This window comes from Primulina eburnea, chromosome 2 (genome assembly GCF_022965805.1).
Source record: "Primulina eburnea isolate SZY01 chromosome 2, ASM2296580v1, whole genome shotgun sequence".
Taxonomy (NCBI): Eukaryota; Viridiplantae; Streptophyta; class Magnoliopsida; order Lamiales; family Gesneriaceae; genus Primulina; species Primulina eburnea.
The window spans coordinates 7,689,666-7,967,411 of record NC_133102.1 but is presented as its reverse complement, the minus strand read 5'-3'; the positions used below and the strand labels follow the sequence as shown (position 1 = coordinate 7,967,411).

General features: G+C 36.8%; 18 protein-coding genes and 2 long non-coding RNA genes across 26 annotated transcripts; 13 read left to right on the top strand and 7 right to left on the bottom strand.

Moving 5' to 3' along the window:
• Positions 1 to 19,483: 19,483 nt before the first annotated feature.
• LOC140822894 (8-hydroxygeraniol dehydrogenase-like) lies at positions 19,484 to 21,246 on the bottom strand. Its single transcript, XM_073183847.1, has 5 exons — positions 21,089 to 21,246; positions 20,846 to 20,959; positions 20,240 to 20,753; positions 20,001 to 20,154; positions 19,484 to 19,903 (listed from the first exon to the last, which is right to left on the bottom strand). The coding sequence occupies exons 1-5, from the start codon at positions 21,184 to 21,186 to the stop codon at positions 19,701 to 19,703; spliced, it is 1,083 nt and encodes a 360-aa protein (XP_073039948.1). The 5' UTR covers positions 21,187 to 21,246; the 3' UTR covers positions 19,484 to 19,700.
• Positions 21,247 to 46,433: 25,187 nt separating this feature from the next.
• On the bottom strand, positions 46,434 to 57,061 carry LOC140822892 (signal recognition particle subunit SRP54, chloroplastic). The gene is given in 16 exon segments (XM_073183845.1): positions 46,434 to 46,762; positions 47,126 to 47,251; positions 47,349 to 47,434; positions 47,927 to 48,002; positions 50,547 to 50,690; positions 50,816 to 50,953; positions 51,454 to 51,554; positions 51,973 to 52,075; positions 52,166 to 52,291; positions 54,235 to 54,312; positions 54,424 to 54,467; positions 54,470 to 54,575; positions 55,082 to 55,183; positions 55,264 to 55,331; positions 56,635 to 56,773; positions 56,852 to 57,061. Coding segments are annotated over 16 exon segments (1,698 nt in total). The 5' UTR covers positions 57,008 to 57,061; the 3' UTR covers positions 46,434 to 46,657.
• Positions 57,062 to 58,121: 1,060 nt separating this feature from the next.
• Positions 58,122 to 61,057, bottom strand: LOC140822893 (rho GTPase-activating protein 5-like). Its single transcript, XM_073183846.1, has 5 exons — positions 60,534 to 61,057; positions 59,669 to 59,789; positions 59,428 to 59,547; positions 59,047 to 59,277; positions 58,122 to 58,726 (listed from the first exon to the last, which is right to left on the bottom strand). The coding sequence occupies exons 1-5, from the start codon at positions 60,881 to 60,883 to the stop codon at positions 58,331 to 58,333; spliced, it is 1,218 nt and encodes a 405-aa protein (XP_073039947.1). The 5' UTR covers positions 60,884 to 61,057; the 3' UTR covers positions 58,122 to 58,330.
• A 26,308-nt stretch (positions 61,058 to 87,365) lies between these two features.
• On the bottom strand, positions 87,366 to 89,780 carry LOC140822891 (omega-hydroxypalmitate O-feruloyl transferase-like). Its single transcript, XM_073183844.1, has 3 exons — positions 89,627 to 89,780; positions 89,055 to 89,517; positions 87,366 to 88,412 (listed from the first exon to the last, which is right to left on the bottom strand). The coding sequence occupies exons 2-3, from the start codon at positions 89,493 to 89,495 to the stop codon at positions 87,555 to 87,557; spliced, it is 1,299 nt and encodes a 432-aa protein (XP_073039945.1). The 5' UTR covers positions 89,496 to 89,517; positions 89,627 to 89,780; the 3' UTR covers positions 87,366 to 87,554.
• A 22,885-nt stretch (positions 89,781 to 112,665) lies between these two features.
• LOC140824067 (uncharacterized) lies at positions 112,666 to 113,658 on the top strand. Its single transcript, XM_073185670.1, has one exon. It carries the CDS (start codon positions 112,666 to 112,668, stop codon positions 113,656 to 113,658), a length of 993 nt encoding a protein of 330 aa, XP_073041771.1.
• A 9,144-nt stretch (positions 113,659 to 122,802) lies between these two features.
• LOC140824559 (palmitoyl-acyl carrier protein thioesterase, chloroplastic-like) lies at positions 122,803 to 125,916 on the top strand. Its single transcript, XM_073186134.1, has 6 exons — positions 122,803 to 123,431; positions 123,768 to 123,901; positions 124,275 to 124,388; positions 124,543 to 124,720; positions 125,163 to 125,231; positions 125,556 to 125,916. Exons 1-6 carry the CDS (start codon positions 123,024 to 123,026, stop codon positions 125,802 to 125,804), a joined length of 1,152 nt encoding a protein of 383 aa, XP_073042235.1. The 5' UTR covers positions 122,803 to 123,023; the 3' UTR covers positions 125,805 to 125,916.
• Positions 125,917 to 127,488: 1,572 nt separating this feature from the next.
• LOC140824066 (uncharacterized) lies at positions 127,489 to 130,896 on the top strand. The gene has a single exon (XM_073185669.1). It carries the CDS (start codon positions 127,489 to 127,491, stop codon positions 130,894 to 130,896), a length of 3,408 nt encoding a protein of 1,135 aa, XP_073041770.1.
• A 66-nt stretch (positions 130,897 to 130,962) lies between these two features.
• Positions 130,963 to 131,442, top strand: LOC140824065 (uncharacterized). Its single transcript, XM_073185668.1, has one exon. It carries the CDS (start codon positions 130,963 to 130,965, stop codon positions 131,440 to 131,442), a length of 480 nt encoding a protein of 159 aa, XP_073041769.1.
• Positions 131,443 to 148,777: 17,335 nt separating this feature from the next.
• On the top strand, positions 148,778 to 151,636 carry LOC140822890 (non-specific phospholipase C6-like). 2 transcript variants are annotated; one of them, XM_073183843.1, is made up of 4 exons: positions 148,778 to 148,988; positions 149,089 to 150,207; positions 150,668 to 150,844; positions 151,094 to 151,636. In XM_073183843.1, exons 2-4 carry the CDS (start codon positions 149,151 to 149,153, stop codon positions 151,390 to 151,392), a joined length of 1,533 nt encoding a protein of 510 aa, XP_073039944.1. In that variant the 5' UTR covers positions 148,778 to 148,988; positions 149,089 to 149,150; the 3' UTR covers positions 151,393 to 151,636. The 2 variants fall into 2 exon arrangements, with proteins under 2 accessions (XP_073039944.1, XP_073039943.1); XM_073183842.1 differs by having other exon boundaries at positions 148,779 to 150,207.
• A 972-nt stretch (positions 151,637 to 152,608) lies between these two features.
• Positions 152,609 to 154,491, top strand: LOC140822889 (protein transport protein Sec61 subunit gamma-1-like). 2 transcript variants are annotated; one of them, XM_073183840.1, is made up of 3 exons: positions 152,609 to 152,821; positions 152,937 to 153,073; positions 154,227 to 154,491. In XM_073183840.1, the coding sequence occupies exons 1-2, from the start codon at positions 152,728 to 152,730 to the stop codon at positions 153,050 to 153,052; spliced, it is 210 nt and encodes a 69-aa protein (XP_073039941.1). In that variant the 5' UTR covers positions 152,609 to 152,727; the 3' UTR covers positions 153,053 to 153,073; positions 154,227 to 154,491. The 2 variants fall into 2 exon arrangements, with proteins under 2 accessions (XP_073039941.1, XP_073039942.1); XM_073183841.1 differs by having other exon boundaries at positions 152,610 to 152,821; positions 152,937 to 153,069.
• Positions 154,492 to 165,523: 11,032 nt separating this feature from the next.
• Positions 165,524 to 167,346, bottom strand: LOC140824064 (uncharacterized). Its single transcript, XM_073185667.1, has 4 exons — positions 167,202 to 167,346; positions 165,863 to 167,100; positions 165,751 to 165,786; positions 165,524 to 165,649 (listed from the first exon to the last, which is right to left on the bottom strand). The coding sequence occupies exons 1-4, from the start codon at positions 167,344 to 167,346 to the stop codon at positions 165,524 to 165,526; spliced, it is 1,545 nt and encodes a 514-aa protein (XP_073041768.1).
• Positions 167,347 to 169,075: 1,729 nt separating this feature from the next.
• Positions 169,076 to 172,117, top strand: LOC140822888 (elongation factor 1-delta 1-like). Of its 4 annotated transcripts, none has more exons than XM_073183839.1 (8): positions 169,076 to 169,193; positions 169,356 to 169,469; positions 169,800 to 169,916; positions 169,993 to 170,086; positions 170,252 to 170,378; positions 170,591 to 170,704; positions 170,962 to 171,123; positions 171,870 to 172,117. In XM_073183839.1, coding segments are annotated over exons 2-8 (696 nt in total). In that variant the 5' UTR covers positions 169,076 to 169,193; positions 169,356 to 169,389; the 3' UTR covers positions 171,872 to 172,117. The 4 variants fall into 4 exon arrangements, with proteins under 4 accessions (XP_073039940.1, XP_073039939.1, XP_073039937.1 ...); XM_073183838.1 differs by having other exon boundaries at positions 171,861 to 172,117; XM_073183836.1 differs by lacking the exon at positions 171,870 to 172,117 and adding an exon at positions 171,462 to 171,836.
• A 929-nt stretch (positions 172,118 to 173,046) lies between these two features.
• LOC140822887 (uncharacterized) lies at positions 173,047 to 173,857 on the top strand. The gene is made up of 3 exons (XR_012116058.1): positions 173,047 to 173,189; positions 173,520 to 173,634; positions 173,793 to 173,857. It is a non-coding gene; the product is annotated as an uncharacterized lncRNA (long non-coding RNA).
• Positions 173,858 to 174,194: 337 nt separating this feature from the next.
• On the top strand, positions 174,195 to 202,784 carry LOC140824063 (UPF0235 protein At5g63440-like). Its single transcript, XM_073185665.1, has 6 exons — positions 174,195 to 174,214; positions 175,999 to 176,026; positions 176,264 to 176,360; positions 183,123 to 183,211; positions 183,315 to 183,383; positions 202,528 to 202,784. The coding sequence occupies exons 1-6, from the start codon at positions 174,195 to 174,197 to the stop codon at positions 202,585 to 202,587; spliced, it is 363 nt and encodes a 120-aa protein (XP_073041766.1). The 3' UTR covers positions 202,588 to 202,784.
• A 684-nt stretch (positions 202,785 to 203,468) lies between these two features.
• Positions 203,469 to 223,008, bottom strand: LOC140822886 (uncharacterized). Of its 2 annotated transcripts, none has more exons than XM_073183835.1 (28): positions 222,752 to 223,007; positions 222,462 to 222,633; positions 222,227 to 222,339; positions 221,799 to 221,915; positions 221,442 to 221,588; positions 220,996 to 221,349; positions 220,744 to 220,892; positions 220,459 to 220,580; positions 220,256 to 220,347; positions 219,529 to 219,763; positions 219,353 to 219,410; positions 218,711 to 218,859; positions 218,503 to 218,573; positions 218,242 to 218,415; positions 217,998 to 218,069; positions 213,828 to 213,929; positions 213,663 to 213,752; positions 212,906 to 212,981; positions 212,689 to 212,782; positions 212,538 to 212,607; positions 212,279 to 212,458; positions 211,572 to 211,694; positions 211,398 to 211,481; positions 204,936 to 205,120; positions 204,710 to 204,848; positions 204,571 to 204,630; positions 204,057 to 204,161; positions 203,469 to 203,971 (listed from the first exon to the last, which is right to left on the bottom strand). In XM_073183835.1, exons 1-28 carry the CDS (start codon positions 222,851 to 222,853, stop codon positions 203,858 to 203,860), a joined length of 3,549 nt encoding a protein of 1,182 aa, XP_073039936.1. In that variant the 5' UTR covers positions 222,854 to 223,007; the 3' UTR covers positions 203,469 to 203,857. The 2 variants fall into 2 exon arrangements, 1 of the variants encoding a protein (XP_073039936.1); XR_012116057.1 differs by lacking the exon at positions 203,469 to 203,971 and adding an exon at positions 204,367 to 204,490 and having other exon boundaries at positions 204,084 to 204,161; positions 222,752 to 223,008.
• A 1,104-nt stretch (positions 223,009 to 224,112) lies between these two features.
• On the top strand, positions 224,113 to 225,249 carry LOC140824558 (uncharacterized). Its single transcript, XR_012116377.1, has 3 exons — positions 224,113 to 224,334; positions 224,496 to 224,548; positions 224,845 to 225,249. It is a non-coding gene; the product is annotated as an uncharacterized lncRNA (long non-coding RNA).
• A 64-nt stretch (positions 225,250 to 225,313) lies between these two features.
• On the top strand, positions 225,314 to 226,822 carry LOC140824062 (uncharacterized). Its single transcript, XM_073185664.1, has 3 exons — positions 225,314 to 225,524; positions 225,899 to 225,978; positions 226,055 to 226,822. Exons 1-3 carry the CDS (start codon positions 225,314 to 225,316, stop codon positions 226,820 to 226,822), a joined length of 1,059 nt encoding a protein of 352 aa, XP_073041765.1.
• A 26,763-nt stretch (positions 226,823 to 253,585) lies between these two features.
• LOC140824061 (uncharacterized) lies at positions 253,586 to 254,824 on the top strand. Its single transcript, XM_073185663.1, has one exon. It carries the CDS (start codon positions 253,586 to 253,588, stop codon positions 254,822 to 254,824), a length of 1,239 nt encoding a protein of 412 aa, XP_073041764.1.
• A 39-nt stretch (positions 254,825 to 254,863) lies between these two features.
• On the top strand, positions 254,864 to 258,624 carry LOC140824060 (uncharacterized). The gene is made up of 5 exons (XM_073185662.1): positions 254,864 to 256,004; positions 256,746 to 257,224; positions 257,345 to 257,626; positions 257,848 to 258,393; positions 258,505 to 258,624. Exons 1-5 carry the CDS (start codon positions 254,864 to 254,866, stop codon positions 258,622 to 258,624), a joined length of 2,568 nt encoding a protein of 855 aa, XP_073041763.1.
• A 4,126-nt stretch (positions 258,625 to 262,750) lies between these two features.
• LOC140822885 (probable inactive leucine-rich repeat receptor-like protein kinase At3g03770) lies at positions 262,751 to 266,950 on the bottom strand. The gene is made up of 7 exons (XM_073183834.1): positions 265,194 to 266,950; positions 264,965 to 265,098; positions 264,482 to 264,725; positions 264,076 to 264,290; positions 263,956 to 263,981; positions 263,675 to 263,786; positions 262,751 to 263,183 (listed from the first exon to the last, which is right to left on the bottom strand). Exons 1-7 carry the CDS (start codon positions 266,581 to 266,583, stop codon positions 262,968 to 262,970), a joined length of 2,337 nt encoding a protein of 778 aa, XP_073039935.1. The 5' UTR covers positions 266,584 to 266,950; the 3' UTR covers positions 262,751 to 262,967.
• Positions 266,951 to 277,746: the final 10,796 nt, after the last annotated feature.

The following is a 277,746-nucleotide window of genomic DNA, read 5'->3' as shown; positions in this document are numbered from 1 at the left end:
TGTGAGATATGTATTAATTTTTAAATAATTTATGTTTGGTCAAACGTGTTTGCTGCTTAATATTTTTAATTTTTAAATAATTTATGTTTGGTCAAACGTGTTTGTGTGAGATATGTATTATAATGAATATGTTAGAGTACCGGTTTCTCGCACCCAAGACATAACAGATGTTAAAAAAAATTGTTTCGACGTTCGAAACTTTTCTTGGGCATTGTATTAATTTAAACATTCATATGGTATTTAGAATTATTACCTCTGTGTATGACGCTGGGCATCAAACCAGTCCGGGATTAGTGAAGTTGGTCCTTCTTGTATATCCTTTCGAACGGATCTCCCCCTTTTGATCGCCTAATCAAGTCCATGATCGGAAACTGAAATCGTTGTTTTGATCGACTAGAGATCCTAAACAAACTTTGTGTTGAGACAGAATCGCCGTATCAGAGATCTTGCAGGTGGCCATGAATTTTTCTTATGGAAAAACCCAAGTGGCGGAAAATTGTATGTGGAAGGGGAAGGAGATTAGTTTTGGTGAACAAAATTTTGTGTGCAAAAATAATCTTATTTCATAGGACCCTCAATGACTTATTTAAAGAGGTTGATTCATGATCACATTAGGAGTCCTCTTATTAAGATTCATAATCTAACTTCCACCAGGATTCATTATTTTCATTAAATAAAATTTTCATATTTATTACATCATTTATTACATCATTTATATATATATATATATATATATATATATATATATATATATATATATATATATATATTCACACATCTATGTTGCACATTATATTATATATATAAATATATTTATATTTATATTTATATATATATATATATATATATATTAATTAAAATTAAATAACCAATATTTAATTTTCTTAATTAGCTTATTACTTAATTAATTTTAGACCCCTCTAAAATATTTTATGATAATTTTGTACATATTATTAGTCAACACTACTAATATTATTATTTAGTTAGTAAATCCCAAATTCACTAAATAAATAATTGTGATATCAATGATACAAATCTTGTTCATATAATGAAAATTGAAATTTTTGAATATCAAAATTTTCATTTTTGGCGGTTGCCAATTTTGTGAATAATTTCACCATAATAGGCAGTTTCACTCTCCTTACTTAATTAGCAGTTAAGCTAACTTCCACTTGTTTTATCGCATGGAATCAACTTATGAACTCCTTTATAAGCATTCTGTTTGATCTCCATCAAACTACAGTCGTCAAATTCAATTATTTGAATTTTGACTTTCTCAACGGGAACACATAATTCGATAGTTGTCTAAACTTTAATGATTCAGGAATACAACTAGCTATGGGTTAACATTCCGTGTGATTCAAAATAACATTTATTATTATTTGGGCTTACCTTAATCAGCCTCATTCTTTCATCAACACCTTGATCAAGAATGTCAGAACTCATTTCTGATTGCACCCATCGGATCTTCGTAAGAGCGTCTAATAGCATCGCCACATGATCTCCAGGTATAACCGATATTCTTGCAAGAACCTTAAGTTATGATTAACATACAGTATGGTATCTTCAACTCATATCCAATCGAATCTACAATTATTGGTATATCAAGAGTTGTAAATGAATTCGATAATGATGTGATGTATCTTTGAGTAATAATAGTGACATAGCATGTGCAACTGAGGAAATACATTTTCAAAATATATATGTCTCACTCTGGCCAGAGATTTCCTCGTACTATTAACTTATCAGATCACATAGGATATCTTACCCGTAAGCAAACAGTGAATCCCCAACTACAATATATTTGATCCTACGTATTTTGAAATTACACCAAACCTCGTCACCTGATGACCCTCAATGGAGTCGATAAACGAATCAAAGTGCATGCCAGTACGTAAAGCCTCTATTTTGTCCCGGGTCAAAAGACTAATGGTGTACAACCATAACCGCAAACTATTCCACTCGATAAATGATAATCATTTGGACAGTTTGAATTGAGGGTTGTTCAGTGAATCATCAAATGATCACTCATCTGTATGAATGAATATATTTATGCCCTTATCAATGAAACATGACGTTTATAACAAAGATGCTAGTCTCAAGCTCAAGCGATCTTTGTCCTTATTTTTGGTTGTAGATTGGATTAGAAACTTGTTTAGAATATATGATATACTTCCTAATGAGTTTAATGATCTTACGTCGAGAGACAGACTTTATGGTACCTATTATATATTCAAATACTTTATCTATGCCGCTTGCATGTATATACAGATAAACAAAATTTCATAAATTGATAAACCCTTAAAATATTATTAAAATAAAAATCGTTTTTATACTAGAGTCAATAAAGCTCAAACCACGAGTTAACTAGTGGGAAACCTACTCTAATAGAATGATCTTTTGAGAAGTTTTTATAATAGATTGCATCAAACTGTTTACGTTGTTATCTGATCTAGTTGACGTGTCAGCTTTAAAAGACGAAAAATGAGTGACGCCTGATCTCCGGTGGAGGCATCGCTAGCATCAAAGAATGATAAGACTCGTCTATGGATAAAATGAAACAACACACGAGGAGACTCCTCTCCAAATTCATGCTGACTCATTGACAACTAAGTAGATGTAATCTCGAATGTTTGCACTTAGCAGGAAAAAGACTAAAGTTCAAAAAAAAATTGAAAGTTATCAAACTAAAACTCAATTTTGATACAATAGAAGTCTAAAATCAGAGAGAGAAACATTAGAAAAAAAATTGTAATTTTCTCTATTTATTATTTAGTAACTAAAAAATAATATAAAATCCTACCAAAAAAGGTATTTATGGCCTTTTTTGTGCCTAAAAGTTGTGTTCTAATTAAAAAAAATATCTCATTTTTAATGTGTTTTCGTGCTTTATGTGCTTTTCATGCGATAGTTTTATTTTCTGTGTTTTTTTTACGTAAATCAAATCAAATTATTTTAGTCACATATTACGCTTAACCACACTATTTTTAAACAATATACTATATCTTTAGTCATCATTTAGAAAAAAATGTAAGAATATTTTTTGTTCGTTTTCTTTTCTTCTTTTTTTCCCTTCAAATAACGTGCATATGAGGCTTGACAATTAAAATATTGATTTGTGTACTTGTTGAAGATTTGTTTTTTTAGTAATTGAATGTTGGAACATTTCATGTCCACAATCTTGATTTTGATGTTAACAAAACTTGTTATTGTGTTTCTAACATATTTACTCAAGTGTGAAGTTGCAAACACAAGAAGCAAACTGAAACGGAATTCAGCCAAACTGAATTTCTGGCGAGCTTCGGTGTTTTGAAGATATTTCTGAGATGGATGATCAAAATGAAAATCTGCCTCTAAGACTAATTAGAAAACTCAATTTGGAACAAGTCGTATTTCACGTCAGTTGGGAAAAATCGGATTTTATCAAGGCCTAACGGATCGCTCAATTACCGAACTGATTGCACAAAAACAGCAATCAGTTGGGTATGAGCAGGTGTGGTATTTTGGTCATATCTCTCAGCTCAGTTATCGAAATGAAGCGATTCAGTATGCGTTGGAAAGATAAGATGATGATGTACAAATCATATTCAGAAGTCAAAGTCTGAATCTGTAACGCCCTTGACTGATTTCATAAAATAACAGCGGAATTTTTCTAAAATTTATTTGAAGGGAGGAAGGATTTAAAATTTCTTGACATAAAGACATTTTCAATATATACAATCAAAATTATATATACATGATCAAATAAGTGTTGTATCAAAATACAAAATATCATTTTGACCATGTCCAAAATGCTAACAAAATAGCCTTCTTCCTTCCATCTTCTATGCATATGACCTCGGCTCCAATCAACGTCCTAGCCCGTCACTCTTATCTGCATCACATGAAATAACTGAAATGAATATAAAACTCAGCGAGTGGAACTCTTACATAACAATCTGTACATATCATACTCTGTAAAACATGGCTTTGAAATCATTAAATACCATCTAACTCTTGAAACATGAATAACATAGTATAACATAACAATAACGATAATATTTCTCTTTTCTCTGTTGGATTGATATCTAAATAGTATCTCTGTCTCTGTACCTATATCTCATCGATATAAATCGATACTCTGTTGGGATATAAGCCTATGGTCGTTGATCAACTAGTTGCGTTCAATCTCTGGCTATCTATTTATCAATCCAATAAATCATTTGAACTCTCTCTTGGACATTAAAACAAACACTTTGAATATTCTTTTTTCATTCCCTTTTAGACAATTGAAATATATAAAAGCCTCTCATATACAACAAAGTATATTCATACATAACATGAATCAAATGGAAGGGAATAGCATAGTAATACCATAAAAATACAATACATATACTTCATGTGAGCACAAGGAATAATTCCACTTACAACCAATAGAAAACTTGAATATAATCTCTTGGTTCAAAACCTACAACAATAAACCATGTATTGCACCATCAACAACTTAATAATCAAACAACCATACCATAAAATCCGTAAAACCAACACAACTAAACAATCCATAATTTCTCCAACACCATAATCCAAGAATAACTAAAACACAAGCTTACCTTAGCTCCTTACACCCACAATGATCTTGTTCTCACTTCAAATACCCAACAAGATGCTTGAATCAAAGGAATCAAAGAAAGTTGCACCACTATGTCTTATCTAACCACTACAATTGGCCTCATACCAATTGGCTCAACATACAAATAATCATGAATTAAATCGCAGCGACGCTACACTATGACTACACACCATCTATAATCAACAATACTATAAATCTTAAATCCAAATTCTTAACATCTAAACTATATTTAAACTTAACCAAATAGTCCATAAACATAAGAAATTTTAAACCGTACCGTTCACCAAGATTGGATATTACAGAATCAAAGCTTAAAATACAGATAAATGACAATGAAGCTATTAGTTCTGCGCAAACTGAAATCAGCTAAGATGATTTCAGCACACCAGCTGAACTGAACTGAACCAGCTGCTGACCAGCTGAACCGAACCAAACCAACAGCTGACCAACTGAATTGAACTGAACCAGTTGCTGACCAGTTGAATGGAACGACCAGTTGAGTTGACCAGTCGGGAAATGTCCAGCAAGACGAATTTGATCGTTGCAATTTCAGAAACAGTACAAAAACTTTACAAACGGTCATATTCTTGTGTCTAACATATATATCATTGTTGGGGCTTATAAATACAACACATTGAAGACAAAACAAGAGATTTTGAAGAGGATTCAAAACATGGACAATTATCATGAAGAAATCATTTAGTTGAGGGCACAAGCCCTTGTGTGAGGATACATTTGAGATGTACATTGTAAAGGATAAATTCCTCACACATAATCACTCATACATATGCAAAAGAGTTGAACTTCAAATATTAGTTGAGTGAGTCTTTACAAAAAGACGTAAAACATTGAGTTTGTAGTCTTTGGATATGAGACATTAAACAATATGTTGATTGTGAGGTGCTGCCTACAATCTTGAGTGCTAGGAATTCTAGCTGGGTGATGCCCTTTTGGAGTGGGTTTGTACAAAGAGTTGTATAAATCAAAGTTTTCTAGTGAATTATTCCCAAGGAGAAGAAGGGGTGACGTATGAGCATTTGAAATCTCTGAACATCCATAAAAATATTCGTGTCTATTTTTTATTGCATTTACTTATTATTTTACAAACGGTCATATTCTTGTGTCTAACTTATATATCATTGTTGGGGTTTATAAATAAACACATTGAAGATAAAACAAGATCTTTTGAAGATGATTCAAAACATGGGCAGTTAGCATGAAGTAATCAGCTAGTTAAGAGCACAAACCCTTTTGTGAGGATACATTTGATACGTACATTGTAAAAGATAAATTCCTAACACACAATCACTCACACATATACAAGAGAGTTGAACTTCAAATATTAGTTGAGTGAGTCTTTACACAAAGACGTAAAAAATTGTGTTTGTAGTCTTTGCATATGAGACATTAAACAATATGATGATTATGAGGTGTTGTTTACAATCTTGAGTGTTAGGAGTTCTAGCTGGGTGATGCCCTTCTGGAGTGGGTTTGTACAAATATTTGTATAAATCAAAGTCTTCTAGTGAATCCTTCCCACGGGGAGGGTGACGTAGGAGCATTTGAAATTTCCGAACATCTATAAACAAATTCGTTTCTATTTTTTTTATTGCATTTACTTAATATTTTCATAGTTTTAAAGAATGCATTGTTGAAGCATTTTATGTGTTCTTCAAATACCAAAATATTGCATATCAAGTGTTTGATGAAATGCTTCCACCAAAATATTTTTACTCATTGAACTTGCATATATTTTAAATGCTTTACAAAATGTTTAAACGTTTTCTACGAAGGATTATTTCGAGTGTATTCCGCTTGGTTTGAAAATCAAACTCGATTTAATTAATCAATGTTCAATATTTTAATAACCGAGCTATTGTAGCTCAACGATGATCCCCCAATTAATCTGTCAGTGAAGATATTTCTTGTTACGAGCCAAAATCAAAGTGTTGTGCCTAAAATTATTTTATTATTTCAGAAGCCCATAAGAGAAACCCAACAGATAAAGCCTAGTGGAGTTGCAGTTGGCCCAGTGAAAGAAAGTTGTGGCCGGTTACATCCAGTACCCAAGATGGAAGACGTGGAGTAATCGTGGAATGCGGTTGAAACTTCCCGTGGAGTGTGACAAAGGCAGAAGTAGTAATCAGAAAAAAGCCCCCGACATGATCATCCAACAAATCTACAGCAAAAAACTCTGCAGATATAATATCTTTATTTTTCTCAGTTTATACGCTTAATTTTGAAGCCATATCGAAGGAACTATAATTAACGGTCGAATCGAGACTCGCAACGTTTGATAAACGAAGTCGGATCATTTCACAACTTTGGCAAGAACACGTGCCTGGCACGCCCACAATTTTCAAGAGAAACAAGTTGGCATGCCCGGTGGGACCAAATGCCTCCAAAGCTGTAATGCCCAAGAAGTATAGAATTGATAAACCAAGATTATTAATCGTTATTAACGTGAGACTTGGAAGATATGAAAACGCATGACATGCAATGAGGGAAGAAAAGACATGAGAAAATAGGGTTTGCAAGACCGCACCCGCGCCCAGAACAGGAGTGCACCCGCGGTCATGCAATTGTGGATTTTTGCAAGAAAGGTCGAAGCATCACCGCACTCGCGGTGAAACCAAGACCGCACCCGCGGTGCATGGACAGAAAGTTGGCAAATTTTATTCGAGGCGACACCGCACCCGCGGTAAGAACAAGACCGCACCCGCGGTGGTGGTACCGCACCCGCGGTCTAAGATGTACCGCACTCGCGGTAGATGTCCAGTAGGTACGAGTTTTGCTACTGGAGTTGGAGCGCACCCGCGGTGCTAGCCAGAGCGCACCGGCGGTGATGATACCGCACCTGCGGTAATGATAACACCGCACCCGCGGTCTAAGCTTTCGGGAAAAGGAAGGATAGACATTGCATGAGCGCACCCGCGCTCCTTGCACTACCGCACCCGCGGTCATGCGTGTAACAAGAAGAATGAGGCCACGTTTTGCATGGCATGCAAGCTATATATATATAGATGGGTTCGTGTCTTCCTCTCACTTTTCAAGCAAAAATCGACAGATGAGGGAGAAAGTTTAGTTCTTGAGTTTAGAATTTGGTTTACGAAGAATCCGTGTGTCAGAACTCGAATCCGAAAGCGGTATTGAACTCCTTTCGACTAAAGCTATACAAGGACGTAAGTTTTGTTACGTTTTGAGATGTTTTGAATTTATGATGTTTTCAGAACTGTATATGATTCAGATATGGTGTTTCTACTACCGTAGACATTGTATAATCGAAGACATATTTAAGAATAAGTTGGTTATACAATTGTTATGAATTTTAGAAGATATTGACTGAGAATTCACACTAAATGGTAGTATTCTTAAGTGAAGAATGAATAGATGATTATTCTTGTATGTTTGGATAGATTATTCAGTAGATATGTGAAGTCAGATCGAAAAAAGAATACAGTATGTCTGTGTGCTGTATTTCAGCATCCCTGAAGATGTATTTGTTAGGTATTCATATGCTGGAACAGATTGATCAGATTATGTACTGAGTTGAGTATTGATCAGAACGGATTGTGTTTTGAGTTACACATTGATACAGTGTATTTGTATTGTCATTTCAGATCGGATATGGACAGACTGGACTTCGAGACTTCGTCTTCCTCAGACGGGGACGACAAAGGTATAATTCATGTGATATTCGGGAAGAAACAACTCAATTGAGATCACTACTTGAGTTGCCCAATAAATCACATACTATATTCTTGTGTATGTTTTATATGATTATGCTTTGTTTACTGATTGTATTCATGCATTTAAGATATGACAGTTTGGAGATCAGCCAGACTGCTAGACGTTCGGTGATATCACAGCTTAGGAGAAGATCACCTCTCCTATTGTAGATGTGGATACAGATCAGACCGAAGTCTAGGAATAAGACGTACAGTCACCCCGAGTGGTAGGGTAGGTGATAGATCGTCTTATTCACACCGGGATCCCTAGAGTTATAGATCGAGTCAAGTCTAGACATGATTTGATTAGGACTTCATGCTTATATGGATGTGGCTCCTAGATCATGGGACCCATCGTTATTGCTTCCAGTTGTGCTAGCATGTTTTTATGATTTAGATCGTTTATATGCATGTTTATCTGATTTGAGTTACATGCTTATTTGATTTATTTCATAGATTATGAAATATATTGGTTTATACAGGATCGCATGTTTTATGAATTAGTTTGTTTATATACATGCTTACCATGTTTTATACTGGGATTTATTCTCACCGGAGTTATCTGGCTGGTGTCTACTTTGTATGTGTGCATGACATCAGGGGAGGCAGGATCGGGGTCACGAAGATGATGAGAGAAGACGAGTTTAGCGTGGTGATTCCGGACTCACAGTAGATTGGATTTTACTACTAGAATTTTAGTAGTGAACCTTAGATTAGAATGTTGTACATTATTGTATTTTTAATACTGAATGGTATTTTATATACAGACATGTATAGTATTTAGATTCCATTACCTTCCACAGTTATATAATTTAAAAAGAAAAATTTTAGACCCTGTTTATCAGAACAAATAATTAAATCCCAACGATGATTAAGAACTTGATTAGCGTCTGGTTCCCCACAAAAGCGTACTGAGAAGAATGAGGGTATTCCTCCATCACAGGGGAAAGGTCATCGCTCACATGAAGAAGAAACTGATGCAGATGGAAGAATTGTCGAAAGACTTGTTCACCAGTTCGAAGAGGAGACTATGAAGGAAGGAGTTGTCGTTTCTGGTGGTGATGGACCTTCAACAAACTTCATGTTGACTATGGAAAAGAATATTCGCAGTGATATGAGAGAAATGATCCAAGCTTTCACTACTGTTATGATTGAATTTGTGGCAGAGGTGAAGGAATGGAAGAAGTCTGCAAAAGGAGAGGCTGTTACATAAGAAATGAGAAACTTCAAGAAACTGGCGTTAAACTGCTGAAAGATCAAGGCCAAGGATCATGGATTCCTCAAGCAGGTGAAAATTGCCGCTTGGGAGAAGCACTGATTCCTAAATCTGCTAGGGAAGGAAGGTACATTCCTCCACACAAAAGGGATGAGGAATCGGGGTTAAAATTTCAAAACTGCGGTAACAGTAAGCAAATGGTTGGTAATATGGTCTCTGTGATGCCTAACTTACATCCAGGGATGTATGGTGATGGGGGAATGCGTGGAAATTCAGTGTCAGGTTCGAGGAATAACACTCGGGGGGCATTTTATTCTCCTCACCAGTTACAACAAACTCCAATGTTGGATTTTGAGATGGTACGTGATGTTATTCAAGAGTTGTATGGCCCAGGAGTGAGGCCAATCAACTGACCAGAATTCCATAAACCGTATCCTGATGTTGTGGATCGTGACAACCCTTATCCAAGAGGATACCGCATTCCAGACTTTACGTTGTACTCCGGGGAAGATGGTCAATCTAGCGTGGAACATGTGGCCAGGTTTACAATTCAGTGTGGGGAGCTAGCAAATTTGGAGATTTTTTCTAATTACAAGCAACGTTTGTTCCTCAATTCCTTGACCTGCACTGCTTTCACGTGGTATGCAACGTTACCTCGGAACTCTATTATGACTTGGCATGATATGGAACGTCAGTTCCATACACAATTCTTCAGAACAATGCCGGAGATCAATATAACAGAATTGTCAAGGGTGGTCAAAAACCCGGGGAATCTGCAACTGATTTCATTTGTAAATTCAAGTAGGTGAGAAGCAGATGCCGAGTTTTCCTCCCCGAGTCAGAATATGTGAAGATGGCACAATGAGGGCTCGATTTTGAGCTTAGAAAGAAATTCCGCTATTTTTATGAACTTGCTGCCAAAGTATCAGAGTATGAGAAATTGTTACGAGATGAGAGTCATAAAAGAAAATCTACAGTGGGCTCTTATTTCCAGGAAGTGGAGGAAGTTGCATTGGCAGAAGTAACAAATTCCGGATCACGTATTGTCCCTTTCTTGAAACGCAAAAGTGAAGAACTTTCCAAGAAAAATATCCCTCGGTGCAAACGCCCTATACTTTTGATGCATCAAAGACGGAGGAAATTTTCGATCACCTAGTGTAGGAAAAGTTTATAGCATTCCCCTCAGATCACAATCTGCATTATACTGGGAGAAACATGAGGTATAACAGGGAATCCATGGCCAAAAAGCCGGAGAACCAGTACTTCAGAAAGGGTTTGTTTCATGGGTTGGCGAATGACCAAAGAAGGAATGACCGACAGTTGGTCCAGAAGATAATCCAGAGGCCAGCACCTCTAGGCTCTGATATAAAATATGAAAGGAAATCCCGCTTTGTTGTTCCTCCTAAAGAAATTCCCGATGGCGTGTGGAGGCGGGTAGAACATCCAAAGTCCCAAAACCTATTTCCAGGACCCAAAAATGACGTTTTTTGAGAGAAAAAGCTGCTCAGCGCAGGTCCAGGATGGAGGAATCATTCAAGGAAAAGAAGAAATTTGGGAGGAAGGCTACTGAAGATCATGGGGAAGAAGATGATGACTTGTTATCAGAGGAAGACAGTGAACCGGTCAAGAGAGCTACTTTCAAAGTGGGGCAGATTTTGGTTTCATTTGAGTGTGCCACTGGCTCATTAATGTTGCCAGAGGAATTCAAATGCAAAAGGGTGTCTGAATCCAATGTATTCCCTGGAAATCAAAGTGGTACAGAGTCCATTCAGACTGATATTTTGAATGAAAGCATCTGTGTTCTTATCGATGAAGAAAAGAGAGTGTTAATGAAGCGACACACCAACAAAATGACGATACATATCTAACCACTCTACGTTGTAGCGCACGTGAATGGAAAGCCGTTGTCTAGGGTGCAGATAGATAACGAGTCTGCTGTGAATATTTTGCCATATAGAATCCTTCAGAAGTTGGGAAACAATGTGGAAGATTTGATTCCTACCGAAGTCTCTGTGGCGGCTTTTACCGGGGAATCTACAAAAACTTTAGGAGTGTTGCCAGCGAATGTTAATGTAGGGTCTCGATCTTCCCTGTCAGCCTTTTTCGTGGTCAATTCAAGTGCTAGCTTCCATGCTTTGTTGGGAAGATATTGGATTCACACGAATCATTGTGTACCATCATCCATGCACCAGCTACTGTTGATGTGGAAAAGGGATGAGATGGAAGTGGTACAAGCTGATTCGCAGCCGTATCAATCTGATTCCAACGCGGTAGAGGCTAGATATTATGATGGAGCATTCGGTCCTATTAAAATTCGTGACTACAAGGTTAATGGACAGCAAGGGGCAGTCTATTTGGATACTCAAAAAGTGAAAGAAGCAGTTGAAAAATTCTCAAACCATTACCATGGTCTCTACTAGACACATGGGACATTGACGGAACTGAAATAATATTTGGAGATGAATGTGATAACAGTGAAAAAGATGATTTACAAATGGAGGATCGACATCTGGAGACTCAAGATCCCTTGGAAGAAGCAAACTTGGGGACCATGGAATGCCCTAGAACCATTTATATCAATATGTTGTTAGAGGAGGATGTGATGAAACAAAATGAGTTGGAGCCAGAGCTTTATACAGAGGTAATGATCAAGGAACCTGAAAATTTAGATGAGTTGAGAATGCAAACGCATAATGTTTTGATGCTTTAGAAAGTCAATGTGGCCAGTAATTACAATAAGCGTGTGAATGAGAAAGTATTAGAGGAGGAAGATGTAGTCTGGAAGGTGATTTTGCCCATCGGGTCCAAAGACAAGGAATTCGGTAAATGATCCCCAATTGGGAGGGAACGTTTAAAGCTCATCGAGTGTTCGATGGAAATGCATACTGGTTGACGAGTTAAGATGGTGAGCCACACATGAGGTGCATCAATGGCAAGTACTTGAAACATTATTATCTCAGTAGTTGGATAGAGGTACAAGAGACGGATAGTTCGTGAAGTTAGAACAAACTAGAAGTATTATGCAAAGTAGGCCAGATGGCCACTTTGATGGATTTGATATTGCTGACTTGTAAGAAGTTTATGTAAATATGTGAGGAATAGGCTTTTAAGTCATTTCTTGCTGAAGTTGTTTGTAAACAATGATGGAGCATTGTGAATAAATAAAATGATTGATCATGGAATCCGATGTAGTTGATGTATTTTGAGATGAATGTTTGTTGTGTTAGTTGGCCAAATCGATGACAAAGATAAGTTCATTTAGTATATATCTCGAAACTTCAGTGAGCATTATTCGAAAAATGTTGTTGGTTGGTGACAAATGTTGACTAGTGGTGTTTGCGTCAATATTGAAGAAAAACATGCTTTTTGCCGTTTGTTTACTTTTAAAAAATTTGGCAGAGTTTCCTTTATAAATGTGATATGCCAAAATTGTAAACACCTACAAATATATCTCAAGCAACATATACAAGAACAACAATGTATTTTATAAACAAATTTTGGCATTCAAGCCATTATTTCAACTCTACACATCATAAAAATCACTTGCCAAATCATGGCAAACAAGTGCAGAAAATTACAAATACTGCTTCTAGTATACGTGTTTTATTTCCTCTCAATGAGCATAACACTCCATACATATATGCTCAGCAGATTGCAGAGATATTCATCAAATCTTGGTAATTTTATTTTCGATAGGCCATCGACACTACCACGAGGAATTTTCATCTCAATTGGGCTTTAAGGTATTTTCTTGTATTGGTCTTTGAGATAAACTCTCGATTTCTCCAACTATGTTCCTGTGAAATAAATGGGACCAAGTGATGAATAGCGGAGTGTTGATCAACAAACTATGAATGCTCAAATAATAATGCAACATAACAGCGAGGAAGAAGAGCACCTACTAAGCAGGATGGAAGATGACCAAGTGAATAACGTTGGGTGATTTATACATACCTCATTTCCATCTTCTGAAATCCATCATACACTGCCATCTCAATCAGAGCTAATTTATACAGTGCTAGCTAATGATTTGGGCAAAAGAAGAGCAACTTGTGTGGTTGTGTTCTCAATATGAAGATTACAGAAGTTGCACTAGCCATAGGCCAAGCCCTGAATATGCACAGCAAGGTAGCCGCTTTGTTGAAGTGCAACACCCACTGTTACTTATCAAAAACTCATTCAGACATATTCACAAACATCTTGAGTGCAGCATGAAATGTGACATATTCTGCAATGTTTTTGTGATGGAGGATTGAGAAAAATGGTTAAATATACCTACCTTGAGAATGTGTGACTTGATGTAAAAGAGATAGATGATGGAAATTTTCAGAAACTTGGATGACATCACAAAGACGATGTAATCGGCGGTTATATGGGACATAGGATCTCCGTTAGTGGTTGAGTAGTTGTCTAAAAGTGAAGGAGAATCGGTTGTGAAAGTAGTGAAGAATTAGAGGGTTTTGGGGGAAGAAGAACAAGGAAGAAGTTTGGGAAGCATGGTGTTGTGAATACAGTGCTTTCTTGCTTTTTCTCCTCCTTCTTTTCACATATATCGTATTATGAATTTGGGCCAACTTGTAAATGGGCCAATACAATACATTTGAATTATTTAAAATAGCCAAAATGAGCCAAATTGGCCATTGGCCCAAATTGGTTAGGGGGTAATTGTTGTGCCTAAAATTATTTTATTATTTCAGAAGCCCATAAGAAAAGCCCAACAGATAAAGCCTAGTGGAGTTGCAGTTGGCCCAGTGAAAGAAAGTTGCGGCCGTTTACATCCATTACCCAAGATGGAAGACGTGGAGTAATCGTGGAATGCGGTTGAAACTTCCCGTGGAGTGTGACAAAGGCAGAAAGACTAATCAGAAAAAAAGCCCCCGACAAGATCATCCAACAAATTTACAGCAAAAAACTCTGCAGAATTATATAATTAATTGTTCGTTCATTTCTCATTTTCCAAGCAGTATAATATATTTTCTCATTTCTTCAACTTTATTGTAGAATTTCGATCAAAATTCATAACAGCATATTTAAGTTTGATGTTGTCTATGGATTCTCTCAATAATTCTTTTATTTTTTTTCAGTTTATACGTTTAATTTTGAAGCCGTATCGAAGGAACTATAACTAACGGTCGAATCGAGACTCGCAACGTTTGATAAACGAAGTCAGATCATTTCACAACTTTGGCGCGAACACATGCCTGACACGCCCGCGATTTTCGAGAGAAACATTTGACATTTGCTTGCAAAAGTAGCTAACGGATTCAAAAAAGAAAACAAAAATAAAAAAAACATGGACATAAATTGGACACGTATATAATGGTCCTCCAAATTTTCATGAATTTTGACTAACAAAAATAAATTAAATTGTATAAAACAAACAATAAATTATATGTTGGAGCTCGTAAATATTCTTTTAATGAAATATCTTAAAATAAATGTATATGTAATAACCAGTTATCAATCAAAATTGGACAAAACTTAACTATTTTTAATTAATATGAATAATTTAAATGTAATTAGAAAATGGAGTTATTCGTAATACACATAAATTAATTGTTAAAATATAGCAAAGTCAGCATATCAAAACTAAATAAATAAATTCTAACAAGAGAAATCGTTCAAAGCCGATCATTTAGGGGGTTGAAAAACGTACATGGAAAATTCGTGACGCCCTCCGATCCTTCTTCAAATAATATTTGAATTTTGAATAGAAAACTAAAATTTCTAATTCAAAGATGGTTTCAAAGGGATTTATATATATATATTTTAAAATAGAAAAGCAAAGCGGGATTATTATGAGTTTAATAATAAAAAAATTAAATATTTACTATAATTTTGTGTAGGATCGAAAATATGTTTATAAATGATAAATAAATACTTTTAAAATTATAGTTACAATAGTTTTGCTCTTGAAATGTTCGTAGTTGAACCGAGTATCAAGATATTATATCGACTTTCGTTCTAAACCAAGCGAAAATCACTCAACATGTCCCTCTAAAAACTGATAAACATTTTGGAATTATTTAAAAAGAATGCAAGTTGAAATACAAAACATTTTAGTTGAATCATTTTATGAAAAATTTTCTAGGCAATATTTTGGTCTTCTAGTGGAGTGTATTCAATTCAGAGTTTTGATGACTTTTAATGACTTTTTTAAATGATAGACTTTTATGGATTTGATAGATTTTTATTGACTTTTACAGAATCTCACAGGTTTATAAACAGATTTATATGGATTTATGTAGACTTTTTTGCAAGATTAATTTTTATAGACTTTTGTGGACTTTTTTTAATAGAATTTTATAAATTTTGTACTTAATTATAACATATTATTTTTTTATTAATTTCTTTGAACCAATAATTAATTGACATATATAACATATTCAGTTTGAAATTAATTTCAATATTTGTGTTAATAAATAAATTTACTTATTTAAAAGTTAAATCATTTAATCATTACCTGTGTGTAGGGGTGAGCATTCGGTTGGTTCGGTTACCGACCAAACCGAATTAACCATAACCGAACCGAACCGAACCGAACCGAAATATTTAGTCATAACCGAACCGACCCGAAATATTACAAGACTATCTAATTGTTAAGAATTAAGCAACATTTTTTTGAATCATATAAAATGCTTTAAAAATGCCTATCAAAACAATAAAAATAGTTATATATCTAAATCCAATTTTTAATTAGAATGATTAAGCAATTAACTAACAAGAACGAATTTTATTTATGGAAGTTCGAAGTTCAAATCCTTCTATGTCCCCCTTATTCCAGTGTCCGAAGGATTTTATTGGAAGACTTTGATTAGTATAACTCTTTGTACAAACCCACTTCAATTAGGACTTACCCAATGCCTACACTGAAAATCCTGATACACTCTAAACTTCGGTTGGGATTATAAGTATCACAACCGTAGACTACCCTCCCATGACCTTGAACGTGCCCACAACAAGCTGCTAGACCAAGCCTAACGCTCAAACGAGCCCAGCCTTTCTCAGCCGCGTCCATAAGCCATGAGCGACCATCCATAGCAGCGGCTTCTCCCTAGCTTTCGACCCAGCCTTCCCCTGAACCGTCTAGGACCATGACTAGACCCTAATAGGACCCATGAACGCAACCTAACAGAAGCTAAGTGTCGTGCTTCCCAAGCTCTCCTAGCCGAAACCCTAGTCCACCAAAATTCCAATTTTTCGTTCAACATGCTTCACCCTAATGTCCAGCCCTTAAACCTTCATATATAGCCCCTCAAACATGTTGAAAACATCCCTTCATGTTCCCCTACCATGGCAACCCCTTTGTGCATCATTAGGAAGAGTTTTAAAGGAAAAAAAACTCTACTTCTATACATGTTTAACCATAAAAACGAAAATAAAAATGATGCATCACATTCCTCGTGCAAACATAATTAAACATACATAATATGGTGTGAAAGATGTTTGAAAGAAAGTTAAGGTGTGCATTTGCGTTTATTACACAAGAAAACGAGTTGAGATGCGAAGAACGTCGACGTAACGAGGACCTTGGTGATTTTCCTTCAACTCCACGTGAATTTCCTTGCAAAACTTTCGTGTGGTATGTGCTTTCTTGCTGATGAAGAGTCCTAGTATCATGTTGAGGGGGAGGGACGAGAGTTTTGTGTGGGTTGGGGGAGGTTTTAGGCTTTTATTTGTTAGTTAAAACTCCTAGTATAAGTTTAGGCTCATTAACCTAGTATAATAGGTTCATTAGTAAATATTTATGATATTTTGCTTAGAGAATTTTGTGAAAATATTAGCCGATTCGTTGAAATGTTCATATTTTCGTCGAAAATCGAATACCCTTTAAAAATACGACCCGCCGTATAAAAACACCTCAAAACACCTCATTTTCAAAATTACCATTTTAAATACAACGCACATTAAAAAATTACAAATAATTACTGAATAAAAATATTTTCTTTTTTCAGCCCTCGGTCTCCGTTCCTCGATCGCATCTCGAATAAGTTTTTAAAACACAGTTTTATACATTCTTGCAAAAAAATACATTTTAAACATGTAAGAATGCACCCTATATTTAATTTATGCAATTAAAATCTTTTAATTATTCATTTTCTATTTTTCTTAAATTTGCGTGCAGTTAGGTTATGTTATTGTATTTTGAACCTTATACCTTGTATTTTCAAATTACTAGTAAATCTAAATAATCAAAACATTCAAAATATCCGAATTAATTAACTGAACTAAAATATGAAGGGAAAAAAGGATTTTTTTTTTTTTACTTTTTTTCATTAGCTCATCGACCACAATTTCTCCCTTATATTTAACACATAGGACCTTATCTTTCTTTATTAATTAATAGATTTTAATTAATTACAGAATATATAAATATAAATATAAATTAAATAAATATAAATATAAATTAAATCTAAATCTATATAGCTATACATATAAATATAAATTCATATCCATCCCCTTCATTAAAATAAATAATAAAATAATATATTTTGTTTAGTTTAGTTTGTCTTTAGTAATTAATTAATAGATTTTAATTATTCTTCATTAATTAATGAATTTTAGTTATTAATTTGAGAATATATAATTTATAAATAATATATAGAAATATAATCTAAATATATATTACATGAATGTTGTTACATTTATTATTATTTGTAAATGATTGATGATTAATGAGATGTATGACACTTAAGAGCCCGTCAAACAATATTTAATTCAGGCCCACCGAATAAGAATATAATAATGACAAAAAGTCGTGTGAGACGGTCTTACGGATCGTGTTTTGTGAGACGGATCTCTTGTTTGGGTCATCAATAAAAAATTATTACTTTTTATGCTAACAGTATTAATTTTTATTGTGAATATCGGTAGAGTTTACCCGTCTCATAGATTAAGATTCGTGAGAACGTCTTTGTCCAATTATTAACATTGGATACTATTTGAATGAAATATGTTTTAATTTTTTCCTTCTAATTTCTGCTTATGGTTTGCTTGTTCTCACCTCACTATTTTACACAGATACGCTGCTAAGGTATTATTTAAAAGTGTGAGTTGATTTGTATATTGTCGGAATTGTCCTTCCACTTATTAATTGTGTATTGGTTTTTTATAACTCTAATGTTGCATAGTGTATTGTTTTCTAACTAATATATTATATATTATAGTAAATTTTACTTTATTGTATTTAATTATTATATTCAATATTTTCATCCTTGCGTCATATAAGTTTTGCAAATAAATTTAAGAAAAATACATTCCAAACCATTGTATACATGATTATTTCCTGAAATAATTTAATCAATCAATTTAAAAAATCATTTTAATATTACATTGATGGAATAACATCAATAACTGCGAATGGAAACCACAACAACTCAAGAGAAATGCTGATAAAAAAGAATAAGATAGAACCTAAACATCTATGAAATACAAAATAAAGACAATAAAAGAACGAACATAAATGATGCAAAGAAAAGGGCAAAGCAAGTGAAACATGAAGATTAATATAAGACAACAAACATTAAGGATATGACAAAACCATATAAAAAGGAACAAAGTCCATCATGTTCCAAATGAGAAACCATATATACAAATTCAAGATAATGAAAAAATTGTTGATTTCAGTAAAAAGACGAAGAAACTTAGACAAAACAGTCAAGATGACCCATAAACTGAAAATTAACTCAGATAATATTTGATAATGCTTTTTTATATTATGAATTTTCAATAAACAATGGATTTTTTCGATTTCATTCTATATAAGGGTTTTATGTCCACTTACTCTTTATAAATTATGTCGTACAATGTTGTTCACAACGGGCATATAATTACTAGTAAATAAAAAAATAACAAAGTATATAACAAAGTCATCGTATTTCATCTACTACGAACACATAAATTAAAATTTAAATGAAAGCAAGAAGTAAATTAAAAAACAACATAAATATAGGGTGATCATATATAAAATTGGTCCATCATACAATTGCAAGTGCATCATACGACAAGTCAAGATCACTTATTGTAGCAGCTAGCATCACATACATAATTTGAAACAAAAGGAGTTGCAAAAACACAATCCATGCATTATTCCCATTATTCGAATACCAGAAGCAAACTCATGTTAGAGGCAAACTTTTCCAATGTCTTAATCAACTTTCAACGACTTTTCGATGTCAATGACGAACCGATACTTCACGTCAGATTTCACCAGACGCTCCATAGCTGTGTTTATGTAATCTATATTGATCATCTCCACCTCCGGTAGTATTTTGTGTTTTGCGGCAAAATCGATCATCTCTTGCGTCTCTTTTATTCCCCCGATTCCACTTCCGGATACCGACTTCCTCCCTAGCATTCATTTTGCAACCAAAATATGTATCTTATGATTCTTAATTTAAAGTTTTTGTTTCAAGCATGTTCGTAACAGATCGACATTTATGCTCACCTATAATCAGGGGCAAGGAGGGCAACTCGAGAGGCTTTTCTGGAACTCCGACCAAGACAAGCTTTCCATGGGGCTTTAACAAGCTTATTAAAGGTACTAGGGGATGAGTCGCGGACACGGTGTCAATGATACCATCCAGCGTCCCTGCTGCAGCCTAGGCACACGAAATCAAATAAATGGTAATCCCTGCATCGATCATATTCGATTACTGAAACTGAAAAAGGGAAAAGAAAAGAAACCTGCATCTGCTCAGAGTCATGGCTAACTAAAAACTCATCGATGCCAAGAATGTCAATAGCTTCCTTCTTTTTGTTAATCGACGTGCTGATGACTGTCACTTGAGTCCCGAAAGCCTTAGCAAACTTCACGGCCAGGTGGCCGAGGCCACCAAGACCAACCACACCGACTTTCATCCCCGGCTTGTCAAGTCCAAAGTACCTTAATGGGCTGTAAGTCGTGATCCCAGCGCATAAGAGAGGAGCGCCAACATCAAGAGGCAGATTCTCAGGCCAACGAATGACGAAATGCTCGTCAGCAACCATGATATCAGAGTAACCTCCGTATGTCACAGTACCATCAAAGTAAGGCATACTATACGTGAGTATTTGTTTGGGACAGTAATTTTCTAGATCGACAGCGCACTGATCACATTGGCGGCACGACCCTACCAAGCATCCCACGCCTACTTTGTCCCCAACCTTGAACTTCTCTACCTTTTCACCAACCTCAGTCACTATCCCGACAATTTCATGCCTAGACATCAAGGAAATTATACGCCATGAGTCAAATCCTCGGATGACTAACTCATGAACACACAAATACACAGGCAGAGTAACTATTCTTACCCAGGAACAATAGGATATATGGTGAATCCCCACTCATTCTTGGCCATATGAAGATCAGAATGGCACACCCCACAATATAGAACTTTGAACCGCACATCATGCTCCCCAGTAGCCCTACAAAACAAACCATAAAATATAATATACAAGCCGAAAAATCATTGAAGAAGACTCAAAACTTTCATCATTCCCAGCTCTATAAAATCTGGAGAACAAATGAAAATCTCAGATATATCCGTACGGTACCTTCTGGAGAACTTGAAAGGAGCTAAGATCCCAGAAGTGTCCTTTGAAGCCCATCCAACAGCCTTCACGGGGTGCACTATTTCTGGTGATTTCGACATTGATGAATCCTCGCTCTCGAAATATAATTATCAGTATAGGAAGGCAGTGAATGAAGCAGTAGAGAACAATGGAATTTATAGTTTCGGAGAAAGCTTTAGTGAGGTCATAATATAATAATATTCTTTTAATAAAACATCTGGAAATGAATTTGTATGTAATAACCATTCAAAAGTCAAAATTGGCTACTTTCAAATATGAATATGAATACATTAAATTTAGAGTAATTTTCTTCCCAATCTTTTCTCTTGATTCTGCTTGAGCCGAGACTGTGTGTGTGAAACTCATCACTACCTTGTAAGGCTTGAGAATAGAGTAATTGACTGAGTTGTATGAAAGAATGTAGAAAAGATTGGTCTGATTCCAACTAATTAATATAATAATCTAGAATCTTTGTCTGTGTAATTTGTGAGGGTAAAAATTTGTGTGAGACAGTCTCACGGATCGTATTTTGTTAGACCAATCTCTTATTTGGGCTATCTATGAAAAATATTACTTTTTTATGCTAAAAATATTAATTTTATTATGAATATCGGTAGGGTTGACCCGTCTCACAGATAAAGATTCGTGAGACCGTCTCACAAGAGACCACTCCATTTGTGAGATAATCTCAAAGATTTTTATAGATGAGATATGTCAACTCCATATACATCTACAGTAAAAAGTAATAATTAAGAGTTATAGGGTTCGTGTCAGATCGGTTGGACTCGAAATTTGACCCAAAAATTTTGGTTTAGGTTGGGTTTGGTTTTACCTTAATTGAGAATTAAGTCACAAAACAATCTAAAGAAGTGACATTCATACCTATTTATATTTTTTCCAAAGAAGGTGTAAATATAGTATAAGGATAAATCAATGATAAATATAATGATAAGATAATATGTTGAATGTTTGGTATGGTTTTAACAAGAGTGATTAAATTTATATATTGAATTGTAATGACAAAATTAACCCTATCACAAAAACTTATATTTCATTATTATCAAGATCTTGTAATTGCATATCTCATATGCATATATATATATATACATACATACACGGACACACACACACACATACACATACACATATACATGTGTGTGTGTGTGTATATATTTGTGGGTATATATATGTATCTATATATTTGTATATATGTATGTATTTAATAAACATTTAACATTAACTTAAATGCATTTAAATTGGGGGTAATTGAGTCATTTGTAATGTATTTTTATCATTATATTAAAATTATCACACCTCTTACTGTTGGGTCGATAAATCAGAGGATATAATTATTGATTTTGTGCTTCAGTAATATCAATTAAATTGAGAGTGCAATCTTATTCTTTTAGTGGAGTAGAATAAGATTAATAAATTATTTTGATTAATCATGAGTTGATTGGATCAAATTAATTTATTGGAGCTTAATTTAATTGAATCCGACCAGGTCCCTTTGATGGCTCTAATATAAACTCGGATAAATTATATGAGTTATAATTTATGGTATATGTGGGATAAATTTATCTAGACAGAATTATACATGGAGGTTTATCAGCTAATCTTCTAGATATGGTATAATATATTCTGTCCATTTAAATTTATATTTTAAAAGATATTCTAGTTATCTTTTTGTTACAAGATATCACAAATATTTTATATATATGTGATATTGTAACTTGTGACCACACACAATCCTACACAAAGAGTTTGAGAGAACACCAGAGAAGGCTTGGAGGTTTGAAGCGTAGATCCAGTGCAGAGGAAGATCGTAAGCACGCTTCAAGGGTAATCTCTAATTTCCTGTGTGTTGTAATTAATTGATTCGTGTTAAATACATAGAACAATCGATTCTGTGAAAAAGAGAAGATTGAAATCACAAGAAATCAATTTTTGTGATCCGATCTTCTCGGTCTTGGCTAACAAGTGGTATCAGAGCCACGGGTTTTGATATTGTTTTGCGTATTGCGAATTAATTAATTATTTATGCATGTTTTAGTTTAAAGCGGTGTTAGATTTATGTGATTATGGTTTGAATGGATTGATTTATTTAATTTTTTAACAGTTTATGGCCATAGTTTTTTGGTGAAATTGTATTTCGTATTTTCGAGTTTGTAACCAAGGGGGTGGATTACGACTCCATGTTTCCCCTTGTTTATTTTCGTGCAATTTTTATTGTATTTTTCGGATTTGGGCTTTTCTGTTACTTTTTAAAGAACTGGAGGGCCGGATGCAATTAAATCGAAACTACAAGGGTTAGACAGAAATTTCTGCCAAATAATTCCAGGGACCAGAGTACATCTTCTTCAAATCGTAAGGGGCCTATCTGTAATTTCGGAAAACCTCCATGGAAATTGAAAATCTCGATCGAAAAATCGGAAACCGCAGCCGCAAGGATGAGTAATGTATGCGAAGGTGTTTCTCGGTCGTTCTCATGCATTGTTCTTCGCGGTGGAGCGGCGCGAAAGAGTTTCGAAAAACACCGATTTTTCTCGCTGGATTTGGAAAAATCGGGCACCGATTTTCGTTTTCGAAATGGATATGGTGTCTTGGTGGTTTCCCGATGACTAGCGCGATGGAGATTATCACGTACGCAACTTTCCGGCGATTCCAGCAGCGGCGGCGTGTGGCGGCGATTTTTCTTTAGGGTTGCAGGAGGCGGGTCACGAAGCTGGGTCACGGGTTCTGGGCTCGGGTTCGGGTCATGGGTTTCGGGTTGGATCCGGAAATTGATCATGGGCCAAGCCAGATTGCTAGGTTTACTACTTGGGCTGGAATTTTTTTTAAATTGAAGTATTGGGCTATTTTTGGGCTCAATTAGATCTTTAATTTTATTGTGTCTAGAATGGGCCATAAATTTGTTCTTGTTTAATTATTGCTTATATTTGTCATTCATGTATCATGCCATGTAGATTGCATAAACACCGCTTTAGGTACCATATTGTCATGCATAAAATTTTATTTATTCTATTTTAGAGAATAAATATTTTGATTAATAATTGAACTATTTTAAGAGTTAAAATAGTCATGATTTTATTAATCGGATAAAACCCAAAATTAAATTTAAATATTAAGTGTGAGAGGGTATATTTTAAATAATCTCATGGTCTCCCTTATTAGTCCATTAGTAAGAATATATGTATGCCTCGTGCCAATTTTATTTGTCTTCCTATAGGAGGACTGCATTTTTTTCGGTTACTTGATTGGACTCATTATTATAATTATTTTATAGTAAAATTAATTGTGACCATCCTATAGGTGACATAATTAATTTGATACTTGATAAATAATTAATTTAAGGGTATACACTTAAATCAATAATATTGTGAGAATTTCCTATAGAATATTTTTACAATATCTTTTGATGGCCAAAATCAAGCGATTCTAAATTGATATTGCATGAGTTGCTAGACATATTGAATTTAGTGGGAGGGTCCCAGCCTAGCTATAAATAACATGTTTTTTCATAAAGAAAAAATTATGTATTTTGGAGTTTTAGGTAAATTGCTGTGTTGTAGTAGTTATTGGGATCTACAAATGCATTTCATGCATAACACGAAATTTTAATTATTGCTTTGCTCATTTAAATTTATTTTAATTTCAGAAAAATGTCTGGAAATTCATTGTCTATGATTTTAACCAACAACCAACTAGTCGGAGAAAATTACATTGATTGGAAACGTAATTTATTGATTGTCTTAACTGCGGAGAAACACAAGTTTGTGCTCAATGAACCCTGTCCATTGGTGCCTACGACGGAGTCCACGACAGCCCCAAGGCAGGCTTATGATAAGTGGATCAGTTCTGATGAGATGGCCCGTTGCTACATTTTGGGATCCGTCTCAAATGTGCTGCAACAGAAACATCAGAACATGGACACTGCTACGAAAATCATGGATAGCCTCCAAGAAATGTTTGAGCATCAAGGACGTCAGGCACGACAAGCAGCCATTCGAACCATTATGAACATGCGCATGAAACCTGGGACGCCCGTGAGAGATCATATGCTTGCATTAATCGCTCAGTTTAACGTGGCTGAGGTGTTAGGGGCTGAAATCAAATCAGAGACTCAGGTTGACATGGCACTTGAGACTCTCCCTGAGATGTTCTCACAGTTTAAAGTTAGCTGTAACATGAATAAGCTAAACATGTCCCTGACTGAGCTGATGAAGGAACTCCAAAATGCTGAAAGTGTTCTTAAGAGTAAAATTGGTGATGCATTTGTTGTTGCTTCTGCTGGGCCGTCTTATTCCAAGCCGAAAGGTAAAAATGGGAATAAAAGGAAGAAGCCCAACAAGAAGGGTCCACAACAAAGTGAAAAGAAGGTCAAGGTAGATGGCAAGCCTAAGGGAAAATGTTTCCATTGCGGAGAAAAGGGTCATTGGAAGAAAAACTGCAAGGATATCTAGCTTCCAAGAAGCAGGGTAGTGGTGAGTTATCTTTTATTGAGTCTTGTTTAGTGGTTGATTCTACTGATACTTGGATTGTAGATTCTGGAGCCACTAATCATATATGCAATACTTTGCAGGGGTTCCAAGTAACCAGAAAACTCAATGAAGGGGAACATACTCTAAGAGTTGGCACAGGGGCTGTGGTGTCTGCAAAAGCTGTTGGGATTGTTTATCTTTATTTTTCGAATAATAAACATTTGGTTTTAAAACATTGTTATTATGTTCCGGAGATTACTAGAAATTTTATTTCTGTTGCTTTATTGTTTAGACAAGGATATTATGTCCATTTTTCACAAATGGTGGTTGATATTACCTTGAATAAAGCCCTTATTTGCAATGGACATTTGAATAACGATTTATATGTCTTAAAACAAGATGACAGCTCTTTGCATCACATTGAATCCAACAAACGAATTAAATTGTCTCCCACTAATGAAACTTATTTGTGGCACTTGAGACTTGGTCATATCAACCTTAATAGAATTCAACGGTTGGTCAAGGATGGTCCTTTAAGTAATTTAAAGGTGGAATCATTGCCTGTATGTGAATCCTGTTTGGAAGGTAAGATGACTAAGAGGTCTTTTAAATCTAAAGGACAAAGAGCCAATGAAGTTTTGGAATTAGTGCACACTGATGTATGTGGACCAATTAGTGTACAAGCTAGAGGAGGATTTGAGTATTTCATCACCTTCACTGATGATTACTCTAGATACGGTTATGTTTACCTAATGTCCCACAAATCTGAATCTTTTGAAAAGTTCAAGGAATTCAGAAATGAAATGGAAAAACAATTAGGTAAGAGCATATAAACACTTCGATCAGACAGAGGTGGCGAGTATCTGTCCAATGACTTTAGAACATACTTATCAGATAATGGGATCATATCCCAATTGAGCGCACCAGCTACACCTCAGCAGAATGGTGTCTCTGAAAGGAGAAATAGGACTTTGTTGGACATGGTTAGGTCCATGCTAAGTTTCTCTAAGCTCAGTACATCCTTTTGGGGATATGCTATCCAAACTGCAATATACTTATTGAACATGGTTCCTTCTAAATCTGTCTCTAAAACACCTCTTGAATTGTGGAATGGGCGCGTGCCTAATCTAAGACATATTCGGATATGGGGATGTCATGCTTATGTGCTAAAGAGAAAGATGGATAAAATGGAACCTAGATCAGAATTATGCATATTTATTGGATATCCTAAGGGAACAAGATGATATTACTTCTATAGTCCTCAAGACAAGAAGGTATTTGTGAGTACAAATGCAACCTTCTTAGAGGACAAGCACATAGAAGAGAGTGAATCAAAGAGTAAGGTTCTTTTGGAAGAGATTACTGAATCATCTACTCCAAAGATCCGCACTGAACCTACTCAGTTTGAATTCACATTTCTACCACCATTAACCACTGGTTTCCAAACAAATAAAGTGGAAGAAAACATTGGTTCCAATGATCGGTCACCCCATCATATCCAAATGGAGAATGAAGGAAATGATCAAGAAGAGAACTTAAGACAACTGACAATCAATTCCAATCAACCAAGAACCTCCACAGCTTAGACGTAGTGGGAGGGTCATTCGACAACCTTCTAGATACTTGCTCTATGGAGAATCGTTTGATGCGGTTTCCATTGAACAAGAGGAGGATCCCATCACGTACAAAGAAGCTATGGAGGATGTTGACGCTGACCAATGGAGGAGTGCCATGGAATCAGAAATGAGATCCATGTACACTAACTCCGTCTGGGTTCTTGTAGACATTCCTGAAGGTGTGAGACCTATAGGGTGTAAGTGGGTCTACAAGAGAAAGAGAGGAATAGACGGAAAAATAGAGACCTTTAAGGCTAGATTGGTAGCCAAAGGTTTTAGCCAACGAGAAGGAATCGATTACGATGAAACCTTCTCACCTGTGGCTATGATAAAGTCTATTTGGATCCTCTTATCCATTGCAGCTCATTTTGATTATGAGGTGTGGCAAATGGATGTCAAGACAGCATTTCTTAATGAAAATCTTGACGAAACCATTTATATGGTACAACCAGACGGTTTTATTCACAACGGTCAAGAGCATAAAGTATGGAAACTGAAAGAGTCTATTTATGGACTTAAGAAGGCGTCAAGGTCTTGGAACATCGTTTTTGATCAATCTGTGAAAGATTATGGTTTCGATCAAAATCTTGTTGAGCCTTGTGTCTATAAGAAAATTTTGGATGACAAGGTGATTTTTCTTGTGCTATATGTGGATGACATCCTACTTATTGGGAATAATGTAGGGGTGATGACATCTGCTAAAAATTGGTTGTCTCAATAGTTTGACATGAAAGACTTGGGAGAAGCAAGTTATGTTCTAGGTATCCAAATCCTTCGGGATATGAAGAACAAACGGATTGCTTTATCTCAATCTTCATATATTGATAAAATATTGGTGAGGTATGCAATGCAAAATTCCAAGAAAGGTCAAACACCTTTTAGACATGGAATTCACTTGTCAAAGGACCACAATCCCAAGAATCCAAGTGAAGTGGAATACATGAAAAGAGTTCCCTATGCTTCGGCTGTAGGAAGTCTTATATATGCTATGCTATGCACTCGACCAGATATTTGTTATGCTGTTGGGATTGTTAGTAGATATCAGTCAAACCCAGGACCAGAGCACTGGATTGCTGTAAAGCATATTCTCAAGTATCTTCGCAGAACTAGAGGGTATATGTTGGTTTACTCGGCTTCAGAGTTGGCACCTGTGGGTTATACTGATTCTGATTTTCAAGCTGATAGAGATTCTCGTAAATCCACATCGGGATCTGTATTCACATTGGGTGGTGGTGCCGTTGTTTGGAGGAGTATCAAGCAATCATGTATTGCTGACTCCCCAATGGAAGCAGAGTATGTAGCGGCTTGTGAAGCATCAAAAGAAGCCGTTTGGCTGAAAAAGTTTTTGCTAAGCCTTGAGGTTATTCCTGCTGCATCAAATGCCATTACTTTATATTGTGATAACAGTGGTGCAGTGGCAAATGCAAAAGAACCAAGAAACCATCAGCGTGGAAAACACATTGAACGAAAATATCACCTAGTGAGGGATATTGTTCAACGAGGAGATGTGACAGTGTGCAAGATAGCATCTGCTGAAAATCTTGCTGATCCTTTCACCAAAAGCTTACCTGCTAGAGCTTTTGAGGAACATATTCAAAATATGGGTGTACTAGACATGACTCATTTACTCTAGGGCAAGTGGGAGGAAAATGTTCGATAGTATGATGCCCATTGAGTACTTTTTGTTATATGTTGATGACATTTTGAAATTAAAATAATCTTCATTTATTTGTTTAAATAAATTTATTTTGAGCAATGCATATGTCCATTGGATTGTTGTATTATTATAAATTGAGTGTTTAAGTCGTTAAACACGGAAAGATTCAATTTGTAATTCAATAAAAAATTTTATTGTCCATGATCGGTAAATAAATAAGGACAAATTATTTTGATAAGACCGTCTCAATTTTATTGAAGCCTATCTTTGGTTTGGTAATAAAATTAAGGATACATTTTGTTGTATTGGACTGGACCACGTGAGATTTGAATTTGATTTGACCATACTAATTCAAAATCACTTGATTGTCGTACATAACACCTTAATCCTGAGCGGATAATGAACTTTGATTACTAACTTGAAGTTTTTTGATACATCAATGAGTAAGACCAAACTATTGGTGAATATCTCGATGTGTTAGGAATCAAAGTGAAATAACAAAGAACATATGTTCGTAATATGAAATCTGTCACCTAGTCAATAGGTATGATCATAAACTCACAAGTTCTTCTAGAAGACAGTAAAATCTGAGCTCAGTAATTCAATATTCTTGTTGAATTAATTATGTGATGTGATCACATGGGACTGTCAAAGAGAAGATGAGGGTTGAGAAGCTATGAATATCTAATATGGGTTATATGGTCTTGATACCCTGTTTTAGATGTTCTAATTGATCGACAGGGGTGATATGTTGGGTCGATAAATCAGAGGATATAATTATTGATTTTGTGCTTCAGTAATATCAATTAAATTGAGAGTGCAATCTTATTCTTTTAGTGGAGTAGAATAAGATTAATAAATTATTTTGATTAATCATGAGTTGATTGGATCAAATTAATTTATTGGAGCTTAATTTAATTGAATCCGACCAGGTCCCTTTGGTGGCTCTAATATAAACTCGGATAAATTATATGAGTTATAATTTATGGTATATGTGGGAAAAATTTATCTAGACAGAATTATACATGGAAGTTTATCAGCTAATCTTCTAGATATGGTATAATATATTCTGTCCATTTAAATTTATATTTTAAAAGATATTCTAGTTATCTTTTTGTTACAAGATATCACAAATATATTTTATATATATGTGATATTGTAACTTGTGACCACACACAATCCTACACAAAGAGTTTGAGAGAACACCAGAGAAGGCTTGGAGGTTTGAAGCGTAGATCCAGTGCAGAGGAAGATCGTAAGCACGCTTCAAGGGTAATCTCTAATTTCCTGTGTGTTGTAATTAATTGATTCGTGTTAAATACGTAGAACAATCGATCCTGTGAAAAAGAGAAGATTGAAATCACAAGAAATCAATTTTTGTGATCCGATCTTCTCGGTCTTGGCTAACACTTACAAAGGATGTTTTATCCTTCTCAAAATTTATTTATCAAGGGCCTATGATATTATCACGAGCTTTTTAAAAAAAGGTACCAAACATGAGATAAGGAGGATTATTTATCAATCCTACCCTTATCCCGTGTACCAAACAATGCCTTAGATTTTAATATCTAAACCCATGAAACATAATTATCATAACACAAAAATTATCTTGAGATCATTTCACCTGTCAATTTCGTAAGACGGATCTCCGACCAATGAAAAATTTTATCTTTTGTGTTAAAACTAAAGCCTAGAAGTGTTACTTTTCACTATAAATATAGATCGACTCGATCATTCGTATATATATACACCCGTGAGATCGTCTCACGGTATACCGGCTCTTATCGTATTTATGTGAGGTTTTATTGTTATATGTTTAAATATAAATATTATTATTATATGTTTTGAATTTCTATTTAATTATTTTGATAAAGAATAAAATAATAATATCGTGTTGTAAAGAATCAGATCGGGTTGATTAGATTGATCAGGTTCTATTTTATAGTTAGGTTGGTTCAATTTCGGGTCATAAATTTTTTTTATATCCTTGTTTCAATCCGACTTGAACTCACCCGAATTGACGTTTCTAAAAAAATCTCATTCCTAGCTCAAAAACAATATATGTCGAGAAAATTCGTCAAAAAATATCTAGCAAAAAATGGTTCAAATTTGAATTATTGGATCAGAAAATTTACAAGGAAATTTCGTTGAAGTCCACTTTTCATTTAGATTGAGATTTGAACCTGTATTTGAAATTTTTAATAAAAAAGCTTTCTTGTTCAAAAAGGTTTTTAATGTGTATAAAAAAATGGTTTTATGGAAAAAATGGTTTTATGGAAAAAATATTTTTTTTAAAAAAATATATAAAGTCAAATATATTAATTGAGAAGCTCTTTTAAAAATTTGCCTTAAATAACGTGCATACAAGCCTTGACAAATAGGAGTGAGTCTCATGTGAGACCGTCTCACGGATCCTAATATGTGAGACGGGTCAATCCTACTCATATTCACAAGAAGAAGTAATATTTTTAGCATAAAAAATAATATTTTTTCATGGATGACCCAAATAAGAGATCCGTCTCACAAATACGACCCGTGAGACCGTCTCACACAAGTTTTTGTCGACAAATAAAATTTAAGAATATTTTTTGTTCGGTTTATTTATTTATTTTTTTTCAAATACCGTTCATATGATAAATTTTTATTTCATATGATAAATTTTTATGTTGAATATATTATTTCTAGCCAATTGCCTAGATACAGCTGGCTGCTTAGGTTTTACAGCGTTTTTCAAGGGTAAAAAATATTTTTAATTTTTTAAATAATTTATGTTTGGTAAAACTTGTTTGTGTAGATATGTACTGTAATGAATATGTTAAAGTACCGTTTCTCACACCCAAGGCATAGCAGATGTTAAAAATATTTTGTTTCGACGTTCGAAACTTTCTTGAGCATTGTATTAAATATTTAAACATTTATATGATGTTTAGAATTATACTTTTGCATACAACACTGGACATCAAACCAGTCCGAGATTAGTGAAGTTGGTCATTCTTGTATATCCTTTCGAATGGATCTCCCCCTTTTGATCGTCTAATCAAGTCCATGATCGAAAACTGAAATCCTTATTTAGATCGACTAGAGATCCTAAACAAACTTTGTGTTGAGACATAATCGCTGTATTTTCAGAGATCTTGCAGGTTGCCATGAATTTTTCTTATGGAAAAACCCAAGTGAAGGAAAATTGTATGTGGGAGGGGAAGGAGAAAAGTTTTGGTGAACAAAATTTTGTGTGCAAAAATAGTCTTATTTCATATGACCCTCAATGAAATATTTATAGATATTGATTCATGATCACATCAGGAGTCCTTCTCTCATTAGGATTCATAATCTTACTCGCACCAAGGTTGCTTATTTTCATTATATATATATATATATATATATATATATATGTATATATATATATATATATTTATATGTATATGTGTATATGAATTAAAATTAAATAATCAATATTTAATTTCCTTAATTATCTTATTAGTTAATTAATTTAGGACCGCTCTATAATATTTTATGAGAATTTTGTATATATTACTAATTAACACTACTAATATTATTATTTAGTTAGTAAATTTCAAATTCATTAAATAAATATTTGTGATATCAAGGATACAAATCTTGTTCACATAATGAAAATTGAAATTTTCGAATATAAAATTTTTCATTTTTGGCGGTTACCAATTTTGTGAACTCCTTCACTAGAATATGCAGTTTCATTCTCCTTACTTGATTAGCAGTTAGGGCTCACTTCCACTTTTTTCATTGTGTGAAATCAACTTATGAACTCTTCTATAAGCATTCTGTTTGATCTCCATAAAACTACAGTCGCCAAATTCAACTCTTTGAATTTTGACTTTCTCAACAGGAACACAGATTTCGATAGTTGTCTAAGGGAGGTGTATTCATTCTATATTTTCAAAGACTTTTAATGACTTTTTTTAAATGATGGACTTTTATGGAGTTGATGGATTTTTATTGACTTTTATGGAATCTCATAGAATTGTAAAACAAATTTCATATACTCTTTTAGACTTTTTTTCAAGATTTTTGTACACTTTTGTAAACTTTTTCATAGAACTATGTGAATTTTGTAGTTTATAATTGTGATTTATTTTATATTAATTTTTTTAAAATAATTATTGGACAAAGATAACCTCTTCAATTTTAAATTATTATTTTTATTTATGAATGTAAATGAGTTTTACTTACTTAAAATTTAAATCAATTTAATTTGTGAAAAACGACAAATAAACTATCCAATTTATTGAAATAAAAATTTCGATTTTTTGTGTCAATTTAACATATTAATGAACAATATTTTTATAAGTTCATAATAAAATTTTATTAAAAGAACACTCAAAATAATGAGTAGTCTTTTATAAAAAAAATCTACTCATTACTGACAATTTGATCAACATCGTTCTACATTCCATTGGCTATGGTATCCCTCCATGCATTAGCATTTGCTCGTTGTTGTTTTTGAGTATTAAATAACTGATCAAAGTTGTCACCTTCATAAACTTGTGTTGATGAAGACAAATGAGTTTCATTATCTAGTTCAATTTGAAATTCATCAAATTGACCCTTCTTTCAAAGAAAATTGTGTAATATAGCACATGTCAATACAAGCCATGTTATGGGTCAGAAAATTCGTACAAATCATGTAGCTTTGTACAGTGGGATTCTCAAGGATCGTGTGGACAGAATGCAGTATTCTCACTGAATTTTCATTATTATGACCAAAAATGAGCATTCATTCTGTTCATTTTTTTATTTTCATCATTTCATTTTATTATTATTATTGTTAGATATGAGAAATTAAATTTGAAGAATGTTTTAAATATTTGCACTTTTTAATATGACATAGAGTTTGATCCGATTTATATTTATAAAAATATATATTTTAAGTATAAAATTTAATATTTTTTTAGTCAAATCAAATCAAATCAATAAGATTCATTTTTTTTTTATTTTTTTGACAGATAAAATAAAATTTAACTTGTCATTGTAAAATATACCTAATATAAATATAAAATTACTAAAACGTTTTAGTATTATGATTGTATTTGAATTAAATTACTAACATATACCTAAGCGAAACAATATTTTTCATATATCTTAAAAGCAAATGATGGGTGCACAAAGATACATTCTATACTATTCTTGATTTTTTTTTTAATTTCTTTTCGTTTTCCATTTGTTCTCTAACTAGTAATATGACTATCTAATTTAAGAATATATACATATAAGTTAATAAAATCTTGAATATATATAAAATAACCCAAATAAGTATAAATATTATGTATAGATTAAATTTTTAAAATAAATTAATTCAATAAATAAAATTAGTATTTTAGTCTATTTTTCAAATAAAATTAAATATTTAAATTTATTAATATATTCGGGTAGGGTCGGGAATCCCGTCGGGTATATCCTATATTCCCGATCCCTTTCCCGATTCTAAGTGGGTCGGGAAAATTTCGGGTCGGGAAAGTTTCGGGTCGGGCCCGGGTCGGAAGTCGGGAAAGGTCGGGAATTTTCTGATTTTTGCCAGCCCTAGTATTGAGTATGTGAATTTTGGGAGATTTCTCAATTAAATGTACATCCAAATCTTTAGGTTGAATCAAAGACTTTTGTTGACATTTTATTGTTGTACCTTAGGCTATAATTCTTGTACTTAATAGAATTCCATAGAGTCATTAAAAGTCTATTGACATTTTGAATACCTGTAGACTTTTGTAGAGTTTTTAAAAGTCAAGTTTGAATACCACATGAGTTTTTAAAATACTGCAAAAGTTTACATTGAATACCACTAAACTTTTTATGGAGTATATACATTTGCTCCTACGTATTTCGAAACTACATTCAACTTCGTCACCTAATGAACCTCAATGGAGTCGATAAAGGGATTAAAGTGTGTGCTAGTCCCGCGTCAAAGGACTAATGGTGTACAACCATAACCGCAGACTATTCCACTCGATAAATGATAACTACTTGGACAGTCCGAATGGAGGGTTGTTCAGTGAATCATCAAATGATTACTCATCTGTATGAATGAACATATCTATACCCTTACCAATGAAACATGACGTTTACAATAAAGATGCTAGTATCAAGCTCAAGCAATCTTTATCCTTATTTTTGGTTGTAGATTCGACTAGGAACTTCTTTAGAATATATGACACTTTCTAATGAGTTTGATGATCTTACGTTAAGAGAAAAACTTCATTGTATCTATTATATATTCAAAAATTTTATCTATGCTGCTTGCATGTATATACATATAAAGTAAATGTCATAATTATTTAAAATCTTAAAATATTATTAAAATAAAAATCGTTTTTACGTTAGAGTCAATAAATCTCAAGCCAGGAGTTAGCTAGTTGGACACCTACTCTAATAGAATGATCTTTTGAGAAGTTTGTATAATAGAATGCATCAAACTGCTTACGTTGTTATCTGATCTAGTGGACGTGTCAGTTGTAAAAGATGAAAAATGAGCGATGCTTAATCTCCAGCGGAGGCATCGCTAGCATTAAAAAATGATAAGACTCGTCTATAGATAATATGAAACAACACAAGGGGAGACTCCTCTCCAAACTCATGCCAACTCATTAACAATTAAACAGGTGTAATCTCGAATGTTTGCACTTATTAGCATGAAAAATACTAAAGTTTCAAAAAATTGAAAGTTATCAAACTAAAACTCAATTTAATAAAATAGAAGTCTAAAACCAGAGAGATAAACATCAGAAGAAAATTGTAATTTTCTCTATTTATTATAAAATAATTAAAAAATATAAAATCCTACCAAAAAAAGGTATTTATGCGTTTTGTGTGCCTAAAAGTTTCTTAATGTGTTCTAATTAAAAAAAAAACTCTCGTTTTTTCACGTGTTTTCGTGCTTTGTGTGCTCTTCATGCGATAGTTTTATTTTCTCTATTTTTTTATATATAAATTAAATCAAGGGAGAATTGGCAATCACTCCCCCTTTGACCAAAAACTTTTTCCCCACTCCCTTGTAGATATTAATTTTCCAAATTACCCCTTACCTTTATATTAAAATAATTGATTTTCTTTTAAATATCGGCCCATCATGCTTCCGTAAAATAAATTAAATTTTATACCTTTTTGACTGGAGTACCACCGGGTTATATCCACCGTATTTTACAGACTGCTCCTCACAGCCCAACCACGCGATCGCAACCGATGGTTACTGACGCAGATTCCTTCAGCAGCACTTGGCTCAACTCTAATTCGTTTCCTACCTTAGAGTGTACAGTATAAAATAAAATTTTGAAAATAATACATGAGAGGGGCTAAGAGCAAAGATCTCTTTTGTTCAAACACAAACATTTATTTATTACATAGTAACCTCCTGTAGAGGAGGAGAAACTTGTTTAAAAGTAGCTGAGCTTACTACACACATAAACTTGAAAGAAAATATTACAAAGGTTTTTGAAGAAAAATGAAGAGGTGATCGATGCCTTCATCTTTCTTCTGCTCCTTTATTTATAGAAGGCTTCCTTCGGATTTGAAACTCGGACTTCAAATATTCATAAGCCTTTACAGCTTGCTTGTGGACCATTCGGTGGTTGAGTGGTCCCTTCTTTTCTTTTCTAGATTATTAATCTAGAAATTAACTTTTCATCCTCTTTTATCTCCTTGAGATACCATTGACGATGAGTTTCCAAGATATCGGCAGTAATTTCATCTTCCTTATATTCTCGGAAATGATTTACTAACCATTTAAGAGCTTCTGCCTCTTTTCTCTTGTATGTTATTCTTCTTTTCAAAACTTTCAGATATACCCTATACATTTTTAAGTTTTGATTCTGGTGTGTTAACTGGTTTCCTTTCTGTCCTTATTTATAGATGAATTTTTGGACCAGTTAATTTACTTTTATTCATTGGATTTCTTTTGTGGTATCCAATGTGTCATCCACCATCTATTATTGGTGGTCCATTTGTCCTCTACCACTAATTAGTGGTTGTCTTGTTTTTACCACTCACATTGTAGTGGTCCTGCTTTTGGTTAGTGGGTGAGTCACATGTCCACCATTAGTTTTGTCGAGGAATCTTTGGCTTTCGCTGTCCTCGAGGAAAACGTGATTGTGGTCCATCCCCACTTGTGTTGGTATCGGTAAAGTGTTTCCGATCAGATCTCGGCTTGAATCCTTTACCGAATTCTGGTTCCTTCTGGTTTTGGCATTCTGGACAGATGTTTTCAGACCATCTTCCTACATGTGCCATATTACAGAATTTCCGACGAGTCTCTTTACTAGCCGGCAGCTTGCTGTTCCACAAAAGATTTCTCTTTTCAAATAAATCTTCTGCAAAACTTGTAGTTTTTCCTGTCATGGTATTTAACAGGAATGATCCGTTCACTGAATGATTATAGAATTTGAACGGAAACTTGACCTTGTCCATCTCAGTGAGACAGACCCATAGACCCCAAGCTCTTCTGGTAGACATATCATCTTCAGAAATTGAAGCAACCAGGGGTGTTTCTTCTGTTGGAGGATCCTTGATAAATTTTTGGACATTTGTATCCGGCCTCCTTAGCTTGATGAAATGAAAGGCTTCATGAGAACCCTTTCCTGCTGGTTCTGGTGCTGCACTAAAGAAGTATAGCTCCAAAACATCTCCTCTGGACAAATAATCATTGTTTGCCCAAGTTTCGTGAACAGCTTCCTGGATCCATTTTGGTAGACCTGATATTTCCGAAAAGCTGGGTGATGTCGTATAAACTGAGGCAAGAGCCCCGAATTCATACCATGCCTTGAACTCCTTTGGATATGAATTTTGTTTCATCCATACCCTTGGATATTTTCCTGAAACATCAACCCTATTGGTAGCTGGGTTAATGCCAATTCTTGTTTTTAATTTCTCCCAATTCTGCTGATAGACCTGAAATGGAGAAATTGTTGATTCGTTAATACCAACCTTAGATTTGCCTTTGTCCATACGAGGCCTAAGGTTGATCTCTCCCTCTTCAATCCCCGAGGTGAAGGGTTGACTTGATGACTCAAGATAAGGATCAGGAGTCTCAATTTTTGTTTCAGCCGACTCATCCGGTGATGATCCCGACTTAACACTTGTGCAAGGGGTATTTGAATCCCCCGCTACAGGTATAGAGTCTTGTACTCGAAAACTCTCCATTTGGGAAACCAGTGGCTTCTCAATGCCTTGGAGGATAGGCCTTTGCATTACAGACCATAACTGAGTATATGCCTGTAAACAACCTGTAATTCGATCAGAGACAATTCTCTTATCAGCTTGTTGTAGCCTTCCCGCAACTTCTGCGTTAACGGCCAACTTGTTAAACTCGGTTTGAAGCATTTCAAGGTGTTCCCTCAAATGCCTCTGCATCTTGATAATAGCATCAATGTCAATGATGTCCATCTCTTGTTAAAAAATCTGCAAGAATATTTTCATGAGATTTAATTATCACATTATCAAAAATATAATTCTGACATAGTGCTTGCCATCGTAATAATCTAGCCTTCTCAGGTTTAGACTCAATTCTATTCCTTAAAAAAGTTTTAACTTGTATGTTATCAACTTTTAAAGTGAATTTCTTTGCAAGTAGAAATAATGGCCATTTTTCAAAAGCCCTCTTTACTGCATAAAATTCCTTTTCGTTGATATGCCATCTTATGGCTTCTGCATCTGAGAATAACCCACTGCAATATCTACATGGTTGTTCTCCATCTGGTGTAAGCTTTGTTAATACTGCAGCCCACCAATGATCACTGGCATCGGTATACAATACCAGATCATCCTCATCTTGAGGAATAGCCATCTTTGGAAGATTTTTGCAAACCTCCTTTAAATGGATAAGTCCTTTTGTGTGTTCGTCTGTCCATATAAATCTAGCATCTTTTTTCAATAATGGACTGAACACCTTCCTGTGTTTTGCTAGGTTTTTGATAAACATCCCAGCAAAATTAACAACTCCCAAGAAACTTTGAAGTTGTTTCTTGTCTTTGAGACTTTCTGGAAAATTCTGCACCTTCTCGACTATGTGGTCTTGCAGAATTATTCCTGACTCGTCGATTTCAATTCCAAGGAATTCAATCTTTCTTGTAGCAACGACTGCTTTCTTTTCAGATAAAACCAGTCCTTCTTTTTTGCAAACATTAGAGAAAATCTCTAAATGCTTGACATGCTCATTCATATCTTTAGATGCTATTAAAACATCATCAATATAAACAAACATAAACTTAAAATAATCTTTGAAAGATTATCCATTTTCCTTTGAAATATCTGGGGTGAATTAGCCAATCCCATTGGTCATACTTCCCAAATATAATGTCCTTGAGGTGTGGAGAAAGCTGTAAATTTCTTGCTTCCATCCTCCATCCGAATCTGATAAAATCCGGACTTACAATCAAATTTAGAGAATATCTTGGCATTGCGTATGCAACTAATTAGATGTTCTCTGCTTGGTATAAAATACCCATCAAACTCCAGAATCTTATTAATTTCTTGATAATTAATAACTAATCTGGGTTTACCTCGTTTTATTTCACCATGATTTCTTATCAGAAATCCTGGACTGCTATATGGTGACATACCTGCTTTGATCAAGCCAAGGTCCAAATGTTCCTTGATTATAATCTGCATATCCCTTTGATCAATGATGTTCATTGGGATGGGTTTACAACGGACAAATTCATACTCTTTGCCTTCCTTGATATTAAGGCAAGCCTTGAGTTGATTTTTGTCCCACCATGCCAAGGGATCTTCATTGTAATTTTCTCTGATCCTCTTCTTGACATCTTCCAATGATACCTTAGATTCGAACTCTACTTCATTTGTTTGTAGAGTTATCTTAAGGCATTCTATATCTTCTAGTTGGAGTTTTTTATCAGCTCTCAACTGGAGCATTGTTTCTCCAAACCGTCTAGAATCCTTCATTTTTGGGTTCAGCAGTTGTCCTGAATCACCACGCTTGCTGCGAAACTGGATCGGCAATTTTCTGTAAAACGCCTCTCGAAGTCGCTGGACTATGATTTTGTGAGCACATGGTGTTGTGAACACTAATCTTCTAGTCTCATTTTCTTGTGTATAGGATTTGAACATTTGTAGGAAATTATTTCCTAGCAATATGTCAGCTCCGGTATCATGAAATAAATGGGTGGTGTCTTTACCTTGTACCAAGGTGTTTGTCCCGCACCGCCAATCATAATTTCAGTCATCTTAATCCCTTTACATAAGATTAAGATTCTTCTGGAAAAATCTCTGCCAGCAATTTTTGGTAATTCTTCTTCCAAATTATTTGGAAAGATTCCTCTTTTTGCTGTGCAGATTCCAGCCCCTGAATCAATATAAGCAGCAAAGTATTCTGCCTTATATTGTTCATATAACATTCCTATTGGAATGTATATGGAGAATGGACTTGTGGTCATTGGATTTTCCACATTTTATCTTCTGCCATAAACTCCATTCCATACTCTAGACGTTTCCAAGGTTTGTGTTCCTCGAGAAACTCTAATCCAAGAATCAGTCGATCTGATTCTTTACCTGGAATCCCTTGGATATGGACTTCCAATTCTCCGATATTAATCAGTCCTTGGTAAGTTCCTATCATAGGTTGTTCCAAATAGTATATTGAATTACAAGGAAATTGATTCCTTTGTTTTGTAATATCAAATACTATTTCTACCTCCTTCCAACCTTCTGGGCATCTGAGCTTTCCTAATGTAGAAAAACTTTTCAGCTCCTGTTGGGTTTCTATGACAGGCTTTTTATCCCATCTGTAACTTGTAATTCTATCTCCTTGAAAAGATAGTCTTCTCGATTCCAGTCTAAGACTTTGATTCCTCTGTAGAATCGGTTTGTCTTGGATCTGGATATCTGTTTCCTGTATTAAAGGAAACTCGACTCTTTCTGGATAAATTGCCTGAGCAACTTTTCCGAATATCTCAGGGATTTCAATAAACTCATTTCTAATAAACAATTCAGAATGATGTGTATTAGATAGAGCATATGAAATTTGATAGGTAATAGAATATGGTCTATTACCTTCTTTCATCAGCCTTTTTTTCTTGAAGTTCTGATGCAATGTCAAGGCTCGGCTGAAATCTCGATCTGCCAGGTTGTAGGCTATCCTTGGATAGATTACTCCTACAATCTTTCCCGCACATAGATTTCCTGAGATTGTTCCCAGTACTGAATCTTGTAGATTCCCCATTCTTTTATCGCATATAGCAATATCAATTGGTGAATCTATCCCTTCTTTGAAAGTAGCTTTTATCATAATTTGGATTGCTCCAATATGAATCCAGGACATAGTCCTTGCTACTTCTATCTTGAGTTTTTGTAATTCCTCCTTGATTTCTTCGGATGGAATTAACTGCATCTCCATTCTATTTCCTGTTAGTTCCATCGGGATTGCCATTTCCCTTCTCGAAACTTTATAGATTAGATGATGTTTTCTGTTTCTTAGGCCAAGACTTCCTAAGAACTTTTCTACTTGTCCTGCAGAGAAACCTTGATATCTCTGGAGACTCGGATTTTCTCTCATGATTCTTTGAACCATGTTATGAGATATTGTTGTCTGGCTGAAAAATCCAGACAGATCTTCATGTGTTTCGTGTGGAAACACCTCGTCTTCAGTCAGATTCCGATTCTGTTCCATCAGATTCTTCCTGACTTAAGACTTCTTCTTCTTCATATATACTTTCGTCTGAGGCGATATCCTCAAATCGGTATACTTGAATAAGATCTTGGTAGTAAACTGCTTCTTCAATATCCGGGGTAGGATCAAAGCGTTTAATACCTCTTTTCTCATTTTCTGGACAGTTGGTCGAGATATGACCTCTTGCTCCACATATCCAGCAATTGCAATCCTTGAAACTTTCATTGGTTCGAGTATGAGCTCTTCTGAAAGTTTTCTTTGTAGGTGTTCTTCATGTGCTTCGAGATGAACTCGATGCTTGGGATGGTATCCTACTTCTTGATGGTCCACTTCTTTGTCCAGATTTGTAAGATCTGGCTTTCTGTCTAGACCATACAGTTCTTGGTTTCCAAGAACTTTTCCCATTTCGGGCATAAGAATGAGTTCTGAAACTTCTCCTTTTATGCTTCTGTGGTTTACTTCCAATAATTGTTGGAAGATCATTTTCCTTACAACACAAAGGAGTTCTTTTGTTGATACCCCTTAAGCGTTTGTAATTCTTTTGTAATGCTGCCATGTGACACCATTCTGCCAATTTTTCTTTGAGGAAAGAGGCTCTTCTTGCCAAAGTATCAGGATTTCCAGATACGTATTCCCTTATGAGCATTTCTCTCCAAGGGCTTGGCATTTTTGCAAAGAAAAGCTGCATAGCTATATCTTCTTCGACTCCTGAATTCCATCTATATTTGGTAAATAACATAATGTATTCATCTACCAAACATATATCATATAATTCAAGACTATACAGAGCTTGCGTATATTTTTTCTTCTTCTCTGTATCTTGACTGTTGAAATAGTCTACCCCTATAAAGTGTGCTTTGAATAGGATAGCCATCTTTCCAGCGATCTCACTAAGAGATTCCCCGACTAGGACTGACTCTTTCATGTCTGATGAAGTCATGTCCCAAGCAATTTTCACTGATCCCATAAGACTCATTTCCAAAAGTTTAATGAATCCTTCTTTGTTGAGATCAAGTGTTCCTGCTGCAATTCTCATAGCAGATGTCCAATCGTCTATGAGTTCTTCTCTGTTTTTGAAGTCTAATACATCAAGGTTAAGCATAACCCCGTAAGGATGTATAGGATCTAAAACAGTTTTCCCATAGGGTGTTTGGTGCAAAGGAATTTGAGTTCTCCTTGCCCTTGTTCCCGCTGGGTGTGATCCTCCACCAGTATGGAAATCAGTCTGAGATTCTCTCATATTTACATTATGAGATCCCATACTTTCTCTTGGTGGTTCCTGAGAAGATGACCAGGTTATTGCAGGTGGTGTTTCATCTACTGCTGTGTTCATCTTTAGATCTACTACTTTGAGATTTGCGAAAGATTCCGCAAGCTCTTGTAGATCCTCCAAACCAATCCTTTCTAAAGTTGTCATCAGATCAATTTCTTTTCTGAGACTGACTTGATTAGATTGATCATATTTTCTTCTTCAGTCAAAGGTTTTGACACCAATCTGGCCTTCCCTTGTTGATGTAACAAAGGTTCGGTACCAAAAGATGGTGGTAACCAACCTCCTGAAGTACGTCTACTAGAAATTGGTTGTTGTTCTAGTTTCTGAATTCTTGTTTGAATATCCTTTAAGGTTACAAGAATTTCTTCTTGTTTCTCTAGGATTTTCTCAACTCTTTGAGGTACATAATATAGCAAAGTGCCATAACTTTGTACCGTTTTCTGGATTTCTCTAAGATCTGACGATAGCTTAGAGGAATCGGGTACTATCTCCAGAAACTTATTGTTCTGAATCATAACTTTACCTGATATTTTACCTTAGGGTGCTGATGCTTCCCTTCCGGCTTCTGAAATCTAACAATAGTTAGATTTACTTGTTTATATTTCAAAATATTGGAATATTCCTTGTAAATTATTTTTCTCGAACCAAAGTTCGGATTCATAATTTTTTCGAAATTCTCCTTCTCATACAATTAGTTACTTGTAATAATAAATTTTTGTGTTTGAAATAAATCAACCATGCTCTGATACTATTTTCGAAAGCGCGGGATCAATTAACATTTAAATAGAGATAAGGGTAAATTTGGGTTTTAAATTTGCTTTTCTCTCTCCAGGGAGCTAGGACCAAACTTAGTTTGGTTTGGGGACTGTCCACCACTTTACCCTTAAATGAAATTATTTTATTCACATATTACGCTTAACCCCACTATTTTAAACACTATACAATGTCTTTAATCATCATTTTGTAAAAAATGTAAGAATATATTTTTGTTCGGTTTTTTTTCTTCTTCTTTTTTCCGTTCAAGTAACGTGCATATGAGGCTTGAAAAATAAAATATTGATTTGTGTACTTGTTTGAAGATTTGTTTTTTTTTTTAGTAATTGAAGACATTTCTGATTACGATCGAGCAAAAATCAAAGAAATTTGCATGCAAAAGTAGCCAAGTATCAATAGAAATGGGTTCAAAAAAGAAAACAAAAATCATGAAAAACATGGACATAAATTGGACACGTATATAATGGTCCTCGACATTTTCATGAATAGAAAAACAAATTAAATTGTATTAAACAAACAATAAATCATATGTTGGAGTTCGTAAATATTCTTTTAATGAAATATCTTAAAATAAATGAATATGCAATAACCGATTATCGATCAAAATTGGACAAAACTTAACTATTTTTAATTAAAATGAATACATTAAATGTATTCAGAAAATGGAGTTATTCGTAATACACATACACATAAATTAATTGTTAAAATATAGCATGGACAGCATATCAAAAATAAATAAATAAATTCTAACAAGAGAAATAGTTCAAAGTTGATCATTAATGGGGTTGAAAAATGTACATGGAAAATTCATAAAGACCTCCGATCCTTCTTCCAATAAGTAGTAATTAGATTGAGACAGTATTTGAATTTTGAATAGAAAACTTTAAGTGTTTGATTTTGAATAGGAAACTAAAGTTTTCTTATTCAAAGATGGTTTTAAAGGGATTTATATATAATTTTAAAATAGAAAAGCAAAGCGGGATTATTATGAGTTTAATAGTAAAATAAATTAAATATTTACTATAATTTTGTGTTAGGATCGAAAATGTGTTCATAAATGATAAATAAATACTTTTAAAATTATAGCTACAATAGTTTGTTCTTGAAATGTTCATAGTTGGACCGAGCATCAAGATATTATATCGACGTTTTGGAATTATTTAAAAAGAATGCAAGTTGAAATACAAAAAACATTTTGGTTGGATCATTTTATGAAAAAATTTCTAGGAAATATTTTGGTCTTTTAGAGAATATGTAAAATGCTTCAAAAATGCCTATCAAAACAATAAAAATAATTGTATAGCTAAATCCAATTTTAAATTGGATTGTTTAAGCGATTAAATAACGAGTTCAAATCCTTCTATGTCCCCATTATTCCAGTATTCGAAGGATTTCACTGGAAGACTTTGATTAGTATAACTCTTTGTACAAACTCACTTCAGTTAGTACTTACCCAATACCTACGTTGAAAATCCTAAGTATCACAACCAAATACAAAAGATAACACATTATTTAAACATTGTCACTCAACTATTTTATGAAAGATAACTATCTTTTATGTGAGTGAGCTCTATTCAAATAATGTAATTTTCAACTCTTAAACAAGGACGAGCATTCTACAAACTTATTTTGGTGTGGAGGATTTATCTCTCAAAGCCCATCTTTCGTGTTGTTTCTCACACATTCTTTTTGTTGGTTGAGTTCTCTTTGATTATCTATTTGATCTGCCCAAGTGCACCAAATCCTTTAGATCTGCTTTCTCTATTTGATTTGATCCAATCATAAAAATGTTGTGCTTATGATATCTAAGAATGATATGAACATTAGATGCAAGAATATAATAGTTTGGATGAGTTTCAGACAATTTCTGATACTTCAGCGATCATATATGGGTTACTGGCAGCTTTTTTTGACATAGTTGACTTATATATTGTTTGAATAGCTGGTTTGGTCATGCTAGTTGGTGTCCGGCTGTTCCGATCTAGCTAATGGTTTCATGATTTTCATCATGTGTACAACCTTATATTTATTGTATTATAATATATTCAAATTTTTTATCTATGCAATTAAATGAGTATACAAATAAAGTAATGTAAAAATAAATATAAAACATAAATTATATTATAATAAATATTTTTATATTATATATTAATCAATAAAATCATCAGTCATAAGATGGCTTGCAAGACAACTACTGTAACAAATTACCTTCTAGGATCTTGCACGGATGGTCGAATATTTAGATAAAAAAATTACAATGCTCTGAAGAATATTTAAATAAAATGGTGAGATAAATTCAAAATTCCTCTCAATCATTCTTGAATTGAAGTTGTATCTCAAGTATCGAAAACATTTAAGATTATATTTTGATTCCAATGTAAGTGTTTTAAAAATAATTGTAATATATACATATGGCAAAAACTTGTGTGAGACGGTCTCACGGGTATTATTTGTGAGACGGATCTCTTATATGGGTCACCCATGAAAAAGTATCACTTTTTATGCTAAGAGTATTACTTTTTATTGTGAATATGGGTAGGGTTGACCCGTCTCACAGATTATGATCCGTGAGACGATCTCACATGAGACTCCCTCTATACATATATATGACCAATTAAACCGCCTATTTCTTTTATTGTATGCATTCAGAAACTCGAAGACTTTCAATCTTAATAGATTTATTGATTTACGCATATTAATTTCCTGCATTATTTTAATTACATATTGTTTTATAAAGTGTCACTGGATGGTCACACACACACACACACACACACACACACACACACACACTATGAAATTACTATGATCAATGTTCGGTTAGGAGGCCTGAGGAAGAGAGCTAGCTTTAATTTTCAATACATAAAAAATTTTGAATTCCTGGCCAAGAAAAAAATAAATTCTCGTACATAGATCAATCGCTGAGAACTCAAATGTGACAGATCAAGTACTAAATCTTCATTTCACATGAACTGAATGTCACATTAGGTAAAATAATGCAATGCCTTCTGCACCGAAACTGAGTGCGACTCCAGAAAATCATAGAAAATCATATGGATGGACCAGGACACATTGTATAACCTTAGAGAGTTGAAGCCACCAGTTACTCAAGTTTTGGCCCCAAAACCGCGAGGACTTGAAGCTGAAGATGAGTCTACAAACTGTCTTCTTGATTCAGATTTTCGTTTTCTCCTTGCAGTACCAGGGGGAGCCTAAACATGCGTAATTGTCAGATGATAAATGTAATCTTAAAGGCAAGTGCGTAAGTGTAACTTTGAGCCGTCTTAATTTCAGAAGCAGGCCTTGTAAATAATGAAAGACGGGAAGATAATTTTACATGAACAGATGTACTAACAAATGCATAATTGATTGTGCACCGCAGGTTTACCAGGTTGGACCTAATGGGTGCTGAGGGGAGTCAGTTGGCTAGTTAGATGAATTCTTTTTGAAATTTTATAAAGTTGCAAATTTCGCCCTCAAATTTTATTGAAGCAATGGATCCACCCATAATTTCACACAAGTACTTCTACAAACTTATGACTCTTGAATTTAGAAAATAATATACACAAGAGCACCTTTTGCTCAGCTTTTAGTGCCTCCTCAAGATTGCTCAATGCAGGAAGTGATCCACCTTCCATTACACCCATCAAGTTCTTCATACGCACACGCATTTGAAAAAGTTGAGCAACGAGTTGACTCACCTAATGTGAAATCAAAATGTTAGTTATACTGTCAAAAACTCAGTTCTTAAGAGAGAGACAGGGATAATCTATCTGCATACGGGCCATCTACTGATACCTGTTGCTCAGTTTTCCCAGAATCTTGAGCAACTTGTTTCCTCCTGACGGGTGATTCTGCTAACAATTCTGGTTTTTCCCTCTCCTCTGCATAAGAATCATTAGAACATATTGAGTCCTCCGAAGGTTAGAGCCAATATTTAATAGAAACTCAAACTTCAATGTTGACCATTACTTCCTTGCTTGATAAAAACATTTGCACATTCAATTCCCTCATATTTAAACATGAAATCAAATTACCAGACCAATTTGATATTAAATGAACAGACCAAATTGATTTCGCAGAATTAATAACAACTGGAAACTTCACGTTGTCAGAGTATTGACAAATTAACCACGGAGTCCACATTTACTCGGCAGCCTAGCAGAATCTTGAAGGAAAATTTAGAAGTGGACCAATAAGTAACAAGAGTGCAAGATATTTCACATGATCCTTTTCTACACCTCTATCATGTCAAAAGATACAAGGGATATAGTGAAAACCCAAAAGAGGATAAGTAGAGTATGAGAACAAAAGGTGGGAAACAAAGATGCATGTGCAGATTTTTTTTTAGGCCAAAACAAACATAAATAAATAACCTGGGGTCATTGCTTCGATCATTGACTCCATTACTTTCAAGCTCTTTTCTGCATCTCGAACTTGTGCAGGAGTAACCTATTTGAATATCCAAAAATTCAGTTATGGTGATGAAAGGCCTCCAAAACAATAATATAAACGTTTATCATCTTAATGAATTGGATGGAAAATTTAACTCTTGCCTTGCCAGCAGGTAAACCTTACTATAAAATTCCAATATAAAAAGCTAGCCACCCTTCTACCAGGATTAAGTTTGTTAGTAATAACTATATCTGGAGTATAAACATAGAGTGACTAGTGGAACTTTGAATAAATTCCTTTTAGCAGAAATGAGTAGTAGCTATTCTAATAGCACAATTAAAAAATAAGTATAGAGAATTAACTCCTCCTTGTATAAGATGCATGTAACATACATTTTAAAGTTTCACAATACTATTTTTGGCAAGGCAAATTCAGTTTTTAAGAAAACTAACATTATAACAAATAGCAATACATAAAAAATTAAAAAAAAATTAATTTTATAAAAAAACAATTTCAATCATTTTGTTATTTATCTGAGCTTAATCTATAATCATATTAGAAGAATAAATTAATTAAGAACTTATATAACTTACTTTCAAAATTATTTCTTAAATTTACATAAGTGAAATACACTATATAACTTGATTTATAAATTATTTCTTAAATTAAGAACTTATATAACTTGATTTTCTTTATATAATAAACGATAATGAACATAATATATAAAATGACCTAAAAATCAAACCAATTATAGATTTATCAATGTATAAATCATAATTTACATAAGTGAAACACACTAAGAACAAATAATTATCTATTTAAAATCATCGTCACTAACTCATCAAAACATTATAAAAACTAATAAAATAATAATATTGATAGTAAAATACAACCCATAATATTCAATTTAAATAATATTTAACACGAAATTTGTTTACCTTTTGTATTTAAAATTCGATATCACATATAATTAATTTTATATCAGAATCTATCTTTTGTAGACTAACATCGATGAATATTAGTTTATTATTAAATACAATTTTAAAATAATAAATAAATCAATATATGTGATGAAATACACATTTAGATAAGATCTTATGGTAAATATCAAATAAACTCATAAAATAATTATTAAATACAAATTTTAAACTATTGGCATTAATATCTCTTTTCATGCATTATATATTTAGGGTTTTGATTGATAACTGATTTTGACTATCAAATGCATTTAATTTTTTAGTTATACAATTTAATAAAATAATTATGCCTATAACATATACATTTGTTATAGATAATTTTTTTTTCAAATTTTCATATATTTTTTGAATTTTTACTATCTTTTAAAATAAAAATAAAAATTATATATGTTATATTCTAAATTTTCATACGGATAATCATTATCTCCCTTGAAAGAAAAAATAGATGTGACTATATAATTTTTTTTACAATCAAATAATTTTCATATACATTAGTTAATAAAGAATTATTGAAAAATATATAATTTATAAGCAAAAACTTGTGTGAGACGGTCTCACGGGTCGTATTTGTGAGACGGATCTCTTATTTGGATTATCCATAAAAAAGTATTACTTTTTATACTAGGAGTATTACTTTTTATTAAGATCCGTGAGACGGTCTCACATGAGACCTACTCTAATTTATATTTTCATCAAGTCTTCTATTAGTAATCATTGTTATATTTTTTTATGTATTTGTGTATGCTTAGTTCTTATTTACATATATACATTGGACATTTCAAACTATTTTTTTTTCAATGATCCATTTTTTAATATCAAATCGACCGTAGTATTAACATTTGAAATAATTGCTTTTTAAGTTTTGTATATTGAATTTATAAATTTGTATGATATATAATTTTTTTTTTAAAGTGCTACTAAATCTTTAAATTGCTTATAATAACTTAATTCTCTGAATTCTTCTAAGAGTCATATTTTATGATATTATTAATATATTCACATTTATAATTGTTGATATAAATTTTCCTAAATAATTTACTAAACTCTTTATTTTCAATTCTTAGTTAAAAAAATATAAAATATGTAAATATTAAACTTCATATTATTATATACTCATCATGTTATTCTACTATTGCATATATAATTAATTTTTTCATATATCTTCTTCTGATGCCATAATTTATTACTTAATTAGAAAATGCACTAAAAATATAATTAGAAAATTGCACTAAAATTATAAAAAAATATGAAGAGAGAAAATTAAAAGATAAAACATTTAAAAGTAGTATAAAGATGGATTATTTGATAAATTTAATATAAAAGTTACATTTTATTCTTGCACTGATATAAATTACTACAATCAATGTATATTGTAGCGATAATTTTTAACTATTAATCATATATTAGGTTGAATAAATATAAAATCTTGGCATATCATTTTTGCCCTTGAAACAATTAGAATTTTACATATATATATTTATTGAGTTTTTGGATTTGTATTGATAAGGAGATCATTTTTATCTTTTCACAAATGGAAAACAAAGCTAATGATCCACATTTTTATAGGTGTATAAATATATAGATAGATGTGCAATGACAGCCAAATAAACATCAGGTTTCATACCTTTCCCATGCCAGGAATCATACCAATAACACGAGACATCGATCCCATACGCGCAACGGTACGAGTTTGCTTCAATAAGTCATTGAAATCAAATTTCGCACTCATGATCTTTTTCTGAAGATCTTCAGCGTCTTCTTGGCGCATCTACTCATTATATTCAAGGATCACATCAAATAGCTTTGTCAAAAAATTATGAAACCAAGTAATAGGTTCTTAAAACAACGAATAACACTATCAAAAACACTGAAATTAAACTAATTGATGCTCACAACTTCTTGGGCTTTCTCCACAAACGATAAAACATCACCCATTCCCAAGATACGTCCAGCCATACGATCTGGATAGAAAGGTTCAAGGTCTTCCATACGCTCTCCTCTTCCTACAAGTTTGATTGGCTTCCCAGATACCTGTGTCACGGTCGAATATTCGAATTGTTTATTTAAATTTATAACTTTAAACCAACAAGAATTTTCTAGTAATCAGCAATGTTAAGAGTTGAACTAAATATAATGTATCTACAGATACCAATTGATGAGAAATAGTGTTGGCATCACTGGCATCACTTCAGCAGCAGTTGAAGAATTAACAAGTCAAAAACTTGAGCTAGTGGTTCAAATACATAATCGCTTACTATTAATATATCATTCTACTTCCCTCTTGTTTTCCATGTGATTAATCGAGGTAACTCCACAACGTCTCATTCTATCAAATCACAACCAATTTTGTCACATTAACCAAAATTCACAATACAACGCAAAGGGGTCACATACTGGATGGGGGGGAAATTAAATGAGGTAAGTAACATGGCTTCAAAAGTTAACTTGACCTTGCTTTTCATGCACCATGTCCTTCCAATTGTTGAAAACGAAATATAAGAAATCAAATTCAGAGATATAAAGATGCTAACCTCTTTCACACTTAAGGCAGCTCCACCTCTAGAATCTCCATCTAACTTTGTTAAAATGGCACCAGTAATTCCAATTTCAACATTGAATGTTGTCACTAAGGCTAAAATATGATCAAAGGTCAACTTCAGTTAAAGATTAAACAAAAAATTCATGATCCCAAAAAGATCAGAATTCAATTGCCTAAATAAGTTTACAACATGAATCTCAATATCTAGGCAGATGACACGAGGATAGAATACTATCTCAGATCTACTTCAGTCGATAAGTTTATATAATGACACATGTATGTGACAGCAACAAAGGCGGTAAAAGACAGTTAGGAGATGGCGTTAACAAAATTACTGCTATTGAATTTTCTGCACATGGCATAAATAGTCCCTCAACAAACATTTATGCCAAACAAATACAAAGGCACGGTGATTAGTTTTATGTGCTTTTCCATGACAGAGTTCGGTGTATTTCTCATGAAACCTTAAATCTTGTCGAAGATGATTTGACTCATCAACAAGCATTTATACCTGCAGCTTCTTGGCCAGTCATTGCATCCACAACAAGCAGAACTTCAGTGGGATTCAGTACCCTTTTCACTTCTTTTAGTTCATCCATCATAGTTTTGTCAATCTGAAGAGAATTGAAATTAACTAACAGATTGATTTACTCTGAAGTCATTGCATGTAAAGATATTTTCAAATCACTCCTCAACTAATTCACCTGAAGTCTTCCAGCAGTATCCATTATGATCACATCTACGTTCTTTTTCCTGGCCTCCTGCAAGCCTAGCCTAGCTATTTCTGCAGGTTTGATATCAGTTCCTGCTGCATAAACAGGTACCCCAACCTGTTCAAAACTTTTAAATGAATGATTTTATGAAGGAAAGAACGTGAAAATAAATATAAGATGAAAAATGTATATGTGAAAGAGCGCGTAGTATTTAAGATTGGTTGCAATGAGGTATTCTGCATTTAGCATAACTTGAATCTATTTGTTTAAATAATAATTCATTTAGAAGGACCTTGGAAAATATTTGAAAGGAATTACGAGGACTCCCTGCTCACCATGGCCTCACATACGATACCAACTTATTGCATTTAACACTCAACAAACACAACATCTATGATGGAAAAATATGCTTGAGAACCATATTATGCAACATATAGACACATCATGAATAAACAATGTCACGCCCCGCGCCTGGAGCCGGTGACACGGCAACATCCTCAAAAGTAATGGTTAAACTTTTGCTTAAAATAACCTATACATGATATATATAGATGAATGGATATGCAATTAGTAACTCACATCATAAATTCCGACATAATGACCATAAACTCGAAAGTCGAAATTTAATTCTATGTTTATGCCTATCAGATCTAGAATTTATGGCATTTTATGATCATCATTACTCTTCATTATTGTAAATTGTATACCTTTTGCATAACATTCCCAAGCTAACAAGAAAAAATATATATATATATATCTAACATACATATAAATATATCACTTCAATTGTGAATTTTCTTATATGTTCTTGTTCATTTAAGTTGGTCAATTAAATTATTAGGTTATTTTAAGGTTTTTTTTGTAATTTATTGTCAATCTTAAATGAATTTGAACATTAATACACATTCTTTTTATTTCTTAAATTTTATGCCAAAAAAATTATTTTTTTACATTTCCTTGTTCATTTAAGTTGGCAAATTAAATTAATATGTCTTTTTAAGGGTTTTTTTTATTCATTGTCTATCTTTGATAGATTTGGACATTAATTCACATTCTTCTTTATTTTCTAAATTTTATGTAAAAAATTATTCATTTACATTTCTTAGTCAGTTTTTGTGATTCATTCTCCATCTTATATATATTAGGACATTAATACACATTCTTCTTTTTTTTCTTCTAAATTTTAAACAAAATTTATGATATATTCTTTTAAAAAAAATTAATCAATATAATCCTTATAATAAATATGAATTATATTGATAGTTTATTATCATTTGTTATATATTACAATTTTACAAATAATTTTTAACTGAGTATTACATATTATTTTATTTATATATGTTTTTAACTATATATATTTATTTGAGTGGTATTATGTTAAAAATTATTTTTTTAAATTATTAATCACAAATATTAATTTATAAATGATTGATTCAGATATAAAATTAATTATCTAGAATATGTATTCTAAAAAAATATAGAAATTAAATAAAATCCGCAATGTGTTAAAAGTTAGCAAAAAAAAAAGTGATATTTACCTTAATAACAAGTTTAATGATTTTATTTTAACATTATTATGATAATTTAGTAAATTAAGAGAATTTTATTTGACGTTTGTCTATGTATACTCTATTTAAATAAATTTTAGTTTTGATTTTGGTAAAACTTACTATTCTGTTAATTTTATTTTTATTGTTTTTTTCATTTTGAATGATATTTGAATGAAAAATATTTATCTGATTTATCATTTAAGAGAGCTGTAATATGTCAAGGATTGAAAAATGTCATATAAATAAGTGAATACATATTATTTATTGTCATGATGTATTTTTATGTATTGTGTTTCGATATACTTAGATTGATAAATACTTATAAATATGATGTTATTCAAACGACTTTAAACATTATCTAATTCTCGCTATTATATTTTCATTATTAGTCACTTACGTGCATCGCACGTGTACATTCCTAGTTAATAACAAAAACATGGCATAATAACAATATTGACATTTTAAATTGTTTGGCAAAGAAATATGCTATAACCGGACACCGGTTAGTACCTGTTCAGCCAAAATAACCAACTGGTCGATAGCAGCAGGTCTGTAAACATCCCCAGCAACAAGCATGCAACTCTTCCCCTGTTAGTGATGCCATACTTGCTCAGTAAGGTTTGGGAGAACATAATAATGGAACACAATTTATAGGTTGAGAGAGGTTATGGCACAAAAATAAAAATTTATAAACTACACCTGCTTTTTAAGATATACAGCTAGTTTTGCACAGACAGTTGTTTTCCAACACCTTGCAATCCAGCCAACAGAATTACAGTTGGTTTAGATTTTGAAAAAACCAGCTCAGAAACCTCTCCTCCCATTAGCTGAACGAGCTCGTCACTCACGATCTACGTCAACAAAAAATCAAGTTATAACATCTCCAACTTCCACATGATGTTCAATAAATCACATTTTTGTTGATTACACATCATTGATTGATAATCAGCTCAATACCGCATTTAGGCACATTCTAATAGTTCAAGAAATGATTGTAACTATACCAAAAATCTTAGACAACTTGCCCTAAAGGTAGTTTATCCAACTTGGGAAATCAAAAAAGTTCCAAATACTTCATGTCAATGAATTTAATCTGGAACAGACGCCATGTCCTCATCAGGAAAAAAAATGAAACAGGTTTTAGGCAACTAAAACATCACAAAGAAATTCAACAATGGTAAAACACATCCTGTACGCAGACATAAAATGCTTTAGGACAACACAATCACCATGAAGACATGGAAGCTTTAGGAAAGATAAAGTTGCTAAGATTTCAGAAAATCTAAACTACAAAGATATGTTTAGAACTGCTGAAACCTTTGTCCTCGTGATAGGGCAAACCAACTATTGAGAATACCTTAACCAATTGCTGATCTGGTTTTATTCCTCGAATCAATCCTATACCAACAGCTTGGTCGCTTACGGATTGAACAAATCTCCTAACAACAGGAAGGCTAACCTGCCAAGGAAATTGAAAGACGTCTGAGATAAAGTGGACGTTGCAATATAATAATTAACAAAGGATATAGAGATGCTTACATCTGCTTCTAGAAGAGCTCTTCTAATGTCTCTCATAGGTTCCACGATATTTTCTTTGGTCAAAACCTCTAAATTGAAAAAAATTCAACTCAGAAGTTAGTTAAGGATAATAAATAGCATGCATTTGGTTTTTAACATTTCCAACCTTAAGGAACAGCAATAATATGTAAACAAGCATAGATGGATCATGCGAAAAATCAATCACCACATGAGAGCAGAACATATCAAAAGAAACTTAAGGCAAAATCTGTTCCACAATTTTGGTATGGACGAACAAGGGTTTTGCAGTCTAAAGCCTAATCCATTCCATGCAGTTGGATTTTACTTTGGATATTCTTAGAATGCTTTTCTGTTAGACTTGAGAGACCCATTCATATTTCTACCTTCTAAAGCACATCTTTGCTTTCCCCGGTCTCAAAGAGTCTATTTCATCATCTGCTCAGGCTCATCACACCATACATCAGAGCTACAAACCATTAGACTCATCTTGATATCTATTTAACTTGTTGCAAACCTTCTATTTTGGGCAAAGTTTTCAGCTATCCTGTATCAAATCTTGATCATATGTGCATACAGAATTTTTACTTATAAAAATCAATTACACCATGTGATGTGAGTCATATTGTGCATGCAGCTATGATTTGCAATTCGAGAATCCCGCCGTGAAACTTCAATATTTCAAGGCAACTTAAAGTCGGCGAATTTCACTTCTATTATTTACAAGTGGATGTACATGATTACAAGAAGAAATAGAAGGGTGGATTTTTTTTTCCCACAAACATAGCACACGGTTCTTCATTGACTCACTATGAAAGGCAAAATTTATTCTTGGGAATTTTTCCTTAGGCGTGGACTTAAAGTACTTAGTTCATTTGTCTCGAGTTGTATTAAATAAAGAACTATTGATTATACCATCTTTTGCGAACTCAAACTTTTGAGACCAGCGATTTCAACATGATACTAGAGACGAGAGATCAGAGGTTCAAGATTCCTGGAGCACAATTCCTTTATATTTCATTAAGTGGGCCTTAGGTGGCCATCAAAGTGCTGACATTGGGAACTTCAAATGATCATTAAAACAGAATCAAATATTGACTCTACCCAGTTTTATTCGCTAGTTTCTCATGTAGTATTTAAGCTTCAAGTCAATGAAATGTTAGGAGAATCACTCTCGACTAAAATCACTTTTACACTTCTACCATAAAGTACAAAATATCATGTAATTAAGATCTCTAAGAACGCTTCAATATGACAATATTCATGTCGAGCATATCATGATCATTAAGCTCAAAAAACTTTTTGTACTCACAGTTTTCATGAGTCAAGATAGGACATCAAAGTTTCTTGAAAACTAAATTCAATAACAAAAACCTTCGCCCTTGAGCTTGTTCCAAGCGGCTTCCAGTCCACTGGTGAGCTGCCCGAACATTTCTGCTCTCACAATGCAGGGCCGAACTTCCCTTCCAAGATTAACATCGCCCCTTGAATTTATTACTCCCCATACCTCTTTCTGCATACAATTGAGAAACATGACAACAAGAAACGTTAATAAAACTTCAACAACAATATATGGAGTCGCGGGACTCACAGTGAACGAGTTCCCAGAGGAAAAGGACAGGAATCGAGCTGAGCCAGTCCACGAAGAGCAGTATTTGGGTAATCTGGGGCTGTGTAGGAGCAATTTGGGGATGGAAGGGAAGAAATGGCGGGAAGTAACGGTCGAGAACTGTGAGGAGGCTTCCATTATAGGAGGGGAAGAGAGCTCAGATTTTTATCCGCTTGTGATAGGCTGCTTCACTTTAGTTTACTTTATCTTTGTTGTGGTTCCTCTGTGTCGCGGCCTATCACAATTACCATACACCCTCTTTTATTTATTTCTTTTTTATTGCTTAAATATTGAAAAATAAATAGAATAATCGATTAACTTGATTTAGTGCGAGATATTTGTGAGATATATTTCAATTTACATATATTTTTATTTATTTGAATTAATTGAAATTATGATCAAACTTTCATGATTTGATATTAAATTTATTTAAAAATTCACTTCAATCAAAAAATAAAAAATAAATCTTATTTAATGGATTGGAATGATCCATACCTTAAAATTTTGCTTTTAGAATTTAAAATTATATTTTTCCAAAAAAAAAATCTACTATCACTATATTTTCCTAAGAAAATATTTTCACAAATACTGATTACTTAAAAAATAATTAAGTAGATAATAAATATTATTTATATGTTTATATTATCAGACTAATATTAGCTGCAATTGTGGCTTGAAAAAATTGCTCTTATAATTAGGATCAATTCTCTCAAATATATTTTTTAAAATATCCAAAATAAAATTAAAAATTACTATTTTTATAATTTCAACACATTTTCAAAATAATACCAAGCTTGATGTAAAAACTAAAAGGATCAAAATATAACCAAATTGGTGAAGCTTCAAACTTTGATAAAAATATAAATCAATTTATAACCAAATACAATAGTTTCGAGTATTATAATTTGTTTTATAAAAAGTTATAAAAATTATCTTTCAAATGTTTTTGAAAGATGGACTTTTTTTACAAGGATGTAACTAACAGCCGCTATATTACAATGTATGCTGACTAAACTTTTAGGCTAACTTAGTAGTGTTCAAACCACGTTAGACAGATAAACCTAACGTACAAACCTTGTGCAGCAAACTCACCCGAGAATGTGTTATTGAGGAGAATCGAATATCTGATCTAGTCCACCAACTCGGACACCAATAACGGGAGATTGTATAGATGATCTGCCTCTCTTAGTACGCGTTGAAGGCAAAAAAAATCACATATTATAGGTGAAGGGAGAGCTAGCATGAAGCCAACTTGAAAGCAACTCCAAATCAAATGATACTCCAATATAACGTAGTTGTTGCATACACAAAACCAAATCGAATTTAATGAAAAGAACAAATCAAGTGATCAAATCTGCTATCTGAAAATTGCGTCGTTTCTTGAGTTTCACCTCCAGGCCCCCACATGCTCTGTTTGAGAATTTACATTGTCTCTTTAGAAGGAATAACTCGTCCTGAAATTCATTTTATTGATTCTTTCCTGGTACCATTTGAATTACTCGGCCTCAGTTGAGTCACTGCACTTACCTTAACCCCTTCAAGAAAATTCAGACCCTTTTCCTCAGCTAAGAAATTCTCGATGGAACTTTGAAATTTATGAGTTCCGTTTCCAGTTTTCGAGTCAACTTGAGGGCAAAAGCTGATAGGGTGATTTGAGGGTGATTCTTTGGCCTGCAAATCTTTCGGCCTTGGCATGCTTTTATGGCAATCTTCATCTGAAGGATCGAGCTGGGGCGTTGGAGTTGGGCCGACTTCTACTGTATAGTCTTTTCTTACTCTCAAGGTTTTAAGTATGAGAGTTCTGAGAAAATTCATTACCTGGACTGTAAACATCAGTGCTGTGAGAGGATCAGACATCTGCACCAAGAAATATTCATCAATCTTCGGACCAAACACATAATTTCTTGTACATTTTTTTCTAGAAAATAATTAATGAGACCAAATGCATTCAGTATAATAATCTTAGGTGGCAAATACCGTTTGCATTATCGTAAACATATGAAAACGATACAAACATTAAGAAACAAGTGCCTATGGTGGTGGACTTACTTCAGAACCCAATTTTAACCTGAGCTGAAAATTAGATATCTAATACACACATGGATTTCTAGCCATGAGCTTATATCCAGAAGAAACTTTCCTTCAACATTTGATGCAATTCGGCAATCACGGCTCACCTTTGTCATGTTCGGAGCAAAAACCATAGCGATGTTTCGAGCATTCATTTTGTTCAAATGTTCCATCGTAGCAACATCAGCCATGAGATTTATCGACCAATCCAACAGTGCAGCTTCATTTGGTGGAAGTTGCCTCACAAGCTGAGCGTACTGATCTTCAGACAGTGCCTGCATTACATGATCTGTAGACAAAGAATCTAATACTCCTGTAGGAAGTTCTCTGAACCAAGCCTGCGATAAACCGACATTTAGAGTTAACGATAATGATCAGTTCATTGTCCGTAGGCACCAACAAAATACATAACATAGCACCATATCTGATTATAGAGTATCTTCCATGACCTAATGCAAAGCAATTAAACTGCCGGATTTAACATGCACCTTGATTAGACCTGCTAAACAATGAACATCAATATCATCTGGAATTACTCCGTTATTTAGTTGCTCCCTCACATACTCTTCCCGACTATTTTCAGGATTAATTCTGAAGATTCCTTCCATCTGAAAATTAAAGTAAAAAAAATTAGGTGGTCTTAATTTAGATTCATTTATAAAAAACTTGGATCAACATTCTTTTCAGACAATGATGAAGGGATTTCGAAAAAAAGTACGGTTGTATGACCTTAAGGCCGCCTTGTGAATACAAGCGTTGTTGCATCATTAGTAGGATCACAGGCACGCGGTTACCCCTAGAATCCGATGAAAGTTGCATCGACTCCGTGGAAACTCCAAAAACTCTCGTACTATTTGAAATGAAATTTTAGTCCATAAACTGGTATAATTTCATGGTATCTGCTAGCATTACTTGGAATCTACATAAATTTTTAATGTAAGAATCCAGGTACTAAAACAGAGTATAACAGATACCGTTAGATTTATCTCCATCACCAGGAACATTTTTCTATTATTAAACTAACCTTCAAATCTGCAAGTATCTGTTTTCTTCCATTTTACTCATTTATGATGGTTGAGGTAATTAAAAGAAAATAATTAATATCTACTGCCATGTATCTTGTTAAAGGTCAAATATTTTTAGTACATATACATTCAATGTCAGAATTTGAAGCAACTAAGACATTTCTACATTTAATGCAGAGGATACAATGAAAGAACATGTGAACTTTTTTTTCTGCAGGTTAGTTCAAGAAGACCAAAGCACCTCAGATGTTTCTTGCCACCCCAATTCCTAAAATCACTCAAAAACACTTGAAAATAGACGATGATCATTTCATAAGTTGCTGATGTAACAGAGAATACATGGTTCTTTAATAATATTTATACCTAACACCACACCCCAGGTCAACAAATAAAGAAGGAAATAAAAACTATACTATAGGGACGAAAAAAGGTATTACATAAAGTAAATTTAGCATGTCTGACATACAGTTTCTCGAAGCCCAGAACAGTAAAATCTTTACACAACCCACCACAACAAATGGCAAACATATAATCTAAGAACAATATGCAAACCAAAAAGAAGTGCTAACCTGGCACTAGGAGGCCTCCTGGGGACTTCAGGTTCAAATTCAACAGGAAGTCCAAGAAACCCATTGATTCTATCGAACGTGACATGCGCAACATGCTTCACATTTGTGGGCCACCCAATCTCCTTCTCCTCTGCCCCACTTGTAGTACTACTACAACCCACCAAAGATTTCCTAATAACTGTCACTAACACAGCCAAAACAGACACCTGATCCTCTTCTTCTCTTCCTCGTATTTGTGGACAAAGCTTCTCGTTACCTCTGTTTCTTCTGGAAAAACCTATGGCATCACTACTGGCAATGGAGCTAGAAGATGAAGGCAGATGGTGTGGGGAATGCATTAGCTCCGTCATGATTCGCTCTTTTTTCAAGTTTTTATTTTGTAATATTGGTAATGAATGTTGTGTGAGTTACAAGATTGGGTTTTTATGGGGTTTGATGGAGGACAAGAACTGGCAGAATTTGGTGGGAGGCTTAATTCTTGAATTTAGTGCGTGGGGATTGGATTTTTAACGGTGGGTGGGTGGATTGATTATCTTCCAAACGTGTATTGTAATATCCTTATTTTACATTGGTTCAAAAATGAAAGTTTACTATATTTTATAAGGGTTTGTAACAGACACTCATATGACAACCTGAGTTAATTATTTTCATAAAACGATGACATATAAAAAAGTAGTTTCTATATGGATATATTATGTAGTGGTGCAGGCCTGATCTAGAGTGTGACAGAATAGTAACAGAGATCAATAACAATAACATTAGAAAATAAGTATTATACAGCACAAAGTGCTACGTGAGTGGAAACCACCTCTTGAACTTACAGGGAAAATCGGTACATCACGGGAGCAACATTTTGAAACTGTAGGAGTCGTCTCTAGATTCCCGACGCTGATGGATCGAGAGCAAGCCACGAGGATGATTTTGCATTCTGAAAGATATGATTGTGATATCCTTGTCCCATATTGATTGAAAATGAAAGTTTAAAATATTTTATAAGAGTTTACAATACAATCAAATGACAATTTGAGTTAATCATTTTCATACCACAATGATAGATATAAAATGGTATCATATATATTTTTTATTAAGTCACAGATGTATGGGCCTACGCTTGAGGTGACATATATTATATTGAAGCTACTTTTTTCCAAAGTTTCAGAATCCTGAAAGGTAATCCAAATCCAAACAATAAAATATGGATATCGTGTTTTATAATAAATAATGATATAAAACAACGTCTATTTTATTTACATAAATAAATGGAATCTTGGTAGCACAAACATGTAAACATTAGTAACTTGTTCATTAAATGTAAAGTAAAGGTAGAAATCCGGAACATCAGATAATATATACTACACATAAAATTTGAATGTTCTGTTGTGCACGACACCATGTTGTGCACGACACAATATTGTGTACAGTAGAGTTATTGGATCATATGGATTTTATATGGGGCCAACATAATCCAACGATGGAGTATATTTGTGTGTGATATTGATTTAGGCAACAATTTGTGAAAAGTATTTGTTGTAGTTTGTGATATTAGGTTTTAAATTTAGGTCGAGATCACATATTCGATATTTAATTATAATAAACTTTAAGAAAAGGAGTGTGCAATTTTAAATATAATATAGACATTTATTTATTTTAAAAAACAATCTAATAATAGCATATCAACAAAAAAACAGTCATTAATAAAATTAATAATCCTAACATTTTGTTTCTTTTCTTCTTCTTCTTCAGATCACATTTGTTTCTTTCGAGAATTTAATATTTTTGTCAGTTGAATATATATTTTAAAATAAAAATCAAACAATTTTTTTTTTAAAAAAAGAAGAAGTATGAAGGATAAATTATAATAATTCCATGGCTCTTTTTCCAATTAAGGACAAATTAAACAACAATATATTGGGGTAAATTGTTATTATAACAAAAAAAAAAAAATAAAAGCGTGCCTTTATTTTGGTTATGTATAGCAACGGACTGTTGACGATTTTATTAACGAAAGCAGATTAGGAAAAGCAAAAGTGTCAATTCATTTTTCCAACGGAAAGCTCTTTCAACATAATAAGCGTGCCTATATGTTCCTGTTCGAAATTTGAATTCCCAACGGTCTACAATTTTGCTACCCCAGTCAGGCGAAATTGTATAATAAAATCACATTATTTGAACAATCTGAGGTGAAATAAAATCTTACACCATATATATATAATGGAAACAAAAAAATTATTTTTCGATATTTGGTTCCAAAATCCCCACCCCGGCCCCGACCCTTTTAAAGCAAGCTAACTATCACTGATTAAAACTAGCGGTCGGATCACACGTGTTATGAAAAAAATGAATTCGTCATTCTTTAAAATGTTTATTCCAGAATGAACATAAATTACGTTATTAAAGGACCATTAGAGTTTGCCAACAAGATACATCACAATCAATTTTAATTGCGGTATTTAGTGAGATAAAAGAAGTGCTGTGTTGAAAAGACGAATTTTCCCATTGAGCATGTAAATCAAAATCATTCAAGAAATTCACTTAGTTATCAATTTTATTAGAAATAATGAAAAATCCAACTTTTACTTAGCTAATAAAAGTTGGCCCATGTCTGCGTGTCTGAATCCCAAGTGTGGGTTTCATTCTAGTCATTCAAACTAGGATTAAGGAAAGTATAGTTTTTAAAATAAAAATGAAGTGTTTTTGATGTTTTCACAAATAAAAAGCGTGAGAAATAATCATTTTTAACTAATAATTTTTCAAAATGAAGAAAATGATATTGATACACTTTACTTCCAAAAAAATAATATATGAAAGCTAATTTTTAAAAATTATAAAATATGAATAAAAATCAAAGAATTTAATATATTATTTAATACATTTCATTTGATTTTATGCTCATTCATTGATTTTTTTTACTCAATTTATTAATTTTTTTTAAAAAATAAATAATATTTATACCCAACAATTTTGGTGAATTAAAATTACTTACATGTGATTAATGATAATGTATGTTCTTCAATAAAAATCACAGTCCAAATTTAACAAATAAAATTAAAAATAAAACTATTTATTATAGATAGAGGGCAAAATTGTAACTCTTCACTTAATAATAATTTCTATCATAAAATTGATCGATCAAAGTAAACATGTTATTGTTTATCTATCATTATTCCACATCCTATAGAAATATTTTAATAATCTCAGCATTATATATCAATATATAATCACATCTCACTAAGTATATGCACCCTAAGGCTATATGTTTACTTGCTATAATAAGCATATAGTTATGCTAATAATCATATCAATCTTATGTTTGCTTGTTTCTTATGGCCTACATTTAACTCATAAAGTTCATTCATTCTTATCTAATTTAGACTTTAAAACTTGATGGTTTATTACAAATAAAAGGCATGCTAAATAATTATTTTTAATTAATACTCTTTTCAAGTAAAGAAAATTATATTAATAACATTTACTTCAAAAAAATATATATGAAAAACTCATTTTAAAAAATTATAAAACATGAATAAACTATCAAATAATTTAAGATAATACATTCCATTTGATTTTATCCTTATCCATGGAATTTCTTTTACTCAATTTATCAATTTTTATTTTTAAAAAATAAATAATATGTATACCCAATACTTTTGGTGAATTAAAATGTGAGGCTCATTTATTCTAATAATAATTAATGATCAAACAATAACGATTTCATTTAATTATGCAGCAGAAAATGATTTAAAATACTTTAAAACGGACCTCATGGCCTAGAAAAATTTTGGCATGACATACCTGTAAGTAGGACATCCCGAAAAACTCAAGAATCAGAAAATAGTAAAATGAATCAAGACTGATGCTACGATAATCATAAATAATCACATTCAAGTGCCGATCAGGCACACGTCAACAATTCTTAAGCATCATTTCAACTAAGCCGGCAATGCTTTAAATCATACTAAAACTAACGTGTGCCTGGTCGGCACTTGCATGTGATTGTTTATGATTATCGCAACATCAGTCTTGAGTCATTTTACTATTTTCTAATGCTTGAGTTTTTTGGAAACTGATCCAAACTAAATAATAGCATGCCAAACAACCATACAGAACTCGGAGTATCTCTCTGGCAAATAAAATACGACATGGAACTGACACAAACTCCAAGACATTCATAAAGACTAGCTGAGAGACTCCAAAGAATCAAAACCAAACAATCCAACCTCAACCACAAGCTCCGCTAGCGAAACCTCCGCTTGCTACTACAAAACCACTCGTAAGATATACCATGGTGCCCAAAAGCAACCACAACATCCCCAGTAAATAACTAAGGTTATGAATCTAGTATGACACAGTTCAACAAACATAACAATAAAATAAATCATGCATCAATATATATATAGATGAAATGTGAAATGCGTGAACATGGCTCAATATCAACGGGGTAAACGGAGCCAAACGAACGATACGATCAACAAGAATAATGCTCGAGCAACACACAAGGGGGATACATCGTCATGCAGCGAAGGTATGCCTGGATGTGCTAATCAACAACCCCAACTCGGCCTCCATATAACTGTAACAATATATAACAGGAATGACACAAACAACTAGAACTGGATATCACAATCCCAGTGCTCACCCCGAGGGCTACACTAAAAACCGGATTGATCAATCCTAACTAAGGTTTCAGGTATATCAATATAGGCATAACAACACACCCTGATCCCGAGTTATACAAGAACCCGTGCCGAATAACAATGAATAATAGTAATCGTCAATAAGAACGATAGGACTTAATATGGATGTCATAATAGTATGTCATATACTAAATAACATATAACCCAATAAGGTATTTAACAACTCAAACAATTCACATAATCTCATAAACAATAATAACAACACATAAATATGCTTAAAACATAATTTAAGTGTTATTGTTGTATGTTACTGAACTGTAACATACTTATACAAACTAACGATGATCAATGCACAACTTTAAAGTTCCTAGGCCTAAACACATAACAATAACCCGAATAGTCTACATTTCACCGGAAGAAATCAACAAGGAGTTTGATCATTTCGATTCGATTAAATGCCCAAAGCGTTGTTTAACAATTCAAAATCGTGTAACAGCAGGCCACATAGTACATTAAATAGCCAAAAGTCAGTCTATTACATAAATCAATAATTGTCTTTACAATGCGATTACAACAAAATGCTGAAGCGTAAAATAACTAAAAGATAGAATGACAGGACTGGTCTTGAATTGGTTTGGCTTCATCACCATCCCCAAAAATATTTTTGTTCTTTATCTTCGATTTGTTTCTCGTTATTATCTAGGGTGGGAATGTAAGGGGTGATTATTTGGGAAATACTCAGTAAATGGGGGTCGATTGGGCATAACAAACATCAAAGTTATACTTATACAAATACATTATCATAATTTCAATCATAATTATGTTGAAGCGAATACGAACAAAATACAAATATAGCACTGAAAATCATCTCATTTTCATGGTTTACTGATCAGTCTCCTATATGTTACTCCTCTAAGAGGGTGAGGTCAAAAGAACGGTTAATATATTCCACCGCATCAGGGCCTTAAACAAAACATATCAAATATCAGAATTTTCTTGTCATTTCTAATTTGAATCATTACAGTGCATTTCAAATATTTCAAACATGCTTTCAAATATTATAACTAATATCAAACAACAAATCGTTCAAGGATTTTCATAACAAATAGGAACGAATATGTTGAGGATCGAAGTTGAGTTTAGAAGGGGGGTGAATAAACTCTACTCGTTTTTCCTTCTCTTTGTGTGAGGTACTAAAATCCTGTTAGAGATAGTACTATATCTTGTTGCGTATACCTTTACCTAGATTACAATAATACGTGCGGAAACAATCTGATGAAGTAAGTGAAAGACAATAATAACAGTAGGCAGTAGTTGTTTATGGAAGTTCGAAGATGAAATCTTCTACGTCTCCCCTTCTTCTGTTTCCAGAAGGTATAACTAAAAGACTTTGGATATTACAGTACAACTCTTGTACACACCCACTTCAGAAGGACTTACACCTCAGCCTACTGAAACTCTTAGTTACTCAACTCAAAAAGAATGTGATACACAAGATTCTGAAAAGACTCTTTTCAGATTGCAATCTCTTCCTGATAAAGTATAAGTGTTGTAAAATATTGTGAAGAGAGTTAGAATCAGTAGCACAGGATGATCTTCAAAAGATCAGATATTTGCTATGAAGCGTGTGCTACTTTTCTTTGTGTTGAACTCTAAGTAATCAAGGAATTTCGAGGTTGTCTTGTTGAGTGAAAATAACTTTGATCCTTGAAAAGATATTATGCGTAGAGTTGATGTCGTGTAAGGGTTTGTTCCATGTATATATACGACTGAGTTCAACGATCATAAACAGAAGATGTCTTCAGATCTCTGATAGAGTCAGCTTTATTACCAAAAATGGTTACTGCAAAAAAGCTATAAAACAATCAGTTCTGTTTTATACTAAACTTGGTAAATTGCATTAAATGACTCCGTATAGTATTTAATGCTGCAATTAATACTGGTACTTGGTAACCTTAACGATAACATTTAAAGTAGCCACGTTAGACAACATCTTCTACTGATTCTGTTTTTCTATCCTTTCTACTGCTTTTGTTTTACTAGACCAGTAGCTTCTGATTTCTTGTTGTCTACTGTTTTCTTGAGAAGTGCTACTGGTCTACTGGTTTTTATTTTAAATCGCCACAATTAAATTCATGTCTATCAATTTCTCCCTTTGTGGTGATGCCAAAACCTAAACAGTTGGAAAGCGTTAAATAACAGATAATCAGTTGGCAAAAGGATAATGTCAATAAAGTAACAATAATAAATTATCAATCAGTTCCAATGTCCCTGTAAATGACTTCTTCATCTTGAGGATCCTGAAATCTTCTATCCGAAGGTTCAGCTTCTGATTGCCTTAGTTCTGCTTCAGATGGATCTCTTCTTTCTTCTTCTTCCCCCTTTTTGGCATCAGCGGCAATCACATGGGCCATAAGATCATTCATTCTTCCAGACAAGTTTTGAATGCCATTGGTTAACATATCCAGATACGGAGCTTGAGTAGAGATACGATCATTAAGAGTAGTGAGAGATTGAGTTTGAGAATCAATCTTGGCATCCATTACTTCCAAGGAGGTGGAAAATGATCAAATGAGATCATCATGCTCGGTGAGTCGATTGAGGATATCAGTTTGAGCAAGTACGATGTTACTATGATTTCTCGTTACCGCTTGTCTAAAAACAATGGTTTCAGCATACATTTTCTCCATGGTTTCCGCCGTGTTATATATGTGTTTGCTCATTCGTTCTCTGAAGGATTGAGCACCAGTAAATTCTGATATGCTCTCACAGGACATCCTCTTGACTAAATCAGACAAAGTATGAAGCTCCCTTTGCAGAACGTCGATCTGGAACTCCAAGTTGAATGAATCTGATTCAGGTGAGGGGGTTCGCACAAACATGCGTTACCTCATTTCAGCAGTGCGAGTGTTCGTGAGAGTTTGAACAGGATTAGTGACAATCAGTGCAGTAGAGACTGGATTGGTGTCTATCACAGCAGTAGAAGGACCAGGGTCAGCATGGCATTCTTCTGGAATAGCAGAGACAGTTGGTTCAGCAGCAATTACTGTAGGAACAATCTCTTCATCAGGAGCAACGACAGTAGGTGAAGTTGATTGTTCTGGAGTTATGGGTTCAGATTGCTGGTTCAAAAGAACTTTCATCTCAGCTTGATGAGCAGCAGAAAAGTTCTCTAGATTTGGCAAAAGAGATACATCATCTGATTCTGCCATATGTTGTTCTGCGGTTGGAGAGGGTGATGGTGGCAATGAAGTAGCTGGTACTGCTTCCTGAGTAGTAGGGGACGTGGGAACAATCGACTCAATGACTTCTTCAAATGAAGCCAGTTCATGCACATACAAAAGAGATGATGACGGAATAGGCCTTGTTGGAGATGCAGGAGTACTGAGAACAGAAGCCTTTGGTGAGGCTCTAGTCCGTTCCTCAACTGTCCGGATCTGTTGAAAGTCTGGAACAAGGCCGACTTGATATTCAATGGGCTCACCAAAGCCCTTTTCTTGATCACGAAGTTGCTCATTCATCTGTCTCAATTTGTCAGTGAGAATCAGAATGACGTTCTGATCCTGAACAGCAGTAGGAATTGTAGGATCAAAATTTAATTCAAGAACTTTCAGAACTGATTCCAACTTCTGACATTTCAGCTGTTCGAGAATGTAACTTCTTCTGCACAAGGCCTCGATTACATTTTATGTTTTGGCCAGCTGAAAAACCCTCTTCTCAGCATTCATTATTTTCCCATAGGCTCCTTTCGTCTTGAAGCAAGCAAAAGAATAAAAAATTCTGACCTTGTGCCATTCGTCAAAGAAATTCATGTCATCATGAGCAGAGCTTTCTATTTCTGCCAGATGAAGATCAACACATGTGGTCACAGTTGTTTTGAGTCCAAAAACTTGTGGTTCTTCAGTCATCTTTCCTTTGCCTTTGTCGGTTGATGAGATAGGCAAAATGGGTCGAAATGCAGAAGACCCGCTTGTTGATTCTCGAATCACTATTCCAGACGTCGGTCAGAAAGTAGAAGCAGTAGATGGTGCTGGAACAGATGCAGCAGCTTGCACTGAAGTAGGAGCAGTGGATCGTGCAGATGAAACCACTTCTGGAAACACTTGTCTGATTGGCACTTTCTCAATCTCAGAGATTGCTGCTGTCTTCTTGATTTTGAGAATAGTCTGTGCTTTCTTTTTGATTGGAGGTGGTAGGGATGGTTGAACATCAGCAGCAGACTCTTCTGATACTGTTTTATCAGAATCAGTAGTGATGATCACTCTTTTCCTCTTAATTTTTCGTTGAGGTTTCTGAGCCTCAGAAATAGTTTTTCCAATCTCCTTTTTCAAGGCAACAAATTCAGCCATGGCTGGCTTGGGCCTTAAAGCGAGTACATTCTCAGCATCAATCATTGTTACTGAAACAACATCTTGTTCACTTGTAGAAGCGAAACCAGCATTTTTGAGCATTGTGCTGATTTGAACAGCGAATCCAGAACTTTTCTTGGTGACCATGTCTTTCATGATTCGGAATATGAAATGACTCCAATCTACTTTAGTTCTCTTAGTGATGGCAGCCATCACTTGAACTTTCTCCTTTGTTAACTTGTCAAACGTTCCAGCTTTGACTAATATAGATTTTGCAACAATATCAGCCAGAATTTGATATTACATTTTGAGTAACTTTTTGTGGCAAGAAGGAGACAATTCTTCTCCAGTGGCTGAGAAGGTGCTGAGAGCAATAGACATTTCAAGCTTGAAAATATCAGATAGTTCAGAAATACCTTAAAGTGTGAGGAGGAAATTTGCTCCCAATAGTGCAGCATCAATGGATATGGATGCATCTCCTTGAGAGTGAACGATATTTCCTTCATGCACAGTTGCCTTAGCGTAGAAATCCAGAAGAGCATTTTTATATATCACAGCTGGTGCTTCCAAGAACTTTCGAAGTCCTGATTTATCAAGGGCTTGAAACATTTTAGCAAGGTTCTCATCTTTGATATTGAGAACTGAAGCAAAGTTGACTTAATATGCATTAAGAGTGTATGCTCCGGCCATTTCTGTACGAGGAAAGGATCAGATAAAATTTGCAGTAGATAGAGATGATGAAGAGAAAGCAGTAGCTGAATAACAACAGTTATGAAACAGTAAAGGTGAAAAGGTGATATTTAAAATAAATGTACAGCCGTCAAGTAAACATAAAGACACGTGTCAATATGTTTATGGTTGAGTTTTTGAAAAGACTTGCAGAAATTGTCAGAGACGCGAATGGTTTTAAAATTTTGAAATAAGCGGGCTGTCCAGACGGTTACTAAAAATAATCAGAAGAGGATTTGTCGTTTTATGATAACGTCTGCTGGAAGTTTCAGAGTGCTGAAAGATTTGAGCACTTTGACAAAACCAGCAGACTCGTTGTTTTATCGAAAAGACAAATATTCTATCTGTTTTCTGAAAAAGATGTAAAAAAAATATTAGTCTGACTAAGATACTGTTCTCCCTTGGTAAATGCAACTATTAAGTGGTCATTAAAGCGACAAGTGACTCTTGGCAATCTCTTAATCTGAACCGTCGAAAATGAACAGTCGCAAGAGTCTTTGTTTCTTCCATAAATACCTGCATAACTTAAACGAAGTTAGACATTCATAATCTAAAATGAAAGCTCAAGTTAAAAAAAAATTAGAGTCTGATCCACGAGCCGAAGATATGTCCAGAAGGAAGTTTGGGGATATCATTCTTTACGTAATGATCCTTGAAACAAACTCTTGGAGTTGTAATGTCAACAATCAAAAAGATTTGTTGCTTCCATTGATATTGATATGTAGCATCGGTCCCTTCCAGAAGCATGCTAATGCAATAAGAGAGTGCTGGTGGATCGATATCATCTATGATGCCCTGTAAGGTATCAGATTATATATTAGTGCTAACAAGACCCAAGCTTGCTAGATTCTTACTAGACCCAAGCTTGCTGGAATTTCTTCGAAGAAAACCATCCTTCTCCTGCTGAAGATACTAAAATCTGCTGATATTTCTGAATGCAAAAGATTAATGTAAAGCTTCTGGTTAAAGAGCATTTGTAGATCTAATGCTTTTACTTTTGCATCGTTTAATGTACTGGAATGGTTTCTAATAAAGTTTCAGTTTAAGTACTTGATATTCCCTACTGCTTTTCTGCAAATAACTCACTGTTAGCTAAATACGATAAATAACTGAATAAACACAGAGGAAAAGTTAAGCCAAAATAACAGATAAAGATAAATAATCAAGTTAAATCTATCAATCCAAGTGAGTTTCGAAAATAAGAAAACTTATTTTCCGGCAAAGACTTAGTGAAGATATCTGCTGTTTGTTGATCAGTAGAAACATATTCCAGACGAATATTCTTCTTCTGCACATGATCTCTGATGAAATGATGTCTGATGTCTATGTGCTTCGTTCTGGAATGAAGTACTGGATTTTGTGTGATTGCAATGACACTGGTATTGTCACAGAAAATAGGTGATTCAGAGGCTTGAATTCCATAGTCTTTTAACTGTTGCTGAATCCATAATATTTGAGAGCAGCAGCTTCCAGCAGCCAAATATTCTGCTTCTGCAGTAGATGTGGCTATGTTGGTCTGCTTCTTACTAAACCAGGATATCAGCCTATCACCAATAAATTGACAAAAACAACTTGTGCTTTTTCTGTCTAGTTTGCAACCTGCGTAATCAGCATCTGAATATCCAATAAGATTTAACGATGAATCATTGGGATACCATAAACTGACATTTTGAGTTCCTATCAAGTACTTCAAAATACATTTAGCAGCAATATAATGAGATTGTTTGGGGTTAGATTGAAATCTAGCACAAATACAAACAACAAACATGATATCTGGCCTACTGGCAGTCAGATATAATAATGAACCAATAAGACCGTGATACTGAGTTACCTCTACTGGAATTCCACTTTCATCTTTATCAAGTTTTATATATGAGCTCATTGGAGTAGAAGCAGCAGAGCATGCTTTCATTCCGAACTTTTTCAGAAGCTCCTTAGTGTACTTGGCTTGATTTATAAAAATTTTCCAGTATCCAATTGTTTGATCTGTAATCCTAAGAAGAATGTTAATTCTCCCATCATGCTCATTTCGAATTTATCCTGCATCAATTTTCCAAACTTTGCACACAATTTGGGGTTAGTTGACCCAAAAAGAATATCATCAACATAGATCTGTACTAAAAGTATATGCTTTTTCTTGACTAAAGTAAACATAGTTTTGTCTACTGCTCCAATTGTAAAGTCATGTTCGATAAGAAATTGCGATAAGGTGTCATACCACGCTCTAGGTGCCTGTTTTAGACCATATAATGCTTTGTGTAATTTAAATACATGATGAGGTGATAAATGATCGATAAAACCTGGAGGTTGTTCGACGTAGACTTCTTCTTGTAAAAGACCATTCAGAAAAGCACTTTTCACATCCATTTGATATACTTTGAAATTCTTGAAAGCAGCAAAGGATAAAAATATTCTGATTGCTTCGAGCCTTGCTACTGGTGCGTAGGTCTCATCAAAGTCTATTCATTCTTCTTGTCTGAAACCTTGAGCTACCAATCTTGCTTTATTTCTGATCATTGTGCCTTCTTCATTGAGTTTGTTTCTGAATACCCATCGAGTTCCAATGACAGCTTGGTGAGATGGTCTAGGTACTAGAAACCAAACTTCGTTTCGTTTGAATTGATTCAGCTCTTCTTGCATAACTTCTATCCAACTAGGATCAAGAAGAGCCTCTTCAATTTTCTTTGGTTCGTCCTGAGAGATAAAAGCAGCATGCATATATTCATTAATCATTTGCCTTCTGGTTCTCAAAGGCGCTTCTGGATTACCAATGACCAATGATGGAGGATGAGATTTTCTCCAAATAAAAGGATTTAAAAGGATATCTTCCTGATTTGATATGTTGAGATTGTTCTCGACGGAACCAGTAGTAGGTTCTTGAGTGTCTTCTGCTGGTATTGGTAGATCCAATGTCTGTACTTCTGGTTCCACTATCGGAATGTTTGGTTCTGGATTTTGAAGATCCTTGATGTTTGCTTCTACATCATCTTCACTATCCAGTTCCAAGTGGATCCTGTCTAACCTGTTACTTAAATCAGACGTGTTAGATATTTCAGGAGCACTGCTGTCTTCATCAAAGACAACATGAATCGACTCTTCAACATTAAGAGTTCTATTGTTGAAAATTCTAAAGGCTTTGCTTACAGCAGAGTAACCAAAAAATAGTCCAGCATCTGATTTTGAGTCAAATGCAGTTAAATGATTTTTGCCATTATTTAGTACAAAACATTTGCACCCAAACACATGAAAATAAGATACATTGGGATTTTTCCCTTTCCATATTTCATAAGGGGTCTGATTATGCCTTTTGTTGACCATAGATCTGTTTTTCGTGTAACAAGCAGTGTTAATAGCTTCAGCCCAGAAGCGCTGTGAGATTTCTGCATCTGCTAGCATTGTTCTAGCTGCTTCTTTTAGAGTTCTATTTCTCCTCTCAGCTACTCCGTTTTGTTCAGGAGTTCTGGCAGCCAGATCACTTCTGATTTTAATGATGGAAGTAGATTTTTCATTTTGAATCCTTTTCAGAAGCTTGATCAGAAGGCTACTGGTTTGCTCTTTTCCTGCGAGAAATAATACCCAAGTGAATCTAGAAAAATCATCAATAACACCAAGAGTATATTTCATTCCCCTAAGCTCATGATAGGGATTGGATCAAATAGATCCATATGCAATAATTCCAGACATCTTGAAGTTGACTTTTTATCTCTGTTCTTGAAACTAGATCTTATCTGTTTCCCAAGCTGACAAGCATAACAAACATGATTTTTAACAAAATTAATATCAGGTAGGCCATCAACTATATTCTGCTTCTTGAGATGATTGATTGACTTGAAATTCAGATGATTTAATTTCTTGTGCCATAGCCAGTGTTTATTACTAAGAGAGGCAACCAAGCATGTAGGATTGTTGACATGATTTGAGTTCCAAGAGACTCTGTAGGTGTTGCCTTCTCTCTTTTCAGTTAATACAGCAGTTTCAGCAGAATCTTTAACTACACATGAGTGCTTCTGAAAAGCTACGGAATAACCATTATCACATAGTTGACTAATGCTAATTAGATTGTAACAAAGATTGTCAACTAATAACACATCATTAATAGTTATGTTACCATGGATAATCTTACCTTTACCCACGGTTTTACCTTTTGAGTTGTCTCCAAAAGTTATCTTTGGTCCAGTGCAACTCATTATCTCGGAAAGTAGGTTTTTCTGTCCAGTCATGTGTCTGGAACATCCATTGTCCAGATACCATGTAGAGTTACTGATTTCTGTTTTCTTCTGCTGTTCCTCTTCAGATGTCGAGGTTGAATCAGTGTCTGCCATGAGACATTTAACTTCTTCTGCATCACTGTCACTGGAATGACTTTCTGAATCAGATGACTCAGAACTGGAGTCTGCCCATTTGGACTTGCTTTCTTCAGCAATCATTGCTTTTCTATCTCTTCTGGACTTTTTGTCATTTCTCTTGTGATCTTTTCTCTTCTGGTCATCCTTCTTTGGTTTAGGACAATCAGCAATGAAGTGACCTATCTTTCCTGTAACGTACCGTACTTTTTACCGAAAAATTAAAAATTTTCTTAAACATAAAATTTCATAGGTCGTCACTTGTCATTTAACTTAATAATATTAAAATCAACATTCCCAACTAATATTTTCCAACAAAGTACTTATTTCAAATCATCTCACATTCAACATAAAAACATAATATTTTAAAGTTTTCATAAAACATAAACATAGTGGTCCTCGGGTTTAGCCTTCCGCTCAGTCCAAGTCTGCCCCTTGGTCGCCACCTTCTGTCTCCTCATCAATATACTCACCTGCATCGATCAAGTCTAGTGAGTCTAAAGACTCAACACAGTATAAACTGGGAATAACGAGTATTACATAATAAAACCACATACAACTTCAAAATATAACATATATACTTGAAACTTAAACTTTGCGTAATAAACTTGAACTCTTAATAAACTTAAACTTTCATAATAACTTTGAACTCTCATAAACTTCTTTGAACTTGAACATACATACTTTGAAACTTGAACTTGCATAATAACTTGAACTTTCATAAACTTGAGCTTTGCATAAACTTTGAACATACATGCATACATAATATGACGTGCCATCACATAAACTTTTCTTTAAACATGATTTCATACTTCAACATACTTAACTTCATCATTTTGCGTAGAGGATGTTTCAAAGAAAGTGACCCATAACATAATAAATATCTGATCAGACAAACCACAGTACTGGGCTGACAGGGATGTATCCACTGCCACATACATGAGATCCCTGTTCATAATTTAACAGGCCAGTTGATCCACGTTCATAATTTAACGCTTCACAACCATGATCTAACCCGTTCATAATTTAACGGACGGATTGGTCCCCGTTCATAATTTAACACTTTCCAATCCTAACTTCAAACCCGTTCATAATTTAACGGGGTGGAGAGGTCCTCGGCCACGTTCACCGACTTCCAAACCCATTCACTTTTGGTCACAAGACATTTAGCATACCTCAAAAACTTCAAATATTTTCTTTGCACGTCATACATACTTACTTTGCATTGAGGGATTCGTTGGATGTCAATCGGGTCGTTGATGCAACATACTCATATGAATACATAAACTTAATTTGTACAACTTAAACGTAAATGTCATGCTTAATTCCAAGCTAAATAAATTCTTAGAACATTCTATAATTTCCCATGACATAACCCTGTAAAACATCATATTAAACCATGGTATAAAACCTCAAATCAAACCTTAAATAATAAAAGAATATACATAAAATCTGAAGGTACACGAACCCCGTCCCTAGGTCCATATCATGGTCCGTGTCCGTGCGCTTAAAAATTGTTGTGATGAAATAAGAAGGCACGGACACCGTGCCTACCTCCGTGTCCGGGTCCGTGTCCGCTCTGTTCGACAAATTATTTTATGAAAATTTTGCGACATGTCTATTCTCCCAATTAACACATAAGGCATCAAGATTCATCACTATGAGACCATTCTAGGACACCATAACAATGAACTAAACTTTTATAATCACCCTACAATTCATACGACCCAAAATATTGTCATTTATATTAAAGTTTATTTCTTACGACATCTTAATAATTCAAGCTCTTAACGACATGAATCAAAACCTCAAAAATACTCTAAACATCATTACTAACTTTCTTATATGCAGCAACGATCACCCGTCGTTCCCCAACAAAGCCTGCAACATAAAAACTTCAAGAACATATTAAAATTCATAACTTTCTTGAAACACGATTTGAGCAGTCATACTAAAAACACCATAACTCACTCGTTTTTAATCCAAATAACTCGAATTTTATATCAAATCGAACATATCGAAAAGATCTACGTTTTTGTAATAAAAGTTTTCTCAAAATATGTACCGAAAAATCGCAGTTTTCGAAAGAACAGCGAAACATGAGTTTTCGGATCTAAAAATAGCAGTCATACTAAAAACACCATAACTCACTCGTTTTTAATCCAAATAACTCGAATTTTATATCAAATCGAACGTATTGAAAAGATATACGTTTTTGTAAGTAAAAGTTTTCTCAAAATATGTACCGAAAAATCGTAGTATTTTACAGAACAACAAAAATGTGAATTTGGTGATCCAAAATTGTTTCAAACTTGATCTAGACGTGATTGCTCAAACTTCTACGCATCGTACATATAATTTTTGCATAAATAACAACACAACGCATAATATGACAAGATCGATGCATCAAGAACAGAATATACGTGCCTTTTGATATTTAAAATACCGTAACGACGATACCGAAGCGGAGATGATACGGGAGGCGATCCGGGACGAACGTAGCTCGATTTTCTTTGAAGAAAACTCACTAAAAGTATTGCTGGAAATTTCAGAGGAGGGCGATTGATGAAGGGGAGGTGAAGAGAAATAATGAAGAATGAAGTTTAATAGAAAGAAGTTTAAAAAAACTTTCTTTCTTTTAGTCAAATGCAATAATAGAAAAAATGTTGTGTTTGGTGTGTGTATATGTGACTTTACGTGTAGGTGGGTTTGTTGTGTGTAGGGGAAATAGTTACATGTATTATATGTATGTGGTGTGTGTTAATTAGGAAGTGTAAAGTATAAAAGTGTATAGGTGTGTGGTACCTATTTGTCAAAAAGAAATAAAAGAAACGTGTGGGTATGAATAAGCTAGTAGGACAATTGACTAATTAATATTACAAAAATATATCTAACAATTATTTGACATGCTAATAAAAATACTAATTAAATTGCTACTAAAATACTGGATTACATGTAAATCAAATAAATAGGAAATAAATTGCTTAATTGCATCATTATGGTGCTAATTAAAATGTTAACTAAATTATCAATTTAATTAAAATATTAATTAAAATACCATATAAAATATTATTTAGAATATTAATAAATTGCTAACTCATTATGATTTTTTTTATAAAATCTTCTAATTTGAAAATAAAATGTTCCAATACTAATTCTTTAAAAGTTTCAAAATCCTAACATCACTAAATACATGAACTAAATCATTAAATTACTAAAACTAAATAATTCATTTAAAATACCCCATCTTTAAAATAAAATACCGCATTAAAATTTACTAAAAATCGTCCCGATCTCCTTTCCTCGATCTCGCCTCGAATAATCGCCTGAAGTATAAAACTCAATAAAACATTTTAACGTGTTTCAATTAAACATTACTATTAAAATAATGCAAATTCTTAAATCATGAATTAAAACACAATTTAATGAAATAAACATGCATTAAAATCATTTAATAAAATACATAAAGAATTTAATAACTTACACGCACGTGGTCATATGGATTAAAAATTTTCAAGACATCACATTTCCACAGTTAAAGTATCCCATATCACCAGATGGTGAATCTTTCTTGAAGTTGCGATTGGGACCCTGATAAGTTCGATGGTTCTTCTTCATAAACCTGGATAATTTCTTTACAAATAAGGACATAGCATCACTACTGATTTGTTCAGCAGTCTTCTCCAATGTACTGTCAATGATCACAGTAGGTAATGCTTGAGGTACAACTGTAGCAACAATAGAGGAGGTGGTGGTAGTAGCAGTAATAGCAGTAGCAATAGCAGTAGCAGCAAGAGCCTTGGTAGGTAGACTTGAAGGCTCTTCTCCACTTCTTACTTCTAATTCAAACTCGTAAGCTTTCAAATCTGTAAACAAGTCGTGCAGTTCTAATTTTTTTAAATCTTTGGGCACTCTCATAGCCATTGTTTTAACATCCCATTCTCTGGGTAGGGCTCTCATCACCTTGAGAGCTATTTCTCTGTTGCTATGCTCTTTATCCAGAGCTGTAGCTCATTTACCAAGCTACTGAATCTTTCATCGAACTCATTTAGAGTTTCACCAGCTCTCATTTTTAGATTTTCGAACTTTTGCATTGCTACAGACAGTTTGTTTTCTTTCGTCTGCTCATTTCCCTCACATATCTGGATGAGCTTTTCCCAAATATCTTTTGCAGTAGAACACATTTTGATCTTGCTAAAAGTGTTCTTGTCGAGAGTTTTATATAATATATCCTTTGCAACATTATCAAGGTTGGCCTTCTTCTTATCTTCGCTGGTACATTCACTTCTTGATTTTTCAATCATCTGTGGTGCGCCTCCAGTAACAGCAACAGCTGTGTTAGGCTTTAATATTTTTAATGGACCATCTGTGATGACATACCACATGTCATCATCTTGTGCTGCAAGATGAGCTTGCATTCTAATCTTCCAATCATCAAAATATTCCTTAGAGAACATAGGGATCTTGCTAAAGTGTGCCATCTGTTGTAGATTTTCACGAACAAGAATAACCTGGCTCTGATACCAATTGTTGAGGATCGAAGTTGAGTTTAGAGAGGGGTGAATAAACTCTACTCGTTTTTCCATCTCTTTGTGTGAGGTACTAAAATCCTGTTAGAGATAGTAGTATATCTTGTTGCGTATACCTTCACCTAGATTACAATAATACGTGCAGAAACAATCTGATGAAGTAAGTGAAAGACAATAATGACAGTAGGCAGTAGTTGTTTATGGAAGTTCGAAGATGAAATCTTCTACGTCTCCCCTTCTTTTGTTTCCAGAAGGTATAACTAAAAGACTTTGGATATTACAGTACAAATCTTGTACACACCCACTTCAGAAGGACTTACATCTCAGCCTACTGAAACTCTTAGTTACTCAACTCAAAAAGAATGTGATACACAAGATTCTGAAAAGACTCTTTTCAGATTGCAATCTCTTCCTGATAAAGTATAAGTGTTGTAAAATATTGTGAAGAGAGTAAGAATCAGTAGCACAGGATGATCTTCAAAAGATCAGATATTTGCTATGAAGCGTGTGCTACTTTTCTTTGTGTTGAACTCTAAGTAATCAAGGAATTTCGGGGTTGTCTTGTTGAGTGAAAATAACTTTGATCTTTGAAAAGATATTATGCGTAGAGTTGATGTCGTATAAGGGTTTGTTCCATGTATATATACGACTGAGTTCAACGATCATAAACAGAAGATGTCTTCAGATCTCTGATAGAGTCAGCTTTATTACCAAAAATGGTTACTGCAGAAAAGCTATAAAACAATCAGTTCTGTTTTATACTAAACTTGGTAAAGTGCATTAAATGACTCCGTATAGTATTTAATGCTGCAATTAATACTGGTACTTGGTAACCTTAACGGTAACATTTAAAGTAGTCACGTTAGACAACATCTTCTACTGATTCTGTTTTTCTATCCTTTCTACTGCTTTTGTTTTACTAGACCAGTAGCTTCTGATTTCTTGTTGTCTACTGTTTTCTTGAGAAATGCTACTGGTTTGCTGGTTTTTATTTACATCGCCACAACTAAATTCATATCTATCAGAATATATCATGCCGATCAAATTTCAAGAAACATACATAATGTATTTTTAAGCAATTGTGGATATACTTACGAAGAACAATTATATCGATATTTATATCAAATAGTACACTTATGAAATGAAAGTGTATAGCAAAAACCCACTTACCTGATGATACTCTTCAAAGATTTGAGGGAAATTCAATTAAAATTCTGACACGAAAGCTGTTGGTCTGCGTCGAATCGGACAAGAATTCGGCTGCTGCGGTGCTTCGAAAATGAACAAGAATGAGTTGCTGAAATGCTGCTAGAAGGTGTGATTTCTCCTACCCTTTGGCCACTATTTATAGGCTCATGGATGTCAGGTGAAAAGGCTACCATTACAACCATGTTTATGGCCTTCTTAATGGCCTTAAACACCATTAACATGTTGTTATGCTCTTCAAATTCATCTTTGAATTCATGGCTTGAATGTGTTTAGAATTCATGGCTTTGCGTGTTAATTATTTGGGTCTTCACAGATATTCTCGGCGTTGCCTACTTGTCCAGCCAGAATGCCAATAAGAAAACAAATGAAAAAGGACAAAATATATGTTTCATTAAACAAAAAGGGAAAATACATTGTGTCCGGAAGCCCGGGAAGAAAAATAAAACATATTATCTAAGCCTCTGAGTCTGGTTTATCTTTCTCTTCCTCTTTATCCTCCAAGAGAGAGGCAACAGCTTTAAACAGGTCAGGAAAATCTTCTCGGTCAAGAGGAACAAGGCCTTCCTCTTGGAACTGCTCGAGACATTTGTTGAAGCCCAGGTCAAAATAAACTAAGGCTTTGTGAGCCACCATTTTCGACAACTCCTGGGACTTCAAAAATTGAGTCATCTTGTCTTCCTGGGAAGTCTTCGAAAGCTCCAGAGCAGCAATTGCCTCTTCATCTCGAGCCCGAGAAGAATCTGCTTATTCCTGGGCCGCTCGCGCCTCTAGACAAGCGGTCTCTAATTTAGAATCATACTCCTTCCGGGATGATTCCAACTCGGATTGGGTCGTAGCAAGCTCCGCTTGGGCCAGATCCAACTGCTGTTTCCAAGTAGCCTTTTACCGGTGTAAATCTTGCTCGTGAAGCCCTTTTATCTTGACCACTTTTACCAGAAGTTGGTCGTGCATTCCTGAGCGGTGGCAGCTTGGGAATTTGCTCTCTTTGCTGTAGCAGCCAGCTGCTCATAAGTCGAGATGAGCATCTGCAAGCCCTACAATCAGAAAAATGATTAAGAATTGGCACATGACCGAGAAAAAAAAATAAAGGCAACTTACTGAGAAGGACAGAGCAATCCTCTCGTAAATTTTTTGGTTGGGATGAAGTCTCCTGAGATGCTCGACTTCTTCGGGACCAAGAAGACCCTGCACCATCCTGGTAAGATCAGTGTTGATTTCGTCGCCAAAAATGTTTGGCAAGACTAGGGGAACTTCACCTTGTGAAGCAAAAAGACTGGTAGGTGAGCCGGTTGGGAGGTGTGACTAGGCATGTTTCTCGGGCCCTTCCTCGAGTATGGTGATCAAGGGAGCCGTTTCAGTAATTGGTTCCCGAGAGGTTTTCTTCTTGTGGTGATTCAAAGGAACCGGATCATCATCGCTGATAAAGGCAGTGGTCCCCTCCACGTTTGGGGCAGTTTCCTCCTGGGACTCCACCTCAGCCCAGACCCGGCGTTCCTCTTGCTCCTGAGCTTGCCGAGCCCTTTACTCCGCCCGAGCTTGCTTTTGTTCAGCCTTTTTCAGGGTGACCGCTTCAAGAAGACTAGCCTTGATAATCTCTTCCTCTTCTGCACCAAAGATAAGAGTGAGAAAAAAATAAAACATAAAGAAATGATTGAGATCAAGGGAAAGTATTTTACCAGCCTGTGGAGCATGACCAAATTCATATATTATCTAGTCCATAGGGTCTTTAGGTTGGGGCCCTATCCCATAATGAACAAGATTCCCACCCCACCCCTCGATCAACATTGATGATAGAAAGCACTGGCCCTCCATGACGTCCCGGGCTTGGGTAAAATAGGGAAGAGATTTGAAGTCCCGAGGGAGTTCAGACTGCTCCGACATTGAAAGAAAGAAGCATGTCGAACAGGTAAGGGGGGTGGGGAGTTGTAGAAAGAAAAATTTAGTTTTCCACCCCTTCAGAGAGGAAGGGATGTCTGTCAGAAAGTGAGAGTTCATCCGGGCCATAAAAGAAAAGACCCCATCATTGAATCGGCATAAATAAAAGAAATGAAAGACGGAAGGATTAATTAGAAGACTCTTCATACAGAACAAAATAAAAGTAGCTGCCATAATCCTAAAAGCATTAGGGTGGAGATGATTAATTGGGACCCCAAAGAACCGGGCAACCCCTTCGAAAAAATAGTGAACCTTCATTGGAAACTGAAGCCCATTCTTAAGTTGTTCTACAAAGAAGGCTTGTAAGCCCGGTGGTAGGGTGTTTGGGTGATCGTTGGGCTCGAGGATGATTATTTTGTAATTAGTAGGGATTGAGCCTAGAGATCTAATGTCTTCAGAGGCCCCGTGATGAATGGTAGAAGTTACTGTAGAGAACCACAAGGGCCCTGTAACCTTGTCTTTCCCTCTGTCCCGGGAACCAGCTAGTCGGGAAGAAGATGTCGTAGTCTTTTGTTTTTTTGGAAGAGGACAGAAAGTTGGAATTGGGATGTCTATAGGGATGTGGACGGAAGTCTCAGAAGGGGTCGGGGAGTTGTTCTCTGACAAGCCCTTGACGTTCTTACCAGAGATGGAAGAAGTGGAATTCGACTTTGCTATCTCTGACACCGATCCAAGTGGTTGGCCAAATCATCGGAGGAGGATGTGAATAATGTGTGAATCACAACCATCACTTGGTTACATTGGTCCCTTTATTGAATCACACTGACTTAAGCATCAGAATGGCCACGCCGGATACCCTTCTGGTGCTCATTCACGTGTCTTCTTGATCGCAGGTCTCTATAATTACCCGAGAAAGAAACCTATGGTTCAGATATTCACACTACTCCTATTTCCCTCATCATCTTGATAGCAGATCCGGTGGAGCGCCCGACCCGGCTCCTCCTTTTTCTCGGATCGAATCAATCATATATCTCACTAAGTAAATGTAGAATAAGTCAATTATTAGCTTATCATACTTTCAGAGGTGAACCGAGATAAGAACGAAGACATTAGAAAAAGTTGAACCACGAAAACTTGATGAGAGAATATGTAAAAAATGGTTGAAGAAAATTTGTAGATGGAAGATAATAAATTCAGTGCAAAATTAGAGATTTTGCATACAAATTGAATAAAATTTTACAGAATATTTTCCTAAATTGTCACCGTTTTTAATTGTAAACTTGAATTTTTTTTAGGAAAAACTATTTTTCTCTTATATGTTTGTCTTTTTGTGATTTAATTTGGTCACCTATATTATAAAATTTTAGTTTTATTTCTACATTATCAATTTTAGTCCATTTTACTGATGTGACACTATATATGTTGGGATCAGATTAAAGTTTAGAGGGGTTGAATTAACACTTTTGAAAATTTTCTAAACTTTGAACCGTTTTTATCAGTTTTTAGATTCCTAATAAATATTATCGAACGACTAGTTTTGTTGGAGCACTGAAAATTTAATCAAGTTCGAAAATGGTCCAACTTTACTAGTGATGAACTATATAATGCAATCGATAGTTAACAAGATAAAACTTGAAAATAATATGCAAGAACATAATGTGCGTAATGAAATGATACAGATATTTTAATGGATGTTCGGAGTAACACTCTTGTAGAGCCCAAAATCAGTACACGTAAAACTCGTGCATTTATTTAAATTGCTAAATTATTTATTTAGTTTTAAAATGATTTTTTTTTGCGATGCATGATGTTTTTCTTTGCATTATTTTTAAATTATTACATGTTTATTTGTTGCACGTTAAAATTTTTTCTTGTGTTTTATGTTTCAGACGAATATTCGATGCGGGATCAGGAAAAGAGACCGGTGACGATTTAGGTGATTTGTGAAAATGTGATATTTTATTGTTCAGTCAAGAATTTAGTATTTTAAATGATTTATGAAGTTTTTAGCATTTTTAAAGCCTAATTTAATTTATTAGGTGACTTATAGATTTTAAACTTTTAAAGTTTATCGCATGTGTATTTTATTTTTAATTAGGAGATTTTAATAAAGTTAGTGTTGGTTTAACATTTTAATTAGCATGTTAATTAATTTTTCAAGCAATTTTCTTCCCATGAATTTACTAAAACTCACGAACACACACACGTTCAGCACACACAACACACACACACACAGACACATTTCATTTCATTTTTTTGAGAGGAAAATATAGGGTTCTCGGTGCACTCCAGCCGCCATCCTTCCCTTCGAATTATTTCAGCAAATTCATGTCCATTTTCTTCAAGAAACGTGTCACAATCGTCCCGGATCGGTCCTCACATCTCTCCGCTTCGGTATCGCTGTATCGTGAGTTTTAAATATTAAATGCATGTATATTCTTTTGTTTTTGCATCGATCTTGTCATACTATATGTTTTGATATTTATTTGTGTACAAAAATCCATATATGTTATGCAAAGTTTGAGCAAAAATGGTTGGATCGATTTTGAAACGATTTTTAGATCTTAAAAACTGAGTTTGATGTCATTTTGATCACTGAGAATTTCGGCCAATGTTCTGGAAAAACTTTCAAAATATAAAACGTAGTATTTTTTGATACATTCGATTTGACAGTAAAGCCCTTGTGGCGCTGTAGTGCTAGAGTTGTGGCCTTGCTAGCACCGCGACGCTAGTGCCTAGCGCCAGCGCCTAGGCGTTTGTCCATCCATGTCTTCAATTTTTGGGGAAATGTTCACACTTCATATAGAGATTATTTTGGGATTCGATGTCATGGTTTAGTACGATGATTAAACGAGGTTAAGTCTCGAGTGATTTAGAACGTCATAAGTCAATTGTTTATTTCGGTGGTGAGCACGACTATTACGTCTAAGTTATGGAAATTAAGTACATGCAAAAGTGTTAGTATACGCAGCAGTAGCCCAAGTGAGATATTATGAATCTCTCAACGCCATGTAAGTATGTTCGACGTGCAAAATAAAATGTTTATGTTTTTTAGGTATGCGAAATATCTTGTGACCATATATGAACGGGTTTGGAAGCCGGTGAATGTGGCTGGGGACCTCATCACCCCGTAAAGCATGACCGGGTTTAGATCAAGATTAGAAAGCGGTAAAACATGACCAGGGATCAATTCACCCAGTAAGCATGACCGAAGATCTCATGTATGTGGTAGTGGACATCTCTGTCAGGCCAGTACTCTGGTTTAGTCTGATCAGGCTCACTATATTATGGGTCACTTGCTTTGAAACACATCTCTATGAAAAAAAATGATGATGATTATGTATGTTCATGTATGTATGATGCAAGTACGTTTATGAAAATGTTTATGAAAGGTTTTACGATATGATGTCACATCTATGTTTATGTAAGTATGTACACTCTATTTTAAAGTGCATGTGGTTTTATTACGTCTTATTTGTTATTCTCAGTTTATACATGTTGAGTCTTTAGATTCACTAGACTTGATCGATGCAGGTGAGGACGAGTTTGAGGAGGCGAGAGGTGGGGACCATTGAGTCGGCTCGGACTGTGCGGAGGCTAAATTCGATGACTGCCTATGTTTTCAAGAATTTTCAAGCATGTTAATTTAGTTACTTTGATTTTATGAACTATTTCACGATGTTTAAATGAGTACTTTTTGGCAAACTTTGTCTATAATCGTTTTATTTCAAATATTTTAGACGAGCAGTTTATTTTTATCGCAATTTAAAATATTATTATTTATTTATTTACGAAAATTTTTATCTTTCCGCAAATTTTAATTAGTTCAAAATGCAGTACGTTACAACTCTCACATCAACTCTTCTTCCACTTAGGAAGGTCGATTCACTAAAAAACTGGTTTTACAACGTCTTTTAACAACCTACTTCAAACTAAAACTTATTGCTGCATAAACTAAAACTATTAATGATCATTTTACAAGATCTATGTGTTTTAATTGAATAATCTAGTATATCATTGGTACTAGTTAATTCAGTCAAGTGTAAAGTACATGGGATGCACGTAGCATAACATAAACACAAAAAAGTTTGTTATAGGTTGAGACATGCACTAAATGGGAGATTTTGTTAGCCCCGTCATTTTTTTCTTTTTAGCAAGTGAGAAGTTTGTTATTATTAAATCTTGAACATGATATCTTGTTCCAAATGCGAGATCTTGGCGTCAGATGGATTATATGTCATTGGAAATTAGTGTGATTGTTTCACAAATTAAAGAAGGTGTAATTAGTTATTATTCTAGGAATGTGATTTTACCTACATTGGTTTTCACTTTAATATATGAATTCAATAATCTATTACCATTCATGTCTCGGGTTAATTAGGTTCTTATACTCACGTAGCATTTTGTCATGCATAGCTTTTATTTCCTATGTTTCTATAGGTGACCAGCTTTAATACCTTTTTTTTCACGCCCTAGACTCAAGCCAGCACAAGCGCGACTACACAATGAGCTCTTATAGAAATTAATTTGTATTCGTCTTCACTTAACGAAAATGGTATTCGAGTTGTCATATTAATAAATTATATCTCTTTATAAACTCATTTTAATTCTTTAATTTTTTCCATTTGAGGCAAGAGAATCACAAAAATGATTTTTGTGGTCCACTAACTTATTCAATTTTGTATTTTGGTCTACTAAGTTTTCTAATTTTTTATTTGGTACACTAACTTTTAATTTTTTGTTTTTTCTAATTGCTGACATGAAAATGAAAAACCCGACATTTTTGGTGGGCCATCAGCATTTTATAGTTACGCATCATCACTTTCTACTATCACATCAACACTCACAAAATAGGACCGAAAGCTAAAAAAATTCAAAGCTAATGCTCCAAAACAAAAATTTTAAAACTTAGTGGAGCAAACTCAAATTATGAAAAAATTATCATAATAATATGACAATGGTTTACATAAATTAATTTAATTTAGCTACACTAAGATATAATCATAAATTAATTTAATTTTCTACGCAAATTTTAAAAAAAAATCTTATATTGATTTTTTGTTGAGGCGTGACAATTAGATAATAACAATTTTTTTTCTTATTTTTAAATAACGTTTTTGGGTTCTTAATTTCATTTCTAAAACTTAAAAAACCGAATCATGTATAAAAAAAATAATTAAATTCCTATAAGTACCTTTTTCATGAACTCACAATGCAGCAACATGCAACAAGAAAATCATTACAACAATAAACTCAGAATTCAGAAGCCATCGGTCCCATAACATGGACACAGAACAACAAACGAAACACAAATTTAACGGACAAAACATTACCAAAGATAGAATAATTTGTACTAAATTTGGACAAGTTGTTCAAATATCTTCATAGCTGGAGCAGGCAATCCAAGAAGCACATTGATAGTTTTCCTTTCTTTACCATGAGAAAGAAACAGGATCACTTCTTTTTCGGGGAGAACGACTGGCCCTGATAAGGTAGGTTCACCCCAACCGAAATCGGTGGTATGGAAGGATAGCCTAGACCAAGTGGTGATCAGCAAAGTTGCAGCCAAAGAAGGCCTAGCTCGAGTCGCCTCGAAGTAGTCGATAGCAGATCTAATGTAACTTTCTGTCACCATTTTAACAGCTTCCTGAACTAGGTTCACGGTGAAAGAAAGCGGGTTTTGGACTATTTCCCCTGCATTGCACAGTGAGTTTGTTAAAACGATAGCGTTCCCGAAGTACTTATCCGGTATGGGGGGATCGAATCTTGGCCTTCCATCGACTGCGAATAGAAGTTTAGTTTGTTGGTTTGGATTGAGGTTCAAGGCCTCGGTTCGAGCCCTCCAAACGAATGCCGACAAGGCTTCGAATGTGGTGCAGTGTGCTAGCGTTTGGTCCTCTAAGGCCAAACTTTTGATGTGTTGGAGCTTTTCGTGGTCGAAACAGAAGGATCTGTAATGCATTTCTTGATTGTAGAGCTGAGCAGTGTTTGATATGTCTTCAATCTCCGCAAATTCATTGTGTGGGAATTCCCATTTAGGCGGATCTCTTGATTTGAGGATGGTTCTATCCGTGAATGGAGGGATTTTCGGTGGAAAACCTCTGGCTGTTTCACCCCAAGAATTCACAAATTCCATTGCACCAATTCCGTCAAACATACAATGGTTCATACACAATCCTAGAACAAAACCTCCACATTTGAACTTCGTTACCTGCGACATAGTTACAAGAAATAATTTACACAATAACTAAGCATCACTGATAAACCTCTGGGGGCAGAATCAACTATCATCGGGTCAACACGGATAGCATAACTCGAATATACCGAATCAAATAATCATGTGTCTACAGTCCAATAGTATTGGGTGGATAAAAGCTGTTAAAATGAGCCATTGTGTGCCTAGCTCGGCTTTTCGATCGATGAAAAATATTATGATCATGTTCTGGTTACACAAATAATCGTTGAGTAAATGAAACACTCACTGTCTAATAGAGTAGAAGTCATGGGCAAGAGCGATGGTAATGACTCATGCATATGTTTTATCAAAAAAGAAATGAGGTTCCATCCCATTTTTGTAATTGATTCTCAGAGTTTTATAGTCCTGTCTAAGCGAAGGGCGGGGCAAGAGAGCAGGTATCGTCGTCGGAGCCTGATGTTTGGGGTCACAATTTGCTACCAAGGGCTGCGTGGCTCAACCACTCTGAGCCAAGATCATCGTGCTCAATAAACTGAGTCACTGCTACCGTGCTCGTTGTGACCGCTTAGAACTACATTGTTTACTGGATTCTACTCTATTAAAGACCAAAAGATCATTGAAAAGATGCAAAAGAAGCTTGCCTAGAGTAGTATATACCTGAGCCACCAGAGGAGGAATTTCCAATATATGCCTTGCTCCTGGAATCTCATAAACAAGCTTCCCCAGAGTCTCCGGATCCGGTTTCGTAATATCGCCTAGCGCTTCAAGATCACAGTCGGCCTCAGCTTCAACGAAGACAGCTCCCTCAGACGAACAATCAATGGCAAGTTTCATCTCGGGGCTAATCGTGAGACGCCCTGCCAGTGGATAATAATGCACCAGAACCTTCGACAACGCGTCCTTGATCACCTCAACCGCATTCTCATTGCCCTTCTCCTCTGACTTAAAGCAGTATATAGTACGTACGAGAACAGCAATATTCTGATCGAGATTCGACAAGAAGTATAGCCCTTTCGTTGTTTCATCCGCGGGAGGAACCAGAGCAGGCCGCCCTTGTTTGACGGTCAGTTGAAACACATTGCTGCTAGGATCCTCCATTTGATCAAGAAAAACTTCAACACTGAATCATAACATTAGAAAACAATCAAACAAACAGTTGATCACAAAAAATTCAAGTATTCGAATAAAAAATATGTAATTTCTTCTTAAGCCCACGATGAAAAATCTACCTGTTGATGCAAACTGGATCAAGAATCTGAGAAAAACACACACACTGGATTGATTCAGTGTGTATCTATATATATAGGAAACATTGAGCTAGGTGTTTAATAAATTTTAGAAATTGATCAGCTTTGGTTAACAAAGATTGAAAGGGACTTGTGCTTTAATTTTTTTCATACGCAAAGATTTGTTAATAGAAATAATATAATATATGTAACATATCTACGGTTTACAAGATTCTTCTCCTGCCATTTTCAAGATTTTTATGCTTTGTGAGATTATGCATATGTAATATGGTTGTGGTAGGCTAACAAAATATCACCAGTAAGAAAAAAATTTGGCGTGGGAGATTAGTAGACTTGCGATGATTGTTTGGTGGGGTTGGCATCCAAATTACTTGCTTCCGAGAGTGAGTCTATGTCACTGTGTGTGTGTGTGTATATATATATTTTTAAAAATATTTTAATAAATTATTTTTTATATATAAATATGTATAGTTGAAATATTTTAATAAACTATTTTTGTTAGTATAGTTGAATTACACTTATTTTTAATATGTATTTGTTATTCAACTAACCTCCACAGCACATTGCCATTGATTATTCTTTTTCCTTCAAAAAAAAAGAAAAGAAAGTGAAAAATGAAGAAAAATATAGTAAAGACATTGATTGATTACTCATTCTTGATTTGTCTAATATTTGATTTAAGTTCTACAAATGATTAATGTCATGTACGATTGTTTTATCAAAATATATTGATTTATCATTTTTATATTATGTATCAATTATCATCATATCCAGAAGACAGAGTATCACCTTTTGGTTATGGTGGTATCAGCCCAACCTAATTAAAAAATTAGTAATGAATATTTTTTATTTTTTGTGGCATACCCACTTTATTATATATTTTCCTCATTTAAACAAATAATAAAATTGTTTGTTTAAAATATATATTAAAAAATATCGATTTATAGACAATATTAAAAAATATATTTGAAATAAATAATACACGGGTTTAAAACAAAGAATAATGAGTCAGATTTCAACCAAAAAAAAAAAATATCTCTTTTCACAATTCTTCTTCCATCTCCCAGATATTCCCAAAAAAGTTTCCCAAACCGGTTGCGCCACTTTGACAGGCCGATTTCCTGCGGTCAATCTGAAATTTAAGCTAAATTTTGATTTGATTTATGCGATTTTGGTTCGATTAATTGATATTTGTTATATGATTGGTTGTAGATACAAACTTTTAATAGTAGTTCTTTTGTGAGACAATCTCACGTAATTTTATCTGTGATATCGATCAATCATATCGATATTCACAATAAAACTAATAATTTTACTGACTCAAATAAGATATCTGTCTCATAAAATACGACCCATGAGACCGTCTCACACAACATTTTGCCAACTTTTAATCTATTGGAGGCATCAGTCGAATTTTGAAATTTATTTGGTTATTTTTTAAAATTTCAGCCTATGATATTTCAGGATTTTCGAATTTTAGTCTCAGGTTATTCAAGTTTGTTAAATAAAATTTTCAGAAATTATAATTTGACGAGTTTTTTTAACTAAAAATGTTGACTCAGATGATTTATGAAAATCGCGATTTTGGAATTTTAAATTCTTAAGTTTATTGCTTGGAAATTAGGCTTGATCGAAATTAGGATTTTTTAACTTCCTAGTTAAATTAATTCTGTAACTGCAAATATTTTCTGAAATTTGTTTTTTTTTTTTTTATAATGGCATGTACAATTTCAATAATGTTTTTACTCCATGTTTTTTAATGTATTGAATATTAAATACTTTTGTTCAATATTTTCGAAATTTTAATGTTCACATCCTTTTTATTTTTTATTTATATATTTTAATTTATTTATTTACGTACCAATTACAGTCTAACACGAACCGGAGTTAGCTCCAATTATTTTTGAATCTTAGCTTCGCCCCTATCTATCCACGACGATTTCTTGGTCGATTTCATGTAACATAAATTAAGCAATATTTGGTACACTTTGTCAAAGATTATTAACGTGTGGTGAATTACATGTCTCTTAACTTTTTGTTTTCCTTTTTCATAGAACAAGGCCCAAGATTTCGTAATTATGGTAATTATTTTAAGATGACTTTCGTTTGAATTATAATTATAATTTTTTTATTAAATTAGTTGTCGAAATATTTTGTAGTATAATATTAACATTTTATACTAATAACCTACAATAAAATTTAATCTGTTGTGATATGATAAAAACTTGATAAAATAAGATAATCAGTTTAGTTATTTTTATGTAATTTTTTTCTGATGATGGAACCCGCAACTACTACATTATAAAGAGTTTAGAATGATAACTTTTATGTAATAATATGTTTTTTGATAAATCAAAAGTATCTCATACACTAAGTTCCCTAAAAGTAAAAAAAACAGGCCATAAAATTAGAAATGTTATCTTATACAAATATAAAAATAAATGTTTCAGTCAAATAAAAAGGTGTAAGTCTCGTGAGACGATCTCAAAAATCTATTCTGTGAGATGAGTCAACTCGATCCTTACTAAAATGAAAAAGTAATATTTTCAATATAAAATGTAACATTTTTCATGAATATGGTTAAGTTGGATATTCGTCTCACAAAATTGACCGAATCTCATGAGAATTTTGGCTGTCGTCATCAGTCTATGAAGAATCACCTCTGTCATTGACTTCTTCTTTGGCTGAATGCTTTCGCTTCTTCCCTGATCCAGAGACCAATTTTGGCTTCTATATTTCAGACAAGAGCAGTTCAACAAATAAAACCAAAGAAGAGGCATGTGGTCAAAATTTGCAGGCATGAACTTGTCAAAAACTGTTTTGAGTAAGATCTACATTGTTGAAATGAAGTTGCAACTAAGAACTCCTTCCAGAAAACATAAAACCGAGACTCCCCAAAAATTCATTTTTCATTGATTCTTCAATCAACTATTTTAGTTTATTTATTTCACCATTTAATTTGTGAATCATTTTGTTGAACTTTTATTTAATCATTGTAGTAATAAACAATCATCCAAACTATCGTTGCTAAGGGTTGAATAACTGAGAATAACAATTGCAAAATATAGTCTCTAGAGGAACGATACTCGTACTCTCGTAAATTATATTATTAATTGACATCGTACACTGCCATTATTTCGAACTTGAATATTATAAATTTTTTTACTATGGATTTAACAGTGCAAGTTTTGTTCGATCAGGAAACTCTGCCACCACCACTTCCACTACTACCCCTTCACCTTTCAATAAAGATCAACTGGATTTACTCCATAACCTCATCAGCAAGTCAGTTTCGATGAATCCAGAGGTCACTTCGTCAACAACACCCAAATCAAGCTCCAGCTCTGGGAACATTGCAAACCGAGGTCATAATACTCAGGCCATGATTTTTAGAGCAGATAACTCGTGGTGGATCGTAGATTCGGGGGCATATGATCGGAAATCGCCTACTATTCTTAATGTACACACCATGTCAACAGAACACGTCAGTGACGATTGCAGATGGTTCACAATCAAGTGTTCATGGAGTTGGAACATCACATATCCTAAAATATAACACTAGACTATATGTTTTACATTCCAAACTTAAAAGTTCAACCTATTGTATGTTCACAAACTCAACAATGATAAGAAACGCCTAACTTGGTTTAATTCTCGTTCATGTGTATTCCAAGAGCAGGACACGCAGATGACGATTGGATGTGTTTATCACCACAATGGGCTCTACTTTCTGAAAGCCAATCACAGTCAATCTGTCGTGTGTCAAACCAGTATTACAACCAAGCCACTATTAAATAAATTTTCTTGTCTTTCATCCAATAATAATCATGACATTATGAGATTACATTATCGTTTAGGACATCCAAATTTTTTATACCTTGCATAGTTATTTCCATCTCTATTTCATAATAAGAATGCAAAAGATTTTTTATGTGATGTTTGTCAATATGCTAAACACACTCGAAGCACTTATGCACCAAGACCATATATTGCATCTAAACCATTTTCGATGATTCATTATGATATTTTGGGGCCCTCTAAGGTATCTAATCTCATAGGTACTAGATGGTTTCTATTACTCGATGACCACACTCGGTTATCTTGGGTGTATCTCATCATGAAGGAGAAATCAGAAGCCTGTCAATTTTTCAAACAATATCATGTCATGGTTACCAACCAATTTAATTCAAACATAAATATATTTCATGCTGACAATACAGGCGAATTCTTTAATGATAATCTCGGTCAATACTTTAAATCAAATGGAATTATTCATACCAGCTCCTTTGTCAAAACACCACAACATAACGGCATCGCTGAACGGAAAAATAGACATCTCTTAGAAGCGGCACGTTCTATCCTGATCACCATGAATGTTCCCAAGCAGTTCTGGGGGAAGCTGTACTTACAGTTGCCTTCCTCATTAATCGCATGCCATCTCAAGGTACTAAATTTCCAAACTCTTTGCAAATTCTTGCTAACCATATTCCCAAACAACAGTCTAGTTTCTACTATTCTACCTAAGGTGTTAGGTTGCTCTGTGTTTGTGCATTTGTATTATCAAAACAAACTCGATCCAAAGTCAATTAAGTATCTTTGTTGGATATTCTCCAACCCAGAAAGGATATTGGTGTTACTCTCGTGCACTTCAAAAAAATTTTGTGTCCATGGATGTTACATTATTCGAAGACACACCATACTATCCCACGACTGGTATTCAGGGAGAGAACCGACATGAATCCCAGTCACAGCTTCCAACAACAAATCCTCAGATCACCTCTCATGAGCTCCACGAGTTTAACCAGGCACACCCTACCAACAGAGACACTTCTAATCTTCAACAACAAGAGCCATCAGCCCATGTCCAATCGCCATCACCAGCGAGTCCTGTCTCTGAATTACATGAACAATGTATTATTCTATCTGAGGCTGATACTACTGTTGAACAGCTGGTCCGGAGCTGCCAATAGCCTTGAGAAATCCATCTCGGTCGTGTGGTCCATATCGCATGAATGATTATATATATTATGGCAATTTCTCACTCTCTTTCCGAGCATTTGTGATACATCTTGTCTAGGTGCAGATACCCAATGATGTGGATGAAGCCCTCAAATCTCCAGATTGGAAACAAGCTGCAGAAGAAGAAATCCATGCTCTAGAAAGGAATAACACATGGCATATCACAAACTTGCCACCTGGTAAACGTGCAGTAGGCTGCAAATGGCTATTCACGATCAAACACAGATTGGATGGCTCGTTGGTCAGGTTGAAGGCACGCCTAGTGGCGAAGAAGTATACTTATGCATATGGCGAGGACTATGGAGAAACATTCACACCTGTTGCCAAGTTCAATACCGTGCGGGTTATCTTATCTCTCGCAACCAATCTTGACTGGCCCCTTCATCAGCTTGACATAAAAAAACGCCTTACTTAATGCAGATCTTGAAGAAGAAGTGTACATGAGAATACCTCCTGGATTCTATAGTGAGATCAGCAGTGACAAGGTGTGCAGACTGAAGAAGTCATTATATGGACTCAAACAATCTCCAAGAGCTTGGTTCGAGAGATTCTCAAAGGTACTGAAGAACATCAATTATGTTCAGAGTCATGCTGATCATACCTTATTCACTAAGCATTCGAATGTGGTAAATTCATGATCTTGAGCGTGTATGTGGACGAAATTGTCATCACTGGAGATAACGAAAGTGAGATTGCGGCATTGAAGAACACACTCGATTCTGAGTTCGAAATAAAAAATCTTGGGAACATGAGGTATTTATTGGGAATGGAAATGGCTCGCTTAGAAAGGGATCATCGTGTCACAATGGAAAATACACTCTAAATTTGCTCAGAGAGACAGGGATGCTAAATTGCAAACCATCCTCTATTCCAATGGATCCCAATATCAAACTAAGTGTAAGAACATCCGAAAAGTCAATAGACAGAGAGAGATATCAGCGTTTAGTGGGAAAATTGATATATCATGCTCATACAAGGCCCGACATCGCATTCTCAGTGTCTATGTTGAATACATTCATGAGTAACATGTCAGTCACAAACATGGATGCAGTATTGACGGTTCTCCGATACTTGAAAGGCTCCCCCAGGTTGGGATTGTTCTTCCAGAAGATAGTGAAACGAGATATAGTAGTGTTCACGGATTCCAACTGGCCAAGTTCAATCTCTAATCGAAAATCTACATCAGGGATGTGCTCATACGTCTGGGTAATTTAGTTACATGGCGGAGTAAAAAGCATGACATTGGTAGCTCGTAGTAGTGCTGAGGTTGAACTGCGATAACTACCGACTGGAGTATGTGAGGGTATTTGGCTGAGACAGCTGCTAATTGATCTTCGAGTTCTTGTAACTAGTCCCATCACCATGTGCTTGTGACAATCAAGCTGCCATCAGTATCTCAAAAAACCCCGTCCAACACGATCACACCAAACAGATAGAGATTGATCGACACCTTATCAATGAGAAGGCCGAGGATAAAGATCTCTATGTGTTACATTCATCCCCAAATGCAAGCTGCTGATATTCTTACTAAGCCTCTTCATCGACCTAACTTCTATGACATGCGAAGCAAGCTTGAGTTGTTAGATATTTACAATCAAGCTTGAGGGGAAGTTTTGAAATATATAGAGTTAGGTCCTTAGCATTCTTGGATGCTACGTAACAAGCGTTTGTTGTAATTAGTTGTTGTATTCTTTCCTATTCTTATGGTCTTTCCCTGTTATTAGGAGTCAGGTTGTTATTCTTCCCAGTTTTGTGATTTGTTATGTTTCTTAGCCTTGTATATGTATAGTTTCACAATGAATGAATAACAAAGATTATTATTCACAAATAAGTGTTCTTCTACAACAATCTTCATGAAAGAACCATGACAGTGTTAAATCAAATCTCTTGGATACTTTGTACATTTATCGCCTATAAGAAGCTTCATATCAGAAGAAAAAAATAAATTCAATGGGAGAATATGACCGTATACCATTTGGGATATCCTTATGCCTGCTACAGAAGAGTCAACAGAGCAAGTACTTGTAAGAACTACCAAAAGATCGCCCTCCCTTTAGAATGTTAACATAATTCCTTGCAGTGACACAAAATAACGAAAGATGAGCCACAAAAAGGAACCATTTCCCTCAACAGAGTATATTGTCGATTTCACAGGGAAAATCCAAATTATTCTGTAAAAGATACCAACAATATATTATGCTCTCATTCTAGAAAGTTCACGTAGCCAAGAGATAAAATTTATTGGAACTAAGTAGATCATAATTGGAAGATCTGGCTGGCTCGTAAACGGATCCAAATAATCCTAGACGATTGACTCGTAAATGGATCTCCGTAGTCGTGTAATCGATAAAAGAAAACTTCAGTTGGTCGTCAAATACATTACCAACACATGTCAGAGACGCTGGTAAAAAAACGCAATGATATTAAAGACGGGCTGGTCACGGTTTGTTAAATTGGAAACCGTGAGCCGCCGATTAACCGGTGTTTCAAATTTTTTTTTAAAAAATAATCTAAAATGTAAATGTATGGTTCAGATTCAAACTATAGACCTCTCATTTAAGCAAACAACACTCAACCACTAGACTTAATTATACCATGATCACATTATAAGGTCAATTTTTTATGTTAATAAATACATTATGCACCTCTATATTATTCCGTACAATATATAATATTATAGAGATTTAGGGGGGTGTATTCAACGTGAGAAATTTATTGATTTTTAATGACTTTTGTAGATTTTAAAAATCTAGAGATATTCAATCAAGACTTTTGCATACTCTATAGAAGTCTTGTGTTATTCAAAATAGACTTTCATGGAGTTTTAAAAAGTCAAGTGGTATTCAACATTGACTTTTATAAACTCTATAAAAGTCTACAGGTATTCAAATTTTCCATGGACTTTTAATAACTCCATGGAATTCATTGACATACAAACATTAAAGCCTAAGGTACAACTACAAATTGTACAAAATTGTATTTGGTTCACCCCAAAGATTTGAATGGATTTTTAAAACTTCTAACTCTCTCTCTGTCGTTTCACATCACATATCTTCATATCTTCTCTCCTCTCATCTATTTCTATTACTCTCTCAAATTTTCGAAGTGTATCTCTATATATATTTTCATCTTTCTTTTTCAAATTTTTCATTTTTTGGCTGATTGTTCATTTAATAATTTTTTATTTTAATAACACGGGAAAATTTTGAATTATAGAATTGATTTTGTGATTTTTAATTTATGATTTATACAAATTAATGTAATATTCAATAATAATAAAAGATGATCAAAAAAATGTTGTTTAATTCTTAATAATTGAATAGTTTCGTAACAACAATGATTTTTTAAATTCATTTTCGTATTTTTAATTAATATGTAAGCTATGATATTTTTATACAAAATTATATTCACACAATAATAAATAATATTATTTTTAGATTTATATTATCAATTTAAAAATAAGATTACATGTTAATCAATTGATGTATTTTAAAAAATTTACAAACATGCATATAAACCCACATATATATACATGCAAGGATTAAACGATTTAACTTTTAAATAAGTAAATTTATTTATTAATATAAATATTAAAAATAATTTCAAATTGAATATGTTATATATGTCAATTAATTATTGGTTCAAAGAATTAATAAAAAAATCACATGTTATAGTTAAGTACAAAATCTATAAAATTCTATAAAAAAAAATCGACAAAATTCTATAAAAATCTTGCAAAAAATTCTACATAAATCCACATAAATCTGTTTATAAATCTGTGAGATTCCATAAAATTCAATAAAAATTTATCAAATCCATAAAAGTCTATCATTTAAAAAAGTCATTAAAAGTCATCAAAACTCTGAATTGAATACACCCCGCTAAGAGTATTACTTTTTATTATGAATATCGGTAGGGTTGACCCGTCTCACAAATAAAGATTCGTGAAACCTTCTCACAAGAAACCTACTCTAAAGAAAATTATGGTTGAGATGTTTTGAATCGTCGAACCAATGGTGGAGAACCGTTTAACCGGTGGCTTGAACCATGGTCATGTCCAAATTTGATGTCCTTTTCAACCCTTTTTTTATCATTTATTTATTTTTTCACGTATTTTAAAGCATGTCTATCCCTACTCTCGTGTTTATCTCACTCCTTCGAATTTTTAACCACCGCTGGTTTTTTGGGGGAGCTGAGTTGTGGACCGTTGCTGCCGATGATGAAGGCGGCGGTGCAAGGGGCTGAGGGAGACTGCGGAGGCTTGCGATCAGTGGCGGAGATAAGAATATTGCTCTGCCTGAACTAGAATTTTAAACTCTAGAATATTTTAATATTTTAAATTGATCTATCCGGACTAATATCATATTATTTCAAAATTATACAAAATTTACATATAATTTTTTTCAAAAAAATTGAGCCACCTGGGCTAAAGCCCGGATATAAATGCACATGGCTCTGCCTCTGTCACGCCCCGAGACCAGGGTTAGTCGACACCGGCGTTGCTCAACAATCACATAATCGTCAAACAACCAGTCTCGTAGTACAGTATATACCAAAATCAGTTTATTTCTCATAATCAACAAAAATCATCTTTACAACTTAAATACCCAAAATAAACTGATTAAAATGTTTTAATAGTGCGGAAGCGATAAACATAAAATAAGCTTTAAAACTTCTGAGATAACTCAAGATCTTCTACCATCCCCAAAATTGCTCTTGCTCATCTTCATCCATTTGCTCTTCGTTCTTATCTGGGTGGAAGAGGAAGTAAGGGGTGAGTATTTTAGGAAATACTCAACAAGTGGGGGACCGTTCGAGAGATATAGCAACATATACATATAATTGAATTCAAATTTTACATAGCATATCATAGCTTGAATAATAACGAATATTCATACTTCATAATCATAATATATCATCACATATCATACTCGTATAACATACTTGTTTAGCATACTCATATAGCATATTTGTACAGCACTGAAATTCATCTCATTTCCATGGTTTCCTGATATCAGTCTCCTATATGTTAATCTTATAAGGAGTGAGGCCATGTCCAATATGTAATCCTCTATGGAGTGAGGCCGTACAACGGTTACCATCCCACCGTATAAGGGTCATAGTTCGGAAATCTTTTCCCATATCCAATCGAATCCTAACAGTGCTTTGAACATATAATTTGACAAATCTTGAAGAAAACATATCGTGAACAAAGAATAATGCTCGAACGAACTTTCAAAAACATAATAATGCATAAACAACATATTTTAAAACAAGCCCACTTCAGGAACAAGTGTAGCAAACAAAAACTCACTTGTGAAAGAATATATACATAATAAAAGCCCACTTATGAAGGACAAGTCTGCAAATTATAATATAGCAAAAACACACTTACGAAAGACAAATGTGCAATTTATAATATAGCAAAAACCTACTTACGAAGGACAAGTGAACAAATTATAATATAACAAAAGCCCACTTACGAAGGACAAGTGTGTAAATTATAATATAGCAAAAACCCATTTACCTTAGATCTTGCTTGAAGAAAAAGTTGAAGGAACAAGTTGAAATTTCTCTCTCAAAAATCAGCCAACTTCCAGGCACGTTTGCGACTTAATGAACCGTTGGATCAAGCTCGAACTTGTTCAGCACGTTCTCAAGTATGTTATTTAAAATATGAAAAGAGGAGATTGGATTCTGAGGCTTGGAGTGATGGAACGAAATTTAAGAAAGTGGGCAGATTTTCGATCTCTTGGCAGCACCTCGGGGGATGAAATTCTCAAAAATTGGGAGAGAGGAGCTCGAAATTTTGAGCTTGGAATGTGTAAATTTTGAATGCATAGGCCCTCTTATTTATAGGTGTGTGGATAAAAATAATACCATAACCGGGTTGATACTTATTCCATAAATTCCAATGATATTTCTTCCATATTTTATAACATGCCAAATTTGCAAAACTTTATTCCCAAACAATGCATATTTACCAAAATTATCTTATCTCCTAACTCAGTTATATTTGTATATTTATGTATTTATTCATCTCATACATATATCTATATTATCCTTTTAACTAATTATAAATATCAAGATACCCAAACATATACATAGGTGTATAAATTATTTATATTGACTATTTCTTATTAAATTATTGAAGAGTTTAAAATAACTAAATCCTTGATAAATTAATACCATCTTGAGTACAAATAAATACATGATTTAGATTTTGCGGGATTTTACAATATTTCTCTAGGTTATTAATAAATATATATCACATATATAAGTATTTATTATCTCATTATTTAAATTCTTGATATACTTATCTCGGAAAAAAATCGGGGTTTCACAGCCTCTGCTTGCGATTTTGTGGGAGAAGGATGATGGTGGTTGTTTGTTTCAGGTGATGCGATGCTGCCCGTGTTCGCTTGCTCCAGTTGATTGCTCGTTGGTTCAGTACTTTGAATAATGGTAATCCTTTGTCTGCATATATAAAAATGAAGCGGATCAAAGCGGTTATTTTTCTTGTCATCTTTTGTACATCTTTTACGCTTCGCGGGGGAAATGCCTCAAAATGATTTTAATATTTTCGATGTTTGATTTTATTTTTCTTTGTGAAATCATATACCAAGATATTTTCTTATGAGTTCAGCTTCATTCAATACTTCTCAATATTTTGAAACATTCTGTAAGGTACTCCACATGTTGGATTGCTAGAATGCTCTTAACGAGCATGTCATCTATGTATACTTCCACATTTCTTCCCATCAAGTTCTTGAATTTTGTTCACCAATCGTCGATATATAGCTCCAACATTCTTGATCCCGAAGGGCATTACTTCATAGCAAAGATTTCTCTATTAGTGATGAAACTTGCTTTCTCATGATCATCAGGAGATAAAGCTATCTTATTGTACCATTGGTAGACATCCAAAAAGCTAAGTAATGGAGCTTTTTTAACACAATAATTTAGAACAATTAAATTTCTCAAGTTTTCTCGATATTACCGTAAGTGTACAGGTCAAGTTTTAATATAGGGTAACAAGTACGAGTATCGTTCTCACAGAGATTGATAAATGACAAATTTATCACATGCACAATTTTTTAGTTAACTTGAACAATAAGTGAATTAATTAATAAACTAAACTAATATAGAAATAAAATATAACACGAACAAAACTATGAATAATTGAAAATAAAATAATAAGCAAACAATTCTTAGGATATCGGTTTACGTACCCCTGAATCTTCTCTAATAAATGTATTTCAATTCTTAAGTCATGCTTTTGCAGAATTCCATAATCTATTAATATATTATGGCAGTATAAAATGATCTAATTAAAAAAATTAAATAACAAATTGTCATTGTGTTATTTAACAATTACAATTGTATTAAAGTACCGAGGAATCCACTAGATTTCGATTTTTTGTCTATGAATATCAATATGTATCCAACATCATATATCTATGCAAGTTGTAGATCTATTGATTATGTTACCCTATCATATTATAAAATATCCTCTCCATCTCAATTATAAAATATAAAATCACTTCAAAGTTGATTATGCTCAAAACGTGCAATAAAAGTACAATAACATAACCAAGTATGCTCATGAAATAAAATCCAATCTTCAAAAAAGAAATCAAAACATAACTAAAATAAAAAAGAAAAGGAGAAAACAAGGTGTTGAGTTCTTGTTCTTCGCTTGCTCTTCCCTTGGGCATTCCTCCCTTTTCTTGTGGTGTTTCTCGTGTGCATCTCCTTCTTTAAACAAGGTGTTGAATTCTTGTTCTTCGCTTGCCCTTCCCTTGGGCATTCCTCCCTTTTCCTGCGGTGTTTCTCGTGTGCGTCTCCTTCGTCTTGTGGCTACGTATGGTGTCTCCCTTTCGCCTATTAGGTCTTCTTACTTTTACATGTGTATTAGAATCCTTAAAAGCCTTCTTTCCTCGCCCAAAAGATCCCACAAATTTGTTTTCTTCTTCGTGTCGTGCTAAAGTGATCATTTTTTACCACCCTAGAGCGCCTCACTATGTCCAACACTTGCTTTCTCGCGTGTTGAGCTAGGGCGGTCGTTTTTTACCACCTTAGCATAGCCTATTATGCCAATATGAAATTTTCTTCTTGTTGTACTGGGGTTTTACGGTCCTAGCACGAGTTCTGTTGCCCAGTTTTTGTTACTCTATCTTGAGTTCATCTTTTTGCCACTTTTGTTTATTAACCAATTCAATTGAGGAGTAACCCATATAAACAAACTATAAAATAAATGAACAAAATACTGACAAGCCTCGATAAAAACATGCAACTACAGACTCAAAATAACGCGAAATGACAAGTAAAATCGACACATATTAACCTCCTCATACTATCATTATTCTCGTCATCGAGCAAAATAAGTTACAATACATAACTACAGACAAAATAAAAAATAGTTCAATGGAGATTTCGTGGCTCATATTCATGACTCCACAAATTTTGTGACATACTTCCAAAAAATCAAAGCACAACACAATTCGCTACACACCCATAGAAATTTACACATTACAATTTTGAATTGAACATGAATGTGTGTGTATTATGTTGTTTCTAGTAGATGCATTTCAACTATACTTCATTCACACATTTGCAAGACAACTCAATTGACATGTTGGTGTAAGCATACCTCTCATATAACCTCTTCTCCACTACATACTAACCAACAAACACAAATCACTAGGATTTTCTAGGTATATATCGTGGCTTAGTTGTGTGCTACCAAAGAAAATATAGGATGTTAACATGAAGTATAATTTTGATTAGTTTGCTCATCTAGGATACAATGAGATTTTTGTTCGATTTTCAGCGTCTTCAATAAATGTCATCTACTTGTTCACCATATCTTCCATCCGAGTCATGATCAATTCAGGTATTTTTTTTTCTATTCGAACGGTCGGTCTGTAAATCCGAGCAATTAATTTCCAAGGCTACAAGTGGCTCCAACTCTGCAGTAAAAGATCTCAATACTGATGGTAGTAAGAATCCGCCATATAATTGAACAAGTGTAAAGTCTCGACATCATCTAAGCTAAATATTGGACTACTATTTTTCAAAGCCTCGTTTCTTGTCACTGCATCCAAACCGTTAAAGAAAATTTGGTTGAGAAAATATTTGTAATGACTCGAATCTTTATTTTGAATGATGTACTAATTAAAAGATGATTAAAGGATTTTTAATCAAGTATTATTAAGGAATTAATAATTCGAGATCAACCGGTTGAGATCCACCGAATTTAAAATAGACAATCCAATCTACTTCAGATTCCATTATCCCAGAGATTCAACTAGACGAATGAGATTCTAATACGTGACAAATAAGATTGATTCGAATTTTCTGAACTAGTTCGGATGCAGCCTATAAATAGAATCTAATTTCATTTGTTTCCTACACCGCTTTCTTCAGAAAGAGTAAGGCAGTTTGGTGTCGGGAAATTTCGGAGCTAGTATATGTATATGTATATACTTAATAATTTCGGCAGAACACTTGGAAAATTTTACTCTAGTATATTTTAAAGAAAAACGAGTAGTGGACGTTTCAATCAGTATCATGAGTTGCGTGAGATTGAATATTCATTCTCGATGACGAGTAAACACTTTCCTACAGAAGACGTCAAGCTGATGTAGCCAAAAAATGTAACTACTTGGATTATGTAGATCGTAGTGGGAAAATCCGTTGTAGAAGACTATCTCGTAATCGAATCCTCATAGCCATAGACCGGTAAACATTAAAATTCATGGGTCGTCAACTATATCACGAACATACATCAGAGTTACCCGATGTAGACACTCTAAATCTCAAATTAGAAAACAATTGAATGATATTCTCTGAACATCAGAGAGCTCAAATTGGATAAATGATATTGTACCTTTGTATAGGGATAACGCACCTCTATTTAGATATTTTTAAGAGTTCTTAGCGGGATTGGTGTAGAGCCCAATTTCGTACACGTAAAACCCATGCATTTATTTAAATTAGTAAAGCATTTAATTTATTTTAAAGGAGTTTAGTCATGCATAATTCATTTAAATGCATTATTTTAAAGTATCTACGTTTATGTGATGCACGTTAAAATGTCTTTCGAGTTTCATGTTTCAGGCGATCATTCGAGGCGGGATTGAGGAAAAGACCCGGGGACGATTTTTGACAATTTAAAGATGGTATCTTATTTTAGTTGAGTTTGAGGGCATTTTCAATTAATTTATTGAATTTTAGCATTTCAAGTCTAAATCATGTATTTATCAATTTTAAGAGTTTAAAACTTTTAAAATCTAGCATGGTGTGTGTTATATTTTAATTAAAGAATTTTATTTAAAAGTTAATTGTGAGTTAGTGTTTTAATTATTAGACAATTATTTTAGTAAACTAAAATTCAGTCTCCTAATTACACTAAAACACACGCCTCACACACACATTACATGCTTTTACACACACCTGTAACGCCTAAACACACACACACTCTATCATTCAGTTTTTATTATTTTGAGAGAAGAAAACCTAGGGATTCTCCTTCCCTACAGCAGCCGCCCCATCCCCTTCACGATCCCAGCAAGTTTCGTGAGTTTTTATCGCAAGTTTTAGCGCCACGATCGTCCCGGATCAACCTCGCTTTCATCCCCGCTTCGATATCGCCGGTTCGGTAACGTTTAATATCAAAAAGGCACGTATATTCTGTTCTTGCTGTGTCGATCAAGTCATATATTGTATTGCGTTGTTTTTATGCGTAAAAGTTATGTATGATGTTAGTAGTTTGAGCGGATCATAGATCGGATCAATTTCGAAGGAAAAGTTTTAGATCTAAAACTCGTTTTTTGCTGTCTTTTCAAATACTGCGATTTTTCCGTTCATATTTTGAGAAAACTTTCAACTAGAAAAAATGTAGAACTTTTCGATGCCTTCGATTTGACATAAAACTCGAGATTTTTGGACGAAAAATGAGTGAGTTATGATGTTTTTCGTGAGACTGCTCAAACTGTAATTTTCAGAAAATGTGTTATTGATGTGTTTCTTGAAGTTTTACGTTGCAGGCTTCGTTGGGGCTCGAGGGGTGATCGCCGCTGCACATAGGTACTTCGGTTATGATGTTGGAATGGTCATCGATGTTTTGTTTCGTGTCGATAGGCACTAAGATGGTTCTAGAGTCGTAGGAACAATCATTGATGTCCAATTCGTTGTTGTGTCGTTGGTTGTGAATTGTTACCCTCGGGGTGATGTTTATGCACTTGGGTTTGGTATAATACCTTAGTGTTCTAAGAAGTGTCTCGTGGTGACGTTCATAGTCCGAGGAATCGAGTCTAGAAGACTAAGCAAAAACATGTTCAGAATCTCGTAAGTTTCGACCGACAGTAGCCACACGGACCTTGCCACGGACCCTGACACGGGGTCCGTGCATTTGTTTTCTCGTGAGTGTCAAATTTGCGCAGATACACGGACCTTTACCCGGACCCTGGCACGGGGTCCGTGCCTTCACTTTCTCACAAGTGTCAAAGTTGCGAGTGGACACGGACCCTTACACGGAGGCAGGCACGGGGTCCGTGCCCCTTTTTCTTTCCGAGTACATCCTTCACCGTAGGTAGACGGACCTGTACACGGACCCGGGTTAGGGGTCCGTGTACACACTGTTTGGGAAAAATATTATTTTTGGTTTCAAGGTTTGATGCCATGGTTTAGAGCAAGGATTAGTAAGGTCATGTCATGGGAAGTTATAGAAGGTCCTAAGATATGATCGAGCTTGAGAGTAAGTATAATTTTTCTACGTCTAAGCTATGCAAGTTAAGTATGAAATTCATGTTAGTATGTCGCAGCGACGGCCCCAGTCGAAGTCCAACGAATCCCTCAACGCCAAGTAAGTATGAATGACGTGCAAAAGAAAATGTTTTAAGTTTCGAGGTATGCTAATTGTCTTGTGACCAAAGAAAGTTAGGATTGGAAAGCGTTAAATCATGAACGGGGACCAATCCGCCCGTTAAATTATGAACGGGTTAGATCGTGGTTGTGAAGCGTTAAATTATGAACGTGGATCAACTGGCCTGTTAAATTATGAACAGGGATCTTATGTATGCGGCAGTGGATACGTCCCTGTCAGCCCAGTACTGTGGTGTGTCTGATCAGGCGTTTATCATGTTAAGGGTCACTTGCTTTGAAACATCCTCTACGTAAAATTATGCAGCCAAGTATGTGAAGTATGATGGCATGTTTAAGAAAAGTTTATGATCATGGCACGTCGTAGTATGTATGTTCAAGTTCAAGTTTATTCCAAGTTGAAGTTTATGCAAGTTCAATTTAAAGTTATGTATGTCCTATATTAAAGATGCATGCGATTTTATTATGTAGTACTCGTTATTTCCAGTTTATACGTGTTGAGTCTTTAGACTCACTAGACTTGATCGATGCAGGTGAGTACGATGAACAGGAGACAGGAGGTGGCGACCAAGGGACAGGCTTGGGCTGAGCGGAAGGCTAAACCCGAGGACCGCAAGTTTATGTTTTTAAGCACAGTTTTAAATACTCTGAATTTTTATGATTTGAATGTGAGATGTTTTGAGACAGCGTTCTTTTAGCAACTTTTTAATTGGTGATGGATTATTTTAAAAATATTTTGATGAATGTTGGGTGACGACCGTATGGATGTTTTTATTTAATAAAATTTTTAATTTTTCCGCAAATTTCAAGTAGTAAAAGTACGGTACGTTACAATTGGGCACTTGTATCTTGGGCTTGAATGATATTCATTTAATAATGAACTAATTGTTTGAAATATATATCGACCCACAAACTAGATGGAGTGAATTCACCTTGTTTCCTTTAATATGATTTTAACCCAAAAAACTCATCTCATCATATAAAGCCACCAAATTTCATTATTGAATATACTTTGGATGCATCTAAAAATTCATATATATTCCATCATTAACTATGTCAAATCACGAGAACCTACTAAATCAACCTGCCCTTTTCGCATTAGTTTTTTTTTTTCATTTTCCAACTTGTATATTTCACTTTAAAAATGGCACCCCATAACAAAAATTCAACATAAAATGTTTAAATCATTATTAAATAAATAAACATTTCCTATTTAAATTTCTCTTTTCTCCTTCAGTAACGATAATGGCGTGGAACTTATGACGCTACCTGCTCTATGGCCATGGGCCTGGTAATAGGAGTGCCCTTTGTATTCTCACTCATTGTAAATCTTTCGACTGTTTTCCTCTCCCCGCTTGGCCTATCAATCCAAAGCGTCCTTGGTAATGCTAATTTTGTCTTCTCACTTCCTCGCTTCACTTTCCTTTTAACATTTCTTCTCTATTTTTCTTAATTATCTGTCTTAGAGTGATGACAGATACAAAATAGTTTCTATAAGGACCTATTGTATAGTCGCAAAGGGTGGATCTAAGCTCGGGACATCATGACACTCATTCCTCACGAGAGGAAAGTGGAGCTCTCAAGAGTGAACGGTCCGTACATCGAAGAGAGTTCGAGTAGGTGGATTCTAAAGTCGAATGGTGCTTCCCTATTAAAGTCTTCCGAGGGGGATCCTCTTTTTCTCTCTAGGGTTTCTTCGGGAGCCGTATGAGAGCACTTCCTACCTCCTGTAGGATTCATCGCTTGATTGCATCCTTTTGATCTAAGCGTTTTTTTCCGTTTTTTCTTGCAATGAACCCGGACGAAATCAGTCGTCTTGTTGACAAAATCAAACTCTCAAATCATGACGATCAAAAAGTTATTCTGTTGGAGGACGATTGGAAACTCGGGAGGGATCGTATGGCTAATTGTCTAGCGGCAAAGGTAATCTCTGTCAAGAATGTGAATCGAGAGGCGTTTCGTTCTCAAATCCCACGTATCATGCAGTTGAAAGGTAAAGTTGTGATTGAATCTGTGGGAAACAACACGTTCATTATGGATTTTGCACTGAAAGTTGACAGGAATAGGGCTCTTGGTGAAGGGCCATGGAATTTCTTTCAAGATCTGATTGTTTTTAAGGACATTCAAGGACTTGTGCACCCGCACTCCATAAAGTTTGATGAAATCTCGATATGGGCCCAATGCCATAAAGTGCCCCTTGCGTTCCTAAACAAGAATACACTTGCGAAGATTGGCTCCCATATTGGAGTGGTCGAGGAGGTTGACGAGGGATTGAATGGCTCGTGTTTGGGACAATTTGCCAGGATACGGGTTCGAATAAACATTACAAAGCCGCTGAAAAAGTTTATTCGAGTTAGCACAGGTATGGATCATGAGGATAACATTGTTCACGTTAGTTATGAACGGCTGCCGGACTTCTGTTACCGGTGTGGAATCATCGAACACTCGTTTCGGACTTGTGAGGTGAGTCTGGGTGAGAATACTTCCATGGAATATGGAGCATGGATGCGTGCGCCTAGCAAAATGAAAGGGCGAGCATCACCAAACAAACAAGCCAAGGCCTCTTTTGACACAACGCACAATGATAAGTATCATGCCAACAACTCAGAAGAGCAGGCAGAGGCAAAATCCCTTCGACCGATCACAGTGACACCATATCTGGGAGCAGACCATAATGTGCTTGTGAATCTGGATGAATTCAGCAATAAGTCAATTGAGTTGGCGCATGTTTCGACCGAGATGCTTCCTGCTATTCCGAATAAAGAGAAGGATAAACTTGATAGACACAGTCCTATGAAGTGGAAACGTAGAGCTCGCAACAAGCCCAATAAAAAAAATGGGGAGGCGCAAAGAACGTTGGTGGCTCGGGGTCAGAAACGGCCAATTCCAACTGATAATGATGTATTAGCTCATGATGCAGCCCAAGACAGTAAGAAACAACTCCTGGAAAGCCCTAGTACCTTCGATACAATTATGGTGGCGGTTGCTTCGCAACCCCGCCAACATCAATGAGTTGCATCGTTTGGAATGTCCGGGGGCTTGGGAACCAACGGGCATTCCGTGAATTAAAACGGCTAATTGCCGAAAAGAATCCCGCTCTCTTATTTTTGTGTGAAACAAGGAAGAGAGATATTAACAAGGGTATTTGGATGTCTACTTTGGGTTATAAAGGATGTCTTGTAGTGAATAGTCGGGGTCGGAGTGGTGGTCTGTGCTTGCTGTGGAAAGACCCACTGGATATAACCATTAAATCATTCTCGTTGGGACATATTGATTGCCTTGTGTGCCATGGAGACAAGCAATGGAGGTTTACGGGCTTTTATGGGCATCCTGACACAAGCTTACGCCACGCATCTTGGGATTTGATCAGAAGATTAAATGACATGCATGAACTCTGTGAGTATCCTTGGATCATTGGAGGAGACTTTAATGAAGTTTGTTTTGATAGTGAGAAGCTAGGGGGGAATAGACGTCCGGCTGCACAGATGGAAGCTTTTAGTGGAGTGCTGGATGAGTGTAATCTGCAAAGCCTACACAGTGAGGGTGATGTATTCACTTGGGTCAATCGCCGCCATATGGGTGACTTGATATTTGAGAGACTTGATCGATTTGTTAGCACGTTTGGTTGGCGCATGCTATATCCCACCTCAAAGTGCACAGCTCTGGATTATTATCATTCTGATCACCGCCCATTACTTTTGGAACTTGGCAGTGGGGTTTTGACTCAGAAGTGTGCCAGATCTGGCCAACGTCCCTTCCGTTTTGAGCCTATGTGGACCAGGGATCGCGAGTGTGAAGCTATAATATCCGAAGGATGGCAGCAACCGGGCGCAAATGTGGACCTTAACTTCAGAATTCGGTCCTGTATTAGTCTCCTACATCAGTGGGCTCATAATCGATTCAGGTTTATCCCAAGGCAAATCCAATGTAAACGCGAGCAGCTAGCTGCCCTTAGAACTCACGAGCGATGGCAGCATGAGATAGACAATGTCAGGAGCCTTGAAGAAGAAATAGAAAAGCTAAGCTCCCAGGAAGAACTGTTCTGGCGACAGCGTAGTCGTGCCGATTGGCTAGCCTCGGGGGACTTCCACAGGACGGCTACTATACGTAAAGCACAGAATACCATCAATGGTCTAATATCCAGCCATGGCGAATATGTCCAGGATCCTGGAGGTATGGCTACTATCATCTCTGATTATTTTGCCAGCTTATTTACTTCAACTGCTCCATGCCAAGATTTCATGAAACCTGTGCTTGACTGTATTGAACCAAAGATTTCTAGTGCTATGAACAATATTCTATGTGCACCGTTTTCCGCTCTAGAAATTAAAACAGCTCTGTTTGATATGAGCCCCGATAAAGCTCCTGGGCCAGATGGTCTGTCTGCTCTCTTTTACCAGAAGTATTGGCATATAATTGGGGTGGATGTTACTACGGCAGCTCTGAAAATATTAAACGAAGGTGAATCCTTGGCAAGGGAACAATACTGTAATCACTCTTATCCCGAAGGTCAGTAATCCAATGATGGTAAAGGAATTTCGGCCAATAAGCCTTTGCAATATATGTTACAAAATAGTCGCTCAAGCCCTTACCAATCGACTACGACCGATGATGAAGCATATTATTGACGACACTCAGAGTGCTTTTATTCCAGGACGCCTAATCACAGATAACGTCATTCTTGGTTTTGAAGCTATTCACTGGATTCGAGCCCGAAAAAAAGGTAAACATGGATATGCGGCCCTAAAATTGGACATGAGTAAAGCCTATGATCGTGTGGAGTGGAGTTTTCTCGATGCAATAATGTCTAAATTGGGGTTCAGTAGAGTTTGGATCAGGAAGGTGATGAGGTGTGTAGCAAGTGTAAACTACTCTTTCTCGCTCAACCAGGAAGTGTCAGGCAACCTGAAACCTAGCAGAGGCATTTGCCAGGGCGATCCTCTTTCGCCGTGCCTTTTCAATTTATGTGCACAGGGGTTATCGGCCTTAATATCCACGCATGCAGCTAGGGGATCTATACATGGAGTCCGAATTGCTTCTACATGTCCAATCTTGACTCACTTATTCTTTGCGGATGATAGCTTAGTCTTCTTTCGTGCTACGGAAGCAGACTGTGCTGGAGTGAAGGAGTGCCTAAAAGCATACGAACTAGCGTCTGGACAGGTGATTAATTTTGAGAAGTCGGCTCTATCATTTACTCCGAACACTGAGCCTGCTCTAGTTGACAGAATTAAATGTTCTTTGTCGATCCCGGTAGTACAAGGGCACGAGGTGTATCTGGGTCTGCCAACTTTTTCTCTTCGTAACAAAAAAGTGCAGTTCAGTTACCTTGTGGAGGGTGTATCACGAAGGGTTAAAGGCTGGGGTAGCAAATTCTTCTCTACAGGCGGAAAAGAAATTCTTATTAAATCTATATTACAAGCAGTGCCTACTTATGCTATGTCGTGCTTTCGGTTACCGAGATCGACCTGTGCAACAATCGAGAAAGAGTGTGCCAATTTCTGGTGGGGTTCTGGGAAGGAGAACAGGCGTATGCATTGGACCACCTGGGATTTCTTATGCAAACCTAAGTGCAAAGGTGGGATGGGCTTCAGGAAGTTGGAAATATTTAACAAAGCTCTTTTGGCCAAACAAGTGTGGCGCATTATTCAAAATCCAGAGTCATTAGTAGCGAAGGTCCTTAAAGCCCGATATTTTAAACACTCTGATATCATGAAAGCACCAATCGGGAGCAATCCATCGTACATCTGGCGATCTATCTGTTGGAGTAGAGAACTATTAGACATGGGCCTGTATTGGAGAATTGGGGATGGGTCTACAATTGATATCTTGCGGGAAAAATGGATACCCTCAATCAGTTCCACTCTTGAATCACATGGAATAAGTTTACCGGAAGGGTCATGTGTAAGTGCTTGGATTAATAACCACCAGTGGAATACAACTATCATAAGCAATACATGCCCAAGCTACATAGCGAATGGGATCCTCACAATTCCACTCTCGCGACATGGCCAGGAAAACACGAGATACTGGAAATTTGAACCAAAAGGACACTATTCTGTGAAAAGCGGGTATAGAATCGGGATTGGCCTTCAACCCTCCTGAACACCAATCGGATGCCTCGACTATGGAAAGCTGGTGGAGATTCATTTGGTCCTTGTCTATTCCCCCGAAGATTCGTGTTTTTTGGGTGGAGGGTTTTTCATAACATCATCCCTGCCGAACAAAATCTGAGGAGGCATCATGTGCCAATCTCCGGGTGGTGCCCACTTTGCATGAATCAAGAGGATTCCACTAGCCATGCAATTATATCCTGCCCGATGGTGAGAGGTTTCTGGAAAGGGAACCCCGTTTGGACAAACTTGAAGCGGACTGGGTGCAGTGCTATCCAAGACATATGTTTCTGGGTGATGAATCACTTGAGTAAGGCTGACTGTGAGGAATTTATGTGTCAAGCATGGCTGATATGGGGTGTCAGGTGTACGTTCTTACATGATCAGGAGAAACAAGAGCTACAACCGCCTCGTACTAATGCTTCAGTCTTGCTGGAAGACTATCGAGCGGCAGTCCGAGACCTCTCAATTAACCAACACCATTCAGCGACTACCTCGCAGGAGACATGGCAACCCCCGCTAGAAGGAACAGTAAGAATTGACGTGGATGCGAGCTTCAATACAGCAGCCAAAGTTTGTGGGCTGGGTGGAGTGATCCGAGGCAATGATGGTACTATGGTGATCGCGTTTGGACTTGCTATTCCTAAACCAGACACAGTCGTCATGGGAGAACTGTTTGCGATAAGAGAAGGCTTACGTCTTGCCAAAGAGAGAGGATTCCATGATATTTGTATCTGCTCTGACTCACTTCTGGCAGTGCAAGCAGTCACGTCACCAACAAGTGATTTGAGTTACGTCGGGTCTTGTGCTCAAGAGATACGATGTTCGTGTCTTGATTTTACTAATGCTACACTATCGCATGTTAGGAGATCAGCCAATGAGGTGGCTCATTTTTTATCTAAATTTGCAATTTCTTCCCCTGCACCATTCGAATGGGTGCCTGGGAATTCTCCCCTGTGGGTGGACCAACTTGTAATGCGAGATCATCATCAATAAAGATTACAAGTTTTTTTGTCAAAAAAAAAGTCTTCCGAGCATTTTTCTCATAGAGGCGTCATGCCAAAATGAGTCTTTTAAAATGTTCAAGTTCTTGTATGAACTTAACACTTTGATGTTTAGTGAATTTGCTTGATATCTGTACGTGTGGACCCATAGATATAGATCTTTCAATCGAACTATATTAAAATATGGTGTTTCTTGTGTCTTCTTTATTTTCTAGTCCATTTAAACTTATATACAAACTAATAAGATTATAAATTGCACATAATAACACTTTTCACATACGTACATTCATTCTTTTTTTCATTATCCAGCGGCAATAATTGTTATGTAAAAAAAGGGTGAACCCCACCCCCGAGGGCCCCACACAGAGCCACCCCAAGCTCCGGCGTGAAGGGAGGTAAAGAAGATGTCTTTGGTGGGTAGACCACATAGTTATACTACACCAAGAAACGAGCAAAAGTTTTGTGGTTGCGGTTTGATACCGGACAAGATCAGCAAATTATCATAATGGATAATCCATTGGTCACGAGGTGAAACTCTAAATATTTAGTAGTTTTGGGTTTATTACCAAATAAATTGACCATAGTAAAATAGAAAAAATTAAAAAAATATATAGTTCCCAAGAAGTCCCAATACCCACGACACATGTTATGTGCAATTTGGATCGCTAGCAAGTAATATATTTTCCAAGCATCTTCTACTATAATTCATTTCTTTTTTAATAAATTAAAATTCCTTGAGAAGCCAGAGTAACTAATTTTGCCATCATAGTGTTTTTTTTTATAAACTAAAAACATCCCTATGAAATTATAAGACCATTTCATCTTCATTTAATCAAATAATTTCATAAAAAACATATTTATTCGCTTTTTCATTTTCGATTACTATCAATTCTCAATAAAATATTTCTATCTAATTTATATATATATTTTGAATTTTTAAATGATTTAACAAAATATTTTATAATTTTTTTTCTATTTTTATATCATCTTTAAACGTTTCACAAAAACAATATTCAGATAATATATAAAAAAAAGTAACATGAATGCGTAGAGTGTTGGCATTACTTTATGGGATCACATAATATAATTAATTGTATATAGACAAACTATTTAATAAATGACTCAATAAAATGATCAAATTAATTATGAGTTTTCAAAGTTTAAAAAAATTTGTATGATTTACCTTATGGTGAAACTCAATCCAATTAAGTCTTCTATGATATGTCAAAGACTACGTACTAATGTTATATAATGTTTAGTCCCCGAGACATAGAATATGTATGGTACACATATTTTAGATCTCTTTCATTCTCTCATCTAAGACAAAAATAAGGTGATTGATTCTCTGTTACACTGGAAGATTCATAACTCTTACGCTAGATCGATCAATGGATTCTGATATGCTTTTACTGTTATTTATATTTTTGATAATTTGACATTAATCCTGACGTGTTGTGATATATAGATTTAATCACATGATTTATAAATTTAATTTTATTAAACCTCCAACAAGTTGTATCAGGGCTACATTCGTGTTGAATAATGAGATTTTTGTTTATTGATTGATCATAGAAATTTGAATTATTCGATATTTAAAAAATTAATTTATTATTTTCATGAATAATTTAAATCATTTATTATGGAAATCAACATCTGAAAAATATTGTCAAAATTCAAAATCCCAAAATTTCAAAATAAATTTCTGTTCAAACCCTGGCTCTAGTTGAGATATTAATCACCGTAAGGAATCCAAATCCGGAAATTGAATGTGCAGGCCGATCCATCATGTTGGACGACCATCTTCAGGCCACCATTGGCCGAAACCAACCGCAGTGACGATCGGAATTTTGCTCGAATGATGCTTGGAACAAAACAGAACAAGTACTGACTGGTGGTCGATTGATGGTCGGAGATGCTAGGGTGGTGGTCGGCCGTGGTGGGCGACGATGGGTCGTGGCCGGTGATGACTGTTATGGCCGGAAAATGTCCTGGAGGCGCCTGATTTATTATAGGTTAGGGTTAGGGTTAGGGTTTGGATCTGATTTGGGGATTTTTGGTTGGATTTAAAGCCATTTTGGTTGTCCAATTTTGAACCAGATTTTGAAATTCAATATTTTGACCTTTTATTAAGTTTTGACTTACGCACTTCTTATTTGTGAAATTAAATTCAACCATTTCAAAATTTAATTGCATGAAATAAAATTAATATGAAATTATTCATTATTTTATCTTTTTTGTATTTAGATAAAATATTTATAAATGAATAACTATGAGGTGAAAATATTTTATTTCTTGCATAATCGGTTTCTATATTTTTTATTTGGGTCAATTAAATTAAATTAATTTTTCTTGTGAAAACTTTAAGTTAAATTAACATAATGTATCTCAGATTTGGTTAAATTTAAATTATATGTTAATAAAGTGATTTTGAGATATGTAGATATTAAAATGTTAAAAAAAAACTTGTGCTTCAATTTATCCGAACAATAGCCTGCCCAAAGAAAGAATAGTTTTTGGCCAAATTGCAAATACAATAGATGATTTTAAAGTGTATTTAAATCTGTGGAAAATAATAAGCCCAAAGAACATTATTTTCTGGCCATATTCGGGTACAATATATCTTCAACAATTCATTTATATCTATGCGAAAAATAATCAGCCTAAAGGAACACTATTTTTTTCCAGATCGTTGTCTTAATAAGTGACTCCAAAAAAAATGTTTATATTTATGCAGAAAATAATTGACCCAAAGGAAGGTTATTTATTGGTCATATTATAAACACATAATTATATAGTCTTAAAGCATGTTAGAACTATGCTGAAATTAAACGGCCCAAATGAAGATTATTTTCTTGTCATATTGTAGACACATTATATAATATTAAATTGTGGTAATTTTTTGCGAAAAATGATCGGCTCCTAATTAAATTTAGATTTCCTAAAAATGATATGAAAAAATTGTATCAAAAGGACATTTTCTGGTCAAATATTAACACAATATGTGATAATTTTGGATTTATATATGCATACAGTTGTCGGTCCAAAGAAAAGCATATTGTTGGCTAGATTTATTATCAATATTTAATAACCATAATATTTAAGTGTATCACTTATAAATTGCTATTTTTGTTCAATGACTAAATATGAATGTTGTGCTAGGTACTTTTTTATGTGCCCACCACATGCATGAATATATTTTTGTAATTTATTTAATTTAAATATATGCATGACAATAATTTATTGTGAATTTTTTTCTATTTTGTCATAGCATCATAATATATATATATATATATATATATATATATATATATATATATATATATATATATATATATATATATATATATATATTATAGGAAGAGCATATTATGATAGTCCTCGGCTGGATGGATTTGGGTTATGCGCTAAGAGAAGTTCGCCTCGCACCTTTTACCAATTCAGGAATTGCTGATCAAAATGGTTCTTTGGAAAAGTGAGAGCGATCAAATCTCATGAGTCTGATTATTATGTAACATTCCATTCCAAATACTATAAGGGGTGCAATTCCTAAAAAAATGATGCCAAAAGTTATTTACTCATATAACATATTGTTTCATGGAAAACGAAATGATCGAGACAAGTACTATTCTGACTAAACTTGTCTCCATGCAAAGGGAGTGCATAATGGAAACGTTAAATTTTTTGACTCGGCTAAAAGCATTCAAGTTGGAATTATTACAAGACATACTCATGCATTTAGTCTTGAACTCTCTGTCTGCGCAATTTAAGCAATTCAAAATAAGCGATAATAGCCAGAAGGAAAAGTTGATCTAGAATGAGCTTATTGCGCCGTGAGTTCAAGAGGAGGAGCAACAAGGAAGAAACTATGAGACTTCACAACATATGGAGCAACAGAAACCAGACAAAGTGATCACTTATTTCTTTTGCAAAAAGGCTGATGGGCATGTGAAGAAGGATTGTCACAAATACGCCAATTGACTTACAAAGAAAAGGTTGCATAAGGAGTTGGTTGCCAACTGATAGTGAAAGATAGATCTTATGGAAAATGGTAATAACATTATTGGTGTTTTAAAAGCTTTATTTAGGAAATGTATTTTTTCTAGTATTTGAATTTGGAAAACACTTTTATTGTACCATTTTTAGCCGAAATTTGAATTTACTTTCATGTTTGGACAAATCTAGTTTTTCCTATATCCATGTTGTAATGAAACTTTTCGACTTTTCGAAATTCAAATATGATTGATATTGATTTCTTGATTGATAAGCTTGATAAATTGAACACCAATATTTTAAATGACATCGATAGTAAGCATGCAGAAAATCATGAAATTAAATGCAAATTAATTTTGTATGTTGACTTTATCGGAAGTAAGTAAATTGAAATGTCAACATTGAAAATAATATATTGATGTTTATGTCCACATATATGGTAGTATAAATTTTATCATGTGATAATCTCATTAGGATTTATGGAGAACACTGTTTGGATATTGTGTACATCATTGAAATGTTGGGCAGATATTTAAGAAACTTGTTATTGGATCAATAATCGGGTTATGTGGTACATAAAGTGAACTAAGGATTTTATGCTCACATATGGGAGATCTGACATTTGGAAATAATTGGAAATTTGAACTCTGAATAAAGTTGCAGAATTTTGTAATCGGCAATGATCATTGGTCTAAGAAACTATTGACGATCAATGGTGATAATAAAGCGTCTATATGGGTATGTAACACACTTTGGTGTTGTCCATATAGATGATATGCCTCTACAATGGGATTTTGTATTCGGTTTAAGCATTGAATTATTTGAAATTATTTAAGTTTATATACAGACTAAAATTTATTTGAATATCTGAAATAAAGTGATGTTTTTCATTGCAGTTTAGCGTCTGGTGTAAAGTTTGTTATTGGATTCTTTGAGTCATTAGGAGGACCAGTTGGAAATGCATGTTTTATTCTTGAATCACATTTATATACTTTCATGCTACACATTCATACTTGATTCATGGTATTGATTATATTGATATTGTGATTATTGATGGTCTAATTATTTGAAATGTAGCGACGAACTCTTTGGTTCAATATTGATATAATTAATAAACCATATTGTTAAGAAATATTTTGGTTTAGATAGCAATAACTCAATCCATTTTTTGCATGTAGAATATATGGATAACTTATGTGGCCCAAGGAGAGATTGTTGGAATTATTTTGCGGGCTCATATAATTTAATTAGTTGTAAATGGACAAGATATTTAATAAAAGAGGAAATGAGGAAAACGGGAGCCATGGAAGTATTTATTAAAAAAAGGGAGTGAATGTAATTTTACTTTTTTATCCTTTATTTTAAATTTGTTTAAAAACTAATTTTGTCATTAGAATATTTAAATATTTATTTTATTTTTTTATATAATATAATTTAATTAAATAAAAATAACTTATTATCCCCTCCCTTTTCCTTCGCGACCCACTTTTTCTCACCTCAACCCAAGATTTTTTTTCCTCATCTGCTGCTGCTGCACACTCAAACCATCTTCCATCTTACATCATTGTTCTGGTTTTTTGCTAAAAATTAACGACGAGTCTAGAAAATATTCATCTACAAGAAATCCAACGAGAAAATCACGTATTGGTAAGAAATTTATTTTGAAATTTGAATTTGTTATCGAAGGTAGATTTGGGTCGAGCCGTGGGTGGAGGCTCGAGCCCTGGGTCGAGCTCCCGTGAGCAGTCGGGGAAGCTCTTCCCCAAGAGCACGACCCAAACCCAATTGGGTCGTGCTCTTCGGGGTAAGAGCACGACTCAAGAAGAGCACGACCCAATTCGGGTCGTGCTGAGCACGGCACGACCCTGGGTCGTGCTTGAAACGGCATTGGGTTTTGTTAAAGGTTTTGCCTGACCATAAGAGTATCACAATAATGGATTCTGACCACAGCGTAGATAGGTCGAGCATGACATTGCACACACTTATTAGCCCTTTGTCACTTGTGCTTCCACATGTTGGGTGTTGATCCTTCGAAAGATGGAGAATAAATAGGCCAAAAGATTTTCCTACTCAAAAAATCAGGTTAATTTTTTAAAAAAATTATTATTTCATTATTGTTTAATGTATATCAATGTATAATTTATGTTTGTTTTTTCATTGCAGCGGTGAATGTGGAGTTTACTGTTTAGCGACAGCAGGTTATAACATGTTCAGGGAAAATGCTTATCAATTGAACGATCAGAAGATTGAAGAATTTAGGCATTATTGTTGTTGCATTTGGGATAAATTATGGTCATTGGATTAAAACATTTATATGATAGTTGGATTAAAACATTTATATGATACTTTATATTGATTTTTAGTTAATTTAAGTGATATTTTTTTACTAAATTCAATCTAATAACGATCTCATACAAAAAATATATTAAGAGAATGATTCAGCAATTGATCAATTATATAACACCATAAAAAATGAAAGCAAGTTGTGATTTAAATTGTATTAGGATTATTGTTTTTAGTCACACAAATTGTAGCTCTTTGGCTCGACCCACTCAACCCAATTTTGGGTTGACTGGGTTGCGCCACACAATATCAACCCAATTTTGAGTTGAGTGGGTCGTGCCATACATATATTGTGTGGCGCAACCCACTCAACCCACAATATACTCAATTTTGGGTTGAGTGGGTTGCGCCACACAATATACTCAATTTTTGGGTAGAGTAGTTTAATTTGAGTCGAGTCTTACATGTTATGAGTTTTTTAGGTTCTATTATTATGAAATTTGTTAAAAATTTTATTGGAATTAAAAAAATTGTTAAGAATTTTAGTCGAGCATAAATTCAACCCGATAAGAGATACATTCGTGTAATATTGTTATGAATTTTTTAACCAACGCACTTAAATTATAATATATAACACATATTAAAATGTTTACACAAATAAATTTTTTTATATATATTTACGTTCTAATCATATATAGAATGACTTATGTATTATGAAATGATCAAAATTCAAAATCTCTCTACCACTCGACCCAAACTCGACCCAAACCCTAAACCCTAAACAAAACCCTAAACCAAACCCCAAACACCACCACTCGACCCACTCGACCCAACAATTTACCACCCACTCGACCCAAACTTCAAATTTAAAGCACAATCTTGTCCACTCCACCCACTCACCACCCCCTCGACCCAAAATTAAAAATTCAACTCAAACACATTACATATTAATACTATCAAAATAATGATCATGATACAGATTTATTTCATCATCGACACGCTCATCATCCAAATGAGTCATATTTAAATCCGGTGACATGATATTTTCACTTTCAACGATATCAAGAGAAACAACATTGAGTTCAAATTCGACATGAAGAACCGATCTTTCTTTTGCACATCCAAAATATAAGTATGCTTTCAAATCATTATCATCTTCGATATAAATTGGACGAATATTGCAATGCTTCACATCATGAAGATAACTTAATTACAATTTTTGTGTGTCAACTAGATTCATAATTCTGTATATCTCACTTTCTATATATTCCAGAGAACAAATATCAGAATCCAAAGGAATCGCTGCCCACTTACCACTCGGCCATGAACACCATTTAAATATATCTTCTTTAATTTCCCATTCGCCATTGTACTTAACGAAAATAATGGTTGGCATAACCTACAAAATATAGATGAGAATATTATATTATAGACAATATTATTTATTTAAAAAAATATGCTATATGAAAATGATGAGTGTTTAGTTCTATAAATCACTCTACCCATCAATTGCAACATATACACATTACTCGACCCATGAATTGCTCGACCCACACATCACTCAACCAACACATAACTTCACCCACACACTCGTGTGTGCACCTCGACCCACTCTTCACTTTCCACACCACATGTGGGTCGAGGTGCACAAACTCGACCCACTGTGGGTCGAGTGGGTCGAGGTGTGTGCACCTCGCGACCCACATCCACATGTGGCTCGAGAGATGACGCTCACCAACACACACCCGATCATCGTGCTCGACCCACACAACGTAGTACTCACATTAACTCCATTCACAAAAATTCTAACAAAAACAACCAGAAATAAATTGAAACAAGTTGGAACATTGGAATATATACTTACTTCTCCGGCAAATCTTCAAATTTTCAAATGATTTTTTACGTCAGGAACACAAAAATAACTGAAACCTGAATCGATTATTTTGCTGGGAAGAATATCTAAATGAAACATGAAATCGCAGATATCAATAAAAAAATATTTTTTAAAAAAATAAAATATAAATAACTAATTAATTAATGAACTAATAAATGATCTCACCTAACTAATAAATAATCTCACCTAATTAATAGAGTCCACTCCCTTTTTTCGATTTAGAAAAGTCAAAATCCCTTTTATTTAATTAAATTTAAATTGGATCCTATATTTTTTATTGACCCTTTAATAAAAAGATCGAATAAGGTGATATAATTAATTATAGGTTTCCAAAGTAGTAAATAATTAGAATGGTTCACCTTATATATAGAAATCCAGAAAAATTTAGTCTTCTATGATGGGTCAAAGACTGTTAAGGTTATATAAGGTTATGGTCCTCGAGACACAGAGAATAACACAAAATATATACAGCACATATATTCCACATCTCTCTCCTTCTCTCATCTAAAGATAAAGTGGTCAATTCTCTCTACCTTGGAAAATCCATAACTTCAACGCTAGATCAATCAGTAGATTCTGATACGCGTTTACTGTTATTTATATGTTCTGATAATTAAACGTGAATTCCTGACAATTTTTGATATATGGATTTAATCATACAATTTATAAATTAAAAGATGATATTTACTTTATATTAATACACCACTAATTAATATTAGTCTATAAGTAAGATATCCATTCCATTTTAATACTAATTTTATCTGAATTTGTGAAAAACTATTCAAACGCACAACTCTCCACTTTTTTTCGCGTAAATCAACGAAGGACATATATTCATTTTCTCCCTCACCAAGAAAAAAGTGGTTGAGCTGCCAATGTCCATTGTGTACCCCTTGTATTCAACATTTTAAGCTACTGGTCACACGTATGCACAGAAAATATTATTTTTATTTCCTCTCAACTCTTTATTTTCCATTTGTTTTTTTGTGTAATCTCCCGACCCTTAATTTCGCCATGCTTTCTCAATAAGTAGATGAGCTACTTATTAAGCGCAGCATCACAAGGATTCACCTTTTTTTTTTATATTTCCTCACTTTTAATTTTGTTTTTTTTTTTTGGGAATTTGTAAACGAAAACATATGAATTTTATTAAATCAGGAGAATAGATCAAGGATTAAAGGTTATCAATCATGGCTTCCATGCAAAACAGTGCTGCTCTGAATTATGTTCATGCAAATCCTTGTTTTTTGGAAAAGAACGACGGGATATTCAGCTCCTCTAGAACGCGGGTTCGTTTCGGTTTTGACCATGGCTCCAAGATGAGGAGATCTTTGAGATTGATAAATGCAAACACGAGGACGAATGTGGAGACGATCAACGGGAAGAAAGTGAACGGAAGTCATGTTGGTGGGATTCCATATTTGGATCAAAGCAACAGCGAATGCGATGACGACGATCAGGAGCCTAAGAATCATGAATATTTGATGGGTAGATTTGTGGAGAATCGGTTCGTGTTTAGGCAATCTTTTGTCATAAGATCTTATGAAATTGGACCTGATAAAACTGCTACAATGGAAACCCTGATGAATCTTCTCCAGGTACATGATGTTAATTATTATTTTGCTTTTTTATTATTATTCTTCTCTTGATTTAGTGTCATATTATTGGTTAAATATCTTGCTTTTTTTTTTTCTAAATAAATCAATCATTTATTATATTTTTAAATTATCAATCATGAAATGTATCCTATACTTGTACTGAAATAGATTTTTAAAGTATTTTTATTAAATGAAATATCGATATTTTGTAAAATGATCAAAGCAATTATTCTACGAGAAAAATACTTATAATACAGTGTATATTGATGCATGATGTGGTATTTTATGTTAATTTTAATGTATTCAAGAAAATGTTGATTAAAATTTTTGGTGCAGGAGACAGCTTTGAATCATGTGGCGAGTTCGGGTGTGGGCGGGAACGGGTTCGGGGCAACCCGTGAGATGAGCATTCGGAAACTTATTTGGGTTGTTACTCGTATACTCGTGCAAGTTGACAAATACAGCTCTTGGTAATATTTCTTTTTCCCCAATTATCTTTACTTTTATAGCCAAGAGAAATGTGTATTTTTAGTTATGCATATTTGTCTCCAAATTTCAGTTTTATTTTTATCTCTATTGTTTCTTATAATTTTAGTTTTTTCTCTTACGTGGAGCCGATATTGAGCTGATGTGGTATAAACATTACCACGACATTCTTCTCACTTAAAAATGAACTAAAATTGCCAAAAAATTGAAATTCGTCAATATAAAAATTGCGAATACGCAAATGAAACGAACCAAAATGGTACCTTTCCATATAGTTAATTAGGTGCAAGCGCAATGATTAAACTCCAAATATTTTATAATCTTTTGTTTAATTTGCATTAAACGATTTGTTGATAGGGGAGATTTGGTGGAGATAGACACATGGGTGGATGCGGCAGGTAAAAACGGAATGCGTCGAGATTGGGTGATTCGAGACTTCAACACCCAAAAAATAATAACAAGAGCTACCAGGTTCGATCCCTCATTAATTTTCTCTATGAACAAGGACTAGTCTTGCATGTGTTTGAAAGCTGGAAATTAAATTAAAAAATAATAATTTAATTCCGATTTAATCCGAGTTTTATATGTCGTCAAATTTCAGTATTAATATCGTATATGTACGCAGTACATGGGCAATGATGAACAGAGAAACAAGAAGGTTGAGTAAAATCCCAGATGAAGTGAAGAATGAAGTCCAGCCATTCTACCTCAACAGAGCTTCGATTCCTCCACAAAATAATGACAGTGAGAAGATCGAGAAGCTCACTCATGAAACAGCTCACATCATGCGAACTGGCTTGGCCGTAAGATCATTTTACTTATATATGAAAATATGGTCAATTAATTTCACTCATCGATTTAAGGGTGATATATCGTATCATATGGTACCGAAAATTACAGCATAAGAAAATATATACCGATATCGTATCAAAACTTTCGGTATACCGAGTCTTGGTGTATTGAAATGTTTGGTATATATATAAGCTTTCTGATTATACCAAAATTTTACGGTATACTGAGATTTTAATATAATAACGGTATATATTGTTCTATAACGAAAAAAAATCTTATATTTTTTTAATTTATATATATTATTTCGTTATATACCGAAATTTTTCAGATTTCATACCACTAACGTACAGAAATCTTCGTTATATCGAAAATTTCGGTATTTTTTTATCTCTCCTAGATCGATTCGATTAATTGTTTATTGTATATCTTCATAAAATGTATTGATCAATCCAGCCTCGATGGAGCGATATGGATGCTAATCAACATGTTAATAATGTCAAATACATTGGGTGGATTTTGGAGGTAAGTCAAAACTTAATCATTTTTAGTAATTTATTTTACGAAAACATCTACGTCAATTTTTCAGCTTTATAGAGATAGATATAGATAAAAGAAGAGATATATATTTTTATCTGTATTGGTTGTTAAAAGTAGAGTGGGTTTCATGTAAGACCGTCTCACAGATTCACAATAAAAAGTAATACTCTTAGCATAAAAAGTAATACTTTTTCATGGATGATCCAAATAAGATATCTGTCTCACAAATACGACCCGTGAGACCGTCTCATACAAGTTTTTGTCTTAAAAGTATGATGAATAATGTAATAAAATATTTGTTTTATGCAGAGCGTGCCGATAAAAATACTGGAAGATTATAATCTTACGAGCATGATTCTGGAATACCGACGGGAATGTCGTCAGTCGAATGTGCTAGAATCATTAACAAGTATGAAACCAAGAAGCTGTGAAGAGAATAATGGAGAGATTGGTAGTGAAAATTGTGACTTAGAATGCACACATCTGCTTCGCATGGGAGATGATGATCACGCAGAGATCGTTCGAGCAAGATCGGTGTGGAACTTCAAAAAACCATAAGTCATGTCGTCATCTGTTTTTTTGCTAATAATTTATTTGTTTATAAATATATATATATTATTTGTTTATGTTCCGACAGTAATTAACTTTAAATATATGTTGTATTTTTTTTTTCTTTCTATTTTCTTGTTGGCGTATTTGTGGCACTCTTTATGGTTTGCATTGTAAATTTATGCAAAATGTAGAGTTGATGTTTTATGGAAACGAAGATTTTGTTTTTGGTGTTTTTAGATATTATATTTATAAAATAATTCTGGAAAAAATGATACTACATTCGGCTCAATTATATAAATATGTTTTTTTTTTCATATAAATTAATAAATTCATCGGAAATATCAATAACAAATAACTTTCCAATTTTACTCATATTTAACGAATATATCTCTTCGCTATCTTTATTGAAGTTGGACATATCTTTGATATGTTGGTGATAGTTTGTAGGAAAATTATCCAAGTTTTTGGTTCACCGAAAATATCTTAGATATTCTCAACATATCGAAATATTTAAAAAATATTAATAAATTAAACGGATAATTATTTTTAAGTAATGAAATTATAAATAAAATAAGAAAACTAAGGTCGAAGACTCAAAGTGACCCATTTTTAAAACTAATTATATACCCAAAAATCAAAACCACTCTAGCTCTCATTTTCAATTTATAAATGAATGTTTTTTTGTATGAACGATATAATACCGATAGCGTACCAAAATATAGATATATCACAAATATTTGGTATGTTACTTGTACTGTATCCACCACAAGAAAAATTGTGTTTAACGACGGAAATTAAATATGTTGTCGTTAATTAACGACGGAAATAAAAAATATGTCATAAATATAATATAACGACATTGATGCCCCCAAGGGAACCCGGGTCCGGGTAAAGCTCCCGATCCGGAGGGTACTCGAACTCGGGCGAGATGAGAGCAGGGAAGAGATCCCAAGTTACGACTACATGCAGAGAGCCGGTATGAAAGAAGGATCTCGGATCTTCAGATACCAGGCGAGTTACGCACTCAAGTGTCGGAAGAATCCCCAATGAACTACTCGGCAAGCCATCACCCGGAGTAAAAGCTTCCCGGTCCCAGAAACACCTCAGGGGCACCCGGGTGGAAAGCGCCCGGGAAAGAGGCTCAGTCTCTCCCTCATCGTCACGTCTTCCGGAAATATCGGAACCCATCTTCCCACGTTCTATGACAAGGTCAACACTTAATACGTGGTCCACTATTTATAACGTGGCCCACCATCCCGAATCGTGGCCACCACCCGAACTTTGCGGGCAAGTCACCTATCTGACTCATCTATAAATACCCCCTGTAGGTACTACACAAGGAGGTAACTCTTCTCTGGATATTCACAAGCACTCACAAATATTCTTATTTTCTCTCTAAGTCTTCCTTTGCGTGCATCACTGAGCGTCGGAGTGGATACGCCGGAACAATTTCCGGCGCCCCACTAACGTTCTGTGATTTCAGGATTAATACTCAGGCCATCCCGGGCGTTAGTCCTCAGGCGACAGGGAACTCAATCTTCCCAGACCACCAGCAACTCGCAATAAAGCATTCAAATCGCATATATATCCGAACACCCGACTTGGCAGATTGCACACCCGGCTACTACCCAATTTGCCCGGTCGACATCATTGGCGCCGTCTGTGGGAACTCGTAGCTAAAGACGTAGATATGGTTACCACTCGTAAAACTACCGGGAACCATTCTGGTCCTCACAATCCTGAAGGAGGTCAAGAAAACCCACCGCCCAGTCACCTCCCAGAGGAGTTGTCTCAGTTAATAGCTGCTGCGGTCCAAAAAGCCCTCGCCGAAAGGGCCCTACCTGAACCCAGCCAGTCAAAGGAAAATGAGGCAATGGGAGAATCTCCTCCCGAGAAAGAGAAAGACAAAGAGGAGAATTCCCAGGCGTTTTCCAAAGCTCCTACCCTCACTATGGCCCAGGAGCTGGAAGATTTGAAGAAGAAAGTGAAAGAGTTGGAAGCCAAAGCCGGGTCATCTCATATTTCAACCCCGGCTGGTTCCCAGGGATGCCCCTTCTCCCTGGAGATTGTAAATGAGCCTCTCCCTGTTCATTTCAAAGCCACCAAGATCCGGGAGTATGATGGGAATTCATACCCCGATGAACATCTCACCCGGTTTGAAAATATGGCAATGCTGCATTGCTATTCTGACAAGATCAAGTGCAAGGTATTCCTCACCACCCTGGTGGACTCTGCCCAGAGGTGGTTCGAGAAGTTGGAGCCCCGGAGCATACAATCTTTTCCAGGTTTCAGAGACACCTTCTTGTACCACTTTAGCAGCAGCAAGAGGTACAAGAAGACTGCTTTCAGCCTGTTCGAAGTAAAGCAATCAGGTGATGAGTCTCTTCGGGCGTACATTCGCCGGTTCAATAAAGCATCCCTGGAGGTGCCGGCTTGTGCTCCTGAGACCAAAACTACAGCGTTCACGCAAGGACTCAGGGAAGGAGATTTTTTCAGGTCCCTGGTGAAGAAGCAGCCCGGGAATTTTGAAGATCTGTTGTCCCGAGCAGAAAAATACATAAACATGGAGGAAGTACAGCGGCAGAAAAGAGAGTCCACCCACAGAGAAAGAAGTGACCGAGTTGGGAAAGTTGATGATAACGCCCGGGGAAATAATCTTGGGCGTTTCTCTCGATACGCCCCCATGAAGCCGCACCGGGGGGAAGGAGTCCATCTGTGCGACGGTGATCGGGGAGCCAAGCTATACCAGTCACCTCCAAGCCTGCCACACACTCCCAAGATGTGCTCCTATCATGGAGAGTGTGCTCACAGCACGAGTGAGTGCCGGAGATTGAAGCGGGCCCCTTCCCAGTCGGGCCTTGGGGAACGAGCACAGTCAGAGAAGAAGTCCCGGGGACCACCGTGGGTAAATAGAGAGGCGGGGCATCGGCCGGGGGATAAAGGCCCGGTCAGGCAAGAGAAGGATAACACCGGTCAAACGTCTCAGAACCGGGAGAATAGAGATCGGGGAGGATCACTAACCCTTGGGGTGATTAAAATGATCTCGGGGGGATCAACAGATGGAGACTCCAACCGGGCCAGGAAAGCACATTCCCCGCATGAGAGTTTTGGAGTGGATGATGCAGTAAGGAGTGAAGGGCCGGTTATCAGCTTTGGCCCCCAGGATCTTCAGGGAGTCAGCCTCCCACACAACGATGCTTTGGTCATCCAGGCAAAAGTGGCGAATTACGATATTCGCCGGAATTTCGTCGATTCTGGAAGCTCGGTGAACATCATTTTTCAGGAGGCCCTGGACCAGATGAATTTGGAGGATTATCAGTTGCGGCCAGTAGAAACAGCCTTATTCGGATTTGCTGGCCACACTGTTTATCCTCGAGGGGAAATCACTATGCCCCTCACACTGGGAGCCGAGGAGCTCAGAAAGACGGTAATGACGGTTTTCACCGTGGTAAATGCCCCTACCTCTTATAATATCATTTTGGGCAGGCCAGCTATGAACGCCCTTCGGGCCGTGGCCTCAGCTTACCACCAGAAGCTAAAGTTCCCGGTGGGGAACAGAATTGGAGAAGTAAGGGGGGACCAGCCATCCTCCCGCAAGTGCTATGCAGAAACTGTCAAGATCGAAAATAAAAGAGCCCGACGTGATGGAGAAAGCAGGAGGTCAGGGAAGGAGGAGGTGCATTCTATCCAACAGGTGCACATGGTGGAAGGTGAGGAGCAGGAAGAAGTAGGCGTCTTACCCGGACAGCCCATGAAGACAACGAAAATAGCCCGGGATCTTGAGCCAGCCACCCGGGCCCAACTGCTACAATGCCTAGAGAAGAATGCGGACATCTTCGCATGGTCTTCATCAGAGTTAGTAGGGGTCTCCCCTCACGTGGCGGAACACCGGTTAAACATCATCCCGGGCTCCCGGGTGGTAAAACAGAGAAAGAGACACTTTGGTCCCGAAAAGGACAAGGTGATTGCTAGCCACGTGGAAGAGCTATTGAAAGCCGGACAGATCAGAGAGGTACAGTTTCCCACCTGGTTATCCAACGTAGTCTTGGTTCCCAAGTCAGCCGGCAAGTGGCGGATGTGTGTTGACTTCAGGGATTTGAATAAAGCTTGCCCAAAGGACTGCTACCTCCTGCCCCGGATTGATCAGCTGGTGGACTCGACATCAGGGTATGAGTTGTTATGTTTCATGGATGCATACCAGGGGTATCATCAAATCCCCCTGGCCCGAGAAGACCAGGAGAAAGTTAGCTTCATTACTTCGGGGGGGACTTTCTGCTATGTGGTCATGCCCTTTGGTTTGAAGAATGCCGGGGCCACATACCAAAGGTTGATGGACCGGATATTCGCCAAGCATGCCGGGCGGAATATCGAAGTCTACGTAGATGATATCTTGGTGAAATCCCGGGCACACCCTGACTTCATCCCGGACCTCGAAGAGACCTTCTCCACTCTTCGGGAGTATGGGGTGAAGCTGAACCCAGCCAAATGCATGTTTGGGGTCAAGAGTGGCAAGTTCCTCGGGTTCATGGTCACCGAGAGAGGAATTGAAGTCAATCCGGAGAAAGTCAGGTCTATCACTGAAATGACATCCCCAAAGTCAATCAAGGATGTACAGAGACTCACGGGAAAAATCGCCGCCCTGTCACGTTTCATTTCCCGGTCTGCACACCGGAGCTACCCTTTTTTTCAGGCTCTGAGGAGGGCCCAAAAATTTGGCTGGGATGAAAAATGTGAAAAGGCTTTCGAGGAATTGAAGAATCATTTGGCCGGGCTCCCTGTCCTTGAGAAGCCCGGACCCGGGGAGAAGCTTTGGGTATACCTTTCTGCCACTGAGCATGCTGTCAGTTCTGTACTGATCCGAGAAGAAGGTACTGAACAAAGGCCGGTCTATTATGTGAGTCATGCACTCAAAGGGCCCGAGATCAGATATACAGAAGTAGAGAAGGTGGCCCTTGCCCTGGTGATCACAGCACGAAAACTTCGCCCCTACTTCTTGTCCCATCCCATCACTGTGCTGACCAATACCCCTCTAGGGAGAATCATGACTCAGCCAGAGATCTCGGGAAGGTTGGTAAAGTGGACTGTGGAGTTGGGATAGTATGACATCGAGTACCAGCCTCGGCGGGCCATTAAGGCCCAGGCCTTGTCAGATTTTGTCACCGAGATGGTTGTCCCCGATACCGGGGAGGTTTGGAGGATATTTGCAAACGGGGCTTCCTGTAAAGACGGCAGTGGTGTGGGAGTATGGCTGATATCACCCACCGAGGAGAAAATACGGCTGGCAGTTAGGTTGGACTTCCGGGCTTCTAACAATGAAGCCGAATACGAGGCTGTTATCGTCGGGATAAAAACAGCCCGTAATGTTGGAGCTAACCAGGTCATCATTTACACGGATTCTCAGCTGGTAGCCCAACAGGTAAAAGGAGTATACGAAGTTCGGGAGGAGAAGTTTGTGAAATATCTAGCTATCATCAAAGAGTTATCCACACATTTCATAAGTTGGAGCATAGAGCAAATTCCCCGAGAGGAAAATACTGAAGCAGATGCCTTGGCAAAGATGGCAGCTTCGCTTTCCGATTACCGGGAGCCGGGCATATCTTATCACACTAACCTGGTAAAGTCAGAGCCTGGTGCAAAGAGATGAAGATTACTCAGGCTTTTACCTCAGTTGCCTACCCGCAAGCCAATGGGCAGACAGAGGTGACCAACCGCACCATTGTCCAAGCTCTCAGATCCCGGTTATTTGGAGGGGGAAAGGATTGGGTAGAGGAGCTGCCCAGTGTTCTTTGGGCATATCGGACTACACCTCGAACAGCTATCGGGGAAACACCATTCAGCTTGGTTTATGGTTCGGAAGCAGTGCTCCCCGCCGAAATCGGGCAAACTTCAGCCCGAGTGAGCACCTATCCGAAAGACAATGATAGTTCCCGTGCCAGTGAACTTGATCTCATCGAATAAAGGAGAGAGAGAGCAGCCATCAGAATGGAGGCTTATCGGCGCCGGGTAATGAAAGCTTATAACCGGAAGGTTCCATACCGAGAGTTCCAGATTGGAGATATGGTTCTCAAGAAAGTAAACCCAGCCGGAGACGTTGGCAAGCTTGATGCCCGATGGGAAGGACCTTACAAAGTGGTGCGCAGAGTCAGCTCGGGCACCTATTATCTTGAAGATGGGCAGGGCCGTCCTCTCAAAAGACCTTGGAACGCTTTTCACCTCAAAAAATATTTTCCTTAGAAGCTCTTGTAAATCTTTTTACTATTATTTGGCAATAAAGATCCAGTTCCTAGGAAGATTATTTTTAAAGGGACCGGGTGATACCATGCCCCGGCTTCCCTTCATTATTATTAAGGGCCCGGGTGATACCATGCCCCGGCTTCCCTCCAAATTATTATTAAGGGCCCGGGTGATACCATGCCCCGGCTTCCCTCCAAATGATTATTAAGGCCCTGGGTGATACCATGTCCCGGCTTCCCTCCAAATTATTATTAAGGGTCCGGGTGATACCATGCCCCGGCTTCCCTCCAAATTATTATTAAGGGCCCGGGTGATACCATGCCCCGGCTTCCCTCCAAATTATTATTAAGGGTCCGAGTGATACCATGCCCCGGCTTCTCTCCAAATGATTATTAAGGGCCCGGGTGATACCATGCCCCGGCTTCCCTCCAAATTATTATTAAGGGCCCGGGTGATACCATGCCCCGGCTTCCCTCCAAATTATTATTAAGAGCCCGAGTGATACTATGCCTCGGTTTCCCTTCAAGTTATTATCAAACCAGGGAGTCTGAAGTCTCGGTTGCCTAAGTTGATTGATCCTCGGTACCAAACAGTACTATGTGTTATTGTTCAGATGTTATCATAACCAGGTTATTTTCTGGGGTGAATGGAAGAAATCTCATTTAGATTAAGAAAAATTATTACAACTACCAGAAAGAGAAAAAGTACTAAACGATAGGCTCTGGCTCTGAGTCCTCTTCCGCCTCGGATTCTTCTTCATCCGGGAGCTCCGCACCATCAGTCGGCAAGGAGTTGACAGCTCGGGCTAAGTCTAGCAGGCTTTTCTTCTCCAGAGGAAGAAGGCCGGCTTCTTTCACCTGTTTTTTGCACTTATTAAAGCCCGCCTTGAAGTAGGGGAAGGCTTTATCTATCACTATCTGTTGGAACCCTGCAGTAGCGAGGAAAGAAGCCCGCCACCCCTCCTCCAAGGTGGCCCGAGCCGCAAGATCCGCCTCCCGGGTTGCGAGAGTAGCCTCCAGCTCATCCACCTTCTCGGTGACCAGCACGAAATCATCCAGGGCAGCCCGGGCATCCAAATCTAGCTTCTCGGCTCGGGCCTCTGTTTTCTCTAGTCTAGCCTTCAGAGAAATGATCTCTGCCCGGGCCTCCTCGAGCTGGGCTTGCAGGAAATTTATGGTGGTGCCCTGGCCAAGGAGGGCCTCCTCATGGAGGTCTTTAATCTGAGCCAGGCGTGCCAGGGCATCCTCATGAAGAGCTATGGCGGAGGCAGCCCTTGCCTCTGTGCTCTTTTGTAAAGAGCCCAACTTCTCAAAGGCAGCTCTAGCCATCTGCCCGCTCTGCAAATAAACGAAAAGTATATAAGGAAGAAAGCCTACCAATAGAGCAAAGAAACAAAGGTGGAGAAGAAGATACTTACAGCCAGTATGAGGTTAAAGCTCTCCAGCATGAGATCTCCTGCCTTCGCAGCCTGAAGGATGGACTCTTCGGCAGGAGTCGCCACCCGCTTCAACAGTTGGAAGCCCATCTTTGAGCTTCCAGCCGAGAATATAGTCTCGGGCACTGCAGGGGGGATGGAAGTAGTAGAAGAGGGAATCTGAGGAGAGTCAGCGGAAGACACTAGTGGGGCATGCTCGGACCCCTGAGCCACCCGGGTAATCACCCGGGGCTCAACACGAACAAGCTCTTTTGAAGCTTTCCTCTTTTTGGTGGTCTGGAGGGGCTGGTCCGGGGACTCGTCCTCCTCCTCAATCAGAATAACCCCATACTCCTGGGGCCCGGCGGCCTCGGCAGTCCGAGCGTTCGGAGGAGTACCAGCCTGCCCAGCCTCAGCAGGGGTCCGAGTCTCCTTTTCAACAGGCACCGGTGCCAGCTCCCCCTGGACCGGGCCTTCAGTAGCCACCCGGGATGAAGACTCCTGGCGCTCCCTGGCCTTTCTTTCAGCAGCAGCAGCCTTTCGGGCAGCCTTCTTAGCTGCCCGTTCCTCAGCCAGCTTTTGGGCGAAAGCCTCTTTCATCTCGGCGTCTGCAGGAAATAAAACCACTCATCAGAAACAAGTAAAGCAGAAAGTAAAGGAAGTACGATAATGGCTAAACAAGGAAACCTACCGGGGCGGGAGGCATCGAACTCCTCGATAATGCGGTCGGTAGGATCCCCCGCCCCGGGGCTCAGCCCATAGGCCACCAGTAGCTTTTCACTAAGGAGGGCAGAGGAGTTATACACTTTATCACCTACCACCTCCTCACTTTGGGTGTAGGAGTCAAGTGTGCGATAATTTTCGGGCAGACCCGGTTGATGGGGAAGGGCAGAATGAACCCAACCGGACATTCGGGGAGATGGGCGGGACGAATGTAAAAGAACCGGCGTTTCCAGTCCTTGACGGAAGAGGGAATATCTCCGAAAAGTTTCTGATGAGACCGGGTTTTGAAGGAAAAGGCGTAATCGCCAATATAGCAGATAAAGAAAAAATTAAAGAGGGAGGGCTCGAGGGTGATATCGGGATGCATAGACATCAGCGTAAAAAAGCAGGTCAGCATCCTAATGGCATTAGGATGGAATTGATTAAGAGGAATACCCAGAAGGGAAGATATCCCAATGAAGAAGGGATGAAGGGGAAACCTGAGGCCATTGGTCACCTGGTCCCGGAAGAAAGTAAGGTATCCTGCTGGTGGTTGGTCAGCCCGGTTACTAGGGCCCGGGATGACAATATCATGGGTTGTGGGGATGGAACCAAGGAGGCGGATCTCCTCGGCAGATTTGGCTCGAAGGGAGCTTACCATGGTAGAAAACCATGGCAAAGGGCTAGGATCACCAGACCGGGCGGGAGAAGAAATAGCTCGGGCTGGGGGTTTTGAAGAGGTGGCCTTTTTCTTTTTCTTATGGGTGCTTGAAGGCCCAGTCTCAGGGGAAATTTTGGGTTTCTTAAGGGAAGCAGGAGAAGAAGTTGGATTTTGGGGGCGATAGGTGGAAACAGGGGAGGCGGAAAGCGGGTAATTATCGCGCAGGGCATCTGACTCAAAGTCTGAGGAGCCCCTGCGATTCTTATCCGATGTAGAAGAAGTGTTGGAAGAAGACATGATTATGAAAAGAAGAACTTACGCGGATGGGAGGAAGAATGGTAGTGGGAACGCCGGGGAGTGATCGGAATTTTGGCAGAGTTGCAGACGCGGAAGCTTGGTTAAATTTGATGAAAGTAATGAAGGTTTGGGGAAGGAGGTATATATAAGAGTAGGGAAGTGGTCCAGACCATCGATCTAGCCATGATCCGAGGGTCCACATTGGCTTTGAAAGACGCACCCGGATCATGGATCTTAGCCGTTGAAGTGGATAGGTATTAACGATCGAGATGCACCTCGTAAGTTGTGCAAGGCGCATGAAAGGACGTGTAATCATGAAGGGGTCAGACTTATCGGATCCTCGGGAGACGGAACGCTGCCGACCGTTGGAAAGAGAAAGGGGGGCACGTATCAGCCTGGCATCGTGCATATCATTCAAAAAAGATAACCGGCAAGTTATTTCAAGCCCGGGAGCTTTAAGGCCCCGGCAAGTTATTTTAAGCCCGGGAGGTTTAAGGCCCCGGCAGGTTATTTCAAGCCCGGGAGGTTTAAGGCCCCGGAAAGTTATTTTAAGCCCATGAGGTTTAAGGCCCCGGCAAGTTATTTCAAGCCTGGGAGATTTAAGACCCCGGCAAGTTATTTCAAGCCCGGGAGGTTTAAGGCCCCGGCAGGTTATTTTAAGCCCGGGAGGTTTAAGGCCCCGGCAGGTTATTTCAAGCCCGGGAGGTTTTAGGCCCCGGCAAGTTATTTTTAGCCCGGGAGGTTTTAAACCCCGGTTTTTTACTTTAAAACCCATAAACTTGAGGGAATCACACAAGCAAAATGCGCAAAGTAAAATGTTATTAATAGAATCGATGAAATATTGCAGTGGCTAGCCTAGAGCCTACATGATCCTCCCACTCTGACATCCAGCTATGCAGCTCAGGGAAGGGGAGGTTAGCAAAGGACTCGGTAGCAGCGAGCTTGCGCAGCTGTTTCCACTCCTTCCGCAGCATTGCCTGCAGCAGAACTTGATCAGTGGCTAGCTCGGCCACGTGCGTCACATAGAATACCCGCTTGTATCTCCTGGCCAGCGCCCTCTGTGGCCTGGTGAAAGCCAGGCCATCTTGGTATGATTGCATAAGATCATGAATCTTATGCCAAGTGGACATGACCTTCGCCAGAATAAGCTCCTCGATGGTCCTCTTCAACGACTCTAAATGAGCACGCGTAGAGGGTGGCAAGTGGCCATACGGGCTGCTGTTGACGGTAGTTTCGCTTGAACTCGGCATGTTGAAACGATTGCTCTCACTTCGCCTTCATCTACGTATTTATAGGCAGAGGGTAGGTAGTCTGGAGGAAGCCGAAAAGTTTCCGACCATGCGAAACGACTCCGCATTTATGGAGGAGAGAGATTAATCGCAACCGTTGGCTCAAGCATACGTGTCTGATCAGGAAGCGCCTCGTAAATTGTTCCAACATAAAAATTTTATAGGGTTATGACACCAGACCACGGACCGGGAAACCTTAGGAAATCGACATTGTGTGAAACCCGGGGAGCAGGAAGCCCCGGCATTTCGTAAAGCCAGAGAAGCTCAGGCCCCGGCGTGTCGTTCACAACCCGGGAAGCTTGAGACCCTGGCATTTTGTGTTAATTTCCAGGGAGGTATTAAGCTCATGATTTCTAGTAAATTATTTCATCAGATACTTCTAAGCAATCCGTGATATGGGTGTAAATTAATAGACTTAAAGCGTTATATCCGAGCAGTGACAAAAAAAAGGGGAATCGAGATAAATTTTTATTCATCCATATACATTGGCCCGTACTACATCGTTGTATTTCTCTTCTATGACAATTATGCGTATCTTCAACCAAGCAGACAGAGGGGCGGTGGAACTTTGCATGAAGCTGGGAGAGTCGACAATACGCTTCAGGAGCTTCAGTTCCTTCCGGAGCATCAGCTGATAGACATGGCCATCTGTGAAGATGTCCGCCGACTCAGCTATGTGTAGTTGTGTGCGCACTTTCTTCAGTTTGGATACCAGGGTAGGGGTGGTGGCTTCCCCAGAATCGTAAAGAAGTTTCAGCCCTTGGAGCTCTTCCCAGTAGCCAAGAACTTTATTAAGCACTTCATCTTCTATAATGGATTTTTGGACTTCCAGATTGGGCTCCGTAAGGGCTTCAGTTACCCCTGGAGTTCTCGAGCTGCTGGCACCGGCCATGATAGCTGTTGGAGTAATCTGCTAATAATGAGGGAAGGATCGGGAGGATGCCATCTATATAGGATGAAGAAGAGTATCTTGATCATTGATTCTCGAAGGTGTGAACGGCTAAGATGAATATTGGAAGTTGGGCCAAGCAGGCGAAAAGACAGGCGTAAATCTCGAGATATCATAACGGTCCTCGAAGCGCGAAAACTTGCGGATAAGTTTGAATTTTAGGGCTTACAGTAATATCCGCATCTTTCAAAATTCTAAAGGGTCCCGCTGTCATTAGGCGTGAACTAATTTTTACTAATCGGGACAGCGAGATAGACTCTAGCCTGACTTTTTTAGGAGGGAGTGGTGATGCCCCCAAGGGAACCCGGGTCCGGGTAAAGCTCCCGATCCGGAGGGTACTCGAACTCGGGCGAGATGAGAGCAGGGAAGAGATCCCAAGTTACGACTACATGCAGAGAGCCGGTATGAAAGAAAGATCCCGGATCTTCAGATACCAGGCGAGTTACGCACTCAAGTGTCGGAAGAATCCCCAATGAACTACTCGGCAAGCCATCACCCGGAGTAAAAGCTTCCCGGTCCCAGAAACACCTCAGGGGCACCCAGGTGGAAAGCGCCCGGGAAAGAGGCTCAGTCTCTCCCTCATCGTCATGTCTTTCGGAAATATCGGAACCCATCTTCCCACGTTCTATGACAAGGTCAACACTTAATACGTGGTCCACTATTTTATAACGTGGCCCACCATCCCGAATCGTGGCCACCACCCGAACTTTGCGGGCAAGTCACCTATCTGACTCATCTATAAATACCCCCTGTAGGTACTACACAAGGAGGTAACTCTTCTCTGGATATTCACAAGCACTCACAAATATTCTTATTTTCTCTCTAAGTCTTCCTTTGCGTGCATCACTGACTTGAGCGTCGGAGTGGATACGCCGGAACAATTTCCGGCGCCCCACTAACGTTCTGTGATTTCAGGATTAATACTCAGTCCATCCCGGGCGTTAGTCCTCGGGCGACAGAGAACTCAATCTTCCCAGACCACCAGCAACTCGCAATAAAGCATTCAAATCGCATATATATCCGAACACCCGACTTGGCAGATTGCACACCCGGCTACTACCCAATTTGCCCGGTCGACATCAGACATAATTAATTTTTCTGTCACAACTAACGACGGATTTTTAGAAATTGTCGTTAATTTACCGACAAATAATTTTTTAGTCGTTAATTAACGACAACAATTTTTAAGTTGTCGTTAATTAAAGTTAAAAATTAATATATGACATTAATTAAAGACATAAAACCTACAAACCGTGGCCATTCTTCCCCAAAACAGCCGTAACCCCTTTTCTTCCCCAAACCCGTCGCCCTTCTTTCCTCACCAAAAACGTATCGCGTAGTTACCGGAATCGGAGCAGCAACCACCGTAGAAGGTAGATGAGTTCTGGACAACGGTTGTAGAGGCTGGAACGGGAAGGAAGGAGCAGATGAGCCCTGTTAGCTAGCCGTGCGTGAGCTTCCCTTCTTGGTTCGAATTAGGTGAGCTTGTGCTTGTAACTTAGTAGTTTTGCTGTTTTTCGAGGTAGTATTTGAATCCATTTCAGTTCCCTTGTTTTTCCAGCTTGGTTTCGGTCGAGATTTAAAGTTTTTCAACTGAAAATTTTGATGATTGTTGGTTGTTGCTTAACTAAAGCTTAAACTGTAAGCACCATTTCATCTGTAATTTTATGTTTCTTTTTTTTTTTTAAAAAAAGTACTAGGGTATTTGAGCAAAGTCTAAACTCGATCGGATCTCGTCCTAGCTACGTCGAACTATTTCGGGTCAAAATAAAGTGTACCACACATGATTTCTATATAGAAATTTGTTAGCCAAATCAAAATATTCAATGCCCGATTATATAATAGCAGAGAACATCTATAAATAATACATAAGTAAATGTAAGGAAGTGACAACATGTGGTGGTTCGGAAACTAGCTCCAGTAAAGCTAAGAGTTAATTTCAACCTTAAATGTATTGGATCCCACACTAGCTAGCTATTTTGTTTTGGACCACTGCTCTAATTAAGAGTTTTTTTAAAAAAAAAAATTAGTTGGATAATCACGAAACATTCTGTATTTAAAAAAGAACATTAATGCAAAAGCAATTATAACGAGCAAATGATTTGGGGGCGGCGACTAGTGGACTCATTTATTTTCGAATCAAGAAAGCATGCAGCATTCTATTCTTCCTTTTTTAAAACCGAAGCTCTATTAATTCACTCAGATTCATCTACCAAAAAAATTTATGAGTAATTTTTATGGAAATCCTATGGATTTATTTTAATTTCTTTCAAGTCTTAGAAACCAAGCTAGGTAGTTCTTACATGTGCGTGTGAAAATTCAATATGAGTGCATTGTTAGTACAAGTTGTTGAACAAAGTATTCATAGCCATTAATTTTTTCTTGGTTGTTGCTAATAAAAGAATTGAAACTAATAAAGGAATTGAATTTGATGATTGTTTAGATTTTAGAATAAGAATTCGAGTGCATCTACTCCTTTTCTTGGTTGTTGCTAATAAATGAATTGAATTTGATGATTGTTTAGATTTTAGAATATGAATTAGTGAAGTTAAATTTCAATCTTAACTCGAGTATGTTTCTGATTTAATTTTTGATTGATCTTTTATTGATTTATTTTGGATTTTTTTTATTCAACCTCTTTTTGGCCGAGGTAACAAATATAATTCTCATATTCATATAATCTCTCTTCATGATCACAGTGGTTTTGAACTTTTCTTGGTCTTCCTAAAAGGTATTGCATGTACTGTTCATATTGCATCCAGATTTTGCACTCGAGGTTCGAAATGTCAGACTGGGACTTTCAGCTGATGGTTTTCAACCATTCGGTCAGTCAGGACAACAATATTCATCATGGCCAGTTATACTAACACCTTACAATTTGCCTCCATGGATGTGCATGAAAGATGAATACATGTTCTTGACAGTTATAGCTCCCGGACCTAGTAATCCTAAGAACAAGTTAGATGTGTTCTTGCAACCTCTTATCGCTGAATTGAACGAACTTTGGTCAGTTGGGGCAAAGACATATGATGTTCACGTGAAAAAAATTTTTACTATGCGTGCCTCTTTGCTATGGACAATTAGTGATTTTCCTGCATATACAATGTTATCTGGATGGAGTACCGCCGGTAAACTAGCATGTCCTTACTGTATGGAAAACTCTGATGCTTTCACATTGCCGAATGGTGGTAAAACATCATGGTTCGATAACCATCGTAAGTTTTTACCAATGGATCATAATTTCAGACGAAATATTAAATGGTTCAAGAAAAATCACCAAGTGAAAAAGCCTCATCCACATATAAAATCCGGGGATGAAATTATTGAAGAACTTGAAAGTTACGGGTTTCGTAGTGTGATCGAACCAGAGGCTACTGAAGTGAACTCAGAAATCGTAAGACGATGTAAATGCGGTTGGAGAAAACGCAGTATCTTTTGGGAATTGCCGTACTGGAGAACAAATCTGATTAGACACAATCTAGATGTTATGCACATCGAGAAAAATGTTTTTGAGAACATATTTAATACCATTCTTAATGTTCCCGGCCGAACAAAAGATAATGCAAAATCGAGAGAAGATCTAAAAGAATTTTGCAACAGGCCAGAATTACATCGAGATGACATATCTAACATATATCCTAAAGCTTGCTATACATTGGATAAGCATAGCAAAGTAGTATTGTGTAACTGGTTGAGAAATTTAAAGTTCTCGGATGGATATGCATCTAAGATGTCAAGATGTGTTGATATGGCTAAATTGAAGATGTTTGGAATGAAAATTCACGATTGTCATGTGTTCATGCAAAGATTAATCCCAATTGCTTTCAAGGAATTACTTCCAAATAATGTCTGGCAAGCTCTAACAGAGTTAAGTTTTTTCTTCAAAAACATTACAGCAAGAAGCATAAGATATTCTGACATGGTTCGTATGGAGAATGATAATCCTGTGATACTTTGCAAACTAGAAAGAATATTCCCTCCAAGTTTTTTTGATTGTATGGAGCATCTTCTTGTGCACTTAGCTTATGAAGCTAGAATTGCTGGCCCTGTTCAATATCGATGGATGTATCCTTTTGAGCGATTTCTGCGAAGATTGAAAAACAATGATCGTAACAAAGCAAGAGTGGAAGGACAATTTCTATTGCACATTTATTTGAAGAGGCATCATATTTTTGTACTCATTACTTTAGCGCAAGTGTGAAGACCCGTTTGAGGAAACAATCACGTAATGATGAAGGGGATAATTCACAAGTTGGTTGGAAAATTGACACTGTATTGGATTTGTTGAATTAGAATCTGTGTGGGATAAAAGGGAATTAATAAAAAGCGGGATCAGAGGGCTGTCCAATTCAACATTTAACGACAGAAATTATAAATCCGTCACTAAACTTAGTGACGAAAATTATCATTTTGTCACTAATTTTAGAGACAGATTTATAATTTTTGTCGCAAATATCAACGACCAAAACATATATCCGTCGCTAGATTTAATGACGGATTTATGATTTCTGTCGCAAATATCAACGACAGACACTTAAATCTGTCGCCAACTTTACCGACGCCTTTACAATTTCAATCGCTGATTTAGTGACGGATATATAATATTTGTCGCAAATTTAGCGACGAAATATTTTTCGGTCACTGAAAAATTGCGACAAATTTAAATTTCCGTCGTTATTATTTAACGACAAACATAAATATTCCGTCGTAAATAACGACAGAATTGCACTTTCCGTCGTTATACAAGTCCGCGACGCTAAATTCTTTGACGATCGATATTCCGTCACTATTATGTCGCTAAATACATTCAGTGACAGAATAGCGACAGAAAATGCCGTCGTTATTTGTAATTTTTTTTGTAGTGATCGAAATTTCGGTACGTTATCGGTATAATTTTTTTTAATACCAAAAAATTTGATACATTATATTCTATGAGTGGAAATTTTCAATATACATGTTAGTTGTCCTACATCGGTTGGATAATATACATAGGAGTTGTATATATGGTCTTGGACAATCCTCCCCCCTTCTAGCTTTTGAGATTGAGTTAGGTCCAAGTCTCAATCTTAATATGGTATCAGAGGTTAGGTTCCATCATTATGTGTTGGGTTGTCCATAAATGGGCCACCCATTTGACCCGTAGTTGGGTTATTTGTAAACTCCAAGCTTCATATGTTCATTCTTGGGCGTGAGGGGTGTGTTAATTGTCCCACATCGGTTAGATAATATACTTAGAAATTGTATATATGTTCTTGGACTATCCTCCCCCTTGAGCTAGCTTTTGGGGTTAAGTTAAGTACAAATATCAATCTTAACAATGGTTTGGTCGATGAGACCTAAGTGGACACTGCCCTCATCTATTAATTTTTTGCCACGTGTCAATTAAATTTTATTATTATTATTTCATAAACATGCTTAACCATGGTTGAGTGATTTCAAAATTTAGCTATTCTCTCCCTCTCCACCATAGTTTTGTCATTTCGACATTTTCAAATCCTCTCTCTTCCCGTCTTATCTCTCGGAGTCCACTGTTCCTCTTTCTCTAAACACGGAAATGAGCTCCTCTCATTGAATCAGGCAAGATGAGGCTTTTCCTTGCCACTGTACACTTTTTTTATATAATGGAGATATATGTGTTTGTTTCTTGTAATATGAGATTTGGTGCTTCTTATTTCCGTGAAATACAAGAGAATGAAAAATGATTGTTATTTTGTTTTGCCTAAAAAAAATTTTTGACTTGAAAATTTTCATTCCTCTGAAATTCTAAATGTGTTTTCAATGTCCATTTATTGAAACGTAATGTTTCAATTTAATTATTTTACACCAAAATTTCAATTTAAATGTTAAAAATATGTAGTAATTCATTAATGTATTTTGTAGATAATCACAGCTAAGAAACTGTCGATTGAGAGGGCCACTAAAATTAGAACCTCATACTTAGTTTTCCCATAAATGGCTCCTCCTAGAGCAAAAATTCTATAGATAAATTTAGTTAATAGCACTCCATCACATTTTTACATGAACATACTCGAATGCTGGCGGATATCAATTTGCTGGTAAAATTTAATTTTGTTCCAGTAGATCAAGTTGATTTGCCTTGTGTTACAGTAAATACTTAAATTCATCTTGTTTTTTTTTAATTGATCCAGTTGGTTTCTTGCTTGAAAATGGAAGATAGCAATCAACTATCACTTAAAGATGTGGAAGGAGACAACAATCAAGAAGCTAGAAATGTTGAGGTACCAAATGAAAACTGTTTTGTCCATGTTTTGGAGAGTAAATTGGAAGTATGGCAGGTTGTGAACATCGTTGAATATGCTTATTTCTTGTACTGTCAATATGCGCATGCCAAGGGATTTAGTGTGACGAAGTGTAAGATCCAGGATTTTCCCACCATGTAATTAAATATTTGTAAGGGATTTGTTTTATGATTTTATTGCTATGTTTTTGGGAACTTATATTTGAGGAGATATATTGGAATAACTTGGAGATACAATATTAAATCATTAGAATATCATGCATATTTTCGAAATTTGGGAATATAATGCAAGATTGGAAGACAATATATTGGACTAGAAGACTAAGGCATAAATCTTGCATGATTTTCGAAAATCTCTACTAGGATAGATGCCTAGATATCTTGACCCATGAATGCAAGATTAAGCCACAAGAATGGAAACAAATCTCCCTCTCCCTTGCACCAATTTTCGAGCCATCCAAGGGGTGGGGAATCAAGGAAGAAAATCCACAATTTAGGAAGATACATCATCAGCCATGGCAAGGAATAATTGGAGCCAATTTATGAGATTTGGACACAAATTTTGGTAAGGATTTAGCCACCAAATTTAGCTTAACTCTCTCCCCTATAAATAGTGCACCATACCTAGCCATTCATCACACCTAATTTTTGAAAATCCCCTTGCTGAAATCTCGAAATTCAGTAGCTTTTCCTAACCATGGCGTACCCTTACGCGGTGGGGGATATAACCGCTATACGGCCTCGCCCCTTTAGAGGAGTAAAAATTAGGGACTGACGTCAGTAAACCATAGAAAGTTAGATAAATCACAGTGGCTAGTAAAGTTTATGCATGTGTTATGAAGTACGTATGAACTCATGATTATGATTCGAAATTTATGCATGTTGTCCTTATTGTGCTCGATTTTCCCTCACTTGCTGAGTATTCTCAAATACTCACCCCCCTTACAACCCTTCCCAGATAAGTCCGAAGAACATATTGAGGAAAAAGAATCCGAGCAGTTTTGGGGATGGTGAATGCTCAAGGAAATTGATTATGTTTAAGTTATTATTATTTAGATTTACGTTTCCGCATTAAAACTCTGTTGTCTTATTTATTTCGGTAATTGTAAAGACAAAGGCTTATTTCGTTGAAATTATGAATGATATAAACTGGTTTCGGTTTACACTGTACTACGAAAGGCTTGTTGTTTCGATTGTGTGATTGTTAAACAACGCCGGTATCAATCCCGAGTTTCGGGGCGTGACACGAAGGGTGATCAACGATATTTTTCTCATACTAATGAACTTCAATCAAAAGAACTTCATTGTTCATGTGAGGTTTAAAAGCTTTTAATGCATCATCCCTAGAAGAGAATGACCTGTGAGACGCACCGCTAAATTTATTAAATTTTTTTTGTACATCTTCCCAAGTCTCATATATATACACCAAGTTTACAACCAATGAAAACTACATATGTTTTACCCTATATCACAAGAAAAAATAAAGAACATTAAAAAGTTTACACTAAATAATTAATATAATTAACAGAAAAAATTTAAAATAACGAAGGTGCTCACCATAAACGAAAATAATGGTATGCCAAATGTTTTTTTTTTACTGCAACAAAAAAATAGAGAGTCACTACAATAAAAAATTACTGCATAATTTAAACATTTAAATTGAAATTTGACTCGAAAATTTTCATTCCTCTTGATATTTTTCAAGGACCTGATGGCTGCAGCATAAAATAATACAGTAGATAAAATTAAAAAGGAAAAATGTCAATAATTAAGCAAATAAATGGATTGATAATAACCTGCAAATTGCTACAGTGAGACTGAAGGAAGTGTGAGCAATCAAATTTAAGTCAAACGAGCACCTCCAATCTACGTCCTCTGAATTTTCACCAACTAGTTCATCTAACTATAGACAATAAAAGATTAGTTTCATCTAATGACAAATTAGCATCATCCTATCAAGCAGACATAGATCCAGACATTGGTTTTGGCCAAGCAATCCAACTAGTCCATGTTAATAATAAAGATTATTTATCGATATACAAAATCTTTTTGCAGAAACATGTATATAAGAATGCACACATATTGCAATCAAATTATTTTATTGTTTTACAGATATACACTCTCATACCACACATACACACACACACAAAGAGTCTAGAGACTTGAGAGCCTTGTTACTTTGGCCAATGTTCAGAAGGTATAGTTTAATGTCATAATTTGAAACAGGAGTGTCACCAAAGTATTTTGTTCTCGGTTTACCTTAGAGGCCCACCTGCGTACATAGTAGGGAGAGTTGGTTTCCACATTTTCAGTGAGTTTCTCGGTTTACCTTATATCTTTAACATTACAATTTCAGAGGAATGAAATTTTTCGAGTTAAAAAATTAAATCTTTAGGCAAAACAAAATAACAATCATTTTCCATTATCTTAAATTTCACAAAAATAAGAAGCACCAAATCCCATATTACCATAAACAAACACATATATTTCGATTATACAATCATTTTCCATTATCTTGAATTTTACATAAATAAGAAGCACCAAATCCCATATTACAAGAAACAAGCACATATATACTCGTTCACGATTATACAAAAACAAATGTACACTGGCAAGAAAAAGCCTCATATTGCCTGATTCAATGAGAGGAGCTCGTTTCCGTGCTTTAAAAGAGAAACAGTAGACTTCGAGAGAGAAGACGGGAAGAGAAAGGATTTGAAAATTTCGAAATGACAAAACCATGATTGAGAGAGAGAATAGCCAAATTTTGAAATCACTCAACCATGGTTGAGTAAGTTTGTGAAAAAAAATTAATTACATGTAGCAAAAAATTAATGGATGAAGACAATGCCCCTTAGGTAGCATCGACTTAACCCTTAACCTTAACAATACCACAATAAACTCAATAGTCAATATACGATAGTAAACTACCTCTAGTTGGTGTGTACGCTTCTTTCAATTTTTATCCTTTTTGGCCCTTTGATAGTTACTCATTAATGGAAATGCCATCATTGTAAAATTGACGCGAATCTCTTTTTTTTTTTAAAACTATTTATTGCGCATTTTTCAAAATTTCATAATAACTCTTCATTAATTTGTTCAAATCGGAGTAAGATCCTCGATTACAAGTTTTACTAATTAAACAAGAAACTCGCCACAAATCCACACGAAAGTTGAGAGAGAGGAAATAGCAAAAGAGGCTAACGAGTGTGCAACACCATTTACGGTATGCGAAACATGTTCTAATTTTAAATGGGCATGAGTTGCCAATAAATTCTTAATCTTTGGATGAATTGTATTTTAATCAAGGACTGTCGAAGTTTTTTCATCTCTTCCAGTTTTTTTTATGGGAATTGATCCGATGACATGCAATGAACCACTTATGATTTTTCACAACATCTAATATATAATCTCTCATGAAAAATCATATGTGACACATTGTGTCTCGTTGAATCAACATTTAAGACAATGTCTTAAGTTTTTCCGGGATCCTTGCTCTGGCACTTAATACATATATAAAATCGTACTATTTTAATCAAAATTGTTCATCAAACGAATCAAGAACCAAAATTCTAATTTCAATTGATCCGAAAAGCCAAAGTTTAGCTTACCACTAAATGTAACAGCATTCATATATTTAGTTGGAGCTTGATTTTCTCGCGTATATTAAGGGCAAGATTGAAGCCTTTCTTTTATTAATAAATAAAAAATAATAAAACCTTAAAAGCCATTTTTTATTTATCTTACTCCCAAAGAAAATATCGTCTTCATCATATCCTACAAGCCTCTTTGTTTGTTGTGGTCACTGAATCACGGGTGTGCTGCTCAGTTCCACATTGGTTTGCGTGCCTTTTGGTAACTTTCTTGGTATTTTTTCATACTTATTAATCCTTTAACTTTCTTTCCGATCATTATAATTCGAGGTATGCATGCATCTTAATTCAGTTTATGATTTAAGTCATGAGCACAGGGTTTACTACTTACTAAACGATTTGTTCTTGTTCGGAGTCGAGTTATATTGTAGCGATCATGTGTCATTAGGCTGAGCCAACATGGGCATCGACCATACTCACGCACCACTACTTGTCATGACTTGTTAGGATGGTCCAGCGTGGGCCCATGCACCACCACTTATAAAATATCTCACTCCAGGAGAATGTTTGCTCTCGTCTTCCCCAACACTTGAACTCATGACCTCCAGGCATAAATACCTAGATTCTTAAAGTTAGGGATGGCAATGGGCCGGGGCGGGGGCGGATTTGCCATTACCATCCACATCCTCGAATTACATCCCCACTCCCATACCCGCCCCGATCCCCGCTTTTTCGGGTTCGGGGAATCTCCAAACCCGAAACTTCGGGGATTGACTTCTCATCCCCGTCCCCATCTCCGTTTCAAAAATATTAATATGGCAAGATGATGACGAATTCGGAGATTTTCTCAAACCAAAAATTATTATTATCTATTATTATTAGAGACAATATTAATATTAATATCATTATTAATATTAATAATAATAAAATTATTAATATTTTAAAAAAATAATATGATTATTATATTATTAATATTAAAAATACTATTATTTTATTATTAATATTATTTTCGGGGCGGGTTCGAGGATGGGGATAGTAATCTCATACTCGTCCCGAATTACATCATGTATTTATAAAAATCCCCGAACCCGAACCCAAACCCGAAAAAATCGGGAATCCTCATCTCCGTTTCGGGTTTTCTCCACGGGGCTCCAAACCCGTGGAGAAAGTTGTCATCTCTACTTAAAGTGTTGGTACAAGTTGGGCTAGTAAATCCATGGCTATCAACATTTTTTTTCTCCTTCACTATTTAACATGTTCGAAAATACGAGATTTTATTTATAGAAAATCATGTTCTTTACGACTCCAACAAGCGCATTTAAGCAACGTATTATATGATATGCCAAAAAGATGTGAATTTTATCAAGGATTACGGATCAAAATTGACAGTTGCTCATATATATCGAATGCATAATACCAAGCATGTGAATGTGAAAGTGAAAGTGAAAGTGAATGTGAATGTGAATGTGAACATGAGTCATGACTTTGCCCATTAACCACGTATGTTTTTTCTGTTAAAGTACTACCCGCTAAGCTTGATGTACAAGACCAATTACATGTTAGAAATACTGAAACTATGTTAATAAATGTAAAACCCGCCATTAGTAATGAATCAAATCCAAAGTTCCATTGAATGTATTTCAAGAATACACCCCACGGTGGAATGGCTGGACAGTATTCTCTTGTCTGTATGCATCACAAAACTTGAATTTGCCAAAGCAATGCCAGTTTGAACACGTTTCATCTTATTCACCCACTCACTGAAGATCTGAATAGAAACATAGATTTTTCCGTAAATTTTGTATCTTTTATTCTCCACCATTCTAAAGTTTCCCGCTTGGGTATATAAATAACCCTTGATAAATTTGCTGAAACTAGAACATTCTTTGCAGGATATAGGGAGAAAATTTATGTTCTTTACCTCAATAAACTTTGTTTCTCCAGAATCAAGAAAATGAGAGCTATTTTCTTGATTTTTCTGACGTTTTCAACAGTTTTTCTGCTCACCCATCAGCAGCAGCAGCAGCCCATCAAAACTGTGGTTGTGTTAGTGATGGAGAACAGATCATTTGACCATTTACTTGGGTGGATGAAGAAATCTGTGAACCCTTTAATTAATGGAGTCACAGGGGAAGAATGCAATTCAGTTTCAACAGAAGCAGGCAGTAATGAAACTATTTGTTTTTCCGATGATGCAAAGTATGTGGATCCGGACCCGGGTCACTCCTTCGAAGATGTCGCGAAACAGGTATTCGGGTCGGGCTTAATACCTTCAATGTCTGGTTTTGTGGAGCAAGCTTCGAGGATGTCAGAGAATCTATCAGAAACTGTAATGAAAGGGTTTAGGCCTGAAAATGTGCCTATTTATACTACTTTAGTTCGAGAGTTTGCTGTTTTTGATCGATGGTTTTCTTCAATTCCTGGTCCAACACAGCCCAATAGGCTATTTGTGTACTCTGCTACTTCTCATGGATCCACAAGCCATGTGATCAAACAGTTAGCTTTTGGGTACCCACAGAACACAATATTTGATTCACTTGATGAAAACGGTTTGGATTTCGGTGTTTATTTCAAGAACTTTCCCACAACATTGTTCTTTAGGAATTTGAGGAGATTGAAGTATGCGTTTAAGTTTCATGAGTATGATACGAAGTTCAAGAAAGATGCTAGGGATGGAAAGTTGCCCAGTCTAACTGTGATTGAGCCGAACTACTTTGATTTGATTGGATTCCCAGCGAACGATGATCATCCGTCCCATGATGTTGCTAACGGTCAGAAGTTAGTGAAGGAGGTGTATGAGACATTGAGGGAGAGTCCTCAGTGGAATGAGACCCTTTTCATAATTACCTATGATGAACATGGCGGATTCTATGATCATGTCCAAACCCCTTTCGTAAACGTTCCGAATCCGGATGGAAATATCGGCCCTTCTCCTTATTTCTTTCAGTTTGACAGGCTCGGTGTTCGTGTCCCGACTATCATGGTCTCTCCTTGGATCAAGAAAGGAACTGGTGAGTTCGATTTCGTTTCCTTGTTTTTCCTTAGCTAGTTGATGTTTGTCTTTGCTATTAGATGCAGATGCAAAGGCGGATTATGGAAATGGGGGCTAGGGTGGGTGCATTGACTGCTAGTTTAGGGGGTAAAACATTCATTTCCAATATTTACTTGTTAAGTATTGAAAATTTTCATCTAATGTTATCTGAAACTGATGATTTTGTGCTTATAATACATGAATAGGGAATTGCAACACATGGTAGAACATTTGCAGATAATAAGATGATTTTGTTTAGTCATTGTTTCTTTCATTTGGATAAAAGTTGCCTTAATAAGACATATGCTTCATATAATATGGAAGTAGTCTATAATTAGTGCTTAACCCACTGAAAATGACAGCTTTTTGGCAGATTTAGCTTCACTTCAATATCTTCACTTTGTGGCTTGATCTTGATTTATTTGTCTCGTTAAATGTAGTCATAAGTAAGCCGAATGGGCCAGATCAAAACTCAGAGTTTGAACACTCCTCCATTCCGGCGACGATAAAGAAGTTGCTGAATCTCTCGTCCAGTTTTTTGACTCGTAGAGATGCTTGGGCGGGCACTTTTGATCATATCGTCACCGAACTAACCTCTCCGAGAACCGATTGCCCGGGTAATAATCAGCAAAACTTATTCCGGCCAAAAGCATAAAATATTAGCTTTCTACTATGTCTTAGTCAAGATGATTAGTTTCTAAATTTCAAAAGCTAATTTTGCACATGCTTTGTTATAAAAAGGTTTTAGTTATGTAGCATGAATCTGGGCAAAGGAACTATATATTTGTGTGTTATTTTATCTATTGAAATACTCAACTCTGGCTGGGAAATGTACTCAAGGGAGGTGACATAAGAACTTTTTGCAGAGGTTTTACCTGATGTAGTTCCTTTAAGGAGGACTGAAACCAATGAACATAGAACATTATCCGAGTTTCAGAGCGAGTTGGTACAGTTGGCTGCTGTTCTCAATGGTGACCATTTCTTGAGCAGTATTCATGGTGAGACAGTCAAGAAAATTACCGTAAAAGCAGCGCACGAATACGCGAAAGGTGCCATATCAAGGTTCCTAGAAGCAAGTAAAGGAGCTATCAAGTTAGGAGCTGACAAATCCACCATTGTGAACATGAGATCTTCTCTAACTACTAGATCGTCAATCCACGACTAAGTCGATTCCACAGATGACTGTTGAGTTTTGAGTATGTTGTTTCTTGTTCATATTGTGATTCATTGGATTTCAGCTTCTGCAAGAAAGTATAGATACGTAGAGTTACTGGAATTACTCTCTTAGCAAAAAAATGCTTGAAATGTTGGATTTTTGTATCCTTATATATCATGTCAATGCCTGGTTGTTATCTTCTGTTAGAAAATAAAGGCTTCCAGTGTTTAAGAACTCTAGTAGATTTACTAGGTGTTGAATGTTAGCTGTACTTGTTTTTAGATAATTCCAAAAATAGTTAGGCTGCTTTTGATTGATTAGCTTGATTCATATAATACTCCATAATGAAATAAACAATTTAAATATTATTGTAATTCTAATAATTACATAAAAACATTAATCATAATTATGTTGTTAAATTATTAAATAGATATTTTGTTAAATAAATGATGATAAGAAACAATATGAGTAAATGAGGTTGATATATTTATTGTAATTGGTTCAGAAATTGCATAATTTTAGTAAAATACTTACTCGAGATCATGATATAAGGACAACAATTTTTATGGACATTTTAAATTCATATCTTCTCTAATTTATGGTTTTGACACTTGACAAAAGAGAGAACCGTCAAATACATGAAATATTGGAGCAACCAGATAATAGTAAAATCCCATTTTATGGTGGTGTTGATTTAATTTATATTAAAAACAATGTTCTAAAAAGTTGACCAAGTCTTGCTTGATCTTGAATTTTCACTAAAACGCTTTGCTTAGGCCAAAAAGGTTTCTTTCACCCTACCCGTGCAGACACTGCCTGCACGGGTAATGAACGGCCCGGATCACTCCACATGAGTGATCCGAGCCCACCTCCATGTTAATAAAAAATAAAAAAATTGACGCGCAAAAATCCGAGCCGTTAGATCGACCTCTGAGGACAATGCCCGCAGGGGTAGGGTCGAGTTAACCGGCCAAAAACGGTAAAAAAAATTTGTCAAACATAGGTTGACCATATTAAGTGTCATTAAATACGTTTAAATAAGATTTTTAAAAAACAAAATTGATAAATATGAAGAAAAGAGAACATAAATTGATAAAATTTTTAATATTTTCCTACAAAATCTTATTATTATTATTATTATTTAATAAATATGAAAGTTATTTTTTAAAAACAAAAATCGACTGAAATTTTTCGTCGTGGTTATTTTGGTATTTAAAAACACAGCATCCTCATCTTTGACTTTAACCAATCTGGAAACCCTACGCCGAAACATAAACCAATCCCCAAGCGAGTTGTTCTTCGGAGAAAAGGAGGAGAGACGAAGTGAAATCGAATCGAAGAAAGATGGATGCTCTGGACCAGGTTTTCGATCCGCTTAGAGATTTCTCCAAGGACAGCATTCGCCTTGTTAAGCGATGCCACAAGCCCGATCGCAAAGGTGCGATTTCTTCGGAGAACTATGAGATCTGAATCTGCGATCGCTAATATTTTTTTTAAAAAATATTTGTTTGTTATTGTGACTAATTGATGGTGTAATTGATTTGTGCATGTAGAATTCACGAAGGTAGCGACTCGTACGGCGATCGGGTTCGTGGTAATGGGATTCGTAGGCTTTTTCGTTAAATTGATCTTCATTCCTATCAACAATATTATCGTTGGTGCTTCTTAATGCCTCGATCGCATCGAGTAGGTGATTGTTTTACTGATTTACATGATGCATTGTTTATTAAATTTTTACCTCAAAAGTTATTGATTTAAATTGTGTGATTTTATACCTGTTCCTTTGTTGATTCATCCGGGTTCGAAATTCCTTAATCAATTGAAACTCATTTTTTGTTCAAGAGATTTATCTAAACCTAATCTGACTGTTTCATGCAGCCCAACCGGTGGGAAGACCACTAGGGCTATGTGTAGCCTTGCCACTAGGGCAAAAATCCTTGGCTCAATTGAAATTTCTCAGTTGCTAATTATGAGGCATCAGCCGATGTATAAAAGTTTCTGAGAGGAATAAAGTAACCGAACTGGAAATATGTCCACATTAGTCATCGGTCATCCCACAATGGTTATATAACCGATAACAACAGTGAAACAGCAAAGAACCTTGTGAAGTTAGTAGTGAATCTGTGCATGATTAGAAACCCACAAAGCATTCATTTATCGATGCTCAAGTTTTAGTCGTGCTTAGCTCTTAAGGCGCAAGACAACAGTTAAGTGCTTGCATTGACTATGAAGCACATGTCTTGTAATTTGTTTTGCTTCCCCACTAATGAATATTTGTTTTATATTTGTCTAGTATTTTCTAGACTTATTAGGACAAAAAATTGTTTGTGCGTACAAAATCTTGTTTGATATATCTCATGCACCTCGTTTCAATAATACATGTAGAGAAACCTTGGTCCTGTAGTATCTATGGTTCGTTGTGGTTTATGGCTGTGTTTTCTTTTTTCTTCGCCCCCATGTCACTGATGGAGTTGTGGAGATGAGCTTTTTCATGTTTTGTTATTGTTCTTGGAAGCATCACAATCAAAATTAAACTTTGAGGTGGCATCATGTTGTTAATGTTGAAAGTAAAGTGAGAGTAGCTTCAAGAGAGAAAAATGTTTGCTTAAGTTATTTAAGTAGGCAATATGGAGAACTTTTCCCTCAGCTTGTGGAAGTAAACATCAATGATCAATGCTCCAGCTGCTCTTACCCTCAATGTTGTCGCATTTCACTAGCTTTCTCTTATTTTTTCTATACATCATTTCTCCTGCATCAACTTTTCTTCGGTAAAAATTGATTACAGCCAGGTTTCTGATTAAACTACATTTGACTCAATGATATACTTTTATGTGCCATTGCAGGATTTCTGTTGAAACAATAACCTCGACAATCAATCAGTATGCAGGAAAGGATGTGAAAATCTGATAATCAGTTAGCTCGTTTTTTTGTTGAACTTTTTGTGATAGTTGAAACGCGACTAGTCATTTTATTTTATCATGTATCGTGAACTTCCCATGTATGATGACCATCTAATCATCCGACTCCCAGTCCCTGTTCTTTTACCTTTTTATTTAATCTCTTGTTGGCTATATTGGATGCAACAAATGAAATATGCTTATTCTCTTATTATTTATAGTAGTTTAAAGTGGTTTGTGTGGATCAATTTGGTTGATTTTAGTGGCAACCTCGCATTTGAATACTGTAGCCTGCAACTTGCAAGAAACTCCCTTTCATCTAGTCTTCAAATTCCTTTGTGTAGGCGTAACATATATTATGTTGGACACTAAAGTTAACTCTGGTCTCATTTCATGTTCATAACTTTATTTTTTATAAGGGAATTCTAGTTTTTTTTCAATCATTTCAAAAATGTAATTTAAAGTTTTCGGCTAAATGTGATTGCTTTGATATGAAAGATTTTTAATTCTAATTTATAACTTCTTTTTTTTTCTTTGGCCCCCATTTAAGTGCAAGTAAAATTATTTTGTGCAAGGAATATACTGGTCATGTGCGGGCCAATGACAATTTTAGGACATAAAATCTGTAACGTCTCGAAAATTCGAAGGTCTACGTGAATCACATGTATGCAAGATTATCAACTTCTTATGTATTGTAATTAAATTGCTTTAATTTCATAAATTAATAAATGTATTTTTTTGCATTAATGCATAAAAATGAATTTTTAAAGGTTATTCGGATTGCGATCGAGGAAAAGAGACCGATGACTGAAAAAACGAAATTTTTTTAATTATATAATTGTTTTTAATTACTTAAAATATGGTTATATTTTTTCTTATTTTTGAAAATAAAGAGTTTTCAGGTCATTTTATACGGCAGGAAGTAATTTTTATCGGTGTTCGATTTTCAACAAAAATACGAACATTTTTTGACAACCCGGCTAATAAATTCACAAATTTTATTAAACAAAATAATTTTTAAAAGCACTGTTGGACTTAATGAGCCTAACTGACCTTGTTAATGAGCTTAAGCTACCATTAGTATTTTAATTAATTATTTAAGTGCAAACCCTACCCCCTAACCCCATTATTTACACGCCCCACACCCTAAACAAATTGCAAGACTCCTTCTCCCACCAATACACGGCACTCACAATAAAATTCAAGAGGAAAAGCTTCGAGTTCTTCAAAGAAATTCAGCCAACGTACCTTCGTCGTCGTTCTTTGATTCGTCAACGTTAATTCGTGCATTATACACGCAAAAGCACGTCATATTCTTTCCTTTACTCATCCATCACACCATATTATGTATTTAATTATGTATTGCATGAAAAAAGTTGCACCTTTGAATATTTTCGTTTATGCATCAAGTGTGAATTTTCAAAGCATGTGTTTTGATCTAAAATCATGATTTTTTTATGTACATAAGGGGCTGCCATGATTTGGAATTGAAATGACATTATTTTACACGATTTTAAGGAGTCCTAGGATGCACAAACATCGATGTACACGAACACGATAGAAGCTGGAACCATGGCTAGCGTTTTTGGGGCCAAGGTTTGGGTTTAAGGGGTTGGGCTTTGCATGGCTTGGCTTGAGTCACCGTTGGGTCATGGTTTGGGTCAGGGAAGGAGTCCTAGCGGACAAGGGGCTGGGGAGGAGTCTTAGCAAGCTAGGACTCCACCCGAGAATAATCGCGCTTGCGCGCATGGGGTGCGCAGCCACGCAAGGAAACTTGGCTCTGTCAGGGGGCTTCGAGCTGGGCTAGGTTGAGTCACTATGGTCCTAAGAGGGTGCAAAAGGGTGTGGTTCAGGGGCTGGTCCAGTGGCTAGGGTCATAGGCACGTAAACATGGAGTCCTACCGCATGAGGAGTCTCGGCCGAGAGCTTGTTCTGATCTGTGGCTTCGGTTAAAGCTTGGGTTCAAGTCTTAGGGGTTCTAAGGGTCTAGTAGGGTCCATAGAGGGTCTGGTTCGAAGTTGGTTCAGGATGGTTCGGGCATGGCTCATAGAAAACGTAAGTTGGCTCATAGGTTCCTTAGGTGGTTCGAGTTAGGGTCTCCTTGGAACTAAAATTTGAAACATGGCTCCACGGGGGTCGAGTCTTGGTTCACAAGGGCTAAATAAATATTAAAAGTCCAAGTTTTAAGTTTAGGAATTTTATAATAAAGTCTGATTTAATCCGGGATTAAAACGCAGTAATAAGTTATAATTAAATATTAAATATAAAGTCATTTATTTAAGTTAAATAAAAATATGAGAAAATTAATGTAAGCTTAAATAATTATTTAGGATGATCTAGAGTTAACAAAATTAAGAAAATGTCAAAATCGTGAAATTTTACGTATAGAGGTAAAACGGTTATTTTACACCTGAAAATTAGTAATGTCATGGCAGTGTCCTGAATGATATTTTATATGTTAATATGATTATTTTGCATGTTTATGGAATTTTAAGATGAAAAGATAACGTTAAAAGACATTTTAAATGCTTGGTTTAAAAGAAAAACGATATAGGCGTGTGTAATTTTTATAAGTAATGAAAATATGAAATGTTGAAGAAAGTGAAGTAATTGTGATTAATAATGATATGATTGGAGATATCGTGAGGAAAAAGACCCCAGAGGGAGCCCGACGATCTTATTTTCATTGACATGATATGTTAACACGTAAGGCCAATGCTCAGCTGACCGGTGAGAGTATCTTTGATGTCTCCGTCGCCCAGTACTATGGTTATATGTAGATGGATCCATCGCCCCAATACGAATACGAATATGAAAGTCACAATTAACGATCTGAATTCAACGAAAAGGAAATACGTATACGTATATGATGAATATGAATGTGTTGATGATGATATGAATATGAATATGTTTATGTTGATATAAAAATATTTAAGTTTATGCATGTTCATGAAATGTATATGTTTAATAAAAGTATTTTTACTGTTGTATGTGATTGTATACGTATTATTTGTTATCAACATTATGGTGTGTTGAGTCTTTAGACTCAGTATGTGTGATCGATCCAGGTGAATATGATAATGAAGGACATTTGTGACCGAATTGAAACATTTGTGACCAAATTGAACATAATTTATTATCAAATTAGGACAGTGATTAAACATTTGTGACCGAATGGAAATTTTCCCCGAGAAATTCAATGATCATTGTTTAAAGCAAGCATTATGAGACCGTCACTGCCTGGAACCACTCCAGAAAATCTCGTTACCTAAATATAAATATAAAAAGGCGTCGAAAAAAGGTGTACTTAATATCTGGGACGGAGCTAAAAAAAATTTGGTCTAGGTGAAATCGGGTTTATGTAATAATGAATCAATAAAAAGTTATATATATATATATATATATATATATATATATATATATATATATATATATATATATATAATAATGAATTTATTTTGCACATGTAAGAAAGTTGATTGTAAAAAAAAGAGATTATTCAAAAATAAAAAGTGACTATAAGCCTAATTTTCAATGATTTTTCTATTACATATTTCATAGAAATGAATTAAACAAAAACTGGACCAAAATTTGAACTTCAATCTTTCCAAATCAAATGCTAATATGTAAGTTAAAGTACAAAAGATAAAATTATGTTTGTAAATAAAAAATCGATAAAACAGAAAACAAATTTTAAATAATTTGAGGAGAGAGTTAATATTCTTTTTTTTTTGTTAGTTTTCAATTATTGTTTTGTTTTATTTATTTGTGTTGGGTAAATGGTAAGTAGTGAATGAAAGAGAGTGAGAGCTGTCACACATTGAAAAACGTGCGAAGAATAGACTACTTTGTTAGGTTCAAGTTTGAGCTAAGGGTTTTGGCTCCAAGGGCATGAGAAATTTTTGAAAAGAGGGAAAACACTGATAAGCTGGGTCTCGATGAAACACAAGCGCGCACGACAAGTTGGTCGGCCCGGCCTGGAGCGGTGTGGTGCGGTGCGCGTGTCCATGACATATCAAGTTAAGTAAACTAATGAATTGGAAGCCCATGATTGAAGTCCAGTCCATACTAACTATGGATAAGATTTGAAGCTGTTGTAATCGTTGTAACAGCAAAACAGAATTGGTTAGGAATGTGTCAAGATTTGATTAGCTACAGTTGTGTATTTATGCCCAGTATCTTCGTGTAAATGATAGATGAGAATTTATGAAATTCAATTCTCAATTTGTTCCTTCCTTCTTTTACGTTTTCTAACTTGGTATCAGAGCCATCCATGGCTACCACCTCTGCTTCAATTGACAGTCTCGTTCAAAACCCACCTCCAAATGCTGTTCTCATCAATCCTGCCAACCAAATCAACTCTGTAAAACTCAGTGATGATAATTACCTCCTGTGGAATATTCAAATCCTTGCGGGCATTCCGGGTCTTGTTCTGGAAGTCTTTATTATGGACAAACCTCTTGTACCATCACCGTCACTTTCAACAGAAGGTGATTCTGAGTCCATAAATCCTCAGTTCATTTCTTGGTGTCGGCAAGATCAACTCCTATTCTCTTTTCTTCTTGCCTCGATGACTGAAAGTGTGCAAAGCCAAATGATAGGCTGCGACACATCAACACAACTTTGGACGAGATTGTCACGACTTTTTGCTTCTCGTTCCAAGGCTAAAGCAATGCATTATAAACTTCAGCTTCAAACCTTAAAGAAAGGGGGTTCAAGTTTGAAGGATTATATAGCCAAGATGAAAGGATACATGGATGTTCTTGCAGCATGTGGACATGCTATTTCTGAAGAGGATCAAATTCTTTATCTTCTAGGTGGTGTTGGTTTGGAATATGACTCAGTGGTTGTGCATGTTACCTCCAGAGTTGATTTTATCTCCTTTCCAGAGGTTGGTGCTCTGCTGTTAGCTCATGAAGGACGTTTAGATTCCTTCAATGTTCCCAGTGACAGCTCCACTCCCACTGTCAATGCTATCACCGGGACCTCATTCAAAAAGAATACCACCCCTTATCAGTCATTCCAGTTCTCTCCCAGAGGTCGGGGTAGGGGACGTTTTTGTCCTGGTGGTCGTAAACCTTGGCAACATAACAATAGTAGACCCATTTGTCAACAAATGTGTTATTTCTCGTTGTAATGTTTCTATTCCTAAAAAATGATGTTATGAAATTCTGTTCCTCTTGTGCTCTTGGCAAAAATCACTCTCTTCCTTTTCCTATTTCGAGTACCGTTGTTACTGAACCTTTTGCTCTTGTTTACTCTGATGTTTGGGGACCGGCAAGTACCACTTCACGAACTGGTTTTCGTTATTATATTAGCTTTATTGATGCCTTTAGTCGCTTCACATGGATCTACTTCCTTAAACTAAAATCAGAAGCCAGTAATGCCCTTCTAAAATTCAAAAAACTTGTTGAAATTCAATTCAATAAACAGATTAAAATTCTCCAAACAGATTGGGGTGGGGAGTTTCGGTCACTGTCCTCCTTTTTACAAGATAATGGAATTATACATCGATTGTCATGCCCTTACACATCTCAGCAAAATGGTGTGGTAGAACGCAAACACCGTCATATCGTAGAAATGGGGCTTTCTCTTCTTGCTCATGCTTTGTTGCCTTTTCGTTATTGGGAAGATGCCTTCTCTACAGCTGTTCACTTAATCAATCGTCTTCCCACCGCGGGCTTACATGGTAACATTCCTCTTACCTGTTTGTATAAGCATGATCCTGATTACTCTCTTCTCAAAAATTTTGGTTGTCTCTGTTTTCCATGTTTACGTCCATATAATAATCATAAACTTGATTTTCGATCCACTCCTTGCACCTTCTTGGGATATAGTGACAAACACAAAGGGTACAAATGTTTAAGTGATAGTGGACGTCTTTTTATATCTAGGAGTGTTAGGTTTGATGAACACACCTTTCCCTTCAGTCATGAATCACAAGCCTCTCTCACGGCTGCTCATCATAAGTCCTCATATCCCTTTTATTTGTCAACTTTATCCCCAGTCATTTTTCATCCACCATCACCTTCTGCTTTTACTTCCAGATCCTCTTCCTGTCCAAATACCATTGAGCATTTATCCCCTACTCCTCCAGCTTCTATGCCCATGTCTTCCTCTTCTGTATCTTCGTCCACCATACTCTCTCCAGCTGTTGCTGCACTGCCCAAAGTGAACTGCCACCCAATGACTACTCGTGCCAAAGATGGTATTTTCAAGCCCAAAGCTTTCCTTGCTGCCAGCCCCTCAATCTCAGAACCTTTAACCTTTCAAGAGGCTGCCATGAATCCACAATGGCATCAAGCTATGGAATCTGAGTTTCAAGCCTTATTAGCCAACCAAACATGGTCTTTGGTTGATGTTCCTCATGATACACCCCTGATTGGTTGTCGTTGGGTCTTTAAAACTAAGACACATCCGGACGGCTCTATTGCTCGTTACAAGGCTCGTCTTGTAGCCAAAGGATACTCTCAAACTCCGGGGCTTGATTATCATGAAACCTTCAGCCCAGTTGTAAAACCCACAACCATACGTACATTTCTTAGCATTGCTGCTGCTAAGCGATGGAAAATTCAACAAGTAGATGTCAACAATGCTTTTCTACATGGCCATCTCAATGAAGTGGTGTATATGCAACAACCACCAGGGTTTGAAGTTAAGAAGTCTAATACTCGGTTGGTTTGCAAATTACACAAAGCTATTTATGGGTTGAAACAAGCCCCTCGGGCATGGTTTGATCGTCTTCGGAGTGCATTATTAACCATGGGTTTTGTTGAGTCCAAAGCTGATGCTTCGCTTTTTATCAAACTTGGTTCTGATTCTGCTATTTATGTTCTTATATATGTTGACGATATATTAATTACAGGAAGCCATCATAATCACATCAAGGAGTTGATTCGGCAGCTGGACAATCAATTTTCTCTTAAAGATCTTGGTGATCTTTCATATTTTTTAGGCATTGAAGTCCTTTATCCAGCTGATAACTCCTTGTTCCTCCATCAAACGAAGTATGCTCGTGAATTGCTTGCCAAAACAAAGATGGGTAATGCGAAAGCCTTACCAACTCCGATGTCCAGGGGTGTTAAGCTGTCTTCCAGAGACGGTGATGCTTTTGAAGATGTAACATTATATCGAGGTACAGTTGGGGCACTTCAGTACTTAACAATCACTCGATCAGACATTGCCTATAGCGTCAACAAAGTCTGCCAATTTATGCAAACCCCTCTCCATACACACTGGAAAGCTGTCAAATGAATACTTCGATATATCAACGATACACTTGGCTTTGGTATTATTTTGGATTCTTCTTCCTCCTTAAATTTGAAAGGTTATTGTGATGCCGATTGGGCCAGTGATCCTGACGATAGAAGATCTGTTTCTGGTTTTTGCTGGTTTCTTGGGAATTCTCCTATCTCCTGGAGCTCCAAGAAACAAACCGTTGTTTCTCGTTCAAGCACAGAGGCCGAGTATCGAAGTTTGGCCAATGCCACTTCTGAATTATTGTGGATTAGTTCTCTTCTATCAGAATTACATATCACCTCATCACAGCAACCTATTCTCTGGTGTGATAATCTGAGCACTATTGCGTTAAGTGCCAATCCTGTTCTTCATTCTCGCACTAAACATCTTGAACTGGATCTCCATTTTGTGAGAGAAAAGGTTTTAGCTAAGGCTCTTAGTGTTCGACATGTCTCCTCCGTTGATCAAACTGCAGACATTCTCACTAAAGCTTTAACAGCAGCTGCCTTTGTTCGTTTACGATCCAAGCTTCGAGTGGTCTGCTCACCCCTGCTCAGCTTGAGGGGCCAAGTTAAGTAAACTAATGAATTGGAAGCCCATGATTGAAGTCCAGTCCATACATTGGCCCATTAAGCAAAACCCAAATAACTATGGATAAGATTTGAAGCTGTTGTAATCGTTGTAACAGCAAAACAGAATTGGTTAGGAATGTTTCAAGATTTGATTAGCTACAGTTGTGTATTTATGCCCAGTATCTTCGTGTAAATGATAGATGAGAATTTATGAAATTCAACTCTCAATTTGTTCCTTCCTTCTTTTACGTTTTCTAACTTATCACAGAAGGGTGCATTCCCTGACTTATAACAGAAGGGGACACTCTTAAAATAGTCTTTCTGCATGCATTCATCATACACTTTTGCATACATTTTCGTTGCATTCTTTTTTCTACAAAACTTGAAAGTTCATACATATCTTTGTTCGCTGAAATCCGGAATTTGTAGTGCTGCATTTTCTGGATTAGAGTTGTTGTATCTTGGGGACGATTATCATTCCGTATAACACATAAATACAGACAAATTCGTCTTGCGAAAAAAAGAAATTTTTTCTTCAACTTGTATTACTCTCTGTCCTGTAGATGAACATAAACACAAAAAACAATTTGGTCATTATATTTATATATAAAAAATTTAACAAATTTCTAGGAGCGCGGTGGAACCGTCCACCCCTAGCTCCCTCACTACTTAAAATAAAAAGTAATGTCTAATTTAGTTTTTTTAAAAAATTAGGATCTAAGATCAAGTAACGTCTGCAAATGTCTAAAAAAAATTATGAAATTATTTTACAAAATTGCAAATTTTGTAAAACAAAAATCCATAATAATTTTTTATGCATTTACAAACAATACCTTAAACTCGTATGAAAAAAATTCGGACACATTTATGTAATTTGTAAGAAGTTTTATATGTGATTTTTAAAAACAAAGGTTTTTAAATGCAATCAATTTAATTTTATATAGATGTTACTCGCATTTCGGATTTTTATTTTTCCCACACATAATAGATTAATAGTGTATTGATCTAATCCAATTTTTTAAAAAAATTGGATTAGGTTCAAATCAAACATAGTTTTATTATTATTATTATTATTATTATTATTATTATTATTATTATTATTATTATTATTATTATTATTATTATTAATCTAACATAATTTAAGATCCATTTTCATGCCTATCGTTTTATGATATAGATCTCTTATGAGTGAGTCTCACGTATCTTAATCTGTGAGACGGGTTAATCTTACCCATATTCACAATAAAAAGTAATACTCTGAGCTCAAAAAGTAATATTTTTTCATTGATTACTCAAATAAGAGATCCGTCTCACAAATACAATCCGTGAGACCGTCTCACACAAATTTTTGTCATCTCTTATTTGGATCATCTATAAAAATATATTATTTTTTATATTAAGATTATTATTTTTTGTTATAAATATCGATAAGATTGATGTCTCACACATAAATATTTATGGGCTAAATTCTCGGTTCAGTCCCATATGTTTGGGGTAGTTCCCGATGTAGTCCTAAACGAATATAATGAGCCGATTTAGTCCCAAACGTTATCAAAGTTGTCTCAATCCTATTTTTCTGTTAGTTTGCTGTCAAACTTAACAGAGTAGATTGACTTCATAAATCAATTAGAACAAAATTAAAATCCCCAAAAAATCGATATTTTCTCTACGTTAAAAATTCCCAAACTCCTCCATTTATCCCCCCTCAAAATCCCCAGAAAAACTGATGCTATCTCTACACTAAAAATCCCCAGAAATCCCCAACCTCCTTCATCTCGCCATCTCTCGCTGTCATCAAGGTATGTACGCAATGCTTTTGACGGGAATTAATGTAATTCTTGAAATCTTTAAATCGAAGCATCGTGAAAACTTAGAAATATAGCCGCATCTGTAATATCTTGAAATTGGGCATAATTTTTTTCGTTGATGATGGTCAAATCCGTTAAATATTTCAGCGAAATATCATTTTTCATAAGCTAATTGCTTGTTATTTATTAGCAGGCGAAAGTTACATCTGTGAAATCAAAATGGTGAGCTTCATTTTTTTAAATTTTTTTGTGAAATTATATTGTGTTGTTTGCTTGTGTGAAATACTTAATTGTTCTTATATTTTTGTTGTGATATAGGGTAAAACATATGTAGTTTTTATTGGACGAAAACCCGGAGTATATGAGACTTGGGAAGAGGCGCAAAAGCAAGTCAATAAATTTAGCGGCGCATCCCACAGGTCATTCTTGAGTAGGGAGGGGGCTATAAAAGCTTTTGATTCTTATATGGACAAGCAAGCTCCAGTGCAAGCTCCAGTGCAAGCTTCTTCCTCCACCAACACTGTCGAAGAAATGTCGAACACAACTTTTAGTGCAAATTCAGATGCAAGTGCAAGCACAAAACCCACTGAACCTGGAAAAATAGATAAATTGAACGAGGCGCTATCAAATTTAGTGAAGATAACGGAGGAGATAAAACAACAAATCGAATCTCTAAATATTAGTGGTGATGGCAACTGATGGATTGTATTGAGCATGTTGTAGTATCTTGTAACCTTTTAATAGATTGTATCGAGCGCACAATATTATTTTGTAAACTTTTAATAGAATGTATTGAGCGCACAATGGATTGTAGAGAATTGAATCTAATATTATTTTGTAACCTTTCAGATTAAGTTTGGTCCCAATGTTTTAAACGGTTTATTTTTTTAACAGTTGAGGTGCTAGACTTTTTTAACTTGTGCATTTTATTATGTCGTTGGGGAAGGAGAATTTGGACTTCAGAATGGCTAATTGCATTTTTCTTGAGGTGTTAGACTTCAGAATGGCAAGTGCATTTTTTTTTCTGTTTTCTGCTATGGTCCCATTATCTGGCAAGCAAAGCTGCTGGATTGGCAAGTTAAATAGGCAGTTACATGGACCTATTTTGCATTTAAACCTTCAAATCATGGCAACCAATGTGAGAAAAGTTTATATACCAATACGGTATGTGATTGTGAAATGAGTTTGTGAGCTTGCATGTGGTAGAGTTTCATGTGTCCCATATTAGTTAGGTACTGTATTTGCTTTCACTTTCTAATGGAAGCTGCTATTATCTGCATTTAAGAACCAAAATTCGAATTTGAATATGGGAAAAAGAGAAAGCATTCAAGCGAGGAACAAGATGATAAAAGTGAACAGAGTCAATACCCATGTCCCACTGAAAAACCGAACACCAGAAAGTAAAATACCCAAGATGATAAAAGTGAGCAGTCAATACCCATAGACAAAAAATTCACCAACAGTTGAGGATCAAGATTTCAACACACCCCAATTACAAAACTACCAACTTTTCCTCATATCAACATAACAGTAACAAAGACAACTGTAGGCTTTTTAATGACAGTAAAACTACTACCGAAAAACATGGACGCCAAAAAAGAAAATACAAATCCCAGCCACAAAATCACTTGTTCCTGCTAGATCCTTCGGACGAGGTAGGCTTCATGGATGATCGTAGTTGTGAGACAGTTGTGAAGTTGACGCCGTCTTTTACAAAAGCAGGTTTCTTGATATTCACTGGTCGATTACCCTATAATAAACATACATTTATTGCCTATTATTGAAGACATTTTATACAAATATATATTACAAATAATTTACATTTATCAATGATATTAAACTTAAGCTTACTTGAATATGAACACCAACATCTTGCGGTCTCCTCACCTGTAGTTTAATAGATACACAAATAAGAATTTTCGTAAACAACACAAAAACAATGAAATGAACCAAATATGTTTACATGTAGTTTTTCTTTTCGTATTTTTTGTGTCGCGGTCTCTTGTTGGACGTCTTCATTCCCCTTACAAGTCCTTTGATTATGTCCTGATCCACCGCATAATTTGTATTTATTGAACTTTTTCACACCTTTCAACTTATTTCGAGAAGAAGGGGGAGGTTCATCTGGTTCTCTTCTTCGCAATTTCGCCGGTCTTCCAAGTTTCTGTATGTGAATTGGAGGCAATGGAGGAGGAAAATTACATTCAGGCCACAAACTTGGACCATTGGTAGGCATTATGGACATTGCATAACATCTTTTATAGGTCTCGATCAGGTAATACGAATGAACATACATCTCTGGATCCTCTTTTTTGCACCAAATGGCGCATACAGCGTGCTTGCAAGGAATGCCAGTCAAATCATATCTCCTACAACTGCATGACCTAATCGACAGGTCAACTGAATGTTGATCACGTATATCATCTGATCTTGATATCTGGCAATGCATCTCATCGGACTTCATTGGGAAATACCTAACAGCCTCCATATAGATCTTTTCCAACACATCTTTGATGTTTGGACAAATTCGACCCTTCCATTTTTTTACCTTGTCTCTATTAACTTGAAATCTGGCCATCAAAAGATTCCGTAGTGTTTCAAACATATCTATCACTGGCTTTTCCCTGGCATCTAAAATAATGCTGTTAAAAGTTTCACACATGTTGTTCAATAAGATGTCAGATTTAGGGGAGGTGCTGAAATATGCTCTAGACCATTGATTTTCATGCTTCTTAGCAAGCCATTCATATGCATTTTCATCAATAACTTTCATCTCATTCATTTGAACTCCAAAATCTTCAATTCTTGTCGCTTTTGCCGCAGCCCAAAAGGTGATCTTAACAGCTAAACTCTTGAATCCAGCACGTTTCATATTGCTGTGTAAGTATCGGACACAAAATCTATGCTCCGCATCAGGAAATAAAGACTCAAGTGCTGGAATCAAACCTTTTTGCTTATCTGACATAAATGTAAAGTCATACTGAGCACCACTAATCCCAAGGTCTTCATCTAAGAGCCGGAGAAACCATGTCCAACTATCTTTTGTTTCACGTTCAACCAACGCGTAACATATTGGGAATATGTTGTTATTCGGATCTAATCCCACAGCCACTAGCAATTGTCCACCATGTTGTTCCTTTAAGAAGCATCCATCAACACCAATGACACGGCGACATGCATCCTTAAACCCTTGCTTACACGCTGAAAAAAAACGTATAATCTTTGGAACCTTGGCCCTTCTTCGTCTTCCGTCAACTTCAAAACTACTGTGGCTCGAGAATCTGATCTTTTGAGTTCAGCACAATATTTCCTTATTTGACGATATTGCTCCTGTGCAGTCCCTTGCACCAACATTAGTGCCTTTCGCTTTGCTACATAAGCTACCTTCCTCGAAATGTTTACATTCAATGTCCTGCAAATCTCTTGCTTAAACTCATCGGTTCCCATTTTAGGATTTGTCGCTATTATCCTGGAAAAAATCTTTGCCAACCACGTTGAGTTGATGCTCTTGTTGCTAAATTCCCGAAAACATTTATTATGCTTGTCATCAAAAGTTCTTATTTGCCAACAACTGTCATTAGTCATCTTTGAAACATGAATAATCCAGCGGCAATCATCATTGTTGCACTTCGCCCAAAGACGAATATTATCATTCTTCACAAAATTCACTGCCATTCCTCTTCTAATGCAGTGAGTTTGAATCGCAAATTTCGCTTCTTTCTTTGAGCAAAAAATCATACCAAGCTTCAAGTCCGGGTTTTCAGATTCTCTCTTTGGATCAAACTTTGGATAATTTTTTGCTTCTTCCTCATCAGAATCATGAATACTATCCAAATCTTCATTGTCTACGCAAACATCTTTTTCATCGCCAAGATCATCCTCCAGCTCATGCACCACTAATTGTAGAATATCTGCATTTTCTCTCTCAACAGAAATCGTATTCTTTCCTTTTGTAGATTGAATTTCATGGTCAATGAATGCATCAAACAACATATCATCCATGACAACATCTTCATCGATGTCAAAAAATTCACCGACAGCTTGAACTCCACTTTGTTCGTTTGGACCATCAATTGAATATGCATCTAAGTGTTCCATATAAATTTCAACCTCATAGTTTGTTGGAATATTCTTTCTAACTTCCAACACATCTGAATCATTTTGTAAACATCTCCTTTTATTTAGCGTATTCCCGATCTTGTGCCAAAACATAATAGCATCTTTATTTTTGAATCCAAGATCATCTGCAAACCCCCACAACTCAACCATTGCTAGCTTATCAAGATCAAAAAAGTCGAAATATTCAAAACTTCCCCCAACTTATTCATCGTGTTCTCCTTTACATTTAAACCTTCCCCTGTAATGCATTTTAATAGTAATCAAATCTTGTTTTCCAAGTAAACCTACACATAAAAAAACGAAAAAACAATATAAGTCTTGACTGAAAAATGCATGATAAAAAATTAAGTAAAAAAAAGTGAAAATATAATAAATTACCATAATTTGGAGTAATCTCGATTGTCGAGTTACTGCGTTTAGCCATTACTTATCAACCTTGCGGTGACGACACATAGAGAAAGTCATCGGCTGAGAAAAGAGAGAGTGAGGACGGGGATGAAGACTTCCTTCAACTGGAAATCCATTTCAAGCAATGTAACTTTCGGTTGCTAATAAATAACAAGCAATTAGCTTACGAAAAATGATACTTCACTGAAATATTTAACAACAGATTTGACCATATAAGATTTCACGATGCTTCGATTTAAAGATTTCAAGAATTACATTAATTCCAGTCAAAAGCATTGCGTACATACCTTGATGATAGCGAGAGATGGCGAGATGAAGGAGTTTGGGGATTTCTGGGGATTTTTAGCGTAGAGATAGCATCAGTTTTTCTGGGGATTTTGAGGGGGGATAAATGGAGGAGTTTGGGAATTTTTAGCGTAGAGAAAATATCGATTTTTTGGGGATTTTAATTTTGTTCTAATTGATTTATGAAGTCAATCTACTCTGTTAAGTTTGACAGCAAACTAACAGAAAAATAGGATTGAGACAACTTTGATAACGTTTGGGACTAAATTGGCTCATTATATTCGTTTAGGACTACATCGGGAACTACTCCAAAACATATGGGACTGAACCGAGAATTTAGCCATATTTATGAGATCGTCAACTGCTGAAAAAACGAAAGGAGCAAATATAGATATTCCAACTAAAATAAATTATTTTCTGGTATTCACCCTCACCTCCATCCCGAACTCCAGAGCCCAGTTCGCGACCGCCGGGCCGCACTTGTAAGTCTTTCGCCAGATTTCTTTTGCTCTAATGTGTATATTCGTATACTAATTTGAGGTTGTAGGCAATTTTTCTCGATGTCGCGTGGATTTGTTTCATAATCGCTCTTTAATTTTGCTGTTAGTTTTTCCCCCTGATTCAACATTATTCATGCGGTGCAGAACAGATCGATTCGAACTCGTGTATTATTAAGCCATGGATTTGTTCAACGTTAGTTCGGACGGTGGCCTCAAGAAGCTTGATGAGTATCTTTTATCTCGTAGTTATATAACTGGGTCAGTATTTTGTTCTTGCATTCAGTTGCATTTCTGCTTGTGATTTCAATGTTTGATGGGAAATTTCTGTGTCCACACCACCCAAGTATTTGCTACCTTTTGTTTTTGTTGTGTTTTGAGATCGGTATGGGTTTTACTAATTATGCGATACGATTTTTTCTAGATGGATATTTTTTGGGGCATCACTGTTTGAGGAAGTAACTATAGAGGCGCGTAGTTTAATCAAAACAATGAAACATTATGTCAATAGTCTCTTCTGTTGGCTATTGATAGTAGATGAAAAATTATATCTGTATGCTAGTTAAGTATTTGCTTCATATGTTGTCCCAGGTATCAAGCGTCAAAAGACGATCTCACTGTGCATGCTTCCCTTGTGAAGCCTCCACCATCTGACTTGGTGAATGTATCACGGTGGTACAACCATATTGAGGCGTTGTTGAGGATCTCGTATGTCTTTTAATTTTTTTACCTAAATATCAACATTCTGTAGGTTTTGTTATTTATTATGATTGGGCATATGCAGTGGAGTTTCAGGTGATGGATGTGGTGTGACTATTGAAGGTTCAGCTCCAGCCACTAAGGAGGCAATTGCAACTCCACCAGTTTCAGACAGCAAGGCAAGATATTGAAATATAGACTATTTGCATTGTTTTTAAGATCATAACTTTCAAAATTCTGTCTACCACTTGTAGTTATGCCATTTTAATTTCTTGGTTAAACCTTCTAACCTTTGATGTCAGCCTTTTATGACCTTGTGTGGATGCATGGAACATGTTTTTTAGGACTCAGCTGTTGAGGACGACGACGACGACGACGATGTGGACTTGTTTGGTGAGGAAACCGAGGAAGAGAAGAAAGCTGCTGAAGAGCGTGCCGCAGCTGTGAAGGCATCTGGAAAGAAGAAAGAGTGTGAGTTATTCGTTATATATGTGCAAGTTTTTTTTTTGTTTTGTTCTATGAATTGTGATTCATTGCATCTCTTTTGAAATGAATGAGCTGTAATTTGTTGATAGTGAGTGCCTTAATTGTAGTAGGGACATTATTTAGTTTGATATATTGTTTAAATTTCTTAATATCCAACCATGTTATTTTAATATATCGATTGTGTTATTCTGTTTCAGCTGGGAAGTCATCTGTCCTGCTGGATGTGAAACCATGGGATGATGAAACAGACATGAAAAAACTCGAGGAAGCTGTTAGAAGTGTGCAGATGGAAGGTCTACACTGGGGAGCATGTAAGTTCTCTAGCGATTCTTGAATGTTTTCAGGTGGTTCAAGACTTCACTGATATTTCACTTCACCTTAAGATTTTTGTTTTGCTTTGCAAAATTTTGCACCCTATGTAGGACTGTGTGGTGAGATAACTGTAGGGCAATATATTTCCTTGTATAGAGTTTCTTGTGATGGAGCATCGATCCTGATCGGCTACATATTTATTCATTCTGAAATTATGTGGAAAGAGTAATGTGTGGATGCATCATGTTTTTTGCAGCTCATCTTATTCCTGTTGGATATGGTATTAAGAAGCTGCAGATTATGATGACCATCGTGGATGACTTAGTGTCTGTTGATTCGCTCATTGAGGAATACCTCACAGTGGAACCAATAAATGAATATGTCCAAAGTTGCGACATTGTGGCCTTCAATAAAATCTGTAAGCTTCTTTTGTTGGCCTTTTGACTGATTATTCTTTTAGTTATTCGTTATGCACCATATGTCAAGGTTTATTCCTAGGGTATTCCAATGTGCTCAAGAAATTTATGTGTCTACTGACTCAAAGCAGGAATGCATTTAGCAGTGTGCTCCTTGATGCTTGGGTTCTGTTGGTTGCTACTCAGCTTTGATATGATCCCCAACTGATGCACACACACACACACACATACATATATATCAAAGCTCACCACTGTTTGTATTCTTGAGTCACTATCATGCTAAGGAATGGTAATGATTTGTTTATGAACTACAATGAGCTCCATGGTAAACTATTGTCAGGTAGAAGATACATAATCTGCCGGACTTGTGTGAGCACCCACACTAGATATTAGTGCTGCGCCTGCCTTGCCCTTGTCCCGACATTATTCATCATTTTCACGATTTTTTAGGCTTTTGCCCAAAAGTTGCTGTGACACTACCCACTCAACTATGTTGAGATAGTTCCTTGTCGGTGCAGTGGCATGATATCATTTCGATTATTTTCATCTTTGTTCCTTGGTACATGCATCGACTGAACAAAATGCGTACACATACTGATGTTTAAAGCACTCCTTTTATCTCACGCATTTTCTTTTCTGGGCACGCAATTACCCAAGTCTTGATTCTGCGTGTCATCAGTTATTCATAATCTCCGTTATTATTTAGTGCCTCGTTTACTTGTTTTCCTTATTTGGGCAGAGGTTCCAGAGCTACAAGCGACCAGCAGTGCAGATTTGGGAATGAAGTGTCCTCTATTGTCAAGTCATTCTGTGATCCGCTTTCTTTGTTTGAGTTTGAGAACTAAAAGGTTGTTGCTGAAAGCTCCATTGTTCTTTGTTATTAATAAACAAGCAATTTATTGCTATCCAGGATTTGAAATAGAGTTCCAATAACTTGAAATCCATCAATATTTTTTGAAATACGTAATGTTATTAGTAAAATAATTTTAAGCACGATTTGAAGTTGTGTATAAGTAATTTTTTATTTCATGTTTTATTTGATCATATTATTTTTCTATTTATTAATTATTTTATTAATCAAATTATTAATTTTATTTTAATAAAATAATTGAATTCAAATTATAATTTTATTCTTAGTATTATTAATATTTTATTAATAATTAATTATCTCAAATTTAATTAAATAAACCATTAGATTAACTATCTTTTTATTTATTTATTATTATATCAAATTATTAATTTTCATTTTATTATCCCATCTTTAAATTTTTAAACAATTAAAGTTGATGTCTATCGGAAACAAATAAATTATATGTTTTAAGTCAAACAATATGTCGACTAACTTGTTACATGACTTCGAATCAATGTGCTAAAGTCATATCAAATCAACTGCAAAAAGTAGCCGATTCAAATTATCTAGAGTGTGTATCTTATGAGATGGTCTCACGAATCTTTATCTGTGAGATAGTTCGCCCTACTGATATTCATAATAAAAAATAATATTTTTTCATGGATGATCCAAATAAGATATCCGTCTCACAAAATATGACCCGTGAGACCGTCTTACACAAGTTTTTGTCAATTATTTAAATCAGTTTGTCCAATTGTCAATGAAGACCTCAAATGTAATGAATTTTAATTTATTTTTATTTGAAATTCGTTATATTAATATTATTAATAAATTATTTTATTATAATTATAAATAATAAATTTCTAATCCATGAAAATTCATGTCAAGTACACCTTGAAATAATTTATGAAGCATTTCCGAAATTTGAATTAAATTCCTCTGCAAAATTAAATTCATATATCCAAATTTAATAATGGTGAGATAGAAAATTTTATAAAATTAAGATTTATTACATCATATATATATATATATAATATAATACCTTTCATTTCATTAAAAACAAAAAAACAAATTGAATTTGAGAGAGAGAGAGCGGGAGGGAAATGCCGAAGCGAACGACGCATACATACTCAAGCGAGGGTGCTTTACCGGAAGGTCCTGATTCCGATCTCTTCGTCTACTACTGCAAGCATTGCAGTTCTCATGTTCTCATCACTGGTAATCGATTTCTTCATCCGTCGCTTGTGTCGCCGGGATTTCATGATTCTCGAAATTCATTTTCAGAGAGTAACACTGAACAAGTTAATGTTAAAATGGCGATGAGATGTTAATTCATAATCCGCTGGTTTAGTTACTGAAAATTGAATTTCAGTTAGAGTGGCTTTTCTTGGATTTGTTTCAGATTTTTATTGGTTTCACTGGATCTATTCGGTTTTTTTTTTCTGCTTTATATTTTAATTCTGGTCTCTGGTTATACTTCAGTTGTTTTTAGCTCTTGTAAAATATTAATTAAAAGTTTTTATACGTCCTTACTACAATATTTTATAGATACACAATTGCAGAAAATGCCCAAAAGAAATACGGACAAAGCTTATGTCTTGGACAGGAAGAAGCATCTTGCGAGGCTGAACACTAGTGAAGCACGAAAGGTTCTTCTGAAGCGGTAACTTTTGTTAGCCATTTTCTGGTGAAGTTATCATGAGCATTTACATTGTATATTGCTGTGATACTTCTGAGAGTTTTTTAGCGACAGTTATAATTTGTAAATGGAGATAAATTTATCTCACTTCGTCTGAATTGTGGCGGATCTATTAAATTCAGTGGTGAAGGGAAAGTGGATAAGCAGTTTCGAATGAGTTGTGTGGGTTGTGAGCTGTTTTTTTTGTTAGAGTAGCAAGCCAACTGTTGGTAAGAGGATTTATTGGTTGGCTGGAGAATTTATTGGTTCAAGTCTAATAAATAATTTTTATTTTAATATAATTTAACTTTTCATGATTTTATTTTACTTTACCTGTATACCCATGAAATCAGTATAGATAAAGTTCTTGATTATAATTTAATACAAATGAATCGTAATTCGATCTTGAAACTCATTTGTAAACACTATATATTCTAAATTCGTTCTTAGTCGATTCAGCCGCCTAAAACAAGGATAAGTGTTGTTTGAGATTGAGACTAGCATCTGTGATGTTGTGTACCGTGTTTCATGATAAGGGCTTAAAGATGTCCAATCATGCAGATAGGTAATCAAACGATGATTGTACCGAACAATTCTCCCTCGGACTTTCCAAGTGGTTATCATTCATCGAGAGGAAAAGTCTGTGGTTGTGATTAGTCCTTACGACCCGGGACAACACTGAAGCTCTACATAATAGGATTGTGCTTTGACTCGTTTGCCGACTCCGTTAGGATCACAAGGTGGCGAGGTTGGGTGCAATTGTGAAATGTGTAGGAGCCAGTGCATTGTAGTCGGGGATTCACCGCTCACCTACGGGTGTGGATATCCTATGTGATCTAACGAAATAATAGTGCATGAAATCTCTGGACAGGGTGTGGGATGTACTTTAGGGAAAGAGTTATCTAGTTGTCCATGTAATGACACTATGAATATTTCATGATTGTATCACATAACTATCGAATTAATATGCAATCCTCGATTAACCAATGATTGCAGATTCGATCGGGATATGATATGAAGAGACCGTACTGTACGATAATCATAACCAACTGGTTATTGCAGGCATTATCAGTGATAACTAGGGAATCGTGGGGCGATGTTACTACACGCTCTTACCATGATTCGATGGGTTTAATCAGAAAATGGTTTCTGACATTCTCATGATCAAATGTTGGTGCATGGAATGTGAGCAAATTGGGGTAGGCCCGAATAAAGGAAATTGTCCTGAATCACAGAGAGTTGTGAACCCACGGCTTGCTGTATCCCTGAACCATCGAGGGTCACACAAGCACTGGTTTACTTGTTCCCGTTGAGATAATGGATTCAATGAGTTGAATTTATAAGAAATAAGTTTGATATGATCAATCAATAAGCTTATAATTAAAGTTTACAAAAGCTTATAGAAATTTTGAGAGCTTGACAGTTAAAAACAGTCAAAGGAAGTGCACCTGTCTTATTTAGACATTGGTGATCTCGTAACTAAAGTGTGCATCATAATAATGAATAAGTTGAAATTGTCACATCGATTATATTTGATCACCGATCAGTATTATGATGAGACTAATGTAATGAGAGCATTGATCATGGGCTTGTAATAGTATAAACCCATCATGTTAATTTATTAATGTTGAAATGGGCTTTAATAATGAAATTATATTTTAATTGAGTTAAAATATAGCCCATTAAGTTTTTATATAAATAGTATTGATTTATGTAATATGAAAATATTTATGATACCATAATTTTTAAAACTTGCACACAAAGCAAAATAAAATTAATGCATGATATTCTCATAAAATTATGCACTAAAAAAGAGATTGACTATATTTGGCATGCATTTTTAGAATCTTTAATTAACTTAATTAATCTAATTAATTAAGTAAATAAAAGATTAGATTCTTATTTACAAAAAAAGGGTCATACAAAAGTTTTTTCATAAATACATAGGCTCTTCCCCAATTTCGTGTTCAGCTCTCAAAATTCTCTTCCACATTCTCTCAAAATTCGGACACTCCAAGTTTGAGAGTTGTGCCGGTTTTTTTAGTGTTCTATATCTACGCAAAATATCTTCTATATTTTCTAGCGCAAGTTAAAAGAAGAACAATTAATCTGGTCGTGGACCTGATTCGGAGATCAAGAAAGAGATTCAAAGAAAGTTCGTAGGGACAAGAGCTACATCTGCTAATACCGAAGTAGTTTGTTCCAAGTGAAATTATTTACTAAAAGTATATATTCTTTAATATCCTGATTATGTTTGTTTTATTTAAACCATACGAGTGTCCAAAGAAAATTTTGAATGTCGAAATAAAATTTTTAAACTTCCGCTACGATTTGAACACGAGAACTAAGTACAATTGCTGCTGAAACTAATCCACAGGTAACATGGTAAAGTTGGACTTCTTATTATTGTAAGTTTCTCTTTAGTGATCTCAAGATCCTCCTCGTTTTTTTTTTCTGCACGTGATATAATATTTGGTGGTTAATCAGACTACTCTCACTGCCATTCATTATTGCTATGGCATACACTCTGGAGCCTTGCATACTGAACTCTCCCTGTTAGATAACTGTTTTTGGTGGAATATAATTTACTCTGTCTGTCTGTCATATGGTTTAGGATGCTCCTGTTCCACCCTGCATATCGCAATTAGAGGGCGGCCTCGTTCAGGTGGCTGTTGAAGTGGAAGACCGTTCACAACGCTCAGCAATCACAAGTAATCCAGCAGTCAACTGGCTCTAATGATGCAGTTTTTTTATAAGTATTTACGTAAATGTTCAATTTCTAGGGATCAGATTTTTTAATTATTCAATTTCTTTTCAAAGTTTATTGTGCGAGGCAATGTAAACTAGCCGTGCCTTTGGATGCACATTTTCAAATTTTTTTTCCAGTATTTTGTTTCGCTTGCAATAAATGTTTTCATATCAGGATACATAAATGTAAGGATTTCACAATACATATAAACCTGAAACCGTAAACTAACAACAAAAGGAGAAAAGGGAAGAAATAACCAAATACGTGGTTCGACCAGAAAAGAAACGCCGATCTACGTTCACAACGAGCTCAGACTCCAGCCAATGCACTACCGATCTCAGATATCTCGGTACTATCTGTCACAAGTTACCTCAGACACCAACGCACATGAACCCTAGTATACACGGTCTCGCAACCTGCTTCTCACAAGGAAGCGCAGACAAGAAAGCAATACCGCTACTGCCTGATGATCAAGATGATCAACCGGAGAGCCGATCAAACCCTAGGAGTACAGAGGAGAAGAGAGTATCCTTTTCGGGAAAGAAGGCGCATAAGCGAAGAGAGCAGAAAACCAGAAGAATCGAGAGTGTTCGAGTCATTTTCCCCCAACCCAAGAGCCCATGTATAAGAGTTATAAATGGGCTTGGGAAACGTACACAGTACACCACTTGGGCCCAAAGATGAAGCCAGCAAAATATGTGGTTGGGCTTCCATCCAGACCAGCAAGGTAGGAGACTTGGGCTTCACTACTAACATACTCCACCTTGAGGCATAAGTCTCCAATCTATCATCGATCCAAATAGTGCATTAAATGGCTCATGAGTATCATCATCGCTCTTAACCAGTCCGAGGTAGGAGATTATCCCATGCCCAGTAGATTTAGACAGTGTCTAAACTTAGGGGCTGGAACAATCTTAGTCCCCATGTCTGACGGGTTGTCCTCGGTGGGAACCTTCACAACCTTGACTTTACCTGCAGCAATCATGTCTCTAACATAATGGAATTTTATATCTACATGCTTAGTCCTATCATGGTAAACAAGGTTCCTGCTAAGGTGAATTGCACTTTGATTATCACATAGTACAGTAGGAGTATCAGAAATAACATCAATTTCAGATAGCAAACCATGTAGCCAAACAGATTCTTTAATGCAATCACACATAGCAACATATTCAGCCTCAGTAGAGGATAAGGCTACTAAAGGCTGCAGCTGTGATTTCCAAGAAATACAACTATTCCCTAGCATGAAACAGTAAGCAGTGGTAGATTTCCTAGAGTCACGATCCCCAGCAAAATCAGAATCAACATAACCTTTAAGATTAAGAACATCTGACTTACCATAGACCAAACCAATATCCACTGAAGAATTAACATAATTCAAAACCCATTTTAAACCACGCCAGTGATCAATACCAGGATTAGACATGTATCTTGACAGCATTGATATAGCAAATGATAAATCAGGTCGAGTACAGATCATTGAATACATGAGAGATCCAATCAAATTGGCATAAGGCTTATCTTGCATTTTAGCTAACTCACTATCAGATTTAGGGCATTGACCCTTATGGAGTATAAAATGATTAGCTAATGGCAACTTAACAGGTTTAGTTTCAGTGTTACCAAACAGAGATACCACCTTCCTTAAGTAAGGTGTTTGATGCAGCTTTAGGTAATTCTTTTCCCTATCTCTTTCAATATACATCCCCAAAATCTTCTTAGCATGGCCAAGATCCTTCATGTCAAACACAGAGCTAAGAGAATTTTTCAGATTAGTAATAAGAGACATAGACTTACTAATCAATAGCATGTCATCAACATATAAGAGTAAATACAAAGGGATGTTATCAACAGATTTATAGTAGAAGCAGCTGTCATAGCTACTCCTTTTAAAGCCAATTCCAATCACAAATGAGTCAAACTTAATATACCATTGTCTAGGAGACTGTTTTAAGCCATACAATGACTTTTTCAGCAAACACACAAAATCAGGATGATCTTTATCAATAAAACCTTCAGGTTGAGCCATCACAATAGTCTCATTCAAATCACCATGCAAGAAGGCAGTGGTAACATCTAGTTGTTCAAGTTCAAGATCAAAATGGACAACAAAAGCAAGCATAATTCTAATGGTTTTGTATTTAACAACAGGGGAGAAAATCTCATTAAAGTCAATGCCTTCCCTTTGAGTGAATCCCTTAGCAACTAACCTAGCTTTAAATCTAGGTGGATCACTGGGATTCAGACCTTCTTTGATTTTAAACAGCCATTTACATTGAACAACTTTATGATTTTTAGGCTTTTGAACGAGCACCCAAGTTTTATTTTGTTTAAGTGACTCAAGCTCACTTATCATGGCATTCATCCACTGATTTTTGTCCTTAGACTCTATGGCTTCTTTATAGGTGTTTGGCTCAGAATACTGGACATTTTGAGCTGCTATGAGTGCTGTATAAACTAAATCAGCATAGGTGAATCTGGGGTTAGGTCTCCTAGCCCGGGGTTCCCTATCTCTAGTCAATTGATAGTTATCTAACTCATCATGAACTAGTTCCTGAACCTCTACCTCATGGTCCACAGGTTCTTCACCATCATTAACCTCAGGTGTTGGGTTCTCATTATCCACAGCCTCATTATCCCTATGATGATCATCCCCTAAGGGAATGTCACCAAGAACAGCCTCTTGTTGAGTCTCCACCTCAAAAGGTGTAGTCTTAGCATCTCTCAAGTTCTCACTCTCTGGTTTAGCAGCATTGTCCTGCAATTTACACGGAAAAGAGTCTTCATTAAAAATCACATCTCGGCTCACAATGATCTTGACACCTCTAGTGTTTATATCCCACAATCTATATCCCTTTGTCCCATGTTGCTGTTGGTAGCCTAGAAAGACACACTTTAAGGATCTGGGATCCAGCTTACCATCTTTGGTGTGTGCATAGGCTGCACAACCAAAGATCCTAAGGTGACTAAGGCTAGGTTTCCTGTTAGTCCATCGTTCTAAGGGAGTTTTGAAGGCTATAGAACTGTTAGGACTCCTATTGACAAGGTAGGTGGCAGTATATAGGGCTTCCCCCCAAAAGCCCTGAGGTAAACCAGCAGTAAACAACAAGCATCTAACTTTTTCTAATAGAGTTCTATTCATTCTTTCAGCAACACCATTTTGTTGTGGTGTGTTTCGAACAGTCCTATGTTTTAAAATACCATTTTCAGAACAAAACAAGTCAAACTCATTGTTACAAAACTCTAAGCCATTATCAGTTCTCAAAATCTTGACTTTACAGTCAGTTTGATTTTCCTCTAAGGTTTTCCAGCTTTTAAATTTTTCAAGAGCCTCATCCTTAGTTTTTAAAAGGAAGGTCCAAACATAACGAGTAAAATCATTCACAATACACAAGAAATACTTGTTATTACCATGTGAGGGACTCTTTTCAGGGCCCCACAAATCAGCATGCACATATTCCAGTTTGGACTTAGATAAATGAGTACCCTTCATGAATTTAAACCTATGTTGTTTACCTAGCACACAAGTTTCACAAAAAGGAACTTCTGAAAAAGAGTCTTTACCTAGTACTCCACTGTTGTGGAGTACTTGAAGCCCCTTGTTGCTCATGTGTCCTAACCGAAGATGCCATCTTTGTGTATCTGCAGGATTAGTACTAACAACAGTATTTGCACAGGTATTTACATGAGAACCATTCAATATATACAGACCAGAGACTTTTGAACCATACAAGATTAACTTGTCACCCTTATAAACATTCAAACAAGATTTTTCAGCTTTATAACAGCAACCTATATCATCTAGAGTACCAAGGGAGATCAGATTACGTTTCAAACAGGGGATATATCTCACATTAGTCAGCCTAATCTTCTTATTATTATCAAGACAGAGAACTACATCACCAATTCCTTTAACTTTACAGGAATTGTTATTTCCCATGAACACCGTTTCATTACACGATTCATTCAAGTTCTCAAAGCAAGAAAGATTAGGAGACATGTGAAAAGAACAGCCAGAATCAAGAATAAAGCGGTCACTAATAGGAATATCAGAAACATTCAGAACCTCATACACATCAGAATGACTTCCTGATATACAAGCAACATTAGACCCTTTAGTTTCCATATCTTTTCCTTTTTGAGTAGAAAGAAACTTATAGCATTGTTTTTTCAGATGACCCTTTTTACCACAAAAGTGACAATTTCTAGTTTCTTTCTTCTTATTCTTCTTATCCTTTCCGGGTTTGTCATTAGAAATAGTTTCTACCTTATTGGTTTTAACAAACAGATTGTTCCTTGTTCTTTTCTGAGTCTTAAGTTCATGTTCTCTAGCCCTAAGCCCATTCACTACTAATTCAAGCTTGGGAACTACCCCAGTGTATTGCAAGGAGTCTTTAACAACATGATATTTTTCAGGCAAAGAATTTAACAGAATCATAGCAAGGCTAGAATCATCAAGTTCTTGCTGAGTCCCTTTAAAGAGCAAAGTCAGTTTCAAAAATTCATCAAGATTATCATCAAGAGACTTAGAAATGTCCATTTTATAAGAAAACAGAGAACCCTTTAAATATATGAGATGAGAAGCAGATAACGTGGTATAGAGGGAATCGAGTTTACCCCAGATGGCTATGGGGTCATCACAGCCATCTACCTGTCTCAGGATGGCATCGGAAAGACTGAGAACGATAAGATTGTAAGCAATCTCATTGATCTCAGTCTTCTTTGCTTTCTGAGCATCGGACCACCTGTTCTCATCAACTTCTAGAGCAATCAGCACCTTGTTATAGGACAGTAGGGCCTTCATTTTCTTTTTCCAGGAACCGAAGTCCCCTTTTCCATCAAATGGGAGTGTCTCAACTCTTGATGCCATGGCAGTGCCTCGCAAGCACCAAAAGACAAAACCAAAATTAAAGAGAACAAGACACTGTACAGAGTAAGACTCACAGAACCGAACAAATCTTGGGACAAGAACTGAAACAAGAACAGTCAACCGGTAAAGAACTCAGAAACGAGAATATCAACCAGTAAGGTACCGAAATCCTAGTTCTCAACGGAAGTCAAGAAACCGAACCAAGAAACCGAACCTGGCTCTGATACCACTGTAAGGATTTCACAATACATATAAACTTGAAACCGTAAACTAACAACAAAAGGAGAAAAGGGAATAAATAACCAAATACGTGGTTCGACCAGAAAAGAAACGCCGATCTACGTTCACAACGAGCTCAGGCTCCAGCCAATGCACTACCGATCTCAGATATCTCGGTACTATCTGTCACAAGTTACCTCAGACACCAACGCACATGAACCCTAGTATACACGGTCTCGCAACCTGCTTCTCACAAGGAAGCGCAGACAAGAAAGCAATACCGCTACTGCCTGATGATCAAGATGATCAACCGGAGAGCCGATCAAACCTTAGGAGTACAGAGGAAAAGAGAGTATCCTTTTCGGGAAAGAAGGCGCATAAGCGAAGAGAGCAGAAAACCAGAAGAATCGAGAGTGTTCGAGTCATTTTCCCCCAACCCAAGAGCCCATGTATAAGAGTTATAAATGGGCTTGGGAAATGTACACAGTACACCACTTGGGCCCAAAGATGAAGCCAGCAAAATATGTGGTTGGGCTTCCATCCAGACCAGCAAGGTAGGAGACTTGGGCTTCACTACGAACAATAAAAAATTGGATCTCAAGTACCTTTCTGTGTGTTGAAGAACTTCTGTAATAACTTACAATCGGATAGGCTTTTTATTAGATCAGTGATCAGCATAAATTGCTTCTACCTGTTGGTCCATTGTTGGTTGATGGAATGTTGGAGCCTTTTGATCTCTTACAGTTCATAGAAATTAGAAGCCAATAAGATAAGGATTATACGAAAGTTTGAAAACAAAGGAATTATCTTGCTTGTCCAGGTTGAGGTGCTTGTCTCAAGTATTTTTTCTCTCACACAACCTGACAAGACATGAGAAAAATTTCCTTTTCAAATGATGATAACCTTATAGTGTAGCCGTGTAAGTGGCTGGATGGATTGTGTTAGAAATGGTTTCTACGATGCATCAGAATAATGCTTCAGTCTGCACGCTAGTATTTCCTGGATAGTGTTTGAAAGTTAAGAAGTGAAACTTTAAATCATCTTGAAGAAATTATGATAACCCCACTTTGGAATATGAACTTATGAGGCTTCCTCTCTTCTATTTTCCACCATTTAATTTGTTTAGTAGCTGAATTTCCAGCATTTTAATTCACACGTGTATGTGTGTTGCTTATAAATTTTTTTTTTTTTTGCTTTTAAGGTTTTTACTCCATTGAAATGTTTTTGATACTCTTCATATTTCATAAGGTTGCTATGTTACGGTAGTGTATGTAATCCTTTTGTACAACACAAATAAGTGTCGGTAATTTATGAAAGCAATTGCCATTAGACTCATTATCGAGAAATCATTCTTGTTTAGTTTTCGGCTGTGTTCAAGAACATTTTTACGAAAAAACGTGTTTTGGTGGTGGTTCAGAATTTTTTCAAATAGGAAAGTTTGACCATCTAATAATCTGTTTGCTGCATTTCCCACAATATGGATCTGTGACATGTGGGAAAAGCACCATGTTCCTTGTTTTACTTTCGTGTAAATCGGTCACCTGTTTTGCAGATGCAAATTTGAATTTGGAAAATGTGTGATAGTTCAGAATATGCATCTCTTTGCTAACAACCTTGTTTCTTTAATAATTTCAGGAGTGAATGCTGATGATGTTCGAATTACTGTTGCCGCACCTGTGGCCCGAGGAGAAGCTAGCAACGAGCTTTTAGAATATATGGGAAAGGTACTCAGATTAGTTATTTAATGTATAATCATCAATCACAACCACTGTTACAATCTCTGAAACAAAATATCCATACTGACGTTACAATAATTCTTTAAAATAGATATTAGGTTTGAAATTGAGCCAGATGACCCTCCAAAGAGGGTGGAATAATAAATCAAAGCTCCTCGTGGTAAGTTTGGTGCTTAAATTTCATTCTTTAAACTTTATGTTTTATTGGAATAATAGGCTGCCGTTATGCTCTATATCAAACTTGATTTGTTGATTTAGTTTATTTGGTTTCATTTCTTTTTTCTTTTTTTCCCCGAGCCCAAGCATTAAGCCAAATTGTTATGCTTGATATCTGTGTAACAAGCATATTTCTTAGAATCCCGGAAAATGGAAATAGAAATAATGTCTATAACTCATGAATGACTACTGCCTTGATTGCCCAGAAACTAGTGGTAACTACTGTAGAATCATGCGTAGTCTAAGAGAGATGAGTCCAGAAGGCCGTGTTGTCCTTCCCCAAAGGCCAGAAATTTGGACTAAGAGTGTCACTTAAACCATAGTATTCCAGACCGGGGCTTAGCCCCGTGGTCTCACCACCCTAGTCCAGACTCCAGAATAGTTGGCAACCAGGATAGATCCCCTCCCCCATGTATGTACTCAAAAAAGAAAACCGTAGTATTCAAATCATTCTGTAATAAGTTAAAATAAAACTGGAGAGGGGCAAAAAATGACTTCATAAAAAATTATGCAATAAATCTGAGAATTTTTCCTTCAGGTGGAGGAGAACCGGAACCGCTGTCCTCTTTCCGCCCTGTTTGATTCATAATTAGAGTTAGCAAATTTGTGATAATTGATATCAAATGCAAGTTACTAAATGGCAGCGTCATTTTTGGCCGTTGCATTGTGGTCACTCTATTGTACGTGTGGCTTGCTTCTTTTCAGATATCCCCAGGAGGCCAGGAAACAACTTATATCGTGCTTTGTGGGTCCTAGTTAAGAGATATTAAAGCTCTAGAGGTTGATGGGTTCACTGTCTAATGAAAAAATTTATCTCTGTACAAAGCCAGTTTAGACTTTCTAGGTTTAAATAGAGCTGTAGGCAGTAAATGTAGAAGGCTTGAGCAACACTCAATAGGGAGATCAAATGGACAAGGACCGTGGACAGACAAACTTAAAGTGCAGTATGTAAGAAGACAAAGATTTATTAAGTTCTGAAGGTGTGTAATCCTTTGATTATTTCAAACTCTTTTCAATCACAACCGACACTACATACAGACCATAACAGCTAGGCTACTACCAACAAAAAAAGGAAAATAAATAGTCTCAGACTTAGTTTGTCTGATCCACATATTCTACATCCACAAATCTAACATCTTTACAGTTGATGAATGCTTGACTCAACAAATCTAACTCAAATGATAGAGTAAGAAAATTTTCTCAGATGTAAGCTTTTTGAATCGTTTAGTTGTTCTTTTGTCTGCAATCTTCAAATTCTTTTATGGGTAAAGTCAATGGTAAACATGTGAATTTTGGTAATTGAATATCCGTCGTCATAGCCTTGATATCCGTCGTAAACTTAATGAAAAACTATCTGCCTCTGGCTTTCCAAAGTATATCCGACTTTCATAAAAGCATTGTGAGACATTAGAGATAATATCACCTCCTACACAGCTTGTCTTCAAAACCAGTAGAGACTCTTCTCCTGACTGATATTTTCTCCAAGCTAATTCCTTGCCTGTGCAGTGATTTGACTTTGCTGATTCTATCCTGACTTTATTTATTTTAGCTGTGATGCAGCTAAAATAAATGAGTCGAGTAAACTGCGCACGCGAGATCCGACTGGTTAGTAAATTGGTCCACTTGGTCCGTAAATGGGCTCGCCTGGCTGATAAACGGATCCACGTAGACAATGTACAGTTAATTTGCGGGGCGTCACCTGCGTCACAAACACTCGTTAAGTGGGCGTCGAGAGGCTTCCCGACGTAGACACTCCGACGCTCAAGTCAGTAAGCCGTTCCAAGAAAACTCAGAGAACTAAAGAACTTTTATCAAAATGAGAGCCTCCTCTGAATTGGGCAGAAACTCCTCTATTTATAGATTTTTAGGAGTGCTTAATGGGCTTGGGCTTTCGCACACACAATCCAAAATTTTGGGCCTAAATAATGTTAAAGCTAAACAAATAACTAATTGAATTAAGCTTATTAAATTGGACTTATTCTTATTAATCCAACAAATAAATAATCGAGTTGGATTAAATAATTAAATTGGGCATGTACCCATCACAGGCCCCCCCTCTCAAGCAGCTTCAGGTATAAATTATGCGCGGAGTAAAGATCGATTTTATAATGCAGTTTTTGAGGAATGATTTTATTTCCTTTTTTTGCAATAATGGCTATTTTTATTAGCGATATATATATATATATATATATATATATATATATTTATATATGTTTGGAATGATTTTGTTTCCTTTGTTTTGTTATGGAAAAAATCTCCAATCGCTATAAATATGAGTAGGTGTTAATTTATTTAATAATAATAAAAAGAGACGAAGCAATTGCAAGAAGGATTGCAAGTGGACCGAGTCTGCAGAATGAGTACGCATTTTCTCTTTATTATTTTTGTACTATTTTTGACTTTTCATACCATTGTCCTACTGTATAGTGATAATTATATATTCATTCTTCCATATTCGAATGAAATGAGATGGTGTTCTCCTCTGTGCTTTTTATTTTTTATTTCTTTGTTTGGGTTTTGAAATGGCGTATGGCGGAACGAGGGAGATGGCGGAATTGCTCGATTTCCTCTGCTGTCGTGGTGTATTTCTGGCGACTTGGCGGATATGGAGATGAGTCCATCACTGCTAGAAAGAGGGATGATTATTTGCGATCGGTTGAAAGGGCGGTGGAGCATCGACACTTACTATGGCTGGGTATAGAGGCAGCACGATGAAGATTATTATTCATGGCAGCGAAGATGGTGGTGATGGTCGTTCTTCAATCTTCGGTGACCCTGGCTGTGCATCAAACCTCTCTTGTTCGGAAGAATCTTGTGGCTTCTACTGGAGACGGGGAGCAGACCATATGAAGATGGCCGGGCTCAGCCGCGTGGGCCTGTGAACTTAGCAGGGGCGATAAAGGTTAAGGGGACTGATCTGTGGGCAATATCTTCATAGTGGGGTTGATTTCGGCTATTGTTCAACTGGCCTATGCCTGATGACGGGTTCGGCCGATATTTCGTTCCGTCATCCGATAGTTTGTTGTGTGACGGAGGCCTTTCTTTACTCGGACTTCGAGCGTTCGGCCACAGAGGGTCCGCATCAAGTCTTGACGTTGGCTTTGCAGAGCAGCAGCGGCTATAGCCCTGTGCAGGCCGTTTCTTCTCCAAGCCCAGGTTCTCGGGGTGGTCATGGCAGCGGGACCTTGAATCCACGGTGGTTTCGCTTTTCAACTGTTAGGAGAAAAAGGACATTCTGGTTTGTGACCCAGGAGGCGGAGATGCTCTTGCAATGACATTCGTGAATCGGAGCCGGGGTGGACAAATTGCTCGTTGGGGGAGACCAATGGCACGTTGGAGATGGGATGCAGCAGCAACAACAATGACTGGCGGTGATAGGATGCTAGATTTTAATTAGTTAGGATTTCATGGTGCTTGATATCTTATTATTATTATTATTATTATTATTATATATATTTTTTAGAAAAAACGTATTAGTTTTATATACTTATATATATATATATATATATATACACACACATATTTTGAGTATGACAAAGATTCCGACACTCCAAGCCCACGTGTTGTGATTGAACTATTTTAAGGTTGGGGAAAATTTCACGTTTTAAAAAAAAATTTTAAAAAATAATAATAAAAAAAATCTATTGATGTTGTACATGCCCTTCCAATGTTTGAGAAATTACCCTCCAATTAAACGATGATGAATATAAGTTTTTTTTTTATTCATATAATTTTTTATTTGCATGAGACATATTGTTTGTAGGCATTTTGATAAATAAGAAGGAAAAAAAATGAAAATTTTGTGTAGGTTGTGCACCTCGAGGGAAGGAGTATTCCTTACTAATGGCCAATCGTCGGTTTAACCGAATTTCCATAAGTGGCTCTAGCGTCAGTGATGATTCTGATAGTTACTCTCCAAAGTCAATTGCGTCCGACTTCTTAGGTGGTTCAGCCTCTTCTGGTGACTCACAGACTAGCGGGTTTCTTAAGGGACATACGCCATTAGAGACTCCCTTGCTGGATGATGACTCGAAATCTAGCGAAAATTTAGGCTGTGAGGATAGAGATGCTCTGACTATCCAAGATGTGGGGAGTTTGCGCCAAGTACTTGGAATACCACCTGATTGTGACATTAAGGTTTCGGGGCCTCGAGATGACTGCCATAACCCACCATCGAGTCATTTCACCCTTTTCCTTGAATACTTTACCGGTGGACTGTCGTTTCCTCCGCAACCTCTTTTGATATCATTTTTCATGGGACATTCCAAAAGTTGGGTCTGAGTAATGCGCAATTAACGCGAGTGAATACTCCTCTCGTCGGTTTTGCCGGAGAAGTAGTTGAAGCAGAAGGTGAAATCGCTCTACCCATATCATTGGGATCTTACCCACGGCGGAGCACGAAAATGGTGAAGTTCTTAGTAGTGAAAGCCCCGTCGGCTTATAACGTGATCCTTGGCCGCCCAAGCCTCAATCTGTTTCGCGCCATTGTATCCACATACCACATGAAGCTGAAATTCCCGACTCTAGAAGGGGCAGGAGAGGCGGTCGGAGATAGCAGACTCGCAAGAGAATGTCATGCGTCCATTTTGCTAAATGCAGTGGAGACTCGAATAAGACAGGGACCCGACATAGATTCTTTGAAGGGAAAGAAACAAAAACTTGAACAAGTTTCAAAAGAAGAGGGAATACATCTCGTGGATGGAGAATCGAATGACAGAGAAAGGATGACCGCGACAGAAGCTCTCAAACATATCGAGGTAGTGCCCGGTGATCCAAGAAAAACCCTCAAGATTGGGTCAGATCTGCCGACAGAAGTGGAGAACACTTTGACAAATTTTCTGCAGCGCAACGTCGATGCATTTGCCTGGGGTGACGAGCCCTTACCAGGGCTACCTCCAGAATACGCACTTCATCGTCTTAATGTGGATCCACGAATGAAACCGATTAAGCAGAAAAAGAGAGCTTTTGGCCCGGACAAAAATAAACATATAAATGATGAGGTGGGAAAGCTCATAAAGGCCAAATACATCAGGCCTGTTTCGTACCTGGAATGGTTAGCAAATGTTGTGTTGGTTCCAAAGACTGGAGGAAAATGGCGTCTTTGCATAGATTTCACTGACTTAAACAAGGCATGCCCTAAAGATCTTTTCCCTTTGCCTCGGATCGATTTGTTGGTCGACTCCACCGCGGGATGCGAATTGCTCAGTTTCCTTGACGCCAACCAAGGGTACAATCAGATAGGATTAGCCCCAGAGGATCAAGAAAAGGCTAGTTTCGTCACTGATCGAGGGATCTATTGCTATAAGGTGTTGCCATTCGGACTCAAGAACGCGGGAGCAACATATCAGCGATTGGTTAACAAGATGTTTGAACACTTGATTGGGAAGAATATGGAGGTGTACATAGACGACATGCTTGTAAAAAGTATCCGAGGGATCAAACATGTGGAGGACCTGGAAGAATGCTTTGAAATATTACGAAAGTATCGCATGAAGCTAAATCCAGAAAAATGTTCTTTTGGTGTACGTGGTGGAAAGTTCCTTGGATTCATGGTTTCACAAAGAGGAATAGAGGCAAACGCCGAAAAGATAAAAGCAATCTTAAGCATGACGGCACCGCGGAACATGAAGGGAGTACAAGAACTAACTGGAAAGATGACTGCTTTGAACCGTTTCATCTCTAGATCTGCAGACAAAGGCCTACCATTCTTCAAAGTTCTAAGGCAAGGAAAAGGATTCAAGTGGACGGAAGAATGTCAGCAAGCATTCGAAGACTTAAAGAAGTATTTGTCCACACCGCCACTCCTAGCAAAACCTCGATTTGGGGACGCCTTGATTCTTTATTTGGCAGTCTCACCTGAAGCGGTTAGCGCTGTGCTCGTGGTGAATGAAGAAAGAGAGCATAAACATGTGTATTATATAAGTCGGACCTTACATGGAGCCGAGCTCCGATATACCAACATTGAGAAATTAGCGCTTTCCTTAGTAATTGCGGGAAGATAATTACGCCCATATTTGCTATGTCACCAAGTGGTGGTGCTTACCAATCACCCTCTAAAGCAAGTTCTATCTAGTCCAGAGGCGTCGGGTCGAATGGTTAAGTGGGTCGTTGAGCTGAGCGAATTCGGACTTGAGTTTAAACCTCGCCCAGCCATTAAAGCACAAGTTCTTGCAGATTTTCTTGTTGAAATGGCCACTAATGATGCAGAATGCTCCATCCAGACTTGGGTGGTCCATGTCGATGGATCCTCAACTTCGCACGGGAGCGGAGCCGGGGTGTTGCTAGAAAGCCCTCAGGGTGATAAATTGATGTATTCCATCAAATTTAAATTCCCCGCGTCAAATAATGAGGTCGAATATGAAGCACTCGTAGCAGGAATTAAGTTGGCTATGTCCGCAGGAGCAAGAAATCTGGTGGTGCACAGTGATTAAACTAGTCGTTAACCAACTCAATGGAACTTACGAAGCCAAAGAGGAAAAAATGAACCAATATCTGACCCGAGTGAACGAATTACTCGCTCTACTGGAGAGCTATGAGGTAAAACAACTGCCCAGGGAAAACAATGAAGTGGCGGACCGTCTGGCCAAGATAGCTAGTTCTTGGACTAATATAGACAACAGAATGATAACTTTCTTGACAATCAGTAAAGAGGAGGCAGAGCAGGCCGGCTGCAACATCTTTTGCGTAGAAGGAGAAGAACCAAGCTCGGAAGAAGAGATTGTTAACTATTTAATGCGTGACGATCTCCCTCTTGATCCAGTCGCTGCACGTAAGCTAAGGATAAGAGCTGCGTGATTCACAATTATAGATGGAGAGCTTTATAAACGAGGTTACTCTCAGCCATTCCTAAAGTGTCTCACTCCTAGCAAGGCAAACTACGTTCTTCGTGAGATCCACGAAAGAATATGTGGAAACCACTTGGGAGGGAAAGCATTGGCAGCCAAAACTTTACGACAAGGTTACTTTTGGCCCACCATGAGGAAATATGCCATGGAATTGGTTAAGCGGTGTCGATCTTGCCAAGAGCACGCCAATCTCCATCACCAACCCGCGACATTGTTACAACCACTTGGAAGCCCCCTACCCTTTGTCCAGTGGAGAATGGACCTGGTATGACCTTTCCCCAAAGCTACGGGGCAGAGAAAATTTCTCATAGTTGCCGTAGATTATTTCACGAAGTGGGTCGAGGCAGAGCCATTGGTGAAAATTTCAGAGAAAGACGTCATAGGTTTTCTTTGGAAAAACATAGTGTGCAGATTTGGGATTCCCCGAGCTCTTATCTCGGACAACGGCACTCAGTTCTCTGGAGCAAGACTAAAGAAGTGGTGTCAGGGCCTCTCTATCAAACAACTATTTACGTCGGTCGGCAACCCACAAGCTAATGGGCAAACATAGGTAACTAACCGAACTATCTTGCAACATCTGAAGACCCGTCTCGGCAGCGCTAAAGGAAACTGGGTGGAAGAATTTGCCGAGCGCATTGTGGGCTTACCGAACTACACCGCACACATCGACAGGGGAATCACCTTTCAATCTAGCTTACGGTATTGAAGTTGTAGCCCCCGCTGAGATAGGAGAAACTTCATTGAGGGTGAAATAGTACAAGCAGCTTGAGAATGATCAGGCCCTTCGAGCCTCCTTGGATTTAATTGACGAATTGCGAGAAGAAACATCCGTCCGGGCAGAAAGGTACAGGGCACGTACGGCTACGGTTTACAATGACCGAGTAAATCCAAGATCATTCCAAGTAAGAGACCTTGTGATGAGAAAAGCTGATGTCTTGCATCCAGTTGGAAAACTTGACCCAAAGTGGGAGGGCCCCTATAAAGTGGTAGAGATAATCAAGATGGGTACTTATCGCCTCCAACACCAAAATGGGAAAGTACTACCTCGGCCGTGGAATGTAGCAAATCTGAAGAAGTTTTATGCATAGAGGAACGTAGTTGAAAAAGAAAATAATAGTTTATGTTTGGTTGTTTCCTGTGTCATTATTTTGCCCATGTATCTCCATCACTACAGTATTCAATAAGATTATTAGTTATTCTCCAATATTAGCAAGGAATTTTTTCAGGTGTAATACTCCGATTACGTATGCTTATATCGTCACCTTCCCATGTAGTCGTCAAAGGCTCTCAAAAAAAAAAAGAGGTTTTGCCAACCTCGTGGGATTGCTGACATGACGACTCTAGAGAAGGTCAACGATGAAACAAGTCCCGGGATACCTCGCCACCCTTATTGGGGGTTTAGGACTTCCCCTTGAGACAAAATCTTGGGAGATTGATCCCCTCCCAAGTACACATGAAAACAAGCATTACGTCATCACAAACAAAACTACTACACGTAGCGCTATATGAAAAAAAATTATATATGAAATCTTCAAAAGTTAAAGTACCGCGGCCTTAGGGCTCAAATGAAACAAATATCTAATCCATGCGAAAGCACGATAAAGGATATTACGATGAATAACAAATGCAAGTAAACAAATCTAAGGAGTAATAATGAATGCAACTTAATGCTATGCGTCCCCCTCAGTAGGGAAGAGATCCAAGGCTTCAATAATCTCAGCATTGTCCGAAAGGACATCAACCATGGATCCTCCACCCACCTCCGAGACACTGGGCTCAATCATCATCACTATCTCTTCAGGCACAAGTTTCTTCCTCAGTTGGTTTCGACAGTCCAGAACTACCTCATCATGAATGATCATAGCCCAATCAAGTACCTCCTCTCTAAATGCTGATGATGCTTTGAAATTCTGAACGCCTTTCTCCTCGGTCTTTTTCAAAAGATTATTGCCCGCCTCGGAGTCAAGGAATTGACCACCAGTCTTGACCTCAGTAGAATACTTTTCTTCGAGGATTGTAAAATCTTTTAACTTGTCCGCAAGCTTTCCCTGTACATGTAGAAGCTCCACATTGATCTTTTCTTTCTCTTGAGTAAGACGAACATTCTCTTCTTTCAATCGAGCAACCTCCTCGTGCAGCTTATCTTGACAATTGCGCGGCCTTTCCTCCCGAACTCGCACAGCACTAGCTAACGACAAACCCTGCAAATATAATAACAAACAATTTTAAAGCGGAGAAAACATGCATGATTCTAACATAATAAGCACAATACCTGACACGAATTCCAGGCAAGGGAATGAGAAATGAATCCGTGGACAACGACACTAGATGGACCATGTCATAATCTCCGACAATGCTCCGTCCTTTCTTCCATCCAATCTCCGGATCATCTAGATCCCAGAAAGATTCGGCTTTCTCCCTATGGTTCACCCCATCGACAAAGATATGCTTAACACGGGAAGTCTTGGAAGGTGCTCCTTCATCGTCCGCACGGATCCTCTTAGGATTCTTTTGCATTTCATCATCCACCTTCTTTTGCATTTCATCATCCACCTTCTTTTGCACCGCTTCATGAGCTCGTTTTTTTGCCTCTCCTCCTCCCCCATTCGTAGGCCTAATCTCCAAAGTTTTGCTTGACGGTGAATAGTTAGTTTTCTTTTACGAATTAGAACCCGACCCACGGACAGGCTCAGAACGTGCCGGTGGGATACCCCTACGAACAGGGTCACGAAAGTCATGAACAGCCCGATTCGCAGGCGCTCTACTATCACCAGCAAGCAGGGAACGCCTCCCCACAGTGGCTTTGCGAGCTCGGATCGTTGCCAAATCAAATCTATCACCTGCACATATACAGCAGGCCGTTTCTTCTCCAAGCCCAGGTTCTCGGGGTGGTGATGGCAGTGGCGGGACCTTGAATCTACGATGGTTTCGCTTTTCAACTGTTAGGAGAAAAAGGACACTCTGGTTTGTGACCCAAGAGGCGGAGATGCTCTTGCAATGACATTCGTGAATCGGAGCCGGGGTGGACAAATTGCTCGTTGGGGGAGACCAATGGCATGTTGGAGATGGGATGCAGCAACAACAATGACCGGCGGTGATAGGATGCTAGATTTTAATTAGTTAGGATTTCATGGTGCTTGATATCTTATTATTATTATTATTATTATTATTAGAAAAAGGTATTAGTTTTATATACTTAGATATATATATATATATACACACACACACAGATACACATATTTTGAGTATGACAAAGATTCCGACACTCCAAGCCCACGTGTTGTGATTGAACTATTTTAAGGTTGGGGAAAATTTCACGTTTTCAGTTTTTTTTAAAAAAAAAATAATAATAATAATAAAAATCTATTGATGTTGTACATGCCCTTCCAATGTTTGAGAAATTACCCTCCAATTAAACGATGATGAATATAAATTTTTTTTTATTCATATAATTTTTTATTTGCATGAGACGTATTGTTTGTAGGCATTTTGATAAATAAGAAGGAAAAAAAATGAAAATTTTGTGCAGGTTGTGCACCTCGAGGGAAGGAGTATTCCTTACTAATGGCCAATCGTCGGTTTAACCGAATTTCCATAAGTGGCTCTAGCGGCAGTGATGATTCTGATAGTTACTCTCCAAAGTCGATTGCGTCCGACTTCTCAGGTGGTTCAGCCTCTTCTGGTGACTCACAGACTAGCGGGTTTCTTAAGGGACATACGCCATTAGAGACTCCCTTGCTGATTTAGGCTGTGAGGATAGAGATGCTCTGACTATCCAAGATGTGGGGAGTTTGCGCCAAGTACTTGGAATACCACATGATTGTGACATTAAGGTTTCGGGGCCTCGAGATGACTGCCATAACCCACCATCTGGTCATTTCACCCTTTTCCTTGAATACTTTACCGGTGGACTGTTGTTTCCTCCGCAACCTCTTTTAGTGGAATTGGTTGAGAGCATTGGCATAAGCTTTAGTCAATTGACCCCAAATGCCGTTAGAGTTTATTCAGCGTTTTGTCATAAGATGAGGGAAATTCGCATGCCTTTGTCTGTAGAGTTGTTCCATTCACTTTTCTCGACACGTAGGAGCAAACCAGATTCGTTTGTTTACTTTCAACCTCGAGCCAAATGTAAATTTTTCTCTCGAATCCCGTCTCCTAGAAGCTTTTGGAAATCTCAATTTTTTTATGTTAAGGATTGCGGGTGGGGGATACCTGTGGTTTGGAGTTCGGGAGTTCGAGTTATTGCGATAAGAGGGACTCACCACGCACTTCATCTTCAATGTTGTGATTTAGGTCTTTTTGAAGAACATTTTAATCCTAGGGATTTAATGACCGCTGGTATAAATTTTAATTTTTTTGTACTCTGTGTTGGTTATTCCTTCATTCTCCATATTATTTCGCTCTAGAATTAGCTGATTCTCTCTCTTTTATATAACCTTTTCGGCCAACTGTATACGTGCAGGTGATAGATTTGATTTGGCAACGATCCGGGCTCGCAAGGCCACTGTGGGGAGGCGTTCCCCGCTTGCTGGTGATAGTAGAGCGCCTGTGAATCGGGCTGTTCATGACTTTCGTGACCCTGTCCGTAGGGGTATCCCACAGGCACGTTCTGAGCATGTCCGTGGGTCGGGTTCTAATTCGCAAAAGAAAACTAATTATTCACCGTCAAGCAAAACTTTGGAGATTAGGCCTACGAATGGGGGAGGAGGAGAGGCAAAAAAACGAGCTCATGAAGGGGTGCAAAAGAAGGTTGATGATGAATGCAAAGAATCCTAGAGGTCCGTGGACGATGAGGGCACTTCCAAGACCTGTGTAGCATTCTTGTCGAGGAACATGGAGAAAAGCCACTCTTTCTGGGATCTAAGATCTGATTTGGATGGAAGAAAGGCGAGCATTGTCGGAGATACGAGCCTTACAGTGTCGCTGTCCACCGGATTCATTTGCTCATTCCCTTGATCATCGTGAATAACCTTATTATGTTGAATCAGCGTTTTGTCCGCTTAAATAATTTTTGGTTATTATAGTTGCAAGGTTTTCGTTAGCTCAGTGTTGTGCGATTCTGGAAGAAGTTGCGCAATTGTCAGAAGCTGCACGAGATGTTGCCGATGAAAGAAGGTTCGTCTTTCAAGAGAAGCAAAGATCAATGTGGAGCTCTGACATTAAAGGAAAGCTTGCAGACAAGTTAAAAGATTTTACAATCCTCGAAGAAAAGTATTCTACTGAGGTCAAGACTGGTGGTCAATTCCTTGACTCCGAGGCGAGCAATAATCTTTTGAAAAAGACCGAGGAGAAAGGCGTTCAGAATTTCAAAGCATCATCAGCATTTAGAGAGGAGGTACTTGATTGTGCTATGATCATTCATGATGAGGTAGTTCTGGACAGTCGAAACCAACTGAGGAAGAAACTTGTGCCTGAAGAGATAGTGATGATGATTGAGCCCAGTGTCTCGGAGGTGGGTGGGGGATCCATGGTTGATGTCCCTTCGGACAATGCTGAGATGATTGAAGCCTTGGATCTCCTCCATACTGAGGGGGAAGCATAGCATTAAGTAGCATTCATTATTACTCCTTAGATTTGTTACTTGCATTTGTTATTTATCGTAATATCCTTTATCGTGCTTTCGCATGGATTAGATATTTGTTTCATTTGAGCCCTAAGGCCGCGGTACTTTAACATTTGAAGATTTCATATATAATTTTTTTTCATATAGCGCTACGTGTAGTAGTTTTGTTTGTGATGACGTAATGCTTGTTTTCATGTGTACTTGGGAGGGGATCAATCTCCCAAGATTTTGTCTCAAGGGGAAGTCCTAAACCCCCAATAAGGGTGGCGAGGTATCCCGGGACTTGTTTCATCGTTGACCTTCTCTAGAGTCGTCATGTCAGCAATCCCACGAGGTTGGCAAAACCTCTTTTTTTTGAGAGCTTTTGACGACTACATGGGAAGGTGACGATATAAGCATACGTAATCGGAGTATTACACCTGAAAAAATTCCTTGCTAATATTGGAGAATAACTAATAATCTTATTGAATACTGTAGTGATGGAGATACATGGGCAAAATAATGACACAGGAAACAACCAAACATAAACTATTATTTTATTTTTCAACTACGTTCCTCTATGCATAAAACTTCTTCAGATTTGCTACATTCCACGGCCGAGGTAGTACTTTCCCATTTTGGTGTTGGAGGCGATAAGTACCCATCTTGATTATCTCTACCACTCTATAGGGGCCCTCCCACTTTGGGTCAAGTTTTCCAACTGGATGCAAGACATCAGCTTTTCTCATCACAAGGTCTCTTACTTGGAATGATCTTGGATTTACTCGGTCATTGTAAACCTTAGCCGTACGTGCCCTGTACCTTTCTGCCCGGACGGATGTTTCTTCTCGCAATTCGTCAATTAAATCCAAGGAGGCTCGAAGGGCCTGATCATTCTCAAGCTGCTTGTACTATTTCACCCTCAATGAAGTTTCTCCTATCTCAGCGGGGGCTACAACTTCAATACCGTAAGCTAGATTGAAAGGTGATTCCCCTGTCGATGTGTGCGGTGTAGTTCGGTAAGCCCACAATGCGCTCGGCAAATTCTTCCACCCAGTTTCCTTTAGCGCTGCCGAGACGGGTCTTCAGATGTTGCAAGATAGTTCGGTTAGTTACCTCTGTTTGCCCATTGGCTTGTGGGTTGCCGACCGACGTAAATAGTTGTTTGATAGAGAGGCCCTGACACCACTTCTTTAGTCTTGCTCCAGAGAACTGAGTGCCGTTGTCCGAGATAAGAGCTCGGGGAATCCCAAATCTGCACACTATGTTTTTCCAAAGAAAACCTATGACGTCTTTCTCTGAAATTTTCACCAATGGCTTTGCCTCGACCCACTTCGTGAAATAATCTACGGCAACTATGAGAAATTTTCTCTGCCCCGTAGCTTTGGGGAAAGGTCATACCAGGTCCATTCTCCACTGGACAAAGGGTAGGGGGCTTCCAAGTGGTTGTAACAATGTCGCGGGTTGGTGATGGAGATTGGCGTGCTCTTGGCAAGATCGACACCGCTTAACCAATTCCATGGCATATTTCCTCATGGTGGGCCAAAAGTAACCTTGTCGTAAAGTTTTGGCTGCCAATGCTTTCACTCCCAAGTGGTTTCCACATATTCTTTCGTGGATCTCACGAAGAACGTAGTTTGCCTTGCTAGGAGTGAGACACTTTAGGAATGGCTGAGAGTAACCTCGTTTATAAAGCTCTCCATTTATAATTGTGAATCGCGCAGCTCTTATCCTTAGCTTACGTGCAGCGACTGGATCAAGAGGGAGATCGTCACGCATTAAATAGTTAACAATCTCTTCTTCCGAGCTTGGTTCTTCTCCTTCTACGCAAAAGATGTTGCAGCCGGCCTGCTCTGCCTCCTCTTTACTGATTGTCAAGAAAGTTATCATTCTGTTGTCTATGTTAGTCCAAGAACTAGCTATCTTGGCCAGACGGTCCGCCACTTCATTGTTTTCCCTGGGCACTTGTTTTACCTCATAGCTCTCCAGTAGAGCGAGTAATTCGTTCACTCGGGTCAGATATTGGTTCATTTTTTCCTCTTTGGCTTCGTAAGTTCCATTGAGTTGGTTAACGACTAGTTTAATCACTGTGCACCACCAGATTTCTTGCTCCTGCGGACAGAGCCAACTTAATTCCTGCTACGAGTGCTTCATATTCGACCTCATTATTTGACGCGGGGGATTTAAATTTGATGGAATACATCAATTTATCACCCTGAGGGCTTTCTAGCAACACCCCGGCTCCGCTCCCGTGTGAAGTTGAGGATCCATCGACATGGACCACCCAAGTCTGGATGGAGCATTCTGCATCATTAGTGGCCATTTCAACAAGAAAATCTGCAAGAACTTGTGCTTTAATGGCTGGGCGAGGTTTAAACTCAAGTCCGAATTCGCTCAGCTCAACGACCCACTTAACCATTCGACCCGACGCCTCTGGACTAGATAGAACTTGCTTTAGAGGGTGATTGGTAAGCACCACCACTTGGTGACATAGCAAATATGGGCGTAATTATCTTCCCGCAATTACTAAGGAAAGCGCTAATTTCTCAATGTTGGTATATCGGAGCTCGGCTCCATGTAAGGTCCGACTTATATAATACACATGTTTATGCTCTCTTTCTTCATTCACCACGAGCACAGCGCTAACCGCTTCAGGTGAGACTGCCAAATAAAGAATCAAGGCGTCCCCAAATCGAGGTTTTGCTAGGAGTGGCGGTGTGGACAAATACTTCTTTAAGTCTTCGAATGCTTGCTGACATTCTTCCGTCCACTTGAATCCTTTTCCTTGCCTTAGAACTTTGAAGAATGGTAGGCCTTTGTCTGCAGATCTAGAGATGAAAAGGTTCAAAGCAGTCATCTTTCCAGTTAGTTCTTGTACTCCCTTCACGTTCCGCGGTGCCGTCATGCTTAAGATTGCTTTTATCTTTTCGGCGTTTGCCTCTATTCCTCTTTGTGAAACCATGAATCCAAGGAACTTTCCACCACGTACACCAAAAGAACATTTTTCTGGATTTAGCTTCATGCGATACTTTCGTAATATTTCAAAGCATTCTTCCAGGTCCTCCACATGTTTGATCCCTCAGATACTTTTTACAAGCATGTCGTCTATGTACACCTCCATATTCTTCCCAATCAAGTGTTCAAACATCTTGTTAACCAATCGCTGATATGTTGCTCCCGCGTTCTTGAGTCCGAATGGCAACACCTTATAGCAATAGATCCCTCGACCAGTGACGAAACTAGCCTTTTCTTGATCCTCTGGGGCTAATCCTATCTGATTGTACCATTGGTTGGCGTCAAGGAAACTGAGCAATTCGCATCCCGCGGTGGAGTCGACCAACAAATCGATCCGAGGCAAAGGGAAAAGATCTTTAGGGCATGCCTTGTTTAAGTCAGTGAAATCTATGCAAAGACGCCATTTTCCTCCAGTCTTTGGAACCCACACAACATTTGCTAACCATTCCAGGTACGAAACATGCCTGATGTATTTGGCCTTTATGAGCTTTCCCACCTCATCATTTATATGTTTATTTTTGTCCGGGCCAAAAGCTCTCTTTTTCTGCTTAATCGGTTTCATTCGTGGATCCACATTAAGACGATGAAGTGCGTATTCTGGAGGTATCCCCGGTAAGGGCTCGTCACCCTAGGCAAATGCATCGACGTTGCGCTGCAGAAAATTTGTCAAAGTGTTCTCCACTTCTGTCGGCAGATCTGACCCAATCTTGAGGGTTTTTCTTGGATCACCGGGCACTACCTCGATATGTTTGAGAGCTTCTGTCGCGGTCATCCTTTCTCTGTCATTTGATTCTCCATCCACGAGATGTATTCCCTCTTCTTTTGAAACTTGTTCAAGTTTTTGTTTCTTTCCCTTCAAAGAATCTATGTCGGGTCCCTGTCTTCTTCGAGTCTCCACTGCATTTAGCAAAATGGACGCATGACATTCTCTTGCGAGTCTGCTATCTCCGACCGCCTCTCCTGCCCCTTCTAGAGTCGGGAATTTCAGCTTCATGTGGTATGTGGATGCAATGGCGCGAAACAGATTGAGGCTTGGGCGGCCAAGGATCACGTTATAAGCCGACGGGGCTTTCACTACTAAGAACTTCACCATTTTCGTGCTCCGCCGCAGGTAAGATCCCAAAGATATAAGTAGAGCGATTTCACCTACTGCTTCAACTACTTCTCCGGCAAAACCGACGAGAGGATTATTCACTCGCGTTAATTGCGCATTACTCAGACCCAATTTTTGGAATGCCCCATGAAAATGATATCTGCAGAGCTTCCTGAGTCCACCAATATTTTCTTTACCCAAAAGTTAGAAATCGTGGCGGAAATGATTAAGGCGTCATTGTGTTCCCCCCGAGAGGCTTCGAAGTCCTCTTCTCCAAAAAATAATTCTTCATCTCTCTTCGATATCTTGTTAATCGATTGAGTTACGGTTACACATGAGGAATTTTGATCACGTCTGGCTGCACGCGCGAGATTTTTCCTTGCATTGTTTGAATCCCCTCAGGCGGGCCCCCCGGTTATAACAGAGATTATACCTCCAGTGGGCATGTTCTCCTCTATCTGCTCGGGTTTTTTGCCCCTTTCAACCTGTTCTCGCTGCTGCTCGCTTGGGCGGTTGTCATCAGGACGCTTGTTGCCTTTCTGCTGACTGCGGAATCTATCCACATAGTCACCTAAATATCCTCTTTTGATCAACTTTTCTATCTCGGCCCGAAGGCTGAAGCAATCCTCAATGGAATGACCTTTATCTTTGTGGAACAGACAGTATTTGTCAGATATCTGACGCTTAGGATTTTCTTTCATCGGGCGCGGGGGTTGCAGTAATCCTTGCTGCTCTGCTACTACCAGTATGTCTGACAAACGTGCCTTTAAGGGAGTATACTGGAGTCTCGGACTTTGGGCCGTTCGTTTTTCCTCTCTCTTGGTCCCCTCCGGTCTCTCTTCTTACCTTCTTCTTTTCCCTAAGTACCGTGGTTAGATGGCTTCTTCAATGCGTATATGTTTTTCGGCTCTTTCTAACAATTCCTCCAGAGTGTTTGGGGGCTTTCCAGATATAGATTCCTTGAATTTTCGATGGCGGAGGTTCTGCTGTATTATTCCGGCTAACAGGTCATGGTTAACATGGGGAACTTCATGCACAGCTTGCGTGAACCGTTGTACATATTCTCTCAGGCATTCCCCTTCCTTCTGAGAATTATAGTAAATAAATAAGCCGTTGTTTTTAGATATTTTTTTGTTGATAGAGAACTGATGGAGAAAACGCTGAGTTAGTTGCTCCAAGCTATCTATGGTTCCTGGAGGGAGCTTATTGAACCAAGTAAGCGCACGACCAGATAGGGTAGTTCTTAAGATTTTGCAGTAAGCGGCTTCACTAATATCGTAAAATCTGCCTTCGCATAAAATTTGTCGAGATGATCTTGTGGGTCACCCATTCCCTCGTACTCTGGCAAGTTGGGTATTTTCACTCCCACTGGTACCGACTCGGCTAAGATGGCAGTGGTAAAAAGGCTGCGCCGAGCAGGTAAAACGGCCAATCGGTTGTCTTGCTCATTCAAAGTACGAGATCCTCGTGCGTAAGTGTGGAGCGAGATACTTTCTCTTCGTGGAGGAGGGCGATGTGTACGGCCGTCTGATTCATCTTCATTGCACGCTTCATCATTGCGCCTGGTCATCTTGCTGGGGTCATGGGAAGTCGAACGGTCGTTGGGAGTTGTTTCACCAGTATTAGCACGTGAATGATGTGCAAGCATCTGGGCCACTGCTTCAGCTGCTGCGCGAGTGGCTGTCTCCTCCATCATGGCTTTCAGCGTCTCTTGGGTGATGAGCATTTCTGACTGCGAAGGAATAATAGGCGGGATTCCCTCACCCCTTACGTTGCGAGAGGTGTGCGAACGAGTGTGCATCCTCGAGTGACGAAGTGACACGTTCCCACAGACGGCGCCAAGCTGATGCAGCTAAAATAAATGAGTCGAGTAAACTGCGCACGCGAGATCCGACTGGTTAGTAAACTGGTCCACTTGGCCCGTAAATGGGCTCTCCTGGCTGATAAACGGATCCACGTAGACAATGTACAGTTAATTTGCGGGGCGTCACCTGCGTCACAAACACTCGTTAAGTGGGCGTCGAGAGGCTTCCCGACGTAGACACTCCGACGCTCAAGTCAGTAAGCTGTTCCAAGAAAACTCAGAGAACTAAAGAACTTTTATCAAAATGAGAGCCTCCTCTGAATTGGGCAGAAACTCCTCTATTTATAGATTTTTAGGAGTGCTTAATGGGCTTGAGCTTTCGCACACACAATCCAAAATTTTGGGCCTAAATAATGTTAAAGCTAAACAAATAACTAATTGAATTAAGCTTATTAAATTGGACGTATTCTTATTAATCCAACAAATAAATAATCGAGTTGAATTAAATAATTAAATTGGGCATGTACCCATCAAGGTGATTCACTCTCCGACAGTTTTCTCATATACTATAATATTTGTTAGCTTGTCTTAGCCTCTTTTTTTCTCACTAGACTAAAATTTTCTGACACGGCCGTTTTACTTTGTGATCTAAAAATGCGTCCAAAATCTTATTTTCGCTGATCTTGAATCTTTGTTTTGTCCAAACAAGTATCAACATATTTCCTTCTCAATTTCCCCCGATTTTGTTGTATTCTATCGATCACATGACGCTATTCATTGGTTAAACAGGTGGAGGATTTGAGCGCCAGGCAAGTATATGAGAAACTCCTCGAAGCTGCTCAACCTTGACATACTTTTCTTAACGTGTATTTTATTACCCTCAAATATATATAATTATGATGCAAATTTTCTCCAGCTTCGAATATGTAGTATTATTGTTCACTATTTGTTGATCGCCTATAGGGCAGGCAGGGCCCCTTACAATAGCTGTTTGTTTTTTTAGGAATATTTAGTTTCTAAATAATTTTCTCATGATTACTTTATTAAATTCTTCAAATCAAACTATAATTATATGGAGGGGTCAATTATGTACAATACCACTGTGAAATCTCGAAACACATACCCCAAAAAACACGTATGGATAAAGATACATGGACTTGAAAATATGAAGATTGAGAATACGAGGATATGAATGTTTAAGATTTGAAAACATAGAAAGTTAATATATCATTTTTTCTATGAGAACTTTTTAACAATAACTTGAGTTTAACAATCGTTGGATTTCACAAAGCTAGTGTATGTAATTAAATCTTACGAGGAGTAAATGCTTACGCATGTGACATTTAAAAAAAATGAAAATAGTGACAGAAGGGAGCTCTTTTCCAACTTCGCACAATTTGAGTACCGAATCGGTGAGTGTCAACACCTTATTTTTAACTTTGGCCAACACTGAAGCATCCCAGCAGTCCAGCTCAAAATTTTATACTGTGCTACTCGAATGTAAGGTTTTGATTTTGGCCAACACTGAAGCATCCCCACGAGGACAGTTGAAATCAAGGTCCATGCCAAATGTAGAACCGAATATCACAGACATATAAAGGTAACAATACCTTGCATTTTTAAAATATACATAAATTCAGGTAATGCAGTACTCCACTGGCAGGACAACTAATGTGGCACACACCAGCTAGAGAAATGAACTCAAAACTACAACTCCAGCTGACAGGAGGAAATGAAAGAGACTACGTTTTCTTATTAGTATAAGTTAGCAACAATTAAAACAACGAAAGGGTGACAATAAATATATATGCACAAGATCCGACTAATTCTTGCGCTGTCGCAATAACTTAAAACTGAATCCTGCCTGACATTTTCTATTTGACAGAAGAGGGAGATGGGGTACAAAACAAAGCCAGAGTAGCCACAATTTTCACTTCGGGAGGCTATTCTAACCTTACATCATCTCATAAATTAGAACACGAGCGTACGATAGAAAACTATACTTCATTGTACAAAGCTGTGAATTTTCTCATGCATATCCAATGGAGAAGTTGGATCTGGGATGGGTGGAGAAGACGGGCAATGAGAAGGGAAGAACAAATTGTCCATATGCAAACCTTTACATGAAGTAGCTGAGGGATTTCTTCCGTCTCGAGCCTCCTTCACCATAAAGTTCGTTCCACTGATGAAGCTCTGTCATGTTTATCGACTCCGACGAAACACTTGCACAGACCTAGGTCGAATGAAAAATAGATAAATTTAGAACAAGGGACAAGTAGGTGATAGAAAGTAACAGATTTCGTGTGATTTTTTCTCACCCTTCCGTGAGCAAATCTGAAGTCATCTATATTTAGGGGGCGAATATCAGCACTCCCACTTAAAGCTGGTGGAATCCTCCCTTCAGCAAGAGCAGCGGCTTGCTCCTGATATTTACCATAACAGTTAGATGAGGATAGAATTTCCAAAAAAGAAAAAAAAAGGTAATCTCTTCAGAAAACCTACTTGATAACATCTCTTTGACAAACATTTTCTCCAATATAGGAATGGTAAAGGAAGAAACAAAGCCACCAGGATATTCAATATATCAAGAATAAGATGATTAAAATCCAGAATGGATACTAAATTTACCTTGATTTTCCCACAAATAATTCAATCAGATGATATAATAAAGGAAACATGCTTAAAAGCTCGGGATGGCCATTTACAAGAATGACAGCCCCGACAAGTGATGATTTGTGCGGCACACTTGCAACTGTAAAAACCGGAAACGGAAAATAGATGCCACTCAGTTTAATTTTCCGATCTACGTGATATAAATTAAGGAGAAGTTACCTTTTTCTCTTTTTCCAAAATCTCTCTAATTGGGCGATGTGCAGCTGTGACACACAAATTCTGAAACAAAACACAGAGGTTAACTTGAGTAGAGCTCTGCACCTACAAATAATTCACAATTCAAGCCTTAAGACCCAACCTTCAGATCACTTCCAGAATAACCATCTGTCATACTTGCTACTGAATCCAAATCCATGTCAGCAGACAAGTCCTCTTTAGCTAGTATCACTCTTAGGATTTTTCCTCTATTAGCAGCATCTGGTAAGTTGACCATCAATCTATAGACAACACAATATAAGTGCAATCATCAAACATTTTGTGTTCAAGATCAAACTTCTCGAAGACATTTTTGGTCTTGTTTTTACCTACGTGGCAGCCGCCTTATTACAGCTTCATCTAGGTCAAAAGGCCGGTTTGTTGCAGCAAGTACCAAAACACGCTCTGTGTCTTTTGTTCGCAGCCCATCCCAATTCACCATGAACTCATTTTTCATTTTACGCATTGCTTCGTGTTCTCCAGGGTTTTCCCTTCGCCCCAGCATGCTATCTACCTACAAAAGAAGGTAGATATTCACATACACAAAGAAATACATAGAGTGACAAGAAAATATATCTGAGAGACGTGTTTTTGTAAAAAAATTCTATTTTTTTCTTAGTTTCATTATAGTGGAAATTTATAGCGGTGACAAGTGGACATAGCTCATATCGATAGTGTACCACTCTAAATCTTGTGTGTTCTTATATTAATCTTTCGTCTTCTTTGTCGCTTTCGGCAATTAAAACTGGACCATAGTTCCTAACAACTGGTATCAGAGCACGTTAAGTTGAATTTGAAAGCAATGCTAGCGAATAAGGTTTGACATATGGGATTGGAAAATTTGATGGTAATGGTTTTGCTTCTGGAGGATGCAAATCGAAGTAGATCTGTATGGTAAAAAACTGCATCAACCGCTTGCACGGAAGAAACCAAAAATGTTGTCAAACGATGAACGAAATTTCCTTGATAGACAGGTGTTGGGTGTTATTCGATCGACACCGTCGAAGAACGTGGCTCATAACGTTGCAACGGAGAAATCGACTTCGGGTCTGATTAAGGTTATTTCAGATATGTACGAGAAGCCTTATGCAAATAATAAAGTATTTCTCATGAAAAAGCTTTTTAATTAGATGACGACTGAAGGGGGCTTCTATGGCATCACATCTAAACGAGTTTAACACAATTGTCCGTTGATATGAATTTTGATTATGAAGTTCTAGCCTTGATACATTTGGCGTCTCAACCAAACAATTGAGAACAATTGCGGGTTGCGGTTAGTAATTCTGTTGGCAGTGAAAAACTGAAACTCAATGATGTCACAGATAATATTCTTGCAGATAAGGTTCGCATAATTGATTCTGGTTAAGCTGCAACATCAAGTTTTGCCTTCAATATTGAAGGCTGAGGCTGAATGACATAAATCCTAGTCGAAATAGAGGCAGATCACAATCAATGAAAGGTAAAAGTAACTCCAAATCTGGCAGAAATCTGAGATTGTAGAACCGTGAGGGATAAAGCCAAAATAAAAAAAGAATTGTACGACACCAAAGAAGGACAAAGGCAAGGGCAACGCTGCAAACGTGGAAACGGATGAGATTCATGATGAACTATTTTTGTCTGTTGACAGTCCTGTTGATTCATGGATTTTGGATTCAGGTGCGTCTTTTCACACTACTCAACATAAAATTATCGAAAATTATATTACTGGAAATTATGGAAAAGTATATTTGGATGATATGGAGAACCTCTGGATATTGTGGGAATGGGAGATTCGTTTGAAGATGTCAAGTGGGCTATGTCCGAATTTGATGCGAAATTAATTTCGGTGAGACAACTTTATGATGAAGGGCATAATATCATGTTTTGTGGCGGTACGTGGAAGATTACAAAAGGATCTATGGTTGTTGCACATAGCAAAAAAACTGAAACTCTTTATATGACGACTTCCAGTTGCAGAGATATGATTGTTGTTGCTTACGGATGTGTCAAGACAGATTTGTGGCATTGCAAACTCAGACATATGAGTGAAAAAGGGATGAAGATGCTTGTATCGAGTGGGAAAATACCATTAACTGAAAAAAGTAGAAAAAAGTCGATTTCTCTAAATCCGGGAAAGATCTGAGAGAATGAAATTGGAGTTGATGGATACTGGTGTTTGGGGGACTTCACATGTGTTTGGATGATCTAAATATTATGTGACATTCATTGATGATTGTACAGGAAAGTATAAGCATAGTTGTCAAGGGCGCAAGGCGCACCGAGGCTCACAAGGGCTCTGGAGCCTGAGGCGCAAGGCGCGAGGCGAGGCGCGCGCCTTACCGAAGCAAGGCGCACATTTTTTATTTTTTTAAAAAATACATTTATCTTAGAATAATATATTAATATTAAAATATGAAATAATTAAGTCACAATGTCACACAAAACAACAAATAATTATTAAGTTCATAATAATAAGTAGCACGATGTCACGTTGTTGGCTTATGTAATTCTGTTGCAGTCTGCACAGCTCGTCGCCTTCTGTCATTTAATTTGTTAACTGGGCTGCTAGGGTTTGGGGTTGTGTTGGGCCTTTTAGATTTTAAGTTAATATTAAAAAAAACTGAGAAGTTGCATTTTCTGTTACTTAATTTGTTAACTGGGCTGCTAGGGTTTGGGGTTGGGTTGGGCCTTTTACATTTTAAGTTAATATTAAAAAAAACAGAGAAATGCAACTTCTCTGTTACTGAATTTAAAAAAAAAACACAATCTCAGGCGCGCCTAAAGCGCGCCCGAGAGCCCTTCCAAGGCGAGCCCAGGCGCGCGCCTGAGCTCGCCTTTGTAAATTGTTGTGCCTGGGATTGCCCAAGTAGCAACGCCCGCGCCTGGTGGCGCCTCTCGCCTCAAGGCGAGAGGCGCTCACCTTTGACAACTATGAGTATAAGTTTATTTTCCGAAAAAAAAAATCAGATGTGTTTGATACTTTTAAAAAGTGAAAAATCAGGGTACACAATGAGACAAATTTAAAAGTGAAGTGTCTAATGGAAGTGAATGCATAGCTCATGGATTTAAGCAGTATTGTGCTGAGAATGAGATAAAGATGATGAAAACTATTCCTGGAAATCCTCAACAAAACGTTGTGGCTGAAAGGATAAATAAGATCATGAATGAGCGTGCAAAGAGAACGCGGATTCATGCAGGATTGTCTAAGTCATTATGGGATGATGCAATTACCACAACTTATTTGATTAATAGGGGTGCATCTGTGCCTCTAAATTACAGCATACAAGAGGAGGTTTGGAGCGATAAAAAGGTGTATTCTTTTCTGAAATTGTTTGGTTCTCTTTTATGTTCATGTTATGTTTCTGCTAGAAGTAAACTGGATCCAAAGTCTAATAAATGTTTCTTTATTGGCTATGGTGATACTAAGTTAGACTATCATTTCTAGATGGCCAAAATGTAATTTTCAATGAGTAGGTGTTGTACAAAGACACACTTGGTAAACATACAGAAAATGCAAATTCTGAAGTAAACAATCTTGAGTTAGTTCAGTTGAAAGATTTTCGAGTGAATGGATGGCAACGAGATGCTCCAATTAATGAAGAAAATATACTCCCGACTCCTGACAGACCACTACTCATATGCCGGAATCGTGGACATCATCTAAAATTTCTAGGCCACCACTGAGATTCTCTTCGTCCCTCAATTATATTTGTTGACTGATAGAGCTGAACCGGAAAGTTATGAGGAAGGAATGGAGGTTGATGAATCAATCAAGCGGGAGTTAGTCATGCGTGATCAGATGGATTTTTTATGTCTAATCAAACATGACAGTTAGAAGAGTTAGAACATGGGAAGAAAGCATTGCATAATAAATGGGTTACCGAATAAAAGAAAAGCATGACGGTAGCAAGCGTATAAAGCAAAATTGGCGGTGAAAGGTTTTCAGCAGAAAGAAAAAGTCGATTACACCGAGATTTTCTCTACGATGATTAAACTAACCACAATCAGAACTATTCTTTTTTTTTATCGGAAACTATCATTTTATTATATTAATAATAATTTAGTTTACAAAGCCAGTGGATGAGCGATCCACAATCCACCACATGAAGTAAAGACTACAAACTCTTCAAAAGCGAATAAAACACCAATCCCTAACTAAGTCAAATAAAAGAAGATGCTGAAACATTGGTATGGTATTCGTCCATCTCGCTACTCTGAATCTGATCTTCTCCCATAATTCCTCCCACGAGTCTTCCATGTTGTTGAAAATTATGTTATTGCGCTCCATCCATGTCAACCAAAAGATACAATGAACAATGATGCACCAGAAATTCCTAAGGCCCTTTCCATTGAGAAATCCGTGCTCCATAACAAACATGTCTTTCGAAGTTGCTGGAAAAATCCACTCGAATCCCAAATGTTGCATAACCTTGATCCAAATAAGTTTCGTAAAAGAACAATGTCTCAAGAGATAATCTTGATTCTCCTCATTTTCCTTGCACAAGATGCACCACTGTGGACATAAAACATGGCCCGGATGTCTTTTCTGCAAATTGTCATAAGTTTGCAATTTTCCCAATGCCATTATCCAAGAAAAAACCTCAACTTTTTGTGGGATTGGTACTTTCCAGATATTAGTGAAGTAAAGGAAAAAGGTAGTAGTACTCGGAAATAATGAACAGTAAAGAGAACTGACAGAAAAAACACCAGAGGGCTCCCCTAACCAAACCCTGGTGTCCACCGTAACCACACTCAAAGATGATGACTCTAATACCCCTAGAAGAGATGTGTATTCTCCCAACTCGATGTTATTCAACCCTCTTCTGAACCTCACATCCCACTGAATGACTGAATTACCTTGACTAACAAAAACCGAATAGAAGTGGTTAATTGGTTTGTTAATGGACGAAGAGAGAAGAAAAATGTGACGAAAACACTCTTGGAAAGACAACACACCCACCCACCTATCCTCCCAAAACCGAATGAGATTTCCTCCCTTAAGAACCGTACCAATCAAGTGTTGACAAGATGAATGAGACCGAGAAATAGACTTCCAAGGGCTTCTGAAAGTCGAGTTCCTTGCCACCTTTATATCCCAACCATTATCATGAAATCCATATATGCTTCCCAAAACTCTTTTCCACAGAGAATCTTTTTCTACCGCGCATCACCACCACCATTTCCCTAACAGAGCCGTATTCCTCAGGCGTATACTCCCCAATCCTAAACCTCCCCTATCTTTCGGTTTGCACACCTGAGTCCAATTAACAACACGGCAATGCAAACTTCAAAAGAGTTCGTACGATTTGAAATAAGTGTCGTGACAGTGGTATAAAAGGTTTGACCATCTTATGAACAATAATGGTTTTTTTGAGATATCATGTAGATCACTGTTGTTACATAAAAAGGTTTGATAGCTCTCATATAATTTACTACTATATATGTTGATGACATGTTGATTGTCGGAGCTAGTCTGCTAGAGATCGATAAGTTGAAAAAGGAAATGTCCAAAGAGTTGCAATGAACTATTTGATTATGCAAAACAAATCCCCGAGAGGAAGAATATGTGAAGAAAGTGATTCGCGGATTTTACACGGATAGAGCAAAGCCAGTGAACACACCTTTAGCTGATCACTTTCGTCTACCCAAGGATAAGTCACCTTCGTGTGAGGAGTGAGCCTACACGAAGAAGATACCATATGCTTATGTTATTGGTTGTCTCATGCATTCGATGATATGTACTAGACCAGACATAACACATGCGGTGGAAGTTGTAAGCCGATTTATGAGTAATCCAAGAAACAGTATTGGGAGGCGTTGGAATTAATTCTCAGATATTTGAGCGGTGCTGAAGATTCCGCTTTATGCTTAAGAAAATCGGAGTGGCTTGCATGGATATGTTGATACCAACATGGCTATGTAAAAAGAGTACTAATGGATTTTTCTACTCTCAGGGTGGTTCTGCAATTAGTTGGGTTTCGAAATTGCAAAAGATAGTTACACTTTCCACAACTGAGCCATAGTATGTTGCAGTAACAGAGGCTAGTAAATAATGATCTGGTTGTCTTTTTTGGAAGAGCTGGGTCAGAGATATGAAAGGAGTTTGTTATATTGTGACAGTATTTGTGCAATTCATTTGCAAAGAATCCTATTTATCATGTTAGGCCAAAGCATGTACAGGTTCCATATCAGCTCATAAAATCAGCGTGCATGATGGAATTCAAGCTCTTGAGAAGATTGAAGTAAGTCGTAACCCAACTGATATGTTGAAGAAGACTGTGACAGTTGAAAAATTGGAGTTAGGTGCACATTTAATTGGACTTCTCTACCGAGGAATGAGCCGCTGCAGGTGGAAACGGTTGATGATGTGGATTAGTCTCCAAGTGGGAGATTTTTAATACATGTGTGGAGCCAAATTATTTATTTAAGCGTCTTTTATATATTTTACACATTAATGTATCCTTAATAATATTTATATTTGTTGGTAGATGTCATTGTGTTATAATTCACATACACATAGAAAGACAGAGTGACAAGAACATTTTTTCTTGGTTTCATTTAGTGGCAATGTGCAGCGGTGACAAGTGGACATAGCTTTCACATCGACACTGAACCACTATAAATCTTGTATTTCTTGTGTTCATTTTTCGTTTTTTTATCGCTTTCGGTAATTAAAACTGGGACCATAATTCTTAACAAGAATAACAAATTTTTTGGGTGATTAAGCTCTAATTGGCTTGACTGCACCCCAAGCGCATAATGTAGAAGGTAGCAAGGAGAAACACAACATAATGTAGAGTAAAATGGCATACTTCATCAACAAATATAACACTTGGCGCGATTTTGCTGGCCAGTGAGAAGACAGCCTTGACATATTTCTCACCCTCACCAAACCACTGCAAATACAAAGAACAGTGGTGCAACATGAGAACATTATGCATCAGCAAAATATTATAAAAGTGAAGTTGAGCCTTTTATAGAATAACCTTTGACGTTATGCTGGACATTGAAATGTTAATGAAGTTAGCACCAGCTTCAGTGGCCACAGCTTTAGCAAGCATGGTTTTACCTGTTCCAGGGGGCCCAAATAAAAGTATACCCTTGCAAGGCTGCATGAAAGAATAGATTTGGAGGTTCTTAACAGAAAGAGTGCAAGCTAGCCACAATTATACTTAAATATCCAACCAGTCGGGTACTGCCAAAAAAGACTAAATCTCAGAGAGTGAACTTGAATGCACATTGGTAGATTGAAAGACATCTCATCTTAATTTAAACGGGTACAGGATTATGAGCAATTGTGAGAACCTAGTTTAAAGAAATCGTTTTTATGAGGAGATAGACAAAACAAGCAAAATTACAATCTTTCATCCTTACCAAGGAAAATTCTGAACAAAAGGAGATATATATTCTAAACAAAAAAAAATTCTGAACAAAATGGAAAGGAAAATAGTACCATGATCGGCACAGAAAATAGTCCCACTAACCACAAAAATGGGTCTCATGTATTTAGAACAAGGAGAAGTTACAAGATACATAGGAAAGGTGATATAATAATTCAAGAAAAACGAAAACAAACTCAACGGAAACGGTTACTGAAAATAGTAAATATTGTGGAAGTACACACTAGTTCCTTCGCCCAAAATATCTTTCTCGCATCAAGGGAACAAGCCCATTAAAAGGAATAAAATGTCACCTTGGTGAGTTGACCCTTGCAGAAAAGTTCTGGCCTCTGTAAAGGAAGCATCACCAACTCCTTCAACGTGTCTTTCACATTTTCCAGTGCTCCTATATCATCAAATGTCACTCCAATATCACTAGGTGGGATTACATCTGCTAGAAGCCTCTTCTCGAATTCATTTTCAGTGACAACATCCTGGGAAAATTCAAATTGAAGATACGTATATTCACTAATCAACCACAAATGAGTGTGGTGTCAAGCAACGAAGTATCACCTTGAGGGACTTCTTTAGATTCTTGGCTTCATTCATTATGGACTGTAAAATTCCAATGCCATATTGAATGCTGCAACAAGAGTGTCTTATTAGTTTAGTTCTGAGTATTAATTGATATTTTGCAAAATAGAAAGTGGCTTCTTTCGATTACCTCTCTGTAGATAAAACAAGTCTAGCATCTGCTTCAGCTTTAGGGTTCGTCATCAAGTGATGGCTTAAAGCCCATCCAACAACCTTTTCCGCACCTTCAAAGCATTACAAAAACTATGTCATCTTCTCATGTTCACAAGTTTTATATCATTTCACATGGAAGTCATAAAGTAAAACAAAGCTAATATCTGACAAAGATGTGCAAAAGAAACACATACTCTCATTTGTAAGTGATTGATCTTTGATGCTTAAAGTTTCTAATCCATCACACCCCAAACCATTACGGTTTAGGACCTGTATATTAAAAAACAAAGCAAAAGTCAAATGAAATGGCTGCCTCGTACTGTAAAGCTGGTTTCAGTAGGAATGATAAGAGAATGATTCTTAAATAATCAAGCCTTATCAGTATGCAAAGCCCAACACTTTAGTGAAACTTGCATGACGTACTGTCATCACTGATAATAACCAACATTCACTAAAATATCCTTCTTCACATTTTAATTATATGAATGAACACACACATCCCATCTTTCCCTCTTATCTCCAAAGAAACTGCACGGGAATGAAGTTAAAAACAACAAACACAAATGCCAGAGAGTAAGCAGAGACCAATTCACAATTTTTTTTCAACTATTTTTTGTGTGGAAACAGTGCTAATCTTAATTCTTAAATCTTGTAATCGCCGGTCATTCACCGTAAAAGTGCAGGTGTTAATGTACTCTGCCTCTTTGTGCGTTCATGTTAGATACTCAATTTAATGAAGGCAGGTTACTATAATTTGAATAATTTCTATTATAAACATCGAAAGAGTATGAATGGTGATATATAAAGAAGAAACTACATATGTTCATCAAAAGGAGATCTGCCTCATTATTAGTTCTAGTGCCAAGTGTAATCAAAATATTTGCAAGCCTATAACAATCATAGATAAATGAAAATTACGTGGGTCGCTTTCATGATGAAAAGAAAACTCACAGTTTGTAAATTATGCAAATTTGCTTTCACTTTCAGGGTTTCAGAATCTTGATCTAATTGACGCTTCCAACTAACCAGATGATCTTCATCCTGAGATGTTGATCAGCATCACTATGCAATTTAGTTTGCCAAAACAATTATGAAAAAGGAATTCCAGCAACAAACCTGAGGCAAGTGAATTGTTACTTTATTAGGAAATAGTTTGGACAAAAGCTTAGTTGACTTGGTAACATCCTTAGCTCTATCATTCAGCCTCCCAAAACTATCCTGGGATAATCAAGTCCGCATCATATGAGGGCACTAAAACATGTGATGAATTGAGAATTCTGAGAGCTGGTACGCTATCCCATAACACAAGAAATAATCTTTATGTGGAACAATGTTTGCCAGCTAAACAAAAGAAACTAGGATATACCAGCTATAAAATGAGAACCAACAAAGAAAAAATCATGAGCCGGAGTACTTTTCATAACAAAGAATAATTCATATAAGGTAATCCCGAGACGAAAAGTTAATATTGAGTAATTATTGTAGGACTTTAAATTACACAATTTATTATTGCTTCCTTTCATGGTAGTCTATAGGTTCCATTTTTAGAGGAGGTGGTCAGCCTGACTCAATAGGTAGCTCAAAGTTCAAGTCAAGGTGCACCGGTTTAAATACTCAAACTGCTGCTGTAAAGCTTTCAAAATCCCATAACAATGGGCTCTAATCCAATTTGTCACTTCTGCATTATCAATTTTGTTATAGGACAATAGATTAGAGACTTCTCAACATCGAGAATGCTCATTTTCTTGTCGTAATTCTCTTTGTTGGCATTAGTTGTTTAAAAAGGAGTAGTTATAGTTCCTTCGAGAAGGAGTTGATACTCTAGCTAATTGTATTTGTGCAGTAGTTATTTGGGTGTTTTGGGGCCTGAGGCTCGAGGCGCAAGGTGAAGCGCACGCTTTATCGAAGTAAAGCGCATTTGACACAAATTTTAAAATTCAACATATATTAAATATTTTATACGATTTAAATTAAATACACAGAAAGAATTTCACAGACGACCGAGGAAAAGAACGCACATGCAGATTGTAGGGCTTTTTAAAACATTAAACAGGGCTTTTGTTTTTAATCTGACGACTAGTTTGTACAAGATACTGGCAAAAGTGTTGACTAATAGACCAAGGAAAGTCTTGGATAAAAGTGTCAAGGAGACCCAATGTGCTTTTATTAAGGGGAGACAGATTCTGGATTGTTGCCTAATTGCGAATGAGGTGGTGGAAGACTATCGAAGGAAACATAAAAAAGGCTGGATCCTCAAAGTTGATTTGGAAAAAGCATATGACAATGTTGATTGACGATTTCTGGATTATGTCTTGGATATGAAAGGGTTTGGGAGAAGATGGAGGAGGTGGATTATGGGTTGTGTTTCGAGTGTGTCTTTTTCTTTTTTTTGATACGAAACAGAATTTTATTAAATTAAACGAGTTGGATTACAAAGTATAGTAATCCTAAAAGCTATAATACAAATATCAAAATAAATAAATCTGCAGTCTTAATTTAACTGCAAACAAAGTTCCAATCCCTAACAACATCCGTAATAAATAAATGTTTGAACTCCGGTAGCATCGTTGTCCACGTCGCGACCCTGAATCTGATCTTTGCCCATACTTCTTTCAAAGATTCTTCCGAATCCGCGAACACTCTACTGTTCCTCTCTAACCGCAGAGACCAAAAGTTGGCGTGCACCGTCAGGTACCAGAATCTGTTGTTCCTTTTTCCGTCTGCTAAAGTCGTCTCCATGATAAGTAAGTCCCGAGCTTTTCTTGGAAATGTCCAATCGAATCGAAGCTCTCGCAGAACTCTTATCCAAATTTGATGTGTCTTTTACGATTTTCATTAATGGAAAGCCGAGGGGAAATTCGAGGGGGAGCGAGGACTTCGACAGGGGGATCGACTATCCTTTTTCCTATTTAATTTAGTTGTTGATGTGTTGGGTCGATTGGTAGATAAGGCCAAGGGATTAAATGAAGTAAAAGGACTCGAAATAGGGAGAAGGAAATTGGAGATCTCGCATATTCAGTTTGCGGATTATACTCTGTTTTTGGTTCAGTCCAAGAGGCATGTACTTGCATTAGTAGATATACTTAACTGCTTCGGGCTTCAATCGGGATTGAAAATAAACTTGGAAAAAAGTCTTCTCTTGGGAATTAATTATCCAGATGATGATGTGGCAGCTTTGGCACAAGTAATTGGATATAAAAAAGATATTTTGCCAATAAAGTACCTAGGGGTTCCATTGGGTGGTGATCCTACGAAGATAAACTTTTGGGAACCGGTCTTATAAAAAACGGCAAGAAAACTAGCTTCATGGAAAAAAGCCTTCCTTTCAAGAGGTGGAAGGTTGGTTTTGATACAGTCAGTGTTGAGCGCTTTGCCATCTTATTACATGTCTGTATTTAGAGTGCCAAGACGGGTGGAAAAGTTGATGGAAAGTTGATGAGGGATTTTTTGTGGGATGGGAAAGACGGGGACAAACATTGTCATGTCGGTGGCTGGAAACAGGTTACTAAACCGAAGGACAGAGGTGGATTGGGGTTTGGGGAATATTGGTTTAAGAAATAGAGCTTTGTTGGGGAAATGGTGGTGGAGAGGGTCGGTGGAAAGAGATACGTTGTGGAAAAAAGTGATAACAAGCATTTATGGTACCCAGGAAAATGGATGGGATGCAGGGTTGGCAAGAAACACAACATTTAGAAGCCCGTGGAAATTTATCTCTCGGTCTTTCCCGGTTTTTCTTCTTTTGGTTGGGGCGGTGTTAAGAGAGGGTAATGTCATTCGATTTTGGGAAGATGTTTGGGAGGGGAGGAGTCCTTTACAGAGCGTTTTCCTTCACTTTCTAGGATTTGCTCAACCCCAAAAAAACCAGTAAACAGCTTTTTGGTTTCGCATTCTAATGGACTGAAGCATATCTTTCATTGGAACATTCGTTTTAGAAGAGAGTTATATGAGGTTGAAGTGGGTGAGTTCACTAATCTTTTAGGGGTTCTAGAATCGGTTAGATTAGAGGGGTGTGGGGGATTTTAGAGTCTGGTTGGGAGACCATTCAGGACTGTTCTCTGTTCGATCATTTTACAATTTTTTCTTTTCTTTTTCATCTGTTCCTTATTTTCCGTAATTTGAAAGAATCTGGAAAGTACCGATCCCTCACAAAGTTCAGATTTTCGCGTGGATTGTGGCTCTGGGGAAACTCCCCACTTGTGATTCCATTCAAAGAAGGTGGCCCCTATGTATGTTATGTCCGCAGTGGTGCATTTAGAATCAAGAAGAGAATCAGGATCACTTGTTCGTGCACTGGTCTTTGGCAAGAGATATCTGGATAAAAGTCTTCATAGAGTTGGGTTTTCAGTGGATACTTCCGATGAAGGCAGCAGATATGATACTCATGGAGCCGGGAGGAGTTCCAAACAGAAAATTAATGAGCTTCCAGCCCATTGTCATACATTGTACGCTTTGGTCTATATGGTTGGAGAGAAACAAAAGAATTTTTCAAGAGGACTCAGAGACGACTGAGAAAATCTGGGAGAAGATAAAGTTCAGAGTCGCGAGTTGGACAATAAATATTAAAGACTTTCAACATTTGTCTATTTCTGATTTAATTAGGGATTGGAAATTTGTATGGGCATGAAGTTACTAGGATAGTACCTTTTAAGTTGTGTTATTTGAAATAGTGCGGATTACTCATCCGCTTGCTTTGTAAAACTTTAAGTATTAATAATATCTAGTTTCTTATCAAAAAAAAAATCACACCACTTTCTGCAGAGGCGTGCTTGGGCCGGGGTGCACCTCAGGCGCGCGCTTGTTTAATGTCGTGCGCCTGGGTCATAACCCAGGCACAACAGGTGAGCCTGGCGTTCATAACAATGTTGTGCACCCTCATGTGCATGCATAAATACATACATATACATGCACACATAATTCAAGAATTCGCTAGCATCATTTATTGCCCGGTATGTAAGAGGTTTGAATTAAAGGGAAAAAAACACAATTTCTATATCTTACATTATTCATAATCTAGCTTGAAGATATATAAGAATGTTTGTTACAAATAAGGATGATGGACACATAACTTCATTGAGATAGAAGAGTTTCAAGGTAAGCATAAAGCTCATATAAATGTAAGACAGCTTGAAAATGCTAGAAAGGTTGTAAAATAAGACAGACTAGCAAAGCCCTAACTTTCTGAGGCACAAATACATGCTTCATGGCTAAAGATGAAACAAATTGTATCCTCCTAAACAACATAATAATACAAAGACAATCTAGACAGTAATTTAAATAGATTCTTACAGGGAAAGTCAAGTCAAGCAACGCAGTCTGGTGGCTGCCTAACTTCGTGAAAAGCAAACCGCCAGGGTGAGACTGCAAAAGAGAAAACTGGATTTACAATGAATCCCAAAGTATATGTATTGAGATTTTGACTTATACTGAATGTCAATAATCTATATATGTCAACCCATGCAGCTTGATCAGAATAATCAATGAAGCAGAATATGTAAAGAATGTATACGGATGGATATGTCAAGATTTCTACCTTTTCCTTAGAATTGTCAGGTTGAATGTGTGTTCCAATAACTACAACATTATCGGGGAGCTTCTCAAGCTTGTTCTTAAAAATAGCATATGATTCTGAACTTCCTGCCATGGACTTCTCCGCATCTTTCATAAACAAAATGAAAGGGGAATCCCTGCTCTCTTCAAATACAGTCTGGCGAATGGGAAGAATAAAATTGGGTGATATTAAGTAACCGTTTCAATGTAAACCTGGTGATTTTAAACAGAAAGGCAATCACACCTCAAACATAGTGTTAATAAATAACTTGTCCATATCCTCAATGCCAGAGGTATCCAAGCGAAGTTCATTGGCTATATGGAAAAAAAGAATATTGCATGTGTGAGGAATAATGCAAACTCTGAATTTCATATAGCACAAAGCTAAAAGAAATAAAGTAGAGATTTTATCTTTAGCTAATAAAGTAGAGATTTTATCAAGCCGGAATCACCATGGCAGAAGAATCCATGACCATTATCACAAAGACCTCCAAAATCAACCCCATCTGCAACGAGTCTGTCAAATCTTACACCAATTTTTGACAGAGGGTTATCTTCAAAAGACAAGAGAACCTTCCCTCGCATTCCAGGAGTTGGTCCCCTAAAAGTCGAGATGAAAAGGTGTTATTTCATAACAACACATACACATCAGAACGATTCGAACTTTTTGGTAATAAGGCGTAGAAAAATGCAAACCATGATGAAATCTAAGTTAGAGAAGACATGTATACAGGACCGTAACATTTAAAATTGCATGCTACATTCTAGATCTTATATTAAAAACAAGTGATACTGAGTGAGACCTAATGAACATATTGGGTTTACCCAGATATATATGGTCTAATTGTACAATCACTTCATAATTATTGTTCTCAATGACAGAAAATAATGAAATTTTCAAATCAAACACCCAATGAAGAGCCCATTTGTATTCCCCATTTAATATTATGAGAGCTCTGTGATTCACGACCAGTTACCACCAGAGGAAATCTCATTCTACCAGAAGCCAATAAGCCAAATCTAGTAATAAATACCAAATTGTTTCTATGACACAAGGACTGTAAAGAAAGCAAGGCATGGGATATTGTTATTACCTAGTAGAACTTGAATATACTCCACCAGTCGGTACACCAATGAATTTAACTCTGTCGCCTAAATCAATTTGCAACAATCAGACACAAGGGATCAAAGAAACTATGACAAGGGTTGTTCCAAAACTAGACCGCGAGCAGACAAACAATTAAACCACACTAATTACAATGCTGCTCACCTAATTTGACGGTGGAGTTCTTAGCAGCATTCACTGAATTGGGTATGGCATCAGTTTCCATTTTCAACGAGTCAGAGCCAAGTGGAGAACTCAGTGAATTAGCGATGTATGCTTCACCAGATGTAAGTCCAATGTCCTTACCAAACACTGTAGATCTAGAAACTTCGTTGCTCGTATTGCACACTTTTTCTGCATTGACTCCCTCTTTCAGAGTCTCAGCATCCTTGGAAGAAACCTAAAACAAATGGATAATCCATATATGACACTTCATCTATTTATTATATTTTAGCCTATTTATTAGATATTTAAAAATATGGTTCAATACTTCAATAATAAAAATCAAAAGACCAATAAACAGCTTCATAACCTAAAAAATGACGTTCATCCTACTTCAAATAGCTTATTTTCACATGCATTCCTTGAAAAACTGTTCTATAAAATTTGTGGGTTTCATATTTTGTTTGAAACATTAAATAAGGGCCAAAGATAACTTGGAGAGACACTTTCTTAATCAAATACTGTGCAAGAAAAAAACTAAAAGATGCAGTTATTAGAACACCATTACAAGTATAGGTTTTTCTCTTCTTTTTTTCTATTTTCTTTTTTCGGTTTAAAGTATAAGCATAAACAAGTACCAGATGCCAATTTTATTTACCAAAACAGAAAACACAATAAATCAAAACAGAAACACGTCTAAACCATGAAATTGAAATGGTCAATAACTTACTCCCAAAAATGAATGGCTGTCAAAGATAAGCAATTTAGCCCCAAAAAAATGAGCTAGCGCCTTTGCCAACATTTCTTGGTAGATATCAGACCCTGAAAATACAAGTAAAAATATATTGCATGCTTTAAATTAAATCTTTTGAAACAACATAAAGAAGATTGGCCTACTGGTTAACAAATACTAATGTGAAACTAATTGGAGACCTGCAGGACCAGAAAGCAAAATTCTCGGATTCAGAGTAGGAAGCTCGGATGTAAATTTAACTTGATCCTTGTGCTTCAGGTGTATATATGAAGCCGCAACTAGAACATTTTTTGTATTCTCACTGCAAGTTAATAAATATGTGAGTAATAATAATTCTGTGATAACATGCGTTTTTTATGCTCACTATAAAGTCTATGCCAGATAATCAATAGAAGATGATGGGGTGAATATAGACTCCAGTTTCAAATCCTCAAAAATTTCGAATTAAAGTTGCATAGCACTACCACAAATAGTAAGGGAAATTATCAAATGAAACTTCTAGCTGTCTCCCATGTAGAATCGAAGCAATTATGCTTTCTCTAAATGCTGAAGTTCGTGTGCACATGCCAGATACTGATGCCAGAATCGGATCCCTAACCCAGTCTCTTTCATCCTGTCACACAAAAGTTTTGTCTAATCCTAAGTCATGATAAATCTAATAACATGAAATTTCATAGAGGAAGAAAATGTTCAGCTTGGCCACTATTGCTTCTTGCCTCTAAGCCAGGTTCTATACTGTCATCAAACTTGTTGGCAGCCCCAACATCAACAGCTGCTTCACTTCCTAAGTTTGTAGCTGAGTTAACTTCTTGGCCATCAAGCTCATCCTCATTGACAGTGGGGGAGGAAGGTAGTTCACTCACTCTGTAATTTTTACCACCGGCCTGAGATGTAGGCTTAAGCCGTGATAAATCTTGCCGCGGGTTAGAAAGGGATGCCAAAATTGAAGCACCAGCCACAGCAGATGCATCTCCTGCTCGTCTTTCAACATGAATCAGCTTTCCTACATTAGCCTGAACATCTGGTGGGGGCCTCTTGATTATGTGTTCATAAGGTAGCCGCTGGAAAATCTATATGGATACACATTGAGGACTCCACGTGAAATAATGTGAATTAGAAAAGAAAATCAAATAATCATTGTTAAAAAATACACCGAGGATACATATGCATGGGTCCCAAGAAAGCCGAAAACCACTTCATCCCCTGAATTGAGATCACAACTAGAATTTTTCTTGATTGTTTTACCATTCACTTGCACACATGCTTTGCTTCCTCGACTCTCAAGTACCGCAACAGGTTTATCATCACGCTGATCATTTTCCACGAAAAAAAAAAATAAGCAAAAAAGAAAATTGAAGATACCAAATGCCTCAGAATATTTTGCAAGTGAAGAATCGCAAGTTGGGCCATCTATTTTAACAATGCAGGTATCATCATCATTTAGAGAAACAGAAACAAAAGAAAATAATTTAAAGACGAAAAATCATTCCATTTTTTGAGTTTTGTTTATAAGCATTACCTGGGTGAGTCTTATTGAACACAAGATTGCACTGATGGTTTGATCACGGATCAATAGATTCGCCTGTTTGCTTGAGCCAACTAAGAAATTGGTTGTGTACACGGAAACGGTTGGGTTCTGCAAACAGACACATTGCTGTTATTCAATCATTCCCTTTAATTTGAAATCCCTAAATAGTTCATAGTTATCAGATGATAAAAATAGTATCTTCAGCTTTGTCCAAGGGACAAACTTCAACTAACGTACACCAAGAACTCCACTCATAAGAGATTAAAAATAATAAAGACTGAAAAAAGAAAAGACAGAAATCATCCGAGGGATTACGTGAGAGGTCTAACCACTTTATAAAATTCAAAAAATGCAGTCCAAGAACTCCAGTTCAAACCAAGCAATTTAAAAAGAATACAGTTCAAAGGGAAAAAAGTCACCAGAGAGGATTGGGTGAGAAGGCGGCACCAAGGCGTGGTTGTTTCGAAACCTAGATGTTGCTTCCACGAAGTGAACGAGCTCCTCGGCTTATCCGCTACAGCTGCCACAGCCCCTGAATTTCGAAAAATCACAGAAAATTCCCCAAATTTCAACATTCTACATTTCTACATACATGCAACAAAATCAGAAAGTTTCTTTCCCCAAAACTTAAACAATTAATTCACATATACTAGCCTTCAGCAACCACATGAGTGGAAACCGAGACGGACACAGCTGGAACGGTGGCCGCCTGGCGTTCGGCCGGATCAGTGGAGCTTATTTCCCTAGGATTCCCGGCCGGCTCCAACTCTGCTACCTTCCAATTATCATCATTTATACTATTATTTTTTTTGCTGCTGCCCTCACCCTACTCCAAAAAGCCAAAAATCATTCAAAATCGGAATAATCGAGCAATAACAAAATAACAGCTAATCTTGTCCAGCTCAAACATAAAAAATCAGAAAGAGAAAGTAACAGAAAAGTGCCTTCTGACGTTTCGGAGAAGAAGGCTTGTTGTTATCATCGGACCCCGAAGATGATCTCTTGTTATTCGACGGCAGAGATCCACTTCGCCGGGTAGACACCATCTCCGCTGCCTCTCTTCTTGAATGCGATATCGTTATACAGTGTGTGTGTGTGTGTATATATGTATATATGTATATATAGACACACACTGAATCTATCTATATATGCAAGTTTTGGGGTCAAACAGTAAAAATTTATTGATGGGGTGAGGAAGACAAATACGAGAACAGTTAGGTGCAATGGCAAACGAAGAGTGTGAGGCTTTTATAGGGGGGTAAATTGGGTGCTTACGTTAGCTGGATTGTCTGCATGCCACTAAATTACGCCGTGGAGTCCGAGGGAGAAGGTGAGGTAGTGTGAGATAATTGTTTGGAAAATGCTATGTGTACATAATGGGTTACATATAGACTTACATGTAATTATTAATTAATTATTAAATTACAAATAAAACTCTCACCCTAAATTTATAGACTACCTATTCTATTAATTATTTCTTCTCCTATCTCAGCCCTCACTCCAAATCGATTGACCGTATCTTTCTTCTCCTCTCCCAACCCTCGCTTCCAAATCCATATGCGGTAAAGACGAAGAAAAAATCGAGATCATAGAAATATTCTATTGCTCAAAAAATCATTTAAAAAAAAAGAGTACTAAAAAAATGTATTTCCTAAGTAGAATAAATGATTTTGAATAATTTGTTTTATTATATATCATTGTCCGCTCATCGTTTATCAAAAGTTATAATTGATAATAATTGTGCCACTCAAATCTAATCTAACATTCATATAAATATATGACTTCTAATTGTGAATTTTCTAATATATCATTGTTAATTTAAGTTAGCAAATTAAATTAATAGGTTATTTTAAAGGTTTTTTTTGTATTTCATTGTTCATCTTAAATAGATTTGGACATTAATACACATTCCTCTTTCTTTCCTAAATTTTATGCCAAAAAATTTATTTATTTACATTTCCTTGTTCATTTAAGTTAGCAAATTAAATTAATAAGTTTTTTAAGGGTTTTTTTGTAATTCATTGTCCATCTTAAATGTATTTAGACATTAACACACATTCTTATTTCTTTTCTAAATTTTATGCCCAAAAAATTATTTATTTATATTTCTTAGTAATTTTTTTAACAAATTGATTTTTAAATATGAAATAATAAAATCATATATTAAATAGATATTGAAATATGATAAAGATTATTTGTAAGAATATTTTTTAGTCTAACATCTAACATACATATATGTCACTTTCAATTTTGTTTTCCCCACCGTATGCTTACTATCATTTGATTGACATATGGGCCCATTTATTTCCTTCCTATGTTTTTTCCTTTCCCATTACTGCTTCACCATGGTCATTTACTGTTTATGTGTTAATTCATCCACCTTGCGGTGAACTCACCGCTCTCTATCGCCTGCAATTTGTTTATGTCGTCGTGATCCTCAATTTCTCTCTGTTCTTTTGGTTTTACTTCTTCTACTTTTCATGGCGCGGGGTAGACGGCTGGCTGCCACCTCGGGATTTGTCTCAAGGTATGTGGTTCGCACTCTTCATTTCTCACATGCTTGCTTTGTTGCTACCCCTTTGCATCTTCTGAGTTCCTGTATTTTCTATGTGTTCTTCTAACGTTATTTTCCCTCTCGGCCATGTGTGTTCTCTTAAAGAGTTTCATGTAATCATTTTAATTTGGCAGCGGCGCTAGTCAATCTCGGCGTGTTAATGGTTCTGGTTTATCTACTTCCAACGGTTAGATGCTCTGTTGTTTTCACCATGATTATTTGCATCGATTGGATTGTTTTCCCCCTTTGATCTATTTATATTTTTTATCGTACGTGATGTTGTCGTTCAATGATATAATTCCATCATACATCACGTATTGTATCCGTTCCTTTGGCGTGTTCTCGTATTTGTAAGTATTATCTTGTTGTTTTCATCGTGCCTTTATTTTACTTGTATTTTTTTACTTGGTTTTCTTATGTTAATTTTTTCCTATTTGAAATAAGTGGGTTTTTTTCCCGATTGCATTTCTTTTTAAAATTCAGACAAAGAAGGAGATATTGTTCGTATCAGTGTCTTGCCAATGGTGCCTTCATGTCAATTTTGTGGTTCACATAGATTCTCTTGTGAAGCTTCATCTTTTTGTTGCGCATGTGGTAAGATTAGATTGGCATCTCCTATTACTCCGATTGACTTGCTGGAATAATTCAAGGACCCATCGTCCCCCTTGGCTATTTTATTACGCCGTAAAGTACGATTGTACAACATTATTTTCTCTTTCACTTCATTTGGGGTTAGGCTTGACAGGGAATTTGCTTCTCTTCAACGTGGGGTATACACATTTCGTGCGTCTGGCCAGATTTTCCATTCATTGCCACCACTTATATCTAATTCGGATGGTCCAAGGTATTTCCAACTTTATTTTTGGGACAACAATAATGAGTTGGAAAATAAGATGTTCGTTATCCGGACACTCATGTTGACAGAGAACTCGTGGTTTTGTTGATGGACATAATGAAAGTAAACCCTTATACACAACTTCTAAAGAGGATAAATCAATATTCTACAATCAGAAACTTAAGATTGCATATTTACATAAATGTTCCGGTTGACCAGAGATGTTATAACAACTCATCCGCTGATCAAGTTGCGGCTATTTGGGTCGAAGGCAATGATGATGCTAACATTCCACATGACAGGGACATAGTTGCTCATGGTCGTGATGGTCATACCCATCAAATACAATATTATTATGGTTGTTGTGATCCCTTGCAATATCTATTTTTTTCCCCGTATGGGGACAATGGGTGGCAGCAGAATATTCTGATGGTTAAAATGGTTCTGCCCATGTTGACGTGCATGGGAGTGTGCTGCCACTTGCAGATTTTGATTCCTTCGATCGTATTGTTGCTGGTGAAAGTCGTGGTGCGTTTTGAATCTTTTAACTCATACTTAATTTTGTCGTAACTTTAAACATCAACTTTTAATAGTAATTATTTCTTAAATGTTTCCCCCAAACAAACAAGAGAATGGTCGGCTGCAGATATTTATATATTTGTCCTGCAACTAATTTGTGTGTATTTTATTCGTTTCCTGCAGTTCGTGGAAAAAATGATAAGATGGTTTCTTGTAGGGACTACAATTGTTATAGGTTGCAAATTCGTGGCAGCAACACTTCGGTAATCTTGTATGGTGGTCGATTATTGTAGCAATTTGTTGTCTATATGTACATTAAACTAGAAACAACGAAATTAGATTACTACAGAGAAGCACCAAAGTGAGATAAGGTCGGAATTGTACCAGGGTGTGGTCGACAGTGTGACCAATGGTGAATCGTGTAGGAGTGAGGTCGGGCAACGTGTTGTTCTACCAGCATCTTTCATAGGAGGTCCAAGAGATATGCGACGTCGATATCTTGATGCAATTGCATTTGTTCACAAATTTGGAAAACCTGACTTGTTTAATACGATGACTTGCAATCCGGATTGGAAAGAGATTCGAGAAAATTTATTTGAAGGTCAGCTTGCTCATGATCGTCTAGATTTGGTCTCTCGAGTGTTTCGTGCAAAATTACTTGATCTTAAGGACCGGATTCTTAAAAAGTCTATATCTGGCCATGTTGCTGCTTATGATTATGTTACCGAGTATCAGAAACGAGGTCTACCTCATTTTCATATGCTTATTATCCCGCAATCTAATTATAAGATTAACTTTCTTGAAAGGTTCGACTCTTACGTTGTTGATGAGCTTCCAGATAAAGATGTTTTTCCTCGATTGTTTGGTTTGGTATCACAGCATATGATGCATGGAACTTATGGCACGTTAAATTTAAAATTCCCATGTATGATTAATGGAAAATGCAAAAATCATTATCCTCGCCCTTTTTTAGAACATCATGTTCAACGATCTGATGGTTACCCTATGTACAGGAGGAGGAACGATGGTCGCTCTGTTGAGGTTCGGAATTTTACATTGAATTCTCAATGGGTTGTTCTTTATAATCCTTATCTACTCTATCGTTAAGATTGTCATATCAATATTGAAATTTGTTATGGGCTAACGGCTGTAAAATATTTATACAAATATATTTACAAAGGCCATGATAAAATAAATGTTCATTTATCACCACATAGTTCTAACTCATTGGTAGATGAAATATGAGCATTTTTCAGGATGCTCGCTTGGTGTCTGCTCCAGAAGCAGTGTGGCGCATTTTTTAATTTGATCTGAATGAAATCTCTTCTGCAGTTATCAATTTGCCTCTACATTTACCGGACAAGCACATGATCACCTTCTCAAATTATCAAAACTTGGGCAATGTGTTGGCATCCAAATGTGTCTCCAAATTTATGTTGACTAAATTTTTTAAGACTTGTTCGTACATTGTGGAAGCAACAAAGTTCTTATATTCTGAATTCCCTGAGCATTTTGTTTGGGATCAACCAACTAGAACTTGGAAACCAAGGAAACAAAGACAGGTTATCAGACGTGTTAACTCGGCAAATCCGACAGAAAGTGAGAGGTATTATCTGCGTTTATTACTTCTTCATGTTCGAGGCCCTAAGTCCTACTTTGATTTTCTCACTGTTGGTGGAAGATTTTGTTTCACTTTCAAGGAAGCAGCACAACGAAGAAGCGTGATATAATCGATCTTGAAGACAATGAAACTTTTAACACTTATACTAGAAGATTGAAAGCGAAATAAAACTAATAAAGTAGCTCATTCATGCAGTTTGAAGATAAAACAAGAACATTAGAGTGAATGAGTTGTGGTTTTTAACAAAAGATGGTTACAGTACTTAAGTCTTATAATAATGCTATCTTTTAGTTTTTGGTTTTACATCCCTTGTGTAATCCCTTGTTTTGTTTGCAACGTTAACTGAAAATTATTATCGTACTATATTTTATATAAACATACTCTCTTATTATTATATAGATTTATCTCTCTATGTTTAGTTTGAAAACTTTTGTCAATGAATTGCTTACTCTATAATATTTATTGCATAATTATTGAAACATATATCTCATTATATATCTCCACGTGCATCGCACGTGCACCTAACTAGTTTTTTAAATATATAACATCACAAATATCATGTTTCGATTGGTCACCCCAACATATTATCTAAAGTTATATAAAGTTAGTTAAAATTTACTAAACCATTTGTTGAATGTTTTTAAATCTTCAAAAGAATATGAAGAAACACTCATTCGATTGTTTTATGTGTCAGGGAAGAGTTGAAACGCATGAAAGAGCGCCTCAGTACCCTATATATGGCCTGGAACAGTCCAGGCCACAAGGAAGGTGCTGAAGCGCCCCCATTGTGCCTTGGAATTTCTCTAGGTACATGCAAAAGGCGTCTAGGCATTTGATGGAGCTGATTTACAACAGATGTGGGTTTTTCATGATACATTGCATCCAAATGGTGTCCATTGATGGTTTTCATCTAAATTTTGGATGAAGGGATGCATCATTGTTGAAAAAACATGTATTTTACATATTGATATTGTGGGCCCCGAGTATCATTTTTAACTTATAGTAATGAAAGCGTATACAATCATTGACATTACAAAAGATAACAAAATACGAATTCAACATAAAAGTCACAGTCTTACTAAGTCAACATTTTCATTATCAATTTTCATCATATTCAGAGTCTTGTAATCATGTATCTCGAATTTACAATAAATAGAAAGAAAATAGAGGTTAAGTCTTTAGGGACATAGTCAGAAAATAATCTAAGCTTATATATAATTAACAAGTCAAACGATGTTATATAAGTGGTATTTCAATTAGATGACATGTATCAGTAATAATGTATCTTCACTTGTCAAGTGAAATATAATGACTATTCAGGACTCTCAAGTGAATATCATGGGCTAAAAAGGTGGCTCACATATTCGATGTAGCACTTTTCCTATCGCACTCAAGTAGGATCTGTACTGTGGGGACCCGGACGCTAATTCATGTCTTAATAAAATTTAATATCAAATATAACAATTAAGAAAAGTGAGACTAAATTTTTTTCCTTTTTAAAATATAAATGCGGAAACGTAATAGTAATTTATTTGATATACACATCAATATCAAGTACAAGTCATGTACTACATGTCTCTATCTCAACTAGGTTCAACGACTATACATCCAGTGCTGAATCTTATTCTGCTTCTGGGCCCGGATCTCCACGCTAATTATAATCTCTCATCCTCTTCCTGATCCTGGTCCTGTCCCACCTGTTGTCATGCACACATACAAACAAGACAACAGCTGGATAACTCCGGTGAGAATTACATTCCCAGTATAAATCATATATACATATATTTCATATAAACAAACATAACAGCATGAAACAAATATTTATAACATGTATCCAAATCAGAAACATAAATCAATACAAACTCTGAATCACACTCCGTGATTCTTGACTCGACTCATCCTAATCTAGGGATCCCGATCAGAACAAGAACATACACCCACCTACACTCCCGATCGGGGTGGTGGTACGTTCCTATTCACGGAGTTTGGCCCTTTCCATATCGAATATCAGTAATAGAAGAAACTCCAATTCTATCCACTTCGATATGACCAAACATCCGGTGTCTTGATCTATCCGTCACAGACTTTGGCACTTTCGCCAAATTACTATCATGTGACAATGTGCAATGTGCCAGTGACGATTCCATCACTATTCGGCACCTATGTCACCAGATCAATCGTCTACAACTAGGCGCATCCGCCTATGACTCGATACATAAATCAATAGATCAAAGATATCAATCTCATTTAGTTGCAAATATTAATGCAATAAGGTAAAGTATGTGATTTTGGGAAACTCAAGTCAAATCAAACTCGAGTTGTGCAATCTCACGTCAACATCAATTTATACATTTCTCTTCTCGGTCTGACGAAGTCGAAGTCTCGAAGTCAAATCTGTCCATATCCAATCTGAAATGACAATATCGAATAGACCGTGTCAATATACAGCTCAATTCAAGGCCTGTTATGATCAATACGCAAATCAAGACATAATCTGATCTATGTCAACGATACAATCTCAATCAATAACGAATCTGATTAATATCAATCTACTGATGTTTCGATGACATAACCATACAATCTCAATAACTCTGTCAATTTCAATATCACAGATATAATAACACGGCTCATAATCAATATCAGTACAACCCGAAATCTTAACAATAACAGATCATAATCTCAACTCTGTACAATCTCGCAATACCGGCAATACAATATCAATATATACGAATCAACAACTCATCTGATCCAAGTCTGAATAATATCAATATACCCAGCGATACTGTAACGTACCGTACTTATGCTACTTGAAATTTGCGGAAAAATTAAAAATTTTATTCAAATAAAACATCCGTACGGTCGTCACCCAACATTCATAAAAATACCTTTAAAATAATTCGTCATCAAATAAAAGTTTGCTAAAAGAACGCTGTCTCAAAACACCTCACATTCAAATCAAAACATCAGAGTATTTTTAAAGTTTGCATAAACATAAACTTGCGGTCCTCGGGTTTAGCCTGCCGCTCAGCCCAAGCCTGCCCCTTGGTCGCCACCTCCTGTCTCCTGTTCACCGTACTCACCTGCATCGATCAAGTCTAGTGAGTCTAAAGACTCAACACGTAGAAACTGGAAATAACGAGTACTACATAATAAAATCGCATGCTTCTTTAAAGTAGGACATACATAACTTTAAATTGGACTTGCATGAACTTCAACTTGACATAAACTTGAACTTGAACATGCATACTACGACGTGCCATGAACATAAACTTTTCTTAAACATGCTTTCATACTTCAACATACTTAACTGCATAATTTTATGTGGAGGATGTTTCAAAGCAAGTGACCCTTAACATGATAAACTCCTGATCAGACACACCACAGTACTGGGCTGACAGAGACGTATCCACTGCCGCATACATAAGATCCCTGTTCATAATTTAACAGGCCAGTTGATCCACGTTCATAATTTAACGCTTCACAACCACGATCTAACCCGTTCATAATTTAACGGGCGGATTGGTCCCCGTTCATGATTTAACGCTTTCCAATCCTTAACTTTCTTTGGTCACAAAACAATTAGCATACCTCGAAACTTAAAACATTTCCTTTGCACGTCATACATACTTACTCGGCATTGAGGGATTCGTTGGACTTCAACTGGGGCCGTTGCTGCAACATACTAACGTGAATTTCATACTTAACTTGCATTACTTTGACGTAGAAAACTCATGCTTACTCTCAAGCTCAATCATATCTTAGGACCTTCTACAATTTCCCACGACATGCCCTTAGTAATCCTTGCACTAACCCATAACATCAAACTTAAAATGAACTTACAAATATTTTCCCAAAAACAAGGGTACACGGACCCCGTGCTTGGGTCCGGGAGAGGGTCCGTGTACGTACTGCCTAGAATGTGTCGGAAAACGGAAGGGGCACGGACCCCGTGCTTGGGTCCGGATGGGGGTCCGTGTAGGTACTGTATGTTAAGTGTCTCGAAAAGGAAAGGACACGGACCCCGTGTGAGGGTCCGGGTTGAGGTCCGTGTGGCTACTGTCTTGGAACACCAAATGGAAAACAAAGGCACGGACTCCGTGCTTGGGTCCGTGTCAGGGTCCGTGTGCACACTGTACGAAGAAACCTGCGAGAAAACTTATGCACATGTCTACACACCCAAATTGACCCTTGAACACTATGATTCAACACCTTAAGGACACCATAACATTGCATAAAACTTATATAAACACTTCAAGATACGACGTCCACCATACTACCCAATACAACGCTAATTAGCGATTGACATCAATCGAGTTCCTACGACTCAAACGCCTAACAAAGTCCAACAAACCTTAAAAATACAACAAACCTCAATACTAACATACTCATACGCAGCAACGATCGCCCGTCGATTTTCAACGAAGCCTGCAACATAAAACTTCAAAAATACAATGATACCAAACTTTTCTTAAAATTTCAGTTTGAGCAGTCACACGAAAAATATCATAACTCTCTCATTTTTCGTCCAAAAATCTCGTACTTTATATCAAATCGAAGGTATCGAAAAGTTCTACGTTTTTGTAGTTTAAAGTTTTCTCAAAATATGAACAGAAAAATCGCAGTATTTGAAAAGACATCAAAAACGAGTTTTAGATCTAAAATTTTACCCTCGAAATTGATCCGATCTATAATCCGCTCAAACTACTAACATGATACATAACTTTTACGCATAAAAATCAACGTAACGCATAATATGACTTGATCGACACAGCAAGAACAGAATATACGTGCCTTTATGACGATAACGTTACCGGAAGACGACACCGAAGCGGAGATAGGAGCGAGGTTGATCCGGGGCGAACGTGGCACCGTTTCTCTTGAATAAAATGCAACGAAATTGCTGGAAATGATGGGGGAAGGGGGCGGCTGCCTATGCTCTCAAGAACCCTAACTTTTGCTCTTTCAAAATAATAAAACTTGAGTTGAGACTTGTGTGTGTGTTTTGTGCGCTACAGGTGTGTGTAAAAGTGTGTAATTTGTGTGTGTAGCGTGTGTTTTAAAATGTTAGGAGACTAACTTTTATTGCTTAATTAAAATAATTGTCTACTAATCAAAACACTAACTCACACTTAACTTTTAAATAAAACTCTTTAGTTAAAATATCACACACCATACTAGACTTTAAAAGTTCTAAAATCATAACTCACAATAATAAATAAATTTAGGATTCACAATACTAACATCTCATAAAATACTAAATTTTAAAAGTTTTAAACTCTTAAAATCACTAACTAAATATTTAGGCTCAAAAATGCTAAAACTCACTAATTTATTTAAAATGCTCCCAAACTCAACTTAAAATAAAATACCATCTTTAAAATTGCCAAAAATCGTCCCCGGGTCTTTTCCTCAATCCCGCCTCGAATAATCGCCTGAAACATGAAACTCGAAAGACATTTTAACGTGCATTACATAAACGTAATTAAATTAAAAATAATGCATTTAAATAATTATGCATGACTAAACTCTTTTAAAATAAATTAAATGCTTTAATAATTTAAATAGATGCATGGGTTATACGTGTAATGAAATCGGGTTCTACAGTTCCTCCCCCACTTATGTAAATTTCGTCCTCGAAATTAAGTCTTACCGAACAACTCCGGGTAGCGAAGTCTCATATATGCCTCCGACTCCCAAGTGGCCTCTTCCACTGATTGGTTTAACCACCGAACTTTGACTAGCTTAGTTACTTTGTTCCGGAGTTTGCGCTCCTGTCTGTCGAGGATTTGAGTCGGTCTTTCCTCATAAGACAAATCTGGAGCAAGCTGCAAAGGCTCATAACTCAGAATGTGCGAAGGATTAGCCAAATATTTCCTTAGCATCGAGACGTGGAACACATTGTGTACCCCGGCCAGATTCGGCGGAAGGGCTACACGATAGGCTAATGTCCCAACTCTGTCAAGAATCTCGAACGGTCCAATAAACCTCGGACTCAACTTGCCTCTTTTCCCAAATCTCATAACACCCTTCATGGGTGCTATCCTGACGAAAACGTGATCCCCAACGGCAAACTCGAGATCCCTCCTCCTCTTATCTGCGTAGCTCTTCTGACGGCTTTGGGCAGTCTTCATTCTATCACGAATCTTGACCAGCACTTCTGCAGTCTGCTGAACTATCTCTGGGCCTAGATCTGTTCTCTCACCGACTTCATCCCAATGAACTGGCGATCTGCACTTCCGACCATGCAACGCTTCATAGGGAACCATACCAATAGATGCTTGGAAGCTGTTGTTGTATGTGAACTCCACTAGGGGTAGTCTAGACTCCCAATTTCCTTGAAAATCAATCATGCAGGCTCTTAGCAAATCTTCCAAAATCTGAATCACTCGCTCAGACTGGCCATCTGTCTGCGGGTGAAAGGCTGTACTGAACAGTAACTTCGTCCACATGGCTGCATGCAAGCTCTTCTAGAAGGACGATGTAAACCTTGGGTCCCTGTCGGACACGATCGAAACTGGGAAACCATGCAAACGGACTATCTCCTTAATATAAAGCTCTGCATACTGCGTTATGGAGAAAGTCGTCTTCACTGGCAGAAAATGCGCTGACTTAGTGAGTCGGTCCACTATAACCCAAATAGAATTAAAACCTCTGACTGATTTAGGTAACCCAACGACGAAATCCATAGTGATGTTCTCCCATTTCCACTCTGGGATAAGGAATGGCTTAAGCAAACCTGCTGGCCTCTGATGCTCTGCCTTCACCTGCTGACAAGTGAGGCACTCAGATACATATCTGCGGATGTCTCTCTTCATCCCTGGCCACCAATACAAAATTTGCAGGTCTTTGTACATCTTGGTACCTCCTGGGTGAATAGAATACGGAGATGCGTGTGCCTCTGTCAGAATATCCTGTCTGATCGAATCAACACTAGGCACCCACATTCTGTCTCTGTATCTCACGATACCATCTGACACTGTGTACAAAACACTGCCCTTAGCTTCATCCTTCAGTCTCCATTTCTGTAGTTGCTCATCTGAAGACTGTCCTGCTCGGATGCAGTCTAGTAAATCAGATTTGACTGTCAGATTAGACAGTCTAGGAGCTCTGCCCTTGTGATAAATCTCTAGACCAAACCTCTGAATCTCAGACTGAAGCGGTATCTGAACTGACAATTGTGTTATGACTGCCACTTTTCTGCTCAAAGCGTCTGCCACGACGTTAGCTTTTCCCGGATGGTAGCTAATTTCGCAATCATAGTCTTTCACAAGTTCTAACCACCGTCTCTGTCTCATATTCAGCTCTTTCTGCGTGAAGAAATATTTGAGACTTTTGTGATCGGTGAAAATCTGACACTTCTCGCCGTATAAGTAATGTCTCCAAATCTTCAATGCAAAGACAACGGCGGCTAATTCCAAATCGTGATTCGGGTAGTTCTTCTCATGCACCTTTAACTGTCTGGAAGCATAAGCTATAACTCGACCATTTTGCATCAAGACTGCTCCTAAACCGAGCTTAGATGCATCGGTGTATAACACATAGTCCCCTTGCCCTGATGGCATGGCTAACACCGGTGCTGAAATGAGAGATTGCTTCAAGGTGTCGAAGCTCTTCTGACATTCATCACTCCACACAAATTTAGCATTTTTCTTGGTTAGTGAAGTGAGTGGCACTGCTATAGATGAAAACCCCCGAATAAACTTACGGTAGTAACCTGCTAAACCCAAAAAGCTGCGGATCTCTGATGCATTCTTTGGCTCTACCCATTCCTTGACAGCTGCCACTTTGGCTGGATCCACTTCAATCCCTCTACTAGACACTATATGCCCCAAAAACGCGACTTTCTGCAACCAGAACTCGCACTTGCTGAATTTTGCATACAACTTACGGCTCTGCAAAGTCCGCAAAACTGTCCTCAAGTGCTGGTCGTGCTCCTCATGGTTCTTCGAGTATATGAGAATATCGTCAATGAACACTATGACGAACTGATCGAGGAACGGTTGAAATACTCGGTTCATGAGATCCATGAAAATAGCTGGAGCATTGGTCAATCCAAACGGCATCACTAAGAACTCGTAATGCCCGTATCTGGTCCTGAAAGCTGTCTTATGCACATCTGCATCCTTTACTCTTAGTTGGTGATACCCTGATCGAAGATCGATTTTGGAGAACACGACAGCTCCCTGCAACTGATCGAACAAATCTTCGATTCTAGGCAACGGGTACTTATTCTTGATCGTTACCTTGTTCAACTCACGGTAATCGATGCACAGTCTCATGCTCCCATCCTTCTTTTTCACAAAGAGTACTGGTGCGCCCCACGGTGAGAAGCTCGGGCGGATAAACTCCTTGTCTAAGAGTTCTTGAATCTGCTGTTTGAGTTCTAGCATCTCTGCTGGAGCTAATCTGTACGGTGCCTTAGAGATGGGCACTGTACCTGGCATGAGGTCAATGGCAAACTCCACCTCTCTATCTGGTGGAAGGCCTGTGACGTCGTCTGGGAAGACGTCTGGAAAATCACGGACTACTGGCACTTCTGAAATAGAAGGAGTGGGCATGTCAGGCGCTGCTATAACACTGGCCAATAAAGCCTGACATCCCTTTGGAAGTAATTTCCTCGCCTGCATACACGAAATCATACGAGGAAAACTTCTCCATCTAGCCGGCTCGAATAAAAACTGCTCCATACCGAGCGGTCTGACCAACACTGACCTCTTCTGAAAATCGATTAGAACTCTGTTCTTAGTCAGCCAGTCCATACCCAAAATGATATCGAACTCTGGCATCGGCAAAACGATCAAATCTGCATACACTAGGTGGCCATGCAGTTCTAGATCGATATCCCTGATCACACTGGTAGCTAACAACTCTTCCCCTGATGGGACTGTCACTGAGAAGTTCAAGTCTAGACCGATGGACTTGATGTCCAGGTGATTAGCAAAGGTCTCTGATATAAAGGAGTGAGTGGCTCCTGAATCTATCAGTGCAGTTGTAGCTAATCTCTTTATGAAAATGTTCCCTGAGATGCGTTAGCACAACACAACTTATATCCAAAATACTAACATTAACCTTACGCATAATAAAATTCAATGTCCTATGCCATACAAAAAATAATGCTAACAAGATAGTAACCCAAACATACTCAAACAATACTAGAATCCTAAAAATCCCCAAATAAAATTCATCTGCAAGGCGAAGTAATACTGAGCTTAGGTAGGAAAGTTTACCGGTCAGTAAAGTAGTGTCCGGATCCGCTTCCTGAGCGTGCATGACGAATACCCGGCCTTGAGTTGGCTGCTTCCACTGCGGGCACTCCTTTAGCATGTGGTCGGTAGCACCACACTTAAATCACTTGCCTGATCCATACAAGCATGGTCCGGGATGCTGGCGGTTACACTTCTGACAAACAGGGAAATTACTGGGCTTCTGCGGCGCCCCCTGCTGTTGGATAGGACCCTTGCCCTTAGGTGGTCCTTGGTATGGTTTCTTTCCAGGCTGCCCCCGGTAGGGCTTCTTAAATGGTGGTCGCTGCTGATACTGCTGGTGTTGCTGCGGTGCCTGAAAGGGCCTCTTGTCCAGTCGATCCTTCTCAATCTCTTTCATATCCTGCTCCGCCTCCAATGCCCTCGCTACGGCGACCTCATAGGTCATAGGCCCTACCACCTTCACATCACGGCGCAAGATCGGCCGCATTCCAAGGAGAAAGTGTCTCACCTTGGCCTGAACATCATTGGCGATTAAGGGCATAAATTGGCAACCCTTCTCAAACTTCTGCACATAATCAGCTACGCTGCTATCTCCCTGTCGTAGCGTCATGAACTCCCCAATCAGTTTCGTACGAACTTCCTCAGTGAAGTACTTGGAGTAGAACACCTCCTTGAACCAATTCCACGTGAGAGTCTGTAGGTTAACTATCACTGAGGCGCTCTCCCACCAAACTCTTGCACTCCCATGAAGTAGAAAGATAGCGCACCTCACTCGATCAGCATCCTGCAACTCCATAAAATCGAAAATTACCTCGATGGATTTAACCCATCCCTCTGCTATCAATGGGTCCGTCGTCCCTGAGAATTTATCTGGGTGCATCCTGCTGAACCTCTCATAGACAGCCTCAGCTCTGGGTCTCGCCCCTGCATCAGCCACTGTCTGGTTACCCATAAACTGGGCAAAGAACTGAGTCATTCCAGCCATCATCTGGGCCTGCATGTCGGGTGGTGGAGGTGGTGGAGGATTGGCCCTCTCCTCGACTCGAGGCTCTCTGTCCTCCTCCCTATCTTCCCGGTTAATTTCACGTCTAGGAGGCATACTGTTCCAATAATTACCCAACACGTAAACCCAACATGTATGATCGTGATATACATAACATATGATGTACGTACTGAACTTAAAACATGGGCATGCTGAAATCGTAACTCAATGCATACTACAAAACATAAATCTTGAAACTTTAAAACTTACAGACTTGAGGTGTGACCTTGTGAGCTTCTTGCGACTGGCAGTAGGCGTAACCCTTTACAAGAACACCGCTCTGATACCAACTGTAACGTACCGTACTTATACTACTTGAAATTTGCGGAAAAATTAAAAATTTTATTCAAATAAAACATCCGTACGGTCGTCACCCAACATTCATAAAAATACCTTTAAAATAATTCGTCATCAAATAAAAGTTTGCTAAAAGAACGCTGTCTCAAAACACCTCACATTCAAATCAAAACATCAGAGTATTTTTAAAGTTTGCATAAACATAAACTTGCGGTCCTCGGGTTTAGCCTGTCGCTCAGCCCAAGCCTGCCACTTGGTCGCCACCTCCTGTCTCCTGTTCACCGTACTCACCTGCATCGATCAAGTCTAGTGAGTCTAAAGACTCAACACGTAGAAATTGAAAATAACGAGTACTACATAATAAAATCGCATGCTTCTTTAAAGTAGGACATACATAACTTTAAATTGGACTTGCATGAACTTCAACTTGACATAAACTTGAACTTGAACATGCATACTACGACGTGCCATGAACATAAACTTTTCTTAAACATGCTTTCATACTTCAACATACTTAACTGCATAATTTTACGTGGAGGATGTTTCAAAGCAAGTGACCCTTAACATGATAAACTCCTGATCAGACACACCACAGTACTGGGCTGACAGAGACGTATCCACTGCCGCATACATAAGATCCCTGTTCATAATTTAACAGGCCAGTTGATCCACGTTCATAATTTAACGCTTCACAACCACGATCTAACCCGTTCATAATTTAACGGGCGGATTGGTCCCCGTTCATGATTTAACGCTTTCCAATCCTTAACTTTCTTTGGTCACAAGACAATTAGCATACCTCGAAACTTAAAACATTTCCTTTGCACGTCATACATACTTACTCGGCGTTGAGGGATTCGTTGGACTTCAACTGGGGCCGTTGCTGCAACATACTAACGTGAATTTCATACTTAACTTGCATTACTTTGACGTAGAAAACTCATGCTTACTCTCAAGCTCAATCATATCTTAGGACCTTCTACAATTTCCCACGACATGCCCTTAGTAATCCTTGCACTAACCCATAACATCAAACTTAAAATGAACTTACAAATATTTTCCCAAAAACAAGGGTACACGGACCCCGTGCTTGGGTCCGGGAGAGGGTCCGTGTACGTACTGCCTAGAATGTGTCGGAAAACGGAAGGGGCACGGACCCCGTGCTTGGGTCCGGATGGGGGTCCGTGTAGGTACTGTATGTTAAGTGTCTCGAAAAGGAAAGGACACGGACCCCGTGTGAGGGTCCGGGTTGAGGTCCGTTTGGCTACTGTCTTGGAACACCAAATGGAAAACAAAGGCACGGACTCCGTGCTTGGGTCCGTGTCAGGGTCCGTGTGCACACTGTACGAAGAAACCTGCGAGAAAACTTATGCACATGCCTACACACCCAAATTGACACTTGAACACTATGATTCAACACCTTAAGGACACCATAACATTGCATAAAACTTATATAAACACTTCAAGATACGACGTCCACCATACTACCCAATACAACGCTAATTAGCGATTGACATCAATCGAGTTCCTACGACTTTAAACTAATTCAAACGCCTAATAACGTCCAACAAACCTTAAAAATACAACAAACCTCAATACTAACATACTCATACGCAGCAACGATCGCCCGTCGATTTCAACGAAGCCTGCAACATAAAACTTCAAAAATACAATGATACCAAACTTTTCTTAAAATTTCAGTTTGAGCAGTCACACGAAAAATATCATAACTCTCTCATTTTTCGTCCAAAAATCTCGTACTTTATATCAAATCGAAGGTATCGAAAAGTTCTACGTTTTTGTAGTTTAAAGTTTTCTCAAAATATGAACAGAAAAATCGCAGTATTTGAAAAGACAGCAAAAACGAGTTTTAGATCTAAAATTTTACCCTCGAAATTGATCCGATCTATAATCCGCTCAAACTACTAACATGATACATAACTTTTATGCATAAAAATCAACGCAACGCATAATATGACTTGATCGACACAGCAAGAACAGAATATACGTGCCTTTATGACGATAACGTTACCGGAAGACGACACCGAAGCGGAGATAGGAGCGAGGTTGATCCGGGGCGAACGTGGCACCGTTTCTCTTGAATAAAATGCAACGAAATTGCTGGAAATGATGGGGGGAAGGGGGCGGCTGCCTATGCTCTCAAGAACCCTAACTTTTGCTCTTTCAAAATAATAAAACTTGAGTTGAGACTTGTGTGTGTGTTTTGTGCGCTACAGGTGTGTGTAAAAGTGTGTAATTTGTGTGTGTAGCGTGTGTTTTAAAATGTTAGGAGACTAACTTTTATTGCTTAATTAAAATAATTGTCTACTAATCAAAACACTAACTCACACTTAACTTTTAAATAAAACTCTTTAGTTAAAATATCACACACCATACTAGACTTTAAAAGTTCTAAAATCATAACTCACAATAATAAATAAATTTAGGATTCACAATACTAACATCTCATAAAATACTAAATTTTAAAAGTTTTAAACTCTTAAAATCACTAACTAAATATTTAGGCTCAAAAATGCTAAAACTCACTAATTTATTTAAAATGCCCCCAAACTCAACTTAAAATAAAATACCATCATTAAAATTGCCAAAAATCGTCCCCGGATCTTTTCCTCAATCCCGCCTCGAATAATCGCCTGAAACATGAAACTCGAAAGACATTTTAACGTGCATTACATAAACGTAATTAAATTAAAAATAATGCATTTAAATAATTATGCATGACTAAACTCTTTTAAAATAAATTAAATGCTTTAATAATTTAAATAGATGCATGGGTTATACGTGTACTGAAATCGGGTTCTACAGATACATTATCAATCAAATATCAATCCCAACACCTCATAATCAATAACAACACAAATCTGATATCTATTCGATCTAATCACAATCAAATCAACTCTGAAATTCATAATAATTTCATACGGTATCTGTTCTTCGATCCGGTTTCGATTATACGATGTCTGATATCGCAAGAACAACATATATCAATTGTATCTGATTCTGGCAGTATCATAATTTCAAATCATATCAAAACGTAACAAAACTTATGTCCAGTTGTAGCTCTCGTCGATAGAAACACGGTACCGAAGTCGGATTGAAGTTTGACGGACGGATTGTTCATAAATCCAAATTTAGTATCAAGAACTTGATTCCTTCATGTGAGAATTTCGTTCCTTTTTCTCTTTTCTTTTTTAAGCAAAAGAAGACAAGTTTATATATATTGCATGATAGAGAACAAGTGGTTCATTGTGCATACTTCACGTCTCGCGCATATGCGCGAGGCATAATATCTCGGCGCGTAGCATCACGGTGACTCGCGCATATGCGCGCCATCATTCGGCGCATATGAGCGAGGCCCTTTTTCCATTCTTCACAACTCTCGGGTACCCTCGCGCACATGCGCGCATCCAGGTCGCGCATATGCGCGAGGTGTTCTGCCTGCCTCGTGCATATGCGCCCGGCAGGGTCGCGCATATGCGCGAGGTCTTTTCCTCGCGCATATTACCAACTTCTTTCCGGCTTTCCCGGTCAGATCCGTTCCGTCTATAATCACATCAATTTATTCACAAATCATTTCAGATTGTGATAATCAAATTCTCCGGCCTTACATGTACAATCGATCATTTACGATCCAAGGTAAACTCATATTTCCGAACTAAAATTATGTTGTTAAGATGAACCATATACCATGGTTTAAACATGTTTATTAGACTCACTTTCCGGGCTGAAGCCACATTGTCCATTGAATTAGCAATCTGGTGCATAAAACATTATCCATGGCTTCAATCATTCATTCATTAAGTCATTCAATCAGTAATATTCGATCGATAACCAGCCAAGAATCATTAAATCCAGAAATTCAATGTGAAGTATCATATGACAAATAAAATAAGAAATGCACAATATGATGTAATATATATAAATAAATTGATAGTTTATAAAATTTTAGTGTAAACTTTAGGTTGAATACCAAGAAGACCATAATGGAATAAATCGGTAATAAACTACATGATAGAAAAACTCACGATAGAAAAATCTCATCTTATAACTTACGGTCAGAGTTCAGTTGATGGTCTATAAATTAAATGAATTTCTAAAAATGTAATATGATTGATATTTAATATATTGTAGCCATAATTAAAGTGTGATCATTTTATGGTGAATTTTGTATATATCTTTGTTAAGGTAATATAGGTACAAAACTTAGAAAATTATTTATAATCAGTATACATTTCCAAAAACCTGAAAGTTAAACAAATGAATGATAAGAAATTTGTGCAATAATGACGACAGCTGGAATCTCTTCGTTCCGACATCGTGTGCACCTTACGCTCCTGGTGTTCTGCCATGTGGCCAGCATAGCCGGACCTTTTATGAGGCCAACCAAGCAGTTGCCTCATGGTCCGACACAATAAGGGGCCCAAATTTATATATAAATATATGGTATATGTTCTCTAATCCACTCCAAATCTCAACCCTGATTTTTGTTCTCGTTCAACAAATAAAGTTTATGGTCCCCTAATTTTCTTAAGCCTGAAGGTAAGTAATTTTCTTCATGAATCGTGCTTCATTTTCATTTTAAATCTTCTTTATAAATAAAAATTTATATTTATATTTGTAGATTAATCTATCAAAAGATCATCACTGAAAATGAAATTTACTTGCGATATGTGCACTGTAATGTGCTTAGAGATCGTGTTAATTAAATATATAATTAAAGCACACATCTCATGATTTAAATTCTTTAATGAGTTATAATTGAATTGTGAGTTTTATATAAATTTTATGCGTAACTTTTGTAATTAATAAGTGGATAGTCTAAGAAAATAAAATAAATTTGAAAGATGAAATTCATAATTTTTTGGGATTTATTTGTCTTTTGATTTTTTTAGTTTGTTTTTTCGACTCAAAGAGTTCTTTGATTTTATAGTTTCTACAATTATATAGACAAAAAGTGTAGTTTTTACAAGAATAATTTTCGATAAACAATGTCGCAAGATATACTAAATGGGCTAACTATGTTGTCGATTAAGAAAGAAATGGTCTGACAATTGGATTACACAGATCTGATAAATTTTTCTGCCTCTAAAAAGCTAGATGAATAGTATTTATGTAGTTATTTTAAATATTTATTGAGTTGTTATTAATGTTATATATTGGTTTTGATATATTTATGTATTTATTAGTATATTTGCTATTTGTAAATTGAATTTTATATTTATTAATTCAACAAGAGGGCTCATTTTTCAATTTTCGTTTCAGATCTCATTCAACACAGGTACGGCTCTGAATTGGCCGGCTGTCTGTCCATCACACGTGGTCAGGATTTTTCCAAGGTGTGCATATTGATGAGATCTACAATTCTTATGTTGATAGGTTTTCTCAATTCTCAACTGATTTCTACCATAATTAAATATTGTGTTATGATGAATCGAAGTACTCAGACAATCCGAAAGTATTAATTCAGTCAATATTTTGGGGTGACGGATGGTACGTACCTCATCTATGCAACAAGATGAACAAACTTTTGTTCAAGTAGTTTCCTAGTTCAAGAATTCAATATTATGTGTATAGATTTGAGAAAATTCTTGAAACTAAAGAAACTGTTAAATGGATTGAACTCGATGTCTTAAATTTGGACTATGGATTGAAAAAGATTATCAATCACATGTATAAAATTTACAGCATCAAATGAGATATGTGTTCTTAGCATAAATGATCTCAATTTATTTGTGGGAAATATATAAGGCTCTTTAAATAAAATAAAAGAATATTTATCATATTCAGTGATGATTGTGCAAAATATGATAAATTTATCTTGTGAGTCGTGTTTCAAACTTTCTTGGCTATAAATAAGCTTCATTTCACTAAAAAAACACAAAAATCGAACAAAAAGCCCCGGAAAAATACTAGAAAAAAGCTAGGAAAATAACCATAAATAAGAAAAAATATGAAAATAGAAAAAAAGAAACTACTAAAAAATTCCCAAACCCTCCTATTCAACTTAGAAATCATTTAGTAAGAAAGGTGTATAAAAAATATAAGCCAAGTCGGAGTAGAAAAATCAAAACCGGGAAGGGCATAAGTTGCTAAAGTCCAAAAATTGCTCTTCCCGGGTCGCATGTTCATGCATTTAAAACTCTTGTTTAGTTCTTATTTTAGGTTTTGGTTTATAACATAAAAGTTGTTCCTTGTGTCATATAGAGTCCATGTATGGAAACGAATTGTCCTAGAAGTCGAGTAGTGCTATTTTTTTGGCAACAAAGTGGCATACCCACTGTTTTGAAATTCTGAATTCTGGCAAAATCGGATGTGGTTACAAAAAATTTGTATACAAAATTGTAGATCTTGATGAATTAAGTCCACCCTGAAAATTCCGGTTGCACCTGGTGTCGGAAGCTCGGTCATGCACCTTAAAAGTGGATAAAGTTGATTCACCGTTTAATATTAGATTGAACAAGTACGTTCTTGATTTTTTAATTAGTTATATAGAATTATTATATTTTATAGTAGCTTTTGTATTGATAGTGATAATACCGTTTAATATTAGACAAAATTTGACCAAATCTTAAGCTTTGTATTTTACTGAATTTATCACAACATTTTTTTCGATATTAAAAATTATATATATATATTATTTGTGACGGCGGATATAATTTAAAAACATATCATGACACTAATCTCTAAAGCAGAAGGTGACAGTGTTGGGATTAATTTACTTTAATTTTGCTGATGTGTGACATTATAATAATTACCAAAAATAAATGACATAACACTATAAATAATTATTGTTATTATTTCTGTATTAATAATAATTATTGGGTAATAAACAATTGAATAAGTCTATTGTAAAACTGTCTCACGAGTTTATATTAATGAGACAAGTCGATTCGACTCATATCTACCATAAAAATATATTTTTTGGCATAAAGTTTAATAATTTCTCACGAGTTGTGTCGAACTGAATATTTGTCTCATAAAATTTATCAGTGAAACAATCTCATAATAATTTTTGCATTCAGTTAATATATTTTCTTATAGGAATGTATGTTTGATATATTGTAAAATATATAAGGATAATTTGGTATTTAAAAGATATTCAAATTAAGTTGGATAACTTTAAAAAAAAAAAAACTTAAGCTGTCAAACAACGTTTAAATTGTTTTTTAAAAATTTTGCCTAAAAAGATAGCAGAGCTAGCCAAACACTGCATGATTGTATTTATTTATAGTTTATAGAAAGTGGATAAGAAAAACTTTATGAAAACAAGGTTTGTTGGAAGCCAATTAATGAGAGGAATTTGCATAGAAGAGTCCATGCATGGAAACCAATTTTCCTAGAAGTCGAGTAGTGGTATTTTTCTGGCTACAAAGTGGCATGCCCACTATTTTGAAATTCCGAATTCTGGCAAAATCGGCCGTGGTTTTACAAAAAATGTGTATACAAAAGTTGTAGATCTTGATGAATTAAGTCCACCCTGAAAATTCTGGTTGCACCTGGCGTCGGAAGCTCGGTCATGCACCTTAAAAGCGGAACTCAAAATGTTCAGGATTCAATATATACACTTGCAACGGTTTTTTCCTTTGTTGGACTTAATTCCTTAATCATGGATAAAATTGATTGAGGCCTCCGGTGCATCGTATTCATGATTTGCATGCATATGTGGTCTACCATAACCACAAAGAGTTGCTTAACTGCATTGACAATCTCGAGATGTCTATCCAAGAAAGAAAGAACTCGTATAATAAAATGCTTTGATACGAAAGTACCACACTTATCAGATGGTAACAAAACCAATCCCAGTCCACCTCATTCTCAGCATCTACTATAGCACAAGAAATTGTGAAAAGATAATTATTTACATCTTTTGACACATCAACTAAGATGCTACCTCTATACTTATTCTTTATATGTGTATCATCCATAAAAATCAATGACCTACAACCACTAACAAACCCAACATCACATGAAAAACCATCGAAATTAATTAGCCAAGTGATCAATCTCACACTCAATAACACTACTAGGATTATTCTCTTTTACAGCATGATAGAACCATCTTAGTCTATCGTAGCATCTTTTATTTGTACCATGAATATCATACATCGCCAATTCATTGCTTTTCCATACTTTGTGATGGTCTCACGTTACTCCATAATCTATTTGCAAGTCCTTCTGCATTGTACAAGCATGATAAGATGGCTCTCATCTCAAGTTCTTTCCAAAACATTTGCAATCCAATATGCATCGGCTGTAGGATGCCCTCCACTATGTAGATTACTTTCACTACATATATGTTGCATATTACATTTTCGAATGCCAAAAAGCTTGTTTGCTTTATGTTTCGAAGCATAAATTCTCCAACCACAACTCTTTTCACTATAAATAGGAATAACTTTTCACTGTCATTTTTAAGTTACACAAAATGAACGTCTGGTAGCAACAACATAGTTTTTCACACATTTATTAAATCAACGACATCCTTGAATGTTTGTCCTACATCACAAATGCAATTAATCCAAGCATCTATGGCTCGTTCAACCTCGCTATCATTCCTTGATTGCGTGTCTTCCTCATCAACACTTACCAGTTTAATATAAAATTATTAATATAAACAAGAACATCAACTACAAAAGCTAATATAAAAGGTATGAAATATTAAAAAAATATTAAAATTAATAAATTGATAATTTATACAAAACAATCTAAAAATTTCTTTTCATTTTTTATTGTATTAAAACTGGTACTAAAACATTATCAAAATACCAATATTAAAATGTATCTAATAATAAATAAATGTATTTTACCTCCCATCATTCAAGTTGTTGAGATGTTCATTGCTTTTTCTCTGCCCTCAATTCAATCGTTGTAAGCTTCTTACACATATGAAGATGAATCATTCTTCAATACGTAGATCCACCGTATAAGATGCTTGCGTCTTTGCATATTTTTTGCCGAGACTCACAAAAATATCCATCAAGCTACAACAATGAAGAATGAGATCACAAAAAACATGCTCACAAAAATATCCATCAAGATACACATACTAAAGAATGAGATAAAAAAAACTGTTTTTTGTACTTGCAGCAACCCAGAAACGAAATATTACAACGACAACTTCCGAGTTCTATTCTCAAGCTACAAAAAAAATTATATTCAGTAAAATAAGATCAAAACATCATACATTCATTCATATAATCCGAGTAAATTAATTGCATTCCCACTAACAGAAGAAAATGTTGGCAAAGTCAAAAGTGTCAGACAACATTGCATTAAATGAGCAGGCATCGGTGGTTGGCTATGCAGCGGAAATTTCGGATAGAAGATAGAAGACGCGTTTTACATGCGTCTTCACACGGACAAGGGGAGGGCTCTATAAATAGAGCTCCTTCTTTCATTCTGAAATCATCTTTTTTTCGAGTTTTCTCTCATCTTATAGTATTCGAGTGCTTAGTTCTATAATATTTTGTGAGGTTTTTTGTTCTCCTGTATTAAGAGAGAGTGTTCTCTTTGGAAACACAGTGAGTGAGTTGTACACCATAAAATATTACAGTGAAAATATTTTCATCTTGCCTGTGGTTTTTAACATAATAATTTTTAGGGGTTTTCCATTTAAATCTCGTTATCCAGTTTATTCTTTAAATCTCGTTATTTCAGAAAAATTATTTGAAGAAAGTCTTGCAACGCTTCAACATGCAAAATGGTAAACCAATATCGACCAATCTTCCTGTTAACATCAAGTTATCCTCCGAGATGTGTCCTAGCAGTGAAGTAGAGAGGATGGAGATGTCTCGAGTACCATATGCATCACCAGTGGGAAGTTTGATGTTCATCATGATCTGTACAAGATCGGATATTGCTCAAACAGTGGGAGCAGTTAGTCGGTATATGACGAATCATGGACGAGAGCATTGGAATACAGTTAAGAGGATCCTTAGATACATTACGAGTACCTCAAATGCTGCATTATGTTATGGAGGATCAGATTTTACACTCAAAGCTATGTCGATTCAGATTATGCAGGTGATCTTGATAAGAAGAAATCTACTACTGGTTATGTGTTTACACTTGCAAGAAGAGTTGTAAGCTGGGTTGTAAAACTGCAGACAGTTGTGGCGTTACCTACAACGGAGGCAGAATACATGGCAGTTACTCAAGCTTGCCAGGAGGTAATATGGATTAAAAGGTTATTGGAGGAGATCGGACACGAACAAGAGAATGTTCATTTGTTTTGTGACAGTCAGAGTGCCTTGCATATTGCAAGGAATCCAGCTTTTCATTCCAGGACAAAACACATTAGAGTCCAATTTCATTTTGTATAGGAAGTAGTAGAAGAAAGAATTATGGATATGCAGAAAATTCATACAAAAGATAACATAGTTGATTTTCTGACCAGGCCAGAGAACACTGATAAGTTTGAGTGGTGTAGATCCTCAATTGGCCTAACAGAAACGTAAGCAGCAGGTGATGGCAATATTGAAAGAATGTGTAGAGATGTGTTTGATTGTCAATCAAATCTCCAAGTGGGAAAAATGTCGGCAAAGTCAAAAGTGTCACACAACATTGCATTAAATGAGCAGACAATGGTGGTTGACTATACAGCAAAAATTCCAGATAGAAGACAGAAGACGCATATTATACGTGTCTCACGGACAAGGGGCTTTATAAATAGAGCTCCCCTTTCATTATGAAATCACCACTTCTTCGAGTTTTCTCTCATCTTATAGTATTTGAGTGTTTAGTTCTATAATATTTTGTGAGGTGTTTTGCTCTCTTGTATTAAGAGATTGTGTTCTCTTTGAAAACACAGTGAGTGAGTTGTATACCATAAAATATTATAGTGGAAATCTTTTCATATTGTCTGTGGTTATTGCTCTAATAATTTTTATGGGTTTACTGCGTAAATCTTGGTCTCCATTTTATTCTTTATGTTCATAATTATTATCTCAAATTACTGCACGTGGGACCAACAGAAAAAACTAGAGATTGGCCAAGAAATCTGTAAAATTAACACGATGCACGAAAATTCAACGAAACCACTAAAACCATAACAAATCTCAAAGAATCGTTCAATAGAAAAATATAAAAGACAATATACTACAACAAACAGTGTCATGTAATTTTCGCCTATAAATTTCATTTTCTTCAAATCTAAAATCATATCTTCAAACCTACGAAACAATGGTTGTGATATTTTCACGTTCCAGTGCCAATTCGCAAAGATTTGCAACTTTCTTCTCTCCAAGTTGACGCAGATCTACAAAATCGCGGTCGCTGGATTAGCAGTTTAAGGTTGAGGGAGAAGGTTGGGGAGAATTTCAACAAGAACGAGGGAAAAATAACTCATAATTACCGTTCTCGGATTTTTTTTTTCTAAAAAAGAAGTGAAGGGTTACTATTGAGTTTGAAAAAAAAAATGAGGACCTTTTCATATATTTGACCTGAAATGGGGAGTTGAAACAAAGTACAAAGATTTATTAGTCAGTGGGGACAAAGAAAGTCTAAAACAGGGACTGACGGCAAACTTATGTTTCTTATTCGGGATTTATCGATATATTTGAATTTTGGCACCTCATTTAAAAGTTTAATTTTTTTTAGTTAGCACCTTAATCTAAAATTTTCAGCACTTTTATCATGCAAAATTTAGCAAATTAATATGCATGTATATTTATATTGTAGCCCAAAACCTTCACCCATCACAATCTTCACGTGAGCAGTGAGATTTCAAGAAAAGAGGAAAGAAGGGTTTCAAATTGAGGGATTTTTCTGATCCATTTCATAGATTTAATCGCACTTATTTTTTCGTCATCTTTGAACCATCCACGTTCCCAAAACAAGTTTTACTTATTTCTTGACGTATGGGTGCAATCCTATTAAATTTGTCCATGTGTTTCATATTTATATAAACGAGTTGAAGGGGTTTTTTAAGAAATATGTCCATGTTTGGTGAAACTCTCGACCACATGCTAGCTGTAAGTGGTCAGGCATGAAGGGATTTCAGAGTTTATAGATGTAAACAGGGCACTGCTAGGACGTCTAACATTTTCAGTTGTAAAATTGACTGTTTTGCCCATGAAACCCTAAATTTTCCAAATTATCCTTAGCTTTAAAACGATGACCCAAATCCATCCAAATTTAACATGACACTTTAAAATACACATATAAATATTTCTTAGACGTAAACTTAAGTTTCTCGACTAATTTCTCAATTCGTTTTAAACTTAATACGTCTCAGTTTTAACCCAAATCGACTCGAAACTCAACCAAACTTTACCAAACTTGAATCAAAGCTTATTAACACATAACCATACCTTATGCAACCAAATCAAGCCAATTAAAAGCCTAGAATGTCTACTGGAGTTTGCCCCTATTTTTCGAAAACCGTAGCTTACCTTGCCTTCAACCTTCGACTCTAGCCCTTAGAAAACCCACCTATACCCAAACGAAACCCCTTGGGACCATGACCGACCCCTAGGGACCCTACTGGACAGAATATAACCAGCCTAGAAGCCGCAACCCTCAAGTCGTGATAAAAAAAAGCCATGTGCGACTTCATGCTTGAGTCCCAGCCCCTTGCCTTCGTACCAGCCATCGTGCAGCCACCCTAGGACCATCCTACAGCCCCTTTAGGTCTTCTGGACACACCCTAACAACATCTAAGTGCCGTGCTTCTCGAGGACTCCTAGCCGAACCCTAACTCACATATAACCTAATTTCGTTCAAGCCTTCGTCCCTACTGGTGCATCCCTTATCTAAGCATCTATGGACCCTTAACATATTGGAAAAACGTCCCTTCAAGCAACCCTACCATGACAACCCTTTAGTGCATCATTAGCAAGAGTTTTAAAAGATGAAAACTCTAGTTTTATGAATGTATAGCTATAAAAACAAAAATATAAAAAGTGCGCCATATTTTTCATGCAAGGATAATTAAATGCGCATAATATAGTGTGAAAGATGATTGAAGGAAGATTAAGGCATGCATTTGCGTATATTACGCACGAAAATCAACTTGAAATGCGAAGGACATTGGCGAAGAGACGCGGGGTGAAACATTTCTGTTTTTTCCATCAAATTTCGTGACTCTTCCTCTCAAAATTTCGTGTGGTGTGTGCTCATGAAGAGTCCTAACAATTCTAGGGTGAGGGGTGTGTATTTGATGTGTGGGTAGGGTTTTAGGACTTATATTTTAATTAAAATACATGGTACAAGCTTAGGGTCATTAACCTAGTATAATAGGTCCATTAGATAATATTTAAAATATTTTGCTTAGGAAACTTTTCAAAAATATTAGTCGAATTCTCAAAAAGTCCCTATTTTCATTGGAAATTGATTGTCGATTTAAAATACGACTCGACGTGTAGAAACACCTTAAAATACCTTATTTTCGAAAGTTCAATTAAAATACACCACTCATTAAAAAATTATTTGATAAAATATTTTCCCTCGTATGTCTCCGATATCCGTTCCTCGATCGCGTCTCGAAAATTTTAAAACATAGTTTTTATGCACTCTAATATAAAACTACATTTAAAAAAAGTAAACATGCACACCATATTTAATTCATGTAATTAAAATAATGAGTGAGTCTCATGTGAGACCGTCTCACGGGTCATAATCCGTGAGACGGGTCAAACCTACCCATATTCACAATAAAAAGTGATATTCTTAGCATAAAAAGTAATACTTTTTCATGGATGACCCAAATAAGAGATCCGTCTCATAAATACCATCCGTGAGACCGTCTCATACAAGTTTTTGTCTAAAATAATTTAATTAGTCATTTTTCATTATCCATATATTTCCACACAGTTGGATTACGTTATAGTATTTTGGACCTTATATATGATGTTATAATTTATTTATTTTTTTTGATGGTGTTAAAACTATTTCCATATCTTATAGCATAATCATTGCCTTGAACTCAATTATTCATTATTCTCGTAAATGTTTCTATTATTTTATTATATTTATCTTATTATACTATTTTTAAAATTTTGAAGGATATAATATTAATATTTACGCTTAATATAACTAAGTGCATATATTGTATAACACCACAAATCACACCATCAATGACCTTGGATCATCTAAGGCGGTATGTAAATCTAAAAATCATTTAATATGATAAAAACTTCAAATAATGTGTGATATCCAAACTTATAGTAGTAATCACGAGTTAATTCAACTTTATATATATATATATATATTGTGTGTATATATATAATCAATAAATTTGTTTTTTTGAAAAAAATTCCAATTTTAGAAATTTTCCATTACTGAATTTGGAAATAGCATTGTAATTCTAGTCATAATACGATGAAATTGTTCCATATGAAGTCAAATGGGAGCAATTTATACAAGACTCACAATTGAACCTTCCCTCGACACAAAGTTCGATTAAGTCGATCCTGACATCCAAATAGAGGTGTAAAGAAACTGAGTTGGTTCCCGAGCTTTTCGAATCAACTCAAAAAATATTTAGTTTGTGTTTCGAGATTATCGAATTCTTACTCAAATTATTTTATTCGATATTTTCCAAGCCTTTATATTTTAATATAAAATAAATTATATATTAAATAAATAAATAAATTTTGAACTTTCCGAGTATTTATTTTCGGGCACTGATATCAAACTCGAACTTTAATTCAAGCTCGAGCAAAAAAATTTAGAATTTCGAGTTTTGGAGTATTTATTTTCGGGCACTGATATCAAACTCGAACTTTAATTCAACCTCGAACAAACAAAATTAAAATTTTGAACTTCGAATCGAACACAAACTCAACTTATTCGAACCTTAAATTTGTCATCATATTCGACTCTCAAAGGAATTTTATTCCTTGATTTATTCCCTGATATATTTTCCTTATCAATTACTTTCCTTTTGATAATATCCGTAGTATTTTTGCCTTTCTGGAGTATGATTTCGTGTGGATTCAAAAGACTCAAGATATTATCTATAAGATATATTATGCTAATTTTCAATAGAGTTTGTTTCCTAATGAAATTGGTTTTCCATGTTTAATAGGAAAAAGGATGAAGTGGGTATAAATAAGAGGAGACGATATTGAACTCAGGGCTGGTGATTTTCGGGAGTCAGAGACGAATTGATACGCAGAGACGGTTTCCGAGAATAGCAAATCTCGTGTCGTTGAAAGCTTGTTGCTGTGAAGTGCTGACAACATCTGAAGACAACACCTAATCACTGTTTTGATTAGAGTGTTGAGTTTTGAAGATCTTTCACTTCTCAGTTGATGCATCTCATATTGTTTTGATTATACGGTTTGTTAGAGGTTTAGGATGCAATTTGTTAGTCACCTTGTTAAGGGAGTTGTTTTATTCTTTCACTAGTATTGGTTTTTGTAAACTTACAAGTTTTTCTAGTGAATTATTTTGCCCTAAGGCACCGCACAAGTATTTTATACTTGTGCATAATTAACTGACTCGTCTCTCGTATTACTATTGTTCCAGTTACATGTTAGTGTGTTAAAAGTATAATTTCCGCTGCATGTTGTCGTGGGTGTTACAACACCTACGAACAACACCTACATTCTGATACACACAACATTCACCCTCGTCACGTTCACACTGTGGAAACTCAACTTTCAATTGGTATCAGAGCTTCCACTTGACGTTACTAAGTGAGATCCTGTTTTGTTTTGTTTTCAGAGTGAAAAGGAATTATGGAAGGATCAACAAATACTGTTTTTAGGCCTCCCGTGTTGGATGGATCAAACTATGCACTGTGGAAAGTTAAGATGAGGGTTTTTATTAAATCCATTGATGAAAGAGCTTGGCAACGTGTACTTGATGGTTGGAGTCCACCGAAACTCGAGGATGCTGATGGAGACACACGGCTCAAACCTGAAAGTGCATGGACTGTCGATGAAGTGCAATCTTCAAACTACAATTCCAAGGCTCTCAATGCTATATTTTCATCTGTTGACACAAGGATGTTTAATTTAATCACCACCAGTGTATGCGCCAAAGATGCTTGGGAGATACTCCAGAAACACTGTGAAGGATCTGCAAGTGTCCGAAAAACTAGGCTAAGAATGGTGACATCAAAGTTCGAAAGTTTGAGAATGGAGGACAAGGAGTCCATTCTTGAGTATGACTGCCGGTTGAGACAACTCTCAAATGAATCACATGGCCTAGGAGATCCCATACCAAACGAAAGATTGGTAAACAAGGTTCTGAGATCTCTTCCTGAGAGATTCAATGTCAAAGTTTGCGCCATTGAGGAATCTAAAGACACTTCAAACATCAACCTGGATGAACTCATGAGTTCTCTAAGAACTTTTGAAATGAATCTTGATCTGCAGAAAAAGGATAAAGGGAAGACAATAGCCCTTGAAGCCTCAACCGAATCATATGATGAAATTCTTCAACTATCCAAAGAAGTGGATAAGTCTGATTTAGGTGAAGAATCGATCTCTCTGTTTACTAAGAAATTTGGTGATTACTTGAAGACCATGAGAGAAAAGAAGAGAATTGGGCAAAAATCTGAGCTGCCCAATAACACCATTTTTACAAAAGCTCAAAAGTTTACTCCTATGAAAGGACAGGTTCGACCAAAAACCGAAGTGCAAGTTCAATCTAATGTCAGAAACCTGGACTCAGTGCAATGTAGAGAGTGTTCGGGATATGGACACTATGCCAATGAGTGTGCCAATCGTCTTAGGAAAAACAAAGGCATGACTGTCACCCTGAGTGATGAAGAATCTGAAGATGATCAAGGATCAAATGAATCTGAAAATCACACATCATTATCTACTGTGATCAAGGAGAAACGCTCAATGCAAATCAATCCGTTGGGTGTTGCCACAGGTGTTGCAATACCTGGTCGCAACACCGCTTCGAATCCTGTATGCCTTAATTCGACAGTCCTTGGGGAGTCAAGTCAGTCCGAAACACAATAGGTTGATGATGATGAAGTCACCCTAGAAAGTGTGCAGTCAATGTACGAAGAACTGTATGAAGACTGGATCAAAAGAACAAAAGGAAATGCAATTCTCTCCAAAGAGAACGTTGAGCTGAAGTCTCAAATATCACGACTTGAAGTAATCCTAAGCAAGAAAGATCTGGAATTATGCAAAGCCAAGGAAGAACTGAGAGAAGCAACTCAGGTACTTGCCAAGATGAATTCAAGTTCATCCAAGCTTGACTCACTTTTGATGATTGGACAGAATGATAAGGCTGGACTTGGTTATTCGAATAGTCTGTTCGAAACTGGAGAATCTTCCAATGCAAAGGAAAAACCAACTGTTTTTGTGAAAGGAAGTGTTGAAACCCCCAATACCACACATACTGAAAAGAGTGCACCATCAAAAGTGCGAATGTCTATCAAGAAGTCTAAATCCAGAAAACGCCACTTTATCTGCCACTACTGTTTCAGACCTGGACACATCAAACCCTACTGTTTTAAACTGAGAGAGGATTACAAGAGATGGGAATCTGAACAGGTGTCGTCACAGGTGTTGTACAACACCCGGCGCAACACTGCCAACAGAAAACCGATGGTAAAAAAGGTTTGGGTACCAAAGGCACAGATTCAATGCTCTGTTATTTATACTTCATTAAAGACTAACATTGCAGGAATATGGTACTTTGACAGTGGCTGCTCGCGCCACATGACAGGTTCTAAAGACCACTTGATTGACTTTGTTGAACTAAGGAGTGGTCATGTGACATATGGTGGTGGTGCTAAAGGAAGAATTGCTGGGAAAGGAACCTTGAATGTTGATGGATTGCCTAATCTACACAATGTGCTCTATGTCGAAGGGCTTAACTCAAACTTAATAAGCATAAGTCAACTTTGTGACGACGATTTGCATGTTAAGTTTGATAAAGACAATTGTGAAGTGTTTGATAAGACTAATACTCGCATTTTGACAGGTACTATGTCTGCTGATAATTGCTATCAACTTGGAGAAGACATAGTGAGCAATCATTCAAAGGTGAGCGAATTAAACATGTGGCATCAAAAATTAGGACATGCAAACTTCAAGACATTAAAGAATCTTGGTAAGTACGATGCTGTGAGAGGTATGCCTAATTTATCCTCTGGAATTCCGTATGTTTGTGGTGCATGTCAAAAAGGTAAGCAAACACGTGTTCCCCACCAAGTGTTGCAACACTTTGGGACAACACGGTGTCTTGAGCTCTTGCACATGGATTTTATGGGTCCAATGGAAGTGGAAAGTCTTGGAGGTAAGAAGTATTCATGTGTTTGTGTGGATAATTTCTCTCGCTTTACTTGGGTAAGATTTCTTAGAGAAAAATCCGATACATTTGATGCTTTCAAGAAATTACATGCTAAGATTACTAATCTACATAATCTGAGGGTTGGTAAGATAAGGACCGATCATGGTAAAGAATTTGAAAACTCACACTTTGTATCATTTTGTGAAAAGAGAGGGATAACTCATGAATTTTCGGCCCCTAAGACTCCTCAACAGAACGGAATAGCCGAAAGGAAGAATAGAACACTGCAAGAAATGGCTAGGGTCATGTTAAGTTCTAAGAATATTTCAAAGAGATTTTGGGCCGAGGCCTTGAACACATCATGTCATATTTCAAATCGTGTGTACTTAAGGAGTGGTTCTACTATGACATCCTATGAAATCATCATGGGAAAGAGGCCAAACCTCAAGTATTTTCATGTCTTTGGGTGTGTATGTTATGTTTTGAATGATCGAGAACATCTTGCAAAATTTGACTCTAAAAGTGACAAATGTTTATTTCTTGGTTATTCATCCAATAGTCGTGCATATCGCATGTATAATCTGAGAACAAGAACGACTATGGAATCTATTAACGTTGTGTTTGACGATCTTGCAGATCTAACAGGAAAAACAATCGAGGATCAAGTTGATGGGCTCCTGAATACAAGTGAGACATTGCCTAACACAGATGTTGGACCCGGTGTTGTAACATCTGAGACAACACCTGCATTGGCAGAATCAAATGATGAACCAGAAGAGAATACTGAAAATGATGATGGTATAACCGATGATGGGATTGACATTCCCACCAAGATTCAGAAAAATCATCCATCATCTCAGATCATTGGAGAAACATTTGAAGGAATGCAAACTAGAAGAAAGGAGAAGGTAGACTATCGGAAATTGATGGGACTAGTATGCATGACTTCCGTGTACTCTCAAGTAAGCCACTCTTGTTTTGTTTCACTCGTTGAACCCAAAAATATAAGTGAAGCCTTAAAAGATGAATTTTGGGTTGATGCGATGCATGAGGAACTTGAACAATTTGTTAGGAATGATGTGTGGGATTTGGTCCCCAGACCCGACAATGTGAATGTTATTGGAACAAAATGGATTTTTAAAAACAAAACTGATGAATCTGGAATTGTTGTAAGAAATAAAGCTAGGCTAGTTGCTCAAGGGTATACTCAAATTGAAGGAATTGATTTTGATGAGACATTTGCCCCTGTTGCTCGAATTGAATCAGTCCGACTGTTGCTTGCTATTGCGTGTCACATGGACATAAAATTATATCAAATGGATGTGAAAAGTGCATTTTTGAATGGCATTTTGAAAGAAGAAGCGTATGTAAACCAACCTAAAGGATTTGAAGATCCACACCACCCGAACCATGTCTACAAGTTGAAGAAGGCACTATATGGGCTTAAACAGACTCCACGGGCATGGTATGGTAAGCTTACGGAATATTTGCTTGACTTGGGCTTCAAACGAGGTGAGGTTGATAAAACCTTTTTATTAAAAAGTCAAAGCAAGATATACTTGTGTGTCAAATTTATGTGGATGACATAATTTTTGGTGCTTCCTCTCAAAAGCATGTTACTGAGTTTGTTAATTGTATGTCTAACACATTTGAAATGAGCATGGTAGGGGAATTGAGTTTCTTTCTTGGCCTACAAATTAAACAAATGCATGATGGTATCTTTCTATGTCAATCCAAGTATGTCAAGAATGTGGTAAAGAAATTTGCTGCTGAGAACACTAAACACATGAAAACTCCAATGGGATCGTCTGAAAAATTATCAAAAGATGATGTTGCCGCAGGTGTTGACAACACCCAGTATCGCAGCATCATAGGCAGTCTTCTTTACTTAAGTGCGAGTCGTCCCGACATCATGTTTAGTGTATGTTTGTGTGCTAGATACCAGGCTGATCCTAAAGTCACTCATCTAAAGGCTGTCAAAAGAATTTTGCGATATATATCTGGAACAGTTAACTTAGGTCTATGGTACACCAAAGAAACAAACACCAATTTAGTGGGATTTAGTGATGCTGACTGGGCTGGAAACTTAGATGATAGGAAAAGTACCACGGGTGGGTGTTTTTATCTTGGTAACAATTTGGTGTCATGGTATAGCAGAAAGCAAAATTGTGTGTCTTTGTCCACTGCTGAATCTGAATATGTTGCGGCTGCTAGTTGTTGTTCACAACTTTTGTGGATGAATCAAATGATTAACGATTATGGATTCAGCAGTGACACCTTAATTGTATACTGTGACAATTCGAGTGCAATTAACATTTCAAAAAATCCAGTACAACACTCTCGAACGAAACACATTGACATTAGACATCATTTTATTCGAGATTTGGTTGAGAAGGGTATGATTCGAATGGAATTTGTTGGAACTGAGAACCAACTGGCTGATATCTTTACAAAACCATTGGATTTTGAGAGATTCTCCAATCTAAGGAAGTCTCTCAGCTTGTGTACACAATGATCACTCACAGATGTTGTCATGGGTGTTACAACACCTATGGACAACACCCAGCATGCATGTGCATTTTATTTTTAGGATGCTAGGCATATTTCATTCATTCTGTTTTGTGTGAAGTCTGTACAAAGTGTCGGTTACTGAATGGTGTGCTCTCAGTTGAGAATAAAACTTTCTAACAAAATCCTTTAAGGTGTGGTGTATGCTCAATCGAAGTCACTATGCTACCCGCATATCACATAGTCATGACTGATGTGAAAATGACTTGGAAACTTGGTGAGCAAGAAGGTGAAAAACAGAAAAGGGAAGAAAAATGAAACTAAATGTTTAGAAGAAAATGGAAAAAGCTACCTAGAGGAGTCCAATGAAGACTGTTCTTCTAGAGTGGGAGCTACCACTTCTAAGTCAAACTACAGACGGAAAAAGCTACCTAGAGGAGTCCAACGAAGACCGTTCTTCTAGAGTGGGAGCTACCATATCTGATGTAAACATTCTCAAGAAAGTTTGAGTCAAAACAGTGAGTGTTGCCTAACGGTGTTACCAACACCCACGTACAGACAGACCACAATTTGATCACATGCTTGTGGTGTTTCATTTTTGATCATATTTTAGGCATAAATTTTAAGTTACTCATATCGCTGTTATGTAAATTCATCATGTCCAGTGGGCTATTAGTTCTTGACAAATGAAATTCAAACAAAAACCCCGACCAACCCAATCTTGAAATACATTGCTATCTAACGGTTAGTGGGGTTAATTCGATGTGGCGTTTCACACTGCCTGATTTTTTTTACACCGGCTCGGAAAGTTACCGTTGGATGAGCGTAAATTCTGATTTGGAAAGAGGCTGCGGTTACGGGTCAAGAAAATGTTACCGTTGGAGGAATATGCTTAAATACTTAGGAATGGATGATGCACAACTTTACTGACTGATATTTCCTTGCACAGTATAAATTTTTGTCCTGCTCTCATTACTCATTTGTTGCGAAAAGTTATCTCTGTCTTCTGATTTTCTTGTGTCCCTTCAATCCACACTATTTCTTGTGTTCTTTATTCGACAGATGGCTGGGTTCGATCGTCACGACATCAGAAATGAAATGGCTGCAAGTTTGGGGGAAAAATCACCTGACTCAACACCCGCAGTCGAAACCAATGTGGGAGGGATCACAATGGTCAGTGTACCAGAAGAACCAGTGCCACTGGAAACTATTGCCCCTGGTGAACCCGGGAATGCAATCGACATTGAAAATCCACCAGATTTTGAGGCTGTGAAGAGAGCTTTCCCCCCTGTCCCTATGCGTCACACGTCAAAGAGACAAGCAGGGTTTGACCCTGACTTTGTTCCTACAAAGAAACCAAGGGCATCCACCGTCCCATTTATTCTGGATCCGGATTTCTCATCTGGAGACGACTCCAACGATGAGGATTTTGACTTGGTGGCTCGCCCCAAACCAACTGTTACTGCAAAGGAAAGTGGTTCTTCTACTGGTGCCCACAAGCAACACCCAGTCACGGACAATCGAGTTGCTTCTGAAGAAAGGGTTCCTGATAAGCCTGAAGACGATGAGCAATCACTGGCCGAGTTTCTTGCTCAGCTTAAAGAAGATAAAGCGGCCAAGAGACAAATGGCTCAGGAGGAAGAGCCTGATTCAGAAATGATGAAGGAGTTTGAACAAAACCGGCCTGGCGCTTCTGACGACTCCTCCTCTTCGTCTGTGTCTGATTTTGAGTCAGAGGAACAAGGTAATGATGCATCGGAAGAGACTGACTCTGAAGCCAGCGAATCCTCTGAGAATGCTGATGTTGCTGCTGCTGCACCCGATGTTGAGGAGGATGTTGACAACACCTCCCACAACATTGACTCTGCTGATTATGATCTCAGTAAGTCCTTCTCTCCGAAGTTTTACTCAGAAGAGGCCTTGGCATTGTGGCCCATATTTATTCATCGAGAGTTGATTGAAGAGAAAAACATTGACTTTGATGCGTATGGAAAGCATAATCTGATTGAATTTTTGAAGAGCCGAAGGCTGCTCTCAACTGTCACTGCAGTCATGCCCTACTGTCGCAGAGTGGTACTGGAGTTTTATTGCAATCTTTTGAGGAGTGTGGCCGATGAGGACTCGGTGAAATACGGCAGAGTGTTCATTCGGGATCGTATTTACAATTTCTCGCCGACTGTGATCAATGCCTTCTATGACACCCCAGATATTGAAGAAACTGAAGAGGACTTAGATATTCATGCTGTCACCACTGTGTTTACTGGAGGTGTGGTCAATATTTTCCCTGATCATCCCAAGAAATTGAGTGCTGCAAATCTCACCTCCTTCTTTTCTGTTCTACATAAAACTGCTATTTGGAACTGGACTCCATCAAGCAACACTACCACCGTGACTCGCTCACAGGCCATCATGCTATTTGCTATTGGAACCGGGCGTGCTTTTAACTTTGGGAAGCTGGTTTTTCAGAATACAGTGCAATACGCTCAAGGGGATTTCAAGAAAACCAAGCTCCCTTACCCTTCGCTCATCTATGGCATCCTGGAATCTCAAGGGTTCATTCCGGATATTGATGAAGAGTTCTGCCCTGTTGGCGATTCCCTGAAGATTTCTCCAGCGTACTTCAAAGGCAACAGAAAAGTCGATCTGCCTTGGATGGGTTCGAGTGTTGCTGCAGATGTTGGCCACACTGGTGAAACAACATCTGACCCTCTGCCCGACATTTCTAGTCTGCCCCCGACACCTCCTGCTGGCTATGTTACACTGTCCCTCTCCTACATTCGTGCTCAAATCGCCTATGGTCGACAACAGATTGATAATGCTAGGGTGACCATCGAGCATTATGAAAATCAAGTGGCTGATTATGAGCTTTTGCAAGCGGCAAGTCTCCATTCTGGACAAAAAAGGGGAGTAAACACTGCTGGGACCAGTGGGACAAAAATGGCTGATGAAGACGCAAACAGGAGTGAAGGAAACTGACTGATGTTTTTGTGGCTGTAATTCATAAAATTCTGACATTGGTGTGCCTTAACTGCTTCTGTTATGTTCTTAGTTTCCCCTTGATATTGAACTAATCAATGTTATAATCTGAGTGTTGCAACATCTAACCTACAACATCTAACTTGCAAATTTTACTGGGTTTGTTTTTCAGGGGGAGTCAACAACTGGTTGACTAATCCAGGGGGAGTTACCATTTTTACTGGTTTTGTCCAGAAAGGCAAAAAAGGGGGAGATTGAAAGGAATTTTATTCCTTGATATATTTTCCTTATCAATTACTTTCCTTTTGATAATATCCGTAGTATTTTTGCCTTTCTGGAGTATGATTTCGTGTGGATTCAAAAGACTCAAGATATTATCTATAAGATATATTATGCTTATTTTCAATAGAGTTTGTTTCCTAATGAAATTGGTTTTCCATGTTTAATAGGAAAAATGATGAAGTGGGTATAAATAAGAGGAGACAATATTGAACTCAGGGCTGGTGATTTTCGGGAGTCAGAGACGAATTGATACGCAGAGACGGTTTCCGAGAATAGCAAATCTCGTGTCGTTGAAAGCTTGTTGCTGTGAAGTGCTGACAACATCTGAAGACAACACCTAATCACTGTTTTGATTAGAGTGTTGAGTTTTGAAGATCTTTCACTTCTCAGTTGATGCATCTCATATTGTTTTGATTATACGGTTTGTTAGAGGTTTAGGATGCAATTTGTTACTCACCTTGTTAAGGGAGTTGTTTTATTCTTTCACTAGTATTGGTTTTTGTAAACTTACAAGTTTTTCTAGTGAATTATTTTGCCCTAAGGCACCGCACAAGTATTTTATACTTGTGCATAATTAACTGACTCGTCTCTCGTATTACTATTGTTCCAGTTACATGTTAGTGTGTTAAAAGTATAATTTCCGCTGCATGTTGTCGTGGGTGTTACAACACCTACGAACAACACCTACATTCTGATACACACAACATTCACCCTCGTCACGTTCACACTGTGGAAACTCAACTTTCAGACTCAATTCATTTCGTTTACACCCCAGATCCAACGGCCCCAACTATCGTTCCCTTAAGCCAGTTGTGAGGAAAATTTCCTCACAAAGTAGATATAGAACCTTTGAAGTAAGAGGGACTTACACCGCCTTGATTGGAAGTTGTATTCTTCATAAAATGTAACATTTGATCTCCTAATATTCTTTAGAAAGTTGATACAATAAGAGGTGTTCACTGCTTCCACTACAATATATGCACATCCAAGTTGCTCAAATTTACAGGTTGACAAAGTATCAATGACTACAGATTTAAGATCTCCTCATATTTGCCGCTATGCCTATATGGCACAAGATCAAGATTGCAGTAATTATCCAGTTCTTTGTTCACCATCTGAGGTTGCTTGAACTTGAGCTGCATATTGCAAGTTCCAGAGGACATCCTCAAAAGATGGGCGAGTAGACGACTCGGAAGAAATGGAGTTGATAGTTAAGGATATCACGATTGAGAGAGATTCTTGACAGCAAGATGCCAGTACAATTGGATCAACTATCCCACCTATGCAATCGGGATTCCCTAAAGATACCTGTATATATCAGAAAACTTGTAAAAAAAATGCATTAGAACTGCTCGAAAATTCGAAATTCTCACTTGATAACCTCGGATTGTAGGGGAAATAGAAGGGTTAAACAAGGAAAATGAGCTTCAGAAAGGAGAAGTGGAACCAATAATGTTTGAACAATGACAAAAGAAAGCACCAGAACTTTGATTCGACGTCGGATGGTGATTATAGCCATCCTCATGCTACAAGTACAAACAATATGAAAAATAGAGGGAAGGGAGATGAAAAGGTGAAATTTCTAAATAGACTGAATTTTTTTGTTGGTTTACTTAGTTTTACTTGCCTTTTTTTTTATTTGGGCCAAGTCATTTGTGGTCTAGGTTTCTCGTTTCCTGTTGTTCTCTTAAGAAAGAGTATGAAAACACTTGTTAAGCTACAAATGTAAATCAAAGAATACATGTGGAATTCTACTCTAGATAGTTGACATGGACTCGTTATTCAATCGTATTACTTACCATTTCGTTGAGCACGAATGACTCTTTTCTTGCACGAACTGATGGTGCAATAAGTGACTCCAGTAATATCATCCCGAAACTATAAATATCGTCCTCAAGGTTCTTTACTTGCCTGCATATTTAGAAGCCATATTTGATAACAATAGAATAGCAAGTGATTGTAGTTAACTCAAAAGAAATGGTAAACAACACTGCTTATTATATATGTTTAAAGATTTTGTTAAAGCAAAATGTATAGTCTCTGTTATAATAACATTTTTATGATCCAAAGTATCTCATACCATGATTTAAGGCCTCCACTTTCTTCCTATAAAAAGAAAATAACAAGATGATATATCAGTAGTGTAACGGCACTTTCTTTGATCTCTGAAAAATTATACGGATTGCGTTATATTCCATACCTTGTCCTTGTCAAGTTTTTGATCAGCTACAACAGATAACCCATAGTCACGGAGCTTCCCTATCCCATTCTCAATTAGCAAGATGTTTTTTGCTTTCAGTTGGTTGCTGAAAAAACCAGGAATTATTCCATTGTGCAGAAAATGCACAGCCTTCGCAATGCCGGTTAGAATTGACAACCTATCCGGCCATCTGATCACCATTTGAGAACTAGTTTCTGCAGAGTCGATGCAGTAAACTTTTAGTAATTTATCAAGCAATACACCATGGTTAATGCAGTTATCATGCAATCTATTTCCCAAAAATTGCTCTAGCTTAAGAAATATTGCTTCAAGAAAACTTTCGATTTTGATGTTGAAGCCAATAATGTCATATTTCAACCGATGACAAATTATTTGCCACCCTCACCAGAAAGACGAGCTTGATAATTTCCATGAGGTATATATTCGTAAATAAGATAGACTTCATTGACACCGGCTTCATCTTTTCCTTCAATCTTGATGCAGTGTCCCAGGAGGCAGACCAAATGTGGATGCCGAAGTTTAGCCAGCAAATCCAGTCTAAGTTTGAGGTTTCGGATAGTATACCTTTTTGACACTTTCAAACACCGTACGGCTACCTGATCCCTGTTTTCCAATATTCCTTTGTATATCTGAGAACAAGACAAAAAAGAACCCAACATTAATAAGGCCAATATTGACAGAAGTTGCCTAGTTTTGAATCGTAGGCATAACTGCTTCTTATTCAAGAAAAGTACACACAAGGCCAAAGGTACAAAAAATTATGGCTTTGCTAGAAATTTAGTGCAATATTTTGGGTCTTGATTTCCATCCAAGAAAACAATAAAATCGCCCTTAAAAAAAATACATCAATATGAAAAGATCGATCAACCTTTCCGTTTGAACCTTCGCCCATCAAGGCTAGATCGTCGAAGTTGTTTGTAGCTTCCTTTAGCTCATCGATAGAAAATAGTCGGTGAGCTGGCCTATTTTGTGTGCCTAACTTCGCCGCATCAGAAATAAATCCTGTGGAGTTAAGACCAATCCTTTATAAGCTGCTTAGGAAGATAAATTGCAAAAATAGCTATGCATTAACTGAAATCGCGAAGGCAACAACATACTTGCATTTTTTATAAGCTCAGAACCACGACTTTTAACGGAATTATCTTGCACGGACTTGTGCAGCAACTGCTGCTCTGATGATCCGTGAGGGCAATACTGTCGACATAATACAAGAAATCCAAACGCCAGAATCGCCAATATGACCATGATCCCGCAAATTACACCTGCTAATATCCCCACATTCTTCCCTATAGAGTTCTTTTTTCTGGATGAGTTTTCTACACAATATGCTTCGGGATGCTGGTGTTCCAAATCTATCGACAAGCAATTCCCACCAAACTTAACCACTCGGGTTTTCAAATCCGACCTCAAACATGATGGAAGAACGCCTTTCAATCTATTGTTAGAGAAGTCAACTAATCCAAGGCTACTGCCACAAGATAAACTTGATGGAAGCGAACCGATCAACATATTCGATGCCAAGTTTAATGATGTGATATTAGGCAAGGTAAAAAGCTCGGAAGGAATAGTACCCTGAAGAGCATTGAAAGAAAGGTCAAGTTGCTGGAGATTATTTAGCTCGCCATATTCCCCAGGAATTCTACCAGAAAAGGAGTTGTTGCTCAGCAAAACAGCAGTTATTCCTTTCGGCATAATTGGAAGTTCGGAATCTAACTTATTGTCGCTCAAATCCAGCCAATTTAAGCTAGACAAGCTACTAAGATCGGGCAATCTACCAGAAATTCGATTGTTGGACAAGTTGATATCCATCAAAGAAGTAGCTCTTCCCATTGAAGCTGGTATCGGACCATAAATTTGATTGTTCTTCAAACTCAAACTTGTAAGATTTGAAAATGAATCTAACCAATTAGGAAAAGTATCGTTCAAGAAGTTGCCATCAAGTTTAAGGATCTCTAGGTTCACAATTCTTGGAAGTGTCTGAGGAATTGAACCGTAGAAAAAGTTCCAACTCAAATCTAAGTATTCAAGAAACCGCAGCCTATGAATTTTTACAGGAATTGGACCCCATATGCCTAATGACACCAGACTCAAAGATCTTAAACTATTAAGCCTTGACAATGTTGCTAAAAGTGAATCCATGGAGAAATTTTGTGACAAAGTTTGATAAGGAATAGGGAATCCATCAAAACCACTGGCCATTGTTTGCATATCACCATATATTCTGATTTCAGAAATAAAATTATTTTGACATGAAATATTCACTTGAGGAGAAGAAAAATAACACAGATCAATGCCTTTATTGAGCCAATAATCCAACTGTTTTGGGTACTCTAATTGCTTCCTTAACTGCAAAAGCACTTGGATTTGAGAGGATTGCAGTTGGAATGTACCACAGATCAAGAAACCCAATGAAAAACAGAGTAAAAAACACAATCTTGAAAATCCCATCTTAGGCTCAGCAGTAAACTCACGAACACTTAGAGACATAAATCTTCATGAAAAAGAAACATTCTTGAGAAACCCACTAATACACTCTACATAAAGAAGCAAACTACACCAGAGATCGCCAAATAAGCTGAACAAATTCAGATCACCGCTTCTGACACATAGAACAGACCCATGCAGAGAACAAACAACACTACTTGCAAAAAAAACAAGAAAAAACAACCGCTCCAAAATTTGATCTGCTATAAAATCTCTGAGTGGGATTTGAAAATGTGAATGTTCGTTCTTGAAATTACACAACTTTATTGCTTGCACGTGCTGTTTGTTTCATTGGAAACTGTGAGACCTCTTCGGTCAAGGAAAATGAAGTGAGTGTGTGGGGGATATTCAGTAATAGACTAATAATGGCCAGGCTTGCAGTCGACTAGTTGAGAATATAAGAACCAAAAAGAGTCAAGATTTCAGGACTGACTGACGTTATTAATCACAAAAATTCATGAATTTATTATGTATTATCACTACAAATGCCACCGCCAATAACTTCTGTCAACTATTCAATTAAAAAAAATAATAGGCTATGTCCGATTTATCCGGGCAAACAAATCAGTAATCCCTTTTCAGGTGAGGAGTTTAGTGATGGTAAGGCATCTAGGATGCTTGTCCGACATATCAATCCCGAACCGATTTAAATCGGTTTTGTATTAAACTGAATTCGACGTTAATTTTGAATCTGATTGGTTTAATGATCATTTTAGTTCGGCTCGATTGAATCCGATAGATAATATGTTTAATTTTATTTTACTTCATAAATAACTTCTTTTTTTTACATAATTGTTCAAATAAATAAAACGTTGATTCAAATCATATTTTAATCCAATTTAATTCAATTCTGATTTTAGATTTTCTTATAATCCTAATATGGTAAATCCAATCGGTCGAAACCTGTATCTTACATGATCGCATTCTAATCCGATTTGGTTTCTGTCCAATCCAGTCCGGTAGCATATTTACACGCACACAATCAATTCGAAGTATTTGAGTCCTTTCACTCTCACACTGCATGTTAATCAATGTTAAATGATAGTACTAATCTCAAAGTCTTGGCATTAATTGTTAGTCTGAGATCCACAGCGTCTTGAGATAATAATAATAATATGAAAATAAAATATAAAATTGGACATCGAGATTTACATGAATAACTCATAAAAATTATTATAGCAAAAAAACATTGACAAGATGTAAAGAATTTCACTATAATATTTTATATGATACAATCATTTACTGTGTTTTCAAAGAAAACAAACATCTCATAAATATTATATAACTAAGAACGCAAACGCTATCAAATGAGATAAAAAAACAACGAATGAGATGCAGCGAAATGAGGGAATGAAACTCTATTTCCAGAGCTCCATTTTCCATGTGAAATCGCTTGTTTCCTTCATCAATTTTTTTCACAAAGCTACCGAATTTTTCGCCGCGTACGTTGTCTGCTAATTTTGCAGACATTAATTAGGTGAAACAAATTAAGGTGAGATCATGAAGCAACAAAAATCTTTAAGAAATCAATTAAAAATGGCTCCAATGAATTGATAGTAGATATTTCTAAAATAAACACGACGTGATTTTTTGTTCTTCGAATGAAATTAATAATGGACATATCGCCAATTTATCCGTCGTTTTCAGTTTTAGGATGCAAGTTTACTTTTTGGCTTTACATAAAGACGAATATTTGACATGTGGGAGAAAGAAAAGCTTCAAGATTCACAAATTAGCAAATGAGTAAGTATCTTGTGAGACAGTTTCACGAATCTTTATCTGTGAAACGGGTAATCCTATCGATATTAACAATATAAAGTAATACTCTTAGCATAAAAAGTAATACTTTATCATGGAAGACCCCAAATAAGAGATCCGTCTCACAAATACGACACGTGAGACAATCTCACACAAGTTTTTGCTTAGCAAAAGATAGTAAATTATCTTATTTTTTATCGAGTTATATCTCACCTAACTTCTTCTTAATTACTTCTTCATAAGTCGAATTTACACTTGGATCGTGATCTTTAGAATAGTTAAGTTCAATCATATTAAACCACATTTTAGATGCTTTCATGTTTCATACATTCGGATTTAGGGACAAGAAGGAAAAAACAGGAGAAGACGACTGAAAAGGTAAGAAAACATGATTTTACGCGAAAATTCCTTGTCGAATCAAAGAAGGGAAAACCGTGGGCACGTTGAGAAATCTTCTTAATAACGATTGACAATTTTAAAAAATTTATAAAGTTTTTAATTTAATCGAAACATAAATGCATGCGAATAATCACGTATGTGAATGAGTGTGATCAATAATGTGTTGCGAAAATTACTACTACCTTTCGTCTCAGCATGTTTGTTTTTCAAACAGATTTATAAGACAATGATTAAAAAAACAAATTTCTAAGACTTAGTTAATAGGGGTAGTATATTAATAAATCCAAGAAAAAATACAACGGTTACGTTTGGTTAGAGAATAAAATTATGAAATGGTTAAAAAAAAATTATAAAAGAATGAATGAAATAGAAATATAATATATAGAGTGAGTCTCATGTGAGACCGTCTCACGGATCATAATCCGTGAGACGGGTCAAATCTATCCATATTCACAATAAAAAGTAATACTCTTAGCATGAAAAGTAATACTCTTTCATGGGTGACCCAAATAAGAGATCCGAATCACAAATACGACCCGTGAGACCGTCTCACACAAGTTTTTGTCTAATATATAATGATAAAATAATATTATGTTTTATATAATTACTAAGAATGAGATAATTAATAATATTTTGATGAATTGAAAAAATTGCCCATCCAATTCGGCGGTGTGGTGGCCGGCGGCGGCGATTTTCGGCCGGCAGTCGGTCGGCGGCGGCATCGGTGGTCGGCCTGCGGCGGCGGTCTGCCAGTGTTCGGCCGACAGTCGGCGGTTGTCGCGGGGCCGGTGGCGGGAAGTGGTGGTGAGTATGTGTAATGCCCGGAAATTTAATCCTAGTAATCGGTAATTGTTGATTTATAATTGATATGATTATGAAAGGATTAATCGGGACACGAAATAAGATTAAATATGAAGGGTGCAATCTTTGGACAGAACTAGTGGCGCCCGAGCGGTCAGAAATGACCGCCCGAGCGCCAAAGTTCAGTAAAATCACATCTTGGACAGAAGATGTGGCGCCCGGGCGGTAGTCTGTGACCGCCCGAGCGCCAGTGCGTGACTAGCCGAGTACTTGGACAGAGTGTTCGGCGCCCGAGCGGTAGTTTTTGACCGCTCGAGCGCCGCCTGAATTGTATGAAAAGTTAACACGTTGCTTATACATGCAATTAGGATATATATATATATACGTATATCCTTGCAATTCTTCAGAAACAAAAGACAAGAATCATAGAGAAAGCTTCTGGAGAAGAGTGAAAAATCCTTACGCCTTTTGTGAGAAATCTCCGTCCGAATTATAATCTGACTTCAGTATTGTGTTCCTATCCACGTAGGCTACAACTGGACGTAAGTTTTGCTACGTTTTGACATGCTTTGAAATTATGCTATTGTCAGAATTGAATAGGATTCATATATGATGTTCTTGATATGTTAGACATCGTAGAATCGAAGTCAGACTGAGAAACAGACTGATTATGGAATTGTTATGAATTTTTAGGGTATATTGATTTATACCAGACAGATTTGAATTATGATTGGATTACGGATTGTATTGGATATGGGTTATGGATTGTAACTGTGATCTGAGGATATTGTATTGACGGGGATATTGAAATTGTACCGTTATGACGTTGATTTTGAATTAAATCCAGATTGATCAGATTGATATTGATTTGAAAGGTATATTGACATGAGATTATTGATATTGTCATTGCCAGACAGACTGTGAATTCAGGACTTCGACTGAGCCAGAAACCGACGAAGAAAGGTATAAGTCAATGTGGTATTGGGAGATCGACTTGAGTCGGATTAGACTTGAGTTTCCCTAAATCACATACTTTACTTTATTGCATTGATATTTGCATTGATTTGACTGATGTACTTGTTTTCTTGAATTATAGATAGCATGTATCAGATGAGTTATCTTGTGACAGAAGTTCCTGATAGTGGTGGAATCGCCACGGGAACATTGCACGATGTCTCGAGATAATGATATTAGCGATAGAGCTACAGTTCATGACGGATAGGTCAGGACACCGGATGTTGGTTATATCGAGTAATTAGGATTGAAATTCTTCTATTATGGAATTCGATATAGGAACACCATATTTGGTTATATCAAGTAATAGGAACAGAGTTCCTTCTATTACGGAATTCGATATAGGAACACCACATTTGGAAACCGGGATCCCTAGACTAGGATTGAGTCTAGTCTGAATTGTAGAATTGTAATTATGTTTCAGATTTTGATACATATTACTATTACCGGATTACATGCTTTATAATTGTTTATATGATTGCATGTTTCATTGATTTATACTGGGATTTGTTCTCACCGGAGTTATCCGGCTGTTGTCTTGTCTGTATGTGTACATGACAACAGGTGGGACAAGATCAGGGTCCAGGAAATGAGGAGAGATCGTGATAGAGTGGAGACTTCGGACTTGGATGTATATAGAGTTTCGACACTTGATATTTAGATGTTGAACTTTAGTTTTAATGAATTGTAGACGGTACAGGACTTGTACTTTATTATATACTGAGTTGTATATTGGTTTCATGTCACTACGTTCCGCATTTTAAAAAAAAAATTTAGACCCTGTTTTATAATTGATTAATTAGTCCCCATTATGATTAAGAACTTGATTAGCGTCCGGGTCCCCACAACAGGTGGTATCAGAGCGATAGATCCTTGAGATTGAGATAGGAGCTAGTGAGTGGGGTAGAATGTGTTTTCTTTCCTGCTTTTGATTGCTAGCATGATTTACTGCTTTATAATACATGTTTGTCTGTTTATCTGATTTGATTTGAAAACATGTGTTATTGAGAACGAATCAGAGCCGATTCTGGATCAGCAGTAAGATGATCGGAGGAGGACTGAAATAGAACTTTGGGTTGGGGTTGCTAATCCTTTTGATTTCAGATATGCCTCCGAGAAGACCAGAACATGGGAGTACATCGAATCCTCCCATGGATGTGACTCCTACACCGATGGAGAAACTTTTGAAAAGATTTCAGTCATTTCATCCACCGACTTTGAAAGGTACGGAGAATTCCGTGGAATGTGAAAGTTGGTTGGATGATATTGAAGCGATGTTTGAATCTTTGGAATATACGGAGGAAAAGAGGGTGAAACTGATAGGACACCAATTGCATGATGTTGCTAAACACTGGTGGATCACGACGAAACGGGCATTGGAACAACGAGGTACGGCCATTACCTGGAATGTGTTTAAGTCTGAATTTTATCTACGGTTCTTTCCAGTATCTTATAGGAAGGACAAGGGAGCCGAGTTCGCAAACTTGAGACAGGGCCAGTTAAACATTGAGGACTATGTGGCTAAGTTCTCTACACTGCTCCGATTTGCTCCCCACGTAGCTGAACACGATGAGGCCATTGCGGACCAATTCATAAATGGCCTAAATCCTGAAATCTTCACCCTGGTGAATACCGGGAGGCCAAATAATTTTACCGATGCCTTGAATAGAGCCAAGGGAGCCGAAGCAGGTCTGATGAGACAGAGAGAGGCTTCGTTTGTGCTTCCAGTATCGGGACAGCAACAACCACCTCCTCGATTTGAAGGTGGCAGCAGCAGTAGCAGGAAGAGGGATTTCTTGTGGCTAGAGGGAAGCAATTCAAGAAATCAGGAACTAGATCGTCCAGTTCGAGTGGCTCTAGACAGATCGGTCAGGGCCAGAGCTATACAGGACCGTACTGTGGTACTTGTGGAGGGAGGCATTCCACAGATCAGTGCCGAGGAGTGGTTGGCAGCTGTCGTATTTGTGGACAGCAAGGACACTTTGTTCGAGTGTGTCCCCAGAGGAGTGCCCAGGGATCACAGGCAGCTGAGTCATCGGGATCAGTGGCTCAGGCAGGTAGACGACCATCTGCCATTCATACTTTTTAGCCAGCACCGCTTACTCAGTCACAGCAGAGGCCAGGAGGGGGCCAGACAGTGAGCCAGCCTCCGAGACAGCAGGCCAGAGTTTTTGCTTTGACCGAGGAGCAGGCACAGGATGCACCCAATGATGTTGTGGCAGGTAACTGTTTTATTTCTGGTTATCCTGCATATGTATTGATTGATACTGGTGCATCTCATACCTTTATATCTGAGCGATTTGCGTTGATGCATTCTTTGCCTATTGAGTCATTGTCTGCAGTAGTGTCTGTCACGTCTCCGTTAGGGACATGTTTGATATCAGTAAAATCTGTTAAATCGTGTATACTGCAGTACGATGGGCATACGACTGAGTTAGACTGTATTGTACTTGGTTTATCTGATTTTGATTGTATTGTCGGTATCGATATGTTGATCAAGTACCGAGCTACAGTCGATTGTTTCCACAAGATAGTTCGATTCAGACCTGAAATGGCTGAGGAGTGGAAATTTATTGTAAGGGTTCTCGTGCTAGAATTCCTTTGATATCTGCAATGAATATGACTCGATTATTGCAGAAGGGAGCGGATGGATTCCTGGTATATTCAGTTGATTTACTGAAATCGAGCCCATCATTGGCGGATTTGCCAGTGGTGTGCGAATTTGCTGATGTCTTTCCAGATGAGATTCCTGGATTGCCTCCGATTCGAGAGATAGACTTCAGCATTGAGTTAATGCCAGGAACAGTTCCGATTTCTAGGGCTCCATATAGGATGGCACCGATCGAGTTGAAAGAACTGAAAGAACAGTTGGAGGATTTACTGGCCAAGGGGTATATCAGACCGAGTGTATCTCTTTGGGGTGCTCCAGTACTGTTCGTAAGAAAGAAGGATGGGTCGATGAGACTTTGTATCGACTACAGGCAACTGAACAAGGCAACGGTAAAGAATAAATATCCATTGCCTCGTATTGATGATTTATTTGATCAGTTGCAGGGTTCATCTGTATATTCCAAGATCGATCTGAGATCTGGATACCATCAACTGAGAGTCAGGGACTCTGATATCTCAAAGACTGCATTCAGAACCAGGTATGGATACTATGAGTTTCTTGTCATGCCTTTTGGTTTGACGAATGCACCGGCGGTATTTATGGGATTGATGAACCGCGTCTTTCAGAAATATTTGGATGATTTTGTTATCATATTCATTGATGATATATTGATTTATTCAAAGAATATGATTGAGCATGCTAATCATCTGAGGACTGTGTTGAGAATTTTGAGGGCGGAAAAATTATATGCTAAACTGTCGAAATGCGAGTTTTGGCTGAAACAGGTTGTGTTTTTGGGTCACATTATATTGGGAGACGGTATATCAGTTGATCCCAGTAAGGTTGAAGCCGTGATTAGTTGTCCGAGACCTACATCTGTGCCAGAGATTCGGAGTTTTATGGGTTTGGCAGGATATTATCGTCGATTCATTAAAGATTTTTCGAGTATTGCCAAACCGATTACGCAGTTAACTCAGAAGAATGCTCCGTTTGTTTGGTCAGAAGACTGTGAATCCAGTTTTCTGGAATTGAAAAAGAGATTAACCAGTGCGCCTGTGTTGACGATTCCTTCAGGTACTGGTGACCTTGTCGTTTATTGTGATGCATCTCACCGAGGATTGGGTTGTGTTTTGATGCAGCGGGGGCATGTGATTGCTTATGCCTCAAGACAGCTAAAACCCCATGAAACTCGTTACCCCATTCATGATCTTGAATTGGCAGCCATAGTCTTTACATTGAAGATATGGCGACATTACCTCTACGGTGAGAAATTCGAAATATATTCTGATCACAAGAGCTTGAAATATCTGTTTTCGCAATCAGAGCTGAATATGAGACAGCGGAGATGGCTGGATTTACTGAAAGACTTTGATTGTGAAATCAAGTACTATCCAGGGAAATCCAATGCAGCAGCAGATGCGCTAAGTCGAAAGGTATGTGCACTATCCTTATCGACGATAGGTGTTTCGAATTTGATAGAAGACTGCTGTTTGTCTGGATTAGCTTTTGAAACAGATTACCAGCCTTCTGAGATTATGTGTGATTCGAGCTGAACCAGAATTGATAGTGAAAATAAAAGAGGCACAAAAGGTTGATCAGAACATACAGAATTCGATTGCAATGGTCAGAGCTGGTCATCAATCGGAATACCAGGTTCGAAATGGTGTTTTGTATGTGAATAATCGTCTGGTTGTGCCAAATGTTTCAGATTTGAGACAGCGAATACTTTCGGAAGCGCACAACAGTCATTTTAGCATTCATCCTGGTGGCAGAAAAATGTATAACGATTTAAAGACACAGTATTGGTGGAAACAAATGAAATCTGATGTGACTGAATTTGTAGCTAAGTGTCTGAATTGCCAACAGGTGAAAGCTGAAAGGAAGAAACCCGGAGGATTATTACAGAGTTGTCCATTCCTGAATGGAAATGGGATCACATTTCCATGGATTTTGTGACGCAGTTACCGAGATCCTCCTGAGGTTGTGATGCGATTTGGGTCGTGATTGATCGATTGACCAAATCAGCATGTTTTATTCCATACAAAATGACGTACCGATATGATCAGATGGCTGATGTTTATGTTCAAGAAATGGTTAGACTGCATGGAGTGCCGAAGTCAATTGTTTCAGACCGTGATCCTCGGTTCACTTCGCACTTTTGGCAGAGTTTGCAGCAAGCTCTTGGTACGAAATTACATTTGAGTACCGCATATCATCCACAGACTGACGGACAGTCAGAGCGTACGATCCAGACATTGGAAGATATGCTGAGAGCTATAGTGCTGGATTTTAGCACTAGCTGGCAAGATGCATTGCCACTTTGCGAATTTTCGTACAACAACAGCTATCAGACGAGTATTGAGATGGCTCCATTCGAAGCGTTGTACGGAAAGAGATGCAGATCCCCTCTTTATTGGGATGATATCTCTGAAGTTCCTGAGACTGGACCTGATATGATCAGAGATATGACTGAGAAAGTGAAATTAATTCAGAAAAAAATGAAGGCAGCTCAAGACCGACAAGCCAAATATGCCAACCTCAGACGACGACCGTTGGTATTTAAGATAGGAGACCGAGTATTCCTGAAGATTTCTCCTATTAGAGTTGTTGTCAGATTTCGCAAGAAATGGAAACTCTCTCCACGATACGTTGGTCCTTATGAAATTCTTGAAAAGATAGGAGATCGTGCCTATCGACTCGCCTTGCCGCCTTCATTATCTGGAATACATAATGTCTTTCATGTATCGATGCTGCGGAAATATCTCCCTGATGATTCTCATGTGATTCAACCAGACGAGACCGAGTTGGATGAGACATTGAGTTATGTCGAGAAACCGATCCGGATTATCGATCGTAAGGAAAAACAGCTCAGAACAAAGACGATTCCTCTTGTGAAAGTTCAATGGACTCGTCATAGCGTGGAAGAAGCCACTTGGGAGACTGAATCAGATATGAAACAAGAATTCCCAGCATTGTTTCATTGATGTAAATTGTGATACAATCTTGTATATACTCCTCATGGATACGAATAAGATACACGTGATTTCGAGGACGAAATCGTATCTTAGGGGGGGAGAAATGTAATGCCCGGAAATTTAATCTTAGTAATCGGTAATTGTTGATTTATAATTGATATGATTATGAAAGGATTAATCGGGACACGAAATAAGATTAAATATGAAGGGTGCAATCTTTGGACAGAACTAGTGGCGCCCGAGCGGTAAGAAATGACCGCCCGAGCGCCAAAGTTCAGTAAAATCACATCTTGGACAGAAGATATGGCGCCCGGGCGGTAGTCTGTGACCGCCCGAGCGCCAGTGCGTGACTAGCCGAGTACTTGGACAGAGTGTTCGGCGCCCGAGCGGTAGTTTTTGACCGCTCGAGCGCCGCCTGAATTGTATGAAAAGTTAACACGTTGCTTATACATGAAATTAGGATATATATATATATATACGTTTATCCTTGCAATTCTTCAGAAACAAAAGACAAGAATCGTAGAGAAAGCTTCTGGAGAAGAGTGAAAAATCCTTACGCCTTTTGTGAGAAATCCGTCCGTCCGAATTATAATCTGACTTCAGTATTGTGTTCCTATCAACGTAGGCTACAACTGGACGTAAGTTTTGCTACGTTTTGACATGCTTTGAAATTATGCTATTGTCAGAATTGAATAAGATTCATATTTGATGTTCTTGATATGTTAGACATCGTAGAATCGAAGTCAGACTGAGAAACGGACTGATTATGGAATTGTTATGAATTTTTAGGGTATATTGATTTATACCAGACAGATTTGAATTATGATTGGATTACGGATTGTATTGGATATGGGTTATGGATTGTAACTGTGATCTGAGGATATTTTATTGATGGGGATATTGAAATTGTACCGTTATGACGTTGATTTTGAATTAAATCCAGATTGATCAGATTGATATTGATTTGAAAGGTATATTGACATGAGATTATTGATATTGTCATTGCCAGACAGACTGTGAATTCAGGACTTCGACTGAGCCAGAAACCGACGAAGAAAGGTATAAGTCAATGTGGTATTGGGAGATCGACTTGAGTCGGATTAGACTTGAGTTTCCCTAAATCACATACTTTACTTTATTGCATTGATATTTGCATTGATTTGACTGATGTACTTGTTTTCTTGAATTATAGATAACAGGTATCAGATGAGTTATCTTGTGACAGAAGTTCCTGATAGTGGTGGAATCGCCACGGGAACATTGCACGATGTCTCGAGATAATGATATTAGCGATAGAGCTACAGTTCATGACGGATAGGTCAGGACACCGGATGTTGGTTATATCGAGTAATTAGGATTGAAATTCTTCTATTACGGAATTCGATATAGGAACACCATATTTGGTTATATCAAGTAATAGGAACATAGTTCCTTCTATTACGGAATTCGATATAGGAACACCAAATTTGGAAACCGGGATCCCTAGACTAGGATTGAGTCTAGTCTGAATTGTAGAATTGTAATTATGTTTCAGATTTTGATACATATTACTATTACCGGATTACATGCTTTATAATTGTTTATATGATTGCATGTTTCATTGATTTA

Bases quoted from the DNA above. Each gene is read 5' to 3' on its own strand.
- LOC140822894 (XM_073183847.1), bottom strand. From the start codon at position 21,186: ATGTCGAAATCACCAGAAATAGTGCACCCCGTGAAGGCTGTTGGATGG. The intron at 20,960-21,088 runs GTACCGTACGGA...TTTGTTTTGTAG, and splicing joins CCTTTCAAGTTCTCCAGAAG to GGCTACTGGGGAGCATGATG. The intron at 20,155-20,239 runs GTTTCTTTTCTT...TCGTGTGCCTAG, and splicing joins ATGACTCTGAGCAGATGCAG to GCTGCAGCAGGGACGCTGGA.
- LOC140822893 (XM_073183846.1), bottom strand. From the start codon at position 60,883: ATGACGGAGCTAATGCATTCCCCACACCATCTGCCTTCATCTTCTAGC. The intron at 59,790-60,533 runs GTTAGCACTTCT...CATTTCAAATAG, and splicing joins AGGAGGCCTCCTAGTGCCAG to TACGAGAGTTTTTGGAGTTT. The intron at 58,727-59,046 runs GTGAGCCGTGAT...TTCTTGGTGCAG, and splicing joins TTGCTCCGAACATGACAAAG to ATGTCTGATCCTCTCACAGC.
- LOC140822891 (XM_073183844.1), bottom strand. From the start codon at position 89,495: ATGGAGGATCCTAGCAGCAATGTGTTTCAACTGACCGTCAAACAAGGG. The intron at 88,413-89,054 runs GTATATACTACT...ACTATGTCGCAG, and splicing joins TTCCTCCTCTGGTGGCTCAG to GTAACGAAGTTCAAATGTGG.
- LOC140824067 (XM_073185670.1), top strand. From the start codon at position 112,666: ATGCCTCGACTATGGAAAGCTGGTGGAGATTCATTTGGTCCTTGTCTA.
- LOC140824559 (XM_073186134.1), top strand. From the start codon at position 123,024: ATGGCTTCCATGCAAAACAGTGCTGCTCTGAATTATGTTCATGCAAAT. The intron at 123,432-123,767 runs GTACATGATGTT...TTTTTGGTGCAG, and splicing joins CCCTGATGAATCTTCTCCAG to GAGACAGCTTTGAATCATGT. The intron at 123,902-124,274 runs GTAATATTTCTT...ATTTGTTGATAG, and splicing joins GTTGACAAATACAGCTCTTG to GGGAGATTTGGTGGAGATAG.
- LOC140824066 (XM_073185669.1), top strand. From the start codon at position 127,489: ATGGTTACCACTCGTAAAACTACCGGGAACCATTCTGGTCCTCACAAT.
- LOC140824065 (XM_073185668.1), top strand. From the start codon at position 130,963: ATGGTTGTCCCCGATACCGGGGAGGTTTGGAGGATATTTGCAAACGGG.
- LOC140822890 (XM_073183843.1), top strand. From the start codon at position 149,151: ATGAGAGCTATTTTCTTGATTTTTCTGACGTTTTCAACAGTTTTTCTG. The intron at 150,208-150,667 runs GTGAGTTCGATT...CGTTAAATGTAG, and splicing joins TTGGATCAAGAAAGGAACTG to TCATAAGTAAGCCGAATGGG. The intron at 150,845-151,093 runs GTAATAATCAGC...AACTTTTTGCAG, and splicing joins TCCGAGAACCGATTGCCCGG to AGGTTTTACCTGATGTAGTT.
- LOC140822889 (XM_073183840.1), top strand. From the start codon at position 152,728: ATGGATGCTCTGGACCAGGTTTTCGATCCGCTTAGAGATTTCTCCAAG. The intron at 152,822-152,936 runs GTGCGATTTCTT...TTGTGCATGTAG, and splicing joins CCACAAGCCCGATCGCAAAG to AATTCACGAAGGTAGCGACT.
- LOC140824064 (XM_073185667.1), bottom strand. From the start codon at position 167,346: ATGGGAACCGATGAGTTTAAGCAAGAGATTTGCAGGACATTGAATGTA. The intron at 165,787-165,862 runs GTAAACATATTT...ATTAAACTACAG, and splicing joins TACGAAAAGAAAAACTACAT to GTGAGGAGACCGCAAGATGT. The intron at 165,650-165,750 runs GTAAGCTTAAGT...TGTTTATTATAG, and splicing joins ATGTTGGTGTTCATATTCAA to GGTAATCGACCAGTGAATAT.
- LOC140822888 (XM_073183837.1), top strand. From the start codon at position 169,390: ATGGATTTGTTCAACGTTAGTTCGGACGGTGGCCTCAAGAAGCTTGAT. The intron at 169,917-169,992 runs GTATGTCTTTTA...GGGCATATGCAG, and splicing joins GAGGCGTTGTTGAGGATCTC to TGGAGTTTCAGGTGATGGAT. The intron at 170,705-170,961 runs GTAAGTTCTCTA...TGTTTTTTGCAG, and splicing joins AGGTCTACACTGGGGAGCAT to CTCATCTTATTCCTGTTGGA.
- LOC140824063 (XM_073185665.1), top strand. From the start codon at position 174,195: ATGTCCAATCATGCAGATAG. The intron at 174,215-175,998 runs GTAATCAAACGA...ACGAGAACTAAG, and splicing joins ATGTCCAATCATGCAGATAG to TACAATTGCTGCTGAAACTA. The intron at 176,361-183,122 runs GTAATCCAGCAG...TAATAATTTCAG, and splicing joins ACAACGCTCAGCAATCACAA to GAGTGAATGCTGATGATGTT.
- LOC140822886 (XM_073183835.1), bottom strand. From the start codon at position 222,853: ATGGTGTCTACCCGGCGAAGTGGATCTCTGCCGTCGAATAACAAGAGA. The intron at 218,574-218,710 runs GTGATTCCGGCT...TTTTCCATATAG, and splicing joins TCATGGATTCTTCTGCCATG to CCAATGAACTTCGCTTGGAT. The intron at 218,416-218,502 runs GTGTGATTGCCT...CCCATTCGCCAG, and splicing joins TTATTAACACTATGTTTGAG to ACTGTATTTGAAGAGAGCAG.
- LOC140824062 (XM_073185664.1), top strand. From the start codon at position 225,314: ATGAAAGTAAACCCTTATACACAACTTCTAAAGAGGATAAATCAATAT. The intron at 225,525-225,898 runs GTCATACCCATC...CGTTTCCTGCAG, and splicing joins AGTTGCTCATGGTCGTGATG to TTCGTGGAAAAAATGATAAG. The intron at 225,979-226,054 runs GTAATCTTGTAT...CAACGAAATTAG, and splicing joins TTCGTGGCAGCAACACTTCG to ATTACTACAGAGAAGCACCA.
- LOC140824061 (XM_073185663.1), top strand. From the start codon at position 253,586: ATGGAAGGATCAACAAATACTGTTTTTAGGCCTCCCGTGTTGGATGGA.
- LOC140824060 (XM_073185662.1), top strand. From the start codon at position 254,864: ATGTACGAAGAACTGTATGAAGACTGGATCAAAAGAACAAAAGGAAAT. The intron at 256,005-256,745 runs GTAAGCAAACAC...ACGATCTTGCAG, and splicing joins TTGTGGTGCATGTCAAAAAG to ATCTAACAGGAAAAACAATC. The intron at 257,225-257,344 runs GTTATTGGAACA...GATTTTGATGAG, and splicing joins CCAGACCCGACAATGTGAAT to ACATTTGCCCCTGTTGCTCG.
- LOC140822885 (XM_073183834.1), bottom strand. From the start codon at position 266,583: ATGTCTCTAAGTGTTCGTGAGTTTACTGCTGAGCCTAAGATGGGATTT. The intron at 265,099-265,193 runs GTATGTTGTTGC...TTAACTCCACAG, and splicing joins TGAGCTTATAAAAAATGCAA to GATTTATTTCTGATGCGGCG. The intron at 263,982-264,075 runs GTATGGAATATA...TTCTTTTTATAG, and splicing joins AAAAACTTGACAAGGACAAG to GAAGAAAGTGGAGGCCTTAA.